This window comes from Lepisma saccharinum, chromosome 3 (assembly GCF_977018435.1).
Source record: "Lepisma saccharinum chromosome 3, izLepSacc3.1, whole genome shotgun sequence".
NCBI lineage: Eukaryota > Metazoa > Arthropoda > Insecta > Zygentoma > Lepismatidae > Lepisma > Lepisma saccharinum.
In genome coordinates, this window is record NC_139231.1 from 30,398,893 (window position 1) to 30,687,250 (window position 288,358).

At 38.2% G+C, this 288,358-nt stretch overlaps 2 protein-coding genes across 2 annotated transcripts; both read left to right on the forward strand.

Annotated features, from left to right (window-relative positions):
- The first annotated feature begins 13,081 nt into the window (after positions 1-13,081).
- On the forward strand, positions 13,082-216,991 carry Su(Tpl) (Suppressor of Triplolethal). Its single transcript, XM_083118390.1, has 10 exons — positions 13,082-13,413; positions 128,275-128,322; positions 177,820-177,941; positions 180,177-180,293; positions 180,921-181,202; positions 182,072-182,142; positions 184,065-184,221; positions 192,546-193,334; positions 206,175-206,346; positions 208,624-216,991. Exons 1-10 carry the CDS (start codon positions 13,282-13,284, stop codon positions 208,777-208,779), a joined length of 2,046 nt encoding a protein of 681 aa, XP_082974516.1. The 5' UTR covers positions 13,082-13,281; the 3' UTR covers positions 208,780-216,991.
- A 14,959-nt stretch (positions 216,992-231,950) lies between these two features.
- Positions 231,951-265,347, forward strand: LOC145985733 (stress-induced-phosphoprotein 1-like). Its single transcript, XM_083119790.1, has 6 exons — positions 231,951-232,121; positions 239,979-240,188; positions 243,148-243,301; positions 247,388-247,488; positions 254,704-254,833; positions 263,777-265,347. Exons 1-6 carry the CDS (start codon positions 232,104-232,106, stop codon positions 263,887-263,889), a joined length of 726 nt encoding a protein of 241 aa, XP_082975916.1. The 5' UTR covers positions 231,951-232,103; the 3' UTR covers positions 263,890-265,347.
- Positions 265,348-288,358: the final 23,011 nt, after the last annotated feature.

The window sequence follows — 288,358 nt, forward strand, 5'->3', positions numbered from 1 at the left end:
TCAATATTTGAAGGAAAAATTCCCTACCGTTAGGATGATAAAATCAAGGAAGAAATTTTTGTGTGTTCCCAAATTAGAGCTTTGATAACGAATAAAATGTTTGAGTTTTAATAATAAGTAATTTGCTGGAGATCGAAGTAAGATAGTTCAATAGCATAGGAAATATACTCGCCGTAGTTGCTGGGAACGTTCGTCGTCTTGAAAATACTTTATTTTTTAAAGAGAATAATATTGTTCAATAACGGTCATAAGATTTCTCTACACCAAATTTCTAGTAATAGGGCACGCTTATGCTTTTACCACATTTTTTTCTTTACCTTTACCTGTATATATTCTATTCGTCTCTGTACCCCTGAGTACCTACGTTCATTTTTTACATATGCGAACCCTCTACTAAGTCAATGGCTGAGGGCACCCCCTAAAGGCTAACTTGTCCCCGGGCCCCACCGCACTGCGAGGGTTTGCGGCTTGTAGATCCGGCCATGGGGAAGAGTTTCTGTTATAACAACAGAAGATAAGCAATTTGTTTTAACTTCAAATAAACTTTACTAAACACACATCTATCTTGCAAGATATCATTAACACAATTCACCAATTGCAAATGCAAAATAAAAGTAAAACAAGAATGCTAGACAAATGTAAGTATGAACTATATTTGATTTATATAATATACTAATATAATTTATATTATACGTCACCCACCTTCCAAGTTACAAGAGCAAAACCTAAAAAAACTATTTATTTTCAACTATTACATAATAAAACTATTTGAACTATTTTGTAGTTTATTGACAAATTTAACCAGTTAGTAATGAAATTAGTACTTACTATCTGATCAAATTAATCCCTTTACTATATGTATTTAATAATATTTTTTTTAAATATTTAGTAATTAATTTTATAAATAATATTATAAATATGTATGTATGTATGTGTGCGTGTGTGTGTGTGTGTGTGTGTTTATATATATGTATAATATATATATATATATATATATATATATATATATATATATATATATATATATATATATATATATGTATATACATACACACACACACATACATACATACATACATACATATATTTGAGTGCGCGTATGTAGATTATAATCTTTCTCCGCCCCTACCACCATGATGTCCAGGCCCCTCTGGCTGAACCAGTACACCCCTGCTTATTAGCACAAACATCGTCCCAATAGCCGACTCGACCACCTATTCAAAAATAATAATGATGATCACCGCGTCATGAAATTATTTGTGGTGCTCATTGAACCGTACAATAGAGCAAACTCTGGTTATTAATATACATCTTGTAAGTTCACTGAGTTCCCCCCCCCCCTCAGCCAACAACTCTGTCCCTCCTATTTCCTCCTCGCACTATAAAAAGTTGACTGCCGACCTCCGTGGGTGTTCTTTGTAAGTGTTACTTCGTCAATTTCATCATACCTTAAATTATCGTCGTCGTCGCGATTAGCCAAAAGTTGAAGAAAGGCGACGATAAATAACAAAAATCAAGTCAATTAAAAAGTTGGTCAGCAAAATCACAGTGTAAGATCGTAAATTCCCGTTGCCATCAAACAATCCTTTAAAAAAATGACTATGGGGTGATTTCATCTGAGATCATACAGGTGCTCACAATTGCGGATTTTGCTGAAAATGTCCAAAAATAAAATATTTTCCTCCTCTGTTGATATCTTACTGTGTTACAAGCTCACAAAGAAAGACACTATTTGAGAAAAGTTCTAAGTTTTTAATTATGATTTTTAATTTTAGAGTTGAAGAGGGTTTTTATAAATATTTTTCTTAATAAGATTTTGGAAGTGCTTAACAAGCTTTCAAATAAAGGAAAGCTTAAGTCTCTACCATATTTGGTTTCTGATTTATAGTTTCTTGAAAATTGCATAATTTTCCTTGCGTAATATTTTTTTTTATCAATAGTGTCTTTCTTTGTGAGCTTGTAACACTGTAAGAAATTAACAGAAAATAAAAATATTTTATTTTTGAACATGTGTTATGTGGCCCTTTAACATATTTTTTTCAGCTGATTTTGTAATTCTAAGGTGACCCATTTATTACTTATCTGTATGATTTGAGATGAAATAGTCATCGTAGAATATTGCACCTTTTATAGTAACTTCTAAGACTAGCGCAGCAAACAAGAAAAACTGCATAAAGAATGCTCTTTAGGCCCAAATACGATTTTTTTGTGAAGTATTTACAATTATATTAACTGTGGCTGCCCTCAGAAAATGTTCCCGCTCAGAGGTGTTAATCTCGCTCTCCCTTACCCTGACAAGTCGTCCGACAGGTGAGGTGAGATCTGCCATAGGGTAGCCAGGAATTTTTTTAATCCTTGTCAGGCCATTGATAAAAGTTGAATAGTAGAAACAATAATAATAATTATTAAATTATTCATTTATTAAATTGTTAAAAGTTATAAATATTATTCAATAATTAATATTACAAGGTAAGATAATAAACAAATTTTACTCGACATTTATTATTATTATTATTTATTATATAAATGGGAAGACCTTTTTGCACCAGACGAGTGAAAATCCAGCACAATATTATTCTAATATTATTTTTTAGCTTTCCATACAATTAGCGTATTGAAATTCACAGTTGTGTATTTTGTTATTAACTTTTACGCGTTTCATTCTACAAAAGGCTTTAAAAGTAAGGGGGAATTTTTACACATAAAGTTTATGTTGTGTGACCTCTTACCTAAGACGATATTTCCTGGAGTTTTGAAAAGTGTGGAACAATTTATTCTTTGGACTCGCGCACTTTGTGTTCTCGCCAACGTGACCTTCAGCCACGTTTTGAGTTCCTCAATGCTCTTGTCTTAATGTCTTTGAAAGTATCGGATGCATTATTGGAGGAAGGGAAACGAGTAACTACGTTCGCTTATTTAAAAAATTTAGAACGTAACGTCATGTGTGTACGGGCTTTTCATATTGTTCAAATATTCAAAATAGTATTGTCTACCTTCTTAATAATAAACTGGGTAAGTAATATCCGTTTCAAAATAGTCAGTCAGATGATTTATATAAACGAATTCAAAAGGAACACTAAATTGGAAAAGCAATAGATTACTTCTTTTGTCATTTTCACTTATTTAAACAAAATTGATAAATAATTGTTTTCCGTCATTCCGCACAAATTCCTACCATGGACCTCAACCCCTGTAAGAAATTCTGACGCTCATTTTTTGAAATACGAAAATTCAAGTATATATCACTTACCGTAGTTTTTGGGAGTGAAAATAACCTTCCTTTAAGTTCCCTAGCAACATCCGTTTCCATGGTCAATAGCAAAAATGGCAAACTGGAAATAATTGTTACACCTCTAAACATGCTATTAAAACAGCCATCAGCCACGATGTAGGTATTTTCGTATTGAGTAGAGTGCGATGCAAAAGTATTACCAAGCAAATTGTCCATCATCAGGTTTATTATGTTTGTTTTACGCAAGGAGAGCTTCAAGAATTGAAACAAAACATAAAATAAGCAGCTCACACTTCTACCCAAGCCTAGCATACGTAGGTAAAAAATAAATTCGTTAAACTCAGTGTTGAATGCAAAAAAAAAAAAAAAACGAAAATTGTCGTGGATAATTTGCCGAGCAATACTTGTGCATCCTACTGTACGTACCAACATCTATATCTGGACTAAATTTACTTATGTAGATGTGACCCTTGTTTCAAGCACGTTTTCTAACTAGAAATTGATTCATCTGTGTGTTAATGGTCTGTGAGAAAGAATGTAGGATTTTTTTTGCACCTAAACAAGAGCATTTTCATTCTTAAAAAAGGGGTCAATGATTGATTTTTTAATTTTCTTCGAATTTTGAGACAATTTCATGGGGGGGGGGGGTCGTAACGGAGCTATTTTTTTCTGCCTCTGAGGCTTCCTTCACGGAGAACATTTATGTCAGTGAGTGAGTGGTGTGGTTGGGACTTTGCATGGTAGACTCTGAAAACATAACCTGGCTCCTGCATTTCTCACTTAATTTTTTCGATCTAATGCATTTTTCTTTGATTATCGTGTTCTAATACTAACTAATCAAACTTTATTTCTGTTATTAACAATAAACATTAACAATTATAAATTAACAATTAAAACGACAAAAATAACAAACTTTCTGCTTTTGTGTAACCCGATGAATAATGCCAATTTCCGCGGGGTAAGGACCCGTTCAGCCCCCCCCCCCCTCTCCTCCCGATGCCCATGAGACTCGCCCGTCCTCTCGATGGTAAAGACTGCTGCGATATGTAATCCTTGAAAAATAAACGTAAAATTTCGTAACCAATCTGTGCATCTGCCATGATGCCTGTGGCTGGTGACAACAGAATGACTGTTCCAAGTGCAACAACCTCACAAAGAACACCCATATACAGACCGGGAAACGAACCCGGTACCTCTGGTGTTGTATCGTCATGTGATAACTACCCGCCACGGAAGTCGGTTGACAACTGAACCTGTCTGCTGAAGATATGGCTGCGTCGCTTGCCAAACGCAGTTCTTGTCCTCCAATGAAGAGTTTCTTTCTTACTTTTAGCTATATATCTCATCCACAAGGTTCGACCTCATCCTCATACGCCCTCACCCTCACTCTCACGACCTAGGCACTTGGGGTAGCAACTGATTGTGGCTTTAAAGCATCACCCCCCCCCCCACCCAGACACCGACATGCATAGATTTCAGAATTGTTTCAATGCAGACAAAATAATTTAACTATTTCATGGAAGTTATAATTTAGCACCATGAGCGTCCGCAGGATTTTTTCCAGGGAGGGGCAAGGAAGGTATTTTTTCCAGGGGGGGCCAACATGGCATATTTTCCCCAATAATAGTGTTCATCCTTCAAAAAACATTGCTTAAATTTGAATTTATCATGTTCGTGCAATAAGTAACACACATTATTGTGGCTGAAATTAAATTATATGTGTGAAATATGTAATTTTTGGTTGACTTTCGTTTTCCAGGGGGGGCCATGGCCCCCCTGCCCCCCTTCCGGACGCCCATGTTTAGCACGAAACCTAAATTTTATTTAGGAAATTCGAAAATCAAGTACGATTTGCATCTAACGTTACAATAGATCAGTCCTCACTTTCGCAATTTGAACCTATTGCTACCAATTTATTTATTACAGACTCAGCTTTTGAAGTTACATAATCCATGTCATCGTTGCATTTCTCTTACTGTCACACCTAGATATTTAGCTTCCTTTACTCTTCTAAAAATTTTCTCTGAGTTTCATCTGTGGGTGTTTATTAGCATTCAGCTTACCCTTTAGGATTATATAAAGTGGGTCTCCTGGGTAGCAATCATCAATTTCGCCGTATCACACAAGTCCTCGAAAGAGTTAATCGCAATGCTGGACTTCCTTTCCAACTCTGTTCTTGAATTATCTTATATTACAATTATTACGTCGTCTGCATAGTCTATTTGTGCTTTTGATCCCGAAATATTTCCTAATTTTTCTAGAGATGGTTCCAGGTTTAGATTCCACAATTCTGAACCTAGAATTCGTCTCTGATTGTGTTGTTGATTTTGAGGCTGTGAAGTTAGGACATCTGATATGCTTTCCTGTCGATGCAATAGCTTCCATTATTCTGTCGAGGGTTCCTGGGCAATACCTATATGTCTCTTAAGATCCTGAAAAGATGCGGCTCGGTTGGTACAGGTAGATGTCAGTTCAAATCCTCACAACGCCGTCAACGTCTCTACCATCTGTGAGGGCCTCTTTTTTTCAATTGGAAGAGGGACGCAAAGCCATTTGTACCTTACAGCCTTGCGCCGGAGAACCAACTGCAATCGACTTGATATATCGCATGCAAATACACTCGATATAAATGTCGATTGCATCTGTGTATGAGAAGATCTCGCTTTCATGCCCACAGCGATCTCTTGTAATACACCATTCTTCCATTTTGAGTCTGCAATACTGACATGATTAAATCTAAGGTATTAAAAATTACACATGAAATACCTATCACTCAATCTAACTTACAAGCTTAAGGAATTACTTCGCAGACCCAAAAGGAAAAACCGTTAGTGGTCTTACATTACATACCCACTATTTGCATACCTGCAGACACACACACTGGTTACCAAGACTTACTTCATTACATAGCTACATTTTTCTGAAGTAACATGGAATATCTCAGGAATTACTGCTACTACTATAACTGTACCGTGGTAAGCTAGCCAAGTTCACCCCAGCATAACAACAGTGGATGCTGAGCCACAGTAGGACCTTCCCGACCCAGCAATATTCCAGAGCTGACGAACTCGTACAGCTCGGAAAACGTCATGTACTATCACACTATAGTATAGGGCCACCAACTCAGAGGCAGGCCCATTGTCCTAGGTGGAACTTTCACGACGTCTCCTACCAAACGGTAGGGAAAAACCTTATCGGGAGAGGTCCTGCAGTTTTACTTGCCATCCAAATAACATGAATCCATGAGATATAGAGTGGAAACTTAACGTGTATAGTGCTTTTAATTAAAAAAGAACAAGAAAACTGCCTTCGTTAGCAAAGTGTGTTTGATATGGAAACAAGGCATAATCGTGTTATAGCAAGAATCCAAGTTAAGCCCCTATCACACGGAACTGGATTTCTAGTTGGAATGCTCTAGTTGATGCTGGACTGGCTACCCATTTGCTAGTTTTCGCCTCACACGGTACTTGTTATACCGTACTTATCGATAGTCTTTCGTTCCCATAATGGCGGCCGCGCGAGATGTAAACAACGTATCACTTCACACTTTTTAAATACGATAACTATTCAACCGAGAGGAATATCGCTTCGTATTAAATGGTTTTAGGTAGAGAAGAACGGCGCTGATAAAATACATACTTTACAACGTTTACTATACACGTATGGAAGAATATTTTAGCTTTTTCAATTGTAAATATGCCTTTCGTGCTGTATGCACTCGGAAGCCACAGACAAAAAAAGGCTACTTTACAAACTCACAGAATATCTTCACATGGCCAAACTTTGCTCTGATTGGCTGTTCCACAGAATCTAGTCGAAGAAGTTAGTAGCAATTAGAACATGTCCTATTCATCAAAACCAGTCAAGCAGTCAGCCAGGCGGCCATGATTACTACCCAGAAAGTCAGTTCATCGCCAACTAGGGCATTCCAACTAGAAATCCAGTTCATCGCCAACTAGGGCATTCCAACTAGAAATCCAGTTCCGTGTGATAGGGGCTTTATTTCAGGAAAATCCTGCGTGTTATATTTTGTTAGCACAAAGTAAAACACACAGGATATAACTAGTAGATAAAATAGGAGATAAAGAGAATAAGTAGCATTCATTCTGCAATGTAATCTATCAAGCTACATACAGCAGTGGTGATGGGGCTCTATGAGTTCACTAACTGAAATCTGGTTGGCCGGCTTTGGCAACCTGTTGGCCACAGGGTTGCTATATTTTACAGACAAACAGCTTTGAACTTATATAACATTAATAAGGCTCCCGGTTCAAATTATGGCCTGGGAATGGGTATTCTTTGTGACTGTCTCATCATCTTCATTTTCGCGAGTAGCCAAAAGTGGCATAAAAGAGAAGAAAAATAAGCCAAATCAATGTAGCATTAATAACACGCCGGTTCGGTGACCGAGTTTCGATCTTGCCACAGGAGTTCCCGTGTTCAAATCTCGATCTGGGCGTGGGTGTTCTTTTCTTTCTTTAATTCAATTAAATCATCACTCATCCGCATCGTCGCTATAAGCCAGAAATTACAGAAAAGCGACTGAAAAATAATAAAATTCAAAAACTTACGTACTATCCAGTAGATGTCAGCATCTCTCCACTTTGAATGGAAAGTAAAATGTAATTCTTATGCGTGTCTGGTCGTCAGTTTTTGGATGTAGTTTCATAGCTACTGTAACGAACGAGCTTCAACAATGAACAATAACTGTTGTATGTTAAACATTGTTGTGCTGTTTTGTGTTAGGTCACGTTCACTTACAAAATAATCGAGAATGCAAAAGAAGAAGTTTCGAACTCAAAAGAAAGTAAATATTGAAACTGAACGTGAAGTTAGTAAATCTCTGGACTTAGCTAATTTAATTTTTTTTTAATATAGCCATTTTGACATCGTTGCTCTTTACCTGTATCAGTTCATTTTGAATTTCAGAACGTGCATAATTATTGTGAATCGCATTTTATTGTATAAGTCTGAAATGTTATTGTGGTAATTGGTCATATTTGGAAAGAAATTTCACCGAATACGTGAAGTTTCCTTAATTTTCTGTTGTTTCTGCTGTGTAGCTATAATGTTTCTCGATGTTCTCAAACCTATAAGTTATGAGAAGAAGTCAAGAATTGTGTTTATGATTATCAATCTTTATAAGGGAACGTTTCATTGTTGTTGTTCGGCTTCCTGGATATTCTAAAATCAGACGGCTATCACCCGGTTTATTTAAAATACTAAATAGTTGACGTATTCAAAATGTTTTAGTATTATCGGCCACAAAAATTAGCCCTTTCAATCTATCTTTCTCACTTCTAATATTTATTACATTTAGAAAAATAAATATAAGGCCATGGGACGCAAGGCCCCCGGCGCTCGCCCACTTCGCCCACCCATTGCTACGCCTCTGTTGTTATCATAATTCCTCCCATTGTCACGCTAAACTGTCAGATATGAGAAGTAAAAATAATAAACAAAGAAATAAAAACGCATTCTCTGCAGTGGTCTCAGGTCCGATTCCCTTTTATCACATCTTGTAGACTCGTTCTGATCCAAATTTAAACTGTAGGTCCAGTACCGATTAGCCTATCATGAGCATAAAGTGGTGATAAAATAACAGAACTAATGAGTCTTGAATAGTATTAGGCATAATAATATATCCAAACCATGGCAGTTGGGAGGGGTGATCGCCCCTATCGCCCTCCCCGTGGATCCGCACCTGCAAGGGACCCATTGATTTGAGGCTGGGTGGGTCCCAGAGTCGCTTTATGCGGGGACAAGGCAGGAAAAATTCCGACCTTAAATCACACACCCCAGGAATCGAACCCGGATCTCCCGCGTGGAAATCAACACTACCGACTTTTTTATATAAAAAGAAATACCCATAAGCGGTAGTATTCCCCGATATTCACTTATTCTCATTTGTCAATTTTTACTACATTCTCTGCTTTTCTCATTTTTGGACAAAAACAAACATCCATGTCCGAACAGGGATTAGAACCCGGGACCTTTGGGTTTATAATTACCTGACCACTCTGTCACGGGGACCAACTATCTGCTAGACAACCGCGGCTGTAGCTGTACCTCAATACACCCCATCCAAATATTTGGATATTCATCCTCTGCGTATTTAGCTATGTGTTAAATAATGCATCCACATAACCGTCGTCCGGATCATATTAATATTCGAGTTGATTATGTGGATATTAGCATTATTCAGATACTAAAGAACTAAATTACGTGCATTGGCGTCCATGAACGTCCGCAGGATTATTTCCAGGGAGGGGCAAGCAAGGTAATTTATTTATTTATTTCCAGGGGTGACAAAGGAGGCATATTTTCCCCCATAATAGTGATCCCCACTCAAAAAACACTGCTTCCGTCTGAAATGATCATGTTTTTCAACGAATTTATAATAATTAACATAAATTACTGTGACTGAGATTAAATTATGTGTGAAGTATATAATTTTTAGTTGGACATTTATTTTTCGGGGGGAGCGTGCCCCGCCTCTTGCCCCCCTTCCGGACGTTAATGTTCGCGTCGCCAGTATTTTTTGCGGAGTGTTCGGTCAGGAGACTGAATAGTAGAAATAATAATTATTTTCATAGTTATGTTTATTATTATACAATAACAACTATTAGAAACTAATGAAAATAAACCAATTTTATCCCAAATACTTTAACGATAATAATAATAATAATTATTATTATTATTACATCATCCTTGAGGAGACTATTCTATTTGATCCACCAGATGAGTGAATATCCAATGTATCCTTTTTCCATTATCATTTGATATTTTCTCTAATGTATGGGAAAATTTTAGTCATACAACTTATGCTGTGTGATCTCTCTCATAAAACTCCATTTTTTTTTAAATTTTGAGAACTGTGTAACCATTTCGATTAAATGGCAGAACATAAAAAGAAGCAATCTTGGTTCCTGTATTGTACACATTTTTTTTCGATTCATCGCATTTTTTTACTTTGTGTACTAACTGAACGTTATTTCTCTTCTAACACTATAAAAAATAGCAAGATTTCTGCTTTTTGTAACTTTAAATAAACGATGCCAATATCCAGGTTAGGTTATCATTCCCCTTCTCGACGCCCGTGATTACGCAGATATCTATAATCTGATATATCAGAATATCTATCATCCGGGTTATCCGAAGTGCCATTGTCTTGTAATAGACTTGCTCTTTATGAACCTTTTGCACAGGTAAGCAGCGTCATTGTTGACAATATTTTGACACTTGCCACGTACAAAATTTACCTGAAGACAGGGGGGGGGGGCAAGGGCCGGGCGACTGCCCTCGGGATGCGCCAAACCAGGGCGTCCCCCTTTATTAGCCCCTATCTTTGTATTTCTGATTTTATAAACGTGGTTATTTGTGCATGTGTTTTATTTTAAAGTCCACTTTATGCACAGAAAGGCTAATCGGAACTGCACCTGCAGTTTAAAGTGGGATCTAAATTACTATGTACCTCCACCGAGTGCGCGGCAATTTGTTTTAGAAAGAGTTGGGTTGTTTATTGTGAACAAGAATTGAAGACTAAAATTGGTAAACGCTGTAAGTGTCACAATAATTCAAACACCGTTTTCCACGTTAAACTGTGAAATATGCCATGCTTGATAATGTGGTAAACGTGAAAAGTGGCTGGTAGCCCTCTAAGTAGTTCAAAGGGCGTGTAAAAAGGCACTTGTGTGAACTTTCGTACGGGCTGATGTGCTGAACGATGCGATTTCCCGACTCTTTCGCTTTTGGCAATTACAACGTTTACCACTTTTAGTCCTCAATTAATCGAGGTTACTGCCGCACAACATAATAAGTGTATTACAAAATCATGTAGCAATAAGCTAAGAGATTATTGTTATATTGTTATCTGGCATTATGTGGGTATTGCTCCTTAAAAGTAACTTAAAGTATTTTATTGATTGATTGGTTTGCTTTATTTTACTTTATCAATCGGCAACAAGAACTGCATGTTGCGAGCAGCCAGAGCTGAAGCGGCAGCCCCTGGCTACAAGCATGGTAAGGAAAGGCTGACAATTTTAGCATGCAGCAATGCTACAGCAAACCTCAAAATGGACCTTGCAATGATTGGAAAGTCCAAAAAAACCTAGAGCCTTTAAAATAGTTTCAAAAAACGCTCTTCCAAAACGCATGGATGAGCAGTGAAATTTTCAAAGACTGTTTTTTTTTTAAGGAAGTTTTGGTGCTAGATAATGCTCCAACGCACCTTGATGCAGAGGATCAATGTAATCGCCATATGCCAACCTATGGATCAGGGCGTTTTGGAAACGATAAAAAGGAACTATAGCAGGAAGCTACTGTCTACAGTGATACAAGACATTGAAGGAGGACAAAACATGATTGAAACGCATCAATGTAAAGGATGTTGGTTATTGGGTTGCAAGGGCCTGGGCTGACGTAAGGGCTCCAACAATTGCCAAATCAGGGAAGAAGCTGCTATAGGCAATGATGAAAGTATGGTAACGGGAAAAAGAGATGAAGCCGAAGAAACCATTCTACCTTTAGCGCAACGTTCCCTGGATGTGAGGATGCATCTTTGCAAGAAATCGAAAGTTGGATGAAGGATGATGATCAGTATGAAATAACTGATGAAGAAACTGCAATCGTCAGGAAAGTAGACTACGATCAAAAATTTATTTCAATCATCACATGACTGAACTTTTGAAGAACTGTACGTACGAACTGTGTTTAACTTCAGACAATTCTGTAACTGTAAGTTCATTTTTTCTGTATTGTTGTAAAACATGGTTACTGGTTTTTCTTAACACCTCCCTATTATCCGACATTTTCACTTACCCGACGTAGAGACTCTACTGTATTTTAAAAATAAGGCTATTACTTTTCCTCATTAAAACCGTAAATATATGACATGGTCATGTCAAACATGACATGACATTTTCACTACAAGCTACAAGAATTTTATAGCCAAGCTGCAGCTACAATTTCAAAAATGAAGTGCCTCTTTAGCCACAGCTACAAAATTTGTAGCCTGCAGCAATAGCGCCGCTACAAATAGCGTGCTACTTCCGACCACTGTAAGATAGTACTTTACAGGTTTACACCAGTCTCAATTTAGTTATATTTTAGATGAGATAACTTTTACTACTTTTCCAGTTTGAAAAATACAGTAGCGATTACGAAATCAGTGAAAATTAATTCACGTCTTACAACAATAACATTTCGAAGAACTACAGATATATATAGTAAAACGAACTATTCCCACAAAAAAGGAGAAAGAACATTTTATTGACAAGAAGTTAAGGGAGATATTTATTACAATTATGTCACAACGTAATTTTCAAATTGAAAAAGAGGTAAGCATGAATCGACAAAATCAATTTTATTATACGGTGTTATAATAGCCTACTTGATTTTTTTGTGGTTGAATTTTTCAGATTATTGAATTTTAGAAATAAATAACAAAAATTTCATATTTTTCACTGATCATTGTTTTTCATCGTTCACCCCCCCCCCCCTCCAAATTGTAACTGCCCCATTTAGTGCGACTTTTGAAATATATAAAACTTTATATTATAGGTGTACTTTAGTAAAATTAAACTACTATTTTAAGGAAGAAAAATATGTCGCTACACTTCAAAAAGAATATAAGAGAAAGAGTTCAGTACGCTTAAAGAGGTTTGAGTTTTTTCTGCTTGTTTGCATGTGCAAATTTAAATGGATTGAAAGGTAAATGATTTGAGTGACGTCTGTGTGAGGTTGCACACTTGACGCTCAATAGAGAAATTTCACTCGTCTGATAGATGTCGCAACATTCCACTTTCTCTGGATTCTAGATGGAACTCTGCTACGGCTACCACAAGTTATAATAAAATAGTCAAAAACGTGTTACGACTCTATCGTAGTCCTTAACATCATAAAGTGACAATTTTTTCATCACAATGTCACAACGTACAGCAAAGAAGTTAGTGGTAGAAATAGAAATAGTTATATATGAATCGGGAATTTAGTCGCTCGTTTGATTAACTTTAGCCAGCTGGTGTTCAAGTACACCTACCAGGACAGAAATGGCGGCTCTGGTGGCAGGTGTACAGTATGGATTGTCATCGCAGGGGAATTTTCATGATAATAAGTCCTTGATATTTGTAAAGCTCACTGATTCTGCACTCAGATCGATAGAGGAATACATAAGGAACAAGGTAAGTGATTTTATATTTCATAAAAATAACCATGCTGGTAAAAAATGAGTGTAATATGTGACTACGTTCGTCGTCTGCAAGAAACACCAGTTGCAATTTCATGTCGCCATATTTTCTATTAGTAATAGTTGCGAAGGGGGATTTGTGTTTACATTGATAATGTTTGCATTATCATTCGTTGTTTTGATTTTGTCCGTTGAACATATTGGGTGGTTTATATAAGAGAAAAACAAGATAGGAAAGCACTGAAGGTGCGCCACGTCAACAGGTTAGATTTGAATCCTCGTCCTGTTTTCGTTTGTAAATTTGCTGAATGTCTAAACAACATAAAATACGTGATGAAATAATGTACTAAATGATGACTGGTCATTTTCATGAAACCAGCACGTGTTTTAAAGCCTGTAAAATAACTTGAAATATCGGTATATTTCTGTAAAAAGATTTTCAACGTATTCGTTCTTTGATATATCTTTAAGGTTTTCCCCCTTGAACAGGGGGTGGAATTCAATTTTTTGTTTATTCATTACTATCGCTAATTTAAAATCATCCTTGCAAAATTGTTTACGAGTTAGCAAACCTACATCTGCTGTTATTCATAACATCCAAAATAGGTGACGGCCATATTTGGATTGGTGTCCAGTCGAGTGTGTCTCAAAGGATCGGATTATTTTATTTGATCGGAGGTTATTTGATTATTAGAAGTTGTAGTACAAATATTTCAGTAGTAGTACCTTTCAGTGGCAAATATTACGCTTCCAGAGTTGATTTTTCTCAATTGCAGTTGTGATTGAAGTTAGGCCTAACATGTTCTAATTAGGTCTCATGCCTATTGGCAGCTTATTAGGGCTTAGAAAGGAATTTACATACAAATGGAATGCTGTTACTCTCTAAGAATGATCTAGTGAAGCTGTATACAATGAACATTTGTACATGGTGTATATTGATGTTTACAATGTGTGAAATTCATCAGTACAATATATATAAACAGCCTTTGCTATGAGATATTGTTTCTGGGTACTCACAATGAAAGTGTTTTTCTTTCATTTTGAAATATGATCAAGAGCGAAAGTTTCCATTAACATCGTTACAAATAAAGTATGGGATATTACAGTGTTTCCACAAAAAAAATTCTATGCAGCGTGCCATGCAGTTAAGTTTTTGGTACAATTTGAAATGAAATGTTCTCTTGCATATATATTTGATCAGCTCCAAATCGATTTTGTTATGTGCATACAGCCACATTCATTTGTCTGTTGTCTAAACTTCTGTAGATATTTATAAAGTGGGCAACAGAAATACAATATTTATTTACGAATAATTTGTTTTTTTGGTACTTGTTTACTATCCTTCGGACACATTTATTTTTACAGAAGAAACTACTTACCGTAATAAGTTCCTGTAGCATTGTCGAACATCGGGAAGGTGGTTTGTGTGATGTGGGAATGTTTCATAGCTGAAATTCATGTTGTTCGTTGAAAATTAATTCTTCGACGGAGAATAGCTAGCCCATGATCCATTGGCACGTGGATAGGTTAGTTCTGTTAGGTTAGGAAACATAGTTAAAATTTGGTGTTGTTTTAGTATCAGGATCTAGAAATTGGAAATAATTGCGAACCATTGGCGCGTGGTTAGGTTAATTGTGTTAGGTTAGGATACATAGTTAAAATTTTGTGTCGTGTTAGTATCAGGATCTAGAAATTGGAAACTATTCCTCACAATTGAATAGTTACCGACTGTTATAAATGTGAGGTGATACATTTACATCTCACTTGGCCACCATTACATCTGCACTCGTGACCTAGAGTTTGTTTCTGATTAGTTATGCTAAGAAAAATGCTACGGAAATAGAACCGATTCTATCCTTGAGAAATGCCATGAAATGTTCCATGGCATCTGAAATGCCAATAGTTTTTCACTTTACACAGTACCATTTTGGTCATGGTATAAATGTTAAGAAAAATGCTTTCATCCAAAGTGGCCCTAACAATGCTGTAAGGCTTTTATTTCTTGTAAGGTATTAGCATGAGGCGTTGAGTATTGGATTAAATTGTGTAAAAATGTATATCCTTGAATTAATAATATTCTAATATTATATACATGTATATATATATACATATATATATATATATACATATATATTCCTTTGCATACTTCAGAAACTAAATGTATTTCTACAAAATGAGACTGTTGGTATTCTGGTCGATTCACAACTTTTGGGAACCGTTGGTTTTGCTGTAAGTGTTCAGTAGATGTGGCTGAATCTTTTTGATTTCAGTACATTGTCGGATATTCTTGATTTCTTAATTGCTGCTTTCTTTAGACGTTGTGTATTGTGTACTAGCTTATAAATTGTTATTTCCTTGGAGTAAATGCAGACTATATATATTGTGCAATTGTTGCTCCACAGTTGTAGGAGAATAACTACAAAGTGGCTCATAATGCTTATGGTATTTTTGTCTTAATTTTCTTCTTATCCGTGTAAAATGCATGTGGTGATGATCTGAATACATTGTCTATTCATGGTAAGTGTTGATAGTGTGTGGACTAAGTTAAATCTCTTTGGAAAGAAGGAGCTATAATATCTTATCTCTTATCGAATATCTTATCTTTTATCATATCCAAGTGATATTCAGTTCCCAAGTTCCTTTTGTTTTATTGCAATTTCATCATTCTACAAATGCAATTTTTACATGGTTCGATTTTGATGTATGTCTGTTAACACATACTCGGGAGTTTTAACGATTACTTAAGATTTTGTTCAATATATGGTTAGGTTAGGCAGGTTAGGTTCCCTTAGCATTTACTTCTACATTCATTCCCGTGCTTCTACGATATTTACTGTCGCTTGTCGATGGAGAATATCTTGTCCATGAGAAGTGGGTAAGGTAATTTTCAACATAAATAACTTTTTTTGAGTCCAAACAGTGCTCATTACTTTAATAAAGGTTCAAATTTCGTGTGACAATGATTTCCAAAATTCTACAATAATTAGTTTTTGTGCTAGGAGAAGTCATAATACAATCAGAACCGTTACCGTAACAACATTTACCACAGCTGCAGTGAAACACTATTTTATTTTCCAAGAAACATGTGTAATAAGATGTGTTTATGTATTTGATGGGGCCTGACTTTCACATACAGTGATGAATAAATGATAGAATGATGTAATATGTCTACTAGTTTCAACCCATGAACACCAGGATCATTAAGACAAGTATAATATAACATTTGTAATTGTACCAATAAGTATTGTAATAGTAGTAGTAACATGGAAAATTTCCACATTTTTAGGAAATTTAAGAATTTTCATATTCTATGATCTCTTTTGGTTAGACATTTCTGTTGCACAGTACACAAATTTGGGTGTATATGAACGATGTTCTGCTTATTAGCTATGGTTTCTATGTGGAGAATGTTTTGGAGTTACCGTATATATTACACGAACACTTTAAAACTGATTTTTTATAATGCCTGTATACATCAGTCTGAAAATAGCGATTGACCACCAGGAATACCGTCAGTGGTATACTATACAGTGAAACGTCAGAAAATGTGTGGACTAAATGCCTTCCTGTGACATAAACTATCGGCCCTAGTACCATGGCTTTCATGATAGGATTTCAAAATATGATGGTGGATCCGTAGTAAGAGATATGTCTAGATTGTTTGGAAGTCTTGAAATGGTATTTCATTGCGGTGTTGATTATTTAACGTAACATTTATTGTCTCAAAGCTTTCCTGGTTACAATGATGATGGAATTCTGGGGCTCTTGACTGACTGTACCCATTCCAGAATTGTTGTATTCATTTTAAGTTGATAGATTTTGATGCTTTATGTAATAGAATGGTTTCATGGTTCGGAAACTATAAATAATCGAGATGTTTGATGCTAGATATGGCCCGCATAAGTGGAAATCTCCTATCCTGGAGAACTGCTGTAGTTTATTATTAAAAACTGATTGTATGCATAATGAAATAAATAAAAAAACAACGTACAAATGACAATCTTAGCATTCCTAACAATAGTTTCAATTATATTTTGATTTTGTTTGTTTTCAGTTCTTTGTGTTTGATTTACTTTCATGCATTTTAATGTAACATAATTATTATTTATTGTAAAAAATACTGAGTTTCACTATTAATGATTTTGTTTTTATGAAGCTGTAGACATCTCTCTCCTGTCGGATGTAATTTTGAATTGTTGTGTTGGGTATATTCACTTGCACAAGGTCTTCAGGCTGGACTGCTAAGATAACTGTAGTACTTTACTTCATTATATCTAAGGTTACCAGATCACTTTTAGGAAAAAGTAGGACATGCTGCCCCAAAATGTAGGACACAAACCATTCTCAGTAAATAATAAACATTGTAGGACATGTTAGCAAATAATGTAAATTGACACAATTTCAGTTTAAAACAATAATGATATTTTGGTACTTATATCATCTCGGGACAACACCTCTCACTTGTTTATTTAGTCATTTTTGACATTCGTACTTACCTATTGTGCATTGCGAAACATTGTTTAGGGTGTCATTTTGCTTTTCTCATGAAAATAATGTCAATATCAGTAATTATTGTTCGTCCTTTTTTTTGCTTCCATAACATACAATATGGCGGACACAGCTTCAGTAGCGTTGTGGATGAGTGGGTTTACAGTGTTTCCAACCTTCTTAACTGAAAAATGCCCCACAAACCATTAACGGTAAGGTTTGCTTAGGTTAGGCAAATAGTTAAAATTTGGGGTCGTAGTAATATCGGGAATGTATATACATCTTCTTGCAAAACAATGGCATGGTTGGAAACACTGACAGGAGGTTACGTCATCAAACGTGTGCAACATCTGGATCACGTAGAGGAAGCAAAGAACAGCAATGGCAATTGTACATCGGAATAGAGATTTTTCGTGAAAAACACATGAATTCCCAGTCAAACAGATTCAAGGATGAAAGAAAATACCTCCATGAACTTTCAAAATGCTAGAGAAACTCATTTCAGTGAGTACTTTCTTGTGTAAAAATGAAGAAATCCGTTGTCCCGAGATGATATTGTTATCGATATTTTTTATGATTTCTTACATATAAAATTCCAAAATTTGTAATCAATATTAAACAACTTACTACACTTGAGTCTCACTTCTCAAGAGATGCCAATTTTTCTTAAAATTCCAGGTTTAGTCTAAAATAGAAACTCTGAACAGTCAAACTCTCTGAAATTATACCGAACCTGTCCCAAACCTTTTAAAGCATAAGAATAACAGCCACCCATGGTGCAACAGCCTTTGATAGCCAATACTTAACTACCAACTATCAGCCTCAGTGGAGGTTAGCGATCAGCCAACCTGTTAAGGGTGATCTGTTGTCATCATGACAAACCTCCAGTTCTTGTAGGTTCCATGACTAAGTTTTGCTACTCTTTTGTAGCTCCCTGGTTTCCTCACGATTGTGGGTGGCAACAGGTCCCATACACAGGCCAAAATCTCAGGAGAAAAGTTGTTGTGATTCCCCCAGGAGGCTCAAATTGGTGCATGTCACATAGCTCTAGCCCAAAGCGTGGTGTCTTATACCGCACAGCGGAACTTTTACAGGCTCTATAAAGATTTCTCTAGTCAAAATTCTCCCTCAACACTTTTATTATGACCTGGAATGGCAAACAAATATTATTCTTTGCTTTCAAACTGAGAAAAAAATCCGTGAATGAAAGTTGTTTACATCTCTGCCAAATCTCTTGCCATTGTCATAGCAATGAAACTGTTTCCTCTTGAAGGGAGCCTTTAGAGAGTGTTGCAGAAGGTTGAAGATGCAGAGTGAGGACGATCATGTGTGAACAATATTTTTTTTTCTTCTGTAGTCTCTGGGCTACGCTATAGCCGAGGATGTATGCCCCTGCTTGAAATGGTTGCAAATGTTTCATTTGGGGTGGTTTCTAGTTCAATGACTTTGTTCTCTACTCCCCCAACCTGTTTTACAGTCAAAACTATTGGATAAGAATGGGGGACACCTTGTAGGATTACTTCCATCAGTATAAAGCCCAAAGCAAGAAATTCCACTTGGGCATTGAGCAGTGCCATCAACTGAATGTGATCCCAAAACTTTGTTGAAGCTATACTTCACTCTTTGTTCTATCACAACACACTTTTTTGTTAATGCAATGTCCAAATCAAAATAAATGTCACTATTGAGTTTGGGAGTGCAGTTCATAGACTCGTAACTTGTATGATTTCTCCTTGTTGAACTAAAACATGCTTTTTCTGAATTCCAATTATGTGACGCTCAAAAAGTTGGTACATGTCCAGGAAAAAAAGGCATCTGGTAACCCTAAAATCCTGGTCCACACGTAATGTTTTATCATCAGTCTTACATGATAATGTCAGATGGATCAAACAAGACATTACATGTGGACATCAAGTTTGACGTCTTGCGTGAACTGAATGACGTTTGACTACTTTTGCAAAGATGGATGTAATGGAGCTTTGTGTCAAACTTCTCATAATTTGACACCGGGTCTCATGGTTGTTGGATGAGTAATGTCTTGTTTTTCATTTTTTGTGGTTACTAGCGTTAATAATTTGCAATAGGTGTTCACATCCATACAAAATTAATTATGCCTATCGCCATGTCCTTGCCGTGATTCACAGACATGAGAATTCCTCCCCCCCCCCTCTTTTAAGTAACCACTCTCAAGACCACAGTGAGTGATGCACATTTTTCATTCTCACTGTATACACTGAAATATTATAGTTGTTAATAGTGCTTCATCCATGTTTTTTGGAATGACGGAGAAAAAGCATGAGTGGTGTAGCCAAAGCATTACGTGTGGACCAGGCTTAACCATAACAGATCTCCAAGAGTTACAAACAGCTGAAAACATTCATAAACAACATAGTTCTTACAAACCATACAATATTTCACTTTTGGTGGGAGTACAGTGTGTAAAGGGTAACAAGATTCTTACAGGATACGTACCACATCAGTTCCAGGTAAGCTTTAAGAAGCTAAATTCAGGGATTAATTTTCAGGGTCAGTTGGACTGACCCATTCAATTTCCCTAGATTGTTTCAATTTTCATGTTACATTTTACTGTATTAGCCTGAAAATAAGCTGCACCCTTAAACTTCGAGGGAGGAAAGGAAAATAGACAATCAGAGATTGATGAAAGAAAAATTACCAGTAGCAATTTTATTCTATATATACACACCAAGTTTGTGGAATACAATATGTAGCTATAGAACTTACCTTCAACACATTTATTTTCTTGTTAGGCGTGGTATCAATCTTTATTAACTTTAGTAGTAACAAGAATGTAATCATTTTTCTTAACATAGAGTATACCAGCGCACTGGCATTTACAGATGGTGTTGTTGCATTATTTAGAAATGCACAATTTTTAAATAGCATACGATATGATGACATTTTGTAAAAGCCAGTGTTGTGAATGTAAGCTGCACCTTAATTTTTGACCGTTGAAATTTGGATAAAAAGTGCGGATTATTTTTGGGCCAATATGTGAGATATTGAGTAATCATTTAGAAGTCAGATTGAACACAAGTATAAGGAATTTGTTAGAATACAAGAGATGATTGTGAAAGTAAGTTTGATGTTTGGGGATATTAATTTGTGTGTTGCAGTTCACAAAATGTTAATTTGTGAGAAGTTGTGATGTAAAATTTAGGACACAGAAGTGAACATGCTAGTAAGTTGTCACTGTCTGATGTATTTATTCTTTTTGCATGAAAAATGTTTACATGCGAGATGAAGGAAAGTGTGGAAAAAACTAGGCAATCAAACCTAATAATGCCAGCTTACTCAAACCAGTGGTTGAAGTGAGGGATGATGGTATCCACCAGGTAGCAAACTTTTCGCAAAGAATTCTCCCAGCTGAAATTTTTCATTTCAAGCACAGACTCAAAGTGAATATATAGAAATACCATGAATATCTGTGAGTGTATTAAAAGCATCAGACCATATAGTCTATCCTACCCACATAATCATGTGGAAACAAGATGGAAAGATCGTTCTTCAGAAAAGACTACAAATACAGAAAAGGTGTTCAGTATGTGCTTATTATAGTCATGTATTGACTTTTTTGATTTGTGTTGGAAGCACATGAGTATTGTGATTTTAGAATTAGTCAATTGAAACTTGGGTCAATTCAGCTTAAAAAATTGTCATATTCTCCAAAGTTAATGACATGGTCTCTGAATGTTTCTATTCCTCAGATCTAGTAACTCATTAATACCCATTAATTGTTTTAATTATCTCACAACTTTTAATGAAAACATTCCACTTGTTTCCTAAACTTCTTTTGTGCACATTTTAAAAAAAGGCATGAATGATATTTGGATATCATTTGATAGTTTCTATTTAAACTTTTTCTTGATTATCAGATTGGCTTAAAAACTGAAAGTAAATTTTATGGGCTAGGTTTATGTTTGAGTTCTTGTCTGAGGTTCACTTTATGCACAGATAGGCAAACTGTAGGACTGGAATCCAAAGGGATCCAAACTACTATGTACCCCTACCGGGTATCACACCCATGATCTTTGTCCAGTTAGTGCATTTGCGCCAATAGTTGCAATTAACGCAGGCTGTGTTCCGGGCTTTTCTGCTCAAAGGAATAAAAATTATAAAAATTTCTACACAATAGTTTTTCGAACTGCAAGAAAATTTTATTTGGCTACAATCACAGATTTCTGTGTTCTTCAGTTCAGTTTGCATGTAGAATGCATATTTCCAATTTTATTTTCGTTAAGTTCTGAATGTCTCTCTATCTTTTAGATCAGTAAGCTTTGTTTACACACCCACACACATTCTCTCTTGCACTCTGAGACATGGATATCTCTGTTGGTGTGTAATAATTGTGTTCCTGGCAGGAATAAACTTAATTTTATTTCAAGGTAGTGATGAGGTAAATTGGGTAATAGTACTTGGCATTGTTTGTGAATAATCCAAAATGATTTTTTTAAAATAAAAATATGAAGTGTTAGGGAATGTTTTTTTGTTGCAGTAAAGGTTTTTGCATTTTCTGCTTTAGAAACTAGTGTCTGTTTTCCCATGTTGTAAAGATAGGTTCATTGTGTAGTTCTTTATTTAGTCACAAATTTATGTGCATCGACATAATCTCAAGCACATCAATATTGTACTTTAGATATGTGCATTTATCAGGTTGATTCTTGGTCTTAAGATAAAAGTATTTTTACACAAACCAGCTTTTGTGCTTTCATGGAAATCTTCCTTGTGTATCACATAGTCAAATGCCTTTTTTTTTTTTTCTGATTGACATAAAATGTTTTCTATAGATTTAGCTGGGTATGAATGATTTACTTTGCTGTTCACAAAACATTTACAAAATTTCCACAATATTAGTATTAACCCCAGAAACAAGTGCTTGTATATATTTTGTATCAGTATATTTGCAAATTATTTGCTATCATGATTTTTGTTGGCAAAACTATATTTTACAAAACTCCAATATTTTTCATGCCACCACCATTTTACAGATGATTATTTATGAATATACCACAATGTTTTTAGTAGTTAATGATGAATACAAGAACAAACCAACTTGAAGAGTACCAGAACCCTGAAGAATGCTTGTTCATCACTGTGTCGTCATTGTTAATGCATGATCTTGTTCAATTTCATAACAGTTGCCTTTTGTAAAGGCTGTTCTTAACTTGTTTTGTACACGCCATTTAGTGCAAATACAGTAGAATTGCACTGTTACATTTGTCAGATTTTGTTAAGTAAGGTCATATTACATTGTATTAGGTTGGATTTGGAGAGGTTCCATTGTATTAGATTTTATGTTACTTCAATTTTGTGATCCTTGCATATCATACGTTCCCGCACTGTCATGCAGGTTTACCACTGGAACAAACCCAGAATAATTTCCCAATGTGTAAAAAAAGTTTCATTGATTTCAATATAGCTCAGTGAAAGAAATGTGTTGTATTATTCCTTCATGAGCTTTTATGTATGTAACCAAGTGGTTAAAGCTGTCATGGTTGGTGTGATCTAATCCAGATTGATTGCCAGTGAGAGCTTCAAAATTTTGATGCTACTTGAAAAAAAAATATGTGAACTTAGTCTTGAAAGTTATATTACAGTGATGATTACAAACATGGGTCAAACAACAAAACTGCTTGGCAGGCCTTGGCCTTCTATGGGGTGTTCCACCAAGGAATTGTTTAGTTTTAATATTGCTATATTGGGGGTAGGGGGCTGACATGTCGTTTATTGAGTTTGTTCCTTACCTGTGATGTCATATTTGTCATTATAAGATGTAGATGAAATGATGTCAATCCTTGAAATTTGCTGGCTCCCACAGACTACTGTGTGTTTGACTTTCGATCTTGTCGCAGAAGATCAGTGTATCAAGTTCTGTCCTGAGCATTGTTTGTTAGTGTCCTTTTGTCAATTTCATCAAATCATCATTCTTCCTTATCTGGCACTGACCATGGTGGAGAGATTAGTACAGCATGCTACAATGCCAGGTGTCCCAGATTCGAACCCTGACCTGACCTGACCTTCTTTGTGAGTGTTCATCATCATCGCAATTAGCTAAAAGTGTCAGAAAAGTGAAGTAAAATAAACCAAATCGATCAATCATCCATAACACAATTAACTGAAATGTGGGAGAAAAGCAACATGAAATAACCAACATACAAGTAGTTGAAATCTAATTCTCAAATTAACACTGATCAGTACTTGGAATGTGAAAGAAAAATATGGGTGTTGAAGGATGTATTCGTAATTGGATGAACTAAGTTACTCTGGCTGCTATGAATGAGGTTTTTCATTGTATTTTGGCCATGATGCTTGCCTGCATTTTCATGTTAAGTCCAACAGTGAGGATGGAAGATGATTATGCAAAATAGATGGAAAAAATCACAAGGAAATATCAGCACCATGTCAAATGACTTCTTAATAGACAAAATGTTTGATGATGACATTTGTCCCTATCACTGGAGCTGTTCCATCCTCCATGTTTGTGTGTGTACCTGACTTCACCTGGTAACTACTGACCCCTGACACCACCATAAAATACACCATTGGGTAACACACACACACACACACACTCACTCACTCTGTATGTCAAGTCTTTATGAAATTTTCTCTATAGTTCCTTGTTCATGGCACCCTTTAATTTCAGTGTCTGGGATCTCTAAGATTAATCTGTTGTAGTTTGTAACTAAGTGATATTAGAATGCTTCCTTTGTTTAATATCAAAGTATTGTTGTTGTTATCATTTACACATTGTCATGCTAGACTAACTGGATGTTTAACTTAGGAAACAATAACTGGTGATAAAATCTTATTGTCTTAAATAGTCACACTTGGTGGGACTCAATCATAAAAATAAAGGAAGCAATCACTTGCCATTAAGGCACATGACAACATGAAGTGAAGATTCATAGAAAATGATAAATATAACTTTTATCTAGTATCAGTATTATCTTCTCAGTGGGCATTTGACTTCATATATTTCTTTGGGTCATAATATTTGACATAATATCAGATTTTTTTTTAAGTTTACGACAATGGATTTGCTGTGAGTGTTTTTTTGTGTGCATCTGTACACACACACACACAACATACTTTTTATGCTTGTGATCAACAGAATGCAGTACTGCCTCCCCCTTCTCCCCCACCTTCGAATGAAACTTCAGAACTAAGCAATTGTACATACATATACACATACTCATGTATGAATGTACCACACTGTTTTTTAGTAGCTCTTATGATTAATTTTCATGTTTTTGTTATTTTCTGTTACTTTTGGCTCCTTGCAATGATAAGGATGAGTGGTGATGAAAGTGCCAGACTGGGACTCAAACATGGGGACTTGACTAGTTTCTTAAAGTACAGCATTATACAGGCTGATTGATTTCAGTCATGAATACTATTAAACTAAACTGTTGGGTACAGGCAAGGAACCTCTTCTGAGATATGTTCCTGTGTTAATCGTCCTTTTACGTTGTGCATGTATAAACTTCATTTATGTAAGCTAACGAGGTGTTTTCGGGGTGGCCTACATTCAGTATAATCCTATACAGTTCTGTGTATTCTCTTAGAGTGCCCCTCTAAAGGCTCAGCTTAAATGAATGGGTTTTAAAACTAATATTTTATATCATTGTAAGAACCGGTGCTTGAAGTGGAAATGTCAGGTGAGGTATGTTTGCATGAGCCTTGGCCTAACTAGGTGATATATTTGAGTGGGTATTATCCCCTCATCCCCTACTGCGAGCACTGGTAAGATGCCTATCCATCAATTTACTTTTGTTAGTTTTGTTTGTTGTGTGAGGGGCGCAAATAACCAACGTTTGACAAACTTTAATTTTAAAAATCAATCAATCACCGTTTGAGTACCACGCCACGCAGAATGCCACGCAGATTTTCATTGATGCGTGGTCAGAGCATAGATTCCCATCTATGAATTTTCGAGGAAGTCCAGTGTTGAGGTACAGTGTCATAGAAAATAAATGTTACCATCACATTGAATTTTTTTAGATTATTATAGGCTTAGTGGGTATGCTGTACTCACATGTATGGCATGTGTGATACTTTTTAATTCCTTGATGTATTTAATGATTGAACGATTAAAGTAGTGTATATTGACTACGCTAGCATTTAAAATAATAGTAGCTGGACAAAACGCTTGACAGTGTTGTACAGTTATGGACATTTTTGGGTTCTCTGGGGACCTGAGATAATTGCATTTCAGAAGTGTATGTGATTGTGCATCAGGGAGTGAAATGTTTCTGGTTGACGAAAAACGTCACCTGGATTTGTGGGACATTCGTCTTCTGTTGATTTATAAGTGTTCAAGTTGGATTTGAGTTTTTAAGTCCACTTATGCACAGTAAGTCTAATCTAGACTGGACCTACAGTTTAAAGTGGGATCCGAACTGTGCCTCTACCGGGTATCGAACCCGGGACCCCTTGATTACAAGGCGACGACATTACCACTACGCCATCGGGGAAGCATATGTCGGATATGAGAACCGATTGATGATAGTCTTAGTTGATTGATAAAACTTTTGAACTTTATAAACCACATGGGAAGTGCTTGAGACTATTTCTACCACTGTGTTAGACCATTTATGAAGAAACCCTGTCTGCTAACTCGTGCCTATCAGCGATTTTTAGTGGTCGTAAGACATTATCGCGGTTGTTAGTTTCGGTGCATAGATGTGCGTGTAAAACATTTCCCGATTGACAATTACATCTGTTGGAATAAAGTTCTCGTAATGCACGCTGTAATTATTTTGAACAAGCAGAAATTGCAGTTTGGCGTACTCGTAATCTGTATGGTTACTTTAATACCCCAGTGGATGTCCTGTACCGGACTGATGGAGTTGAGTTTGTGGTGTCCTTATGACAATTCAACGTCGTAAAATAGCGTTGTTGGAGATGTGCGGTCCTGTATTATTGGGCACTTACCTCCAAGTACAATAGGTTACATACGTTGAATGTACGGAGAGTGGGGAATAATTTAGCTGGTTGGTTTAATGTATCGAATCGTCCAATTGCGCAGCGTGAAAAAAGGATCCTCTGGGACGCATTTCTTGTGAATTTACGATTAGACAATTGTCTTCTTATTTTGACATTGTTGCTTCAGGAATTCTTTGGTTGGCTATTCAGGGATCACCCTCCCTTCTTTTTAACGTGGTAGTTGTTTATGCAATCTGGCCGGGCATAGCAGCGCTATGCGTATTAATTTCCCACTTTTCTAAATGACGTGTGCGAGAATTATACACTCCTCACAAAAAAGGTTGGAATATTGTTGCATTAGACAATAGGTGATAGACACGGCCTTGAAATTCATCAACACATGGTATCTGTCTGGTGGACGTTCTCGTCTGTCACCGACATGTGCCACCGTGCCTATCACCTATTGCGAAATATAATAATATTCCAAACTTTTTGTGAAGAATGTATTTTAAGGCGGTCGTGTCAAACTCTTAGATCTCGCTTGCATTTCTATTGCCAAAAGGTAAATTAACTAGAAACTGGAAATTTTGGTGATAAAAAACTGAACTAGAAACGGGAAAAGCTGGACATCATGCATGTTATGCGCTCGCCAGAACTTATTTATAATTTACATATACACTTCTTAGTTTCTTGTAGTGCAATTAAGCACCTAAAATATTGACTTTTCTTTCATCTGCCTTCCATCTTAGTAATGCAGATTGGGAATAACGAAAACTTAGTAAATTTAAAGGGCTGTTTTATATATTTTTAGCTTTTAGATTCTTTAATATGAAGAAAGAGAAGTGTGAATTTATTTATTGCTTCTTTAGCATCTCCAGAACAACTAAATTTTGTTGTATCCTGTCGCTTAGAGGTTGCCTTTGGTGTTCCGAGGCAAGGGTCTTGGGTTCGAACCCCAAGCTTGACATGGCTCAGTTTCGTTCTCTCACGTATTTCACCCATATCTTCGGGACTGGTGACAACTTGTCGCCATAACTTGTTGCGTCAGTCGAATGTGCAACTCTGATTTTTTTTTCACTTCCTGTTTTGTAGCTCTTTGCTCCATGTGTAGTTTACTAAACCACAATTTACACAGCTGCGACACATATCTCGTGCAGCCTGCGCGTTTCTTATTTTCATCGAAACCACATTTCCATGTTTAGTTAGTACAAGTTGAGGTTGTTACCCCGATTGGTTGCCAGTGGTACATTATCTTGTTCTTGGCTGTTGTCGCGTTTCCAGAGAATCGAGTATAGTTATAACGCCATCTATAGGAAACCATATGGAACCATCTGTGCTATTCAGTAGCCCAGTTCTGATTGGAATAAAGACGCTGGGTCTTGAACTGTTCTTTTTCTATGCATCTTTTTTTCTCTTCAGAATATGGCGTATGCCTTACTCTTTCCACTACCTTTCTGAAGAAATGTGTGCTTGTTTTGCCCATTCTTCCCCATATCTTCAGGTTGGATATTCATACGTCTGGATTTCCAGTGGGACAGCAAGTTCAGTTCCGATTAGCATTTCTGACCAAGCTTCTGTTGCACTTTCAACGCCTTCCTCGGCCTCCCTGAGAGAAGACACAGTGGTTCCGATCCCAATTTAAACTGTAGGCCCAGTCCCAATGAACCTATCTGTGCATAAAAGTGGACTTTCTGTGACCATGAAGCAAGAAATGTCTTCTTGAACACAATCGTTTATTTCCGGCATACGTTTTCCTTCGCTACATTACCACACTCATGCATATTGCACTTCGCACCCCCAAGATTTTCCCTTGTAGAAGACATGCACTAATTTATATGCTTAATTATTGCATTTAAATTTTTGTAAGTCTAGGCGTAAGACACGGGTTCTATCTTGGAGGGTCTTAATTTTCTTACAGTTGAATGTTTGATGATAAAGTTCTACCGTCCTCCATAAGTGAAGGTTTAAGATGATCACAGTATGCTGTTGACTACACTCTCTAGAACTCATTGTCAATAACAGGGGAACGTTTTGTTTTTTTACCTGAACCTAGGTATCCCCGAATCAATTTTACACGGACTTCGCTGTCTTCCTCATGCCAATCTATCTGCATGGCGCGTATGTATGGTATATCTTTGTTGCGTTACCCATTTAGGTTAATTGCGACGTTGATTTTAAACTGTAATGATATCAAATGGATTAGAGAAATAAAATGCAAAGAATGTTTGTCCCCTTGCTTGTACTGGAATCGGTCACCCTTTGAATCGAGATTGTGAGTTGAACACTGGCGTTGCAAAGTTACCCTTAACTTCGCTGCCAGCACGTACAGTGTGTAGCCAAGCATTCACGAGCCACCGAAAATATATCCGCCAGCTACCAATAGCTCATGATTTGGCGATCCCCGAGTTTAGAATTATGCCATTCGAATGTAATCCTGAGTACTTCCTTGTAGGTACAACTTTGTGTATTATCTAAACAAAATCTTTGTACACTTTCTACACCTATACGGACCATACTTTCTGGACGCACCTCATATATACATGTACTCCTTGCACTTTTTTTGATGCAGATAATTGACATGATTGTTGCATAAAATGCTGCATCCTTCATCTTGGTACCCCAGTCTCGATTATATGACGACTGGTTATTCCATTGCACGGTTTCGTTGTATAAATGTGACATTGAAGAGTTGATTCAGGAAAAGGAAAAAAAAATCCTTGATAAGGAAGAAGCTGACAGCAGCCAGTGACCTTTGTGGTATGAGCTATCCAGTCTATCAAAACGAGTTGTAAAGGCCATGAGATAAGCAGTAAAATAAGTGATCATATGCCATGTATTACCAAGCACGCTTATAACTGTTACAGCATGTATGATGTACTGGGAATGTTACTCAGTTTCTGATTACCAAGTAACCCTGAGAAGATCTTTATGGGTACAGCTTTGTTTACCTTCTATTTCCTATTACGTGGAAAGATTTCACTTGAAGCTGTAGGCCCAGTCCCGATTAGCCTACCTGAGTTTAAAGAGCTTAAAACAATCTTCTTGTAGCGTGGAAGTGGCTCTTATGACCCACTCGGCCTTATTGCAAAAGTGCTTTAATAGTGACTATTAGAATAATCTCAGTACCAAATTTACCAGTTGACAGAAAATAAATAAGGTTGCATGCGTAACGAAGTTCTAATGCTTATGTACAGTATGTGTTAAAGGATGTTTCAGGCCGCTGCGAGAAAGGGAGAGAGAGAGAGAGAGAGAGGTTACGCTCTCCTGAGAAAGAGAGAAAAGGAAACCAATAGGGAGAGATAGAGAGAGATAAGATCTCTCTTTCCCTTTCTTTCCTCTCTTTTTCCCCTTCCTCCTTCTCTCTCTCTTGGCTTTCTTTTCTTTTTTCGCCTATAGAAAGGAAAAAGAGATATAGAAAGATGGGGAGAGGAAAGAGCGGAACACATAGCTCTGAGAGAGAGAGAGAAAGACGAACGATGTTATAATTGTCACACGGATGTGTGTCGAACACACTAATGAGGTCCAAGCAGATATTTGGTGACAGATTTTCAGAGTATCCAATCCCACCACCGTTTTTATTTGGCTTTCCGGATCAAGACCTAAGAAGCTCACCAGAGATCTAATCCCGGAGCAATTGCACCAAGGCGTTAACATGAACCATTATGTCACTTATCGTGATTTTGCAGGAACGAAAATTATAAGCGCAGCAAATAGACCCCCCCCCCTTGTTGTTGGCTGGAACCTACTGTCGCACAGTGGAAACTGTGATTTGATGTTGCCAGCCATAGAAATCGAGCTTCGCTAGCCTTCAACCACTTTTCCAATATTGACATGGGAATGGGTCGGCGGGTGATGTAATGATTCGTGTCCATTGTGCAAGCGGGTTTCCCTCTCGGCGGCGAGTACCATGCAGTCTCAACTATGGAGAATAAAAAAATAGCGTTGAGGTTAGAACGTGTTTGGATGGAATGCAATCTACTCAACGCCATGCCGTTTGCAAGGCATTATGCAATTATTCAACTCCTAGACTTCATTTTAGGAACATTATGATATGTAGTGGCTAACGTCGTCGACTTGTGATCGAGAAGATACGGGTTCGATTTTCGAAATCGATCTTACATTAAACTACAGCCTCAGTGTGGATCAGCTTTTCATTATAAATTATACTTCAACTTTGATACTGTTGGTTATCTTAAATTTTGGTTATGATCGTCTTTCAGCTTGCAAGTTCAGTAGGTGTGTTTTTCAATTCCTTGCCGCGTTACTTAGGCAGTTCAATAATTATTAGCGTGCTACTCAGGAGGTCCTGTAACACCGCCTTGCTACCCATGCGGTTCTGTAACCCCGCTGTGCTATTGATATGGTCCTGTAACCCTCGCCGTGCTACTCATGTGGTCCTGTAACCCTCCCCGTGCTACTCGCGTGGTCCTGTAACCCTCCCCGTGCTACTCGCGTGGTCCTGTAACCCTCGCCGTGCTACTCGCGTGGTCCTGTAACCCTCGCCGTGCTACTCGCGTGGTCCTGTAACCCTCGCCGTGCTACTCGCGTGGTCCTGTAACCCTCGCCGTGCTACTCGCGTGGTCCTGTAACCCTCGCCGTGCTACTCGCGTGGTCCTGTAACCCTCGCCGTGCTACTCGCGTGGTCCTGTAACCCTCGCCGTGCTACTCACGTGATCCTGTAACCCTCGCCGTGCTCCTAAATCTGTCCTGTAACCTCCTCGCTGTGTTACTAAGACGATCCTGTAACCTCACCGTGCTGCTCAGGCAGTCCCGAAACCCTATTGTACTTACCGACTCTTTCCCATTCCATGTTACCAAATCTGCCCTTCGTGGTGTTACTCATTCTGTTCCATATTGGTGTCTATCGTCAGCGCGTACCCAGACCATAAAGTGTATTGTAATCACTAATCAGCTTCCATAGAAGCAAGTAGGGAGAAGCACGTTCCAGTTGGCAAAAATAGTTTTGAGTTTAAGAGAGGGTTTGGAGTCTACTGCCTAGTTTAGCAGCCAGTAGGATTTTAAGGAGTATATCTAGTTTTTATATATTTCTTCCCGTATGGGCGTAGTAAAATTCATTAGACCTTCTGTTTCGTCTCTACGAGTGTGAACTTTCATTGCACTTGGAATGTTTATCATGTTTTATGAACCCATGTTTGCTAATGTCATCAGGTGCCGGCTGCTCAGCTCTACCTTGCCTCCCTCGCTCCCAGTGGAGAAAGCTGTCAGTCTGCTGATAATTTCGAGTGTCTTTCAGTATGAGTTTCTTTACCCCAAATATGGCGTCCTGCCAAGACGTTGACATTTCCAACTAGCTGTGCACTTCCCTTTTCCGTCTTGGGCGCATTACCGAGTAGTGCATCAAGATCCTATCTTGTTTCAAAGTTGTTTGACGAAGTGATTGAAGATTCGCTTGGCACTAATGCTTTCGAAAATTGCCTCCGCAAAGGGGGAATGATTAATGGCGCGCTGTTGCCAGTAGAGATCTCGGATAATTGCGCGGTGGTGGGTTTGTAAAAGGTAGGAAAGGAAGTGACTTTTAATTTCGGTGGTAGGAAACTTGTGCTATCAAAGATTCTAATACACTAACAAAACAAAAGTTTTTGATTAATTGTGCAAGTATTTTTGCATTTCTCTCTCCGGTGAGTGGGCGCTCAGATATTGTTTTTTTTTTTTTGGAGCGGCTTGTAGAGCCAGGTTTTATCTTATACGTTACTGTTACTAGTAGGGCAAGACATTTATTTGGTAACTGCATCTTCCTTTTAAGAGGATATGTAAAAATGTTTATCATGAAATAATTGGTTAAATAAAGCAATTTGGGAGTTTTCTTTCTTTTTTTCCTGTTTTTTTTATTTTTCATGTTTCATAATTATCGAGGAAAAGTTCCTTTTTTCAATTTTTAGGTCATTTTGAGCATTTTTAATTGTGTTTTTGAAGGCAATGTCATTTTGTTATATTTTTAATTTTGTTATTGAATATGTTTCCTTGTTAGTGCTTCTCCAGCAGCGACCATTTCCAGGAAACAAGTAGACCTACAGCAATAACTCCTACCCCTAGTTTTCAAGTTTTGCCAGGTGAAAATTTTCCCCTTGTTGACTGGGAATTAAATCCTGGAGGAACGGCTTGCTTTCATTATGCTTCAGTTGTTTCATAGAGAGGAGCTTCTCCATCTAAAAGTAGTTACAAGGAGACAATAGATAATCATTGTTTTTTATCTCAGTGAAGAGTTTATTGTTAATTTTAATTCAGATTTATTGTGAAAAGCCACTGCAATTTGTATTTCGATAACAATATAAAGTTATTTCATATAAATTGATTTTGGAATGCACAAATTCGTCAGTTCGGCAGTAATCAATGTGCTCCTTCCTTACCCCTTTCCTGAATTTTGAACATTTTGCACTGTCATTCTAATGGATGACATTCCTAGTTACTCTGTAATTAACATTACATTTTAACAAACTAGTAATAATACAACATTTTTCTGAAAATTATCGACAACTTGCTCTGCGACGACATTAATGAGCATTTCTACATTCTAATTTCTTCATATAGGAGAAGTATTTATTTTACATTTCTTGGATCTGAAGTGAAAGAAGCCGCCAAAGTATATATTGCACGTGGCGAGGCGTGTGTGGCCGTTAGGATACAGCGCCTTGAATAACGTAGTGTGGAAAACTACCCAAGTAACTGGTTCCCCAGACGGATGAGAAACATAGATGGCAGTGCGATCAATGTCGGTGCTAATTTTCTTATGAAAGTAATGCGGCTTTGTTAGTTTTTGGAATATATTATGTAGATTTGCTTGTCTTGAAAGGCCGTACGTGAATTGATGGAAACAGTTATATTTGTGGAGTGATTTGCAGTTACGAAATGACATTAATTTGGAAAGAAAAGTAAAATAAAATTAATAAATAAATAGCATGCGTAACACAAGAAGAAACATCGCAAAGTGATTCCGGACGTCAGGTGTGGGATTGTGTACTAAAGTTTTATTTTTCTATGTTATTTGAATATAAATAGTATCCTGAGAGATATTTCATACCGAGGCGACAAACCACAAGTGTCGCTTGGAAGCGAGCAGTCCGTAATCAATGCAGCCTTTCGAACCGTAGGGACACAAGCTCTGACTGCACCGTTTTCTCAAGGAGATTTTACACCAAAGCGACACGCGACAAACGATACGAGGATTTCACACCAAAGCTACACGGGTCCTTCGGTCCAAGGCAACTTTCACACCGAAGCGACACATGTTGCTTGGAAACGAGCCAATCAAGAGCAACATTTCACATCGTAGCGGCATGACGGAAAGCATAGGCCAGCGTTCGGTTGGTGAAATCCTCAAGCGATAAGTGTCGCATGCCCCTTGTCGCTTTGGTGCGCAATCTCCCTAAAGCAAGACACTCATTGCATCGCGCATGCGCGAACAACAAACCACGGTAACATGTTGCAAGCTATTGAGGAAATGGCCCAGTTTGAGCGACGCACAAGCGACAAAGTGACACGTGTGACTTATCGTGTCGCCTAGATCTGTTGTTGTAATGTGCGGTTTTTCGTGTCGCCTATCTGTTGTACGCACAATTAGCAGCGAATGCTTGCCAATAGACTGAAGGCACCATGTCGCTTGTCACTTAGTTGGGAACTCCCCCTGTAGCGCGTCGCTTCGGTCTGAGCACCCTTCCTTTAAGGAGCTTTCCGACCGAAGTATCAAGTAGCACGCGAATACGCCATATGAACGTGTCGTTTGCTGTTTGGACCCCTCATGTGCAATGAATGCTATTTTACAGTCTGGAAGTGTGTGTCACTAGTGTGACAGTGTGAACATCCCGTGTCGCTTGTCCCATGGGTTTGAAAGTTTCCTTACACTCATATCGATGGCACTAAGAAAGTTTTGTGGGGTTCCCCTTGTCGTTTCATGGAATCATCATTAACATCATCGCCGCGATTAGTTTAAAGCGGAAGAAATGAGACAGTAAATATCCAAAATACAAATGCTTCAGTGTGTATATCTTTAAAAGAAATGATGATAATAATAATAATGAACCTAATTCATACACAAAAATTTAGTTGCCAAGAGCATTCCACGCGTATTTTTTCTCCCGTATTATTAAAGAAAGCATGACGATAACAGGACGTGGTCGACTGTCTAGAATGTTCGTTAACATCTTCGCGACCACTGTACCAAATATCATAGCAATATCACATTCATAGAAATGCTTCATGTAAAAGAATCAGACGTTGCAGCGAAAACTCCATTTACTTCCATTATAAGCAGACGAATACCAAGCACCGGGTTCAACACCAGCGCCTCTAGCGGATCATTTTCGAGTGGAACCAGCCAGAGCGCGCAGAACTGTGCCGTTTTCCACACTACGTTATTCAAGGCCCTGTAGTTAGGAGTAAGCACACCCCCTCAGGTAAAGCTGATAAGGTTCATCACTATTTAAAACCAGTGAGAGTTACTCACAAAGAAGGACCCCCCCCCCCAAGGCCCATAATTCCGATGTGTATGCATCATTCCTAATTACTCTCTGTAATTAACATTACATTTTAACGAACTAATAGGTAATTATTTTTAAAAATTAGGGGCATTTCTTAAATTATTTTTAGGCATTTTTTGTTTTGAACCTTGCCCAGTTACTTGGACTGTCTTCTTATTCTTGTCATGACGTTTTCTCTATGGTATAGTGACAACAAGTGGTCCCGGGTTCGATCTCTCGTCTTCGTCAAAACCTTTGCTTATCCTCTCTGATATATATATATATATATATATATATATATATATATATATATATATATATATATATATATATATACATACATACATACACGGAGAGAGAAAATATAAAACTTAATCCTAATCACGGTGAGAGGGAGTGGGGAAGGGACTATTGTTCTATCGAACGGTCGGGAGAAAGTCTTCGGCTTCCACTCGTACGTGAATCATGTTCAGACAATAGCATACTTCAGGAAATGATAAAAAAAAAAGACCAGATCATTGTGTATATTGCTAATGCATATTACTTTTTTCAAACATCGCTGGTGCAGTACAAATAGGTTTATAGGAAGCTGGTTGTATTTCTAGGTTTAGAGGAAGCTGTTCGCTTTTCCTGGAAATTATCTAATTGTTAAGCTCTGTTTCCCCCCGTTAAGAGTCCTCAGATATAACTTTTCCACGTGCTAACTGCGGTTTGGTTTCTACGTGAAAATATTACGTCGTTAAAATTGACTTACTGCGCATGAAATGGCTATCAATTGAGACTTTAGTCAAACAGGGCAGTACTTCCGTTCATAGCATTTACCCTGGCATTAAATCGGCTTAGGTGAGTTTGGGCCGTGTTAAATTTCGTAAGAATAAAGCGAGTTACTTGTGACTATATCCGTCTTTTTAAAATTCTTCAATGTGTTGTGTTTGGACCCTGCCTCCGTTGAGTTTTGTATTTCTTTAAGTGGAACACGTTGCTATATATATAAAATTGGAGAGAGAGTAACAGTATATTACTAATTTGTGAGTAGTTTTTGTGATGGCCCAGTTTAGAAATGTGTAAGTTTCGTCTTACTACAATGTTCATGTGATTATATTTTCTAATTTTAAAATTAAAGTATACAGCATGTACCGTGTGCCTACAAAAAAACTCTTGGATATCAGACGAAATATGACACGATAAACGTAATATTTATAACATGGATGAGCATGTGTTGGAAGTTTTTTTAGGCCGTAGCTGCATGCATCTAAACGATACTCTTATCTCTTTCTACGTGCGCGCCAGCATGTCTGGGGTTATGCTCGCTATGCTTGTTATTCTCCTTTCTTTTAATTGATGAAGGTCACGAATCCTCTCGGCGTTCACCAAGTTCTTAAAAAATCAAGGGGTGAAATGCCAGAACTTCGTGGTGCCCATAGAATCCCCCCTCCCCTTCCAATCAATCTGTTAGGAAATCCCAAGTCTGACGGTCCACAAGCACGAGCCCTTAATGATTAAAATTTGTGCTTTGCTAGTGCCAACTAATGACGTATTCAAACATAAACATAACAGTTGAGTTCCTAAACATGCTTGGAAAAAAGATAGAAAACAGCACGCTTCCATCATACATATAATTTTTTAAAACCTACAGAGTTCTTTTTGAAGAAACCCTGACTATTTTTGTCTTATGTAAGGTAAGAAATGTTCGAGAACGTATGTGGGGGCCCTTCCTCCGTATCCCCTCAATGTGCCTTCATGGCACGATGCAGTGAGCGCTTGTGACTTTACATTTGCCATCAAGGTTCTTTGCTTTGGTATGAGCGGTTCCGGCTTAGATTCCACGTGGGAGCTCCCAAAATTTCGGCGTTTACCCAGCTTTGTGGGGTAGTAAAGAAGTAGCGGACTCCGGTCTCGAAAGACGGAAAACAGCGGCGATGGGACTCGAAGCGCTGACACTCACGTCACCCAATGAAACAGCTCTTAGGGGGTTTTCCGCCATGGAGTTAAATTTTTAATAGTAAGACAAACTATAAAAGCATTGCCACCTTTTGTACCTCTAGCAAACGGGGAGCATACCTAATTTTTAAATCGGTTTCATTTATTAATTGTCAGTATTTTCTTCAAAGATTCGCGACAACTATGTAACATTTTGTAACATTCCAAGAGGGTAGGATAGCTCGCACGGATCGCTGTTGTAGAACATAAATGAAATAAACAATGTGGCTGGCACAAAACAACATGTTTCCTCTTCGAGCTGGCGATCGACATGTTAACGAACCTTGCCCTAGAAGGATTACCAGTTCAAAGCAAAAACAGGTCTTGGGAGGCGATAATGCACTGCTTCACGTTCCTTCAAATCCCCAAAACGCTCCATGCGACACCCAGAACTGGTTGATGGAAATTTCAACCTGTTTGTCATCAAAGTTCGAAGACACGCAGGAACCGAACTTGTTTCCTGCACTCTTGTTTTCTAGTTTCTTCCTCCCCAGACAATATTTTCGTCTTTTCTTTATCCCCGAAGTGGAACGACCCCCTTGCGTGTAGTAGCACGTGTTCGTAAATAAGGATTTGCAAGATCTTAGGTTCGCGAATGCCTGAGGGGTAAAGTGTGTTGTTTCAAGTATACAAGTTTACTGTTTCATTCCTGTGCTGCTCTTTGCCCCCAAAGAAGCCTTTCGACTCTAGATCAGCGTTTTACTTGTTTCGGCCTGTTTTACAGCATTAACTTATGCTGTAATTATTTAAATCTTTAAGATTGATTACTTCTAAAGACGGTTATAGTTTCCTGTTATGGATTAATGTAAGAAAAATATGCATGTTTTATCGTTGGTTGATCATTGTACAAAATGCACTGTAGAACCATCAAGTAATCGATCAGTTTACTCTGCGAGCAACATCTTTGTTCAGTGAGCACTGCCCAGATAACTGGCACGCTCCTGTAAAGAAGGCGTAAATCTTTGCACAAGAAATAGGTGATCCAGTGGGTAACGGGTTCGATTCCGATCTTAGGAATATATTACAATAGAAAAAAATATCCAAGCGAGTCATCCTCTCTGTAACCGCTCAGGCTCTCTCTGGTATCTCAGTGGTGCGTGTTCGACTTATGTTTCCGGTTCACACACTCCACAAATGCATACTTTTAACCCTAGGAGAGCCATAAACGCATTGCTTTATAAAATAACAATTTGCAAGTCAATAGGTAATGATAACCATATTTTTTTCAGGATATTTCAGAGAACGGCTTCGGCGCCCACCCAGCGTCTTATACAGTGGGTACCTGGAGGAAACTCTGAGGGAGTAAAGGCGGCCAGGGGCGTGGTGCTGATCACATCACCCCCACCTTCGGCCGTGATCAAGAAAGTGTGGGGCCCGAACCCCACAGCCCCCTATACGCCTTCATGGCGTGGTGCATAGAACAGGGGAGCGCTTTTTGTTACATTTATTTCAGAGAACCATATATATATATATATATATACAACAAACTTAAACTTCACTAGGTGGAGCTCAAAGCACCAAATCGTTATGACGTTCATAAAAGCAACAGCTATCGACATTCTCATGTTTTTTTTCTTGACATTGTCTCGACAAAGATCTGACACTCGCTTGCACTGCTAATAGTGGTGCCACATATTGAGGCCAAGGAGCCTACTGCCGTGATTTCAACATCGGGTATCCCGAGCACTAGACCGGCCACGAATCGACCTCCATCAAGGCTGAATCCATTCCCTCCTCCCCTTGCACGTTCGAAATTAATTTCATTAAGTATATGCCGTTATGCAAAAAGTGTGTGCGGGTTCCTTCTACTTCATAACCACGAGGACAGCTCCCAGTTACTTCAACATCAGGGAATTTTAGTTTAGTTCAAGTTGCAAGCGAACATTTGCTTTCCCAATAGCTAAAAATATATTATTACTAATTCTATAGAACTATAAGAACTTCGACATACCAGTGTTGAGGTAGTTACACCTTACTTTTTGCGTGGTTGTATGCCTCCCAAGAGTCACAGGTTATGGAAAGTATAAATATTCATATCCTAGCGATGGATTAGTTATAATCAATTTCATTGTTGGTTCATTCATTCTCCATTGTTTTTCTTAAGTGAATAAGATAAAATCTACTTTGCTTGTGTTAAACAAAACAAACTTCGAATATATTTTTGTTAGTATATTCGAACATATACAATTCAGTATTACAAGTTTCAGAAGAGGAGTGTAAAAGGTGACACTTTGCGAAGGCATCCAAATGTCAATCTCCATGTAATGTACCCTGAACTGCCTTCTGCAGACTAACGAGGCTCTGGCATCTAGATCTGCAGACAGGATAATAATCCTCGTAGGAGTTTTGTTGTGTCGTATATATGCTTTTGTGACTGTTCCTTCCTCCCTATCACCATTCATCCCCATCGTAACAATTAGCCAAAAGTGGCAGAAAATCGACGTAAATTAACAAACTCAGTCAGTAAAGTTTAGAACAGTAGCCTCCGGAGGAGAGTGGTTAACCAAGGGCCGGAAGTTGAAATCCTCTGTAAGGTATGAGCATTTCATTTTTCCATCGTCTTTCTTATAGATTCATCACTTATCCTAATCGTTGAGTGAATTATAGTCGGAGCATGGTGCTGATCACATCTAGCCCCCACACATGCCTACATGGCATTATGCAATGCACAGAGGACTTCTTAATATATATATATTTTGAATAGTTCAATAACAATTGTAATAGTTTGTTGTGTATGTTCAGCTCAAATCAGAAACTACAGATTGAGATTAACGTGAAATGCTAGTGAATAGATCTAATAAATAAGGAAGACTAGAGGGGTATGCAGTGCTGGAAGTGGGGAGCATCCCCACAGCTAGGATAATATTCATACCCCCCCCCCCCATTGCATTGTTTCCTTGTTGATCCATAAAAGCAGCCCCCCACCCTTTCTCAGCTAGGATGCCCACTTCGATCACTGGCGGTATTTGAATGTATTTAAACAGTTTTTAAATTTGAATTCGGAATAGAAGTAAAACAACCTTTCACTTCATCACTTTGTATGAACGCAGGAGCTAAAACCCTGGTATTGCATATGAATTATCTCGCAATTTTTGCCTTTCTTTAAGATAACAGTAGCCAAGGCACGTCAACATAACTTTTGTTGCTTGACGCGTGGTCAGCACATCGACTCCCAGCACTGCTATGTCTGTATAATAGCTCCTCAGTTGTCCTCACGATGCCGGATCAGCACCGAACTTTTAGGATTTTCACCGGGAATCGAACCCGGGACCACTACTACCAGAACCAAGAACGGGAAACATTCGCCTACACGGGAATAGCGATGAGTCCACACTGGAAAAAAGGTCACTATGGCTATGCCTGTGTCAGCAGCGTTTCCATCCGTTTTGAAGCTGAAAAAAATCAGTGAGTTGACCTGCTGCTAAAAATGCAATGGAAAGTCAAGACATAGACAAAGAAGTATTAAATCTGGTTGTTGTACTTGAAGAGAGAGTGATTTTTTTTTACATTTTTGTAAACCCCAATTTTGTTCAACAGGTTTTGATATGTAATAGGAAGTACTTAAAAATATAGTGATTCTTCCAGAAGGAGCGTATTGGTTTCATATTTTGACTAAAGAAAACATACATCTACAGAGTTGAGAGTAAGTTAAAAGCTCCGGAAGGTTCGAAAACATGTCTGAGAAACCTGCTCACCACAGCCTCAACTAATATTCGAAAGGAATGAACACGGGCTTACACGCACGTGTCTTAATCCAGCTTGATTACGAAACTAAAGAAAACGTCTAGATCTGTATGGTGAAGGTTTCTTTTTCATATACATACGAGATGAGTCAAGAGGAAACCTGACGAACCGCTATTACGTTCACTGAGATAATAATTAATATCCAGATTATGGTCACAACGGTGTCCGCACCGAGACATGGGATGGAGCATGTTCGTGGAAAGAGATCGATCCATGATGCAAACCCGACTGCTCCATTCCTCAAAACCAAGACAAGCACTCTCTCTTGAAAACAGTGCTCAAGGGCAAACGTGGCCGCGAAATGTAATTGCTCCTCGAACTGACGTCACCCATAGCAGATCCCATTCAAGTAGTCTTGCTTGTGTTATAGTTCCAGGCAAAATATTTTCACAGCTGTTACACCGAGGAAAATAACACTGAGGACTCTTCTACCAAGGTATCCAATTGAAGCTCCTCACGAGCAGTTGTGAAGAAATTGGTAGTGTTTGGCTTTTTCCTTCAAAAGAATCATGGCTGCATACCTGGACGTCAATGACTGTGTTCCCCTGAAGAGATTTACGTGGCCTTGTACTTAATTACGTCATCTCTACCACCTATCGCAGTCGTTTGTTTCTTTTTTGTTTCGGAGTCAACTGTCTCAGTTCCTGTCATTGCAATCCACTCTTGCTCTTGAACTTAGAAGGAAAATTGTATCATGCAAGTCAAACTTCGATAACAAAGGCAAAGCAACTAATCTGCATAAACGCTTCAGCACCATAACAGGTTTAAACATGTGAATTCTGGCTATTCGACACAACGAATATCCATTCGTCACTATCATTATCTTCACTAGCTGGTATCACCTCGCATTTGTAGTGACGGCGGTGTTGTTCATGTTTGATCGATTTTTTTAAATCCAGCATCTATGGATTCCGAGTATGGTAGGATAATCCATTTCTTTATAGAGATGAAAACCATTCCACCGTAATTAGTTTTCTCGAATTTACCCAGTATGAGGTTGAAGTGATGAAACCGAAATTTCAACATCGGCACGCATCCCCGATAACTTAATGTCGCCTTGTTATCAAGAGGTTCCGGGTCTGATTCCGGGTGGAGGCATACTGCGCAAGGGCTTGGATTCCAGTTCAAAGCTGGGGGTCTAGTTCAGATTAACCTGAGTATAAAGTGTGTCAGTGTTTGATCTAACTCCCGTGATATTTAGTATCTTAGTTATTTGGCAGCGCTGGGCCACCGAACTGGCTAACTCATGTGACAGGAAAGGGGATTCGAGTGTTCTCGAGAACACTTGTTCGAATCATGTCGCCAGGAAACTACAATTCCTAGGAAAGGGGATGCTATTAGTGAAGATACATTGTACAGTCACGGACACTTCTGGGCTGTATTGTTCCCAATGAATGTCAGTTACAACCCAGAACTGTCCATGAGTGTACCTATCTTTTGGATATTCAAAAGCTACCCCATGTTCATTGCACCGTGCCATGAATGCATATATGGGTTTTTGGAGAAAGGTGTCCACAAATTCCGGACCACAGCCATGCTATAGGTGATGTAATCAGCTAAGCTACAAATTGTCAAAACTGTGCTTTTTGCATTTTTTTAAATGACCCTCCGACGGATTTATTCAAAGTGTTCAATCTGAGATAATGTTAATTTAATGTTAGTAGCACCAAAGTGACTATAAATTAGACATTTTGGAAAAACCTCATGGGTTGTGGAAATTTTAGGAGTGGTTAGGGTATGTGGATAAATCAGTGCCTCTTCTCATTTCATATCTATAGACACGCATTGTTGTTTTATGGAAACAATATTGATTAGTGTATAACTATATCCAATTATGAGCTGGTGCAGTTGAAATGCTATTGATTCTTTTCGTGAGCTTGGAAACAGTCACTTTGTTCCTTGTCTGTGTGGAAAAGGGGAATCAGATTAACTACTGTTCCCCCTCTGAAGGAACCGTTTTGAACCTGATTTTTTTAAAAAATGGGCCAACAAAAAGAAGGTAGCAGGTATAAACTCCAACAGTACATCACATGGAGAAGGGACAGGTTTGTGTTGGGGTCCTTTGGTTTTTCTGTCCTGCTTCCACCACCTGCTTCATACTTCCCACCACTGTGAGTGGGCATGCAGGTGTGTTTGCACTACTGGTTCATGCAGCTTGCTTGCGTGCATTCCCACTTTCAGAGATTGAGGAGGAGTTCCGTTCCGGTGGACATGACATTGTGTCGAAGTTCTGCTTACTTGCTAAGTCAGGGAAATTAATTGACAAGGAAATGCAAAGGGGTGGGGCGCACTAATTCGATTTCCAAAACAAGGTGGTCGAATAAGTAAACAATTATGCACGAATCACTGGACGTTCATGATTTAGTTTTTGGTCGTCAAGAAATGGTGCTTCTGTTGAACATCAGAAAACTTTTGATTGTAGTTAATCTGTGTTGCTTGTTTGTGTGTTAATCTCGGTGATTTGTGGAATGATGCCAATGCGGTTAAACACACGAAGACACACATTAACTTATCACAAGCCAAAAATGGAAAAGAAAACTTTTCTTTTGTGCCGGAGTCTAGACAGTCCAGTTTGAAGATTGCAACAGTTTTCAGCTGTATTTACAATCTTAGTTTACCGCAATCATTAAAATTAGTAGCGGTACTAATTATTATGTTCATGTATATTGCTTTTTTTTTGTGGACGTGCACAAACGCACTGATGCGTGCTCTGGAAGAGTCCATAAAGGCACCTCACCAAAGAAATGAATGTAAAGTTTCGGAAGGTTTATTATTTTCAAGGGCAAAGTATGCATCAATAACACTATGTATAGGTCGGCCACAAAGTCTGGAAAACGTTGTGGGATTGGAGTGCAAGGGGTGACCCTGTGAGAAAACACCCAAATGTCAACCTCTCTCGTCGTCGACTTGGTATCAAGGGGTCCCGGGTTCGATACTCTGTGGAGGCACACACTGGTTCGGATCCCACTTTAAACGGTTGGTCCAGTCCCTATTAGCCTTACCGTGCATAAAGTGAACTTAAAACACAAACTCAATCAATCAATCAAAAAGTCAATCTCGCTTTCACGTAGTACACCATGAACTTCATTTTGCAGACTAACGAGGCTCTGGCGTCTGGGCTTACAGCCAGTATAATCCTCTGTGAGGCTAGTGTTGTGTGCTGTCAATTTTCGTTTGTAATTGTCCTTTAATCCATTTTATCTTGACACCAATCACCCACAACGTCGCGATTAGTCAAAAATGAAAGAAAACCGACGTAAAATAACCTAATTCAATCAATCAATCAACAATGGCGATAGCGATCGATATCCGTTGGAGGCACACAGTGGTTCGGATCCCACTGTAGGTCCAGTCCCAATCAGCCTTACTGTGCATAAAGTGGACTTAAAACACCAACTCAATCAAAAACAATGGTGATATTGTTTTCTGAAATGGTGGGTCGATGGCGTTTCCCGGATTTTAGATTTGTCCCTGTGTAATGGGCACCACGATCACCTGACCTCGGTACTATGCATTTTTCCACACGGATATTTTTTAAAACCGGTAGTTTGTGCTGGTAAAATCAGCAATCTTGTTCATCTCCGGTAAAGAATAAACACTGCTGCTCTGGATCCTACCATTTTGAAGACAAATGAGGGAAACATGTTCAAACATTTGAAGAAATGTGTTGTGACTGGTGGCGGACACGTGGAGCAAGATTTTCATTCGGCAAATATGCTGTTCATCAGTTCTCCCGTTGGTTTCACTTTATGGACACCCTGTAGATAGGAGTAAGGTATAATTTTTGGTGCTTTTTTTCCTTGTAATTTTGCGTTTTTCTGCAACCTTTGGATAATCGCGACTATGAGGATGAACATGGACTGGATTAAATTTATGATGCCACGTTCGCAAAGAAAGTCTTGCCCAGGCCGGTAATCGAATCGTAACTTCCAGTCATCGAGACGGCCGAGTGATGCTTAACCGTCACAAAATACACTGATGCATTTTTCAGTTGATGGCCATTTTATCTATTCTCATTGCAGCTTTCATAAAATAATGTGACGAGACTTGGCATAGATTGTTTCGATGGCCAAGCTTCTACTTCTATATTGTAAATAACATTTAGTTTTCAGACTGCTGCCGTACAAACTTTCGCAACATATAGAGTATATTAATCGAAGCAATTCAATTTTTTTTCTGTCTACAATCAGGTAAATATCAGAGTGCTGTCCGAAGAAGATCAATAATTATTCCTTTTTAGGCAATTTTGTATTATACCGAAGTCTTGATCTCGTCTGGAGGTCTGTCTCGGCTTCATCTCTGTACCATCCCCAGACTAGTCACCGATGCGTCTCGCTCAAATTGCCACAGAATGCTTGTTAAATATAGAAAATTTGGACCCGAATCTGGCATTGAAGTCTGGATTTGTCAAATTACTCACCCTTGGGCTCACGCATGAACAACGTACTGTTATGCTTGGTCAGATATGATGCGAAAGCAAGAGTAAATTACTAGTTAGTTGAATATAATGCTTGATTGCCAGGTAGCTTACACTGACCTTGAAGTGATGGAGCGGCCAGGTTTCAAAAGTCTGGGAAAGTTTGACTTTTATTGTGTAATCGGCGGAAATGTTGACCACCCTTGGAATGAGAGTCGAAGGAAGGGCGTTACATAGCCAGTTTCCACTCAAGTTTGACTAATTGAAATTAGCAATTAGCATTAGTGATGTCTTTATATTAATGTGAAACATTGGCATTGTTATCTTTCATTAAAAAGGGAGGGGATCCAATTTGTTAGCCAAGTGTACAATAATGTTTTTGACCAATTAAAAAACACGATACAGTCAACTCTGGATTTAGTGAACTCGATTGTAGTAAACATTCGCCTATAGTAAACTTAAATCCCTAAGTCTCGACCAAAATCACAGATTTCCTTTAAAGTGAATAGTGTTGCCCACGAGACGAGACTTTGGCCTGTCTCGTCTCGTGGAAATGCTGTGAAATGCTGTCTCGTCTCGAAAATATTCGTTTGTCTCGGGACACATGACCAATCTCGTCTCGAATTTTTAAAAGCAACACTAAAAGTGAACAATCAAATTTGGTTTTAGTGAACCTAAAAAAATGTCCATGAAGAATCGATTGCTAGCATGAGTTCAGTGCAGTACGTCAAAACAAACCTTCTTATAGTAACTTGAAGAAACTGGTTTCCAGCCTGTTTTTGTTTTAATAAGGAAGCACAGCGTCTTAAATGGAAAGGGAGGACTCCCGAGAGCGCGTGCTCTGTACTATGTGTGATATTTTGTTTCATTAATAGAATCGGTGTCAAACTACTAATGCTTCATATCTTTTATTTCCTCTGTTACTACTAACCTTAAAAAGGGTTAGGGGAAGGCATTTTGGTTTAAGTAAACTTCGGATAAGTGAACCAATCCATAGAGGATCATTTCATTACAATCGGAGTGGGCTGTATTTTGCAAACTGCAGAAACTGCTCTGTTCGTTGTTTTCTTTTACAGTATCGAAAACACAAGTAGGCTATTTCTGTAGTATGTATTCACCAGTGTGTAAGTTATAACCATATTATTATTTTATTTATTCGATTTTTCTTGTATATTGTCGTTCAGATCATTAAATTCTCGTGACATTTTCATGTGCAAAATCAAGTGTCGTGGTGTGTATATACGCACTATAAACTACGGGGAACAGTTGTGAAACTCTGTGGGCCTCTTCAGTTTTGCGTGTCCCGAATGCGGCATCGCTGCCTCATATTGACACTAGATAGTAATTAAACCAGGGTTGGCCCGGGTGGGCCCAGCCCAGTTTTCCCCATGCGGGTTTTTCAGAAAAACCCACCTTGAAAAAACCCACTAAAAGTGTTTTTTTTTTCAGAAAATGTTGTAAATTATTGCTTTAAATAATTGTAAGGTTCTAAAATTGTCAACATTTTGAGAAAACTTGTAAAATAAAAGCTTAGCCAAGCTTATAATACTCAAAGTAATTAATGTGGTACAAGTCACAGTGGTTTTTTTCAGGATATTTTTCTCAAATCATGCTAGAAACAGACTTTTAACAGAAATAATACGAACTTACATCCAAGAAACAAAAAATCAAAAGGATCTGAAATATTTAGATAAGACATTGAACGAACAAAGCTTATAATTTTGAAATGTGGTAGCACTTAAATATGTCACTTCCGTATGTGCGCAAGCCACATATTTTCACCTGTGACGATCAACTTTTACAATAATTTTTTCCATGAATAAAACATTACAAAGAAGAATTGAGTACATGTTATTGAAATGTGAAAGTAGAATAAAGTTAATTGTGGTATAATGAAACCAAACACTTTTCAAATGATTCATTTCATTCCTCAAAATTTAGTATGTGTGCAAATGTTCGTTTATCTTTCTAATGCCTTCCCTCCCTCCAGTTCAGTGCATTGATTGAACGTAATGGGTTGTTTGCCCATGTAGGATAAGTGTTATTTGTGGTTAGGAGCTCTATTCCCAAGAAGTCTAGCACTCTCATAATCTATCACGATTTCTTTTTATCTTAAATATGGGGGATGTGGGGTACTCAAGTAAATACAATGCATACGCATACTTTCATTTTTTGACATTTTCAAACCTTTTTATAGACTACAATTTCGAGCTTTGTGCATAAAACTTTCAGGAGCATTGTGACATTACTTGCACTGTAAATTCACAATAAAATTATCGAAACATAATGCACGATTTAGGAGGAGCATGGGTGGGGTGGATAGGCAAAGAAAGACAAGTCATCTATTTAGTGACCATGATAACAGGTTTCTGCAGCTATAAAACTTGACAGACTGCAATGGTATTACATGTTAGTGAAATTGAACAATGTGTTTCAAGATGGTGAACGAAAAACTGATTTTCCTCATGTTGCACGCACGCTCTATACCATGCTCTCTTTTCCCCCAAAATTCTCTTACAGTGCATTGGCAGAGTATAAGGAACTAAACTCAGTCATTGTAGATAATTCGTCGTCCGCAATTTTGCAGTAAAACTTTTAAATTTATATTTCATAGTTTAGGAGAGGAGGGGTGATATAATCGCAAACATACATTTTGCTGGCATTGCAGCGTGCTGTGCTATCCACTCTGCCACGGAGGTTGACTAAACCACCACAGCTATCAAGTATTAGTATAGTATTGCAATGCGCAATCCTGGGAACTGATCATAGCTTGTTACGCCATCCAGCAAGAGTAGAATCAAACTGTTGGTAATTTTTTTCAGAACATAGTATTTATAGATAATTTAATCATTTGTCCCGCACTGTGGCTGTGGGACGCATGCAGGTTTGAGTCTCCTTGAGGAAATGTAACAGCTTTTCTCCCGAAATTTCGGCTTGTGTATGAGGCTGGTGAACACTCACCATCATGATTAAATTGGGGGAGCTACGAATGCGTAGCGTAACCCGGCCATAAAAGCCTACGACGACGACTGGGGGGTTCGTCGTGCTGACCACACGTCACCCCGTAATTGGTTGTATAATCTCCCACCTCAGAGTAGGATCAGGTGGAATGGTGACCGGCAGTCGGTAGGTAGTCCTTTGCCCTGAATGGTCTGTTGCGGCACGAATTGTGTATGTTTTTAGTTTAATCATTTCAAGGTGTGAGGCCTTGATTGTCAATTCTTAACTATGTTAACAGAAAATATTAAATAGTTTTTGATTCAGTGAACTAAAACAATACAAATTGAATGTTCCAATATATTACTATCAGGAAAAAAAGATTTCATTTTTAAAATATATATATTTATAAACATAACATGAAAACCCAATAAAACCCAGTTTTGCCCAGTTAAGCGCTTGTGGCCTAAATATCATAATTTGAAGCTTCTTTCATATTCAGTTCTCCATATTGTTTCATGTCTCACGGGCTCCTGCTGGCAAGTGCCTAGCATCTTCAATGCACAATTTCTGTTCGTGTAACCAGCTACCGCATCGCAGAAGTCGGCTGGTGTGCGTGGTAAAGGTGTCCGGTGAGGCATTCTGCGGCACATTATCAGTTAATATGTGGCAATAAAAGTAGTGGGATCCTTTCTCAAGACACTCGAATGTCAAACTCATTTCCACGTAATAAAATTTACACCCTGGACTGCATTGCAGACTAGCGAGGCTCTGGCGTCTGGACCCATGGCCAGTACAATCTTCTGTGGAACTTGTGGGCTGTTCCTATGTGTTTTTGTGATTATTTTTTCACCTATTCCGTCTTATCACCATTCACATGCTCATTTTCGAAATTTCCGGCCTCCGTGACGGAGTGGTTAGCACAGTGCGCTACGAGATGGGCATGGGTGTTCTTTGTGAATGTCCCTTCGTCAATTTCATTATATCGTCACTCATCCTCATCTTTACGATTAACCAAAAGTGGCAGAGAAGCGAAGTAAAATAAACCAAATCAATCAATAAATAATTTTGAGGGAAGAATTTAACGAAACCTCACGGAGAACCGTCGGGTGGCCGAACGCGTTAAGTGATTGACTTACGATCTTGCCACCGGAGTTCCCGGCCTGAACATGGGTGTTCTATGTGAGTGCCCAGACTTCAATTTCATCTAATCATCGTCTCCATTATTCAAAAGTGGCAGAGATGCGGCGCAAAATAACATAAATACCAAGTTCGCGCAGAACCGTAGATAACCGCCAAATATTCGTAGAACAAGATTTTATTTGAATATAACGAAATAACTTTCGTAACTAACACCCCCCCCCCTTTCCGCGCTTTCCCCTTGCACCGCCGTGAAGCCACGAGCGTTCACCTAGCCTTCAAATACTTTACATACCGCTGGAGGAGAAAAGTTGTGTAATTCATGCCGAGACACCACCCGCTGCGCGCGCCGTTTTGTTGGAATTAGAATAACGGTACCGTAGCATAGAAATATGTCAGCTACATTGTCACTCGGTTCGTCGACGGTGAGCGTTAAAGCGAAATGCCGTAAAAAATTGCTATTGAACGTGAAATTACTGCGATAGAGATTGGTTTTTAAAATCATTCAACTTCTCGAGCAATTGAACGTCTCCAAAGATGTGGTGTTCTTTCTATCTTAACCCTTCAGTACTACATCTAAATAAAATACGTAAATGATATTTAGGGGTTCTGAGGACCAAAAATATAAAATGCAGCTATAATGTATATGGCCACTGCTTTAATGGAAATGTTTTCAAACGTATGTTTATAAAACAATAGATTTGCAAAAAATTAATCCTGTTCATTTTCACCCTCCCTTCCCAGTAGGTTGCTATGTTTCAAACCCTTCAGTACTACATCTAAAAAAATACATAAATAGTATTTAGGGGTCCTGAGGACCCCCCCACCCCAATGCAGCTATAATGTATATGGCCACTTCTTTAATGACATTTTATTTCAAACATATGTTTATAAAACTGAATAAATTTGCAAGGAAATTAATCCTGTTCATTTTCAAGACACTGTGCACAAAACATTTTGAGCACAACTTTCACACTGGACATTTCCACACACAAAAAAAAATTACATAAACAGTACTTTGGGGTCCACAGGACCCCACTTACTCAACAGTGTGAACAAGACTGGCTTTCCTGCAAAACTAATGGCTTTTCTAAACTCGTCACCAGATGTCAGGAAACTGCAGAGATGGGCAGTCTGCAGAGCAAAACCATCTGGTGGCAGTCACAAAAACATATCAGCCGGGGTCCTCAGGACCCCAAAGTAGTACTGCAGGGTTAATTTTGTATCGAGAAATATTTACGAATTATGATAGTTGATGTCGCCTTGTGACTAAGGGTTCGATTCCTGGTGGTAGGTGATTTTAATGGCTCGTATTCCACTGTATGCTGTAGATAAAACCCCAATTGGTCTCTGCGTATAAGTAGGACAATTAAAATAACACTTTAGTATAATGAGCTAACAAGCTATGGCCACATGTTCCGCGTTTGCCGTACTCCGCAACTGTTGTCCTACCCTTCAACCCCAAACATATTACGAGTGAATGCCGTTCATTCCCATGGTCGTAGCGAGAGGTTGACCCTCTCTAGGAACTGGCATAGTTCCTTCCAAAAAGAAAAAAAGCTCATTGTTTAGAAGGTCGATAAGACAAATAAGGTCCAGTAAATCGGTATTCAGTCATAAAAACAAAAGGATATGAGAGTTATCTCGAAAAATATCCCTTCATCATATCATCCCTCATCCTCATCTTCGCGATTAGTTGGGGGTGGCAGAAAAGCGAAGTAAAATAAACCAAATCAGTCAATCGTGCCGCTAGTTTTCAAAATTCCGAAAATGCAATTTTCATGTCAAAGGTCACACAACTTCATGACCAACATTTCTGTTAATTTAAAAAGATTTTTCTCGAAAAACGTGTAAACGTTGACAATGTTTTCGTACATTAACTGTATGAAGTGTGAAAAATAAAGAAAAACATCTGTCTAGTGTATCTAGTAACAGTGTCTCCACATGGACATAATAAGTGGCCAATAAAGTAGGTAATTTTATACTTACTCATATTATCTTTTATACTTTATAAAACTTGTCTTTATTATTTCTACTATTCGATTATATGTTAACGGACTGATTCCTTACGAAAATTTTTGGAGACTCCCATGTATCTACCCTCCCTTTTGTAACATACTGTAATAAACTTGAAATATGTTGGAAAGTGAATAATTTTGCGCTCTGAAATTCACTGACTTGTTCTCCGCCCGAGTATTCTTGAATTTGTGTCATATTTTGTATTTTATGCTGCACTTTTACGCCCCCCCCCCGTACACCTAGCTACGGCCCGGAAGTAAAGAAAGGGGTCGAATCCTGGTAAGACCGAAGTTGTATATCTGGAGGTCCGGAACTAACATAATTGTGCGGCCCCTCTATGCACAATTTCAGTCATAAATGTTAGTCCAAGTTAAGTCAGATGATTAGTTATATTTTCACCACATTTTAAATCTCATATTTCCATTTTGTTGCCCTTTTCAAAGCATACACCTCTCGGTTACGGCCTCCCCTCAATCCGGACTTGAATCCTACCATTACACGCAATTGAAGTGGACAAGAAAGAAGCTACTAGGATGTGAGTTGGCAACCGTGCTGCCCCCGGTATGCGGACCAAATCGGAGTGGCGGAGAAGTGATAACGGTTGCCGGACTGGGAAACTGGTCGACCAACTTTCTCTAAAAGTGGTGACTGCCTCCTTCACTTCGCCGTAACTTTTTCTACATTTTTTTCCCTACTCTTCGACTGTCTCATGCAATGCTTCTTTCTTTGCTTTGCTTTGCTTGCTGGATGAAGGCAACAATACTGCTTTATGTTTGCAAGGCTTCAGTTCACACAAACAAACCCTTTGTCGGGTGAATTGTTTTAAAAACCCATTGTATTAAGTCGCGAAATAACCCTTCCCCTCATATGCAGCTCGTATATTTTAATTAGTCTTATTATTGACCCGTAAATATGAGTAGCAGTTTCCAGATTTCCGGAAGAAACAAAAATGATATCCTGACTTCGTTTAACTTCACGTGTCGTTGATTGAATGGATTTGTTATATACACCGTAACTGCCTCAGATATTCAATATTAAATAATTAAAATACAAACGTATTCTTACAGCTGCATAAATTTAATTATAATAAACGGAAATTCTCAAATATAATTATATTGTAGGCTGTGATATATTTATATATATATAATATACACATACACTTCTGCTGGTATTTTATTTCAAGTAAATATACGCGTACTTAGCATGCACAAAATAATATTGTACTCATATTGTATAAAATATTAAATTCAGATCTGCTCTCTTTCATAATATTTTCTTCGTTCTTTCTTATAGTCTATTGTAAATTATTGTAATTGGTGTATTTCATGTACACCTAGTTTAATTTCAGGACGTGTTTTAATGATTCCATAAGAACGTCAAGCTGAGTCCATAAGCCATTTTTCATTATGTGAAGTAAGTTTTTGTGGAAGCTTTTCACGATTCATGGAAAGAAGGAAATGATTGATACTAGTTGAAACTTTTCTGAAGGTTCCAGTGATGTAGGCCTTCAGAAAACTCGATAATTTTGTGACAATGAAAGAACTAATGTTACATCATCAGGATGTCCTCTAGGCATGTTCTTAACATGGGAACATTCCTCTTTGAAGAATTTAGTTCCCGTCTATTTTATGATGAAAAACCCTGCATGGCTTGGAACTTGCATATCCGCAATTAAGAGATGCCCGCGGCTTGCTTGAGATTGTTATTGTTACACTGTTTTACTTTTTTTTTCAGTGTCACATTTCATATTGTTGAATTAAATTCAGTAGCCAATCATGTGATATTTGAGAATATTGTCTCTGTGGACGAGCGTTCTGAGTGCTGGATTCACAATATCGCCACCGACGGCCTCGGGTTGTGGCGTGAGCATGGGTACTCGTATTTCTTCGTGAGTCTACTTTCATCCTTAACGTCCAATCCTCATATTCACGATTAACCCAAGGAGGCAGAAAAGCGATATAAAATTAGAATGAGAAGGTTATTATCAATGATGCTGGAGAACGAACAGTTTTCGTATGCGAACAGTTATCTTATTTATGAAACACGAAATATATTTTTCTTGTCTGGTCGTTCTTTTTTTAAAAAAAAGAAGAAAACAGGGTGTCTACCAGCCAAGAAAGTCATGAAAGTCAAGGAAAAGTAAATAACAGCAAATAGGTCAAGAAGACAATAAAAAGTCAAGAAATTATGCTTGTGGTTAAGAATTTTTGCTATCACAATGACTGACTGATTTAGTTTATTTTGCTTCACTTTTCTGCCCCTTTTGGTAATTTCGAAGATGAGGATGAAGGTAGTAAGATAAGATGGATAAAGGGACAATCGCAAATATACAGAGACAACACGAATCGCACATAAGATTATATCGGATGAGAGTCCCGAGTCCTCGTTAGTCTGCCAAATGTAGTCCAGCAAGTTTAATTCTCTTGTTAAATTTCAGTTTTCATCTTAACTGGCCTTTTGGTAGGGGTAATATTTATTTTATTAATTGCTAATATCCAACTTTACCTAAGTTTGGGTTGTATAAATAAAGGTTAAGAAAGACAAAAAAATAGTTAGAAAAAAAAATCTTGAAAAAGTCAAGAATTTTTTATTTATTTTGCTATAGACACCCAGTTAAACTACTTATGGTTTTTATTTTATAGGGTTCTGAGACTACCCACAACTACTTTTTGTGTTCTTTTTATTAAACATACATTTTGGAGAAATTTCTCGATTTCAGGCTGCATGCAAACCAGGCCCGTACCCAGAATTGATCTCCAGGGGGGCTCACGGGTTATCAGGGGGGCTTTGTAAATCAACTCCATTTTTAAAAGTTTAACAGTGTTAAATTAAGGTAAAGTATGTGTGTGGGGGGTCATTAAGTTACATAAAGTTAGAAATATCACACAAATACTACATTTTTTCTATATCTTTTAAAATATCACTTGAAGTGTTAATTGGCTGCTACTGAAATCATCCCTTACTACACACTCCATATTACGTTTGATGATACAGATATCACACAACAAAAGAGGGGCAATATTCAATCATAGTGCCTAGTGTACATTCCACTCCCCGGCCGAAACAATAAAACTCCCCTTCGTTCCCAAACTTGGGAGCTGTTAGCCTTTGACGAAGATGCGGAGAGAATTTGCATAATGACATCAGTCACAGATTTCTGTATAAATGGGAGGTTGCAGCAACAGGGGCAACGAAGGTACAGGTAAAGAAGCTCCCCTGTGAAGGAACTTTCTGAAGTCTAGAGAAGAGAATCTCCTAAATACTTGCCTCTACTAGACTTCTTATAAGTAAGATGAACGAATGTAATAGCTGCTGTTCATGGTCCCTGAATTTATCCTTCACCAAAGTTGTGAACAAAATAATATGGGCTGTTTACATATTCACTCTTCACTGCAAACAAATTACACACAATAGTTTTACCTAATGTCTAGGGGGCTGACCTCAGTGCCAAAGGGGGATGACGGTTGTTCCAGAGGGGGCTCAGCCCCCCCTGGCCCCTGCCTGGCTACGGGCTTGATGCAAACAAACGTCACTGCCCTTCCGCTCTTGTATGTGGATAATGTATGTGAAAATACGTCCTCGAATAACTATGCACCGTATTCAGTAACATTTTATGTGGATTATATTACAAGAAGGAAAACCCTATGCGATCATTGTTTTTTGAGTTCAAATCCCAGATAAGGCGTGCATGTGTATTATGCTCTATCCAGTTTATCATTGTTCATGTGTTTCTCAATTAAAGTAATCAAATAACTATGCTACATAATACTGACAGTCTTGATTGTGGAATGACAGGCCTTAGTTGCTAACACTCGAATTCAATTTTCTACCCGCAAGAGAACAGAAAAATTAAGTTAAAATAATAAAAGGCCGCTCAAATAGTATTGCTGTTATATTATAGCTTATCTAAATAGTTTTTATTGATATTGCAATATTACAGGCTGTCACTAACATAGACTAAATTTTACATTGCTCAGAGTGCGCAAGGCGAACAACTTTTCTGTTATTCGTTGAAGCCTTCTTTTGACACTAATAGACCTGGAAGAAAGGGCATTTCTATCCTGCATGTATGCAAACCGTAAGGTACGGTTTCAAGTTTGACACTGGCATTCATCTTTTTTGTTGGAAAATAGCCATATTTTCAGAACGCTTTCGTATAACCATATTTTCAGAATGCTTTCGACAAACTTTAAAACAGGGTACCCACTTACCTGGAAGTTGTGTAGAACATTGAAAAAGTTAGGGAAGTCAACCTATGAGTGGATATATTTTTTTAATTCTTAGATTTTTGAAAATGTATCTTAAAACCTGGAATAGTCGGGAGAATTAGTGTTGGAAATTAACTCTGCTTTTCCTTTTAACTAGATTATTTATGGTAAAATATTATATAAAATCATCTTACAATTTATTTCTGTTCGCTTATTTTGAACAGTGTAAAATAAAGTTGAATAGCCAGTGCATTATTATTACCTTTAAAAATGGATAATCGGTGATTTTATTTTGGGCTGTGATCATTCCTGGAAAATATAACAAAATCGTAAATGCAAAACATCAAATACGAAAAACAAATTGTATGAAACTGTGCTAAAAGGTAATTGGATGGAAGAACATAAACCCATCAACTTAACCCCAACAGCTTCTCCATAGTGTACTTTTAATTTTATCCTACAGGAACGTTTGTCTTAGCAGCAATATTTGATAAGTACGCAGTGTGAGACAGAGAAGAGACGTGCCACTCAGTGAAATTGGCATCGACCTCAATTCATAATAGCCTATTGATTTTTACTGATAAGATAAAGATTTAATCGTATGCGCAATCTGTTAGCAGTGTGGGGTAAGAGCTCTTTCAGAAAATTGCTCATTGTGATAAATGGACAGTGCTTTTTTTCTTGGTATTGTGGCGTCGTGCTGATTATTTTCATGGCGCAAAGTTTTTTATGTTAATATACAGATAATTTTTCAGTATTGGACTAATAACATAGGACAGCTCTAATTTAATGTTGTTACGCCGACAATCTATATTTAAACGCGTACGAGATTTAAATCTGTCGATCCAATCTTCAAACAAGTAGATAACCAATGTTGTGTGCTGCTAATGTATTTACGCTTAGTACTATATATATAATATATATATATGTATGTCTATATACCTAATGCGTGGCTTGCTTCTCGCCTTGTATTTTGATTTGCACCATTATAAAATTTGTCAAAATTAGTTTAAATTCACGTGATGCCTAGGTAGACTTTTCGGGATGGACCTATAGGACATATTTTTCCTCCCCGATACAGATTCCTGACAGGGAAAAACCACCTATAGTTGAATTTTCCCTGTCGGCAATCTGTATCTGGAAGGAAAAAATTGCCCTATTCCGTTGCTTTGGATTATACGTATTATAGAAGTAATGCTGTACAGTATGTTATTTTTATGAACAAAGTTCTGAGAATAATAGAGAGTGGTGCGAAATGAGATGCTCTTGGTTCGAATCCTGTTCAAGAAACTGATATTTGTCCCTAAAATTACTTCTAATTATGAACCCCTTTATCGCAGTTAAACCCTTGCGTTCTACAAGGTAAGATAAGGGAGAAGCCACACACAACATTCGCACGAAGGGATATGAAAGTTGCAATTCTCAGTTGTGCGTTTTATTGCATTTATTTCTTCTCACTCATGTTTACAAGTGTTCTGTTTTCCCTCAAGCAGTGCATTCAATCAAGCTAGACAAGAAGATAGCTTACAACAGGGTTTCTGTTGTTCGCAGTTGTATCTACTTTCTCGCAATTATTCTTCCGAACTCTTGTCATTTGTGGTAGTCGTTCGAGTTACCAGTGTTTCTGACTAGCAGTTTTATGGAGTGCTCGCGTTGAAAATGTATTAAAATTTTGAAAGTTTTTTTTATTCTGCGTGATTGTCGCAGCTAGGTGATAGAAATGTATCACTTTCTGAGATTGGGTGTTATTTTTCGTTGCTTGTCTTCTTTTCTTGGTGTGGACAGTATCTTCTCCTTCATGCTTTTTCATCACCACCCTTTCGTGTCTCTTGCACGTATGTACCTTTCTACTGGTGGTCCTACCACATAGACCTGTACCTCGCTAGTTCGTATTGCTGTTTTGTGGAGAAAATAACTTAATTATTTCTTTAATCACGCCAATCAAGGATATGACACAATGTATATAAAATATAGCAAAAAATGGCAGATTGGATCCCGCAAGGTACAAATCATCGCATCCCATTTCACCTAATGGCTTATCAGCACCCGTCAATCAGATCTGACAGCTGTCCACCATTTTAGGCGAAATAGGATACCACATTATGCCAAAACTGTTTGGAAGGGAAATATTTGGAGGGAAATTTTGAGTCTCTGATGCATGTAACGTACGGGATCAACGTAAACAGCAAACAATTCTGAACATGTGCCGATGCTAATTACGAACAGCCACATGAGCCAAAAGTCAGCAAGATAACAGCCAATATCCTTAGTCGCATATGCTAAGCGCTAATTAAAGTAAGGCTCGGTTAGGTTATTATTTTGTATTATTAACCTAACCTAACCTTAAGCGTTAATTAAAGACGAATTAACATACAACAGGACAAGTATGTCCTTGTTAAAAGGCCATTAAATTTCCCTCATTTGAAATATTTCCCTTTCAACCAGTTTAGCGAAATGGGATTTGGCGAAAGGAATATCCCGTTACGCCTAATATGTCGGCCAGGCGACGAATCACAATATCGGGACTACACGTACAGTCACGGACGCTTCTGGGTTGTAGTGATCCCATTGAAAGTCATTGGGGTTGTTACAACTCAATGTGCCCGTGACTGTACAATGCGAAGAGAACCTAGAAATAGCCGGAGACGTACGGTGCATAGAGAGGCCGAGACGGGAGAAACGTAATGGCAAAGAACAGCATCTTATGGCGTGTATTCACCAAGGCCCTATGCTTCAGTTAGGGTGAAAAGAAGTGAAAGAAAGAATTATGAACACTTTTCTAAGTTACTCTTAATGGGGACTTTGGTGTTGCGTACTCCGAATACAGAATACAGAATCCTGTACAACCCAAGCTTATTTGAATCTGCATTTATGTATCACTGTCGTCGTTGCATACAGTATTTCAAAGAAACCAATTAGTCAGGTATGTAAGCATTAGAGTAGGTTGTACCTCGACATTTTAATGATATATATTATGCCGAGGCACGAAAGGCGTTTGGAAACAAATTTTTGCCGAACGAAAGAATGATCGAAATTGCATAATGTGTATTGCGCAATATTTTTATCTATCTCTTGGCTGTGACGCAGCCTGCATAGGCTGTGGCTCCATTGCTCTTGTGGTAAGTGCACTGATCATTGGAAGTGATCAAGTGGATGGGAAAATAAATTACACTTGCGATTACCCAGCCTTGGCGGCATAGTTTTAACTGCTCATGCTAATTATCCTTGATGGGTGTGGTCGGAGGCCTTGCTTCTGGTGGGGAGGTCGTTCTTGTGGTACGGGGTGGGTAGGTTTCTGGTAGCAAAGGCCTATTATCTTGAACTTGGCAGGCAGATAGATATACGGCGATGTAGTAGATACTGTTCCGGGTTTTGTCCTTTATTCTTTTTTTAAATTTATTTATCGCTTGCAACCAGTTTCCCTTAGCTGGGAATTAAGATGCATTGAGCGTTGAATACCGCATGAACACCTGATCGAATTGAAATCAGTTGGAGCTTCGTTTAGGGTATCTCTGTTTGCGATTATATTGAGATAAGGCAAGACTTCTCGGTGTCTCCGTCTCGACTCTAGTTGTAAATACTGATTTCGTTCTCGCCCTCGTCTCGAAGGGCCAGTCTCGGTCTTGTCTATATTATCTCGAAGTGTATCAGCATGTCATCGCACAAACTTAATAGTCATAAAGCAAACTACTTTTCTTAATATTTTTTCTGGTTGACGACCTTGTTTCGATACTACGAGTCATTGAAAATATATATCCTGAATATATATATACGTGTATATATAATTATATACAGTGCTTTTTTTGTGGCGGTACGCCGTGGGAATGACCTATAGATGCGAACTGAGATCGCGGGTCACCTAGGAATGTAGCTCAAAGGTACAGCGATTTGGAAACTGAATGGCGCCTTCGTCTCGCCGGCGAGAGGAAGTATGAGGTAAATTGGTTGAGCAATCTCAACCCTATCGAACGTCTATGACTACTGCAGGAGGAATTGCGGAATATCCCACTCGGTGTACTACACGGCCTTGTGGCCAGTTTACCACGACGAGTGGCTGCTGTCACCGCTGCCAAAGGCGGACCGGACCGACCTCCTATTGATTGCAAGAAAACTGATGGTATCCGCTGACATGTGGTGTCCAATGACTTTCTTCCACATGTCCTGTCTGAGCATATGTTATGGTAATTGCTTACCAGAGGTCTAAACTGAACCTCAATATCGGTTCCTTTTAGTGACTAATGCATAACATTTAGGCGCCAAAGCTGATAACTAAGTCGCCAAAATTCGATTCAGACTCGAAATGTCCAAGTCAAAGTTAGCATGTACGGGAAACAAATTACGATTACAAGAAATAACAATTAATCAGAATGTATTGAAATATTTTATTTCGCATTGAAACATGTTTTGGCGTTTCGTAAACCTTCATATGTCAATTGCGAAACTATAGACTGCGCATTCAGAACCAAGGACTCTTCTCATGAATTTCATCAAGTATTTCTTTTACACTTCTATCCGCGATATAGCAAGCGAAATTTAGATTGAATTGATCGAAGACCAATTGCCCACTGAAAACTCCGAAGTCTGTGCCGCTGCCTTTGAAAGATCCGAGTTAACGTGAAAAATTTCCATCGTGTTTATAAGGATCAGCATTGCTCCATAAAAGTGTCTAAAATACCAAATTTACATAAAATGTTGAAAAAATATGAAAAATATTAAACAGTGTATTGGCTGTTTTTCACATACCCCTCTCCATTTCCTCTTGTTCCCATAGACTACGGTAAATTTGTTTTAGACAAAATAAATCATATCCTAACAAATGTGTGTATAATAAGTATGCATATGTAAATATGTGTTAAATTTCTCTGCAAGGTGTAAGTTGCATGCTAACGTGTGCTCCTGTTCTGGCAGTGCACAAACAAGATCTCTCAGCGTGATTTTGCAACTGTTGTCGGTTCTGAAACTGATGAACAATGAAGAGTTGTTGAGTGGTGGAGGTGAATGTCAAACTCGTTTTTTCCACGCGCTTCCAGCCTGGGATGTAAATTGTGCTTTTGCGGGTGTGTTTCACGCACTGTCATTCTCGGGACCTTATGGGAAAGTTGTGTGTTCGGCTTTGCATATGTTGGCAGGGTTTAGAACATGCCCCTCTGCAATAAAGGTGACAGTTATCATCACTATAATGAGATCCCAGGTTTCTTTTCGTGACGTACCACACTCAGGAAGTGTTTAAAAAAGATTTTACTGCATCTTGTGACTCAACTATTGTACCATGTAAAGGGGAAATGCCTACCAGACTGTGATTCATATATTTTTCGCCATTGCCGTCACGAATATTGTTTCTCATAGCCACTTTCCTTGTATCGCATGTCTAATATGTCGGCTCTCGTGTTCCATATATCATTTGGCCATAATAATCAAGAACTTTACCGGAGTGGCGGGGAGGGAAGTATTAATTGATTTGTCATTGACAAAAATACCTTTGAAGGAGAAATACCGTCACTGACGTAAGAAGATGAGCAGTATCAATAATCCAACTGCGTACATGGAGAAGAAATGTGCACGAACTGATAAATTAATGAACAGAGGCGAAACGTTCGTTGTAAACAGCCTATAGTAATAATCGCAAAAGGGCGAAAAAAAATTGTTTATGAAATGTTCCTTTTTTTTTGTACGAGATGCATTCTTGATCCCGTTCACGTATCGACGCCGATAGCTTCATATCGTACATGTTAGCACACAGATATGTTCATAATTCTAATTTCGTTATTAATTAAAGGCGGCCTGAACGTTTTGCTAATTATATCACTTCAACGGTGGCCGAGATCGTGAATGTGTGAAGCCTCATATCTCCACACATCTCTATGGGCTCCATGGCTTGTTGCAATGTACCGGGGAATGCTTTTTACCTTTACACACATGCATACGATCTGCATATTATATGACGTTCCGCAAGGACACTGAAGACTAAAAAATTCATACTTAGGCCTATATAGATGTAAAATACTAATGTCGTGAACTTTGCTTTTTGGACCATATCTTTTCCTAAATTATCAATCTATCACGATATGGATCATCGTATTACTTATCCATAATGCATGCACCAAGATTTACAAACTCATTCGCTTTTTCTTCCCACAGTTTTTATTCAAACAATAGTCGATTATTGTGTGTGTGTACTTTGTTGCGTGGTAACAACTATCACGTTACATACGTAGTGTTCTTTTGATATGAGAGAGAATGAATACGCAAGTAAGCAATAAATGTTCCATTGCTGAAACTTATATGAATTAGCAATGGAATATTTGTTCAGTACAGAGAAAATGAACGGTAACATTCATCTCGTCAGGTATGTACCCACGTGTATTTCGGTTATTTTAAGGCACATTTCCACATCTTGGACTAATCGCGTGGGATGCAGTGCTTTAGGCATTGCAGCATACGAAATGTAGTTAGTGCGTAAGGAGTTTAGATTGCAATGAAGTGAGGAAAAAATCGTGGTTGGTATTTTGGAGTGCATTAATTACGAATGGCGGTAGTCCAATTGGTAGGGCAACAGAGGAGGACTGAGATTCTATTAGCAGGGTAGTCAGCGTTCCAGCAGAAGGAGCGCACCCAGATGTTCTTCATGGGCAAAGACTCGACGAGCAGCGCGGAGCTGAATGCACCACCTCTATAGCAGACACTCAAGATTTGTGGTACCTCACGTCTTATACGCCCTAATGGAAAATAAAGTTGTGCATTGAGCTATTCTGTTTGTAATCCAGCAGTGATGTACGCTCACTTGCAAATATAATAGTAGGCATATTATCCACCACCATATCCAATAACGTTGTTATTCCAAAATTGATATAATCATCGCTGAGCCATTACATTTTTCTCGATTCATATCCCTTAAGATGTAAAAGGAGAGAGAGTGAGTACAGCTATTTGCACCTGGCTGTACATTTCATTCCCTTCATCAACTTGTATTGTATTTTTTAAAATATCTGATTCACAGCTTTGATATTCAAAATTTAAAAAAGTTGGATACTGATTTAGAAGTATTACGTTCTGGAAAATGATGTAGATTGCATTTGTCCTATACTTGTAATAGAAAATGGTATTTCAGCGCTACTAAACTATTCCAACATTTAATGAACCCTGGCCTGGCATGGAAGTTTCGTTGTGTTTGTCCAATCATCCATTTTAATCAGCTCATCCCCATTATTATTCCAATAAGTAATAAGCGACGCAAAGAAATAAATAGAAATATAGCTCTAGAATAAACCAGTGACAACGCTAAGAAATAGAAATGGATGGGGAGGCAGGAACAGGAGAGAATTTGGGGAGGAGTAGCAGTTCTATTTATTATACTCATAAATCCCATACAAAATACGTACTTGGCCTAAAGGAGCAGGATCCAGAATATTCTAAATTCATATGCGCTGTAGCGTTACACCCAGTGTATGCGTGCAAAGCCACTGCAATAGCAACGGAGTTGCAGTAACACCTTTCCCTCGCATGCCTTTTCTCGTCGCCTCTGCCCTGGGAATAATTCTGCAAGTTTACAAGCACACGCACGCAATATGCACTGCTTCCTTTCTCCTGCCTCGGATGTTAGCACCGCAAGGACGTCTAGATCCTAAAAGATTCTGCGTCCAAGCTAACTGCGAGCTTTTGTGCGGGCAACTGTCCATCGGCACTTGCGTCGTTGACAAAGTGGCCCGGTGGCTAATCCTGTGAAGAGATTCCGGTTCCACTGACGTCAACAATGGCGAAACAAATTCACTGAGCGAGGACCCGCTGCACTTTCGCAGGACCAGGCTCAGACTGATGGTAGAGTTCTCTTGCGTCGCTTTGAGACCAAAGCGACACGCAACATGTGTGACTTGCAAACTAAACTTCAGATGTCAATGCATCTTTCGTACCGAAGTGACACAAGATGCACTTGTCGCTTGGGCTCGGCCATTTTCTCAATATCGTGCATCGTACCACCTCTGTCTGGTTGTCGCGCGTCCGAGTGAATGTTTTTAATGATTGGAGGTACCTGTGTCGTTTGTCGCGCGTCCCTTCGGTCCAAAGCTCCTTCCATGATATTTTGGGGTTTATTCCGGATCCTAGAGAAGCACTTGTTGGTTCTTTATTCATCTACATGGTCACGATTAACCTGCATGGTTAGAGCACGTAGCCTTTGTATTTCTAGGCTAATCGGGTCGTTTAGGATGTCTTTCTTTGTACTTGATCTTCGTTTTTTTTTTTTTTTTTTTTTTTTTTTTTTTTTTTTTTTTTTTTTTTTAGTCCTTTCTCGATTCGTTCCAAATGCCCTCCAGGTGATATTATGTGATATACAGAGGGACCCGGCATCAGCGCTTGTCTTTCCCGGTGAACGGGTCCGCGACAGTCGGTAGAGTCGGCTATTCAAATTACAGTTTTCATATTGTGTACTAACCTTGACTGCAGATGGTGTTGAAAATGATGTCCCCTCTGCTGCAACACATTCCTGGCATCTCCAAAGGAAATTGACATTTACACGTGCAAGTTCGTCTACTGCAATTCTCGTACAATACTCTCTTTTAACTCATGGATGGTGTGCGGATTGTCTTCGTATACTTTATTTTTCAGATTTCCCATTTTTCTTTTGAGGTTTAATATAGTGGTCCTATGTGGAACGGGAACACCAGGAAATTTCGTTACAAATCATCGTCGCACTTCTCCACAATTCCTGTTTCCGAAGTAACACTCGACAAGATAAATCCTTTGTTGTAATGTAAACTTTTGTGGTGCCATATTAAGCCACAATCTTCAACACATGGACACGACACAACACAACTTCCGAGGGAGGATTATACTGGCGTCAGTCTGCAACGTCAAAGAAAGGAAAAGAGAGCGAAAAAAACTGACTGTATCGTGCGACTGTCGCGGACCCGTTCACCGGGAGAGACAAGCGCTGATGCCGGGCCGCTTGCCGCCAAGTCTCGTAGCGAATGTCAGGGAATGCTCTGTATATGATAGGGAAACCTAAAATACTCATGCTTTGTAAGATTCAAAGGTACGATCATTAGCATTTTTACTGTTGTATGGTTTATATTTATATTGTTGCAGTTATTTACGGTGAAGCTGTTCGAAGGAATGTTTTAATGCATCGTAGTAGAATTTTACCACATTCGTCGGCTGTTTCTTTTCTTTTATACGGTTTGTTTTTCTTTCTTCGGAAATCTAGGCAGTGTGTGTGTGTGTAGAATCGCAGAAAGAGGCTGGTTTGACTGTGCTAACGACAGGCTGCCAAGATACTCGTATGTGAGAGATCAGTGGTTATCACAGCGCGCGACGACGTCAGCGGTCCCAGGTTCGAATCCCGGCCTGGGCATGGATGTTCTTTGCGAGTGTCACTTTATCAGTTTAATCACATCACTCATCCTCATCTTCGCGATTAGCCAAAAGTGGCAGAAATGCGAAGTAAAATGAAACAACGTCAATCAATCAATATGCGAGAAGTCTTGCTTTGGGCTAGGCATAGTGACGAGACGAGATTATTCTCGCCTCGGTCTGGAAGGGCAAGTTTCGGTCTCATTTCACAGAAAAAACTGTTTGTTTGAATTGTTAATCTTTTTGGTAGCTCTAAACAATTCGTACGATTACTAAGAGAACTTTGTTTTGATTAACAAATATTTGTTTGTCGATTATTTAAACAAAGATCTGCTTACCAGAAACAATTTTTGGTTATTCCAAACAAACTTCTTTTTGAAATATGTATATAGTGTAAGCAGCATGTACAGTATGCCACTGGACAAACTTTAAGATCGTATAGACGTCATTAAGACAATCAATTTTTCTTGGCGTTTTTCTGTTTGACATCTCGTTAAGGCGCTACGAATACTCGAGAAAATTAATTTTATTCTTCATATATACAACCACAAAGCACAGGCTTACAACTGCAACTAATGGATTCACTTTGTAATTGCTCTAAACAATCATGTATGAGTGTAAACTAAAACGTAGGAAGGTAAATTTGGTTTAGATAATTTTTTCCAGTATCATACGAAATTCTCGGGACACTAAGCCTATCATTACGATTTTTAAAAGGCTGTCTCGGCACCATCCCTACTTTCAGCTCAGTAATCAAGATTTCAATTGATAACTGTTTTAGGTTAATGGTAGGTCCGTGTGCAAAGAAGTTTTCCTTGCTTATAGGCTATAACTATTTGACAAGGGAGCAGACAACTTGAAGAAAAAGAAATACATGCATGTTATGAGAAGTTAAACAAATGTAATGCTATTATTCAATACCGTTTCTTTAATGGGTCATCAATGACTGTTGTGTCACTCATCTCCTGCGTCAGTTCCACAAACTTACTCCTGCAATGATTTTTTTTTTTTTGTGGAATGTTTGAACAGAAATGTAATAAACTCGTGTTAATTCTACAGGTTGTCAGTTGTAATTGCCCGTAGTGTACTTTTAAAAAGTGTTTTCCAGTGTCGCATACAATGGTGACTGATGCGAATTATTCGTGACCCAGTTCAGAAACCGGCAGGCCTGTGATACGTCAGTAGCCAGCCAGCGGACCTAACGGTGAACAGTTGCATGATCAGGTTTTGTTGCTTGAAGTCGCCAACTATAGGCGGTTGCTCAAGCGGTGCGAAGTCTTTCCTCTGGTCCAGCGGCTGTTGACGTTTTCGGTGTTTCGTGACGTTTAACGACAATACTTATTGAAACGTACCAAATTTCATAGATGAAATAAATTGATTTTTTCTGCTCTGACTCGTTCTTGACTGATCAAGTACATGTGATCGATCCCCATTATATGGTGGAGTTTTGCTCCCCAAAAGAAGTGTTCCATTTTTTCAATAGCTCGATTAAATTTGCTTCGGTAGCCAAGCGCGTTGAGTGTTCGAATCCCATTCCTGCAACGGCAGATTCCATATTCGAATCCCAGTCCTGCAACGGCAGTTCCATCTTCGAATCCCGACCTGAGCCTGGGTGTTCCTATGTGTGTGTGCGTCAGTTTTCTCTAATGCTCATTCGTCCTCATCATCACATTTCGCCAAAAGTGGCAGAAAAAGCAACGTAAGAAAAAAATTGAGAAAATAGCAGGCACTCATTTCCTCGCACTGTTGAACCTGCGTTTTTTGCAGGCTATCTAGTCTCTGGTGACTGGCGATTGTGTGTTGGAGTAATTTGTTACTTGGGTATGCTGACTGCTCGTATACGAGCTCGGCTTTTCTTAGTTATTATTATTATTAATAATCAATATTAAATAAATGAATTTTAATCAACCATTTTTTAAGGCCTTTTTACCACCGAGAATGTAGTTTTCAGTATTATTCGTACACACTGGATTCTGTATTATGGTAGGATAACAAGGCTCTGGTGCCTGTAACCATAGCCAGGTAATCACCTGTTGCTGTCCTTTACTGTATTTGTCTTTATCTGCAGGCCCTCTGCGATGGCATGTGAGTAACGTTGTCCCATTGTAATCAAGGGTTGCGAGTTCTATCCCATTGCACCATGCCACGAAGAAACGTGTGATGTGTGGAGATATGGCTCCGCACATTCTCGGACACAGTTTGAGGTGCCGCCTCCCCCCCACACAATTACCCACCGGTCAGAGGCTGAGCGAGCCCCTTTCCTGAATGCCATTTTACATAACCTCTGAATTCATGGAAATATTAAGTTCGGAATCTGCAAATTTTTAAGCGGGGCTGGGTTGTGGAACGTGTAGTGTATGAGCAGGGTTGGCATGTTTAAAACAAATGTGTTCAAAACACACGATTTTTTTATTTTTTTTTACAAAACAATGTGTTTTAAACATGTTTTGTTTGGAAGTGTTTAAAACACATTTTGGTACTTGATATTTTATAGTCTGTGATAATTTTTTTTTGTTTGACAACCCTGTCTTTTCATTGAATCTGTGTCAATTACTCCGTGCTTTACGGGTCTCACTTATCGCACAACACTTGAGCACCCTTATGTTCTGACGTCACGGGAGAAAGCTTTTTAATTTTAGGCTAAATACCAACGTTATTAGGTTAGACAGGCTAGCTATGTATGCACAAGGTAGCAAAACTGTTGTGCGACAAGAAGGACCCGTGCTTTACTATAGAAATCGAACGTCCTGTAAGTAAGCTGGTAACTATTATCTGAATACACAATGCGTGATTTTTTTCTTTTGGGGGGGGGGGGCGATACGATTCATTGGTTTGTATAAGTGATTGAAGCGCAGTCGCTTACTGTTCAGGCAGCAGTGAATATTTCACCCTGATTTGTCCAGGACTAGGATAGTAATACTATAATATTTAGTTTCTTGAAATTTAGATGAATATGAATCCTAACCTACTTCAGCAGTGGAGCTATTACCCCCAACTTTTGTCCCTGCAGTAGAGGTGTGCGGGATCACGAAAAGTCAGGACCGGGATCGGGAAAAAAAAATCGCGTCTGGATCCCGCTTCGGGAAATTACTTCCCGACTTTTCGGGATCCCAAGCAGTATGGAAATACGGAATTGTCATTTTAAAAAGTCGTCAATTCTCGACATTTTCTTCATTGTAAATGTATGTTTGGAACGTATAGGAAATTGTTAGTTTTTGTACCAGAAGTGCAAAAAGAAGCACTTAAGATGAAAATTACGTGTAGAATTCAAGATTTCAAGAGCTTCAGGAAATTTCGAACATATCCCTTCCTGAAAATTTCCCCGTCCCGAATGTCGGGATTTAAAGAATTTCCCGTCCCGACCCAAAAAATTCTGTCCCGCACACCCCTTCCCTACAGTATGGTAAACCTTATCTCCAAACGGAAATAATCTGTCGTTGCCGCCACTGTACTTCAGTAATATAGTTTCATAAAAATTAGTATTTTTTTCTTTAACGACTTTAACTATAATTTACTGGGGAAAACATGTTTTTTTAACTCATGTTTAAAACTATGTTTAGAACAAAAAAACATGTTTTAAACAAAAAAACATGTTTTAAACAAAAAAGTTTGTTTTGTTCTTTTTAAAAAAACAAATTTTTGCCAACCCTGTGTATGAGCTACGTCAAATACATTTTAGTGCTGCATCCATAAAGTCCAAATATGTTAAATATCAACGGACCTGACGAGAGACTAACTTGCACATATGTGATTTCTACTTAATGTAGTGAATTTAATGTAAGATACTAGCGCCTACGTGAGATACCTCACTTTCATCGGGTACACCTAGCGCATATCCTTGGTTTCAACGTTTTGAAGTACTTGCTGTATTTTAAATATTGAAAAGTAGTGAAGATCAGATGAGTGCTCTTAGGAAGAAAACAGTTAAACAAAAGAAAATATTCCAAACCTGGAAAAGTAAAGGAACATTGCTTGTTCCGTGTACTTGCCACATTATGACGTGAAGCATATTATTTTTGTACATTATCTTTGTTTTACGCAGTGAGAGCTTCAAGAATGTAAAGAAAACTCCCAACAAGCTGCGGACAGTTTCTGCACCAGCATAATAAAAATCCACTCCGTAATAACAGTAAGTGGCTTCGAAAAGATGAAATTTTAAGAAATGGGATTTTGTAAATTCATATTACATAAGACTACAATGAAAGAGAGAGTAGTTTGTCTTTAAATGTGGAAAACTGATGGTAGTGCGTTTCAGAATGAAATCATAAATGTATCCCCAAAATACAAAATATATATGCGAGTGTGTATAATATTGTCAGGATGGCTGCAAGACAATAACCTTTGTGTGGAGTTAGCATACTACAGATGAAAGCGGAAACGAGCCATTCACAGTATGATCGAACTGACTTCACACGCTCTCAATTTCTGAGTGTGAGAAGGTTTGAGGGACTTGCATAACTGGAAGATTGGGTTCGCACAATAAAGCTGCTGGCGTTATTAAATGATTCAATGACGCACGCAGTAACTTATTTTTCTTCTTCACCCCCTATACGCCTTCATGGCGTAGTGCTATGCACAGGGGAACACTTTACCTTTTTTACCTTTTTTAAGTATTTTTCAATACGCAGATATATTCGAGAGCTAATTTTAAGACGGATATAGGAAGTCTCTCATACAGGATGCGACTGCCTATGTAGAACGTAGTGGAGGAGTTCTCTGGGACCGCGTGTAAAGTCGTAAGCAGTGTCCTGCCATTGTTTTCGTGTTACACAGAAGAAATGTGTGTTTAGGACCAAAAATTATGTGCTGATCATCAAGCATTTGTTCAAATTGTCAATATTTGGTTATTCTCCAGTGCTCTTCTATTTTTAGTAATTTAGTAATTCTACTACCTTTTGTGTAGTTACCAAATTTATTAACGGTTACCATGCACTTTAGTTACGGTTATCTCAACGAAACGTGTAAACTCGTAATTTTTCCCTTGGTGTGGGCTTAACGTGTTTCCTGGGTCTTTGTATTTTTCAAGTTTTGCCAATATTTTCCTCGTCCCCATCTCTGAAACCTACTTTCCAGTCAAGTCTACAGAGTAGGAATTCCCTCTGCTTCGCCAAGCTCAATCATTTTTTGTGTGTGTGTTCCAAAAGTGGGTATTTTGAAGCGGGTGATAAGTTCCCCATCATAGTGACAATAACATTGCCACTAATTTAGATATCGTCTACATGTGCTGCTCAATGAAGAAAAAAAAAACACTTTAGAAGAATTTTTTTTTGTCTGCATGCACACGAGTCTGGGACAACATCGAGACGAGAATGAGACTATGTCGCAGAGAACATCTAATAATCGAAACACAGTCTTGCCACCGAAGGTTCCGTGTCCGAGTTTGGATCTGAACATACGAAATGCTTATTTGTGGGCGTCAAGATTCGGGACGAGACAAGGAGGACGTATGGAATTTGGGACGAGACGTAGGCGGGTGTCTGGAATTTGAGAAGAGACCTGCGTGGGCGTATGGAATTTGAGAAGAGACCTGGTGGGCGTCTGGAATTTGAAAAGAGACTTGGGTGGGCGTCTGGAATTTGAGAAGAAACCTGGGTGGGCGTCTGGAATTTGAGAAGAAACCTGGGTGGGCGTCTGGAATTTGGAACGAGACGCGGGTGTGCGCCTTGAAATTGGGGACGATAGTTGCGTGGGCGCCTGGAATTTGAGAAGAGACTTGGGTGGGCGTCTGGAATTTGAGAAGAGACTTGGGTGGGCGTCTGGAATTTGAGATGAAACCTGGGTGGGCGTCTGGAATTTGAGAAGAAACCTGGGTGGGCGTCTGGAATTTGAGAAGAAACCTGGGTGGGCGTCTGGAATTTGAGAAGAGACCTGGGTGGTCGTCTGGAATTTGAGAAGAGACGCGGGTGTGCGCCTTGAAATTGGGGACGATAGTTGCGTGGGCGCCTGGAATTTGAGAAGAGACTTGGGTGGGCGTCTGGAATTTGAGAAGAAACCTGGGTGGGCGTCTGGAATTTGGAACGAGACGCGGGTGTGCGCCTTGAAATTGGGGACGATAGTTGCGTGGGCGCCTGGAATTTGAGAAGAGACTTGGGTGGGCGTCTGGAATTTGAGAAGAGACCTGGGTGGGCGTCTGGAATTTGAGAAGAGACGCGGGTGTGCGCCTTGAAATTGGGGACGATAGTTGGGTGGGCGCCTGGAATTTGGGAAGACACCTGGGTGGGCGCCTGGAATTTGGGTCGAGACCAATGTGGGCGTCTGTATTTGAGACGAGACCAGGAACTATACTGGTTCCCTCATTCATGATACGAGTCAGTGCGAAGTTGTCTTGTTACAATTCGTAATAAATCTATTATCGTTAGATATCATTGCCAGTTGGTCAATACGGTTGATTTAATCGGGAAGAGAGACTATCGGCGAAAGATCTTCAATCAGTTGAACAAAGCCAGCTGAACTCAATATCTTGTCCAAAGTCACGATTATATCAGAGCGGGAAGTTCCTTAGATGGGTTAGGGTCTCAGGTCAAATCTCGATCCTCTCAATACTTTCACTTCATTTGCTATTCCAAAAGTAAAAGGAATAGTAACAATTTTTTAAGTCGTTTGACTTTTATCCTGGTTACCACGATCCGATCTTCAAGTTTAATTTATATTTCTCTTATGCCGGCAGATCAAAAACCCTTTCATCTGAGATCTTTTAAGGATACCGGAACGTGGTACTGCTCACAACAACCGACTGACTGATATTACTCGCTCCATGCATCTTCATGTAGTAGCAATTGCGAACCTACAGTGTGCATAACAGAAAATAATTACCGTATGTGTTCGAGAATATTGTGACCACGTAGGGGAATTTCAATCAACATCCCAACACCCCCTTTCGTGTTAGCGGTGGGGCATGGGTGCTTTTTGAAAGAGAATTGGATGATTTGCCCTATATTGGCTAATTTTGTCACCAGGAGGAGTGTGTCTATACTATCCCTTTGTTTCAAGAATAGCCCTGGAACTTCCCCTCCCTCTGGAAATTTCAAATATCGCGCTGGATAGAGCTCTAGCAATTCGTCAATGGGAAGAAAACCTCATTACAGAGTATTATACTGTTGCAGGGTGGCTACTCACCGGGAATTACTTGAATTCCGGGAATTATGCTTGAATTATTGGCTTCGGGAATTATGCGTGAATTCTACTTGAATTTTCTCCGTAGACGTGGAAAATTACAACTTTTATTAATCCAAATCCTATTCACATTTTATGCAAATAAAAATTATTTTCGCAAGAATTTTCTTGCTCGCATTTCCTTTTTTTCTTAGTCTTATCATGTTTATAACCACAGCTAGTGGGCGGAGGGAGTCTGCCCTGGGCGCCGAAATATCTAAATGAAAAAAGTTGTAAAATGGATTGATTGATTTCTGATTTTAAGTCCACTTTATTTACAGAAAGGCTAATCTGGACTGGACCTACAGTTTAAAGTGGGATCCGAATTACTGTGCCATGTGCCTCCACCGCGTATCGAACCCGGGACCCCTTGATCTCAAGGTGACGATGTTACCACTACACCATCGGAGAGGCACAAAACTTGGAAAAGAGAATGCATTGGCGTCCCATTATTTGCACCCTATTAAATTAATATTGATTTCAGCCTGCAAAAAATTAGATCCAAAACTTTTGTTGCTCGCTTCGCTCGCATTATTTCATTGTTCTCCATAACGCATTGTATTGAAAATTATCAGACAGAGAAATTACACTTGTCTTATTTGATTTTGTTTTAAGTGAACGAACAATTGTTTTGAGGAAAGGGAGCGTGCTCATTTGAGAAACAGTTTATGTAATTTTTGCTGTTGGTTTATTGTGAGATGGATGAATTGGTTGTGTAATGTATTTAAATATTATATGTTGTACATAATATGTATTAAAGAAACTAAATACGTACACAATTTAATATCCACGTCGCTCCATGTTGCACATATGTGGAACATATGTCGTGCATGAAAGTTATACATGTTAATGTAATAAGGAATTATATTTGGAATGCATTTATGAAGCATTTTCTGTCTTTCAAAAATAGTTTGCTTTCTTGTTTTCCATTATTAATGTGAAATTGAACGTGTTCAAAAAATAATTCAAATCGTTTGTTCGAACACAAATGCTTTCGCACCAACTTCTACCCCCTTCTTGCATAATTTACGAGGATAAGAACGTCTTTGATACTACTACTACTAATAATAATAATAACAATGTTGGTCCCGGCGGGTTCGAATCCCGGCTGTCTATTCATCAATTTCATCATATCACTCATCCCCATCTTTTCAAATTAGCCAAACGTGCCACATGAAGCAAAGTAAAATAAAACAAATCAATAATAATAATAATAATAATAATAATACTATTATTATTATTAGTACGTTTATCCTGGCACTTTCTCCCCGCCCGCCCAGACACAAATTCGTGGTTGCGCCTCTGATTGTAAATAGAAACTCGGCACCTTAAATTAAATATTTTAATTATATTACGTATACTGTTTAATTGAATTAGATTTTTTTTGGATGTTGGAATCACATAGACCCTTTATATTATTAAGATATTTGTGTGTGTATGTTAAAATAGAGACAACATCTGCTTGAATTTTTGGAAAGTTCGCCTTGAAAACCGGGAATTATACTTGAATTTTATCATGGTCCTAGAGTCGCCATCCTGTGTAGTAACTTCATTAATATTTGAAGGGCTCGGGTGTAAAACATGGTAAGTGACATTTTGGTCATTTCTGAGTTAATTAAGAAAAAGGTTATTAAGCTATACTATAGATAAATTGTTTCCGTGTTGTGTTTACCAATTTCAGAAGGCTTTACCGAGTCCAATGCAAATTTTATAATATGGCATTTTCTCTCGAATAAATTGAAGGGTGGCACATTTTGCTTTGTAACTCAAAAATGACCAAAATGCCACTTACCGTGTTTTACACCCGAGCCCTTCATTTTATAAACCTCCCCAATGGCGTAGTGGTAACGGCGTCTCCTTGTAATCAAGGGGTCCCAAGTTCGATACCCGATGGAGGCACATAGTGGTTTGGATTCCACTTTAAACTGTAAGGCCTGTCCAGATTAGATTAGCCTATGTGTGCATAAAGTGGACTTAAAAACTCTTTATTTCTCAACTACTTGCAATTCGATTTAACTGCTTTTATAGGGTTTGAGATATTTTAGAATATGGTAAGGTGATGTGTTGTAATTATTCATGCAATATAAAATGTGTTTAGTGCAGGACTTATTATTATTGTGCATCATGCCATGTTATTCAATATTGTTATTTTACACTGTACTTTGACAAGGTGCTGTCTCTGGCAAGTAGACTGTTGATGGCACTCGAATAAAATATTCACAGTTAGGAATGTTTATAATTATATTAAATTATATACTCCTACCTTCATACGTCCCCCTTCCCTGAGCCTCAATGTCTTGCAGTGTGTTGGGGAAGGCTAAAGAAAGCGAAATTGTTTAACTTTTGAAGTCCCCGTATTAGTAGAAATTTGCAAATAGTAACGGTGCTGACGCGCCCGTTAGGCTTTTTACTTGTACGCTTTGTTGCTATTATTATCGTGGGGTACAGTCTGAAATGTTAGATAGGTCATAAGGATCAATTACATATAAACGTGAAAAAATACATTTCTGACGTCACCTTTCTCTATATTTGGTTCAATTCTAACACCTGGGCAGGGGTTGCAACCCCGTCAGTCCTCCCCTGCGCAATCCTTTGATGCAGGCAAGTGACAAACAGTGGAGTCCTGTGTAGTCTTGCAAGTCGGCCCATATCCTCGGTAAACAAGCGCAGAGCTAAAGGTGAAAAATTCGTAACAGCGTGCCAGGAGAGTAGCCTGCGGGCGCATTGCCTCTGCGTGGGTCGGTTACTGTTACAAACCGTTCCCGACGACACAGCGGAGGAATTCCTGTTACAGTCTACGTGACGAGAAGAATGAGAAAAATCACTGAGCCAAGGACGCACAGCCTCCAGCGTGACATAAGACTTCTCTGGTGCAATGCTTCCCAATGTTATCTTCCCCCTCTCCTTTCTTTTTTATTCATTTCACATTAAAGCCGCCGTCTTTTTACAAATATATACATTTTCGGTAGTTTCGCACGCGGAAGTGTTTAAATGTCCCAGCATGGACCGTGGGTTTTGTTGGGTGAGGGCTTTATTACTTCGTACCATTGTGCTATGAACTCCTCTTTTTTGCTGCCTTGATACCTTTTTACGCTTTCTAACTAACTCAAATCTGCACTTTCCTTTCGAGTTTTTTTTATCTTTCGTGTACAGGCAGTAATGCTCCTTCAAGTTGATTGGATCAACAAATAGTTACATTGCGCTTAAACTTAAGTTTCTTAAAAGTAGAAAATAATTGCACGAGGTGGGTTTAATAGTTTTTGAAAACAGAATCTTAAGTAAGGTATATGGACCTGAAACAACTGAGTGGAAGAAGTGACATAATACTGACTTCATCTCTATGCATCCCCTGGTACTATTAGAATAATTAAATCAAAGAGACTTCGGTGGACAGGCTATGTAGCATGCATGGGGGAGGATAGACAAGTTGACAGGGTTCTTGTTGGGAAACCTGATAGTAATAGATATAAGCAGATGATCATCAATGACAACATATGCTTTATCAAGAGTAAATGGTTCGTAATGATGCAGAAAACAAAACCGAGAAAACTTTATTTGTTTGAGGTATTTTGTGGAGTGCTATATGTCTTGAAAAGTGATTGTCAGTGGTACGAATACCAGGCATATACTGGCAATACGCGACAAACTACACACATTTTGATATTTGTAGTTGTTACACAAGGCTTCACACCACCAGTTAGGGGTTACATTCTCTCACCTATTTCTACATCTCTTTCGTGTTAAGCTATATTTTGTTCAGGAATCAATTATTTTTCTCAGTTGTCTTGCGTATTGTTGGGTAATATGGCAGTGAAAGTGGGATCTGAAAAAGTGCAATGGGGCTATTACCGCAGAAATTTACCGTAGTTTTCTTTCTATCGGCCACGCAGTGCTCGAAGTGGAAATTGCTTGTAGCTGGGGGGGGGGGGGGTTGCTTGGTCCAGTTTTGGGATAGGAGGGTGGATGTTTGTATAGGTGAACATTGAGACAATGCAGTAGGTAGCGGAATGCCTATGGAAATTATTCCAGCTGGGTGGATGCCTAATAAAAACTTTCTCAACTTGGGGATAGCATTCCTTCACTTCGAGCACTAGCCATACGTCTCCACGAATAATATATGTGAACAGTCATACATTGAAGTTGATTCCTTACAGTGTAACAGAGATTCGATGCTTGGAATTGTGTTCCCTAATGCTAATTTGCAGATATCTTGAATTACGTGATGACTCCGTGCTCGCATGAAGCCAGTTCCGTTATCTCTTGCAAGTTCCGATATGCCTAGACAATGTGTGACATGATGACACGGAGGACGCAAGCCCACAAGATGCCTCTTGCACGGATGTTGCCCAGTAATGATTATTCCTTCCCTCATAGATCTTGCTGTTTTCCTGGAAAACGAAACGATTTCCTGAATATTTTTTCTCGAGAGAAAATATCCTCATACAACAATAACGAGATAAATATATTTAAGTACAAAGAGCATTACAGGGTTCCCACTGATCTGGTAAACGTGGACGAGTCCGAGGATTTCATACAGTAACAGCAGCCTGGAAAATCAGCAAATATATGATTGTACCCGCAGTGGGACTGGTGTTTTTAAAACTTGTAAACTACCAAGGCGAAGCAATATGTGTTCAGGATACTTAAAAGTATGGTGTTTCTTGCAACTGGAACCAATGGTTTCACATTTCCGCCGCAAAACAGAATTAGACGAAAGTTAAAGCATTACAGAATGATTTTTCCTCCCTGCGCGAGACACTTGTTTACTTATTTGCAGACGTCGCGATCACATCGGTAACAGTGTTCAAATGACGTTGCACTCAGTGACACAGTTAAAGCAAACGTATTATAGTATTTTTTTCCTGATGTACTGATAGCGGCATACCGCGGCATTTATACCGTCAGATAAGGGAGGTTTTCCAGCTTTAGTGACTAGTGCTACACAAGTTAACCCAATCTCTCCAACATATAATAAAGAGAGAAGCAGGATTTCACTTGATGGTACGCTCTCTCTACTATGCACGATAGCCTTCATTTTCTCCCCACTTGTTTTTCCGTGTCTCGGCTAAAACATCATCTGAACAAGGCGAGAAAATCATCGTGTATGACTTCCCAAGAAACTCGATTTAACCTTCAGCGAATGCTACAACTTTCTAGTCCAGCCATGTCAAACGCACGGCCCACGAATCGCATGCGGACCCCCATCAGCCCTTGGTGTAGCCTTTTTCGATATTTTGCACACTACATATTGAAAAGTTTAAATTTGAAATGCCTGGTTTCGTTATATTTTATTGAAGCAAGCTCAGACTCGCATTTAATTACACAATTAGCATAGTCGCCCATTAGTGTCATTGTTTCAATATGTATTAGGTTCTCTAATAGCCGCTAACGTAATATTTATGTAAAAGACATTTAATTAATATAGTCTGAAAATTTCTTTAAGAAATCTTTGTAAGAGTTTTTTATGTAATCTTATTCTGACTATTACAATTAATGCTATGCCACTTTATTATCTTATACAGTGTTTGTGTCATATGGGGGTGTTGTATATATGATTAGCACAACGCAATATTATAATTTTAAAAAAGCGAATCCAAAGCAATACAAATAGTAATAAAATGCTTCCCCTGCTATTACTACTATCACCACCTTATATTGTGACGCAATTTTAGCAAATGATGGTACCAACCTGTGTTTTTTTTTATTTTAACGTCAACCTTTATACTTTATCTACATGCTCTGTACTGTTACCTACCAAGGAATAGAAATTGATTATTTCACGAACTGGGTGTTGTATAATTATTACTCCGGTATTATTATGTTTTGTGAATTATATAAAATTTGTTATACGAGGTACGACAATTAAATTCCCAGAATGACTGCGCCGTGTCGCTGGGGAGTTGAGAGTCGAGCAAACCCATGTACCCAAGCACATTTGGACATGTTTCAACTTTCAGCTTGCTCCGACATGAACCGCAGACCAAATGTTCGTTCCCGAACAAAAATGATGCCCCGAAACAAATGATCAGACAACTTTGGCTTCACATTTCATGTGCTCTTTTACACAATACAGAAATGTTCGGTAGGGTCATTAGCGAGGATGAAACGTGTTTTCAATACAGCCTGGAAACAAAACGCCAGAGCACATGCATTGGAAAACACAGATGACACCTCGACTGAAAAAGCCAGGCATATCTCGTTCGCATTCAAGACCATACTTGCGTTTCTTCCATCACAAGGGGATAATTCAGGAACAGTGAATCAATATTGTTATTTACTCGCCGAAGGAAAAGACCGGACTCGATCTGACAAAGTGGATTCTCCACCATTGCAATGCCCCTGCTCAAGATGCGTTTAATAGTTCCCTAGTTCCTGGCTAAGAAACCATTCACCTTATTCACTTGACTCTTTCCAAAATTTAAAAAATACCCTGAAGGGGCGAAAATTTTCTGGCACGGCGTCCAAAGTAACGTGGCAACGTCACTACAAGGTATTACAAAAATACATTTTCAAGACCGTTTCTGACAGTGACACAACCGTCTCTCTAAGTGTATAGCTTCAAGGAGAGTATTTCGAAGTCGACAGTGTGCTGGTAAGCAAATTCGGCTTTCACAGGACCATTCCGGGGAATTAAATTGTCACACCTCATTTTTTGTGAAAATGAACTTAATGGAAATAAAGTTAACTGGATAGTCAATCGTGCATTATACGTATGCTGTTTGTGTCAGGAAAGGTGGTTATGATCCACGGGCCACATGACTATAGTCAACCATCCTTGTCTCTCGATCTCCCTTCAAAGCCGGTCCTTCAGACTGTAATTTCTGAAACCATCTGAAGCAAATAATATCATAAATTTTAGCTGTATATTTGAGGTTAGAATTTCCTGAAAAGCTTAATACTCCAGCGTGTATCCTACAAACAGCTGTGAAGATGGATTGAAAGAAGTTAACATAAATTATAGTCGGCCTTGTGATGGAATGGGTAATCACATCGCACTATGACACTAGGGGTCCCGGGTTCGAATTCCGGCCTTGACATGATGTTCTTTGCGAGTGTCCTTTCATTAATTTCATAAGCCGGATGGCGTAGTAGTAACTTCGCCGCCTTGAAATCAGTGGGTTCGATACAGGGTGGATGAGGCACATGGCACAGTGGTTCGGTTTCCATTTTAAACTGTAGGTCCAGTCACGATTAGCCTTTCTGTGCATAAAGTGGACTAAAAACAACAATTCAAACCAACTCATCCTCATTTTCGCGATTAGCCAAAACTGTCAGGAAAGCTAAGTAAAATAAACCGAATCAATCTAATATGAAGTTTCAATTACACAAACTCCTTTGCGCAAATCGAGAGGTGCGTGTCACACTACTACTAGTATCGTGACCTTCTATACTCTTTAAGATCGTGACCCAAGCGCGTTGGATGATCGACTCAATCTCGCTACCGGAAGTTTAGCGGTCTGACCTCTGCGCGGCTGTCTCTTCATCAGTGCATCTACTCGTCATTCATGACCATCGTCACGATTAACCAAAAGTCTCAGAGAAGCGATGTTAAGAAAATACTAATAAGTAGCAGTGCCGAAAGTATGCGCTCTCAGCATTCTGTCGTGAAAGTTACGTGGCCCTGGCTAGGAACTGAGTTGGACATTGTAATTCCTCTTATCAGAAACGACCCAAAGCCATTGCCTTCCGTGAAAGATTCTACCGTCTCGATAATTAGAACACCCTCACGATGTCCCACGCTACTAGGGAAACCTACCACGTCATGTGAGAAGTTGTGCAAGCTGAAATAGAACTCCAACGGTTCTTGGTCGCTATAAATTTACGGAACATCATAAAATGCACAAGCAAGATCTCGTCGTGCCTCATTGTGTTTGGATAGTGTGTGTGACATGTTATTTAGTAGCTATTCTCTTCTTACCTCCGCCGCTTTGCAACCAAACTGTGCATTTTCCTCTTGTTCGAGATCAACCAATGAAATAGCTCCGTTATCACGCGACGAATTATACTTATCTAAGCTCTTGGGTAGACGAACGCTTTGTGCGCTGCCAGGTAGCTAATCCAAGATGATCCTGTTCAGTGGCGGATCCTCCAGTTAGCAAAATGTTCATAAAGCATCCCTCCCCCATTAGGATAAGCATCCCCACTCACTGCATTGTCTCCATGTTGATCCATACAAGCAAATCCACTCTTAATCCCGAACTCGACCAAGCACCCCCCCTCCCCCAATTAGGAATTTCCACTTCGCGCACTGATTCTGTTCCATCACAAAGAACTGCAACTTGTTGAATGTTAGGTATGGCGCAACGAATACTTGTCTTCACTTGAAATCAATCAGCGACTACTGTATACTCAAAGACTTTACCATACAAGCACGATACCTCCCTTCTTGTACGATCCGAAGAAAATCTCCTTTGTTATGGAATCATTAAATAATCTAAAATCCCTACAGTACATATCCTTTTTGGGCAGACAAGCCAGGGAAAAATAAAAAAATAAAGAGGACTACACGATGTAAAGTTTTTCAGGGAAGAGTGTGGGAATTTCAGGGTATTTTTCAATTAGCCCCTAACAACAGCAATTTTCCCAGGCTGTGCCAAAATTAATTGACTTTCCCTCCGCCATATATACTCACCCAATATACAGCAGTAAATAATCTTGCTTAGTATAGAAATTTGACTAGTAACGACACTGATATCTTTTTCAAGACGAACTGGACTGAGAATGAGTTTGTGACATCGTTTTGCCGTGATAGGGTCCCGAATTCAGTTTTCGGTAGGGACACGTGACACTGATGGTGTGCTGCCGCCTCGATGACCGAGCACACAGAGTGGTCAACAGAATGTAGTGATCTCGTTAGAGCGCAGACAAAAAAGGCATGTAGGATTTGCTCTATACGAGTACTACGTAGTCAGGAAATTAGGCGGCGGGCAGGAGAGCGGTGGTGCCACATGTAGGAATGGCAAAGCCAACGGGAGACAAGTATCACTGGTTCCCTAGTACGATGTCGTAACCTTCACATTGCAGTGTTGCCAAGTCCAAATGTCAACCCTCCCTCCAAAGGAAAGTACCAGGGCTGAGCCGATACCACCTTTAGCCGATACTCTCACCGATTGTAATAATTAAAAATTGTTCAAAATATTGATTAATATTATTGGGTGAATGCTCCAATCATAGGCATCAATTTACTTTGATTTAAAATATTCAAGAATTACATCAGACTATTAAATTACATGTTATGTTGTTCCATAATTTATTTTTTTTCCACACAAAACGAGTGGAAAATAATAAAAAAAGAATATTGCATAATTTCCAGGATAATGAGACTCCGCTAAAGTGTCGCGCGGGATTTTTGCGGAGCCCGTGAGAGACCAAAATGTCGGCTGGTATCGGTAAATAAATTTACATCGGCATCGCCTTGGTCCTAGAAAGTACCCATTCGTGATTTTCCGTACAATATTGACATCAGTGTATATTGCAAAGCAGTGCTTAAAGAAAAACTTACATTGTACAGTGGAACCAATAAGAAAAGAAGCTTGCGCGGACCCGCGACTCCTGTGCACCGTACTCCCGCATGGAGGGGAGGGCCATAGTGGAGCATGCTTCCTTATGGCCCGATGGAGGGAAGCTGCACGGAGACTTTTGGCCGAAGTTTCTGTTCCTTGTGGTCGCTCTGTAATAAATCTATTAAGAAATTGAATGCCGATTTGGCAACTTTGCGTTGTTGCCAGCCACCCATGTTTTCGTGTCCTTGAGTATAGTAGCAAGCTCTAGGGCTCAAGAACGAAACGGGGATCTATGCTTTCTCGTATTAATTAATTACTACTCTGAACATATCGCAATTAAGCACCTAGTGCCGTAAGCACTACTTGTAATCTTAACATTATCAGCATTTCTGACAGCGAGTGAAGGTAACAAGTTGAAAGGCGATAGTCCTTAGATGTGGCTGTCGGATTTCTCTTGAACGAGTGGAGCAGGATTGGTCATCGTAATCGGCTGACTAGGTTGACCTTTAAAAAGTAGCACGTGGACTGTTGGAGGCCCGGCGGTAATGCCAAAGAATTGCGGACATTTCATATAATGCACAGTTAGATGGTACCCAGAGGCAGCCAGTGTTGTCACCGTCGTTGTCGAATTTTTTCTTCCAGTCTCTCGAGTTCCTAGTTATGTTGGCACGCACGATTTTCAATTGTTGATCGGCGGTTGTGATCATGCGTTGCGACCTGCATGATCTTTTCAATTGAATACTTGAACATTCTTTTCTGGTGACTACGAGCTGCAAGTACTGAAAGGCTAGAAGAACTGGGCGTGTACTGAATGGTGATTATTCCGGAATGAAACATTATTTTGGGCGAATTATTTTGACAAGAATGTACATCCGAAGCACTGGGAAAAGCAGTTTACATTAAACATTAAAGTATCTTTACCGAAATTTTTTCATTTGTCTTTGTCTCCTCGGTGGCTGATGGCGTTAAGTGTTTGACTTACGATCTCGCTACCGAATGTCCTAGGCTGCAGTCATCAATTAAATCTATTCATCCGTATCGTTGCGATTAGCTTAAAACGTCAACTACTTTGGACTCGACAAGTAAGAACATAACAATTGATACTGGTGTAGAAATATCTGAACCATAACAGAAATGAGGGACAATTTGACTTCCAGGCGGAAAACCGTGGTTCGATTCCCGGTGTTTGTGTTCTCAGGCAGTAACGTATCAATAATATCCCTGCATAACCGGCTCCGGGGCTCCCAAAGCCTCTTTTCAATGGGTACCTGGGGAAGAGTGGATAAAAGGCGGCTGGGGCGTAACTACCTCCGCCATGGATACGGAGATCGAGTGTATTTGAAGCCTTCTTCCACCACCCCACCCATATGCCTTGAAGGCACGTTAAAATACACTGGAACAACTTAACTTGGGGTATAAAGGGTGACCCTTCCTGACGACACTCATGTCAACCTCACTTCCACCTAATACACCCTTTGTGTCTGAAGACAAGCAAGGCTCTGACTTCTGGACTCTCAGCTAGTATAATCCTCTGTGAAGCTCTTGTTGTATCGTCCATATATATTTTTGTGATTGTTCCTTCGTTCATCTCACCATTTTCATCCTAATCTTCGCCATTACCCAAAAGTGGCCAAAAAGCAAAGTCAAATAAGTTAGTTCATCAACTTAACTTTTCTTAACGACTTGCAGGTTTTCAACTAATATTGTCGAAACTAGCAAATGCGCACGGTTAAAACCTGCCAGAAGCGTGAATTTTCAAATATTTATAATGGAAAAACAGAATCTGGCAATTTAAAACTAATTATCCGTGGCTTTCAAGTTGGCATGGTCCGTGTTTGATAGCCGGTGGAGACGCATTGCGCAGTGATTCGGATCTCACTTTAAACCAGTGGTTCCCAAGGGCGTCTCGAAATGTTCCAATATTTTCACTGAAATGACACTTATTCCAAATATGTGCTTATTTAGTACTTTATACACATAAAATGTTCCTGAATTTGAAATATGTTTATTTTTTAACTTAAGGCAATCAACCTAACCACACTAATTGAGCCTTGCAAGTATTAGACAGGCCTACATTCTGACTTGGACGCCGCGGAAAAATTTTGAAACACCAAGGGCGCCGTGGAACGAAAAAGTTTGGGAATCCGTGCTTTAAACTGTAGGTCTAGTGAAAGAAGTGGAGTTAAAGAAAAACAAACAAACCGGATAATCGTCAGGATTTCACTGTCATTTCTATTGTCCTGTAAAACGAGACATACTGGTTAGCGTTAACACTTGTCAGCCGTCACAGCATCTTCCATTCCGCCGTCGTGATTAGTTAAACAATGGTATGTCCTCATATCGTAAGCTAAACAGGGAAATGTTAAAACAACATTTGCATTAGCAAATTTTCGGCCCCCTTCAAAAGAAACTGTTTCCTGTGATGTGCAACTGATGAGAATACTCGTAGGAAGATTCGCGAACCCGGAGAAGATCACGTACACAATGAATGCACTTGTTCGAAATATGACCATTGTGTGATGTGAAAGTCACTTTCTCCGTGAGCATCACGAATTTACACTCCCGACGTCGAGGGCTTTCAAAATGCTACTGTGCAAGTGAAAGTCCCATGAACTAGTTTTCTGTACCAAGACTCCCAATAAATGCAATTACATATTGCATAAACTTGTGTAACCGATCGGACTAAATATATTTTCCCCTCGTAACACCGAGACAGTCGTTGTTTCAGGTATCTTTCTCCGGCGTATTTGTAGTTCTGAGGTTCCGGTTTTGATTATCTCGTATTTCGTATTGTGAAATTATAGTTTGTTTGGTGTGAACCAATTAAACAGTTATTTTTTCGGTTTATTGAAACTATAATTGTATATTTGAAACTATCAATTGAACAAAGATAAAACATATTTAATGTATTATTACATACCAATTTTTATTTTATTACCAGTTGCAGTGTCTATATACACGCTTTATTGTGTAATATGCAGTTGGGAACAAAGTGCATTGATGTTTATTATGAAATTTATTGTTCATTGATCTCTGTGTGCTTGGAAACGTCCTAATGACCAAATAAGGTCTCGCTACCGCCTATATAGTCCAATTCTGGCACGACCAAAAACTCAAATTCAGTAACTTAGGGATTACTACTTTCATTCTGTTTGTTTTGCCTATCTTCATGACAGAGTGGTTAGCACCGTGCGCTACGACGTCAGGGGTCTTGAGTTCGAGTCGCGGTGTTTTTTGTGAGTGACCCTTCATCAATTTCATATTCGCGATTAGTCAAAAGTGGTAGAAAAGCGAAGTAAATAACCCAAATCAATCAATCAACAATTTTGTTCTGAGCGTAACAAAGATTATGAATTACAAAACATTTTAGTAAAATTAAATCATCGTTACAGATTATCCTATTTTTTCAATACGATGAGATATGGCTGTTTAGGGATCCTTCATAAGTCAGTTTGCTGTGATGGTACAAACTGTATTTATGCAAAGTTAATTGTAAGAGGTTCTTAAAAATACCGCGATTTATTCATACATGATTGTAGATGTTATTTGCCTATATTTCTTTTGTTAACCCGAGCGATTATCTGTTTTTATTCTAACCATGGAAAAGCGCGCGCACGTATGTATATGTAATGAAGAAATGGGATAAAAGATATTAGCGTTCCTCTTGTGAGGGTCAACAGAAACATTATCATCTTGGAGTTCGAATGTTGCTTTTTACTGGGTGTATTATTCTACTAGATAATTCTATAGCATTGTACTCTGGCAATTCCAGTTTCGAATCGGTGGGAGGGCACACGACAGTTCTAACTTATCTTGAAAGTATAATTTTCCCAAACTACTGCCATATGAGCGAGATTTAGAACAGAGTAGTAGTTTTTTTAAAACCCTTTGAAGTAACTGCTTTTGTTTCAAAATGGGGAATACTCCTTTGAGTAGCTTTGCTGGTTTGTGGGTCAGTGTGTATAGGTTGAAGCATCCGCAAGTTTGATCCATTCTCTCCTCCGCCTAAAAAGTCATGTCTTTTCCTATCACACATGCACGTTACGCGTGCACAGTGTTGCCAACCCGGATGATTAAGAAAAACAGATAAATAGTACCCAAATGGGTGATGGGTAACAAGTTTATAATAGAGACGAAAACTAAACCAGCCGCCGGTTTGGTCGCCGAGTACGTTAAGTGGTCGCTTTCGATCTGGCCACCAAAGATCCCGAGTTTGTATCCCGTCCTGGGTACGCGTGTTCTTTGTGTCCAACCAGTTTGATCTAATATAATCCTCCTCATCGTCGCGATTAGCCAAAAGGGGCAGAAAAAAGCAAAGTAATAGAGATGATCGTAACACGCAGTCAAGATAGAGAACAGGACTCGCATTACCATCTAATAGAGGTATTTCGAGTGAAGAAGAAAACAGTGCTTACTATCGTAAGTATTTTTTAAATGAACAAAAATTCAGAGGGTGACCACGCGAATTTTTAACGAATCTTCATAAATACTTGGTGTACACTCACCGGGAATAAAAATGGGACACCTAATCCTGAAATACTCGCCTCCTGCATGGCGTTGAGTGTTGCCCAACTACGGCGATAAGTAAACTTTAATAGCAAATTTCAATGCCAACTTCTAGCACCGCCGTAGAGTTAGGGAAAACACAACTCTTTGCAGGGAATCTAGTGTTTCAGGATATAGGGGTACGTTTTTTCATTGCCGGTGACTGTAAATAAAATTCCGTTGCTGCTGTTAAGTAGATCATTATGTTGCAACAATTTGAGATGGAACTGTATTCGCCAAGATGAGTTTGTTTTATTCATTCCTACGCCTCCTACGTTAGTTACCCTTTGGATGCCAGGGCGAGAATGTTGAACAGTAGTCAATAACTAGTGTATGAAGTATACCAGAATACGTATTGGGCCTTCTCGTGTTGCATCGCTATTTTTAATGTTATTCCCAATCGTGAAAACGAAATGAACAGTTTCAGAGTGGAAGATCATTTTACTCAGCATTCCTCTACCTAGTGTGTCGTTTCAACGAAACAATTTATTGAAATTGTAACGGGACTTTGTGTACATCCTGTACATATGTAATCTGAAAATTACTTTATCATTCGCCCTTGTATTCTAGTCTGAGCATCCTAATGTGTGGTTTTTTTGTGTTTGGCATTTCTCTTATTAGGTTAACTTAGCATTATTGAAATAAAGCTAACAGCAAAAGAGCCAGGTTGGCAACAGTGCGAATGCGCGCTTCCAATCTTATTCCACATGAGTTATCATACTGGTTTTTGAACGTAAGTGATTCCCAATAGCGAGCAGAGAGGAGAAAGTGTATCACGACATACGTGACTACGTTCTGGAGAACGAAGTTAATCACGCGAGCAATTGGTAGACTTGTAGCAAGCACTGTTGTCATGGCGGCTGGAAGCGATTGAAGCAAGATGGCGAACGGTGCGATTTGTGAAATGCGAGGTGTTTTCCGGGGGGTCAGCCCATTGGAAACTTTTTCTTCCATCCTGGATCCTTGTCGACAGCGGACTGACAGAGTATTGGCTTTTGCTTCACCTTTCTTGTGGTTCATTTGTTGTACAGTGGGATGCACAGGAATTGCTCGGCAAACTAATTTCGTTAATTTTGCCCTTGCACTCTACGTGTTTTTAAGGAATGAATTTTTACATTGAAGTTGTCATCAGCTTGTCGGGCGTTTTCTTTCCATTCTTGAAGCTCTCGCTGGGCGAAGTAAAGGGAAGAAACTTGGTGATGAACAATTTGCTGCGTAATACTTATGCATCCCATTGTACCTGTTTACTTTTTTTATTATTATTAGTTTCTTTTATCGTAGGGAGGTTTCTCTATGGATGGTACCAACATCATTATTTAGAATTCGAGATGTGTCGGAACTAGACCGAGGACGGTAGAGGAGTAACTCGGCGGGGGCAAGGGGCCCTTGCCCTCCTTCAAAATTTGCAGTTTTTTTATTAAAATTTACAAGTTAATGGTACTTTTGTTAACCTCCTCGGACCTGACAAACAACGTGTCATTTTTATGAATTCGCAGATTTAACAGTTATTTAATTTAGCAAAACAGTTCTGGATGCAATTTTTATATAAAACGTTTTATTCAGCCCGGCCCAAGTTAAGCCTCAAGTTTGATTACTTTCCCCCTTCCCTCAAGTTAGGTTCCAAGTTGCACCCATGGAAGACGAGATACGTCTGCTGGTATTTTGTACCAAATTACAAATGATGATTTCTCTTCTGAAAGACTACATTTCAGCTTGCACACGAAGCTCTCTGCCAATCTTCAAGAAAGAGCTGGGAGAGAAGTTAAAAATACAGTTCGAGCGAACGCGATTTGAAAGTACAATGTCTTCACCTCGTTGTGTTTGCAATGTCAACTCGCGTTGTTCAGACTATTTTTCTGCGTGTATCGTCTCAAGCTGCCAGTCTCTTCCCTGTGCTCAAAAAACATCGCGACCATAACCTATATCCATCCAGCAAGACGATCAACAGCTTCTTTTCCAGCGATACCAAATGGACTAGTTGCACTTGGGAGGCATTGAAAGAAACTGCGGTCTGCACCAAACCCTGCTATCCTTGGCTTCACCTTGCAATTCAGAAATCGCTCGAGTTACTATTCAGTTTGTGCTCTCTACATTAACATATGCCTGTTTTATACCAGTGTTAAGGAACGTATGCCCTTCAGAATCCACGAGCCATTACCCTTTGCCTTCGCTGCTTTTAAACAAAGAAAGGGCCAATGCTAGATCATATGACACCGACGAACTTCAAGGTCTGACGTCAGTTTGTGCAGGAATCGGAAGCAGGCACGTGTGAATGAATTCCGTGGAACAGTAACTGCAATGGGGCCACATACGGATTCGATTTTATCCTGTTATGGATATTTATATCTCATCCGAATTCCAGATATTATGATATTGATTGATTGAGTTGGTGTTTTTAATCGGGACTGGGCCTACAGTTTAAATAAATTGGAATCGGAACCACTGTGTGCCACCACAAGGTATCGAACCCGGGACCCCTTAGATATTATGATATATCCATATCCGTAATAATTCTAGTTGTCCGGATATCCGCTAGAGGTGGTACCGAGACGAGACTTTGTCTCGTTCTCGTTTCGAAACACTAATGATTTACTTGCCAATAAACTTTTTTTTAATATCTGTTCTGATAGAGTTTAACGTAGCATTTATTATATCAGATTGAATATTATATGTTTGAAATATGAAAGCAATTTATTCTGCGTATAGTTTCAAGAATTTATCCCATTATCATCATCGGATTAGAATTCAGCACACACTAATTATTGTGATTAATTTACAAGCATGAAAACATTCCGTATGTTTCGTAAACGTTTTTTTCGAATTTTACACACACAACTCGAAATGAAATTCAGTTGACATAGTTAAACGTATAATTTCGGTTTCTTGGAAATAAACGTGTCTGATCTGAATTGATGCATGCATTTTTAGTGCATCTCGCAGAACAGCAGCTGATAAAAGTACCCTTTTGTGCATTTGTGTGACTTTTTTATGCACCAATAGTGCATCACTGAGTCAACATATTGATGCAAGTTTACATATTTCGGGTTCTGTGTGAACTCATAGTTTGACTCGCTGGGCCATAGGGAATTTGTGTCAATACGTTTTATCAGATGATGTGGGGCACAGGACGGATACAGGTAACTTTACAAGTAGGATATCACTCGCACATTTATCATCTCCAGTCTCCGAAAAAGTTGCTGTTGGTCCTGATGTAGAGGGTTATTCCTCCCTTCTGTCTCGTCTCGAAATTGAGGCAGATTCAAATCCAATGATCACCATTCCTAATTCCCATGTACTATGTCGACTCCGAATTATTCTTCCGGCTGTGGGAAACTCTCTCCGTCCATGGTAAATGCAGGTACTTATTACCTCGTTGGTAACGATAAATAAAATCGATGTTAACTACTTCTGCACCTGGCGCTGTTGCAGTAGCAGGCCTCGGTACCATTTCTGAACGCAATGCAGTTACGAGGAAGAAAATGTAGATTCATTCTGAGGGTTCACGTTGCTGAGAACTGATACGTAGAGGTTGAAACTGTCCATCGAACAATAGACGGCCGTTTTATGGGTAAATACATGTTTTAAGTGCTGAAGTAGCCAGATTGGCAAATAAAATTTTTATTTCACGGACATAAATTGTGTAGTGAGGCTATTATTTTTCTTGAATGAAGTTCATACGGTGTAATGCCGCGTATTAGTTTTTATACTCAACGGAAATGTGAAGTGTGTTTGTTGTTCGATTAAGCACGTGATATCTTAACTCGGGATTGCTGATGTGTCGATTTTGCATTTAGCATACATAAGTTACAAGAGTTACTAAAGCGACTCGAAAGATATTTACCCTAAGTATGTAACGATTACTGCAAGTGGATGAGAGTGTTGAATATTTAACGTGACGTTATCCTGGGCATTTCCTTGTTTTTCCTTTTTTGTTTTTTTCGATTCTAATCTGACCAGAGCAGGTACTGATGTTGGCGATCTTTTCCTCGATTATAATTCCAATCTGACTGACTTAACTTAACCCTCTAGCCTTCTTAAACCCGATGGTTTATGACTGCAGCAACACAAGCCTTCCATCTGTCCCTATCCTGGGCAAGATCAATCCAAACTTTTCCGTCCTTACCGATTTCCTCTAGGTCCATCTCAACGTTATCCCTCCATCTTCGTTTTGACCTTCCTACAGGTCTCTTACCATCAGGTTTCTCAACAAGAATCCTGTAAACTTTTCTTTCTTCTCCCATTCGTGCCACATGGTCTGCCCACCCAAGTCTTCTTGATTTAATTATTCTAATAATATCTGGACATGAATACAAATTATGTAGTTCTAAATTATACAACCTTCTCCACCCAATAATTCCAACCTTAATTTTCCTATTATTCATCGTGGGTTATGTAATGGTGTACAGTAATCCTTGTAGATCATTATTTTTTATTTTAAATGAGGTAGCGTATTTCCATTGTATATATTTTGAAAAATCGGATAGCTCATAGAACTAAATATATAAACTAGGGCAGTCGTAAATGAAAGACAAGTAGCAAGGATAAGTAAAGGACATTTGAGGAACTGCTTGTGAGGAAAATGCACTCAAAAGTTATTTTCCATGTAAGCATTGTAGAATAATGTTGATACTCGGAACACTCAAGCAGCCATTTTAGTAGTTGAAAATAAAATTAAGAATTTCATCCCGTAAATGACATAAATTAAACCATTATAGTGTAATTTAACTAGGATTACATAATTACGGTGCATCATTATCATTGAACTATATATAACATGGAAGGACTGCTTTACGGCGCAAAAGTGAAGCCATTCTCTTGCTTACTCCAGGAAAAGGGGGAAGAAAAGCTGAAGCAGACGAATTTTTATGTGGCGGCAAATGGATTTTTACGACAGATTATTTACGAAATGAAAGCTATAATTTATGAATAAACATAACAATGAGTATGTCACCTATATTCAAACACTACGGGATTTAAGATTAAAATAACGATATCAATGTATTTTTAAGAACTTCTTGGTAAGAGTTGATTAATATTAAGATTTCCGCAGCTGCTGTCCGCATGGTGTTATAACTTGCCACAATATTATTGTTGATTGATATACTTTATTTTACTTCGCTTTTCTGACTAATTGCGAATATGAGGATGAATGATGATATGATGAAATTGATGAATGGACACTCGCAAACACTCGTGCCCAGGCCTGGTTAGCTTCTCTCCATGACTCAATTAATTTCATTCATATATTTATAAGTTATGATTGATTGATTCCATGCTCTAAATCATGCATAGTACAATAGGTACAACGTACAAAGTTGAGGCCCGTATAACATTTAATTACTTTTATCAACTTTTAACAAATACATTTAGGCTGATACACATGTAAGAACGATACCAATAAAAGTGGACACCCGGGCAATTATCTAAACCACAGATTAAGAAGTATTCGTCTTAGTCTGTGTCTAAACTATTTGTACATCCAAACGCCGACACGACCGTGCCATGTTCAATCCACTTAAGACTAGATAGTTTGTTCGAAAAAATACATGCCAACGAAGAAACATTTAATAGTACTGAATGCACAAATATTGTTTCTTTTTGTGCTATACGAAAGCAAAAAGGCGAGTAAATACACGGTAGCTTATGGGATCACAAAGTTTTCTTCTCCCGTTCCCTGGAGGAATTAATCTCAGAAGTAGCTTCAGTTTTCGCGGCCGATCAGCGTTGCAGCGAGCGTTCCAGTTATATATAGTTCAATGATCATTATTTCGTGAACTTTTAAACCTTTTGGCGAAACTTAATCTGCTTTACATTTAAATTTCTGTAAGGAATTTTAATTTTGCTCTTGGTTGTGCTACAAAATTGCCATGGAACTAGTAAACATAATTTTGTAATTTACTTATTATGCCGTTCTCGATGTGCTAATTTTCAATATGCTGAAGATTAAAAACTCAATATGCTGACCAAGGCAAAAATTTATTTTATTATAAAACATAAACCATTTGTACTTGGTGCAGAGTCTGAAGAAGACCTTGATAGAAGGTTGAAACGTTACGTTTAGTTTGTTTTACAATAAAATAAATTTCTGCCTTGGTCAGCATATTGAGTTTTTCATATCATGGAAACAAGACTTAATGGTGTTATAAGCAGAAGATTAATTTGTGTCGGATATCTTTTGCGATGCGGTCATCGAGTAAATGCATCCCATCAGAATTACTAAGCCAAGGTGTGCACGTGTCTAGTTGTCTAGTAATGCCAAATCCTGTCAAAGTTGTATTCGGATATCGAAATTACATGTCAGAAAATTTTAAATCCCGATCTTTCATCCTCAGTGTGTGTTTTCTTAAAGTACTTTTCCTTACCTAGTAGTATGACATATTTTGTAATGCCTGTACAAACTTTTAATACTGTTTCTCATTATTGTTTTTTCTTTTAATTTCAGGTAAGAACTCAGTGCCAACTTCTGTACAGGTTCCAAGTTCACGTAGGCCTACGTAAGTAGAAATTGAGTGTCTTAGTCAAGCCAAAATTTAGGAAGGGCAGGATAGCAGGTTCTACCAGAAAGCCAGATTGATAGTGATTTCATAAAATCTCATCGTAGTTTCCTTGTTCCTTGAGAGGAAGAGACGTTATGCCAAAGTTAATGTTTATTCTGTCACCTGTTGTGATCTTGCTTGCATGTAAGGATACCATTTATCGTCACTATCAGAACTGCCGGATGTGTTCGAACGCTTCAGTTTCGTAAACAACGTTCTGCAATCAAAGAAGTAATACATGTGCATGCAGAGTTTGTGAATGGGAGGCCATATTTTTTACAATAACTTGTTTCAGTATGACTTACTGTGCTTTTTTTTTATGCGTGCCAAGAATAACACTGGTTGCATTGGATTTCCATTCGTCAAATTGATAACCGACGCTTCATTGCTGTAGTGGTTATCGTGAGGCCGTGCGAAACTAAAGATTCTCTGGGTTTGAATGCTGCACACTGCAAGTTAGTTCATCGCGCATTTAATCACGAGATAAATCCTACAGATCGAAAAGCGACGTTAAATAACGTTGTAATAGTTTAGTGTGATGACCTAAGCCTTGGAGGGGTTCATCGGTGCACGAAATTGACCTGATTTCTCTGAGTTTTCCTTTCCAAATCAAATCCCTTAATTGTTAGTACATTTCTAACTGATGATGAGCCCTCTAAAAGCTGTTTTAGATAGAACCTCCAGAAGATCACCGTTTTACAACATTTTTTACCACCAGTAAACCGACCTCTGTTTACCCTGTTGGGCGATATATCGCAACTATTTTTTTTTCGGCATTGACAAACCTATTGTATCGATATTTGAAGAATTGAATACATGTTGTTACGTGTGATTATTATGGCTTCAGAATTTTACGAAGCCCATTGCAGGTAGTTCGTCAAAGCCGTGCTGTACTCACTGTGCATACTTATGGAATTTCCCCTCTTATTTTGCGTCACTTATTGTGATGATAAGGGCTAATAATAATTAAAATCAGGCATATGTGCAGGCCTGGACTATTAACCCGGAACCAAGAGGTGGATGGCGAGTACATTTATTAAGATGAGCGCTTGAACAATGCATATCGTGGAGACGATACATACGCCAATATCACGATACGCCGAAAATACTGTATCGTCAATTTTTATACCTTTACTGATGATATATTGTAATATCAAATTTCTTACATCGCTAATCCCCCCAGTGGGCACTCAGCGTTACGAATATAGATCAGTAACTACGGTTCTGATCGCGGGCGAAAGAACGCTGCTATTCTCTAACACTTAAGCTTGAAAGGTATAAGCACAATCTTCATCTGAAGCATAGTATATGTTCCCAGTGATGTGTATAAAGCTGTTATTTGTGAAAGAAAAATCTTAGTGTGAAATCTTAAAGAGGATGTGGATTTGACGGGAAGCAACGAAAGGAAACTAAGTACAGATAACGTTCCGGGGAAATGCAATTTTGTTAGTATGACAGCTTAAGGAGGCAGCTGTTCCTATGTTTATGATAAGATGAAATAAATTACTTTACAGCTTAACTCGTTTTCTCGATGACCCAGGAAGTGTGTTTGAGGAAATGCTGAAAATAAAATTTCGCTCAATATTAGTTTATATTTTACCATTAATTTCTGGGTTTGCAAGTCAGGGCAAACCAACTACTGAACTGTGACGATACATGCACATTTTCAAAACACAAGTTCTAAAGAATTCAAATTTCTGAAAACATTTTAGGATTATTTTTCATACCGTGAAGTGAGATTTTTTTAAATTCTGGAATCTGGAAGAGAAAAACCGTTGCAACACATTTAAACATGGTTCGGAATTGTAATTGAAATATGTTCAAGCTTTTCATTTTGAAAAAAAAAATCCTACTTGGTACCCATTAAATTGATTGATTGATTGATTTAGTTTATTTTACTTCGCGTTTTGTGCCTCTTGGCTAATTTGCGAAGATGAGGATGAGTGATGAAATTGATGAATGGACATTCAAAAACAACGAAGCCCGAGCGGGATTCGAACCCGGGACCCTTGGCGTCGCAGCGCGATGTGCTAACCACTCGGCCACAGGGTCCGGACTCATTAAATTGAATATGAAGCCTTGTGTTCGCATCTCGAGACGAGACTGAGAACGAGAGACTTCCTCGTTTACGAGACGAACCGAGACTGTGACACGTCTGATCTCGGTACCATCCCTAGTGAGCTATCGAGTAAAAACAATATAAAGCGCCTACAGGCATTTCGTCACCAAACTGAAAGTGGCATCTTTCTTTTGCGAAATACAACGACCTTCGTGCTCATTATGCGTGCTCAAGGAACAAGTTTCCACGAAACTTCTCAAATTATATGTTCGGAGGTCAGACTAGAAAATATTTGCTCGTTTTTCTCATTTTCGGTGAGGAACCTAGTGAGAGATTTATGACTATTTCTTGGAATGTTCTGATTCCCACCAGTAACCCTGGACCTCACGAACTTAAAGAAAATATTAACACCAAGTGCGATTCTCGAAGTGAAATAATGTACAGGAATAGTAAGTATTTGTGAATGATACCAATACGAAATGAGACAAAGCCCAATTACGTCTACCTAGTGAATGAGGTCTTGTTTTCCAGGCTCTCCCAACTGCAAAAAAAAAGTTTCCCCTCTGAAGATATATGAATTATCTTAGTTATTATTATTCGTCAATAGTTTTCAGCATTAGGAGTTCCGCGACTTTTAATATTTAGTAGTACACTGGTCACCATTATTAATTTACTGACAATTTAAATTGACCTCAATTAGATACGTCATAACATATTAAAAATATATCTAAAAGTGGGGAAAAGAAATTTCAGAATCTCCTTACATTTTTTTTCCATTTCGAACACTGTTGAGAGTAAAACGTATATTGTTCCTATTGAGATGTAGTAGTAGGTATAGGTTTTGATAGAGACGAGAGTCTGTCGCACATCTAGTTTTCGGAGCTACGATTCGATTTCCTCATCACTCGCTAGAGGGAAGTGTTCCCTTCCCATCGAGTGTCAGCAGCCAATCTCAAGAGTATACCGAAAGGAGAACAATATTTCTGCGTCAAAAGACCTCAGAGGCGCATTTGCGATAATTAACCGCAAGTGAACGAAGTTCAGTGGCAGACACTGTCCTCGTTAACGACATTCATTCGTGGGAGTGGGGCTAACAATAGGCACAGCCTTAGACAAGGAAGCAGACAACACCTGGATGCCGTCCTGAAATTCTTATTCAGGTACTGCAGGGTGAACGGAGGTTGCAGGAGTTATTTGCGGTCATTAATGATCTAGAGAATTTGCACATTCGTGGGGAAACGCAAGTGTCTGTCCAAATGTCTTTTGTCGGTAGGTAGGAGATAAAAGGATCACTGTACGTCGTTCCAAAGTGTTCTGCTGCATTGTTTTTTTGTTTCTTTTTTTGTTTGTTTTTTCCTCCCGAATGTATTGCTTTGTTTAATTTAATCATATAAGCCTTGCGCCATTTTGAAGAACAGTCAGTTAATCGGCCTTCTTGGGGATTGGATGTGTCTCCGCCTTTTGAGGGACTGAATATCCCATTCTTTGTCGTTTCCGACTGGCTGTTCCATCCCCCTCACATTTAGGGGGACTAACTCACCCTTCTGCCACTTTGGAGACGAGACTGTCCCATTCTCATGCCGCTTTTAGAACTGACTGTCCCTTTCCTCTTCCACTTTGGGAACTGTCTGTCCCTTCCCTCATTCACTTTGGGGATTTATTGTCCCATCCGAAAACCACTTTCAGAATTGACTGTCCCATCCCTCTACCATTTTTCTTTCTATTGGGGAACTGACTGTCCCACCCGTCTGCCACTTTGGAGACTGACTGTCCCATCCATATGCCGTTTGGGAGACAAGTTATTCCATCCTCCATTTGGGGGGGACTGCTGTTTTGGGGTCGACGACTATCTTTTTGGCCATTCATCGTACCCTTTCGTGATTAGTCTCTCTTTATGTAAATAATCTAGCACTTTGGAAAAACTACTGCTTTGGAGGAATCTAGTATTGCGTAGCTATGTTAATGCGTGTTTTTCTCCCTTTTGGCACGTGAGCTGAATATGCTGCGTTGGAGAGCGTTTCGTGTGAGGAATTGTGTAACCTAATGTCAAAAGAAGTTGGAGATAGTAGATGGTGAGATGATAAGAGTTTAGAAGTGAAATGTTGCTTTGGCACTCTATCGATTCCAGTAGGAAGTGAAAGTGTGTTGTGGATGTGCAAAGAGTGGGCAAAAGCCTGGCGAGATGTCTGAACTAATTGGAAAGCACTATATCGAAGTAAACAAAGAACCTGTCCTAGTCTGGGCGCGAAAATAATGATCTGTCAGGTGATCTATTCTTAGCAAGTATTTAATTTCCTATGGACTGTCCTTGGGCTTAGATTCTTGACACACATTCAAATTGTATACTGCATTACACACAAGATCCCGAACGTCAGGCAATGAGAGAAATATCACCATTTAAATAGAAGACCGTGTGTGTGAGAGAAAGATAGAGAAGAATGAATATTTCGATTGCTATATGTGCTTAGGACTTATTATTTTCATCAAAATTGACAAATTCTCTGTGGGACTTTTGTTGTCCACATGCGTTTGTTATTGACTCTTCATCGACGACATCTCATCATTCATCCCCCCATCGTCGCGATTAACCAAAAGTAGAAGGAGTGCGACGTTAAATAAACTACGAGTAACAATCAATCGAAACGAGACGAAACTTGGCACAAAGCCAATCTCGTCTCAAGTTGTATATTTCCGTCTGCATCCTCTCTCTTGATATCAGTCTGACATCTTCTTTGGACTCTACGAATTTTCGAAAACATCAGCTGTAGCCTGGGTAAATGCAAACACAGAGCACAGGCTCACAATTACAATAAATGGATTGTGTTTCATTACTATGATATCAGTTTGGTGTGTCGGAAGAAGTAGTGTAGTAAAGTAAATTTGGTTTAGGTAAATTTTTCTTTGCCGTACCAAAGTCTCGAAACGAGTCCGATACACTGTCTCGTTGTTGTCCCGATTTTGAGAAAGTCGTCTCACTATCATCTCTCCATGAAGTGATCCAAATAGTCTCCTTCAACCTGTCGAAGTTGTCTGCTCTGACCAGGTACCACGTCTTTTACATACCCCTGAAGAGTCTCGTCGAAATACGGATTGCTGTCTATTAGAACAGTGGTTCTCAAACATATTTTCTCATTGTACCCTTTAGTCGCAACTAAACGTCTAATGTACCCCACCATAGCTTTTCTCCGAATAGTGGTTTTAGAGGATTTTTTGGGGCCTGATTGATGGGACCATTTTGGAGGCGTGTGTCTGCAATAGAGCAAAATGGCATTTGAGCTGTACGTGGAAAGATCGTAAACAATAAAACATTAGAATCCTACAGTTATTATTTTATTGGGTGTTCCTACGTTTACAATCTTTATGATTAGTTAGAAGAATGAAAATGTGAAACAGGTGTATGCTAAGAAGTACATAACAAACTTGAATTTTCACTATAATTAACATCTCTACGCTGGGAGGAACTAGGCAACGTTGAAGTCTACTGTGTTTCAAAGGCAACAGATCCCGTTGCGGTAGCACTGGCAGAGACGATTCCACACAGGTAAAACAGCGATAGCGAAAAATCAGGCGAGACCTGGCCGGCTCGGTATCTCAGTGGTTAGTTAGAGAAATGGCACGGTATGCCAGAGACCCGGGTTCGAGTCCTGGCCGAGCCTGCAGAAAATTTCTACGTAGTACAACTCCTGTGTGTGCCTAATCTACAATAATTGAATTTTCATGTATCTTTTCCAGAGTTAAAACATAGTAAAGAACAAAAATAAGTTCGTAAACAAACTGTCAAACGCGATTTTGTAGTTTTTATTGTAAATCCTTAGAGTTTCTAGTGAGAACGATGTGCATGCATAGCCTGAAACAGTTTCGTGATGTCGTTGTGCACCTGAGACTTTCAAGCGGAGATTAGACTCCAAATTTTGTCAATTATAGATTTCAAAGGAGTATTTGTTTCAGAACACATGAGACAAAGATAAGATCGTCAGTGACAAAATCACCTTCATTTTCCTGTTGAGTGTTAAGGCTATGAAACCTGAAACAATGAAGTCTGCTTTACACACCTGCAGCAAAAATGTCGTGTGAGTATGCTCAACATTTCTCTTGAGAGCGTGATAGCGTACCCCCTTCAAGTCATTCATGTACCCCTGGAGGTACGCGTACCACAGTTTGAGAACCACTGTATTAGAATATACCGATACAGTCATTTTCCTGGCAGACAAAACACGCTGAAAGCTGTCTAATTGCAGTTAATGATTTATTGCGTACTTTCTTCCAATTAAGTGAACAACATGCTCGGTGAGTATTGCTGGTATTTCCATGTTGCGCTTGTTAATTACTCGACCTTAATGACGGCATATCACCAACTTAATCATGTCGAATTATCGAAATTTTCCCCATTTCGGTCTTTTTCTGTTGGTATCTTCATTTTGATGTCTGTGGCAACTTGACAACTGTATATGTAGTCTTTCACGCTCTGAAGATTTTTGGAATTTTAATCCAAAGATCTGAGACAAACTATCGGTGTCGCGAAAGTTCCGCTCAGCGAAATATCCGCTCAGTGAAATATCCGCTAACACTCCCAAGAACCATTAATGGCTACCCCCACACTAAAAAGAATCAAATGTTCATGTATTATATTTATTTAATATTTGATTCCCATCACACTTTTTCCAGGCTGACTGGCTAAATAATTGAAATATTTTTCAACCATTGAGGCGTGTTTAAAAATCTGTTTATAAAAACTTCATTCTTTTCTTGCTAGAAAGCTTTGTCATTTCATCGGTTTATCGAGTTTACTGCAGCTTTTGTAAGAATGATATCCCTCTGAGACACGATCTAATTTTGCCTGTTTCTTCATACCTCTTTTCCGTGTTCTCGATTCTTATATCCAATTCCTGTAAGGGGGACAGGCGGAAATGTAAATTACTAGCTCACCTGACGTAAACTCTTCTCTACTTCGATGCGCGCTTCATCTGGGACTCCACATGAATGTTCAGTGACACTTAACACTTCACTGTCCCTACTTTTCATTGTCCCGTGACACCTCTACGATTGCTGCCGGAGACATCACGAAGTGGTAAGGCTGTGTACTCCTGTACTGCCGCTACGCGTAGCCTTCATAGTTCGCGCGAGGCTTGCCTTTAGTAGTTGTAAGAATCTCCATAGTGCACCACACAAAAATCACACATGAAATGAAATTAAGTAAATAGTGGCGAAGGGATGCATTGCTCTCAGCGGTGAGTCATACGCAGGTGCGCTTCTTTCCTCCAGGAAGCTGAGCGCAAATTTCCCAACATTCCATTTGAGCAAAATTTTTCATACAATCAAACTATCAGACCTTAGAATAGGGTGCGTTGGTTTCAAACTGTAACTATACATTTCGCTGTGTACTGTTTTTCCCTTTAGGAGTATACAAACAGTTGGAAGTAGAAATATGTTGCAAGTTATGCTATTTCTTTCATATTTACACCCCTATAAAATGTACTATGATCAGCAGGGAGAGGATTTTAAGGTGCAAAATTATGGTCGGGAAACGTAAAGAAAGGTTCTGAAAATGTTTTAAAAAAGGTGCATGGAAAAAAAGTGCTGATAAAATGCCTTTATTCAATGCTTTCTTTTTCTGCGCCTTCTGTATATAATGCGCGTGGACCGCAGAGAGAACTGTGTTTCTGCCGAATAGGCTCTGTTGAAGTTTGTGTTCTCTTTCGCGGGTTTTGCTACATTATCTTGGGAACTATTGGAGCTGAAATACCATTTTACAGCTTTCGTTCTTTACAAAAACGAGACTATAGGATTTTATGTAGCTGCTCAAAAAAGTTAAAATATATATATTTTTTTGTCCAATTGTTTAAGAAATCCTGAAAGAAAATGAAGGAAAAAGGTGCTGGAGCATCAAAGAGAGGGTAAAAAGGGGATATATGTTCTAATCTCACGAAAAGGTGCAAGAAAAAGTGTTCATTTTGCTTGATTTCATGTCTTAAAATACATCTCAAACTATGTGTATGAAAACAGATATATTTTTGGAAAGAAGCTGCACCTCAAAATCTGTTCCCTAATGATCATAGTGAAATTAGTTTAAACACTACAGATCAGTCCAGAAATTTATTTGAAAATACGTCGAAAAGTCTGAGAATTTGCCTTGGTGAAATGACCGAGTAATCTTGTTTGTAATGTGTGGAAAAACACATACACACACACACACACGATAGTTTTCCGTTTGCCTGCAAATAACTTTAGTGCAGGCAATAAAATAAGATAGCGTAGCTGAAGCAGAGGACAAGGGGGAAGGGGATAGTGCGTGCGACAGCAGTAAATCCACGCTTTTAAGTAGGCACGGCGAGGATCGAGGAGTCGTTTTGTGAGTGTTCGTAACGTGTTGCTTTCCCCTCCCCCTGCACACCTTCTCCCGACGTACACGATGTGTGCGTATAGAACTGGAACTTGAAGCGTTGTGCTTGTCTCAAGCCACATACAGTGTTGCCAGTGCAGATTGGTGGAAAAGTGCTATGAGCCACATTCTAGAAGATAGTTTTCTTAAAGTTTAATTATTATTTGTCTCCTTGAGTTAGGCTTATTCTCCCCCTCCGGAAAATATCCAGATTCATGTTATGAAATATCCAGGTCACGTGTAATAATGGACCCGAGTTCCCGACCCGGACTGGGGTACCGAAATTTTCTTCCTGACTTGGATACCCGAATTTCGTTTCCGAACTCGGTTGCCGGAATTTCGTTTACAGGCTAAGGTTACTGAATTTTGTTTCCGGGTCTGAACAACCGAAAATCAGTTTCCAGACCTAGGCAACCGAAATTCGGTTTCGGACCTGACCACCCGTTTGTTCTCATCGAATAGGCTATATTATTTAGCCATTCCTATATTCAGCTGTCGCGCACTGTGGTATTTATTACATTTCCACGCTACGGGTCCCGGGTTTGAATCCCGGCTTGGGCATGATAGTGTATTGTGGGTGGCCTTTCATCATCACTCATCCTCATCTTCGTGATTATCGAAAGTTGCAGAAAGGCGAAGTAAAATCAACCAGATGAATCAGTCAATCTATTAGACAAATTTCCAGTTGGTTGAAATTATAGATACTCTTCAACCATGGGGATATTATAAAATTATATACAGTGGACTCTCTTTAATTCGAACTTCGATAATTCGAATTACTAGGTAAATCGAACCGAAGTTTATAATATTCCCATTGAAATCATATTCAGTGACGTGATGTTTTTGTTAATTCGAATTTTGGATAATTCGAACGTTTTTCATGTCCCCTTGGAGTTCGAATTAAAAAGAGTCCACTGTATATACTGTATTAATTAATAATTCACTCCTCCCAAGGTCCAAATATTAGCAATCGGAGAAGGAAGTCCCCCTTCAAACATCACCACACTGCTGTCCAAGTAAAAGTTGTCAACCTCGGAAAAAAATTTAAAACCACCATGGCCTTGGCGACGCTCGGACCTGATACTTTGGTGTTTCTGTGAAGGGCAGCGACCATAGTACTTCCAAATCAGCGACCGGGGTTCGAATGGCGTAAGCGATTGAGCGAGCTACTTTTTTGAAACTTTTTAACCAAGGTGAATTGATTGAAATCAAGGTGATGTAAATCGCGATTTAAATCAGGTGTTTTTTAAAAAAATATCACTGATTTAAATCACTTTAAATAAATAATTTACAGAATAGTGTACATAAAGATTTTGTAGATATCAGAATCACTCATGGTGAAAGTACATTAATTTAATGCTGTTCATTTGCCTCTAAGAAAGGAAACACAATATATGTACTGATGGGGTGAAGCTCATATGAAAGGATATGTAAACTGTAAACATACTTAAATTTGTCTTGATTTAAACTCTCATTTAAATAAGTGCGAAAATACAGCTACAAAGACTATAAAAATATTTTAAGTTGCAATTATGAACAGGGGGCGACGGGTGCAGTTGCCTCCCCCTACACTTTTCGGAACTTTTGTCCCCCTCCCCCCAGTTGTTTTGGCACCTTGCCCATCCGGTTTTGGAACCCAATCGCCGCCACTGATTATGGAGCATATCCAGAACGTTTTATTTTCAGTGAAAGAAAAGTTACTGAAATTTTTAGTTTCATTAACACACTCAACAAACATTTCCATGGTAGGTTCATTTATTACAGTATCAGAAACAGAAAAATGTATATTTACATATATTTTTCATTTGCTTTAATCAAACTGTTCAAATATTTTACAGGGCTGTTTACTAGAAAAAGCCTTTCTATATACCGAGTGTCCCACAAAGGGGTTTACACTATTTGAATGTTAATAAGAGAGAAAGTATTACAGATAACCAGATGGAACTCGTTGTATCTGGATCTGTCATGATTACTGCTTGTTGCCATTCATTTGGTTTTCTTTAATTTCAGTCCAGTTGCCAGTAGTGACAAGTAATTTACAAGATGGCTGGGAACCTTTCCGTTGAGCAATGGAAGTGGATTTTAAAGTGTTTTTGGAAATGTGAGAACATGAAAGAGGTGCAGAGACGATGGCGGGCAGAATTTGATGTATGGACTTCTTGGAGGATCTTGTGAAAGTTTGTACCACTGCTTCTATCCCTCTTTCGTCCGATACTGATTTCTTCCTGCCACCTTCCCAGATCACACACAGTTCCTTTCCTCTCAAACTTGTCGCGTAATTTCGTAATTGTTACACGTGACGGTGGCGCAGTATCAAATTCTGTCCGCCATCGTCTCTGCACTTCTTTCATGTTCTGAAATTCCAAAAACACTTTAAAATCCACTTCCGTTGCTCAACGGAAAGGTTCCCAACCATTTTGTCAATTACTTGTCAATACTGGCAACTGAACTGAAATTAAAGAAAAACAAATGAATGGCAACAAGCACTGATCATGACAGATCCAGATACAAAGAGTTCCATCAGGTTGTCTGTAATACTTTCTCTGTTATTAACATTCAAATAGTGTAAACCCCTTTGTGGGACACTCTGTATGTGAGTTGTGTGTGTGTATGTATGTATATATATATATGTATGTATGTACAAGCAATTTTAATCGTGTTAAAATAAAACATCGATGTAAATAAAAATCATGATTTTTATCCACCTTGTTTTAATAGAAATACTTTGTCGCTAGTGGCTACCCTGAATCATGAGTGTTTTTCTTGCTTGTTTGCTCTACTCATTCGTGTAGCTAATTCCGGTTGAACTCAACGGTAAATATATCCAAAAATGGGTAGATTAGGAGACTGACTGCCCTTCGTGATGCCTAAAAGTGCAAAAAAGAGCCTGACCTAGCCCTAAATGAACAGAGTTGGCAACACTGGCTGAATAGACTGTTTACATGCAATCGCTCTGGTATTCGCGTTACGTCAACTTACGCGGATAGGTGTCTTGTCTCACTTTTCTTGCTTTCGTGTGATAGAGCCATCAACTCTTCGGATTTTGGATGTGGCAAGCCTTGTAGACATCGGTTCATTATAATATTCCACGCCTCTCTTGCAAAAAGGAAAATAAAAAGGAAACTGGATTGACAAGATGAAGTGAAATCGTTCGGCCCAGTGCTTGATATTTATTTTTCTCTTGACTTATGCTCTGTGCATATATATGTGTATGTTGAGAAATCTTCACATTTAGTGCAGGGTGGATGAAATATACACGGAAACGAGACTTGATAACACTACCGGTAATTTAGGGGGGACACGCTTGGCCACCCATGCGGCTAATCTTACATTTCAAAAATATTTTGGAGTGCATCATTGATAATAACTGTCCCCATGGTAGGACAAATTTCTGTTTAAACAAAAGTCACTTTCAGGATAATATGGCAAAATATTAAAATAATTACTGCTCAGCTCGCTCGACGAAGTTACTGTCAACGCCACTGGATACTAGCGAGAATTTGCATGAAAATTATTGTACGGGTGTGGATAAAGTTAAGAATGCTTACGCTGGTGATTTTTCCTTTGCAGAAATCACAAATTCTGTACGTTTCAAAATCTGGTTAAGATTGAAATCCTTTCATGATGCGTAATATATACATATGTATGTGTTGTTTCGAAGTACCTGGTTACTTTTTAAAACCAATAACTGCAACTCGTTTAGTTTATTTGTTTGTCTTCACGTAAATATGCATCGTAACGTTTTCTTTGACGTAATTTTATTATTGATAAAGTATTCGCATCTATTTTTGTTTTCCAAACATATAACGTTTAATATAATTTAATGAAAATTAGTGTTAAAACGCAAGAACTCGCTTGTAGTTGATGGATTCAATACGTTCTATGTCTTGCATCTTATCTAGCAGAAAAAACTAAAAGTAACTTTTACTTGTTTAAGGAACGGTAACTGAGAGTTACTTTGGAGCAAAGTAACTTTCCAATAAAATTATAGTATTATTATGTGTGTGTGTGTGCGTGAGATCAATCAGCACCCGCAGCAGTGTCAAGCCTTATCTGCTCGACAGAACAGAAATGATATATGCAGACAGTGCAGAACATTATTGAGAAAAGGAGGAGTTCGTTCGTAACTTTTTCTCCACAAAAACAAAAAGTAAAGACAACTTTTACTTTACGTAAATTAATTTTGTTCTCATGAAATATTTTTAAAAGGATGCTTAAGCACAATAGTAAAGACATATTTTAGTCTTCATAAAGCATTAGTTTTGTTTTATCAATAAAAATGTGCGATTTTTAAAATGCTAATTTATCGATCGTCTATAATTGGTCAGGAAATGAAAAGTGTGTTCGGTCAGTTAAGTTAGTAATTTTTACCCTTGGACGAGTTTTCAACCCCTATGTCTCCACAGAAACACATTTCGTTGAGCAGGGGTTACTTCTATTAAATAGTAATCCCCAAGAAAAGTCGTGCATGTAAAGATATTACGTGACGGATCACGCTGCAGTAGGAAGTGCATTCATGGAAAAGAAAAGATTCGGAGAGAATCACGATCAAAATTAGAAAGCCAGTTCGTGCTGGTTACTCTGAATAGGTTGTAGTACAAAGCCATGCCGGATTCAATGTCGGGTATACATATTGCACGTAGGGACAAATTAAAACCAAGCCATCACTGTATGTGCAGAGAATTTTCGCCGATTTAAGTCCTAGATGCTAGTTCTCCCTCTTCCTTATTTTCTTCTGAATCTAGGGATGGAACCGATGAGAGAGAACCCCCGCTTTCGTATCTGAATTCGAGACTGTTTACTTTGCTATGCAACTTGATTAAATCTTTATAGGGAACATCGGTAAAGATTTTGCCCCCTCGGAAAACTTTTCCTCCTTTTTCTCATGTTCTAAGAGATTGGCGGGAGAAAAATAGACTAGGGCTATATTTTCAGCGTTGCCACAAGTTTGTACTTCAGTGCCATGAAGCACTGCAGCAAAGAGTTGGAAAAAATGTGCAGAATGAAAGAAAGTAAGCCACCGTCCACACTCCTTACAGGAGCCTCAACATTGGTGTCTCGGGTGGCAGACACGTGCCTCTTCATGCTTAGACACGATTAGGAGAAAGATAAAGAGGTAGTTTCGTTCTTAATGTTCAGAACTGTATAGGTGTTGTGTAATATGTAATACTTTGCTTATTTAAAAAGTTTTTTTTTCAGTCTTTTGTATCTGTTGGAGATTCGAGATAAGAACGAGACTAGTTCTTAGATGTTGAGGAGAGAACCAAACAGGCAGCTCGAGACGAGATCGTTTTTAATGTCTTTACTGATTGAATTTATTACAAAGTTGGTTTTTAAGTCCGCTTTGCGCTCAGATATCTAATGTTTAATCTACATTTTAAACTTGGACCAGAACCAATATGAAAGGTGCCTTCACTGGGGATAGAACCCAGGACACTTTAATTACAAAGCCATCAGGGAAGCCCTCGACATCATAAAAACGTGCACTTTTTCCTTCTTCCGATAAAGCAGTCGTCAAACCTGCAAAATGTTAATTTTACAGGACATCCTGCTCTTCAATTCTCCTCACAATACTGTGTCCATCGGGAATCCTGTACCGCTCTTGCCAGATTGAATCATTAGTCTGCGCGGCACCCCCTTCCCTTTCCAAAACAAAAACTCGCGCTCTGTTTACACATATCCATGCACCCATAACATTTAATTCTCTTGTTTTTCAGTAGGCTCTTAAATTTTGCGTAAATAGTCCGTCGAAACGAGATGAAGTGAAAGAGAGTAATTATCTCAGTTCCACGAACAAGCAACAACAGGAAACGTGGTGATGTCGTCCGTACGTTTACCGATGCAGTTGTTGGAGAGAGTTCCTGGTTATCGATCCGTCTAGAATTCTCACTCCTTGTCAGTCCATTCACCTTCCTAATAGTCTAGACGTCTTTTCTAGACTGACAGGGAACGTTTAACATACGGTGGTAGGGTGAATCGAATCTTGGGAAAGTTACTATTTAAAAAGAACTGTAACACCGTTACTTTGCTGCAAAAGTAACTCGGCTAGACTTATATTTACTTTAAAAGTTACTGTAACTTACTTGTACATTTGCTTCATCCTAGCTATAACTCGTAGAACGTGTTGCACGAATGAAGCAAAGAAGCAGACCGTAATGAATTTTCATTAAATGAAATAAACTTCATAGATTTTAAGTATAAAAATATATAGAGCTGAGGAAATTTCAAGGAAACACCCCCGGTAAAATTACGTCACTTTAAACGTGTAACATTATTTCAAGTTTCATAGCAAACGAAAATTTTGTTCATTGCTGAAACTGGAAACTACTTGGAACCAAACTTAATTTTCCTTAATTTTTAGGAGGAAAAAAGTACCTGTTACTTGCAACTGCCTTACTTCTAAATAGTGCGCGATTCCCCATACCCTTTCTTTTTCTTCGAGTTGAAATATTGCAGATTTATCTTGAAACTTCATGATAGTAATAATCTCGATTGCCGAGCGTTGTAGAAGGTTCCGGGTTCCACTCTCGACTGAGTCATTGGTCTTCGTTTCTCTCACCTTCATCAGTTTTATTTAATGCTCATTGCGATTAACGAAAAGTGGCAGGAAAGAGACAAGAATAATGTTTAAAATGAACATATTTTTTTGGTGTGAATGTGGAACAGTAGTATTACACTCGGAAACACAAAATTAGGCGGCTAGCAGAATTGTGCTGTTACCATATCGTCACCTGATTTCCCGACCATGTCAGTTTGAAGTATTTCCACTCCAGATGGCAGCATGATCGCGTATCCTGTATCATATCCCGTATCGCGATTAGCCTACAGGGGCATAAAGGCGATTTAAAGATGAAAATTGTCCGTTTGTAGCGTACTTAAGATTTCGTGTTTTCCGACAATTCAGCGACAACCCTGGATCTGTGAAGGATAGACGAAAGTGTATTCCAAATTATCGTAAGGTCTAAATTAGGCGTTAACAAGGAAAACTGTCAAAATATGTCGATGTTGCACGACCACACGCTCTATACTGAAGATTGGTATGTAGTATGTAGAATACAGTATATTAATGTCATATTAATGGAGAGTGGTAATTTAATAATGTTTTTAAATAGTTAAAGTATCTATCAGAGTAATATTGCGATGATGAGCTATAATGAATGAAATATTAATGTAAATTACCAGATTGATTTCAAGTATGACATTTTTAGTCATATTTGTCTTATTAACAACCTCAAATTGAGAACATTTGAACACGGAATTTGAAATCTAAATATAAAATCGATTGTGGATGTGGCATTACTTTGATGCGAGAAATCGCGGAGTAAATAGTCAGTCATATTTGCATTTTCTGCTTCGTCATTATGCTGGCCACAAGTTCTTACGTAACCAGTTGCTATGTGGGTACCACGCTACTGGTAGGCAATTATTGACCTGTATTTTTTCAAATTGTTTTTGATCATTTAGTAAATCTTGTGGCTAATTTGAAGGTTGGTTGTTTTTCACGATAGGGACAAACTCTGTTTCTCTTTCAAGTAATAACACAGGCAAGGTTTTTAACGTACCTAATTATATGAAAAGCGGTCGTTTTGTATAAACTTCATGCTGGATCAGCTTGTGATTGAGGGTCAAAGCTGGCCAAACTGCTTTTCATTGGTTGGTCCGTGGTAAATCACCGCTCTTTTCTAGCTTTCGAGACCATTTTTTTTCCTAGTAGCTCCCCAATTTCCTAGTGATGCTGGGTCAACAGAGATATTTTTGGGACTCCATGGGAATCTGACCCGAAACCTCTCGCACCAAAGGAGAGAGCGTTAACCATTCGGTTGCATTTATTGTAGTCAATTTAATATGAGTTTTATTTTGTGTATTGCACCCTACCGTGGAGGCATGTAAGCGGTAAGTGTTAACACATTCCCGATCTTGGCCATAATGGAGGTGGTGAGGTAAGCACTGTCCTGCAATCGCGTATGCGCCTCCCCAAGATTCTCATTGATAAGAGGCCCTGTTAGCTGTAGATCTGTTTACACAGGACCTTTTTTGGATATTTTTTTTTTTAAAAAAAGAAAATTCCCCTGATCCAAAATCGTACCCGGATATTTCGCACGGCAGTCAGATGTCACCGACTGGATCACGATTTTGATATTCAGAAAAAAATCTACAGTAGAACGATTGTGAAGCAAGAGAAATGTGTGAAAGGAATGCGCATATTATCTTTATATTTAGCATCAATCACCAATATGTACCTTGTATTCGTTTTATCTTTTATGCATTTAAATAAGAAAGGTATGCATTAGCTGAGCCGATACCACTTTGAACCGATACCAATACTCTCACCGATTCCCACCGATACCGATACTTGAAAATTGTAATAATTAAAAAGTTATTCAAAATATTCATTAATAATAGTGTAGGTATTCCAGTTTAATTATGTGCCTCATATGACCAAGATTTTTGGTTTAAAATATACAAAAATTACGAGGGCAGATCGGAAAGTAACGGACTCATTTTTTGCGCAAAAAGTTTAATATGTAACAAAAACCAAACAAATCACAAATGAACTGACATCTTTGACCTACTTTTCTACATAGTCACCAAGTTTCTCAACACATTTCTCCCATCGTGGTACCAGTTTCAATATGCCCTGTTCGTATAAGTCTGTTTGGTTGGAGTAGATCCATCTGCGGACTGCTGATTTCACTGTCGCAAAGTGTTGGCCGGCCAGGGATTTCTTCATGGGACCAAACAGATGAAAGTCCGACGGTGCCAGGTCCGGACTGTATGGTGGATGCTGGAGCACCTCCCACCCAAATTCGGTGAGTTTCTCACGAACAGGAGCAGCAACATGGGGACGGGCATTGTCATGAAGAAGTTTGACACCATCAGCATGAATGTTGCGACGTTTGTCACGAAGGGCACGACGCAACTTAACCAAAGTTTTATTGTAGGCTGCAGCATTCACAGTGGTCCCGTGTTCAGCCAAGTCCACCAATAACACATCAAACATGTCCCAGAACACTGTCACAAGCACTTTCCTAGCAGATTGAGTCACTTTGGATTTTTTTCGTACTGGGGAACCAGCATGTTTTCAGTCCATAGAGGCCTGCTTCGTTTCGGGCGTGTAGTGGTACGCCCACGACTCATCACCAGTGACGATTCCTTTCAGAAAGTCATGCCCTTCTGTGGCGTAACGCGTTAAGTGATCCATGCTTGTCATCATTCGCTGGCCCTTGTGGTGGTCTGTCAGGTTCTTAGGCACCCAGCGAGCACTAACTTTACGGAATTTCAACGTGTCATGAACAATGTCGTACACCACACCATAGGAAATGTTGAACGTATGCGATAAGGTTCGCAGGTGCACACGCCGTTCGTTCACAATTGCTGCCTCAATGGCGCGGATATTCTGCGGAGTTGAAGCTGTTACCGGCCGCCCGGAGCGTGGCGAATCACTAAGGTTCACACGACCCTCTTGAAAGAATGCACACCACCTGGAGACATTGCTACGGTCCAGACAGTCGTCCCCATACACGCCACACATATCCCTGTGAATTTCACTCGGTGTATGCCCTTTGGCCCACAAAAATCGAACTACACTTCGCTGCTCTTCACACGTGGACGACAGTAACATGCACGCCATGTTTGTTTCGTAGTTCAGGCTTCTCTTGCTAGAGCTGCACAGGAAAAAAAATACTCTCTGTGGTGCAAACGTCAAACTGTCTCCTGGTGCAATTTCAGCATTCCAGCTGCAATACCTGGGGAGAAAAAATAATTACATTAGAATATTAAGTTACATGTTATGTCATTACGGATTTTTTTTCACACAAAACTGGTGCAAAATAAGGAGAATTTTCGAATTTTACATAATTTACAGGATTTTGCATAATTTACGGGATAATTAGACCCTGCGAAAGTGTCGAGAGGCTTTTTTGCGGCGCCCGTAAAATACCAAAATGCCGAACAGGTAAACGGTAAATAAATTTTAACCGATACATCGGCAAAGCCCTAGTATGCATGCATACATTATACACACTTTAAGCCCATTGAAGGCTCCTCGTGTGGACTCACGATCTCTTCGAGCCCTGGCGTGGAGACAGATTTTCTTTCTGAGTGTCCACTCATCACTCATCCTCGTCGTAGCGATTAGCCTAAAGTGGCGGAAAAGCGACTCTAATTATAGAAACTAAAAATATTAAAAAGGTAAAAAAAAAAAGGTAAAGTGTTCCCCTGTGCATAGCACCACGCCATGAAGGCGTATAGGGGGTGTGGGGGTAACGCCCCACACTTTCTTGATCCGGTCGTGAGTGGGGGTGATGTGATCAGCATCACGCCCCTGACCGCCTTTACCCCCCAGGGTTTCCCCCAGGTACCCATGTTTTTCGACGCTGGGTGGGCGCCGGGGCCGCTTTCACCGTTAGAAAAGTTCCCGGATTTGAACCGGCCGGGGATCGAACCCGGGACCTTGAGCATGGTAGTCAGACGCGTTACCGACTGAGCCACCGCGGCCACAACTAAAAATATTAAACTCGTGAAATGTATGAGAAAGATTGAAATGAGTAAAGGTCAAGCTCACGCTTCTTTGTTTAGTTGGAGATAACTTTTTTTTACTAGCACTTCAAAAACTTGCCAAACTTTCACCGTCGTGAATTTCTTCTTGCATTTTTGTTATTTTTAATTAATGTTAAAGCTCTAAAACTTTAATAAAATCATGTGTTACCTGCGTTTGCGAAACATGGATATTAAGGACAATACAAGAAAATGTCGGAGGGCACGAAATCGAGATTGTAGGGGGTGGTTAGTATATCACAGTCCACTCCAATTTGGCAACAGCCTGTGCAGTCTCCATCGAGGTTTGGGGGCGTTCATTATCATGATGTAACAGAACACTATCAAGTGAAATGTCATTTCTTTTCTTTCTGATAAGTTCCTTTGTGCACATAGTGAGGACTGTTTATTGTTGCACCCCGTTCAAGGATCAGTCGAAGTCCCAGATGATTATCACCACCACTTTCCTCGAGGATCTTGTCCTGTCGAGGTGAAGTGTTGTGCCATTCCATTGATACACCTTTGATTTCGGGGTCATGCAGAAACACCCAGGTTTCATCTCTCCATATAGCATTAGAGATAAACAACTCGCCCTCTCTCTCTCATAACAGCCCAAGGGGTTCCGGGTCACGTCCACCCTTTGTTCACGAGTTAGGGGTTGGGATCCATTTTGAACATTTTTTTCTGTAACCGATATCACTAATTAATGTTTCCATAGCACCAAGACCACAATGAATGGATCACACGACAGCATCTCTAATGAGGTCATTCACTTGTTGTCTTTTTACATGTCACTGCAGTTAAGGGTCTCCCACTCCGCTGTTTGCCCGACAGTGAACTTTCCCCCCCTCTCGAAACCTCTTCATCCATCTTCGGACATTACTGATGTCAATTGTTGCAACTCCGCACACCGCCAGAAGTCTTCCGTGGATATCTGGATCTCTTTTTCCAGGAATTCAGTCACTGCTTTTTGCTTTCTGTCGTCCATGTTGTTTATTTGCGAATCTAAAAAGAAATCTGCACATTGGTGACACATCATAATACATGTCTGCGCAGTTTCATTAAAATCAGTTAAAAATTTCAAAAGTTGTTACGGAGGAGGCATTACTTGCAGGATACCCTTTGTAAAAGAGGAGAACGAAAGTTAAATATTGGAGAAAGTATACAGAAGATAGGAAGCAGTGGCACAAGATCATTGAGCGGGAGAGTTGTAGCGCCGGATGAAGAAAGAAGAAAGTTTCTTACTAGTAGTCTCAACGTTAAAATTAATTCTGTGGTATTCCTCAAACTTTGTCGAATTGTATCCAACTTTATTGTATTAAATTCTGTGAGTGTGTACGTAGTAACTATCTACTAGTTTATAGACTGATAGTTTCGTTTCAATTTTCATAATTCATAATAATGAAACGAAATCATGTAATCAGGCAATTAGGTTTGGCGATTATGGCACACAGTAGTTGCATCCATCGGGGAAAGTGGGGAGGGGCTTCAGAGTATTTTGTTTAAAATCGTTACAAACATGAAAGAAAATCTCTTCCCAACTGAAAACATGTGTAGTACTATACTTTCTTCAACAATAATTTTCAATATTAGACGTGTATAAGGGAATGGCCTTTGAGAAGGCACCTAAAAGTCCACCTTACTTCTTCGTAGTACACCCCGGGAACTGTAGTCTTGCAGGCAACGAGGCTCTGGCGTCTGGCGCTGCAGCCAGGATAATCATCTGTGGGGTTTGTGTTGTCCATATGTCTTTGTTATTGCCCCTTCAACTATTTCATCTTATCACCATTCATTCAGTGTTGGAGATTAATTTTTAAAACTGGTAATTGTCATCATGTCCAATATTTGTAAAAATAATGGAAAAAATATTGCAACTGAATGTTGTACATTCCTGTTCACATAAAGGAGCACATTTTATAAGGTTGGACAATTGAAGCATGTGCCAGTTTACCTGAACAGGTATGTACAAAAGTGCTCAGTATTTTTGTTTAGTGAAAATATTCGACTTTTAATAATAGACACAGAGTTTTCATTGACCAGGCTTTTAATAATACACACAGGATTCCCAGTGACTTGGTAATCCTGAAAACTTAGAAATGTCTGTGAATATTAAATATGATGGTTGTGTGTGCTGTGAATATGGATTTATCACACGTTTGTAAACCCTAATTGGTGTAAGATTATTGTAAGTAAATAGAAATACTTATAAATTACGTTTTTTCTAAGTGTAGCCATTGCTTTCTTATTTCCCCCAAAATTGTATTCTAAGTACAGTTAAGACACTAAAGAAAATGCTCTAGAAATTTGTTAATGCACTGACTGAATTCTATGAAGCCAGTACCTAAACGTGGAAAAGAAACTCTCGCAGCCTCTATATTAAGTTCAATTCGAACACTGGTCATGCGAGTATTGTTAACGTGGCACGAAGATGCTGTAAACAAAATCATTCGCCCAATTTCCCTTTCCCCGTCAATCCCTGCTTTAAAAACCGGTTTCCCTGTGCAAGGATCTTGCTGCTGTGTGAAGTGTCCTGGAGTTCCTTCGATCTCAACTTGCTGGCTGCAAGCTTGAGGGTACAATCTGGTGCAGCGGGAGTAAAGTCAAGGACAGCTACTTGCCGAGTACAGCGAAACACTCTTCATGGAGCGTAACGTGAATCATGAACAACTAGGTCGATTTTTGTGTTCTGCTTGGGAGTACATAGGATTTCGAGTGTTTTACCGTAACTCCCAACTATATCTCGAGGATTAAACTGTGGTTCTAGTAGATTTTTACTGTGCATCTCTCATAATTGACCTGAATAGTTCTTTTCAATACTTGACTCCAACACACATTATGAAATTTGAATGCATAATGGTCGATGAATAGAATACACCTGTGAGACAGATACCGCAATTGCCTGATCCTAATCTGCCGAACCTTTCCTCTAAAGGTGTTCGAAAACGCTATTGGCGGAAGCTAGACAATATTTGCGAAGGAAAATTTTCCAATGAAGGCACGAGGCTGAGTTTGTTCATTAAAATGTGTAGTGAGCGAGTCAGCACTCAGGCTATTTACTTCTTCTAATACGGGAACCTGAGCCCATTAGCAGAAACAGAACGAGTTCACCAGTAAATTAAAAGAAGATATATTATGAAGATTGACTCCCGGTCAAGAACAAATTAAAACCTGTTGAAGAGCTAAATTCACTACACCATTGATAAACGCTGCCCGTGAAAATGGCATTCAGTACACGGATGGACAAAGCACAATACAATGCACCACCCTACAAAGGATTATACTAGCAATTGGCCCAGGCGTCGGTTAGCCATATAATAATCCAGGCGATGGTGCTGGTGGAGGGGGGGTATAAGAAGTTTTTGCTGGCTCTAAACTGTTAATATTGCAAATGACATGAATAAATATTATTCAAAATTTAAATTCAATTATTTTTTATTATTCAGCTATCGTGCTGCGACGTCATTTTTAGGTTGTGATTTTTTTCAATAAACCATGCACAAAATCTAAATCCCCGGGTATTTTAGTGGGAGAACAGGTGTATAACGCTAGTGCACGGATAAAACAGATACAATCATGTGGAACTTTTCTTGGGTATTCCCATCAACTAAAATATTTTGCTCCGTTGATCGAAACATGGTGGAGGTGAACACAGAAGAATCACAATAGGTTCGGAGAACGTTGCTGCTTTTGTCGCCGAGGCGCATTAGAATGTATAAGAATTTCTAGAACACCCTGTACTTTGCCCCAACTGATAGACCGCGGACGACCCGACTAGATCAAGTGGAATGATCCAAACGCGTGAAGGGAAGTAGATTGAATCATGCACGAAGGTACGCTGCGTTTCAGATCGGTCGTTTGTAATCGTTCGCTTGTTTTGTGGTTGTGTTACATCTCGAAACAAACCCTTTCGAAATGAGAGAAAATATATTTTCTCGGAACCTGCGTTCCACTTGCAGCCGTCCACCCCTATTTTGCCACTGGACTGGTCGTGAATAACTCAGGAGGACTACAATCCTTGCTGGCACTTCCTCCCACTAAAGCAAATGCATCTCCTTTGGTGCGCACATGTAATAAAATTTCACGCAGTTCGAATCAACATTTACGCAGAGCAAAATGAACCTTCGTTTGCTGAATGCATTTCCAAGCATTACTGTTAACTAGGCAGTGCATTAAGATAAACGCTGAATAAGCCAATTAACGTCTTCGTGTTTTAACACTTCAGTTGTTTCACTCCCGACAAGAAGTGTTAGTTGTCGTGCCTGTACCCCAAACCTACTTCTTCCACTCAACACAGTTTTCCTTTTAAAATAAGTAATTACGTCACTATTCAACAGCAACATATAGCTATGGAGCCGCAAGTACGATGTTGTTTAAATGAAAAAATGAAAACTATAGAATTTTACAGTGGATATAAAAATGTACATCATGGCCACTTAAACCGAAAATTTTGGATACATTTTGAAGGAAATTATTTTTTAAAAAAATTTCACAGAAATCTTAAATCACGCAAAGACTATGGTGTTGCTTAACTCTTCCCTGTTACACTCTTCTTCAGATCAAGTATATCACTACAATCCTTGTGTGTACAGTCAACGGCAAAGATAATGGTAAGCAAATTGTCCACCGCTATTTTCATTACTTTTTTATTCTACATCCTGTGTTGTTTTAAGGAATGAAACTATGTTGGTTCGAAGCAGGCATTGTTCTGCTTATTGACGTCTTTATTTCAATTCATTGTCATCACACTGTGTAATGGTGGTGGACAATTCGCCTACTGTTTCTTTCGCCGTTGAGTGTACTAGTTTCTCTGAACAAGAGAACAACACATACTTTGGTGCTTTGTATTAAGATTGAAGTTTATGGATGGATTCTGAACGATTTGTGTGGATTTTCGTGCACTTGAAAATATTTTTTAGAAACTTTAAATAAATATATATATATATATATATTATATTATAAATGTTTGTCACTTTGTGTGCTGGAAAACAAGTGTATATGGTGTTCCACTGAAAATTACCCTGTTTTTGCTCGTTTCTACTGGTAAAGTGCTGCTTCTGGAATAATCAACAAATAGGCAACGAAGACCAACCGACCACTCTGAATACAATAAAGGTGTGCAAATTCACCTTTTGGAGTGACCAATAGGCGTTCTCAGCAGGTAAGTTTGGGGTGAGGTCCCCCATCTTAGTTTAGGGAGCGAATTTCTTCGTAGAGATATGGAAATTAGGACTCCTTTCCTTATCTTAGCGTGGGGAGTGACCTTGGAGACAAAGAACTCTCTATATACTATACTCCGAGGAGCAACAATCCTTTGAGAGCCCAGGCTGACCAAGTGACTTTTCACTGGGTGTTGCGTGGGCGGGTGTGTCGAGTTTAATTGCAGCTGTTTTTCTGACTTTCGAACGCCTTCTACCTCTTTTCAAGTAGCTCCCCAATTGGCCTCACGGTGCTTGGTGAACCCGAAAATTTCGGAGCTCCCATCGAAGATCGAGCCAAGGACCCATCGTGTCAAAGGCAAGAGCGCCAACAATTCAGCTAAGCAGGAGCTCCTGTTTATTGTAATCGGTGCTTTTCCTTCACATGTCCACTTCTTTAGGTTAATTACGACGATGCGAGTGGATTATGATTAATGAAATAGATAAAAACACCTGCACTTTATTGCCCTCTTGAATCTAGTGTATGATCATAATAATAGTAACTCAAATATAAAATTCGTAAATTGTTTTTAAGTTTTTAGTACCTTTGTCCGGGAGTTCTTACAAGCATTTTGTGCTTTGTGTGTTTAAAAAACATTGTGATCATTTCAAGTAGTCATTACTAGCTTTGTCCATCGCGTGCACGTCCATAATTACTGCAACAAGATTCTCACTATTATTAGCCTTTGCGTATCTTGCTTTTGCGTGCAATTTCGCGTCTTTGTTATGTTTACCTGCGAGTAAGGTGATAGCTCTTTGTTTGGAAATCCAATGCGAATGTAACTTGGATTATGTTTGCGAAATAATGCTCATGACAGGGAAGGAAGGACCTGAAATTGACTCCCACTGGGAATCGATCACGAGACCCTTTGGTTGCATGGCGATAGGTTTAGCATCTTCGCTATCGAGGTTTGTTCGTCAAAGTTTAAGTCCACGTTATGCTCACATAGGCTAATCGGGACTGGACCTACAGTTTAAAGTGGGACCCGAATCACTGTTTCATGCTCCTCCACCGGAATCGAATCCGGGATTCCGTGATTGCAAGGTGACAGCTTACTACTACGCCACTGGGGGATTCCTACGTCATTGTCGGCGAGACACTTGCATCCACTGGTGATCCAGCCGCTACTAAAGAAAAAAATACAGCTTATTTCGAGTTTAAAAGGATACTAAGTAACAACAAACACATATTTAATGTGTAATAAGAATAAAATTAATACAATGGGATCGAAGTTTTGTTACAAAAATCTACCGACAAATCACATTTCAATTTCCAGTTTTAACCACACACATATGTTCCACCAGGAACATATATTCTGTGACCTATAAATCGTGAATCAGACCGCTCATTTTACGGTTGTCTGGGAACAATTTCTCCTTACTGCTTCATCAAAATCATCACTGACAACATGCAACACTGTTCATGTTCGTGATAGGAATAAATGTGTCCGATTCTTTCAAGATTTTGGTGTCTGATTCGAATATGGAAACCTAACGAATTCGGATTAAAGGGGTGACCCTTTGTGAAAACACCCAAATGTTAACATCCCTTCCACGCAGTAAACCCTGGACTCTATTTTGCAGACTAACGAGTTTGGCACCTGGAGCTGCAGCCACTATAATCCTCTGTGGGGGACATGTGTTCTGTCCATGTGTATTTGTGATTGTTTTTCCATCCATTTCGTTTTGTCACACTTGGTGCTCATCTTTGCGATTATCCAAAAGTTGCAGAAAAGTGAAGTAAAATAAAGCAAATCCAATCAATCGCATTTTTTGATCCTAATGGATTCGGAGAAGAAAAATTCGGATTAACGGATCTTAATGGATTCGGATAACAAAGCTTCGGATTAACGGATCTTAATGGATTCGGATAACAAAGATCCGGGTTATCGAATCTTAATGGGTTTGAATGACCAAGATTCGGATTATTGGATCCTAATTGATTCATATAACCAAGATTCAGATGCTTCTGGATTCGGATAACCAAGATTCAGATGCTTCTGGATTCGGATGACCAAGATTCGGATCCTACTGGATTCGGATGACCAAGATTCGGATCCTACTGGATTCGGATGACCAAGATTCGGATCCTACTGGATTCGGATGACCAAGATTCGGATCCTACTGGATTCGGATGACCGAAGATTCGGATCCTACTGGATTCGGATGACCGAAGATTCGGATCCTACTGGATTCGGATGACCGAAGATTCGGATCCTACTGGATTCGGATGACCGAAGATTCGGATCCTACTGGATTCGGATGACCGAAGATTCGGATCCTACTGGATTCGGATGACCGAAGATTCGGATCCTACTGGATTCGGATGACCGAAGATTCGGATCCTACTGGATTCGGATGACCGAAGATTCGGATCCTACTGGATTCGGATGACCGAAGATTCGGATCCTACTGGATTCGGATGACCGAAGATTCGGATCCTACTGGATTCGGATGACCGAAGATTCGGATCCTACTGGATTCGGATGACCGAAGATTCGGATCCTACTGGATTCGGATGACCCAAGATTCGGATCCTACTGGATTCGGATGACCCAAGATTCGGATCCTACTGGATTCGGATGACCCAAGATTCGGATCCTACTGGATTCGGATGACCCAAGATTCGGATCCTACTGGATTCGGATGACCCAAGATTCGGATCCTACTGGATTCGGATGACCCAAGATTCGGATATTGAATCAAATATTAGATTCCTGCTAGATTCGGATACTTCTAATGGCCGCATTATTTTATGTAACCGCTTAAACTGGCGACCTAGTAGATTGAAGTAGGTATCTAACTAACTCTCTAGCCTTCTTAAACCCGAAGGTTCATGGCTGCAGCAACACAGGCCTTCTATCTGTCCCTATCCTGAGCAAGATCTATATACTCTTTTCCATCCCTACCGATTTCCTTTAGGTCCATCTCAACGTTATCCCTCCATCTTCGTCTTGGCTTTCCTACAGGTCTCTTACCATCAGGTTTCCCAACAAGAATCCTGTAAACTCTTCTTTCCTCTCCCATTCATGCCACATCGGCTGCCCAGCTAAGTCTTCTTGATATAATCATTCTAATAATATCTGGACATCAATACAAATTATGTAGTTCTAAATTATGTAACCTTCTCCACTCACCTGTCTCTTCATCCCTTTTAGGCCCAAATATTTTCCTAAGGATCTTATTTTCAAATACTCTCAATTTATGTTCCCTTTCAATGTAAGGGACCAAGTTTCGCATCCATATAATAATACAGGCAAAATTACTCATTTGTATATTTTAACTTTTATTTTCATAGATATTAAATGAGAAGACAAAAGTTTATGAAGAGAAAAGTAACATGCATTTCCTGAATTAAGCCTACTTTTTATTTCCTCTTTAATATAATTTTCATTTGTTAGTATTACTCCTAAGTACTTGAATTTGGAAACTGGTTCAAACGAGTTATCAATAATTAGATTTTTATTATTAACTAACACATGGTAACACCTGGAAGCATATATTTAGTAGGTATCAAAGATAAATATTCTAATTTCGTGGTTTGCGACCGGCAATGTATAGCACTGGGTTGGATGCTGTGCAAACTCCTGTTGCGCTTTTTTAGGGAGCTCGACTGTTTCACCCATGGCTGAGAGTACGCGTGTGCGTGCGTTGCTTGCTTGCAGGATTTGATAGAGGAAGCCCTTAATTAAGTGAGAGTTGGCTAGTTAACTTCTCCTGTGCGATATTCGCGTTCCACGTGTGGGATTCGGGTCAAGTTACGTTCCAGCCGGATGGGGAGGGGAGAATGGGGGTCACACTTTTAATAAATTGTGGCATAATTCTTTTTCTTATGTAATTCTGTGAGGAATGTCAATTTTTTTAATGTTATTCTTCCGTTTTTTTTTTTCGTAGTCAGACGTTGTCGTTCCCCCATACGCACCTTGATTTGTTATAAAGAATAGGACACGAATGGTTCAGAGGCGAGGCAAGTCTCGGTCTCGTCTAGTATTGCCAAGAACGAGAATTTCGTCTGGTTAGAGACTTTAGTAAGATTGTGATTAATGTGTGTGTATGTTCCAATCACCTCCGAGCGTGACTCTACACTAAAACTTGATTAGAGAAATGACTAAGTCCGTTAATTTCCGCTAGCATGAAACTACTGCAAAGAAAAAAAGAGGCGTGACCGTTTGAAAGTATTGCCGGCCAAAGTTATCATAATTGATGTAATTTAGTGACTATTTTTAAAAATATATATTTGTGGTGCACGCAACTGTAAATTATAATCCTTATCTATATGGGTGATAAAATGTTCAAATTGAAATAAGAACGGTTTTGTCTCGTTTTTGTAAATTAATAGGCAGGCTGTTTAGTATTAACGATACTATGTTGTAAGTTTTACGATAACAAGGGAACATAGTTCCCCCCCTTTGTCTCTCGTCTTAGAATATGTAGCATTTTTGCCCAATGTCGGTCGAATTATATCTTCATAAAAATGCGAATTATTGCACTGCTAAGTGAGGCGACACCATGGCTATGTATTATTATTATTCAGTAACACGTTACCGTTACTTTGTCATACAAATAAGTAGAGTACATTGAACTGTTTTCACATGTATCACATCTGTTCTCTGAAATTCATGCTTCTTCCTGGCAAGTTCTGAATTTATCAAGGCAAGGCAAATAATGCAAAATAACGAGGTGCCATTACAATTACCCATATCATTTTAGTAACGTGTTAGGAACACGAATACAACAAGTAACTAGTTATTTTTGTTACGTTACACCTCAACTGGAGCAGCAGTTCAAGTCAAAATCTAGGAAGACAAACTCATTCCCAGTAAATAAGATGCATCCTATAACTAGAAAATGTTGGCAAATAATGTGAAATTGACATATGTTAAGTTAAAAAATGATGCATTTTGAAAGGGAATTCTTGAGTACAAAATGCCCAAAGTTAGAAACAATAACACTGCTGTATATGTTTTCGAACATACTTTTCGGGGTAACTAATATTTCTCAATTTCCCCTGTATATTTTGTGTTTCTCCAATTGAAAGATGCATTTTCTTAATGTCAATTCTGTGGTGCTTAAAATGTAGGACATTTACAATTTATTTTTTCAGTTTTCCCCCGGGCGCCGGAACAATATTGAAATGTACATTTCATTTGTTTATCTTCACTTTTCCTGTTAATTCCCCTCAAGTTTGTAAATTATCTAAAAAAAAGTATCTCCGTATTAGGAATATGTATGTAATATATATATAACCCTGAGCAACATATTAGTCACGAACATCGTGCATTGCGGTTTCCTGACTTTTAAGGGCATGCTGGTTAAGAGCTTCGTGTTCTTCAAATGTTCTTCTGTCTTGCGGAAATACTCAACTCTTGATTCTTGGGAAGAAGTGCCATTGTTGTACTGATCGTGCAACATTTCTTCAGACTTCTTCGTGGGGAGATACCGAGACGAGAGACTTGGATGTCGTCTCGGAATGATGAAGATTGTCTCGTTTGCGGCCTTTCTCCTGCAGTCTTGTTTGCAATCTTGTTGACCGAGCCCATTGAGTGATCGACTTGGAACATTGTAACGTATTAATAAACTTGAACTGAGTAGACGCTGAAGAAATGGTCCATTCTCGTACAAATAAAATATTTTGTCGCATAGTTTACAACCTAGCGACTTCTCATGGATATATCGTTTTCATATACATACACACATATACCTGCGTATTGATGCGCAGGTGTGTGTATAAATATCTGTTAATTTCTGAGAAATATATATATATATATATATATATTTTTAATTGTGAACACATTTTCACCGCTGGGACAGGCACTCACTGAAGGTGGTCACTTGGTGAGCAGATTCTTGGCCTTTTATATTCAAATGAAATGCATTACAATTTTTGAATGGGTGCTTATTTATAGTAATATGAATTTCCCACCGGATTTCCTGGATTTTTTCTGCAATGTTCCAGCATGGAGCAGCTCTAGATTTCACCAAGCCTCTAATAAATTAGTACCGCGGGAGGGAGGTGGAGGTTAAGGCGGCAAGAGCGTGGTACTGATCACATCATATTCACCCACATACCTTCACGGTATTTTGGTTGCTGTTTACCCGCATCTTATACACCAAAGTTTCCAGGTTCAAATCTAGGCCTGGGGTATGAATGTTTGTTTCTGTCTCTTTCATCTAATATTCATTTATTCTCATTGTCGCAATTAGCTAAAAGTGCCAGACGAGCTACTTCTCGGCAAGAAAAATACAAAAATGAAATCTCATTAAAGTTAATTTTGACCTATGCGTGTGTGCAACTCTGAGGGCATACAGATTGAAAATAAATAATTGAGTTAACCTACACGCTGACAAGAATAATAAACTGCATGCTACCAGGGTGCTGAAAAAAGAAGTCAAAAGACGACGACCCCCTCAAGCGGACCAAGATCATGTGATTCTTGACGTCATTATTGCTAGGTAGCATTTTGTGACGAAAGGAAATTAGGCATTATGTTTCCTTTTAAAGTCGATTGCACACTCTTGATTATTTGCCTGAAGGAACGAGTACCACTGAGGAAAAAAGCGGAGAACGAAATTACTTCGGTTCTTTACCCGTTCTGCAACTGTTCTATACATGCGATTTCACAGAATAGAAATTATCTTGCTACAAAGGAAAACTACTACAAGGTCATTGGGAATGTTAACCCCACTGTTAGTAGAGAAACAGAAGCTGATTTTGGGACACAATGGCCTATTTTTTCACATTGAAACCAAAATATCAAAATAATAAATAAGAAGAAATCCCAGAAATGTTTGTCGAAGTTGAATATAATTTAGCATGCTTCAGTGTAAGGTGGACACAAATTGGTCACAAATTCAAACAAACTAACTTGAAAATTGCTACATCGTGTTTGCTCGATTTTTCCAATTGCAAGAAAGGCATATACATTTGTGAATTTTGCTTTATTGATGCCATGGTCATGGTCATTTACCCCTGGCTACAATGTTTCTCATCTTTATTTACTGGCCTCCCTGATGGCGCAGTGGTAGCGTCGTTGCATTGTAATGAAGGGGTCCCGGGTTGGATACCCGGTGGAGGCACATAGTGGTTCGGATCCCACTTTAAACTGTAGGTCCAGTCCCGATTAGCCTTACTGTGCATGAAGTGGACTTAAAACACCAACTCAACTCATCTTCATTTACCCGTTTACACACCAGTTGCCTCCGTCAATAGATACTGGTCTGCCTTTCAGTCTGCTACTTTCTTTCTCATCGTATACTGAATATCCTCCGTACATGTAATATTTTGTCGTCCTGTTTTCCTCTTTCCAATCGAGTACCTTCTTTGGCAATCTGTCATTCGACATCCTTTCGATATGTCCAAACCATCAACTGTTTCTACAAAATCCATTGTTGAATTTCACATATTTTTGGTAAATAAAAAAAGCAAAATTTCAGTACAAAAACGGGAGTCAATTTCGGGTTCAAAAGCGGTAAATAAAATAAAATATCGGTGTTATAGCGGTGAAAAATTGGATGAAAAGTGGTATATAAAAATACATTTTGGTTTTAAAATTGTGAATATAATCTTAAATTTGTTTTAAAAACTACACTTATTCCACAGAATTAACATTTCACTTCTAAGCACATTTATGTAGTTATCAGAGTATTAAGTTTATTTCTGTGTAAAGGAGTCAATTTTTGCTTCTCCAATATTAACAGCAGAGTAATCAATTTTTCGAGAATTGCATAACTCTCAGGATAATTCAGACCTCGGAAGGTGTCGCGTCGGTGAATAAACCCTGAATTTCCTGTTTAAGAGTTAATTTCGCTTTTTGCAGTTCATTTCGCATTATTTCGTGACAAAACATGGTCACAAAATGCATCTTTACCTTTGAAAAACATGAAAAATTGACACTACAATGTGTTTTTTCAAATTTCGTTTTTTCGTCAAAAACGAAATATGCATGCCCCTAGTTTTTAGTAATACAATAGTTATTACTAGGGAACGGAAATTGGAGTAAATAAATGTTTTTTCTGCGATAAGATAGACCCCCTCGTTTTTGCCAAAATTCTGATCATAGCCTTATATGTAAAAAAAAAGAAAAAAACAAATTTTATTTTACATAAAAACACATATTTTCTAGTTTTCCGCATGTAAATACATATTTTGCGAATTTTCATTTTAAATACATAAAATTGCTCATTGACTTCAGCTTCCTCGAAGAAAAAATGTTTATTCTTCGCACCTCTTTCATATCGAGAGTGCTACGTTTGTTTTGTCTTTGAACACGCTCGCTGGTAGACTCTGGCGCCTCGCCTACGATCGTTTTGGGGAAAATATTATCCTTACTGGATCTAATGCACAAATGCTAATGTCTAAATGTGCATACATTTTTGGGAAAAACCAAGGTTTTCAAACTTTGTGCCAAATTGCACGTGTTTTGGAAGGGGAAATAGAGGAAGAGGAAGCTTTGGAAAAGTTCAGCGTTAGTGACATTCCGTACTTCAAATATGCAAGAATTGTTTTTTGTGACGTGGAGCGATCTTTCTCACAATATAAGATGCTTTTTAGAGATAATCTTCACAGATTTACAATGGAGAATGTGGAATGAAAACTATGGTGATCCAGTGCAACTCTTCCAAAAAATAGCTCGCTAAGAGTTAAGCATTTAGAAACTGATTTCAGATGTTTAAAATGCATGTACTACTTTGTTTTTGTTACCAAATGTTTTCTACGTATTTTTGTCACACATTTTCTTGCTTTTATCACATATTTTCAACATTGATGACACATAAAAAAAAATATTTCTGAGTTTTTTAGCACATAAAGTTCCGTTCCCCTGGTTATTACACGAAAATTTATTACTATTGAACATAATTTTAGTTCTCTCTCTCTCTCCCTCTAAAACATCAAATTCCTGCTTCGTAGCTTATTGCACTTTTTACGATCACATTCAAGATATTTGATTTTGTTTATGTATTATTCAGCTTGTATCTGCCCAAACACTTGTTCCGTAAAATATACATATACCTAAGGAAAATGCTTAAAAATGTACGATCATAGCGATACACGTATTCAATTCCATTTATTCCAAAATTAGGTAATTCTCCTCTGAGGATCTCCCCGATAGCAAAGTGGCTACTGGCTACCTGGTGGGGTAGCGGATTCCACTTTAAACTGCAGGTCCATTCGCGATTAGCGTATTTGATCATAAGGTTAACGTAAATTTTGCTAAAGAAAACCACTTTAATTGCTCTTCATTTGAGTTGACTTTGACAAAATAATATTTAATTTTACTTGGACTACCCTACAATATTCCGTGCTTCTTAAATGTTTGAAATTTCTGCCGGCGTATTAGCTAGTATGGTGGTCTTTTATCTTACCTAGGTATATACTGGCTTCAGTCTGTAATTGCAACGTACGGTTTGTCCTAATAAACTTCGTGCAAAGTAGAACCATATGGCGCAGAAACATTTCAGTGCTCGCTTGTAAAGTTCTTCATACGTGTAATTAAACTACTTTCCACTTTTCGTCAAACGAAGGGGCTTCAGACACAAAGTTGATAAATTCCTCTTTCTGGTTCCGCCAACGTACCGGTTGCCGTGCAGAGGGACCTTGGCAAGTTAGCAGAGATTTCCGAGAGTTGACCCCAGCTGTGAGTGTGTGCTTTGGCCGACAGCCATTCTTCGTGTTTTCGGCAGAAGTTCCGGCTAAGCAGTTTGTCGAAATTTAGGTTGTTGCATAAAGATTCCTTTGCAGTCGCATGGGCTGGCTTTACCTTAGAGCGTTGTGATGGGGAAACGTAGGCTCTGTGGTGACAGATTGACGTTAAACATTCTGAGGTTTGAATTCTGTCTTCTCGTCTTCTTACCTTCTTTCTTTCTTTGTTCCCGTGAAATCTAAAATTAATATACGAGGGTCATTAGTTAATTAGCGGCAGCATTCTTCAGTTCTGCACAGGTAACAATCTCTCAACCTTTGGAAACACCAAACACATTGTAAATTTGTACGCTTGTTTTACGTAGTTTTGTAGAGAAAACCTTGAAGTTTGTGTGTGCGCACGCTCAGATCATTTCTGGTCATTCCTTTCTGGCAGTCATACGACTCGCTCCCAAATACGTTGTACTTTTACGCTTTGTATAAAGTCCTTTGCAGTCACCAGCAATAAAAATTGATTTCGTGTAGATCCTGAAATACCGGCTTTCCACCGATGCGTTGTGTGTGTTGCCTAACTTGACGGCGATGAGCTAACTTCAATAGCGACTTTTCAATACTAAGTTCTGCAATAGCCGTAGAGTTAGGCAACACACGTAACGCATTGCAGGAAGCGGGTATTTCAGGATCAAGCTGTCCAGTTTTTATTACCTGTAACTATACATTTAGAAGAAGTGGAGGGGCGAGAACTTCGTCTTCGGTGTATTCCTTTTAAAAAATGGGCACAGCATGTTAGACCCGTACATTTTGCGGCCAACATAAGTCACGTCTTTTGCACGCCAAATTCCAATACACAAGAATAACTGACACAATGGTCGATACTACTCTTCACAATAAACTGCAATCGTAATAGTTTTCACTCTTACTCTGCTAACACGCGCATAAGGTGCATGTACATTTAACTTTTTCGATTTGAATATTTAATGTATTTCTTACAATAGAAGTAAACATAAGCTTTTAAGGTTTTGTTTAGATTAGTATACGGAGTTTTGCTACACATGCTAACGTATCCTCATACTCCTTATAGAGGAATCGTTATAGTATTATATTCCATAGAGTATTTCCCAGCTATGTCAGTGTTGATGATACTGAGTTAAATTAACCATTGTTTTTAACTAAAGGCTGGTGTCCAAAAACATTTGTGTGGACTAAATAGACAAAGTGCCGTCACCAATAACTAAGGTGTATTCGAATGATTGCCGTGTCTCAATGACCGTGAGTATAGTTGCAATTAAACTAAATAGGATGAAAAGAGACGTAAAATAACCAGAATTCAAGGCACGTTTGACACTTTCGTCAAAACATGACAAATTTAAAACAATGGCTAATATATATAACTATATATAACGAAATTAATGTTTGAAGAAATAATGTATGTTCTTATGAATTCGTATGTGCAAAATACTTTTCGAAACTTGAAAATTGCATTGCATGCATCAAGGAGTTGCAGTCTCCTCTAAATAATTGTTAGGTAGAAGTTGCTGGTGGTATTATAATTCACTTTGTTTCCCGTGTGTGTATATCAAGTTTGTTATCTACAGTCATGTTTTTATTCATTTCAGAACAAGATAAGCCAGCAGCCAACGATACAGTTCCTAGGAAATGGAGGGGTAAGTGTTATTATTTTGTATCATTGTAGTTTCGAAATTTCTTGCTTGAAAACATTGCTGATAAATTGGCGTGCCTCATTAATTTCAGCTGAATAAAATTCGGTTGGTCATTGAAGGCAGCTCTTTTGGAGCCGAGGGTGTGTGTGTGATCTTCGATTTATGTACATTGCCCTTTCTGCGGCTTGTATTAGGTCCATAGTTCTCCGTACATTAGACTCCACTGTGAATGGAAGTCATACCACCAATATTCTTCAATATTTATTCTGTGTTAGATAAGGTTGATGAAGTATTTGACAAACAAAATTCCTACAGGTTCTATAGATTCGATAGTTATGAGAAGAAAATAGTGAAAATGTAGAAGTTTAGGTTGTATGCTTTACTCTTGCTCACTCTTCTTTGGAATAAACCAATGTTTCAGGTTTTGTATAGTTTTCAGGTTCTATCATCCATCTATCATAATGGAGTACTTCTGTTTGTGATTAGGAATACATTTTCTAAATTTTGCTACCATTATATGTCTCTACACTCCATAGAAATGGTCACTTTATGCTGCTGAGATGAGACAATTTTCTCTCTTTTCCGCACAACTACTCTACTGGGTGTTTTGGACACCCTATAAACTAGGATCATACTGAAACGAGACGAGGTGTGGTACAATCTTGCTCGATTTGCAGATGCCAGCCTCGTTCTCTTGTCTATCTGAGGCTGTTTCGTTCTCGTCTCGATGATCGAGGCTGTCTTGTTCTCGAAAACGAACGAGACTGTCGGACGATAAGTCTCGTGGCTATTTCTATTATAAACGAATTCTTCCCCGAAATAGGTTACACTTTCGAAGCTGAAGCAGGCGCACGAGCCAGTCCAAACCTTACGGGAAACTTGAGGGTCAACATTAAACCAAATAAACTCGCAAGTTCACACTGCTAAGTGTAGAGAACAGATTGCACAAGGCAGAAAGAAAAGTGTGTACATTCAGGAGTAAAATGAAAATCTTGCCTCTTTTTCATCTATAGAATAGATGATTATCATCACTGCCTGCAAAGGTCCTTTCCTTTGCCTTGAGGGCCTGGCCTCAGCACTACGTGATGCAGTGGTAAGGTTATTTGGGTGGATTTCCTTGCGTGAACCATACATGTCCTGACCTGATATTTGCATGTTCGGGGAGATTGCTGCAGAGCGCTTCGTGTCATTCTCCTGCAAGAAATTGCTTTGATGTCAGCAAAAAAGGGAGAATCGTAAAGTTATTTACCTTTCTTTTAATAACCGGGAGACGGAAATAACGCCTTCGGAACTCCTGCCGTATGAGCTCTGATGCGGCTTATTCATCATCTGCGCGATGTTTCCAATGCCACTTGCAAGGTGTTTGGCCTTGTGTTCGCATGAGTCATGCGGGGGTTTGCATCGCTTGCCTTTCGTTCCGCTGTCTGGGATTCGTTGCCTTGTCTTATGGCGAACAATTAACAATTCTCTGGTAATGTGTTACTCAACGTGTGTACGCGAATAATTTAGTACAGCGTGAAACAGGTGAAGAATGATCAGTGTTTCGAAGTACCTAGTTATGTGTCACTTTCAGGAATGACTAACTCAGGCTGTCGACCAGTGTGGGAAACCTGAAAATCCTGAAAAATCCAAGGAAAGTTACTAACAAAAAAAGTTAGTTTTTGTTTTTGAACTCTTATAATAGAGCACTGGCAACAATGAATAAATTTACTGCAACAGGTAATACTCACTCAATTATAAACAATTGAAAGGAGTGACGTTTCTTGCATCTGGAGTTCGTGGTTTCTAAATAAACTTTGAACAAAGATATCTGTCCAGGACAAACGTTTCCACGTTTATCACGATTATGAGCAGGTTCTGACTGCAAAATATTTTTATATTGGAATTGCATTACGTTTAAACCTTTCTTCTTTTTTCTCTAACTGCAACTGACTTCCCTCTAAACTAAAACTTGGTTATGTGGAATTCTAAGTGTGTGTGTTAAGCTAAAATATTGTGACCTTATTGCACATATGTTCATGTACATTAATTGCCCTAATAATTTGGTTCTTGCGTGTAAAAGTTAGGAAATTTGGTTTTTATGATTTTGTAGACACCCTGTAACTGTTCCTTTTCTGTACATTTTCAATGGTAGACCTAATGGGTTCATAAGATAAAAAGGAAGTAGAATCTAATCTTGAAGCAAATGTGTTGCTCGACACAACTTGAAAAAGTGAGTGTATTCTTAATTCTATACCTTCATATCTAAATATTATAATTTGATGGAAATTAGTGTTAATTCATGAGTGCAACATGTCATGACTCAGCTCAGCTAGAATTAAGTATGTGCAAGGGAGGTTTTACACCAAATCGAGAAGCCCATACGTGACCTTGAAGATTTCACGAATCAAATGCAGGCTTGCGTGGCTAGTGTTGCCCACGAGACGAGACTTTGGCCTGTCTCGTCTCGTGGAGTCTCGTGGAAATGCTGTCTCGTCTCGAAAATATTCGTTTGTCTTATGACACATGGTCAATCTCGTCTCGTCTGGAATTTTTAAAAGCCTGTCCCGTCTCGTCCCGTGGGCAACACTATGCGTGGCATGTCATGCCGCTAAGCTTGCGACTTTGGTGTCAAATCTCCCTAAAAGTAACTTACTGCAGTTGACTTACTTTCCAAAACGAGTATTTGCAATTTGAAATAGTTACTTGTTAACTCATATCAGTTACTTTCAAAGTTACTTTCCCAAGACAAATATTTGAAACTCGCATCCCGAACTAGCAGTTACGGCTACTTCCTAGTATCATTTACTTTTAAAACGCGCAGAAACAAAAGAAAGCATTCACATACTGCGGTTGTAGGTGTCAACCGTATCGGATGAAATATTCTGTTGTACGAAGGAACGATTGGACGATTGTTTCTGTTTTATAAATAACAGCAGCCAGTGTGTGGAGGAGGGTTGAACTGAACCATGAACCCAAGCTGTTAACGAACACCGTTGTGTATGTATAATACAATTTATTATTTGTGATACACAGACAATGCGAATATAAACGAACAAACTTAAACATAAAGTTTGTGGGGAAAACCTGACATGCGAGTCATCACATTACAACCATAAGTGCAAGTGATCACGGACTAAGGCACAAAGGGAGTTGTCCCAACTAAACCTTCTGGAACACGGCACGGGTAGAGTGGGTTTTACAAGTCCACTTTTGACCATTCTTCTCAATTTCCTTCAGGTCCAACTTCGTATTGACCTTACTTCAGGTCTCTTAGCATCACGTTTCCCAACAAGGATCCTGTAAATATTTCTGTCCTCTCCTGTGTACGCTACATGACTTACACATTGAAGCCTTCTTGATTTAATTAATCTAATATCAGATGATGAATATAGAATGTGCAGTTCAGTATTATTTAACACTCTCAGCTCACCTGTTGCTTCATCTCTCCTAGTCCAAATATGTTTCTTACGATTTTATTTTGAAAGATATTTTATGTATGTTCCTCTTTTAGTGTAAGAGATCGTGCTTCGCATCTATACAAAACTACCAGCAAAATTACTGTTTTGTACGTTTTATTTATATTATTTGATATTAGTTAAATTTTATGAATGGGAAAGTAACGTGCATTCCCTGAATGATGCCTGCTTTTAATTTCCTCTTAAATATATTTTAAAATTGTTCGTATTGCTCCTAAATATTTGAATTTACAAAGTGATTCAAATTGGTTATTATCTACAATTAGGTCTTTATAATTATCTACCACTTGGTTTCGGCCTGTGATCAGAATAGTCTGTTTTTACACCCACGCGAATGAACGATTGATAGGAGAACAAGGGTATGGACAAAAAATGCAAGATACTGTTTAGTAGGGGTGGTACTGAGAGAATTCAGTCTGCAGCACCTGGCATACAGAATCCGACACGCTTGTCAATAAATTGATTCTACCATCATCTACTGAATGTTAATGGAATAGCAACAGTGGCAGGATCTGTGTGTTTCGAATAAACATCTTCTATCAAATTCCTCGATGATTGTGGGACACCCTGTATACGGCACCCGGTTTACAGTGGGGACGGGGGACAAAGGAGCTCTTGAAGACACCAAGTTGCTACTATAGAGGAAGCTTCATGAAATGGGATGTTCTGGAATAAGTTCGCAGCCCCCCGGGAAAGCTCCGTCTAGGCGGGGAGAGAGCGGGAGACTTTCACTGCATGAAGAATGCTCGGACCAGGAGTGCGGAACGAGTAAAGAGGAGGGCACTGTTTTGTATACTGTGTGGAAGGACAAAAAAATCTGACGAACGAAAGGAATGAAAGACCGGGGGAAAAAATGGACCACGTTTAGTGAATGGTAGTTCATCCCTGTACAATCTGGTGATCCCCACTTTTCATAATCAGACGGCAGACATGCTCCTTGAGCAGACCTCCGTGACGAAGTGGTTATCACAACGCGTTCTTTGTGTGTGTTCAGTAATTTCATCGTATCATCACTCATCCATCGTCGCGATTATCCAAAGCGGTAGAAAAGCGACGCTAAGTAATGCAATTCAAATCAAATCTAATTACTTGAAATTCTGAACGTGGATAATCGAATTTAATCCGATAATAAACAGTCGGTAAATTTAACACCAGCTGTAATGGAGGCTACTGACACTTCGTCCCACTTTTTTATTGTTTCTTATCTGCGGTTAACCAATCGTTCAAATATTCTACGAAACTTATATTGATTAAATTAACAAACCAACCAATCCAGAACAAAATTTATAAATATAACCAAAAATATGTTGTCGATCACTCGAGATAGGTATTTTTTTTGTTACTTTTTCATAGGAAGATAGGTTTGACGACTAAGACCACGATTTTTATGTAAATTAGGTAATTTTGAGAGCTGAGCCGATACCGATGCCAATGTATCTGTTGGAATTCATCTACCGATACCAACCAGCCGATACTTTTAAAGCATATTGCTATTTCGCAGGGCCCGCAGAAATGTCGCCTGACACTTTCGATGGTAATTATCCTGGAAATTATGCAAAATTCAAACTGTCTGTTTACTTTGCACCAGTTTTGCACGAAAACTATATTTTGTGATTACATAATATAGTATATTTTAATACATAATATAGTATATTTTAATATCCTGATATAATCCTTAAATATTCTAAAACAAATTTCTTGGTAAATTGATGCATATATTTGGAGAAGAATATTTACACCAATATTGATCAATGTTTTGAACAATTTTTAATTATTGCAATTTTCAAGTATCGTTATCGGTGGGAATCTGTAAGGGTATCGGTTCATAGTGGTATCGGCTCAGCTCTAGTAATTTTTCTTTATATGTAGCAAATCAAAAATTACAAATGTCAGGGAATGACAGTACTAGAAATGTTATGTTTCATATTTTAACATATTTTGAGATCTTACATTTGCACATGAAATGCGATATTTGCACCATTTATGTAGTTTGCATTGGAATATTGAATATATATATACATACATATTTTTGAGACAAGCATTTAATATATAATGTATCTAAAAAATTCGGTGAATTTTATCAGATTATGACAGACCTGTCATCTTACTTTCGCTTTAATTTTGTTTTAAGCTATGAAATTCACATCGTAAAAATCAATGCTCTGTGTGTACTTTCTTCACTACTGCTATATTTCTCAAATATTCTCTGCTGATTCTGCTATTAGGACTGTGTATCAGGCAGAAGAAAATGGCCGAAGACTACGAAAAATATTATTACACATTTTAATCAAGGTGAATTGATTTAAATCAGGTGATTTAAAAAAAATCACTGATTTAAATCACTTTAAATAAATAATTTATAGAAGAATGTGCATTAGGATTTTGTAGATACCAGAATCACTTTTGGTGAAAGTACATTACTCTTGTAATCAGGGCCTCCCTGATGGGCCCAGTGGTAGCGTCGTCACCTTGTAATCAAGGAATCCCGGGTTTGATACCCGGTGGAGGCACAAGTGGTTCGGATCCCACTTTAAACTGTAGGTCCAGTCCCAATTAACCATACTGTGCATAAAGCGGACTTAAAAGACCAAATCAATAAATTAATATTGTAATCAATTAATTTTGTTTATTAGGCTCTAAGAAAGGAAACAAAGTATATGTACTGGTGGGGTGAGGCTCATTCGAAAGGAAATGTAATGTGTAAACACTGTAAACATACTTAAATTTCTCTTGATTTAAAATTCAATAATTTGTATGGGCAAGAATAGCAAACATTTTGTGTAGAGAAATGTACAAAATACCGTGTTAAACCATAAATAGTGTCATTATCATTAAACTGTAAAAAAAAACATAGCAGATGATATTTCGCAAGCTATTATCAAAAAAAATTGCCAAAATTAAGCTACAAAGACTTTAAAATATATTTCTAATTTAAAATGATATAGTACATCCAGAATGTTTTTTCAGTGGAAGAAAAGTTACTGAAATTATTATAGTTGCTTTAACACACTCATCAAACATTTCCATAGTAGGTATATATACAGTATCAGAAAAATGTATATTTACATGTAACTTTTTATTTGCTTTAATGAAATTGTTCAAATATTTACAGGGCCGTTTACTAGACAAAATATTCTACATATAAAAAACGCATCTACTGTAGATGTACGGTGCCAAAATCCATGCAAGCAATTTTAAGCGTTTTTTAAAAATAAAATAAATCGATTTAAATAAAAAAACATCAAGTGATTTTTTAAAATAAAAATCATGATTTTTATTCACCCTGATTTTAATATACTTAACATATTCTTGCAGGTTTGTTATTTATTCTTTATATTTATGTACATTTTACATGTTTTGGCTACATCAAGACATGAGCCGTACTGATGTCTGCTGTCGAGATAACTCTTTGAAAAGCACACAAAGGAACTTACACTGTTGATGATTGAGCTGCGGATGTCATGCAAATCTCGGAGAGTGACCATTGCCAGGAGTGTTGTAGGTAAACTGAGCTGGAGATTTACATGAATATACATTGCGATAACATCTGATATTGAATCACGCAAGTCACGATATACTTTCACATGCTACGAGTTACCAGGTGCAGTATTTAGCCAGGGATCCGGTAGTGTGCCAAAATATTCATGCATTTTTAAAGGAGTAGCAAGGACTCTAAGCCTATTCTTTTTTAGCATAGTGTATAATTTCATCCAGGGATGGCATCGAAACTAGGCAATATCTCGGTCTCCCCTCGATCTGTAAACACCAGTCTCGTCCTGAAATATATAGTAGGCCTATAGACCGCCTAAACAACGTATACATCGTGGCACGACACAGACTGTCGCGGTGTATAGAGGTCATTAAGGCAAACAACTTTTCTTAAAGTTTTTTTCTTTTTAGACGCCTCGTTCCGACGCTATGAGCGCCGAAAGAACGGAATTTTATCGTGTGTTCGTATGTAGCGCGCACTCAAACCTTTACAGCACTGGCACACAACCGCATAGCAATTGTAACAACATAAATGACTTATCTATAAATTATCAGCTAGATATCCATTTGTCTTGTCGGAAAAAAATCGCAAAGTAATGAAAATGTTGTTCTAAATATTTCAATATCGTACCAAAGTCTCGAACGAGAGCGATAGTCGAAGTCTCGTCTCGATTTTACAGAGTTGAGCTACGAATGAGTAACGTAACCCGGTCATAGAAAATCTATAATAACGACTGGGGGTTTGTCGTACTGGCCGGATGATCTCCCATCTCTGGTGGGACTGAGGCCAGCAGTCTGTATGTGGGCAATGTGGCTCTCACGGGCAGTTACGCCACTAGTTATTATCATCATCATCTCATCCTGTCTCTGTCGACAAGTCTCAAAGTGTCAGGTCTCGGTACTATCCCTAATTTCATGTTAGATGTAAACAAAATTGTATTTAGTTTTTGACGTTTGGATGTTCACCGGTACTCGAATAGTTAGTTTTCTTATTCCAAAATTTTCTTACTTTTGGTAAAGAAGTAATTTATATAACATAAACCGTAATTATGAAGAATAAAAGTAGAAATTCTACACTACAAATGTCCATTATACTATGATATTTCTTAAAATGTTTGCCTATAATTACAGCCCAGTCAGACTACATACGCACACGTACAAAATCGTATCCAACTATCCTTCGTCCACTGAAATAATAAAGTGGATGTAAACAAAACTACTTGACTCGTGAGTAGTAGCTGCATGACAACTGCTTAATTTTTAACTCTGTTCTTCCATAGATACATTGACCGTCTGCACATTATTCATACTGATACAATTCAGTCTCACAGCATTACTTTGGAACACATCCCTACGCGCATCATTTCCGCGCAACACCTGTTATTGAGGCTAACCAATAGGATTTCTCACAAGTCATGTGCACTGATTTGTATTCATTTTGCCCTTAAAGTGGACGGTGTGTGGTGGTGCATATACAGAACTTCCCAACACCTTAACCTGTATTCATGCAGAAAACAAGACCGTTGAAAGTACAACAGCTTTGATTAATATTTACAAGATTGAAACGGCCTACTTGTTTGTTTCGGATCACGCGTAAATAATATGTCACACTTCGTACACACCTGACTGTTGCCGCATGCCGTTTGATTTCGCCAGCCTTTAAATTGGAAACGTAAGATTGGGCAATATCAGTGAGCCATTAGACGAACGTGTTTATCGTGAAAAGTCTCGTGATAGTGTACATCGTAAGATAGCATCGGGTGTTTGATATCAATCGGTCACATGTATGGGTATCTATTTAGGGAACGTTCAGACCGAAGTGACAAGCAGTAAGCGACACTTGAAAACGATTTCCTTAAAAAATAAATGCCCTTGCCGTCTACGTGCACTCGGACGGAGCCGTTTTCTCAATACCGTTCATCGTGTCACCTCGCACTGTACGATTTATTCCAATGAATAAATGAGAGGTCAACCAGCGGCTATCTTCGAAAGATTTTGAACTTCTGGCTCGATAGTGTAAAAAACATTAGCATGTAGAATGTGTCAAAATTTAAATACGATGTTCTTTGGCTTTATTTTTTCTCTTTGTCACCTATCAGCTGTAATTCGCCTTTGATATCATGTAAAGGGCTGTTTTGGCCATTTGGAACATGGCTGCTTGTGTTTTAGAGGGACTAGAATCAACGTGAAAGCGCCACTCTGCTTGTTGATTGTCGCTCGCCCATGTTTCACCCATGTTTCTTATATTGGTTCCCAACACCAACAGTTTTTGAATGATCGACTTAACAGAAGCCTAAGTTGTTCAAGAGTTGTCGCGTATTAAATCGCTTAGGGAGCTTTCACACCGAAGTGACAAGCGACAGGACATGACGACAGACTACAATAACAGAATAAGCATTTTCGGTCCCAGCTTTAAAAGAAGAAAAACACTCGGTGCGCATGCGCTACCAACAAACAGACGGCACGCCATTGAGGAAACAATCCAGTCACAGTGATACGCAAACGCCATGAGCAACCAACACGTCTTTCATGTAGGGGTGTAAGGGGTGCCCCCTTCCTCGTAGTACACCCACCTGTCAACCTCACTTCCACGTAGTATACCCTGGACTGCATTTTACAGACTAACGAGGCTCTGGCGTCTGGATCTACGGCCAGTATTATCTTCGTAGAACTGTGTGTGTTTTGTCCTTGTTTGTGCTGAGTGCCCCTTTACAGCCTCAGCTTTTAACTGAGGTCAGAATATTTTAGTCATTCATAACAGTTGGGTTATTAGTTATATTTTGTATAAGGTAGGGGGTGGACCCCGTATCATGTGACGAGTTCAAAATAGCCTAAATGCTGACGCACACAATATACAATCAATCAACCTCTCTCATATAGATATTGCCTTACGTAATATCTATCTAAATCAGGTATCATTGCTATAGTAACAACATCATGTAGAAAATATAAGACGTAAAATATAAGAATATATATGTATCATTGAAAATAAACTAGAAATATTCTTAGATTTCCAGTTAACAGAAATTGAGATCCCAACACTTTTCTAAGGTTTCCGATCTTGGTAACTTTCCTTTCATATCTCAACGAGGATTCCAAATTGTGAAAATTTGAGATCTATTGGAATCCCTTGCAGATCTTTCAGAAAAATTGAAGTTAATTATATATCTTCATATCTAGGTATTCGTTAGAAAACAAACTTACAGCACTTCAAAATTGTTCAAACTTGCTAGGGGTCGCAGCCAATTATGCTACTTTTGTTGTCGAAGTAAGGGAAAATTTGTCTTCGAGAACTTGTAATTCTATGTACATTTTATATTGGTCATTTGTGCTTCTGTTCTGTTAAATATCATTATTTAGCTTCATCGAACCTGCATTGCCTGCACTGTCTTGTTGACGATGGAAGGAAGGTAATACTGGTTGGGTGCAAGGCTGTTCGAAACTTTTTTGTTTCCCATGAATGGTTTTAATTGGTCCTTCCTTCGGGCCATTTACTCTTCCATTTTGCTCTTCCGAATCCCGTTAGTCCATAATGTTAACGTGTAGAGTTACGTTGCATTTATGGCTGTCTTTTGGGCTGCACCCGGAATAGCTCTTGTCTGGAACGTTTTAACCAATTGTATCTCATCGGAGTTGCTTGCATGAAGTAATTCACGGTGCGGTGCATCTCTCGACTTCGAGAAAGTGCATTACCGAGAGAAGCGCTTGGAGCATGGGAAGAACGGTCCCCCCCCCCCGGGATCAGGAAAATCCAGTCACGTCAGAAAGGCGGAGATGGTGCGAATGCCCGCGGACAAGTAACGATCCCATAGGCGTCCGCAGGATTTTCTCGGGTGGAGGAGCAAGGTTTCCCGGTCCCGTAAGAACACTGCTTCATTTTGAAGTTATTGTGCTCGTGGAACGATCTCTACTACTAATGTAATTATCAGTCCTTTATGTATGATGATTAACACAAATTACGATGATAATGAAATTTATAATTTTTAGTTGAGTTTCCAGGGGATCAAAACCTCAACCCCCCTCCCCTCCTCTTTCAGGACGCCCTCGAAGGATCTTTCTTCTGTTATTGTTCAAGGAGAATAATACCATTACATGTGGAATAGGGCAAATTTTGCATTTCGACGCTCTGTCACATTAGAGTAGCCTACTTACAGCCAGTGATATGTTGATTGGCCTGCTGCTATACAGTTCGGAACGATTAGGCGGTGCCGGAAATGGGTTGCCAAACTACCTGCTCAAGCTCTACGAGTTCTGCTAGAGATTTGGTACTTTTGCATATCTACTTCTCGTTGGTCCAAAGGCTGCGGTGACCGTCCTGATCGGCGGGAAGAGTCCGAATGAAAGCGTTTTAATGGAAAGGAACGAAGTTCGAACAATGCATTGCTTGTGCTTGGAAATAAATATAGGGTGTTATGTTGAACGCCGTTCTATATAATGCGTTTAGAATTCAATGCAAGTGAACAAATATGTCACCACAGGTTATTCCACTTTTATTCCAGCGCTGTAAACCGCAATATAATTACTGTATTATTTTTGCTCTAACTCTATAATTCCAGCCTTTCTTACAAGAAAATGGATTGTCAGTGTTGTTCAGGATTGATAGTATTGAGGTTACTTCATTTTCTAAGTGCTGCACCAGCCGAATGTCATTTTTCGTGCATATTCTGTCATGTCTTTCATGCTGGATGCGGATGATTCCTATTTCCTCCTTCCATTTAATTAGGTTCTAGTTTTTCGGACACATGGAGGAGGAAACTTGCTCGAAATTTCCGGGAATATTCGAAAGAGAAGTTTGGAGTTTCTCCAATGGCAAAGATAATCGTATGCAAATTGTCCCATCACTAATTCCCCCCTTTTTTTTAAAAAAAAAACTACTTCCTGTGTTGGAATGTGCAATTCTGTTGATGTGAAACAGATGTTATCCTCTGCTTAGCTTATTGATGTTTTTATTTCAATTTGTGATCATTACATTGTGGTAAACAAACTGAATGGAAACTGACAATTCACCTACTGTTTATTTTGCCGTACAAGAAATATGAATTTTTCGCACTTGCGCTTCCACATTATGTAAGGCGCTAAATAAAGTATTCGCGTCCACATTATGTAAGGCGCTAAATAAAGTATTCGCGTCCATTGCACACCGCAGTGAAACGTAGCTGATTTAAGTATACTTCTTCTGACACTTCAGTACTTATCGGTGTTCTTTATTCTCACACATTATGTACTGTATTTCCGACCTTTCAAACTTTCACTGTATACTAGTATAAATTTGACTAATATCTGCATCATTTTTCATCTCTTTTCAAAGTTATACAATCCACTTTTGTTCTTCACCGTTTAATTTTAACGTCTGAGCTGCCTTTGTCTACACCTCCTGATTCCCCCCTCCCCCCAGTTGTTCCTACTTTTTCTTATTCGCATTTCCGCGAAAGACCAAGAGATTGGTATATAGTTTCATAGTATAATAAGGAAATGGCCTTCGTGATACTCATATAACCTAACATGAGATTTAGGTGCTTATGCATTTTACACGGTTGGTTGAGATTTATAAAGCTTGCAACATACATTGGCGGATCAAATTGTATTCGCAATAGCAACGTTAATTGCTGATAAATGCAGCTTTCAAATAAGATGTGTGATTGCAAATGGATTGTTTAAAATGATACCTTATATCAAAGCAGTGTTTGCATTTGATTTTATATTGTTAGTCTCGGCGTGTTTGTGTTCGATATCCTGTGACTTAAACCTTTACAATAGTATTTTGTCAAAAGCCTATGTGTTATGTAAACACATTTGCACTGTAAGGGACAATTATTGCGTTATTGTTTGGCTCAAGGACAAGACTTTTCAGTACGAGACACGTTGCAATTGCAAAGGAACTTCTGGAGTTCTAGGTTGTCGTGAATAAGAATATATTTAGCTGGTTCCCCCTACCTTAATTCCCGTTTAGCCTAATTTTACATGAAGCTACTGTTAAATGAAAAGCTGTCTCCTGTACTGTGCGATGGACCATAGGTGATGTGTAGTAGGGTCGGCCAGTGAAGGTCGCGTGATCAACACCACACTTGACACCTTTACCCCTCCCCTTTCCAGGTACCATTTGATTAGATGCTGGGTGAGCCACAGAGCCACTTTATGAAGGGTTGTTGTCGAAATAGTTCCCACTTAAGATCGTCTCTCCCAGGAATCGAACTCTGGTTTCCTGAGTGGCAATTGGTGACCGTATCACCGCAGCTCCATAATTTATTGAGAAAGCGCAATTTTCAAAACAGCAATTTGATACCAGAATCATACCGAGGACAAATAAACAAATAAGCCATGCGTTTCACCTGGAAATTATGTAAATTCGGAATTATTTGCGTGCGCGTCCACGCGGCAAACCAAAATTTGAAATTCTAAAATCATACCGCTGCCTCCCAATACCAAGGAACAGTAACGAGTACCGTTATGCGCCCATGGCACTGCTCGGGAAGTGCAACACTTTCTGTCTTTATCGCGCTCACACACACTTATGCAAGCTAGACGGATAAGTATGTTAGTATTGCTGTTTCTGCACTCGCCGTGCATGTGTGTGTGCGTGTGGGAGTCCTTGGAAATTCGGACAGGGCGGAGCACGAGCCTCGGGCTAATTGGGCTACGCCTACCGGACCGGACGAGGCAGGACAGTTCTTGATCTGATAATTCCGAAGCGAGGAAAGTTCAAGGAGAGCGAGTCTGGTATTTTATTCTCTCGATTTCTTTCATGCGCTCCTGCTTACACAAGTGTCTGGTTTTGTGGCCGCTCTGTTCGCTTTTAATTATCGGATTGGCTTAAGCGCATTATGTATCTTAGGAGGATGTGAAATATTGCCAGCAGTGCGTACCCATTATGTACGTGAATGTTATCTTCATTGAGTGTAATTAAGATTTCCGTTATTGAGGAGACAACTTTCTTTGTTACAATGAAAAAGGACACCTGAATTTAAATCCAGGATAAAAGAGCCACCCCCTCCTGGAGGATGGAGAACTACCTATTCCTATATCTTACACTTCTTGTTTACTTTTGTGTACTAAGAAATTTTTTCATCTTTTTCACCTTTTCCTGTATAGAGTGAATCTCACTCCTGCTGTTTCTTTCACATTCTTTTTCTTTAAATCTCTTATTTTGTCAGTCTTCTTGAGATCTCCTTTCCCTTCTGTTCCCTCTTCTTGTTCTCTTGTATATGTATTCCATACACACGCGCACTCAATTTTTAACTACAAGGAGTCACTTCCACATTTTCCCCAAATTTCTTAGCCAAGATAGAATCTAACCCAGACTCTTGTTCTGAGCGCGGTAAGTTACTCCGAGCTTATACGGAAAAACAGCCTTTTTCCTCCCCTATATAATAAAAACATATATCTACTGCCGTCATCGTTCATCGTTACCATCACCAAATTAATTATCCTGTTTTCGTAAGGGGGACATTCCCCTGTTCGCCCCGGTAATGACCACCCAGCACACTTTTGTATATTTCTCGCGAATTTGCACGAGATATAGGGCTAGATAGTTTGACTACTTGCATAAGTTGCAATACCTGCATTTAATAACTCGCGCGCGTGTGTGCTATAGTGAGTGGTGCGATATTTGATCGAACAAAATGTGCTTTCAAACATCATTTAGACGTCTTTGACTTACTTTATAACTAGACCTCGGATTTTTAGGTTCCTAAAATAGGCTCTTAAAAATCTTAAAATAGGTTCTAAAAATTCTGAAATAGGTTTTAAAAATATTAAATTAGGCTCGAAAAATTTGAATGGTACAAAATTCATGAAAATTGCTCATTAGATAGATTCATTAAAAAATCACAAGAACCGTAAGAAGTTTTAGTAGGTATATATGACAACCAAATGTTAATTTTCTAACCAAATTTTCATTTGTATGCATAATTTTGAAAATTATCCACAAATTATTTTATTACTATACTTTGCTGTTAGCAGAAGTTGCTTGTTGATATGAAAAATGAATTACGTATGTATAATTTGCTGCACAATATCAGGGTGGCTGCTGGCTGGGAATTATGCGTGAATTATTGATTCTGGGAATTATGCTTGAATTTTGGTAAAACATGAGAAAGAGGTACAAGCAGATGTTTTGTTTTATCTTTATCTTTTAATTAACTTTCAACAAAAACATAGTCAGTGGTGAAAAAACGTTACTTCGCAAGGCGTGAATGGTACAAAAGGACCGAACCGACGCCAAAGTGAGCGAGACTACACTTTGCACTTTGAACTGTGCAGCCAGTTTACGTGCGGGGGCAAAACGTTTAGGGGAACTGTCCCCTCTAATCGCCGCCACTGTGTGCAGGTAACAGTGGCGTCAGACATTTTGTTTTGTTTAGAGCTTTGATTAAACATCATAGATTTGGAGGGGAGGTCGACAGAAAACTTGTTTCAAACACTCCAGTCATTGAATTGTTTCGTTACTTAACCGAGCAAATACCTCTGAAAGATGTAAAAATAATGTAAAACCTAAAAAAAGGTTTAATTTAGGAACATAAGCCTAAAATATGTTGTAACAAGCAAAATAGGCTATTTTTAGGCACTATAAAACTTCGTCAGTTGTTGCGTTTTTTAATCAAACACTGACATAACTTGTTATTTCTTATTTGCCTGCAAAGGAAAAAATTGGTTAAAAACCTAAAATCTGAAGTCTATTTATAACATATACAGCGCGGCAAGTCGATGCTAAGAACGACTGGGCTCTGCGGGGTTTCCCTGTCACGAAAACAGAAAAAATACGATAGTCAAGAGTAAAATTAAATAATTTCCTGGACGTTGATGCAGTAAATGAATATCAAAAAGTGATTCTCTTGATAAGAACACGCTTTTTCGATGCTTGGATAAAATTTGAAAACTTTGTCGACTGGTTCTCGAGACAGTCGTGCCCAAAGTTACATCGTAAGCTTAAACAGACTTGGCGGGGAAAATGCTCATGTTTCCACCATGTATAAGATCACCTTTAACTCTCTCTGCTTCTGCGGGTGGTTGGTTCCCCGTGCAACCGCCTCGGCGTTCGCGGCAGACCTTCAGGAGCCTTACCCGGAGCTGCGATATCACGGTTGCGCGGGAATCAAACTATCTGTACACACTTCTTTCTTTTGCTGCTCTACTCTATCCTCAGGTATCTCTGGAGCAAGCGAGCGAAAACAAGACTTTCCGCAAGTAGTGACTCGAGAGTTCTCGACCAATGAACGCGTGATCGCATGAAGAAAAAAATGCGGCTGCAGTTACCAGCCATTAGCAGCAGTGCGTACTACTTCACTCTACCCACTCACGTTCTCGCCTTCTCTACCGTTATGCGCGGTCTTGCTCCACAGATTCCTGGGACAGAGTATAGTTCGTTTCTTGGCTTGTTTCCTGGTATAGTTGACGCGTTTACTTGTTTAACGTGTAAGATCTGAAGCAAGATGCCATCACGAACGTGGGTGGAGATAAACAGCGGGCGAGTCGTTTTCGTCCAATCACACTCAACCTTCAGCCAATGGGCGTAGCTGTCATTCTGCTCGTCTACTCCACGTGGAGTCCTTGAGCCAATGGGCGTAGCTGTCATTTTGCTCGTCCACGTGGAGTCTGAACCGTGCGGTGAATGTATTGTTGGAGCTGGTGGGCGCGCTCAGTCGACTTCAAAGCCAGCCGCTCGTTAACGTAGCTAGCGCGTCGACTATACTTCCTCTACTCCACTGCATACACAACCTCCGTGACAGTGATAATCGTAACATGATGCGAAGCCAGAGGTCCCACGTTCGAACACTGCGCTTGTCTCGTCATTCATCCTCATCGTTACGATTAATCTAAGCAGTAAAGAAGCGACGTAAAATAACAGATATGAACCAAGAGTGATGTAATAGCAAGAACTTTTTAACCATTTTCCAAGTAGATTTTTGAAAATAATGCTTTGTGGTGCTTTTCAAAATCTGGATCCTAGATTTTCCTTTGTTCGAATCTCACTATACCATTAATGCTTTTTGCTGTTCATTAGTTTGAAAATAAGATCCTTAGGAAAATATTTGGACCTAAAAGGGATGAGGAGACAGGTGAGTGGAGAAGGGTACATAATTTAGAACTACATAATTTGTATTCATGTCCAGATATTATTAGAATGATTAAATCAAGAAGACTTAGGTGGGCAGGTCATGTGGCACATGGGGAGAGGAAAGAATAGTTTACAGGATTCTTGTTGGGAAACCTGATGGTAAGAGACCAGTAGGAAGGCCGACGAAGATGGAGAGATAACGTTGAGATGGACCTAAAGGAAATCGGTAAGGATGGAAAAGAGTGTATATAGATCTTGCTCAGGATAGGGACAGATGGAAGGCCTGTGTAGTTGCAGCCATGAATCTTCAGGTTTAAGAAGGCGAGTTAGTTAGTAAAGATTCGTAAAAACAAATCAGGAGTCATCTTCATTGTCGCAATGAAACTGCAGTGTTAAAAAGGGACGCAAAATTAAGTAAAGTATACAAAATTTTGCTGAAAGGAGGATAGGCCTTTCTTGGATGGTAATCCTTTATTCTAAAACTTGTCTATTACAAGGGAGTAATTGTACCCTCCGGCACAACGGTTCGAATTTGCGGAGCTCGACTTCGATGAAACAGCCTTCGCTTCAGCAGTGTGCGAATTAATTTTGTCGCTTTTGAGACGAGGAGGGGGTTTCCTGTGCTGCATTCAGGTGTAAACAGGAAATGCTTGTACCACATTTTGCAAGGCCATCTACTGTTTTGTAGGAAATAATGCACATTATCATTATTAACAATACCTAGAATAAACAAAATAGTATCAAAACTGCACAAGGAACCCTATTCATATGTTTTACACTGATATTTAGCCTTTACATATATTATATTGATTCTCCCTTCATGAACAAGATTTTTTTTTACTGCAATCAGATTAATAAACTACATTCGTTGTATCTTTAAATATGAATTTCCAAGAACAGTTTATTAACCTCATCTTCTTATTTTGAGTTCTTCTTGCATTAGATTTTTAATAAAAATTGCTCGTTTATCCAACAAACAATAACAAATATTGTTTAGTCACTTTGGTAGCTGTCGGTTTTACAGTGGTTAGATGTCTTGTCACGATTGCACTGACGACATTTGAAGCACGAGATGATACTTCTTTCATAATGTTTATATATTACTGAACTTCATTAATACAGTCATGAGGGAAATGTTGCAGAAGCTGGATGATTAATGATACAAGGATGATTACCCGACTTGAATCTACCCATGTTTCGGTTGAATGGTTATGTCATAAACTGCAGTCCGACTACCTTGATCGGACATTGCATAAGCGATCCTTTATCTCTTCATTTTTCTTAACCTCGAGAAAGTAATTAAATTTTATCTGTTTCATTGTCAAGTGCCAATGGAAAAACTATAAACTGTATGCTTCAATAGAGATACGTTTAACGGAAATGTAGCGGCAGAAACCCATTGGTGGCTGTCTTACTTGGCAACAAGATCGTCTTTGTTAATTGATGTTGCTCCACTGAAACTATATTAATTTGTAAGGGTAAATGTGTAAAGAATATCCTCTACGTTTTTATTTTTGAAAAATATTCTTAATTCAGTATTTAAAAACAAAATATTGTCACGGGTGTGACATTTCTTTTGTTACGGGTGTTACGAATGATCTACAAATTCAAGTTCAATACCAAATAAACATACTAAAGACAAAAGTGAAGCAATAAGCTCGTTGGAACCATACAAATCTGGTTAATTAAGAACCCCCTCCCCCCAATATTCTTACTTTTGCTCGGTAGCAATGCATGGTAATGTTTCATGCAGATATATTTGAAGTTTTTTTTATTATTATTTGTACGTATTCATTAGTATTTAATAAGATTGTATCGCATGTGAAGACACACACTTTTCATCGCCGTGTTAGAACTTCGTGAAAAGAACTGGATGGAGATGGTTCCGAAACAATTTATTTGAAACTCGAGATGAGACCTACGCCCATGTTGATAGGAGATGGACCTGTAAAATCTTCATTTGTTACCAATAAGAACGAGGTCAAAATAAACAAAACCTCATGACTTGTGAGGAGTAGTAGCTTGAATAATTCTTTACTCATCTCGTGTTGTTATATAATTTTACAAGGTTCGCAATTGAACTATATCAGCTCAGTAATTTGGCTTTACCATACTCTATACTTCAACGCGAAGAATTCATCCTGAACGGTCGACGTCTTAATTAAACGATAGGATTTCTTGCAGGTCTCTTGCATTTGATTACATCGGCTTCATTCTTACATTACACGGAGAATAGTCGAGAGATTTATTCCAATACTCTTGTCTCGTTCGAGAATTGAGTAAAGAACGTATGGTTTCGCCTAAAACAACATGACTTTATTAGGCGACATATATTCACAATCATGGGTGGCTTGTTTATGTTCGTCGATTAATATTATGGACTCGAAAATCCTGGAATAGTAAGAAATTCAGCCTTTTTAGTGAAAGTCGGAGAATTTCATAAAAATTCTAAAAAAAAAAATTAAAAAAATGTGTTGTGCATTTCGTGAATATGCACTTGTAAACACTTTTTGCTGAAAAGGGATGCCATAAACAGTGTCAGACATTCCAAAGTGGTCTATAAATGTATTTCAAATTACTTGGGGAAAAAAATTAGGGAATTTTGATTTCACAAAACGAGTGTGAACCTTGTCATTACAAAGTAAAACACACCACCGATGTTTTGCAAGGTGTGACCGCACCAAATCTGAGCACCTACGTCTAGAAATTTATTTTGAAATACCTAGAAAAACCTGGAAAAGTTTAGGAACAATGGGATGCCATGCACTACGAAATGGAATCTAGCACGTATATCCGTAATGTAGAAGCCCCGTATCCTGGTAACATTATAATTATTCACTTAGCGTGCGCTGGCCATCCAGTGTATGGAGTTTGCCGCCGGCTGGGCGCTTTCTTGGAAATTGTTACAGGTGAGTTTGCTTTCAAGGTCAGCAAGTGGTGTAAAAAAACAAGAGAATACCTGAGCGCCCGGGCTTGTGCTTCAGGAAAGTGTTTTCTGAAGAGAAGAAAGAGCTGTTGGATGCTGCAAAACAAGAGCCAACTATTTAACCTTTATTTTTTTTTTTTTTAGTTAGTTTACGAAGTGTAAATAAGATATTCGCAAATATGATATCTGGAATATGTAGATAATGTTACTTGTAATCAGACTCCACCTTTTCCGGGTTTTCTGTTAACTCTGCAGAGAGAGCGTCGAAATATGCATTATGGTGCCCAAGAAATCTGATCAGCCATTATGTCAACGTATAATCAACAAAATGCCCGCTATTGATGTAACATTTTAGTACATGCGCTCGTGGTTGCACGTTTGAATATCACAGTTGTTTGTCTGCAGGTAGCAAAAGAAATTTAATACTTCAAGATCAAATGGTATAATTCTACCTATATAAATGGCACGAGTAAATATGGGTTTACTTTCGGAACATGCCTTCTCGTATCTTATGCGCATGAACGAAGCGAGTCTCAATTCTGACATTGCAAGGAAAGCTTCGCCTTCTAGACGGTATTCGCCATTGAGTCGCATGAACCTAAGAACGTAATACAGCTAATTGTGTATATTTTTAGGTAGCGAACAATTTGTCTGCAAACATTATAGACCGATTGACTAGCTTCAAAGTTGAGTGCATAGAAGTTTTGGAATTGAACGAGCTCTACATATACACTCCATCCTCTCTTAACTTTGCCGTCGTTCCAGAAATGTGTTGTTTTGAATTAGGGTCGACATACATTTGACCCTGCACTGTGAAGATTGTGCGCGTCGTGTATTTTTATGTAATCTCCACAAACGTATGCTGTAAATGTCAAAACAGAGGCTCTTGAATCCTAACTGAGAAACTAAATAAAATAAGGATGCGAATTTTATGTAATTATATTATTAAGCCAAGCTTAAGATTATTATACAAATCTCTGTCAAACTGGTGGGCATTTTTTACTAATAATGCATTTGTATTGGCGCATTGTATGATTCAGTACATAGTCCTGGCGGTGATTCGTTTTCTTTGTCATTCAGATAGTCCAGATAAAAAAAAAGACTACTTTCAACACATGCCACCATCTTTTCTCCCAGCCTGACCTGTCTGAATTTACGGTAAATATACGCCACGTAAACTAACCAGAACAAGCATATCTGACTGTTAACGACTTAGGGAAAAGTTTGTGTTTATCACCTAGTAGTAATTAGCTTATTTCTTCACTGACTGATGAAGCTTCAGTTACGTACACCCTTGTAATCTGCTTCCTGTTTTCTTCTCGAATCTTTGTTCACGCGTTCAAAGAAAAATAGTTTTTTTTTGTTAGTTCAGTGACTGCTTCGGTATTCCTTTGCGCTTGGGGCTGTTTGGAATATTCAGTTCAGATCTTGCAAATCTTCCAGTGTGGGTTAGGACGTCACGAAATTGCGAAATTACTAAAGCCATCGAACACGAAATCGTAGTTCTGGTTCCGGCGTTAGGCGTCTTGGCTTCCGAGTGAGGCATGTGCAGTTTCTACTTGTTTCTTTCGTCATTCATTATATGCTATGTGGTCAAAGGGGTTTCGATCCCCGGTGGAGGTTCAATCCAGATTAGACTATCAGAGCATAAGTGACTGAACACAATTTTTGCCTCGAAGTCAAGAGTTTCAGGGTTCGATTCCCGATACTCTTATTGGTTCAGCCGAAAGTGTTGCACGTCCTCATAAATTCTGTTGCGGCGATGCCATATCTAGGATAGAGCACGTATGCAAGTGGTGAAAGGAATAAAGAATAACTATTTGAAAAAAAAATACAAAAAAGGTGGCATTTTAAGCATTGTAAAATGCGTTGTGGGACCCGAGACAAGATGAAAGTAATCTGAAACTTGTGTTTGAATACAGAGGAATATGTAATAATATTTATTACAGTGCTTTAGTCCCACCTATCATGCAACTGCTAGTGATTTTATAGCGTGCTGTAATTATATTTTCCCTATGATCTATTGTTAATGATCTCATTTTGTAATACGTAGGTGAATTCATTTCTGCTCGCAAGACAATTACCATTATGAAAAGATTAGAGCTACCTACATTTCTTGTTTGATCCGGTATGCATGAACACAGAAAATTGTTTTGACTGCATGTTTTAGAAATAGGAGTCTTATATTTTCTACGCTTTGTTCCCTGAACTCGGACGAGTAAACTTTTATATAACGAACAGGCATCGTTGGCGTTTATGGTACTTGTCAATATGGAAACCGTATGGTTTAAGTTGTTTTTTCTTTTTCCTTTTTCTTTTCTTCGGCCAATCGACTTATGTAAAGCAAGATTATATAGCTTCAATCTTGGAAGTGAGGTCTCCTGGCGCTGAACGAAAGCTGATTTTGATTAAACCTATGCAGATATTCGACTTCTAATAAAGGGGCCGTGGTTTCGATTCACTGTGGGGTCAGGTTAGAGTCGTTCGGATTCTACTTTACACTGTAGATTTCTTATTTATCCTATCCGTGCATGTGTTTTTAAGCTGAGAATCCCGTAATGCCATTTAATCATATAGTTCTTTTCCTTACTGATTTGAGGGGCTGCTTCAACTTTTGAGGCTATTTGCCCCCGTCACGCTATACAGAAACCCTGGAGATCTTCCTGATAGTGTAGTGGCTATCACTGTGGCCTTGTAATCAAGGAGTCCTGGGTTCAATTCCCACATTATACAGTGCTATAAATTCCACTTCAAACTGTAGATCAGACCCTATCTTAGCACAAAATGAAAAAAAAAAGTGGCGGACTGGTTAGCGTAGCGCACTTACCATCTATGTTGCAAACTTACTGACAGGTACAATTCCATTACAATTCTTTAGTTGACACATAAACGATAACAACTAACATGATTATCATAATACAATGATCGATGTTAGTGATTGGTCGATGCACTACAGAAACGCTAAAAGTGGCTACCGAACTCGTTGGGGACAAACTGTTATTCCGGAGGTCGTAGATTCATGTCCCGTGGCCCGACATCTAGACTGTTTCCATTGAGTTTTCTCAGTCGTTTTAAGCGAATCCCATTCTCACCGTCGCAATTTAACTTGATGGTACAAATAAGCGATGTTAATTAAACGAACCAACCACAGACATCTATCTTTGCTGTGATATTCGCCAGAACATCGTTAGCCCGCAATCCAGCAGCTTCCAGACGTTATGGCTAGGAAGATTGCCGTATGAGTCACCTTTTTTTACTGTCTTGATTTGTTTTAATTTTTTTTCTCACCCAGAGATTTCTAATGTTCCTAAAATCTCGGTGAAAGTGAGAACTGCTTGATATCCGACGTACCCCAATATCTATCTTCATACTTCATTTGCTTCCTGTTATTTCAGTTAAGTGTCCCACGATGGAAAGTTTTTCTGAGGGGGATTTGCAATCCGGGTAAAATCATGTAAAGCCGTAAGTAGCGCGCAGGACTACTGTCCCTGATACCTTCAGAACACATTCCAATGTTCAGTCAAGATATTCTACGTGACACTGTAGTGGAACACTTTCCACTTAAAACTTAAGCAAATTGTTTAGTGACATACTTAATATTTATTATTGTTAGTATGGTGCAGCACATCTGTTATGAAGTTTTATTTGCCATGGACTCATTTTAAATAATATATCTTGTTGTTGACCCCAGGACTTAATATTTGAGGTCCTAAAAAGTGTCTCAATAGTTTCTCGCCAAGGGTTTTCAAATTACAATTATCCAATAAATGTAATAATAATAATAATAATCTGGAACACAGGGAACACGATTTATCTCCTGCACATCCCTACTGAAACATATCAAGATCACTTCGTCCGTTACGTCATGCGTTCTGCTATTGGTAGAGAAATAATGGGCTTTTCGGCTAATTTCGAAGTTGAATGGTGATATGAAGAAATTGAAGAAGGGGCAATCACAAAGATCCCCATGCCGGGATCCCAACCCGAATCCCCTGGCGTCGTAGCGCGTAGTAATAACTACTACACCACGGAGGTCGACTACAAATAGGTGAAAACTCTTCGTAGTAACTGTTCCTTAATATCGGCTTACAAGTATAATGGTAGATACTACTTATGTTAAGAATTTTTACATTGCCAACAGTCTCTGTCTTGCCGGTTAAGTAGGTCTATGGCAAATATTTTCCTCAATATTCACAAAATGCTCGTAACGTTTTTGGACTGGATGGACTTCCCGAGAGAAGACATACCAGCATATAAGCAGTGCACACTGAAAATGTATTCCTTAATCTCATTGTTTTATATTTGTATCTACATACCAGCATATAAGCAGTGCACACTGAAAATGTATTCCTTAATCTCATTGTTTTATTTTTGTATCTAAGCACGATTCAGTAGGATCTAGTGAATTAATGTCCCTCCACCAGGAACATTGTTACTCGATTAATATTATCATATAGGTAACTTCTGAATAAGTGTAGGATGAAATTGATACACACATTGTGCAATTAATCGTAAAGTTCATTGGGTTTAGGCTGCCATTTTGAACGCTATGTTGAATTAATCAGAATTTTGTACAGTTAAAGAGCAGTAAATGTTTTATGTAAAAAGGTAAAAAAAGGTAAAGTGTTCCCCTGTGCATAGCACCACGCCATGAAGGCGTATAGGGGGTGTGGGGGTAACGCCCCACACTTTCTTGATCCGGTCGTGAGTGGGGGTGATGTGATCAGCATCACGCCCCTGACCGCCTTTACCCCCCAGGGTTTCCCCCAGGTACCCATGTTATTCGACGCTGGGTGGGCGCCGGGGCCACTTCCACCGTTAGAAAAGTTCCCGGATTTGAACCGGCCTGGGATCGAACCCGGGACCTTGAGCATGGCAGTCAGACGCGTTACCGACTGCGCCACCGCATGTATCTAAAGTAAAGCGTAAAGAGCATTAAAATAGTTTGTCAAAAGTGGTTTCTTTTCTTGACACTCGAGGCTTTGGATAGTTGACATTGTTACCACCCGTTGTAACTTTCTAATAAATTTTAGACACTTCTTAACACATTTGCTTGTAACTCCCGTAAATATTAACAAATACAGGCCATCTGCTTCAATGGAGACCATCGACGCAGGTGACCCAAACGGACGAATCCACTGGCAAAATAGAGGTGAAGGCTGATTAGTGGAACGCAGTCGGGGAAAAATTGCTTCCTACTGACAAAACATGACAGTTTCAAACGTACTGTGACATCGCGTTTTTTCATATAATATTACACAAACTAATATTGATCTGAAACCTAACAGCGTAGTTTCACTTAAATGTAACGTATTAGTATTACTATAACGAAACGGTTGATGACAAATGAAAACGTTACGTACAACAATATTACGCACTTTAATTTGAACATTTTGAAGAAAATAATTAGTTTCCACCTGTAATGGAAGAGAAGTTACTTAATTTCCATTTCAATTCATTGGAGTGGAATGGTCAGGGATCCATCTTGATATGGATGTCACAAGATTTCTTGACCATTACCTAAAACTCTACCATACAAACATAGCCTTTACCACCCCAGGCTGTACAAATTGATCGGCTCATGAGTCATATGGCCGAGATCGAGAATATGCGAAGCTGTTTATCCGCACCCCTTCTTAGCGCAGTGCCCTCCCTGCTCTTTGGAGTTTATTCAACAAGTAGGTGTAAGAAACGCCAGTATTGCCGGAAGATGCTTTTTAAGTTTCAGTTCACTTCGTTTCCAAATGAAAGTGTACATTTAGGCGAGGCCAGCCAAGGGAAACGGTAGAGGGATCGTGATACTTTCAAATGCGGCTAAAGTAGAAATTTTAACGCCTTCTTTGTTTCAACGGTGTATTTCTGCATCCCTCAGGTTATGTGTTTCTGCACACACCAGAAGCATTATGAGCGGCCGAGTTTTCGCATCGACTGGAAGGGTAATTCAGAGAATTTTGCAGTAAAGTCCTGTGAAACAATTAATATAGTAAGATAACTTCAAGCTGATATTTATTCGTAATCGTGTTATGGCAGCGGAACAAGAGTAGAAGGTGTTGACGAAATAGAACTTGTTTTGGCCACGGCTGAATGAACAGGTAAAGCCATCCTCGGTCATTGCAGGCACATGATGCATGTGGAGGTAATATTCTCTACACCTTTTCGATCTCAGCCATGTTTGAGATGTCACTGATCCAACACCATGTTCCGGCTACCTTCAACCCCCCCCCCCAATCAACAAAACAATGAATTTCCGGGGGGGGTTGTAACAACAAAGACAAGCGCTTAATTTTAATTTCAGAGAACGAGGGATGCACCAATCCGATCACCGAGACGCCGATCTACACCAATTAACAATATATGCACAATAAAAGTAAAATAAGAACACAACGACAAATCAAAGGATGAAATCTTAACGATATGTATGCCTATTAATATGAGAGCATAAACTAAACAAACATTTTACATAATAAAACTTTTTCAATTATTTTGTAATTTATTGAAATTTTAATCAGTTATTTAAAAAATTGTTTTGCTACTTTATAAATATCTGATACATATAATAAAGTAACAAATTCCTATGTAATAGCATAATAAGTACATATGCAGGGTGTTTACCAGTCAAGAAAGTCAGGAAAAAGTCAAGAAATCAACAGGTAGATCAAGAAAAAGTCAAAAAATTCTGCTTCTCATCAATAATTTTTGCTATTTTTTATAGTATAGTGAATTTACATTGGTATATACCTGTACTGGGATTTGATAAAATTGAATATGTGCAAATCTAAAATTGTATTGAGTGGTTAAGATTTTTTCACTTTGTTTCTTAAGAATTAATTCTTGTATGGGTAAAGTTTTGTAAAAAATTTAAGTAAAATAATGTGACCATTCTCCATCCGGGGTCAAGTCTGGAGCATTAATTTTTACATGCATTAATAATAATTAAAGTAAATAAAGAAAAGAAATAATAATAAAAAAATAAACTTGATAATGTGCAGCTTCAGTTTTCATCTTAACTGGCCTTGTGGTAGGGATTTTTTCATTGAATAAAAATATCTATTTTCGTAATTTCCAACTATACTTAAGTAGGGGCGATTAAATAAATGTTAAGAAAAGGAAAAAAAAGTCAAGAAAAATTCAAGAATTTTGGATTTTGTAATTTTGATGGACACCCTGATATATCTTAAAATGTATTTATATATATATATGTGTGTGTGTGTGTGTGTGTGTGTGTGTGTGTGTGAGAGAGAGAGAGAGAGAGAGAGAGAGAGAGAGAGAGAGAATGAATTAAGATTCCCCCACCACCACCAGCCTTCAATGATTCCGCGTCCTGGTACCATCCATCCATTATCATGAAGGTTGAAACTGCAGTTCAGTCGTTTTTGCAATATTTGTAAATTGTATCAGCATTTTAGTTCCAGAATTGTAGATTCGGACAACAGATATAAACTAGAATCTTGTAGACAGGAGTTCTAGACAAATTTTCGTTGTCAATTTTAGTGATAACTGAAAGCAAGTCCTTTAATCATACTCAATACTAATAGTAATAACAAATGTCGCTACATTGCTCTTCTGAAACTCATTGAATCAACAGTTTCCGACAGAACCCAATCTATCCAACTACGATGAATTCGAACATTTACTTCTTTATTACTCTTGTCACTTGTCATTTTCAGTAAATTAAATATTTATCGTGAGAGAACAGTCACATTAGCGGCGAGGAAATGACTCCCCATGAGCGAGATCTTTTACACAGCCGAAGTGTTAGACATCGACAAGTCGTGCATCAGTGGGAAAAAGAAGTGTGAATTTTCCATGAGACACTGTGCATAGAATGTCCAAACTGTCGAACGTGTCAACACCTCTGATCCAAAGGTAAATATTTTATGAAACCCCTATATGTATGCCAACAGATGAGGCATTTTTTTTCTTATGCCGCACCCAAACTAGAAGCAGTGCAACGTTACTTATTCGCGCGTCTCGACCTGTTCACCGGTCTGAAATCGTGAAGCTCTTGGGGAAATACACCTGACGTCATTACTGATGCTTTTCAACTGACCTTGCTTATTGTGAAAGATTCTGCTTTTCGCTCACCTCTTGTTGCGCAGCTCGTGAACACAGTTTAGATTCAAATTATTATCGTGGATCTACTCGTGGCAGATAAACGCTTGCAAGTAATCGCTTATCTGCACCATTTTTTCTTTTTTCAAAGAAGGCAGACTAAAGTTGGGAGACACCTGTCGGACAGTGAAAGAATGAAGCTGTCAAACCGTAAACATCGACGTTACCACCTCAGGAGCAGTATGGGCAGCAGCAGGTATTGGAAACATCAGATTTCCATCGAATTGCTATTTGGAAAAAAAAGCGTACATGTAAATGTGTCACATTGACCTTGAGAAACTTGCTTGACTAGAGAGAAAGGTCTGATATAAGTCTTCTCGCGTGTGGTGAACGAAAGAGGCCCTCTAGGCATTTACTGTACACTTTGAGTACATCATACTTTTTTCTCCTGATGCCAACTCTATCATGTTTCATTGGAAGTTCGATTTCATTTTGTTAATTCCGTATTGTAGCAACGCTTTACTATCACAAGAAGGAATAACACCCCAAGTAAAGCGCAGGTAATTTTAGAAAAGTAACGATTTACCGTAACAGTTAAGGACAATGTGGGTGTACAAAGATTGGAAAACATTACTTACAGTTTATTATTTCTCAGCAGTGTTCTGTTTAGTGGTTTGGTGCTTGGAATATCCAAGTATAACTAAATATATATTCTCTTAGTCTTCCATGTCGCAACAAGATGACTTAATATTGTAGGTCTTTAGAAAGTGAGAGAAATTTTGGATCCGTCGGACATTCACTGCTGCCCAACTCGTGCAGAAATGTTCCTTCAGAAACTTCTGACAAACTGCTTTATTCATGTCGATGACATTTGATGCCTTTCACTTGCATACTAAGCGCGGCCGAAGAGTGAATGGAAGAAGGGTAGGACACATTCAGTACTTGTTTCATCAAACTTATGAAGTTCATTCCATCGTCGTGAGTTCAAGAAAATGTAGGAATCTGTATGGTGATCCCCTTCAGAAGTGATCGTCCTGCAAATACCTATATTAGTTAGTGTTTGGTTATTTAAAGTCGTATTTTTAGGTCTTTAGGTTAATCGAGACAGTGGTTGTAATTGTTGACCATTGACCATTTGTACACAGTAGCTAAGTGGCACAAATCCAGGACAGCGCAAATACCCCGAGCCTCTTTAAACTATAGCTCTAGTTCAACTTAGACTACATTTACACTCCCGTCCACACAGAGTGGGCTAAAAGAGTTATGTAGAGGATATAGTTGGCAATGGGCCTAGCGAACAAAATAGAAACATCCGTATCGATGCAACAAAACTTATGGAACCTTCTTATTTCACATGATCAGAGTTCTAGTGCACTATGTATTTTAGGCAGTTTCTAGTTAAGATAGTATACTCCGTAGACGCGTGATTAGATAGTCTTTATAATTTAGTGATGAACTTCGCCTTACGAAATATTATCAATGTGGGGTCTCAAGTTCGGTTTGCGTGTTGCTAGAAAAGGATGTCGTCATATGAGGCAATACAAAGTATGTCTGTTTTCAGTAATGTTGAAGATTTCATGGAGATCTTATCGTTTAAGATAGCTGCTCACGCGATTTTGACATAACTTGTCAAACTCTTGCTTTAATATATATATATATATATATATATATATATATATAGAGAGAGAGAGAGAGAGAGAGAGAGATGGTAACTAGAAGTGATTTGGCAGTGTCTTTGTCCCGTCTTGAGTCTCGAAATATATAGTATAAACAACATATTACCACACAGTATTTCACAGTGTAGCCTATAGAGATTATTAAACCAAGCAACTTTTCTCAATGTGTCTCCTGTGTTTGACGACGCCTTTCAACGCGGCGAACCCTCGAAAAAGGTGATTTTATCCTTAGTATAGTGCAGCCACGCAACAGGCTTCACAATTTTCACAACTTCAATTACCAAAATAAAATTATATGACTTGGTGTATACATATCTAAGTATGTCGCATACTAAATGTAATTTTTGCTTCAAATATCGTCCTTATAGTTTACCCAGATCTCAAATGAGACAGTCTCGGGCAGTTTTGTCTCGAATTTACAGAGGTCTGTCTCGTTCTGCTCTCGAAGAACCTGATCTCGTTCTCATTTCAATTATTACAAGCCCGTTTTGGTACCACCCATAGTAATACCGTGTATAAGTTCAATTGATACGTGGATTTTAACATTTTTTTCCGGTGCGATGACATTGAGTGGAAAATGTAAGAATTAAGAGTGCACTGAATGTGCTCGTAATACTAGTCAACTTGCAAAATCACCAAATTTTAGATTTCAGCTTATCGCCCCTGTAGTGTGATAAGTTGCCCTGAAATGTGTACAATTAGAGAGGGTGCTTGCCTGCTTTTAAAATAAATACTTTTTCCAACACTTCATTACCTTCCTAATTTTTGGTGTGAATTTCTGCCCTACCATTTCACTGTTCCGTTTAATTTAGCTTTCCAATCTTCTGTGTTGTTTTAGCACCTTGAGTAATGCATATTGCAATTTTGTACTTGTATGTTGCCTCTTTCTGCAGGAATCAAACTGTGCAAGCTGCAGTCGTGTAATTTTAGTGATAAAAGAAACGTAAATCCTTCCCTCCCATGTTCATCCCAATACCGATATCATGTGATCTGGAAATATCAACATCTGGCAACAGTCTTTCACTAGTCCACTGGCGTCGATTTTATTTACTCTCGCTGACGATAATGCCTCAGAATAAAAGTACAGGTTTTATGCTAAGTAATAAAATAAAAACCTTTGCGGGATGTGGTCCGCAGGCCATAGTTCGGGCAGCCCTGCTATAGTCAATCCCTATCCATTGCATAATGCCTTTCTAAAACATTCAATAAATAATTACAGAATATTTTCTGGATCAAATATACAGGGTAGGTGAGAAGTAACTCCCTATTGTAAATTGTGCATAACTTTTTTATTTGTTATTTGATTTGCATGAAATTTAGATATGTTGTCCTTACAGTGATACAATTTGTATGCAAATTAAAATTCAACATAAGCACCACCATTGTCCATCAGTGCCCGTAAACGAATAGGGATGTTTGCGATAGTATTTGCAAGGTACTTCGGTGGTACGTTCTTGAGAACTTCATGAATTTGCTCCTCTAAAGCATCAACAGTTTGTGGTTTGATGCGATAGACTTGTTCTTTTGCCCGTCCTCAAAGAAAAAGGTATCAGGATGTTAAATCGGAACTCCTAGCTGGCCATTCATGGGGGCCAAGACGACTCAACCAACGTCCTGGAAAATGGGTGTCCAACCACTCCCTTACAGAAATTGGAAAATGAGGTGGGGATCCATCTTGCATGAAGATAAGGTTATTATCACGTGGATACAATGCCATGAACAAAATTTTGAAGCATAAGGAGCTACTGTTCCCCATTCATTGTGTCCCGAATTCCGTATGGGCCAATCACTTTTGTGGATGTCATTCCACACCACACTGTGACATTAGCACGATTTTGACGTTGATCAGCAACCACCTTTGGATCATGTTCTGACCAGTAACAACAATTATGACGATTAACAAACTCCCCAACATGGAACACAGCCTCATTTGACCATAAGATGTTGTCAAAAACATTGGGCCAGTCTTCATATCAAGCGAGCATCATCTCTCCATACTCCAACCGATGATCAAAGTCTTCAGCTGATAACTCATGGCAATAATGTGGTTTCCATGGACGAAAATTTAACTCTGCTGTTCTGATTGTGTGCCGTGTTAAACCACTTGAACATTTTCAACTGACCTGGATTGTTAGGGGCGGTCGCGTCTCTTCATGTCTGCTACAGAACCTGTATTCATGAGTTTTGAATGACAGTTCTTTATGGTATTTCCATCTACCGATGCACGAGGTCCTTTGACAGTTCGCCACCATCTCTGCACTCTCACCACGAACCGCCATACTTCAAAGCGTGATGCCAGCTGAGCCCGTTCATGCACGGTTAGACGTTGAGCCATGGCCCGCCACTAATACCTTCAATGAAATGCAACAATTGTCATGTAAAAAAATGTACCATTGTAAGGAACAACATATCCAAATTTCATGCAAATCAAGTAACAAATAAAAAAGTTACGCACAATTTATAATAGGAGTTACTTCTCACCCACCTTGTACGTACCCTTTGATTCCTGTCACTGAGACTCTTTTTTTAACTTTCAGGTGACGGTTTTATATAGAATGATTTTTCCTTTTTGAAGGGTGCAAAATGGCCATCCATACTCACCGATAAATTTTAACTCATCCATTCATTCCAGTCACTGATACGTATTAATGCACTTGCTTTTCTTGTTCGCCCCTTGGCTCCCCTTCGCTTGTCCCTTTTGCTCTCCCCTCTGTTCATCCTCGTCCCCCTTGTTTCTCTCTCTCTCTGAACCTGTCGTCTCTTCAGTGTCAGTATTAGCTACCTTTTTCAGTCTTTCACTGCTTTTGCCTGTTTCATATCTTTCCAGTGCAGATTAATTCCAATGAATATTTTTTCTGTGTTCGCTTCAAATTGATCCCAAATAAACTGAATAACCATTACCGAATTTCAAGATTTTGCTCGTTTCTACCTGAAATGCAGAGCCTCTTGCAACTGTCATACTATTCGTCACGCTCTGCAGTAGCCGAAAGGTATTCGCAGCACCAACCTGTAGCTTTCACTTTCGTTGAATGCTTGCCAATCTTATGCATTCATGACGAGGCAATAGCAAGACTTTCTAAGTGGTTAATCCTCCTTATCGTTGCTGAAATCCAGACGGGAATGATCGGGAATACACCTGAAACTTGGGCGATTTTGTGTTAAGTCTAGAATTTCTGTATGCAGTGTTCTTGCACACCACTTCTCACACGTTCGCTTCCAGTAAAATAACCAATTACAGGGAATGTGTAAAGAGTAGATGATCATTGTTGTTGCAAGGTATTGCATAATTAAAATATCGCCTCCACTTTTACTAACGTTAACTACCAGGCATCTCCAATTACCTTATTGGTTTTGACTTCCTAATCAAGATGCTCCTGGTTCGATTAGTGGTAACAAGACTGGTATTTCAATGATCAGATGTAGATTAGTTACCTGCTGTTGATTATAAGTTTATAAACTTATAATAAACAGAAGATATATATATAAAACAATATCAGCTCATTGTTAAGTAATCTATATTTAAGTCAAAATTCTCGAATTGTTTGTGAATTATAACGTAGAAAAACTGGGTAAGCGCAACAGGTGACACTAATACGACGTTTTGTCTTCACAATTTGCTTACTCGCCCCCCCCCCCCACACACACACACATACTCACTCACTTTACATTATGTTTGACGATAAGGAACGATTCAGGTAATATTCCCACACCTTTAATAATTCATCAAAATACTTGTAATTCAGACCCTTCCAATTCTTTTCGACTTCGTCAAAAATATTATCTCTAGCAAACGAATTTGCCGGACACAAATTATGTTATGTTAATTTAGAGATAGCTTATAACATTTACGGATAATTTTAGATTTCCAGAGGTTCAGCCTAATTTTTTGTCAAATAATAATCCCTCTCTCTCGGAGAAACCATTTGGCCTCCCCGATGGCGTAGCAGTAACGTCGTCGCCTTGGAACAGTGATGTGCCGTAGACTATAAGTTTACGTCTACATGTGTTGTCTACGCGTAATCTACACGAAGATTACATTGCCTTATAGTTTACATTGTCTGCAGGGAAGAAAGAAATCCCAGTGCTCTTTGGATTTTTTTCCTTCAAACACGTCATAATTGTGCCTGTAACCAACTTAAGACCATCAGATGCGATCAAAGTTGACAAATTTTCAACAGTGATGGGGAAGGGGACTACCAGAAGAAAAACAAATGACAGTCAGAAGTGAAAACTGGCTTTATTTTTTACACTGGCAAAAAGGAATGTTAATATATTTTTTCGCCTAGTTACTGCATAGGAAAGTGAATGTCTTAAAAGAATATCTTTCCATCCATGTGTAAGTAAAACAAAGTTTGTCCATTCTACGGATATCGCATTCATTTTAGGTGTGTCACAACAAGTTTATTCTGTAATTCAATGCAATTGTATTTGAACGTAAATAAATACTTAACACTTATTTCTGAATCGTGGCATACTTCACGCTTTCTATTTTCACCTGCTGATGCTGGTTGCTGCTCCTATCATAATGCGTGTGCCTTGCACGAAGAACGTCAAGCGCCATATTGTCTACATTGATTACGTCATCAGCGTAGATTACATAGTTTACACGTAGAATGTAGACAATCGTTGTTTACGCGTAGACGCACATTACTGCCTTGTAATGAAGAGGCCCAGGTTTGATATCCGGTGGAAGTATGTATAGTACTTCGGATCTTACTCTAAATTGTAGGTCCGGTCCAGATTAGCCTATTTGTGCATAAAATGGACTTAGGAAGTCATACTCCATACATGTTCACATATTGTTTTCCACGTTTGGATTTACTTCACAATTTGTATGTTTCAACCCATACAAACCCTGAAATATTTTATGCCTCCAAAGCTTTCCAGAAATATTTGGCTCTGCTCATACAATTCTTGAATCATTTTGTACCTTGAAAGCTTTTCAGAAAGATTTGTTTCGTCTCATAAGAATCGTGAAACAATTTGGAACTGGAAAATCCCTCCACATTGAATTTGCATAACCAAATGTGTGCTTGTAGAAACTTATTTGTCTCAGATCCCGAAACATTTTATGCCTTGAAAGTTTTCTCCAAAACGCACATCTGGATTAGTATGAACAGACATGTTTCAGAAACACAAATTCTGGAACATCTTGTGTCCAGAACAACGCTCCAGAATGTTGCAACGTTTCTATGATAGGTTAGCAACATGACCATAAGGGGAGCGAAGAAAGCGTGCTAGAGGAACTAAAGAGATGCGATCACGTGACCATTGGAGGTGGTAAAATGTTCCAGTCACGATCTGAAATGCCAGTCTCGCTCCAGTGCTTTACATTCTTTGGTTTCCTCGCAATCGCCATGCTTCCGTTTCCTGTTTTCGTTTCTTCGCCTTCGCGAGAGGGAAATAAGTAGAATTTTGTTTGTGCAAATCCAGTTTCCCTTCTCTCAATGGGGCGATTTATTCATTTGTTAATTTTCATAATTATGATATTGTGTATGCAGACTGTCACCTTACAATACCGAGAGATTTTCACTGTGTAGCGGACATCAAGACGAAGGCTCGTCCTGGCCTCGTTCCGACGCTACGATCATCCAACCAGTTACGGGGTAACGTGTGGTCAGCACGACGAACCCGCAGTCGTCGCCGTAGGTTTTCATGACCGGGTTACGCTACTCATTCGTAGCTCTCCAATTTCATCGCGATGGTGAGTGGTCACCGGTTCCATACACGGACCGAAATCTCAGGAGAAATGTCGTTACGATTCCCCCAGCAGGATTCCAGCACACCTGGAAAGAAATCCTGGAGAACGTTGGAAATGTCAGGGAATTTGAAGAATTCTCTGGAAAATTTCGGGGAAAATCATCTAATTGGTCAATGAATCTCGATGAAGTACATCTGAAGGACTAGAATATGCTCCTGCCTGTTGATGACAACAATTACATTAGACAGCAATAGTTACAACTTCAGTAATTTGCTTTACATAAGCAGCTTTCAAGATATAGGTTTTAGATACATGTTTATTTTGCATTACAGATTAATTACTATTGTGTCCATTTGTAAACTTCTGTTTCCCAAAAGTGTGAAAATATTTGTTCTAATGTTATATTGTGCACTGTAATACAGTTCGAAAAGATGTTTAACTCCTGTAATTATATTCTTGAATTAGTTTTGTTATTAGTATCTCAAAGTGGACTAATATGATTTTTTCCAATACCGATAAATTACTGATGTAAAATATACAGATTCCAATAACCAAAAATCAACTGGTCCAATTAAAAATTGCAAAAGATTCTCACACAACATGAATGGTTCATTCACCTCCTCAATTAGGTGTGTGACGAAGTGATTAAATGGGTTTTGTCTTTAATAAAGAACTACGTATTTATACATTTACTTTACATAACCATACATATGAATTGTATGATAAGAATAACATCAAAATGGCAGAATATTATATTAAATCACAAACTACACTCTGTAAAAAAAAATTAGCATCACTTCATTACTTTTGGTCGTCAGCATTTCGCTCGTGTATTATCAGTTGTTTTATTGATTTAATTTGACTTGTCGATTTGTTTTCCTAACAATTATATAAGACACTATATCTGTACAATATATTTTTATTATTTAAGTCATAGTTACATACATAATGCACTTTACAGAACTAATAACAAAATTATTGCAAATATAGCTTGTGGAACGTTTTCGCACAAAGACAATTTTTACAAGTAAAAAGATTGAACAAAGGTTTTAAATGCATCATGATATGTCAATTTGTAATGATAGTAAGTAAATATATTGACTAGTACTTAGTGTGGCCACCTTTGGCCTTCCTAAGTGCTTCCAACCTTCGAGGCATGCTATGAATGAGATTTTGACAATATTTGACCTCAATTCATTCCAAACATGTACAATTGCTGCCATAAGTTCCTCTTTTGACCTGTACGTCTGATTATCAAGTTTTTTGCACATCATAGCCCACAGGTTTTCTATAGGATTCATGTCTGGAGAGTTGGGCGGCCAACAAAGTCTTTCAATATTCATATCGTGAAACCAGTTATTCACCACCTGAACACGGTGACAGGTTGCATTGTCGTCTTGAAAAATAAAGTGGAGCAAATTCTGTCCAGAAAAATGATCTGCAGTTTGTAGAACTTTCCGATTCAGGATTTCCAGATATTGATCAGCCTTAACGGTCCCTGTGCAAATATGCATCCTGCCAATCCCTTTTGCAGAGAAACATGCCAAAATCATAACACTGCCACAAAACTTTTGAGTTTCAAAATACACAAGATCTTGCAAGTTCTTCTCCCTTCCGCATCCACAGTTTAACTGAGTTGTCATTCCCCAGCAATTTAAATCGTTTTTCATCAGAAAATATCACATGTTTCCAATCTGTATCATTCCATGCGCCATAACATGTGACAAACTCACGTCTAGCTTTTGCTTGTGTGTCAGTTAGTCTGGGTTTATTACGTGGGACGTGTTTAGAAACACCCTGTTTCTTTAGTCGGGATACTACAGTAGCATGAGTAAGATTAACTCCCACCTCATTTTGAATATGTGCTATTTGGCGTGAACTCATTCCTCTGTTCTTCAGTCCCATGTCCTTTATCAAACGATCCAGTCGAGGTGATGTACAGTATTTTTCTTTCTGCCACAGTGACTTCTCAGAGATGATTTTCCATATTCTTGTTGCTTTTGCAGGCAGCGGCTAACTGTGGATTGATGCATTTGAAGTTGTCGACCAATTTCTCTCTGAGAATGACCATCCATATGCAAAGCAAGAACCATTCCTTGCTTACGTGGTGAAATGTCACACTTTCTGCCCATTTTTTCCGAGAAAACACGCTCAAATACACTACACACCACCAGAACACTTCACAAATATGATAACGTATCCAAACTGTCAATAATGAACATGTAGTTTGCAACATAAAACACGTCACAAGTTACACTACTAACAATCGTTTTACAGACTCCTGACAATTGATTACAAAGCCTTGCAGCAGTAACTGATTGCTACACTCTCTAGCGGACACTCCAAACACTAAATCAACAAAAGAATAACACCACACTACGCAGTGATACCAGACCAATGCTTCAATCAATTGATTTCAAGTTGTGCAGGAAAGATGCATGCATGCGAAACTCAAAATTGTCAACATCCGTAATAAGAATACAGTGATGCTATTTTTTTTTACAGATTGTATTTGTAAATGTATCAGATTGGTAAAATTATCACTAATATTATTGATACACTGATATGACGATACCAATAAAGTAACAATAAGGGACCACCTCTAATAATAATAGCCAGAATCCTGGCCTGGGCATGGGTGTTCTTTGTATGTAAGTGTCCCTTCATCAATTTCAAGGTACCCTTGACCATCAGTAACCCCTCGAGAAAGTGGAATATTTTGCATGGTTTATGAACATTAAGTTGTTTATGAAAAATGGCAGAGATCGAGAATGTGTGGGGCCCTACCCCCACATCCCCTAAATGCGTCTTGATGCCGAGGTGCTATATGCACGGGGAACTTTACCTTACCTTGGTGTGTTACATTCTCTTTATTTTTGGAAGGTTTAGTTGAGGTTTTTGAAGGTTTATTTGACTATAAACTTTAAAGATGGTGTAGTGTAATAGTATTGCATATTTTTGAAAGGAAAGAGCATATTTTTAAGGAATGTATATGTACTATGTAGAACTCAGGAAATTTAAAGGTGAGATCAGTCTGATCCTGGACTCTGCCGGAACCCCATGATTACAAGTGAACGTCGTTACCATTACGGCATCGGGAACACCGTGCTGTAGTTTGGATTCACTATTATGACAGGGTGGAAGAGGCGCAATCTCAGAGTTTTAAATGGATGACTTAAAAGGAGAGGCATATTACGCAACCACGGCGAGCAAGACGAAAGCAAGCACAAGAAACTACGTGATACTTTTACCTTTTTCCGTGTCGCGTCGTGTCCGGCCGAATTTAGCCGACCTGCACCGAGTGGGTGTAGTGGGCGGATTGCCCCGACCTTGCGCCCCGAACGCAGCCAGGCGACCTTGCGTTCGATGCAATTTTCGCCGCCCGCAAAGCCAAAATGTTGGTTTGCCACATGTTTTGAATTGATGCCTGAAAGGCTGATAGTTTTTGGCTGTGGCACCTTTCGTAGACATGAGGTCCGGTGCTTACGCGCTGGTGTAAATCAAGTTCGTGTGTTTCTAACCGGTCTGTTTCGTGGGAATTTTTCAACTTTGTTTGTTTGTTTATATCTCGAGTCCAATCTCATCAAACACCAAAGGATTTTATGTTTTTACTAATTTAAACTCAAGCTGCAAATTTCTTAAGATCCTTTGTGTGTTCTGAACTTGTTTTACATTCAAAATGTAAAACATCCAAGCCAAATAATATTCCTTAGTATATCACAGTGGTCTTGGAGTCCACAGATTCCGTGTTACTATCGTAGCGTATCGCTGCAAAGTCAAAGTTTAAAAGTCCACATTTTGCTCAGATAGACTAATCGGGACCGGACCTATAGTGCGATCCGAACCAGTATGCAATGTTTCAATCTGAGATCGAAGCCCATACCCATTGATTACAAGGTGGGCGAGAAAAATCCCCCATCTCGTCTTCGATGCTCAGTTGAGGTGACGTAAAGCAAATCATCCTGGTTGTGGCGTGGATGTGCCCACCATGAATTAGAGCACAAATATCTTGTTTATAAATTTTCAAATAGTGAAAATATGTATTGTTTCAGTGGCTTGGTCAGAAATTTCGTCAGGGCCCGTCGATAGGATCATTGGAGACGGAAGGGATTGGCTCCATATTTTACTGATAAGTTTTGCCATGTGAAAGTTTTGCCATGTTTTCACGTATGTGGCGGTCTTTTTTTTATTTCTGTGAAAACTTGGGCAAATAAGAGTATAGTCGCTCATCCCCTAACATGCCACTGACTAACATCTTAGTGGGAATGGTGATCGAGCCCACTGGCAGTGTCTCGGTCTTGTCTTGGAAAGAACGTTATCGTGTATATGGGATGTAACTGTGTAGCACAGGCTCACAATTGACAATAATGGATTGACTTTGAAGCTGTTTTGTATGTCCTGTGCTGTTCCTTTAGAACCTTCACATTTAACCTTTCTCAAGGGGCTTCTTACATCTTTCTAACTACGAGGAAAGGATTTTAGATAAGGGGAATTTTCCCCGTATACATTGAAGAGTGCAAAATGGTCATATGTGCCAACGTACACAAAAATAACTCATTCATTCATTATAAACTAATTATGTGGCTTTTCTATAATTACCAGCTAGATATCCGCTTGGTATATCCGAAGAAGTCGCAAAGCAAAGTAAATTTGGATCTATTTTTTTCAGTATCAGACGAAAATCTCGTTCTCGTTTCGAAGAGTTTGGTCTCGTACTCGTCTCTATTTTTAAAAGACCGTCTCGGTACCATGTATACAATTTAATGTTCACAACATACCTGGCTACCTATCCATACCCCTTTGCGACTCTTATAATCTTCAATCACTTAACCACTACCACTAATTATTTTGTAGTGTTGTGGTTCTATCACTTAAATGTTTTTTTTATATAAAAAAAGCTAGGTTACCGTTCCATTTTGTTCCAAATCCAATTCGATTAATGAACGATAATGTAGAAATGAAACATGTATAAATGTCATAATTTCAGAGAATGCGAAGATTAACAAAATTATCTGACGACTGTCTTGTGCTTTAGTTACAATTGACTTTTCTGTCTTGTCTGGGCGTGCTGATTATGCAAATTCCTTTTATTGTGACCTCTAATGGGAAAATTTAATGGACAGGCAGGATATTCGGTGTTTTTCTTTATATTCATATAAGTATTTGCCGTTGTTCGTGACTTGTCTTGAGTTTCGAGTGCAATAACACTTGGAGTGGCATGGATAGCACGGGAAACCGGAAGTGCTGTTTACCTTTACTTTCCAAGAAATGAGCGTATAGAAAGTTTTTCAAGGTGCTTCGCCCGTCTGTAAATGGATCAATGATGCTCGTGTGTATTTCATTCCAAATGTGTAAGCAGTAGCGCGTATCTAAAAAATTATCCGCGACTACTTCGTGTGCTTTGAGTGTTTGAGGATCTACATGCTCAAGCAGTTTCCAATCGAAGCGTAAATTGTCAGCGTAAACTGGGTGGCGTTAAAGTGCACACTCGCGCACACACAATGTATTTTCGTGTGCTGGGTGTAGATGGATTCGTATTAGCACAGACGAGCGAACCACACAATCCCCCCCCCCCCCCCGCAAAGTAGTTTCCAAATACATTTAGGCTCGTTTATCCCAAATGAATTTTAAAAATACACAACAATATTTTCCCGTCGCTGAATTCAGTATTTAATAGCATTCACAACTGATTCTAAATGAGAACTTTGCACACATTAATCACTACAGTGTTCGTCATATTCGCTGTAATTTTTAATTAACAGTAACAGCATATTCTATATTATCCGAAATAGGCACAGTCCCATCAGATACTCATAAACTAGTTTTGAGCGTACTAAATTAAATAAAGTACTTTTATTTGCTTTCTTGTGAAGTTTCTTTACGTCATCCATACTCACATGAATTTAAGGATTCCATTGAGGTGAATTAGTATTGTATTAGGATATCTGTGAAACTTATTGCACAATAAGGCGCTTGATTCATCTCAATTTGACAATCATTTTTTAGCCTTTTCATGTTTATTTTTAGTTTGTTTTTTAACGTAGTTTCGAAGGGTTGTGAAATGTACTTTTGTTTTCCAAAGCATGTGTTACGTACATCATGTAATTTTGTTTGAAATAGAAGACGAGAAAAAAAGAATAGTGAAAATTTTCAATCTGCTAATATAACAAGATGTCTTAGAAAAGTGGCGAGTTGTCATGAAACATGTTTCGTTTGGAGAGGGGAGGCCATTATTTCAGTCAAGGGTGCTCGAAACCCTTACGCAATCATAATTTGGGATCGGATTTTTGTCTGTTTGCCTTTTATTATATCTTTGTATTAAAATATAGGCTTTAATGTTTTTTATTTTATGTTCCGAGACTGATAACACATTTTTATAGTGCCAATTTTACATAGACTTGCCTTAAAATGGCCTTTTTTGTATTTTCTTTCGCTTTCGCTACTTTTGGCTCTAGTCTCAACAGCCAAAGTAACTGTTTCTCCCTAATCATAACTTATAATAGTTGTCTGTCAAGTTTTTCTCAAATCCTAAGACTAGGCTCAGCCTTTGCTGCAGACTGGTCTCACGCGATGCGAAGCCAGAGGTTCCAGGTTCGAACCATGCTCAAGTCATGGATGTATCATTGTGTTTGGCCTATTATCAACTCCATAATTCATCCTCATGTCGCGATTAACCCAAAGGTAGAAGAGTGCAGTAAAATAGGCCAAATAGAAAGAAGTCACCTTACCAATCTACCTATCAATCAAGTATACCACCCTTCCCCTTTCCTGTTTTGTGACGCCAACGCGAATGCAGTGTATTCAGAAAATAAACGCCAACTTATGGAGAAATTATTTCTTGTATGGACAGAGAAAAGAAAACAACTTTCAAACAATTTTTCCTAGACAACTTATAACACAATATTTGTGGGCTGCACGATCTCCAGAATTAACTCGCAGACTTCTTCCTTTGAAGTTTACTCGAAGGCACTGCATATTCATATCACCCCCAACGCAATTCAACAGCTGCAGGCCAACATTAAACTGTGTATGGATAAGATATCGACTTCAACGTGACAGAGGGTGTTTCCAAACGTGCTTTCGTCTTGCACAGTTGTGTGAAATGCACAATAGTGGACAGTCCAGCCCTTGTAAAACGTGTATATTTCTACGTAAGATTGTCATTTTTTGAACACCCTGTATATATTCGCATCGCAAAATTAATAACGTGTAGTAGAACGCCCTTGCCCATAGCAAAAAAGAAAAAATCTTTACCAGTCCCCACTATCATGTGTCAGGTAAGCTGGGCTAAAAAAGTGCAAAGCTCTTCTGCTTGTTGAAATCTGTCTTTCACCTTGGCTACGGAATCGAGAAGCGTGACGTAATTTACACCTCCACTGTTTCATTCTTTGTGTCGTGCGTATTTGCGTACCGTGCAGCGTTGCCAACTACGGCCACAAATCTACCTACATGATATTTTACGATATTTTGAAGCAAGAGCTGGGATACCGAAGCTTGATGATTTTTTTAAAAAAAATATGTAGTTATTTTTCAAATTCGTGCCCATTCATGCTTTATTATAGTAACAAATGTTTTTCAGTGGGATACGCTCACTAGCTATGAATTTCGAAGATAATGTTTGAAAGCTTTCTGTGTGTGAATTGACACAAATATGTTGAATCGGTAGTATATTTAAGTGCCTAAACTACTAATGGCGTATTTTTGGTGCATCAAAATATACAGAAATGTATGGGAGGGTATTTTTATCTGTTCCGTATAATGCACTAAAATACATTGATTGAGACCAGGAGAGACGACCATTTCAAAGATACCAAAATTACCCGTTTAACTGTGTCAGTTGATGTACACTCCTGTTCACATAAAGTGGCACAGTTTATAAGATGGACAGTTGAAGTATATGGCACTTTAATATGAACAGGAGTGTTCCAAAAATGCATCAACCTTGATTTTTTTTCCTCCCAGTTGCTGTGTGTATTCAGTTTTATACACTGCAGATTTTTTATATATATACTGCTATAACAGTTTTCCAACCAATAACGTACGGTCGTGAACAGAGGAAGTCCATCTCGTTTCGGTCTCGAATGCAAAATGTATCCGTGTCGCTCAAGCCTTTATACAATGTACAAATATGTAAAATATCCTTATTCAAACGAACTAAAACATGTTTGTACATATTAAACAATGCATGTATTCTACCTCTAATAATCAGGCAACCATCCTGTTTGGAATTTTTCTTAGCAAGTTGCATACTTTTGACGTAGGCGAAATTGTCATATGCAGATTAACTAAGATAAGAATGCCTCGGCAGACTCGCAAACTAAAGTGCGCATTCCTTTGTTTTGTTTTCTCGCTTCCCTTTCCGGCGTTCTTTTTGAGTGCTGCACTGTTTGGCAATGCATGAACAGGTGAACAATGAAATCAGCTGATTGCATCGCTCACTCTTCTCCGCTCGCTTGCTGCTGAAAATTCGACTACAGTGCCACAGGGTCATTCTTAGCTTGGTTAAATTCTTCCTTACTTACTTGGAGAGTAAGTCTTTGCCTGGTTTCAATTTTTAAATAGTAGCCCCATTAATATTACAACAGTGACACTCAAAGGAACAATAGCATCCAAAGATAAGGTAGCTAAAATATTAATTTTTTCTTAAAGTGAAATTATCAACCACGCTTCTTTACTCTGGTTCAATCAAATGTGTTTGCCTACATGCAGGATGATTATATAGGTATTTTGACCAAAAAAGCAAAAATTATACTAATATATCAAATTAAATAATTGTAGTAAGTTGTATCTGCTTGGAATTGGACATAGTTTCCAAAGAAGTGTTTTTTCGTAATCTATAATAATGTGCACGGAAATGAAACCTTGATAACAAGAATATTATCTTGTATTTAAAAATAACACTTTTCGAACCTCTTTCAAGGACAGAGAGGACAATTTTATCTTGTGTAGGCCTGTTGCGGTTATAAAAGAGTAATTTGAAAGATAGAACCTTCGTTATATATAAGGTATAAAAATGTATTTCCAAGTTCGGAAATCATATTCTAGTATTGTTAAGAGCAAGTCGATATTTTTCCACACGTTTTTCTAATAGGTCCTGTACAATTAATCTAAATCGTTAGCCTTGAACTACTAATGATTTTCACATGTTAACGTTGAATTAAATCAGCACAGTTTTATATTTAACATTTTTACAAACTTTTTGTAATACTTATAGTCTTCACAATAATATCTTTTAGATATAAAATGTCGGCAAAACCATTAATAAATGGCCTACAAGCAATGAATAGGCTACTGCAACAACTGCAAGGATTAACCTAATACCGGCACAATACTTTTTAGTCTTCTGGTTTATGTATTTATTGCATAGGATATTAACTAAATATTCTGTATCTTTCGTTATGCACATTTGCTAAAATAGTGTGCAAATAGAACAATACTCTGGGGCCCATAAATGAAACTTAATGAACCGAATGAATATAATGGTTGCTTAATCATTTTTTTTATATTTATGCTGTACTTAGAAATCATTTAATTGAATATGCTGAGACACCTATCTAATAGAGATCTGCTTGTAAACTTACACATCAATACTCCAGAATCTCTCAGATACATTGCAGATATGAAATTACTATATAGGATCATTAATGGAAACTTATGATGTAGCATCCCACTCCACGAACTCTACCTTAAGAGTGCCTAGACTTAAAACACGGAGCAAGGAAACTTTCCACACTGCAACTCCCAGGCTCTCACGTTCCTTTATTCTATAGGCAAGTAGATATATTCACAGGGTGGCTACTCACCGGGAATTCCTTGAATTCCGGGAATTATGCGTGAATTATTGGCTCCGGGAATTATGCGTGAATTCGACTTAAATTTTTCTCCGTAGACGTGAAAAATTACAACTTTTTAAATCCAAATCCTATTCACATTTCATGGAAATAAAAATTATTTTCGTAAAATTTTCTTGTTCGCTTCGCTCACAATTCGTGCTTTTCTTAGTCTTATCAAGTTTATAACCATAGGTAGGGGGCGCCAAACTATCTAAATGAAAAAATGTTGTAAAATTGATTGATTGATTTGTGGTTTTAAGTCCACTTTATGCACAGAAAGGCTAATCGAGGCTGGACCTACAGTTTAAAAAGGGATCCGAACTACTGTGCCATGTGTTGAAAAAGTTATTGAAATCGTTTGTTCGAACACAAATGCTTTAGCAACAACTTCTACCCCCTTTTTTGCATAATTTACGAGGGTAATACTACTACTACTACTATTAATAATAATAATAATAATAATAACAACAATAACAACAACAACAATGTTGGTCCCGGCGGGTTCGAATCCCGGCTTGGGCATGGATATTTGTGACTCCATTCATCAATTTCATCATGTCACTCATCCCCATTTTCGCAAAGTAGCCAAATATGGCACGAGAAGCGAAGTAAAATAAAACAAATCAATAATAATAATAATAATAATGTTGTTATTAACACTATTATTATTAGTACGTTTATCCTGGCACTTTCTGCCCGCCCGCCCATACAAAAATTCGTGGTTGCGCCTCTTATTGTAAATAGAAACTCAGCACCTCAAATTAAATATTTTAATTATATTACGTATACCGTTTAATTGAATTATAATTTTTGGATGTTGGAATCACATAGATCCTTTATATTATTAAGATATTTGTGTGTGGATGTTGAGAGGTAGGGCCTCCCCCATGGCGCAGTGGTAGCGTCATTGCCTTGTAATCAAGGGGTCCCGGGTTCGATACCCGGTGGAGGCACAAGTGGTTCGGATCCCACTTTAAACTGTAGGTCCAGTCCCGATTAGCCTTACTGTGCATAAAGTGGACTTAAAACACCAACTCAAGCAAGGATGTTGAGAGGCGGTAATACGTAAGGTTGAAATAGAGAAAAGATCTGCTTGAATTTTTGGAAAGTTCGCCTTGAAAACCGGGAATTATACTTGAATTTTATCATGGTCCTAGAGTAGCCACCCTCATTCACTTCATATTCGTCAAATGTAGATAAGTAATGCGATTGTGTAACTAATCTCTGTTTATCTTCGTACTGTTTTTCTTTTCTTATTTTAGCACTATTTTATTGTTTTAACTATTGTTTCTTTCCTGTTTTAAATGGCTTCTGCTGTACTGGAATTTCAATAAATATTTAAATAAATTAATTTATACCTCCTACGGTATGCTCACGATATCTCTACCGAAGGTTCAGAGTTCGAGTTCCAGCGTGAGCGTGTCATTTGTATCATCATTTATCTATCCTCATCGTAGCGATTCGCCTAAATAATAAGAAAACTACAGTCGGTAGGCCAGTCACGTCTGAGACCCGGGTTCGATTCCCACCCCGGGTGATCTCAGGTGATAAATTTTCCGACGATGTCCCTGTATAAAGCCACCCTGCGGATAACCCATCCTCTAGAGGCGAACGGAACGTGGTGCTGATCACATCACATTCCTTATGTGCCTTCACGGCGCCATGCTCAAGAGATAGCGTCTTTAAGTTTATATTATTGCTGCGACGTTATTGTAACGACATTTAAATTACCCTTAAGTGGTTAGCAACACTGCTTACAGCGTTTTAATAGCACGGAAATTATGTTTCTCATTCTCCCGTTCGTGGTTTTGTAGTACTACAGTCGTAATTCAGTGAACAAGGTGGACTGTGTACGCACACTTCAAGAATGGCAGCCAGTTGATTAATACGTGGGCCGTTCTCTCTGCACTTTTATGCTCAAACAAAACTTGATTTTGCATGAAGGATAAGAAATTGCCACGCGTGTGCAGACTATTATTCAACAGGACTACATTTGTAATTATCGTTTCTCAACAGGCAACATTGAAAGAAGACTTAAATTTCTGAACTACTCTCCGTCCAGAGCAAGTAAGAAATCAGTATAGACAAATGCACGTGACTTGTGAGCTTGTTCATTGCTTAATTCTCAACTCAGCTGATCCAAAGATTTAATGACAGTTCATGTGGAACCGCTGGCATCGAAATCAACCAATATGATCTCTGCCAGGTCACGTGGCACTGTTTGCACAGAATTCGTACTTGTTTCTCGCTTCGAATTGCACATGCCTGTCTCGTTCTCGTCTCAAATCAGTCCCGCGTAGTTGCATACGTATTGGATAAAAATGCCGTTGTTCAAGGCCCCGGGCAAGGATGTTCTTTCGAGTGTTCCATGTATTAATTTCATCATGTCATCACTCATCCTCTTCGCGATTAGCCAAAAGTGACAGAAAAGCGAAGTAAAATAAACCAAATCAATCAATCAATCTACCAATTCAAAGACTCGTGGCGCGTAAACTAGCCCTGAACAAGCAAAGCGTTTTTAAAAAGTAGTTCGCCTTGATGTCAAGTGTCCACTGAAAGTTTGTCGATGTTTTACGGCGACACCCTGTATATACGGCCATTTTGCAACGACGTGCCAGTCGACAATTAGGTGTCTGGATGCTCCGCAGTAAAACGAGGAGGAACGCAAAGTAAAAGGTTGGGGGGAAATCAGTCGAGAGTCCATCAAAAGAAGGGAAAAAAATAAGATATAGGTGGAGGTAAATGTGCATTCTATTCATCGATTTTTTCCCCATCTTCACCTTCGTATTCTATGTTCTTATTGCCTTTCACCAGCGCTGAACCCTTTCCCCCGAGTTTTCATCGACGAAAATCCGTGGTTTTGTGCATAGCAATGCATTCCCAACCCAGTTTAATAATTGGGCGAGGTAATGGTTCGCGCAGCTTGATACAAAAAGTGTCTAACCGTTTTTAACATCCATAAATAGTTGTGCGAGAAAGAAGGAAAGTGACCTAGATATAAAGTGACACTTTCACCCAGGCTTAGCATGATCGGGCTTGTTTCTGCTTTATCCCAGATCGCCGGCAGGTGGCGTTTAGTTGAATTTCGCCATGATCTCTGTTGTAGTCTGACTACCACAGAAACTAGTGTCTGTAAATGACAAGGGGTCCTTAAAGAGATCTTTTAACACTCGGCCATGTATTTGTGCCATCCTTTCATGTATTCTCGACATTCTTCTTTTCCAAAGGACGTTTGGATAAAGTGGTGGTGGTAACTAGCCCCCACCCTGGCGGTTATCCAGAATATTCCATCGGGGGAGGGGGTTAAAATGCAAATTCAGAACACCAATTTCCGAATACGCCACTGCCTACTCGACACAAACAATACTGTATCTTAAGAATTTTGATATCGAACTGTCATGCATAGGATTAGTTAAATAGACAGCAGCATTTTTATAATCGTTTAAATCACGCTTCAGTTTAAACCTCCTTTAGGATAGCAATTCCCAACTCCTCCCAAGCACCCACTCCTATACACACACTCGTACATGTCCAGTGTATTATTCCACTGTATCCAAATATTTGAAATCTGATTTGTGATATTCCTTCAGGAGTAATTGCTTATATAAGTTTTAATTCAAGGTGAGAAATTTAATTGGAATTCTGATTCCCCCCTCCCCCCGTGAGACCATTAGGGACCAAGTCACAACTTCTGCCCCTTGGTTTTTGAATTTCCATTTTTTTTCTACACAGCTTATTAAATACTGTACTTGGTTTACACAAATATAACTTTCATATTTATACATTTGTGTGTTCTGCTATTCATTAATTTACTGTTTCAGGCTTTGTACTGATGTGACAAATTTACTTTTTACTTTTAACCGGTTTCTTGGTTGCAAATGTTTAATTCAAAAGTTCTTTATTTTTTATTTATTCACTAATTGTTCATCCATATTTAGTAAACAAGATTCATATGAATAACATGAATGAGACTTTATGAGAAACTCATTTCACCATACTCATGTAATCTTGTTTGAAGCCATGAAAATCACACAGCAGAAATGAAGCCTCCCTGTGTACTTCGCTCTTCATTTCTGCCGTATTTATAAAGTAATCTCTGCAGGTACTGGGAATAATGACTACAGGTCAGCAATTCAAACAGAAGTTATGGACAATGTACTGGAACCTAAAAAATAGCACAGGAGTGAACGAAACGATCCTAGACTGTGAAAAGTATTAGTACATATTTTAATATGCTTACATATTTTGTATTTATGTACATAATTTGCATGTTTGAATGTCTTTACTTATAGTGCCATCTCTTTCTTTCAGCATTTGTCATTCCCTTCAACCCAGTCAGGTCATGGCCATTCTTTTAACTTCAGTCTTTCAAGTAATGCAGACATCGAAGGCCCACAAGGGAGCTTCGAATGTATACAACAGACAGAATCGAGGTAAGCACATGATGCATGTAGAGGATTTCTTCTTGGAGAGCTCCAAAGGCATAGTAGTTGATGCAGAAGATAGTTAACCTTAGTACTTGTACTTCTGTCCAGATTATGAATGAATATTAACGCCATGGACGTCCACAGAATCTTTTCTAGAGAGGGGCAAGTAAGATTGTTCACAAAATAGTGCTGCCCCATCAATCAATGTGAATTTGCAACTGTAGTATTCTTGCAATGAATGTATCCAAGCGTTACTTGTAATTATCAGTATCTCATAAACCATTAATGTAATTATGTATTAAATATATAAGGTTTGACATTCGATTTTAAGAACACTGTCCCCATTTGGCCCTCTTCCAGATGCCCGAAGCCAATACCAATAACAAAAACAATTTGTTTGAATTTCATCAGCATTTGAGGCTCCCATCTTCCTGTGCCAAGTCAGTCAGTCATACATACACAGGGTGTCTACCAAAATAACAAATCCAAAATTCTTGACTTATTTCATTACTTTGTTTTACCTTTTTTCATCTTTCTTAACCTTTAGTTAATCGACCCCTACTTAGGTAAAGTTGGAAATTAGCAATATTTATTTAACACCCCCCCCCCCCAACAAAAGACCCGTTAAGATTAAAACTGAAGCTGTATTTGACAAGAGAATTACACTTGCTTTATCTATTAATGCATCCTGGACTGCATTTGGCAGACTAGCGAAGCTCTGGCATCTGGACAGACTCACAGTTAGCATAATCTTGTGTGGACCTTGTGTTGTCATCCCTATGTATTTGTGATTGTCCCTTCATTCACCATATTTTACCACCATTTATACTCGTCTTAACTATTAGCCAAAAGGGACAGAAAAGTGAAGTAAAATAAACTAATTCAATCAGTCATTGTGAGAGCAAGAATTCTTGTCCACAAATATAATTTCTTGACTTTCATGACTTCTTTACACAGCACCCCAAAAATGTATATCAATTATAAAGCCTGTATCTCAATAAAATTTTTATTTACTTGTGGATTTAATTCAATTGAAATATTTTTTTAAATGAGACTACTTAAGTTTTTGCGAAAGGAAATTTGCCCTAAAATATTATGTGAAAGTCTGAGAACATTAGTGAACTACAAAGATAGTTTCAAACAGATCTCTAATGTGTCCCACCATTACTCGAATTAGAGGTAGGTTTCAAGCAGATGAAAGTGTTCAAGATGTCCATATTTGTGGATGTCTACACCTCCACTTGAAAAAACTGCTTTGAAAATTATTCTAAATTGAAAGTACATCACATTTTGAAGGTTGCTGAAAGAATATGCAGTGAGAAAAGGGCTAGTTTGTTTCCAGCAATATGCACTACCATCATGATGTGAGGGACTATATTATTTGAAATTTGTTGGAACAGAGACATTTGACATATGTGGTGGTGTCCCACAAGGAAGGAAGTGCCTTGAAAATTTAAAACAGTAAAATGGGTCAAGGGAAATCAACTTTAGTAGGAACATTTTTTTATATGAGCCACCCTATTGAATGAGAGGCCAAAAACAAACTTATACATGCAAAGAAATAAGTTTTTGCTGTCCATTTAAATATTGTGGGCCATATCAAAAAATATTTTGTACAAAAAGTTTATTGATATTAGGAGACTTATCTAAGTTTACTCGATGCTAGAGCTAAGCCGATATCAGTAGTATTGGTTGGAATTCATGTAACGATACCAGCTGATACTTTCCCGGCATTTTGATCCGCAAATGCCATGCGACACTTTCGCGGAGCCTAATTATCCTTATTATTATCAAACTTTTTTTTTTTATTTTGTACCAATTTTGCACTAAAAACTATATTTTGTGATTACATAATATCTCTTTTAATATTCTGATGTAATTCTGGAATATTCTAAAGTAAATTTATTTGTAAATTGATGCATGTAATTAGAGAAGAAAATTTACGCACCAGTGTTGATCAATATTTTGAACAAATTTTAGTTACTGCAATTAACGGTATCGGTGGAAATTGGTAAGAGTATCTGCATCAGTATCTGTTCAAATTGGTATCGGCTCAGTCCTACTCGACACACTTTACCATTTGAAATTTTTGATGTATCTCCACAATGGGGCACCGTGGGTTATAAAAGATGATAACACCCTAGTCCAATCTGTACTGTTTCTGTCATTATTAAGTATTCTTGAAAATTATATATTTGTTAAATAATAAATTAGGAAAATGAAACCGTATTCCAATTTTAGGTCACTGGAATCCCTTGGCACACTTAATTGTAAGATGAGAATACAAGCCAAAGATGATGTGTATGAAGCCACAAAAAATCGGATGGCAATAGTTGAAGAGGAGCAAAAGAAGAACTGGTATGTTTGTATTTACATTTTATTAACAGTGTGTTATGATGTTGTACCATTGAACAGTAATATTTGATCAACTCATTACCCATAACTAAGATTTTTCATTTCTTCCTTCAAAGGGTTCATTCATATCATCTTTAAGTATGTAACTAGAAAACTCTGGCAAAATAGGTCTAAAGTAAAAGTGCAATTGTATTTTGCAGAACCCATGGCCTTTGAAGTTTTTGTAGTAGATATTGTATTTGTCTTCTGTTTTGCCCTTTCATCATTAATCACAGATTCTTATTAATGTTATTGTAACCAAAACTATTATGTTTCTTATTCATTTCATTTTCATCTCTCTCTTTTTCTCTCCCTTTCTCTTTCTCTTTATTTCTCTCCCTCCTCCTCTTCTCCTCCTTCCTTCTCTTCCCAGGCCTGAACCAATGTAAAATACAAATTTCCTGTTGTTGAATTCTAGTTAGAAGCAAATATAAAGTACATAAAACAAGAAGGGTAAACACAATAAAGAACTGAAATAATTCAGGGAAAACAAGACAAAAAAAACCCTTTGATCAAATTGCAAGCCCTGTTAGTGCAGAATCTTATGTAGTCCCTGGAATATAATATTTATCTTTTATTATTGAATTTCAGCACAAGGGTGATAAAGGCTTCTGGCCCTGACATCGGGAAGAAGATTAAAGTGAAAAAGCCTGGGTTAAACTTGCCAAAAAGAGAAACTTCTCCGCCATATCATCACTCTGTATCAAAATTGAATCCACCAAAGTCAGCTCCCAGCAGTCAGTACTCGCAGCCAAATGACCTTGTGGTGAACGGCTCAAAGAGAAATGTGTCCAACCATCATCTTTCAAAACCATCCAACAACCATAAGAACCAGAAGCAAGGGAATCCAGATCTTATGAAGAGGCCTGTGAGGTATTGTGAACCAGTCTTAATTTCTCTGATGATACCTTTTGTGTGTGTGTGTGTAATTAAATCACGTAGAGAGATTTTTACCTAATCAGGATTTCCTGTCTTGAAAAACCTGGAAAATTGACATTAAAAACATGGAACAGTGATTGAAAATTTAATGTTTATTGTTGCCATGAATATTGATTTTCAAATATTTGTAAACATTAAGTTGCCACACCTATGAAAATACAAATGTTACAAAGTGGTGTCTTCCAATTGGAGCCTGCACATTAACGTTTACTCTCTGTAAATACATATAATGTAAACCATGCTATAGTAAGTTGAAACATAAAGGGTGGTAGAGAATTAATTTTACAAAATGACTGGGAACACTGATATCCAGCATGAATTTGAAACCAAAATAAAAACACAAATGGTGTGCAGATATATTTCATTTCACAAATATTTGGAAACATATATATTTGAAGTCAGAATAGTAAAATAGAAAAATGAAACTTGATTGCACTGAAGGTTAACACATTAGCGTACACAAATTATTTATTTCTCTTGTAGTCTGCGGTTATTACAAACATAAAAACACAGTTTTTCGTTGTGACGTTTCAAAAGAACACACGCTCCCTTCATCAGACATTTATTTTTAGTTTGATTAAAGATACAGTTATAACAATGGACATTGTTATACATGTACATACAAGAAAAACAAAGTATTTAGTTCATTTTATCTACAAATATACTAATTGGAACCCTACCTTTAAAGTGGGGCCTGACTTACAGAAATGCACTCTTCAACATGTTCAGTGTTATTTTAACTGTAGGTTTATTGTAATGAACCTTTAAAGTTTACGTTGTAAGTGTAAATTATTTTCTTTCAGGGATAGACTAATTCATCTTTTGGCCTTAAGGCCATTCAAGAAACCGGAATTGATCGAACGGATGCAAAGAGGTAAAATATATTTTTGTTTTGTAATTGTGAAGGTAACTTAACCCTTTATAGCCTGAATTTTTGTTATGGAACAAAATGGCAGTTTGAAACATTTATTTGTATGGGTAAGACTTCCTTTGGCAGGATTGACAACAGTTTTTTTTTTCTGACATTGTAATAATACTGATTACAATTAATGGGGCCTGAAAGTCCGGACAGGCCACTAAGGTTTTGTGTATAAACAGAGGAATGATGTATATCATATGGTGCTTAGTTATGAAATATATACTCACTTCAACACTTACATGCAAAATATCTACACCCTACCTGTTACACATTTTAGAATATACTCCTCAGAAGACAAATATATAAATTAAAAGACAAATGAGCAAGAAAGAGTATATGAAAAGTCTCATCACTCTTGACCTCCCAACAGTGGCGTGCCGTGGATTGGATAATAAACCTTTTCTCGAGCAAGGCCTCATCTCCAGGAAGCTATCAACTCACGCAAGCCATGGCACCTAGCGACCTGTTGAGTGAGATGAATCAAGGCAAAATGGATAATAAACCTTTCCCTCTTTTTGATGGCCTTTTTTAAAAAAAATACTAGGCCAAAGAGAAGGGGGAGGGGTGTTATTACCCCTGCCAACACCCTCTTGGGCATGCCACTGCCTTATATTCATTGCTATTATGCTCATGGTGTGTCTACATCAGAGATATTTCCGCCACTAGTTTAGAAGTACAGAAAATATATTAATATTTTTTCAAGCAAAGTAGACACGAGAAGCCTTTTATGAGGTCAATATGGCTGCCTTACTGACACTTAGGTCTAAGAAATTGCTACTTGTGAGTAGTAAGCACTACACATAACAGGGACTTTGAAGTCCGTCAGTCAATAAAGGGTTAAAATGATGAGTGTGCAGATTGATTGCATATATTTGCATTTGAATGGTGATCAGCCAAGCCTCCTTGAGTATTCCCAGCATATTGATTTCAAATATTGAAAATAAACTGCAAAACAAGAATAAAATTTAATCTCCTTTTGCAGGTGTTTTTTCTGCATACAGGAATGAGATGTAAGAAATAGCTTAAATCTATACAGTAACAAAGTGTTTTTGTTAGATTGTATACAAGGTGCACTTAAAACATATGTATTGTTATCTTTTTAAGGAAATTGTATGCGTAAAAAGGGAGCAGTGACAATGTGAAGGAAGTATAACTACTTTCTTTTACAATAGGGACTTCCCAAGACAAGGACACATATCATTGAACAAAATGTGCTACATTTGGTTAAATTTTTATCACTTGTGTTCAGCTAGGATTGAAAAGCACAGAAAAAAAAATTAAAGTTCCAAATCACCACACTGTTTTAATGACAGTAAGATTTACATCTGTAATAATTGAATGTGTGATTAAGGGAATGTGAGGTATTTATTAACTTTTTAATGTTTTGAAACCATAATTTAATGCAAAGAAGCAAACAAACTTTATTTCAGAGATAAAATTTGCTAACTTAAAATTGTTTAATCTCACAGGAGCATTAGAGTTAAGTGCCAGTAAGAAGGCTGGGGATATAAAGTGTGCATGAAAAGTAGTATGCCTTGATTCATTCAGTTTCTTCAGTGACATGACTATTTGTAATTTTTCTTATTATTTTATGTCACTTTAATGATGTTTGGAAATCAGGACAAACGCTAACATGGTGAAACCTCAATTTTGCATGTTTCAGGGGACCAATATAAGAAAGAACTTAAAATCTGGATAATTTTTGAATTTTGCTGTGCTAGCGTAATGCATCACCAGCCATCATATCAAAATAATATTAATCCATTATTCACATTCCAATGTTGTTATTTTTACTACAATAAAATGGGCATTGTAGTAAATTTCTTGTGTAATTATAATGAAAGATCCTGGATGAGCAAATTGCTTATGCTTTCCAGATGGCTTACGGGAGAGCGATAAGAAATGCTTGATGGTCATTCTAAAGCAGGTGTCGTACATGAGAGATAACAGCTACCACTTAGCGCACCATTTATGGAATGACGTTCAAGAAGACTGGCCATTCTACAATGAGCAAGAGAGACAAACATTGAAACGGTTTGTGCATGTTTTTCTATTATACAGTAGTCTGTGTGTTGGAAGTTATTATAGAAATTTTTGAGGGAGGATGGAAGCAATGGTATAATATTGGACTGCCTTGGGTTGTACAGAGGCAGGTTGCATTTGCATTGAGTAGGTAAGTAGATTTTTTTCAAATCGACACTTTTTTAAAGTCTTGCAAACACTCTTTTCATAATGTCATTACTAGAGCCCAGATGTTCAGGTACTGAAAAGTATTGAAAATAGCGGGCAGTGTATGTCGAAAAAAAAAAAGGCAGTCTAGTTTCAGAAAGAGGCAGTGAAAATTGAAGAGAATGACTTAAATTCTTCTTAAATCTTTAAAAATATATTTACAAATAATAATTTGAATAACAAGGGTTATTGAAAAACGAAATCAAATAGAAGAAGAGAAATGTAATTTTAAAAAATTCCTTGCCGGAATGACAAGAGAGGCAAAAATGTTTGAAAAAGGCAGCGTAAGGTGAAATAGGCAAAAAAAGGCCTTGTCGGAATGACAAAAGAGGCAAAAAAGGCAAAAATGTTTGAAAAGGGCAGCGTAAGGTGAAATAGGCAATAAAAGACAACATAAAGTATTGTTCAGAATGTTAAGAACCTTCGGATCGGTGTACTTTCGTGTTCAATTTTTGTCTACCAGCATCAAAAACGAATAGACATTTTGCCTAAAATCCGGGCTGTAGTCATTACCCACGGAGGCAGTGTAGTGCTGACAACACTTTTTTGTGAATATTGTATCAGTTTTGACCAACAATGTTGCAATTACTTGTGTGCTTAATGGAAGCATTGGCTAACCTTTTGTGTCCCAAGTATCTCAGTCGAGATACCCAAAAGTAAGCCTCACGGTCCCAAGTATCTCGATCGAGACGCTGAGTCAAGGTCGTAGATTTAACGTTATAACTTTTCTTTTTTTGGCTAGAATTTCGATTTTTTTTTTTATATTGTTCCTAACACATGTATTTAACAGAAATGTTTCTTGCACCTTTTTTTTTTTCTTCATGAAAATGGAGGTGAAAAGGCAGGAAAAGGGACTTCTCTTTTGCGTCTCTTTTCAAGGTCAAATTTTTGCGGACAAAGGAAGACGGGCTTTGTTGTTCTAAAGCAATGCTTTTCACTCCCGCCCGTTAACTGCATTCAAAGGAAACTTGTTTCTCAGTAACCGATGTCAAAATGAAAGTTTTCCGTGAGGGTGCAAGCAGGGGGTGGGGGAGGGGGAAGACTGGTTGTTGAATCTGCGTTGTGAGAATGGAATTTCGAAGCGCGCTGAAGGAAACCTTTGTTTTTTTAGCACAAGTGTCCACAAGTTGCGACAGGGGTTACCCTGCATTGTCTAAAAATAGAATTTCAAGCAGCTGCAAGAATCGGCGCTCATTTTTCACTGCGTTCTAGCTTTTCGTACCGCTGCATTTTGAAGCTTGAATCAGTGGCATGCCGACCATTCCTTTTGGGGTTACAAGTCAAGTTACATTGGTCATATGATAATAATGCAAATATTTTTGTGTTTCTTACATGTCAGCAATCATTTCCATGTGCATCGACACTGTCATATACTTTTTTCTTGGGGGGAGGGTGGGGGAACCAAATTTTGTTTACGAAATTTTGGAATTTTGAGAGTTAGCCCCCTCCCCCACCACATATAAGCCGAATTTGCATAAATTTCATATAGTCTGAATCTCTGGTTCATTCCGGGTACAACGGTATATCACTCATCTCTCTAGGGCAATTAGTCTTTGATCTACACTCATTTAATTGAAACTCTGCATTTTGCTCAAAATCGGCTCAGGACCAAGAGGCTTACTTGTGAAAATGGCCTTGGGACTCAAAAGGCTAAACAAGCATACAGGGTGATTCTAAAGGTATAGTACAAACGAAAACCACAGATACCTCCCATGAAATAGAGACGAAAGTTCCCCTTCCACTTTGCCGAGAGATGCCTCCGTGAGGAGCTAGACAACGCCGAAAACGTGTGAAAATGAACTTCACACCTCTGTACAGCCAGTACCAGTGAAGATAGAAAGGCGGAACAAACGAAGTCAAAAGGAACACCAAAGTCACCCATCCGAAATACACTAGGCGGCAGCTGCGCAACGCATGCGCATGGGGTTCCACAAAGGAAATAGGAGTGTCCCGCAAGACAAGTGAAGGGAAAGGGTAGCGATCGACAACGGTAGGGACAAAAGAAGCAATGAAGCATGAAGTAACAATTGCACAGGGAGAAACAAACACATGCAGTGCGTGGGGAGTCCCCAAACACAGTGGGGAGACACCGCAGCAAGAACAAAGCACGGTTCAACAAAAGAGAAAAAGGACCGGACGGGGAATGGTACCTGTCAAGGAGACAACAAATGCGGGACGAGGGATTCTCCGTAGCAGCACCGAGGGGATGTCACACAGAGGTCGTGCGCCAGCAGGACAAACACCAACTACGGGCACAGGAGGTTTATTGCCACGCAAAGGTGAACTTACAGATAGGAATAGTACGTAGTACGTAGTCGTACCCCGGACTGACGTTGTTACAAAAGTTGCTCAAATTGACGACCACCACATTCAATGCAGGCATTGCAGCGTCGCAGGAAATTCTGGCGAACCCTATCAAAAATCCCTGGCATGGTACACACCTCGGCCGATGCTGCAAGTATCCGCGCTACCAATGTTTCCTTGTCAGGCACCGGGGTCTCATAGATGAGTGTTTTCACATGGCCCCACAAGAAGAAATCCATTGGTGTGAGGTCAGGCGAACGGGCGGGCCAGGGGACGGGGCCCTCTCTGCCGATCCAGCGCTGTGGGTAGGTACGGTGCAAAAGGGTTCGCACTGTGCCATCAAAATGTGCAGGCGCTCCATCCAATTGAATCCACATACGATGTCGCACGTTGAGGGGTACATCTTCTAGCAGCTCTGGAAGGACTGATGCAAGAAAGGTGCGATAGAGGCGGCCATTTAAATGTGGTGGCAGCAGGTATGGACCGATAATCTGTTCATCGATGATACCTGCCCAGATATTCACTACAAACTGGGTCTGATGGTGCACCTCGACTGCTGCATGTGGATTTTCATAATCCCACACATGGCTGTTTCGGCAATTGAAGATGCCCTCACGGGTGAATGTTGCCTCGTCCGTGAAAAGCACATGGTGCAAAAAACGGGGATCGTCGGTACAAAACTGCAACAGTCGTTGACAGAATTCCACACGGGTGGGTAATCCCCAGCCTGCAACGCGTGGACTCGCTGTGGATGATAGGGATACAGCAGATCATCATGAAGGACACGCCACACTGTCGACTGTGATACTCCCACTGCACGTGCAATGCTACGGGTGCTAGTGGACGGTGTGTCGTCCACGCGAGCAAGTACGTCCTCCTCGACCACCGCGGTGCGCACATGTCTTGGGTGACTGACATGATGGCCTGCACGTAACACACCCGATTCACCAAGGGTACGGTGTACGTTCGAAAACAACCTGCTGTCGGGTTGTCGCCTCTCCGGATACCGTCCACGATAAAGGCGTGCAGCTGCTCGGGCATTGCCATCTGCAAGGCCGTAGACAAAATGCATGTCCCTCAGTTCTACAAATGTGTAGCGTTCCATGGTACGGTGAGGATAGTGCCAATTATGGAATACTGTACTGCAGTGCACAGGTGGCACACACACACACACTGGTCACAACGGCTTCGAAACAACGTACTCAATTGTCGTACGTCAAGCACACCACCACCGCACCGGCTCTTTCACTGACACGCTCCCTGACGCTGCACTTCCAATCAGCCAACACGTCCGCACGGCGCTGTGGTACAATCAGCTGACGTTCCTGAGCCACCCGTGCCTGTGTTCTTCACTACCTGACCACTGCCGTCAGGTGGGGCCATGCACTCTGGGGCCTTGTCATCGTGGAACACATGTAGCGTCCTTCATTCTTGCCCCATTCACCCACAACACGTACTTCGTCCGTCTTGCTCAAGCCGACGGGGAGCACTACGTACGATCGTGTGGTGTTTGTGTACACCAATGTGGGGTAACCCAGCAGTTGAACAGACGTGCATACCCCCACGTAGCTTCATTACACGATTGTCCCACGCAGTTTATCTGTCCAGCCTTGCTCGGCCCGGTCTCACACCCACGCGGCAGTGTGCGGCTGCGGTGGTGTGAGGTCACGCTTGGTTTCGGAGCTGAAGGCTGCGGCCGAGGAGGGACTCGAGTTGTTCGGCTGGGGTTACGCTCGGAAGCAAGCAGCCGTGTCAGGTCTGGGAACGGTGGACCTGGTGATCGGGATGGAAACATTCCGACCTCGTCCATTAGTGTCGTGGTGGGGTCCGTACGACACTTCCGCAGCCTTTCGCCCGCTCCCACCCAGCGATGTGCCTCCGGCTTCATTTCTAAGAGGCTGATTGGGCCCCATCACGACATTCGTTACAACGTCAGTACGGGGTACGTCGTCCTATCTGTACGTGCACCTTTCATTAGCAATAACCTCCTGTGCCCGTAGTTGCTGTGTTTGTCCTGCTGGCGCACGACCTCTGTGTGACATTCCCTCGGTGCTGCTACGGGGAATCCCTCGTCCCGCATTTGTTGTCTCCTTGGCAGGTACCACTCCCCGTCCGGTCCTCTTTCTCTATTGTTGAACCGTGCTTTGTTCTTGCTGCGGTGTCTCCCCACTGTGTTTTGGGGACTCCCCTTGCGCTGCACCGCCAGCGCCGCCATTTCTGCCCCGAACCATGTACGCGTCTGTTGCCTGTCGAGTGTCACGGACCACTTTGCTTGCATTCTCGGTGTGTTTTTACATCCTACGTCGTCCTCCCGTGGTTCTGCAACCCCGCACTACTTTTCTCGACTGCACTGCTTCAGTCATGGTGTTTGTTTCCGGCTGTGCAATTGTTACTTCATGCTTCATAGCTTCTTTTCTCCCTACCGTTGTCGATCGCTACCCTTTCCCTTCACTTGTCTTGCGGGACACTCCTATTTCCTTTGTGGAACCCCATGCGCATGTGTTGCGCAGCTGCCGCCTAGTGTTTTTCGGATGGGCGACTTTGGTGTTCCTTTTGACTTCGTTTGTTCCGCCTTTCTATCTTCACTGGTACTGGCTGTACAGAGGTGTGAAGTTCATTTTCACACGTTTTCGGCGTTGTCTAGCTCCTCACGGAGGCATCTCTCGGCAAAGTGAAAGGGGAACTTTCGTCTCTATTTCATGGGAGGTATCTGTGGTTTTCGTTTGTACTATACCTTTAGAATCACCCTGTATATTTCATACCATTGCTGCTGTAATTGGTGTGCAGAGTGCATTTGCTTGTTTCTTTGCATCATATAAATAATATTTTTGCAATGCTATTACATGGATGAATGGGTGGCACTGCATTCTGTCATATTTTTCATGAATATTTTATTAATGTTCATCATCACTTGTGTGGTTACTATTTTGTTTTACTTCATTTTCATCATTTGTTTGTTTCTGAGTGGCAATGTGCTGCTCACATGTGTAATGCAGTGTTAACCTGCACACTTGATCCCAAAAATAACATGGATTATTTTCCATTTCCTGGTAACTGTATGATGTTCTCTACGACCCAATAGTTGTCAAAGCTACTGTGTTCACATTATCAGTATCAAAGTTATCATCATCATAATAATAGTTCACTTTTACTTTTTGTGGCTTCATCATTCTTCTGTTTCCAGTCGCCCTGCCTGGTTCGGTGTGGAAGTCTAATCTCCCCATCTTGTAATATTCCACTGCTTTTACATTTCCATAGTTCCAATCCTACACTAACAAATTCATCTTTCCTTTGGCCTCTTTCTCACTCATTGTGTACTGTATGATTTCACTGGCTGTCTTTGTATGTTCACATCATCTCATCTGTGCCTGATATACCCCTAATCTCCTATTTCTTCATTCTGTCTCTTCCAGTCTTCCCTATTCTATGCCATAAGAATTTCATCTCCCCTGCATACATCATACTTCTCTCTTTTTCATTGTCCATGTGTCTGCATGCGAGAAAAAAACCCTACTAAATTCCATGACCCTGCAACTAATTTAGGAACAAGGCCTGCGAAGCAGCTTTTTCTGCTACAGGGCTCATTACTATTTCTTTGAAAAAACATCTCGGTTATCCTCACAATGCATGTCAAAATGTTGAAACTCCCATCGGATTTTAAACCTAGGACCGATATCAATATATCCATATCAGCTTAGCCCTAGGGCAATGAAGGCATGTATACATTTGCAACCAGAGATTTTGAGGTCTCTTTTTTACTTAACTTTAGGTCACACTTGTCTATTGCATTGATCTGATTTTTCCTAATGTAAGGAGGTTGAGGTCATGCACAATTTTTTTCTTTTTGGCCTTGTGCCCAGAATAATTTTCTTCTAAATAATAGTCTTCAAAATAAATATGACTCCCCGATGGTGCAGTGGTAATGTCATTGCCTTGTAATCAAGAGGTCCCGGGTGCGATACCTGGTGGAGGCACATAGTGCTTCGGATCCCACTTTAAACTGTAGGTCCAGACCCGATTAGCCTTACTGTGCATAAAGTGGACTTAAAACACCAAATCAATCAATCTAAATAATAGTCCAGTTCAGAATATATTATTAACATAATGAGTATCAAAGTAGGCAATTTTTTTGCATACAATTTGTTATAATAAGTAAATGTAAAGTAACTGAAAACCAGTTGCAATCTTACAGGAACTGTTAATGATATACAGTTCGTCACAAGAAAATAGCACCACTGCGTTTGTGCTCCGCTATGAATTATGTGATCTTCCGGCAACTGGAGGATCTGAAAACAATTTATTTTGTTCCGAGCCTGTGAACCAGACAAAAGCAAGGGTGGAGCCATGGTCGCATACCGGGTGGATAAAAATCATATTTATTAAATCATGCTAAACATGCTTTTTTTTTTGTGTGACTGTATTTGTACCCAAAAAAATGGCATTTCATAGTTGTAGAGAAGATTTCCCTGCAAATTAAAGTCTGAAGAAGTTTGTTTTTACAGCATTACCATTTAACAAGTTTCTCTAAGTCTCTCTACACTGTATCATTGCTTAATATCCTTAACATCGCTGTTTTGATTGTGAATTTGTCCATTATCCATTCCTAACAAAAGACTCAGACTGTGGTGGACTAGTTTGCTGTCGTGTTCGGATGACATTTGGGTTACCCAGTTTCAGTATGTGATCTGTCATTGTTCTTCCATATATAGTTCTGGGGATCACCCAGCCTCTCATCAAATGGGGGGAGGGGGTGAAGGCAGCTGGAGCATGCTGCTAATCACTTCACCCCCACCATGACCCAGATCATAAATGTGTGGAACCTTGCCTCTACAATCCCCATGGGACTTTAAAATATGGTGGAGAAGACACTGATTAGCTTTACCATTTTAATTTTAATTTTAATGAACAGTCGTTTTACTGTTTCAATTGCCACTTTGAAGTTTGTTTTACCTTCAGTTACACTGTAACAAGAGCATTTCTAGTACCATCTTAACTTGCTGTCATTTTCCTTGAACATTTTATTTCTGATGAGATTACCTTAAAGGAGTTTTCAGATCCAAATGAGAAACCACAAATGACACTTGTTACGTGGAAAGGAACTTTCAGAAAGAAATGCAATTTTTCGCACTAGTGTGACATGGCATATTGCACATCACTTGGACTGTGCCATTTTCTCAGTAGCATGCATCATGTCTCCTTGATCTGTTATTAGTCATACATGTACTGTGAAGGTTTTTTTTTTACAGGCTTGAGGTGAAAGTGCCTATTCCGGTGGTTGCAGTTGGTGGTAGTGTGGCTTGTCATTTGGGTGTGAAACTCCCATGCCACTTGTTTGTCACTTGACGCTTTAGTGTAGAAGCTCTCTAACATGGCTTGTAACTCTTGCACCACATTGCATTACTAGTACATGCATCAAGTTGTAAATGAATGTCTTTGTGCATGTCTTGTTTGCTACAAAATACATTAACAGGACACTTTCTTCACTTGAAATTATCAGAATCTGTAACCGAGAGTACACCTTGTCACTTCTTTCAGATTTTAATGAATTCTCATTTTTTAAAAATCCATGCAACAGTGCACAATGAATAATCCTGAACAACTGTTTTCCAAAATGCCTTGTATTATGCATGCTCCTGTAATGGCTATGAACGTTCCATGAGTCCCATTATTCAGAATTAGGGGACAAAAATTACTAGACAACTAAAAAGTACACAGTTTATGTAGGTACATTTGCTGTTATAAATATATTGACCTTTTTCCTAGCCACTATGTTTCTGTGGAGCTTTGACTAAAGCATGTACTAATTTTTTAATACTTTTTTTCAGTCGAAAACCGCAAAATCTAACACCGCCTGGCAGTGATGCTAGTTCTGGAAGTGGCCAATCACCAACAAGCACCCATCCAGGAAGTCCTCCCACAACCATATCCTCCTCAGCTTCCAAATTTAGTCCAATTGGAGGAGGAAATAATTTAAAGCGTCCTGGCTACACTGAGACAGTTGATGGCCTCCAGACTAAAAAACAACGTATTTCACATTTTCGCAAGACTGCTGATAATTCTGTGACGGGTCGGCCAGATTCCAGTCAGTCATTGCAGCGCCCTGATTCTCGATCAAGCAGCCCCTACAATTCTTTAGTTTCTTCAGCAAATGTGGAAAAGGAAGACCATACAAATCAGTCAGTGTTTGATTTTACGAGTTCCAGTGTAAGTACATCAATGGCTTCCAGTGACAATTTTAGCAATGGTTATAGTTTGAATAATAATTTCAATGGTGTGTCTGACAGAAGAAGTGTAAAAGATGCCAATAAAGAAAGTGATAAGTACAGTGTGAATTTAAGCAGGAGGAAGCATGAATTTGGATTAGTGAGTTCAAAATCTGAAAATAGTGGTGTTAACAATGCTCGCAAACCCGAACCAAATGGTGTTTTAAGTCAGTCAATAAGTCATGGTCATGGTGGCCATCATGACAATCGGAACCGGTGCTATAACAATAGGGTTTCTTCCTCCTCAAACAAAGTGCATACCCCTGGTTCGAGTCCTGATAACCAAGTGGAAAACATCGACAGTGAGGATAAGACTGTAACTTCTACGTCAGAATATCCAGAATATCTTACGTAAGTATTATTTTATTTTTTTTATTTTCATTCAACTTTTGCTACAGAAATTGTCATTTTCCTTGTAGAGGGTTTCTCATTTCTCATTTGTAGACCTTTTAGGCATTTAAAGATAATCTTCATTGAAGAGTCCATGTAATTGTCACTGATATTTGAACGAGACCAATTTGTTTTCCCAAAATGAGTGGGATTTCCATTAGAATTTTTTTATAGAGAACACAGGAAAATTGTGTTTGAAATGTCGTCATGATCTCTGTTAGTGTTACAATCAAACTGTGGCTTCTTCACAAGTACCACAACGTGAATTATTCATGGATGTTATACCTAAAACCCGGTGTAATCTCACAGTGTATCTGTGTAATTTTATCATAGACAAAGTAAACCTAAAAGGCACAGACATTGAGTCACATGGTATTAAACCTTCCTTCAACTGTGGAGTTGAACACAATGAAGTCAAATCATCCAATTTATACTCTTTTTGTATTTTGTTACCAGCACAATTGTGGATCAGTGTAGGGAGTCCAAATGTAGTGCTGTGCGATATTTCAATATATCGATATTGAGTCAGGGAATACTCTTTTTATTGGTGTTGCACTTATTTGCTTTCCATGTTAATCAGAGGCAATTTCTCATCATTCACCTCCCAGTTTTGTACCCACAACATGCACTATACTTGTCATCATAAACAACCTTGTGCTTGACTTAACATGTACGTAAGGATTGCAACACCACCATTCAAGCTTGCTTATTTTCAGTTCCTCGATTAGTGTGGTTCAGACCTACAGATTCCATTGTGTTGTGGGACTCCTATTTTTTCTACCAAGAACAACACTATTCTCTTGATCTAGATAACACTAGAATTGAAACGTCAAATTGAAAGATTTAGGTATGTCGATAATGTTGTTATTGGTATTGTCTAAATAGATATTATCGGCATTGTCGATATCGATATTATAGATATTGAAAAATGGATATCGCACAGCCCTATCCAAATGCCACTGTTTTCTGGGTTTCAAGACTGGGTTCCCCTACTATTGCTTTCAGGTAGTTTCCCAATTGTTAGAGGCATGCATATTTCGTTTTTGACGAAAACACTAAATGTTCAATAACACATTTTTAATGTTTCTGAAAGGTGTGAGGTGCATTTTTCTACAATGTTTTATCACGAAATAATGCAAAATGGACTGCAACATGCGAAACAAGACACTTAAACATGAAATTTAGAGTTTATTTACCGACTCTATACTTTCTGAAGTTGGAATTATCCTGTGAGTTATGCCATTCACGGAAAATTGATTATTCTGTTGTAAATATTTGAGAAGCAAAAATGGACCCCTTTATGCAGGAATAAACTTAATATTCTGGTAGCGATATAAATATTTTGTGTAGTAAGTGCAGTTTTTAAAGAAATGTATGATTATAATCACAATTTTAAAACCAAAATGTCATTTTATATACCGCTTTTTCGCCGCTATAACAGCGAAATTTTATTCTATTTACCGGTTTTGAACCTGAAATTGACTGTTGTTTTTGTACTGACATTTTGCTTTTTTATTTATCAAAAATATGTGCCTGTACCAATTGTCCTCATTATACCAGGTTTTATCATTGAAACTTTGGAGCTCGTACTGGGTAAGGAACCCAGGTTCACTCGCACACCTGGGAGCTCCAGACAATATTTACTAGAAGTTGTAGATTAGAATCACTGTCCATTTTACTTCTGCATCTTGTGTCCCACATACAGAATACAACACAGAATAGGAACTGGGATACTGTAATGCTTGCCCAAGACCATATCTCCATGTACTCATCTGTACTCATTTTCCTGGTGTGGAAGTCCTCCTCATCTGTCAACATGATTAGCACATAGTATTGTTACCATGCATATGGTTCAAGTATGAAAGGCAGAATCTCTCGATTTTGAGAGAGCGTAGTAGGCCTAGATATGTATAATTTGCCATATTGGTGATCATCTGTAGTGAACAGAAATCAATATTTTGGTTCACTTTATGCTGAGATGGGACAATCGGGACTGAATTTCCAATTTAAAGTGTGATCTTAACCACTGTGTAATGTTCCTGCACAGGAAATAAAACTAGGAATCCTTTATTACAAGCTGGCAGCATTTACCATCATCAGTGAGGCCCAAATTAGACAAATATAAAATGTAGAATAATATTTCGGTATTATTATGGTAAATAAACTCTCCAAAATGGCATATTATTTCAAAAGCTTGTAGTGTTGCACAAAATAGAAAGTTCATCATAATTCTGTGTGAAAAGAATAGAAATGATTATGTCAAGTTCCTGTTTTCCCTGTCCGACAGTACAGAACCATGTACAGCAAATCTGTTTGATTCAGTTAACTGAGTAGCTCTTAGAACAAGAAAAATATCAGGGTAATTCTGTTTTAGTGGGATGCCAAGAAAATTTTTGTAATTGAAAAATATGCAAATTTTGTGCAGAGTGACACGAAGACAATTAAAATGGTTTGGACATGTGGTAAAAATGGAGGAAGATAGAAAAGCAAAACAATTAATGGAAGCTAGAACAGAGGGAAGGAGAACAAGAGGTAGACCTCGGAAGACATTTGAAAAAGAATAGAAGAAATAGGAGGGAAAAGGAATGAGAGAAATGAAGATGATGGCAAAGAAATGGGAGAGATTGAAGGATTGGATAGAGGCAACCCCGATGCTATAAGGCAAAAAGGGAAAGAGGAAGAAGGAAGTTCAAAAATATTGTAGGTGTATTTACTGTAATAGTGTAAAGATCATTTTTTTAGAAGTCAATATTTCATCATAGATTCTAATGCAGAATTTCTATAATTTTGTACAGTACATAACTTATTGGATTATGAATTTCAGAGTGTGCTGGTTGAGAGATAAGCCAAAATAAACTAACCTGTATAATTTCTGATCTCTCATTTCATAGTGTCAAAAACTAAATATGGGGCATTCCACAAAAAGTGGTCCTACTCCATGTAAATATCAAAATTAATTAATCTGAAAATTATTATTGTTTTTAATTGCATTAAGGTTTAAATGCTTGTGAATGTATTTATAATTTGCATATTTCACCAACAAAAATTATTAGCATCTGTAGTCTAATGCTTCACAGACAAATGAAGTCAAATTTTGCTACATTTTAAAGCATCACACATGTAACACATTTTCATTAATGGTTTACATGCATTCAGACTATGTCATCTTACACAAGTTTATTTTTTATTTGTTAGCTACCACTGCAAAGTAATTCATAATTCCGTTCATTATGATTATTTTAATCCAATCTCGTGTCTAGAACCTTAATTTTTTTACAAGAAATGTCACACGTACAACACTGGAATGCCCCACATGCATATTTCTAGTGATCACATTCCTGAAGTAGGTTCTAGATTTTTTACTATACTGGATGACAACCTATCATGGTAATGACATAGACATTGAATGGTTCTCTGCTGCATGAAAATGAATGCAGCAATCCACACACAGGAATTCAGATTTGTGGATGCAGTTAACATTAGGTCTTCAGTCAAAGCACAAGAAACGTTGCCCGATAATGGATGGTGTATGATTTGACTGTGGTGGAGTGGTTAGCACAGCATGCTAGGATGCAAGGGGTCCTGGGTGTTCTTTATGAGTGTCCATCAATTTCATCATATGAGGGGTTCAGAGCACAAGTGGATTAACTCCATTCAAAACAGTTTTGAGAAAAAGACATGTTTAAATAAATTAATACTATGTTTAGCTGTTGGAGCCCAAACAGTGGTACCTCTGTGAGCAAGAATTTGAAACCTAGAAGATGCTTACTTCCAGCACTGAAATGTTGATAGTTCAAACTTCTAAGTTAAACATGCAACTCTATTTCCACGAAAAGTGGAGTTGCACAACTTGTGCTCTGAACCTCTAATATCATTACTCATCCTCATCTTTGCGATTAGCTAAAAGTGATAGACAAAAGTCAGGGTGGATACTCACCGGGAATTCAGCTTGAATTATTGGCTCCGGGAATTATGCATGAATTCTGCTTGAATTTTTCTCCATAGATGTGAAAAATTGCAAATTTTATTAATCCAAATCCTATTGAATTTATACATTGTAACGTATTAGGTGGGCTAGTCAAAATAAAGAAATAGGGAAGTCGTGACAGGCCGTGGGATCAAAAGGGCTACCAAAACCAAAAAACCCAATAGTTGCAAGAAACGAGGGAAAAGCTTTTGACGCGTGGTTCGCGTTGCCTCAGTCTCTTGCGAGAACCACAATTCAATAGATTAAACAAAAGGGCTCAAATTACAATCGTCGATGAAGACCACAATATGTGCTCTGGCTGAGTAGTCACATGATATAAAGTTAACAATTGATCTCAGCATTCGTGAATATCTCGAAATGAGTACACATACAATTCGCAACAATTGCCACTGTGAAATTTACTATAGGTTTGATTGTACTTTGTATACCTCTCTAATACCTAATATTTTACAATTAATCATTTGAGGAAACACAAAATATGTCACAGTGAAACATAATTTAACTGTATAACATCTATAACTATAATGAGACCAGTTCAGGTTAAATATGGAACTCCAAATTACAATTTGCGACCATTGGCCAATATTTATTATAACAACCGGAAAACGTCGTAATTGGCTGTTATTTTCCAAAAAACAAGTACAGTATAAATATTCAACAGTAATCATAAATAGCAGACGAACCAGCATCTTTTGTTTTCTTACGAATCAGCCAGCATTATTCTGGCTTTCTTAAGCTCATGTGAATAACAAACAATTCAAAATACATTGACCAACAGTGCTCCGCATCTGTCTTTTCTCAAGTATACAATTTCATAATTTTCAATAATGTAGTTCCTAACATGATTTTCGAAATGAAATAATTATTCGTGATTTTTGTGGCCTTTGTTATCAAATTACGAACACATTGTCTAATATGGTGCTTTTATATTTAGTCAAAGATGTGTGTTACATTCACAATATATTACTTCTCATCAAATCATGGAGACGATCACAATACCAAAAATGGTATGAAGATACGAATTCCGATAAACGTCGCCATTCGTTGCCTTTGCCTAATCGCGATGATGAAGATTTTAAATTTTCTAGCAAAAGTATTTTCAAACAAGGGGGGGGGGGATAATTTGAGGACTTGACTGTTTAATCGTACTATACGAACTATACTGATAGTACGGTACGAATTATTCACAAGTAAGTCACTGCTCAAGTTTCCACTTCACCAAAAAATATCAATCACATTACGTACCTCCATAAACGAAGTTTTAACTCGCAGAATCCATTCGCGGCCTCCTCTGGATTCTCAGCAATATGTACGTCCTTCTTGTTAATTTATTCCTGTCGACACCATCATTATCTTGGTACAGTTGCTCGACGTGACTTAAAGAAAAAATAGGGTCCAATGAAGTCACATCTGGAAATTGGCTTTGCGATGTCTTCACAAGTTGAACACGACAAAAGTCATCAAAAAACCGTGTTCATTTACTTCCATTTTCGAGCGTACAGACTTCCAAGGTGCATTCGATCGTTCTTCATAGTCACATGGGTCTCTTCAAAGAACGACGACCAATTCTTCGTAATGCAAAACTTTCATCGTAACCTACGGGCACGTTACGAACACTGTTCCTTTTTTAAGCAGCAATGCACAATCCCAACTACTTCATGCTTAGGGTTCTTGGCTTTGTCCAAATCGAATGGGAAGAATCAAAATTGCATGTGGACACAACTTCACCATCAGTTACTTCTCTTCGTACAACCATTTTCCTCGTAATGTTCGCTCGAAAATCCTGCTACATGAAAATTCATTCACTTCACAACACGGTTGTTAACTTCGAGACAATCGTAGAAATAGAAAAAAACTGTCTCTTGTAGAAGGAAAGGTTCTTCCACGACATGGTTCGAATAATATAACTGACACATACACGGTATTTCTACGTCACGAACAGGCAGACGAAAATACAAGCATGGGCGATTGCTTCTGTAACTTGCAGAGCTGAGTAAGTGTGTGTGTCAGCCACATCGCGTGAGCAGCAATGTAAGGTCGAGACCTCTGATGGCCGCTTGAGCAACTAAGTACTCGGACAATGGCAAGATGCTTAGCATACCGCTGAATGCGGAAAATTGTGCGATATTTCTATGCGTCGAAAATAAAGTAGGCCTAGTTGAAATTAATTATATATTCTCATGCACGTAAGAAAAATGTCACAACATATTGATAAATGCCCTGAGGCGAGATTTTCACAATTGAGTTTTTATTTTTATTGAGGAAGGAATTATTTTTATTGAGCAAGGAAAATAATGTGTGAAAAAGAAAACAGAATTTTCTCGATCTGTTAACTTTGTTCCTGTCCTTTGTAGAGCAATCTGACAGACGGAAGATTATTGCAAGATAAGATTTCTCGAATATGATTAGGTAGATTTGAGTTTGAAATTCTTACACAATTAACAAATTTTTCGCAGGTTAGAATATATACCATAACATTTGTGTGACGATGTATTTCGAGTCTGAGTATGTGAAATGGCAAATGTAAACGAAGGACCTCAAATTAAATGTTTTAAATATAATTAAATTAGAATTTTTGGATACATTGGAATCACACAGACACTTCATATTGTTACTATATTTGTGTGTGCATATCAGTGGCGCAACCACAGTGGTGCAGGGGGCATTGCCCCCCCCCCCCCCAACCTTGAATGGAAATCAATTCTAAGGAGGACAAGGGGGCAAACATTGATGGCCAAGGGCACCTGCAGAAGGTACAGAGGGGCAATTAGCCCCTTCGATTTCAAATTTTATGCAAATAAAAATACATTTCATAAAATTTTCTCGCTCGCTTCGCTCACAAATTTCTTAGTCTCGTCAAGTTCAGAGCCGTAGCTAGGGAGCTGCGGGAGTTGGCCGTGGCCACCGAACAATCTAATTGATAAAAGTTGTAAAAGAGAAAATGCCATGGTGCTTTGTGAAATTATTTGCACCCTATTAAATCAATATTGTTTTCAGTTTGCAAAAAGAATCGATTAAAAATTTTCTTGTTCGCTTCACTCGCAGTATGATTGTTTTCTGTAATGCATTGTAAAATACCAGAGAGAAATAAGACTTCTCTTAATGGATTTTGTCTTAAGTGCATGAACAATTGTTGGGAGAAGGAGCGTTCACATTTGAGAGACAATTTACATAATTGATTATGTAATGAATATAAATAATAGACCTATATGCTGTATGTATGTGTGTGTGTGTGTATATATATATATATATATTTCACAGTTTCTTTTATATATATATATATATATATATATATATATATATATATATATATATATATATTAAAGAAACTGTGAATACGTACATAATTTACTGTTGGTATCAATTTCCTTATTTTACATCACTCCATTTTGAATATGTGTAAAACATATGTTGTAAATGAAAGTTATGCATGTTATATATACAAAAGAATAATATTCGGAATGAATTTATGATGCATTTTCTGCCATTTAAAAATACAGTTTGTGTACATGTTTTCCATGATTAATTAATGTGAAATTGAACTTTTTTTTTAATGTTTAAAACCGTTTGTTCCAATACAAATGACATTATTATCATTATTATTGGTAAGTTTATCCTAGTACTTGTCCCCCTCCCCCAGACAAAAGTTCGTGGTTGCGCCTCTGGTGCATGTGTGTGGCTGTTGAGAGGCGGTAATACGCAACGTTGAAATAGAGAAAACATCTGTTTGTGGCCTTGAATTTTTTGAAAATTTGCCTTGTAAACCGGGAATTATACTTGAATTTTATCATGGTCCTAGAGTAGCCACTCTGAAAGTAAAATAAACCAAATCAATCAATCAATTATGCATTTAACATGGTTGTTTTTATGGCAAATGAGCATACCAGACAACCCCAAACTACCTAATAATTGATTGGCCCTCCCTTGGAGCAAATGACAGGAGCAATTCTCCGTGGCATGTACCCTACAAGTCTGTGGATGTGGGTTACATAGAGTGCAAACCACTCAGTCATCAACTGGTCATGAAGTTTGACGAATTTCTGTGGATATCTATTTTTCTGCTTGACCCGTTGTTCCAAGTGACCCCACAGATTCTCAATAGGATTTAGATCTGGGGACTTTGCTGGCCAAGGAAGATGGGAGAGCTCCTCTGCATGCTCGTCCTACCATGCAGTGACAGTTTTGGTTTATGCACGCAACAGTTATCATCCTGAAAAATTGGTGTGTCCACAGTTTGATTATCGGTGAGATGTTAGGTAGCTGTGCTGTTTAGATGAATAGTGACTTCAACCAAAGGACCCAATTCTGTGTATGTGAAGCACCTCCAGAACATCACCGACCCACCACCTGCTTGTACCACACCTTGTACACAATCCTAATGGAAGGCTTCATGCAGTCAGCAGTGCACTCTTGTCAGGCATCATTACTGTAGAGGCAGAAACGGGACTCATCAGATCAGATAACCGTTTCCAGTCATCTACTGTTCAGGTTTTGCGGTGTGTAGCCCATTGAAGGCATGCTTTTTGTGTGCAGTTGTGAGCAGCAGTCTCTTCCTGGGTGCACTACTCCAGGTGTCCATGGTGTGGAGTTCCCTTAGCAGTGTACGTTCTGAAATTAATACATGTGGCCCATCATTGAAGAGTTGCAGTCTCTGTTTGGGAGCACTTTCTTTGTACCACTGTTCTCACGCCGGTTTCCTGTGGACTGTGTTTCCACTGCCTATAAACACATTTCACTTGTCTGTGTGACCCACTAGCTTTCACTTTACTGTGTGACACACCAGCAAATTCTGCCACATCTTGTACACTGTGTCCTTTTAAATGCCCAAATGCAATGACCATTTTATGCCACTCAATAACGTCTTTCTTCCAACCTATCCTACCTATCCTACACATGGGAAACATGCTTGTCAGGAACCACTACTGCCACAGATACTGTGGGCCACATACCTCACAATTCGCTTATTAGCTGCAGCAAGTGCCATGCATAGTGGATACTGGTGGTGCGAACATAACCATTCCGTTTTCACCTGGAGGGGTCAATTATTTTGTCCAGTGTGCTTGTCAACTTTCATATTCAAAGGTATATTTGGTTTGAACTTTTAAAGATTTCTTCAATCCAAAGTTCAAAATTTCCTATTCAAACAGGTGATAGAAAGAGTGGCATGTTTTGCCATGGCTTGACTCCATGATGGAATGCCTATAGGCTCACTTTAATGTGCATTGCGAGTGATCTTGTGTATTTTAGAGGACATCTTGATTTACAATAAAATGTCAGTATCTTTATTTTAATGGCTTTAATTTCTTTGAATGGCACTTATTTTACCTTGTTTGTAGAAAATTTACGTATAAATCTATGCAGCTGTACTTTTGAGTGCATGATGATGTGTGTGTTGTCTCTTTCAAAGATGCATTGCAGTCTCATGATTGATTTTTGGACCCAAGTTCCTTTGTTTAATTGTGATGATGTCTTGCTAACCACTAGGGCTGAGCGGGTACCAATACTTGAATAATTCCAATTTAAGATAACAAAGGCTATATTATATATTTATATATAACAAGTTGTTATACAAATGTTAAGTGCACCAAACATGTGCACCTGATCTATGCCATTGCATTTACATAACCTTTATTGGACAGCTGATTTCAAACCAAACTACCACCACATGGCAGCAATGAACATGTCATTTCTTGAAAACTACAGATGGTAGTTCAGTTCAGTCTTCTTTTGTTCATTTCTATACTTATGAAGGAATGACAAAATTATATGTTTATTGTTAATATATTAAACAAATGCATTTTGAAAATGTTTATTTTTTCTCAAAATTGTTATGTAACTTGATTCGGTATTACCCCCCAAGCACAGATTTTTTTGCTGATTTATTTTACTCGTAATAATGAAAAGAAAATTGTTCACAACATGTTGCAATTAGGGTTCCAGTGGGAGATGTCCAGTTTTCAAATATTCTCAAGAATTATGATTTTCTAAAATTTTGCACATTTTTCCATTTTTTCCCCTTCAAACTTGAGGACGGGAATTACATGTCCTTGAATCATGTTCTTTTGTCATGCTTCCCTGCAAATTTGGTCCATCCAGTGTCAATAGAGACGGACGCCAGAAGTGATTTTCTGGAAAAAATTCTGTAAGATGGCAACACTGCTTTCCTTATACATTTTTTCTGGCCCAAGAAGTATCTGCTTATTTTCAACTCAACCTTGCTACTGATAGTGTGAATATTGAGGTGAGAAGAAATTGAGTTGCTGTAAAGCTAGAAGGAAATCGGTCAGGAAATATCTTCAAAATTTTTCAAATTATTAGCTTTTGTTTTATTATACTTTTAAACATATCCCTGTATAAATGATACCCACAGAAGTGGTAACATAAATTAATTTATTACAATAAATATCATTACACAAGGTGTTAGCGTGGCATTATCACACTTTTGTTTACATACGCAGTAGAGGTGTTACAACAATACTGTCATTACAGTCGCTTCTATATTTCTCAATTTGTAGCATCACTCATGTTACAACTAATTATTCTAAGGTGACATGTAGCCAGACTACCATGTGTCACTTGAATATTGTTTTTTTTTTGTTTGTTTGTTTTAAAAAACCCTAGGGAGGCATGGCACATTGTAGAGTCAGGAGAAAATGTCCATAATTAGGGACTTGTTTGGTCATTCCATGTCGAAGTGAACCAATGAAAAACACCTGACCATTGCCGATTTTATTCATACTTAATTGTTATGAAGTAGGCCTACCACCTGAGGTAGGAAAAATTGCAGATTTGTATCTGTTGTAGTTCTGCAGTTAGAACCAACCCTCTGTAATATGGAAAATAGCACAATTTTCGGCACATTCAATCATACAATAAAAAACTCATAAAACAAGCTAGACTTGACGTAAAAGGTTGGGATAAGAACCAAATTGTTGCTTTTGCTATGAGCTTTAATTAGATGAGTATTTTTTTTTTTCATTGCAAGGTCATTCAAACTTTTTTGAAAATAGTTTTTTTTTCAAAAACCTATATTTTGAATTTTTTTAAAAATACACATAGAAACATACATACTTCAACATCAAGTCTTAGAAGTTTTGTTATGGGATCGCAATGGGATCATAGTTTTTCATATTTAAAATATTTTAAAAAATATATTTTAAATATGAAATTTAATGTTTTAAAAATTTTTAAATATGAAATTTAATGTTTTAAAAATTTTTAAATATGAAATTTGATGTTTTAAAAATTTTAAATATTTTTTAACAAATATTTGTTAACAACTTACCCCCCTCCTCCCAAAAGCGAGACCCCAAGTTAAGCCCCTTTGCTACACACTCATTATTTCACCATTTGGGAAACAACATAGTCCCTTTACAAATGAATGGAATTTACATTGCAATATTCCCGTGTCATATGGTCTTACCTAGTGTATAGTATTTGTTTATACATGTCAAAAACTATGATCCCATTGCGATCCCATAACAAAACTTCTAAGACTTGACGTTGAAGTATGTATGTTTCTATGTGTATTTTTTTTAAAAAAAATCAAAACATAGGTTTTTGAAAAATTCTATTTTCAAAAAAAAGTTTGAATGACCTTGCAATAAAAAAAAATTGAAAAGTAGTCATGTCATATATCCAATTAAAGCTCATAGCAAAGGCAACAATTTGGTTCTTATCCGAACCTTCTACATCAATTCTAGCTTGATTTATGAGTTTTTTTTTTTGTGATTGCATGTGTGCCGAAAATTGTACTTTTTTCCATATTTCAAAGGGTTTTTTAACTGGAGAACTACAACAGATTCAAATCTGCAATTTTTCAGCTTTTACTACCTTAGGTGGTACTTCATAACAACTAAGTATGAATACAATCGGAGATGGTCACATTCAAAATTGACCAAAATTTGGTTCACTTGACATGGAATGACCCTAACCTGAAAAACCATCTTGCATTGTGTATTGGCTGTTGATTTTTACTATTACCTGGCTGGTCTGCCAAAGGAGAACATACATTTTGGAAATTTGAGGTTGTCCTCCATAGAAATGGTAATTTTCTTTTGACAGTACGTGCCATTGTCTTGCTCTGGCCTGCATCTTTATTTATATTATTATTTTAGAGTGTTACACTTTGTTGTATGTGTCCATTAAATGCTTCAAGATTGGGAGGGGTGAGAGGAACTACTCATATGTGTGTAGTTTATGGAAACCATCTAGTGTAAGCAAGAAATTCCAGTACCTTCTCAGGGTCTTCCCGATGGCACAGTGGGTGCATCATCACTTTGTAATCAAGGGGTTCTGGGTTCGATACCTGGTGGAGGCACATAGTGGTTCGGATATCCCACTTTAAACTGTAGATCCAGTCCCAATTAGCCTTACTGCGCATAAAGTGGACTTAAGACACAAAGTCAATCAATCAATCGAGTACCTTCTCTTGAAGCATCTGAACAAGGCAAGAATATGTATGTGTGAGTGTTTGTGTGTGTGTCCGTATCTGTAGGTTAGATTTCCATTCTTATATGTATTTTTTCTTTCTACTTTTTATTCCCTGTAATTTTCATATTTTGTTTTATTTTTCAATATTCCACATCCAAAAAATTTTGGATTACTGTGTACGAGTACAGAATAAGAAATGTGAAATCTTAAGTGAATTATGTTAGTAGTTATGAGTTGTTCCCCTATACTACTCCCTTTTCCATTAGTTTTAGTGTGTTGCTATGATAACCCCTTCCTTCCAAGGAAGTGTTCTGGCCATTGTGTAAGTATAGTTCCACTCTCCTGTAGCAGCCTGTTTACATTGTTTGTCTCTCTTGTAGAAGTTACACGACAATTCAAACAGCGGAGCAAAGGAGACGGTATAAAGCAGACTTCAATGCACATTATTCTGAATACCGGAATTTGCATGCTGTCGTAGAAAGGGTATCAAGGAAATTTGCTCAGTTGGAAGAAAGGTTAAGGCAAGAGGAGCAGGGTACCATTGGATGGAAGGTAACTATACCTAATTATCTCACTTCATTTATGCATACACATTATCCTGTACTTACAGTACTGAAATTGAAGGTAGAGTGAATTTTTTGCTGGCAAAAGATGTAAAAAAAAAAGATTGTTTGTAGTTATTTTTTAATGTTTTAAACTCATCTGTCAAGCTGAAGGCAGAACCCTAATTTTACATTCTTCATTTTTCTGGATTTTAAATTTTTTCTGCCCTGCCTATTATGTTCTGCATTTAAAATTTTTCCAACTTGGTCCCCTGAGAAATGTAAAATTGAGTTTTCGCTGTAGTTACGATATCATTACGTACTTAATTATACTTATTTCACATTCTAGACTATTCAGTTGAGACTGCTTTATATGTAACTCAGTTCTGTGTAATTGTATTTTATACATACATTACTGTAGGTCCTGGCAAAATATAATTTAAAAACCTGTTAATTAAATCTTATTTGTACATACTGCATTTATACGTAATTCGGTGTTATACATGCTAATTTTTGGAAAATACAGATGAAAGTATACATTTCTTGTCATTACAAAAACACATTGTGGGTTTCAAATGTGAAACATAATAGGCAGGCATAGCGGTGGTCGGTCTCGAGTTGAGAAAGACTAGCTTGGCCCCGGTGGTGTCGCAGAGAAGGCAAGGAGAGGCAGGGCACAGCATAAAATCAGAGGAGAAGGATTTGCCACATTTGTTCATAATTGCTATATGAAAGTATGCACGTTAATAGGATGCTGATAGCCTACGTTTGTCATGTTCGATAATAGAAACAGAACAGAAAGAGGAAAAGTTACAAGCTTGACCAGAAAGTAATATTTATACGGAAAGTGGACGCTAATCTACGTAAAACTAAAAATTATATAGCTGCAGATTTAGGCTACTCTTATACCACACTTTGCACAGTCATTAATAAAAGATATGGTATTTTAGACGATTTTTTTAAATTTGGTAGTAAATCAACAAAATGCAGGCGTCAACAAGAGGAAAGATTTGTAGATTTGGAAAAAGCACTTCTTACATGATTTCAGCAAGAATGTGCTGTAGCTCTACCAGTTAGTGGTGAAATGTTGAAAACAGAAGCGATGGAATAACCTGTATTATATCTTGTTCCTCAAAATCGATAGAATTACAGTATTTTACTAAAGATATGACATGGTATCTTATCTAAATCTGATTTGCAAGTAATTCTCAGTCATGTATTATTTTCTTTTCACCTTGACATACGTATAACTCAGGTTCAACTGTATATCAAGTGAATAGCATTAGGGAATAAATCATTCAGAAGTAGAATCCCAATTCTTCAGATTTCCCATGTTTTATATTTGTCTGCTCTATACGTTCATTCTCTTGTATACCCAGTAAAGCAATACGTAATGTAATGTTTCCTGAACTTATCATTATCATGGTCCCTGGAAGAGTGTAAAATTGAGTTTCCACTTAAGTGCATGTTGAGCATCAGGAGTTACGTACACTCATGTTGACAAAGTGCAGGGTGGGTCTACCAGTCTGGATATCCTGGAAAAGTCAGGAAATCTAGTAGTGCACTAAATGTAGGTTTTTGAACAAAGAAAGACATGCAAAGAATGTAAAACTTGTTGTTGACAAACTATACCGAGTATTACCAGCAGTTACAGTAAAATTTGAACTATTTTCATGTAGATATCTACTACAATAGGTTGCTATTGAAATTTACCATTTTCCTGTTTTTTTTTGTGTGTGTGTGTGTGTGTGTGTGTGTGTGTGTGTTTGGTAAGTAGTTTTTGGAAACAATATGTGTTATTAAATTGTACTATAATTATATATTATTTATGCAGCAAATTGATTTTTTTACAAAAGTTATTCTTTGTTAATCATTAGTCAATGCATGGCATGCACCACATAAAAACTCATCCCCTGATACTTGCTTCCCTCCCCCGTATCCAGCAGTCCATTACTGTTGAATTTCCCTTCTCATACGAAGTAAACATTCCAGTACTTGGTTAAGTGGGATTCGAAGTGTGCATTTAGCTGAAATATAGTTACCCTTTTCCAGACATGTACACTAATGTCGTAACGATTGGTCTGGAAAGTTTTGATTCTTGGTTTGGAAAACCTGGAAAAGTCTGGGAATTTTGTTTTTACGAACTTGTAGACACCCTGAAAGTGGAATGTTTTATAATAGTGGACAGTTGAAGTATACAGTTCCAAACTTTTGTAAAAGTTGAATGAATTCTAATAAATGAATTGATAGTTCGTGTGTACTGAGGTAGAATTTTATTATGTTATAGGAAATTAAAGACCAAATTGTTAAGGAATACAAAGACAACAAGAAGGACCTTCTGTTCCAAGAGGCCAAGAGACGCTTCCAATACTTGCATGAGAAACTGTCTCACATTAAGCGACTGGTTCTGGAATATGATTCTGCACAAACCAGTGCATACTGACCCTGTGTATCATCTGCCACCACTGTGTCCACCCCCTTCAGTCATTGCCGTGATCAATGGGGATAACACCATGCTGCCTTTCTCCAAGGACTTAGAAAAAATGTGAGGAATCTCTAGGTGTAAGTAAACATTTACCAAACTGGAAGTGTGTACAGGTGCTGATTTAAATATAATCCTTATGCAAACTTGTAAGTGAGGTAAAAACCTCATACAATGTTTTGTGTAGATTTGCCAAATAAATGGTGTGATAAAAACAATCACATGTTCAACACTTCCTATTAACTAAGCTATCTATATGTATATATTTATAGATAGGTATATTTCCCTACAGTCTGAAGGATGCTTTTTTTTTTAACAAAGAAAAACCGGCATTCCATGCAGTTAGAAGGACTTAAGTAGCTTTTGGTACAGTTAAGGCACAGTATAGTTTGGATTTAAGCTCTTGCCATGACGTGTCCTTCCACTTCCCATGTTACCTAGTACATACTGTTCGAAGTAAGCAAGGTTTTTATATGAGTTGTACTTTTCACGGGGGATGAAGACGTGCGGAATCCATCCCTAGAAAAAAAATTGTGCCGCCAATTGCTCTGCTGTGAATCACAGGGTTAGTGAGAGCTAAACAGCTCATATTCTTGTGTTGAAGATTTTGGATATTATTACTGCCCAGGCCATATATATATATATATTTTCCCTTTGTTTTTTCTGTTGCTGAAAATTAGTTGTCCTTATATCTGTGAGAGATGTTGGACTGTATGAGTGTGCATTGTGATACAATAGTGATAAATAGTTCCAGTGATTTAATAGTTGTGTATTACAAAATCTGGGTTTTATCTTATCAAATTTATGCTTCCCATATTTCTTGACCAGAATAATATTTATTCAGAAAAAAGTAACTGCTTGGACTGTTTTTCGACTAAACAATTTGCATTTGTCATTCTGGGTTTTTGATTATTTATTGAATGATAAAACTAGTTGTCAGTTATGCAAAAGAGGAGTTATAATTGGGAATGGTACAGAGTAGACCATGTCTCATCTGTTCAACACTTCCTCATTCTAAAATCTATTTATTAAGAAAAGTTGCTCCAAATACCTTTCAACTAAATATAGGTTGGTTTTCCTGGAAAAAGAATGTGTAACTGTCACGTAACATGTGAATTATTACCTTATAATGTGTATATTCCATTATAACAGCTTAGTTTTTATGGTAGAAATAGGTGGTATTCCAGTAGAAGACTGAATGTATAATAATTTTATTTTCAATATGTATAGTGATTGTTCGATTTGTGTGCTTTTGGTTATGTCAATTATTGGTAACATTGATTTAAATGAAGCCATCAGTGCAAAAAAAAAAAAATATTATAGAAAGAAGTGTAAAGATCATTCAAAAACAAAAGCAGATCCATACACAGTGTGAGGAAAGAAGGTGTATATGCATAAACTATTTGGCTGTGCACTATTGTAAAAAAAATGCAATTAGAATGGCATAACTGAAATGCCATTTTATGTGACTGTGATGTCTTTGAAGGATGCTCATTTCTACAACAGTGACAATGTGGGCTGTAGCCAAGTAAGCCATTGTCTCTATGACTCCGGCCATATCTCTCTTTTGCCTCCCCCTTCATATACCTGCGAAAGCAAGTTACACCTTAGTGATGAGTAAAAACAAGACTCTAAGATTTTATTATTGCAGTTCGGCATGCAATTGCCCACTCTAATTGAGCGAAAGATCCTTCAAGTCCCATTTGCAAATTAAGCAATAAAACAGCAAAGTAAATAGAGCATAATGTTATATCTGTTGAATTATTACTCCTTATGCATAAGTTAGTCCACTGAAGTGTACAATAGTGGACTGTGCAAGTAGTTTTACTACATAAAAGTAAAAGTGCATACAATACCACATCAGAAAGCACTAAGGTGTTCTAAACATTGAACCGGTCACAACATTACTTTTTAAAAAATGATTTTCATTGGAATAACCATACATGGGTTATAAATTGTGAAAATTTACATCATTTCAAATACTGTAGAACATTCAGAATGATTATTATGCATTCACTGCTGTCTATGTATTTTTGATAGTTTTGAGATGTCGAATCCTATATTCTATGACAGATATCTGAAGAACAGTGAATACAGTCTGTACAAAAAGTCTTGTGTATGTTCTATAAGTACAAAAAAAAAAAATACCTAATTTTTGCAGAAGTTAGAATATCAGCACAGTTTTTAAAAAAATAGAGCAATTTTCAAGAAAGAAGTTGCTGAACTGTCAAATTGCCTAATATGAATACATTACTATTTTACTACTCCTTAGACACACAAGCGTAGGGTTTCTAGTACTGTCAGTATTTTGTAGTGTGTTGTTCTTCCAGGAGTGTTTTCATTGCCGCAGGTCTGGCATGTGCAGCTTGTGGCTGATAGTGTGAAATTTTCACAGGATGAGTACGAGGAACAACTTGAATCTGTACATAATTCTTGTCAGTTAAACTTCTTCCTCTTCATGTGTATCCCCCATAATATATTTTTTAATCTATAGATAAACAAAGTTTGAAGACTGAATCATGGTAAAGCGTTAACACAGTTCACAATAATTTTACCACGTGAGCATTTTTGGCAACGTGTTCATAGATAAAAAAATATTATTTCTGATTTAAAAAATCCAATGCAAATATGGAATTACTTACTAATGTAGTGTTTGGTTCACATGGAAATCATTCTTTACAAAGTGTGATAACCATTTCCACATCTCTTAATATCCCAAAACACTTTTATGAAGTAAAATTACTTGCACTTTTTAAGAAACCAAATTTCTACCATAATATATTGAAGCATTGCTTTATCATAAGTTCATTATAATATCTACGGGACTTTATAATAAATATTTCTTTTCTTAAAAAAAGAAAAATAGAACCTAGTCAGAATAAACCTTTGCACACTGGGCATTGCAGCATGCAAATACTGTAATTTTTACAGGATTGAACTGGAATTTTGCCACTACTAAACTAATCCCAACATTTCACACATCTATAATACTGAATAAACATGGGATGGGTTACGTACCATGGTAGCAGTGATGACTGTGCTTATATATTTCTTTGGCTTCCAATCAGTTTAGCCATGGCGGAAACATTGTTGACGACTGGAAGGTGATAAAATGACTATGTCCTAATTGTTATCTTGTGTAAAGTTTCCTTATAATGTACATGCATGTGTGCACATGGACTTACTCCCACATAGGAATATGTAGAGAAACATTTGCTCAATGTAATGTATCAAAATTCATACTTATATCAAGTTTTCTTTGTGCTCGTCTCTCCCTTTTCAGTGTGAATAAGACAATTTTTTTTTTTTTTTTTTTTGGATGTGGGATACAAGGCAGAACTTCTTAGTCACTCCCCTTGCTTCCATATACCCTGCTTTCACTATATTAAAATAAATGGAAAATAGTTTTGCAATAGACATGAGCTAACTTGCTTAGGAGAAATCAGTACTTGTGTACATGAGAAGTTTTTCAGATAGTCACAGATTGGGTCACAATTTGCGGATAAGGGCTTATTAATTTTGAACAATATTAGGAAATGTGCAAACCCTTTTTACTATTTTAGAGGTGAACAACATGACAAAACACTCACTAATGCCCTACTTGGAGTATTCTCTATCTTTCTAGTGCCCCATTATCCAACACCACCAACCCAAAGGTGGCTTATATTATAATTTTGAATGTATTTAAGAATTTCCCTCTTTTTCCTCTTCAAGTGATAAGCGTCAGCTAGGTTTTGTCGTCTTCTGTTCAATAGAGATAAGTGGCCTTAAAAATGCATAAGATTCCCAGGTTCACATTTGAAGTTGTTCATTACAGCAAGATTGCCATATATGCCAAAGGTTTCAATTTATTTTTTTCTGTCTTACTCATGCCTAGCCATGGATTTTGATTGTTTGATAAGGGTAAATAGTGAAGTGGCGGATTCCTTTCAATTTTCATGATTATTAACTTACTACCATACTACATTACTTGGGTCTATATTTCTACTTGTATAGGTTAAAGAGTAATTTACATTTGCATAAAGCACCCAAATAATCCATATTGGCAGTAATTAACTTCACACTTCATACATTTCAATAATGAAACTTAATATACATTTAAGATATAACTTCCTGCCATGTAAGTTTTTAGAAAAAGTTAAATTAAAACCACAACAAATGCATAATTTTCTCAATCTCTGTACTTTATAGGTTCGTTATTTCATTAATATTTCTTTCTGTATGTTTTCCTTACATCACACTTATAATGCATATTCGTAATCAAGTACCTGGAATTGCCATGGTACATTTCTCAGTTTCAGTTTTTTAACTTGATTGAGCAGTTTCAATAAAGGGCCCAAAAATATCTACTTATGGAGATGCATGGTTACTTTCAATGATTTGCCTTGTGGGAAAAGTCATTGTGCACATGTGTATGTTCTATGGTATGTGTTATTTGAGTGACTCAGTGCATGCTTGCAGTGTGTGCGTGTGTATGTATGTCAGGCACTTTTGAAAGTATGCGTTTGCAGTTTTGTATGATTGCACTTGTTGATGAAGAGAAATGTTAAGGTATTGCAGGCAGCTGGTACAGCAAATCCCCTTCTAAAATTCCTATACTTCCTATTTTATTCTGGGCAATTTCTTTTATTATTATTATTTTTTTGTAGAAATGGCTTTACAGATGGTATTTTTGTCACATGTATGCGCCATACATTTTTAGTTTGTATAGATTATAATTTATTGTGGTTAAACAAAACAGTTCTGCTTATTAGCTACATTTTATTTAATAACTTGTGAAATTGGAAAAATTATGATTAATTTTACATATTAAATTATAAATCGAAGCTTATTAACTTACATTCAGTGCCTTGTTAGTTAGTTTTTGTATAATTGATTCAGACTGCCTTGTAAATATTTTTATGTTTTAAAGTTTTTCTTGGGTGGCTACAAGAAACAGTAAAAATGTGCATTGAAGTTGGCCACTAATGAATCTTTGTTATTGTTCTAAGTTCTTTTGGGGATTAGAATGGAAAGCATATACATTTGTATTTTGTAAAGGTTTTGTTGTTTGTATGTATGTGCATAAATGGCTAATGGTCATCTTTGTCACAATTGTTGAGAAAGTAGTGTATGTGTCATCGTTTCCCAAACTGTAATTTTTCCATAAGAGCAGTTTCAAATCCAAACAGTACAGTAAAAGTTCAGCTGATATTAATATGTATTTACTTATAATTAATTATGTCGTAATTTAGAAGTCGGATAGCTTGGAAAGTTTAGTCATTGAAACTTGACCTCCATCATAAGCATGTGAAAATTCTTGCTTTCCCTGAACAGTCAGTGAAAACTCATTATAACACCATTAAAGTGATGTTGCTAATTATTAAACTTAGTGATCCTGACCATGAGGAAAATATGTCTTGTGCACAATATATCTGCAAACTGCCCAGCAGTTGATAAAGTAAAAACTGAAACTTTTTAGATGCCTTCATTTTAATTGGCATTCCATATTTTCCATTTACCATGTTGCTAATTGGGACAAGTAAATTCCAGACGATAGATAAGAGAATTACTGTAGGAAAATAATTTGTGTTGAGTCAAAACATGTCTGCTGGTGTGACGAAGTGTCAGTTTCATACAGAGTCTTGTCCCTCTTACACCAGAGCAATTCAATTATAGAATCCACTTTTTTCCAAATTATGTAACACCTGTGCCTTCATTTTTTGTTACTGTTATCTTACAACTGCCATCAGAAACAAATGTACAGTATAGTTTCTTGATTGAATTTGCTCTTGCAAAACACTACCACTCCTAGACAAGAGCATCAAACTCTTTCAATTTTCTTAGAACGTGGTAAAATGGGTAACTGTCGTAGCATTAAAGTAAAAAAAAAAAACTGTGCAGGATAGGTATTTTCATAACATTTTGAGGTCTGTTCTTAAATGCATTTATATTTAGTAGCATGGATCACTTGAATAACTAATGAAATAGATTTTTTAAATTATTTTAAAGCATTAACATTGCATAATTATTCAAGATGTTTAAAGTATATATGTATGTGCAAGTTTTAAGAACAATTAAGTTTTCCTGACTAATGGTGGAAAACATTGTTAATAGAATCAGTACAAAATTTTGAAGTAGAATTTTGTAAGGAAGCCAAATGAATGACCGAATTATATAACTTGTTCTATCTCTTCATTAAAGAAAAAAAGCCCATCAGTACAATAAAGAAATATGTATTAATTTTTTTCCATATTTCTCATTAACAAACGCGTAACAAAAACTGTTTGGATTTTTAACTGCTCTTGCACACAACCCTGCAGCAAACTCCCAAGCATGGAAAATGCAAAAGGAAGGAACAAAAATTTTGAAAATAAAGTGGCAGTAAGTTTTATTTAAGTGACAGTTGATTGCCTCTGTTATTTTTTTTGTAGACTTAATTGGCCTGTTCAAGCTTAAAATAATACATCTTATATATCAGTTATTGCTGAAAGCTCTTTGTAATTATGATTGCACCTGGAATTTGTTCCTTATTAATTAGAAATTTGTTTGAACTAGGTCGAAAGGAAGGCAGATTGTTGTTGCAAGTATACTGTTTCAAGTAAAGCTAAGGAAATGTCCACATAGTGATAATAGTAAATGAATTTAAAATGGTCATGAATCAACATTAAATTATTTCCACAATTAAGGAAAAAAGAAAATCCATAAAAAAAATACCTATATTTGTGAGTAATGGTGGTTGGATACTAAATGTTTTCCCTTTTCTTGCCTGAAAATGTCGCTATGATGCCAAGATTTTAGATGCAAAATAAGCCATGCAAATGATTATTGTATATAGGCATGTAATATAAAACTATATATACATATATCCCCCCATCTCTCTTTTCAAAGTTTGTAAGCACAGTGTACATTTTAAGTTTAATCCAATGACAAAGATAGCTTCCCAAGTGGTTTGCGATATACAGAAGGATATTATCTTTTGCTACGATATTAGCCTAGTGTTAGTTACAGTCAACTTTCATCATCATTTAAGTAATTGGCACTAAAGTCATTGTTCAATTTCTAGGTGGTATAATAATCTTACAACAAATGTGTTTTAGTACTTAAAAAAGTGTTGTCTGTTATGAATGTAAGATTTTGTAAAAGTACAATTCTGTATAATTTTGATGCAAAAGTTACTTTTATTCATTCATAGACACTTTTGTTATGCACTATTAGTGTTAAAGTATATTGCATTTATTTATTATTTATGTTTGTCCAACTGGACTTATCAGAATTATCTCTGTGATAGTTATTCAGAAACTTATGTAGCAAAATTGTTATTTATTTTGAAAGAAGTTGCAAAGTTAACTAGCACTAGGCTAGTTTGAGCAATGAGTGATCATAATCACTCATAGTTCACATACAGTTGAAACATTGATCTACGAAGAGTAAAAATACAAGACATAGATGATCATATATATTTAAAAAACATGCATTATACATAATATTAGTAAATTTGCTCACCATCCCGTAAATATTTGTATATACCAATTGGGACCCTGTGAAGAATACAGAATAATGGTCTAATTTATTTGAATTTCATTCTCAGACAACAACATTAATAAAAAAACATTACATCAAAAAATACATTGGTGGAGGATTCATGCCAGAAAATATTGTTTATATTTGTTAGGAAGTATGTGCATATTTTTCATGTGTTCTTGTAAACTTTCTTTGATATGCCATACGTTTGTAATTAAATTTGATTTATGCATGTTAAAAAAACAAACTAGGTAGACTTCAGTGAATTGTTTATTAAAAGTTTTTGGACGTTGCTTCCAAGGTGAGACTTGTTAAGTTAAAAGAACGCAAGTGCAAGTAAGGTACTTAAAAGGTTTGATGTACGAGACTTGTTTGAAATGTAGCGGTATGTTATAATTTGAGTTAGCAGCTTGGTTGAATTTATTCTTGATGCATAGTGATTTGCACTCATTTTGACATTTACCAGATTTTTTATAAATGGCTTTGCAAGAAATAAAACAAGCGAGGCTATTAACTTGTTTTTCAAGTGCCACTTGGGAAGACCCAAATATTATGTCCATCATGCAGGGAAGGATATGCAGGTTTTTGTTGAATGTATGGGACTCTTGTTGAATGGTGTACACTTAAAAAAAATACTGAAAAATAAAATCCTATACTTACGCATGCAGCATAAAAAAATATTGTTTTCATTTTCCCTTTTTCATTATGTAACACATTTCCTATTGTGTTTTTTTTTTAATGTTGTTGACTCAAATTCCTGGAGTACAACTAGCAAACTTTATGCAAGTATCTCGCATGATGCTGTTAGGTATTGTTTTCAGCAAGAATAGAAATTTGTAATAAAATAAAATAAAAAATCTGTAGGAACTGTATTTTGTACTCTAGGTCAGCGGTTCTTGAACTTTCCTATACAGCGGACCCCCTTCAGAGATCACTCGCCCTCGCGGATCCTCAAGAATTAACTCAAAGTTTAAAGCCCGGAATTTGCATCATACATATTTATTTCTAGTGTTTCATCACTGATTTTCACCATTTAAGGAAGGAAAAATTAAATGAAAGCACACATTTTATTTTTATTTGAATTTTATTGTAAAGTTAATTGTAGCAATTAGATTCAATTAATCAAAAGTATATAAAATACGATTTTTGTATTAATAATGAATACTAACAAGAGATGACACAACACTACTTGTTAATCTTATTTCGTGTGAGAGGGATGATGCTGCATTTCACTGCCAAGTTGTGATATATCGGGTTAATGGTAGAAACCCGAATACAAAGTTCTGATTCTACATTTTCCAAACAGTTTCATGTACTTGTTTTTAAGATAGATGAGAGCAGAGAATGATTTTTCACGTAAATAGGTTGTTACGAAAGACTTTCATACTTTCATGGCCTTCTTTTACAGTCCAGGAAAATCATCCTGTAAGTAAGCCCAAAAGTTTCTTTTCTTTAAACTGCATTTTCAGAGCACCGTCCATTGTTATCTCCATGAGTTGGTCTGCTTCTGCTTCTGTAAGCCCTTCTACTTCATGCACGCTAACTGAAAATGGATCCCTGATCCAATTTTTGCTTGCAACAGGCACAGGAAAATATTCCCTGAACGACTGCTGCAAGTGTTTCAAATGTTGTGTGAAGAGTGACTTGTCGTTCTCTGACAACGCTTCTTCCATGTAACGAAGAAAATTTGAGAAATTTGGAAAGGTCTCCTCACATTTTCCATTCAGTATACGCTTGATGCCACAACTCAAACTTTTTGATCATTGCTTCGATCTAGTCTTCAACTAAGAAAAGATGGTTACTTTTTCTCCTTGAAGACTTAAGTTCAGATTATTTTAATGGATGAAGATATCTGATAAGTATGCTAACTTGACTAACCAGGAAAAATCATTAAAACGATCGCTGAGATGAAATTGCTTATCCAAGAGAAATATTCTTATTTCATCTCTCAATTCCCAGAATCTTTGCAGAGGTGCTCAAAAAGTCTTGAATTCAGTGACTTGCTTTTTATGAAATTGACAATTTTCACTGATTCATGTAAGGTCTGTTGAAGCTCTTCTGGTACCTTCTTGGCCACTAATGCATCCCTGTGTAAGCAGCAATGGAACCATGTTGCAGATTTCTTTTATTCGTGCTGCAAGTCCAGTAAGCCTTCCCAACATTGCTCATGCTCCATCTGTGCTAATTCCAACACATTTCAACCAGTCCATATTATGAGATATTATAAACGTGTTTAAGCTGACAAATACTTCTTCAGCCGTAGTGTGCGTCAAATAGGAGATGAAGAGTGAGTCCTTGTAAACACTTTTGAGATGTTCATACCTAACGTAGCACATCAGCTTTGCTTTGTAATGTCTGTGCTTTCATCCAGTTGCAAAGCAAAATAGGGGGACATACAAACTCTTTCTAATAACTGCTCCGTAATATTTTCGGACAAACTGAGGATTCACTTCTTAACGGTATCAAAGAGAGATCTATGGCAGCTTTTTCACTGATCAATGCAGAAACCATGATTTTTGCAGCTGGTAATACAAGTTCTTGAGCAATTGTGTGAGGTTTTCCAGTTTTTGCTATCAGGTGAGAAACTTCAAATGACGCCCTCACCGCATTCTCGTTGTTGGACCCACTTGTAGACCTTTACACTATTTTCTTGCTTTCTCAAAGCCCCTGCTTCTTACTTCTAAAAAGTCAATGCTTTTTGTTGTGTTCTTTGTGTTTAGTTTCAAGATACCTTATAGTTTCGATGGTTTCATGGCTTCATTCGACAATATGTCATAACATAACACACACTGTGGAAGTTGTTTGCTTTCTGGACTTGAATACGTGAAAACCATTCCTTGCTATAACGGTGGCACTTTCTAAGAAGACTGGTAGGTTCACACTGCTTCAAACTCGACACACCCTCATCATCGGAATATGCACTTTTTTGTTTCAAATTCAGCCAGCGGTCGATCTTCGGTCAGAAGTCACATGCATCACAAGCATAAAATTCACCACGGAAATATTGAGAAGTAACTTTACCGTTACCCGACAATATGCAAAGGCCAGAACAGAAACAACTTACTATTACTGAGAAATCTTCGCTAACAATCATAGACTGAATCAGATGCAAACGCTGTAAACCTTTTATACGCAGTGGCTTCCTTCGAGAACTTACTCCAAGGGACGAGAAAAATACTTAGAAGTAATACAAGACTTTCAGAGGACGCAAACATCACAAGATTCTGAACAGCTGCGAAGGTGGCTTTTGTTTGTTCGTGCTGTGGAGCAAAGTCAGAGCCAAACAATCAAGCACCCCCCCCCCCACACACACACACAAAAGCATTAGGCCAGGCAGTTCTCAGCCAAAACATGCATGCTGTTGCTGTGGGAACTGGCGATGCTTAGTCATGTCTATATTTTCAACTTATCTACTTCAATTTATTTTACCTCAGTAAATAGACACTGTAAATTTGTATAATTTTCATTCTCATATAATTCATTCGTAGCATTAAAGAGTAAATGCTCTTGTCTTAGTATTTTTCCAGCGCATGAGTCTGGAACTTGTCAAAATGGAAACGTAGCCTGGAAGATTGAACCCAATATCGGTTTCCACGTCACTCCGGAAGTTATGCAAGCTGGAAGAGAGGAACGTGAATTTACGTTGGATCTGTGACGTAATAAGGGGAAACGAGAAAATTAAGGGGAGGGGAAACATTCTTGACCTTCATGTGGATTGAGAAGCACAGTTGGGTAGGAATGGCCAAACCTGCAGGTTGCACTGTGATTCATGCATGTTTTTTAGATTTTTAACTTTTTTACCTGTGAATAAGTCTACTGTACAAGTTTTTTTAGGGAACGACTTGGTTTTTACGTACTTCTAATAGCAAAAACTTAATATTTTAAATGTATCCTAACCAACCCTTAACCACCATCCTCATATTACATTTTTGACGCAGTACTATGCCAAGTACTTAGTTTTTTATACGAACCTGAGGAAAGAGATAGTCAATCTCTGAAACGTCGTTCTACAATAAGAGCACTATACTCACATACGTAAGTACAATTTTTAACTTTCCTTTTTTATATTTACGAGTGAGATACTTCTGATTTAAGTATTTCGATCTTTCAAAACATTTCTGTCGTTGAGGAAGCCATGAATTTCAACACAATTGGAGAATCTGCGGATAAGTTCCTTTATGTCTTCAGAATGATCATTATTCGTGGAATAGAACAACAAGACATTAAAATACTGACCAAGGCAGAATTTATTGTATAAAAACTATATACACTAAAAAGGTAACGTTTTCACCCTCTGACAGGGTCTTCTTCAGACTAATATTCACACTAGAAGATGATTTTAATGTTTTACTAACATGGAAGCAAGGCTTAACAGTGCTGCCAACAGAACAACAACACATTGCACTTTCTCAAAGCCGGTAGTAGGTTCTGTATGTTCTTGCAGTTTTTGCTTTAACGCACACTTGGAAAGAGAAGCACAACATTTTCGATTAATGTTCAGAAACGTCTAAGAAACACCAATAATACTGGACGATGGATAGTGTATCATTCGATTTTTGTCACTTTCCTAAATTAGGTCCATATGTGCCGAACCAAGACTACTAGAAGGAAAGGCTGGGGTCACACACGCCTCTTTTCGCGACTGCCGCGTGTGTGACGTCATGGGCGGACAAAACTGAGCTGAGTCTTCACCCCATACGGAAAGAAACTTGGAAAGGCTGATCTGTTTTGTTCTTTTCGCTCCTTTTTTCTTGTATTTCTGGATTGTTGGGTTCAGGGTGCAAAATCCTGGATGGGTCGAGGGGGATTTTGGCCTCAAAAATCTCCCCACCAATTTTTTTTTGTTATAACAATGAAAAGATAAGCAATTACTTTTAATTTCAAATATACTTTACTAAGAATAATATCGAAAACACACACAAATTAGTGTGATTGTGAGTGTTGAATGCTTTTCTGTTTCAAGAGATCATTAACAAATCTACATCAATACACACAATAAAAGTAAAACAAGAATGCAAAACAATAATAACTATGAAATCTAATTGATTTATATTAACATAGTGCACAAACTAAAGAAAAACTGACACATAAAAAACCACTTCAACTATGTCATAATTCATTAACATCTTTAGCCGGTTAGTAAAGGAATTAGTTAGCTGCTTTACGCTATCTGATATGTATGAAAGTAACAAATTAATTTCTAATTAATAATCATAATAATTATTTTAAATGAGTAATTTATTTTTACTTTTAATAACATTACAAAAATGTATATCGTATAATTCACACATAATGTTTGTTGGGAGGGGTGTCCTCCTCCGTAGCCGAGCGGGTTAAGGCGTTCACTCGTCTTGAGATCGTTCGCTGCGGGATGGCGTAGGTTCGAATCCGGCTCTGGTCGGAATTTATTCGGCCTACGTATAGGGCCGGTGGCAACCCACCATCGTGAGGAAATTGGGAAGCTCCGAGTGAGTGAGCGTAACCCGATCGAGAAGACCTGCAACGGCTGGGGGCTCGTCGGGCTGATCACCCGACACTCCAATACTGGTCTAAGATCTCCACGCTACAACAGGTGACGGAGGAACAGTGTGGGAGGGAGACCAGCAGTCGGTAGGTAAGCCAAGGCCCTCATCGGGCTGTAGAGCTATGGGTTATTGGGAGGGGGTTGTAGGTTAAGAACTCTCTCCCCCTCACCAGTTTTCAATGATTTCGCACCCTGGTGGGTTGTGAGGTGTTGCAGTTCACAATGCCTTCAGTGAGGTGTTGCGACGTGTCGTGATCTCCGATGAAAAAATAAAAACAGCGGGTGACAATATATAACTGAACCCATCGCATCTAAGGAGACTTGTTAGAGGATTGCGATACCAGTAGTTCATTACACAACATCAGGCTACCATACACTTCAATTGGGTTACAATTATTAGAATAAAAAAATAATAATATTGTAATTTTTTAATAAAGGCTGTCACGAGTATAGTAAGATAAAAACTGCAAGCATACCCCTCCCAATTTTATATCCAGTCCCCCACCAAAATTCCTATGTCAATTTTAGGTTCACTGTTGGTATTGAAGAGTTGAATCTCAACCTCCTCCAAATAATTTAATTCTCAATCACCATACCAAAATTCCCACAACAGTCTAAGCGCAACAATAATTAATACTCAAGACTTGGCTATCTCCCATCCTAGTGCTGAATTTCCTTACTATAGAGTTGGAAATTCCCCCAACCAAGTGCACTTCCACATCAGAATTCACGATAAAAATTTAAGGTTTAATATGTAATAGCTGGCTGGATATTGTGCACCTCAAATAGTAGAATGACACGATACCGTGTTGCCGAGAGACGACACTGGTATGTCTCGTCGCGTGAAAATTCCATCTCTTCTTGTGTCTATTCTCGTTAACAACACTAATAATACATAGTAACTGTTATAATTCCCTTGGAAATACACAACTTGCTATTTATATACTAGTGATGCTTAAATGACAACGTAGTTCAACTTCCGTCCTCCATTGTTCTATTATTTATTCAGTCAAATTTTCATCACAATCACCCCCCCCCCCCCCAAGTTAAGTGGACTCAACCAGCTTTCACATACCCGTCTGTGGGCACCCCTGTTTGACATCCCACTGATTATATATATATATACATATATAAAGTGAGCCTCGGCTTTCTTCAGTTCTATGTCTCAAGTTTTCGTTCAGTCAGAAGTTGTTTAAGTGTTTGTGACATAATACACACGGAACTTCCTCACATTCCTCCCTGTGTAATTCAAAGATTCATAAGACTCAGAATTGTAATCTGAATAAGGAAAATTAATCAAGAAATAAATATCAATAGTCGAAGCAAAGTTACCAAATTTGAAGAAGTTAAGTGAAAACAGCTCCTCTCACTCCTAAAATAGAGCAATAGATGAGATTGTTTTCTTTTACATATTCAACTTATCCATAATTTTGGCTTTCTGCCATTCTTTATTTAACAAAATTATTTTACGCATTCAACATATATTTTTCTTTCTGCCCTAACAAAACGAATCACTAGGTGTATTAACCCCAATTTTACATGAAACCTAATGTTTCATAGAGGAATGTGACGACATATAAACTACCGATAAAATGTGTGCGTAAATGGCTGTGTAATCCAACTGTAAGGACATACGTTATGTCGGATCCTAAGTAAGTCTGTGTATTCACTCCCAATTAGCTTCTGGGCATAATTGCTGCTCTATTTTGTTCATAATTACTGCTTTGATTCGGCTGCAAAACTGGAGCGTAGAGCGATCTGTCCGCCCGTGACGTCAAGGACCACGTGATCAGGTATGGCCCCAGCCTTCTCTACTAGTCTTGGTGCCGAACTACAGGATGAGGTGTATATATATAAAATCTTCTAAAATGTCAGTCCGTTACATCTGGAATTGCTCTGTAACAAAATATAAGTTTTGTAGAACTAGCTTCCTCACTGCCCAAGATGCCATTTTTCTAGAAGAACGCTCGAACACAGTTGCCAAACCTACCTCTAATCAAAGTCCGCATTCCACATGCTCTTCTACCTCGTAGTTTTCCGTGTTCAAGAAACAAATGCTCTGCAAGTATGGAAGGAAAAGTGTGTCAACGCTGTAGACAGCTGAACATCACTTGTTCATATCATCAAACATGGTTGTTATGTTTATATATGGAGAATGATTGAGGTAATGAAGAAGGTAATTTTGCAACATAGAATAGAATGATTTATTGTTGTTAAGCAACCTCAAGTTGAACTAGACAGTGTCATACAAATATAATATAGTACAGGATACATTGTTGTACAAATTAAATTTACACCATACCTTAATAATATAAATTGTACAGTGAGTTACCTTATATTACAAATTCTTCTATACTGTAAATACAGTTATTGATTAGCCATTTCTTTATGCATTTACGAAAACTACATTTAGAGTCCGTCTTATCTCCTGAGGTAGTTTGTTGTACAATTTCATAACAATATATCTATAGCTGTTTTGGGATTTACATAGTCTAAGAAATTCACAGTCAAGATCATGTTTCTTCTAGTATTATAATTATGTACTGCATTATGTTCTGTAAATAAGATATGTTTTCTCTTATATATTTATTCTGTACTACTATTTATAACGAGGGAACTGTCATTATCTTAAGGTCCTTGTAAATAGGGGGAGGGAGACGTGGATCAGTCTGCTCTTTCCATTGTGTGACAATATTGTTATGCTATCAAAAGCTCGTTCCTCTTTCATTGCAAAGTGAGCATGATGAAAGGGGAAACTGTACATAGCGATAGCAGATAACGTAATATTTAACGTTGTTGAATATTTGGAGTGAAGTTAGCTACTCGTACAAATCGCACCAGCGACTGCAGTAATATAAGACACACAAGGCGGAAGGGAAAGACAAATTATGAAGTACGAAGAAGGGTAGTGTGAACTGAGGGAGTACTGTCATTTTCTTCAATATCTTTTTTTATTATTTATTCTCTTGATTTCGCTTGAGTTTGTTGGTTTGATCAGACAGTCGTTAGAAATAAACAACTGCTAGATAGATTACAACTGATTTTCTGCATGTGGTCCTTGGATCGGCTACCTTGTTTGCAGGAGGGGCTCAAGATAAAATTTTCACCTGGGCGAGATGGAATTTCGGCTCCCCCCTACTTTCCAAATTTCTCCAATATAAATCATATCCATGTTATTTGCGGTTTAAAAATACTATAATGCTGTTAAAAAACACATGTATTGTAGGTGTGTGTTTATTTTATACCTACATAATGACATTAAAACAACAATAATCTCCTAGCTTAGATGATTTTGCAATATGCTTAAGTTATTCAGCAGTAGCTTCAATTAATTCTTGTCAACAATGAATTCAACTCTTTTTAAAACAAATGACCATGCAGCCGGTAGAGGCACATAATGGTTTGGCCCCATCTTTAAATTGTAGATCGTTTGTGTGTGTTTGCTTTTCTGTGCATAAAGTGGACTAAAAAATAAACTCAGGCTTAGGATTTGCAATACAATACAATACATTTATTCATGGTTAGACATTGTACAATGCAATAGATGTCGTCAGTTATTGGTTACATATTTGTTATTGTATATATGTAAATATATAATTACATATATAGAGAGGGATTTACATGGAACTACAATATGTTATAGATACTAATATGAGAGTATATGCTTATATAAAGTAAGAGTATGTAGACATAAGACAATTATAATATTAGTGACGATATAATAATATAAATATGGCAGTGGCAATATACATAACAATAATACATAAAACAGGGAATAAACAATACAATACATTATAGAATATTAGGAAAAGACCTGATTTGTTTCAAACCAAAAAGTGGACCTTTCTTCTATTTCCTTATCAAGCTTCTCAACTGTAAATTTGTCACTGCCCACTGTAAGGAATGTGGTATCATCTACATATAAAACAGTCTTATTAGGAATAATATTAGGAGTCATTTATATAAATATTGAACAACAATGGGCCGAGGACAGAGCCTTGTGGAACCCCATTTTTTATATTTAAGAATTCTGATTTTATGTTGTCTACAGTGACCATTTGTTGTCTATTTGACAAGTAGGATTTTAGTAGAGCAAGTTTAGTTTCTTTGATACCATAGAAGTGTAATTTTTTTATTAATATTTGATGGGAAACAGAGTCAAAGGCTTTACTCAGATCAATAAGTGTTGCACTTACAGAAAGTTTGGATTCAAATGCATCTAACACAGTGGAAACAATGGTTTCATTCGCTTTCACAGTGGATAGATGGGCTCTGAAACCATATTGTGCACTTGTATATAAATTATTATTTGTGAAATAGCTATCGGGTTGATTATATGAACAGTGTTCTATAATTTTGGAGACAATGGGAACAAGTGGGTACTATTATCGTATGGGTGAAACACCTACGAATCATATATTTCGGACTTCTTTACATTGCTAACGTGTTGCGGAACATTTCTTAAGGCGAAATAATGCATTTCGAACTAAGATAATGTTTATTTTCTCTATTTACGAGTACTTACTGTTACTTGTTGTTTCGAATCTGTAACACATTATGGCCGTCATAGCATACAGGTTTAGGGGGCGTTCTGAGAGTGTTTTGTCGATTTATGCAGTGGTGCAACCTCGTTCACCGGAAAATATCTACTTTCGTGCCCCTATTTGAAATTATGCTAATACGTCGCATTTACGTGTAGAACTTGTAAAATAACCTTGCGATTTACCACATTCATTGTCCGTACACAGCAATTCGGAACCATCTTTATTTCGCAATTCGGAACCATCTTTCTTTCGCAATTCGTTAATACTCTTCCTTTACGCACAACACACTTGCAACCTTGAATATTGACGTCAGACGAGGAATGCCTACGTGGTTAGGTTAGGTTCCATTAGCATAAATACAAAGGAAAAATAATATTTTCGCTAAGAGACGCATTATATTTGTATTGCCTAACATAAAAAAGGTCTCTCCTGTGACGTCAGAACACAATGTTGCTAGAGTGTTGTGCGATAAGTGACACTCATTCGGGTCGGAACCATCTTTGTTTCGAAATTTGTTAATGCTCTTCCTTTACGCACAACCATCTTGCAACCTTGAATATTGACGTCAGACGAGGAATGCCTATGTGGTTAGGTTAGGCCTGTTAGGTTAGGTTCCATTAGCATAAATACAAAGAAAAAATAATATTTTCGCTAAGAGACGCGTTACATTTGTATTGCCTAACATGAAAAAGATCTTTCCTGTGACGTCAGAACACAATGTTGCTACAGTGTTGTGCGATAAGTGACACCCATTCGGGTCGGAACCATCTTTCTTTCGTAATTCGTTAATTCTCTTCCTTTACGCACAACAATTTTGCAACCTTGAATATTGACGTCAGACGAGGAATGCCTACGTGGTTAGGTTAGGCCTGTTAGGTTAGGTTCCATTAGCATAAATACAAAGAAAAATTGTAAAAACAACTCTCTCCTGTGACGTCCGAACACAATGTTGCTACAATGTTGTGCGATAAGTGACACCCATTCGGGAAAAATGGCTTGTTCCGAACTCGACAGGTGGTTCTAGTGAAAACACGGCGAGGCTGAAACACTGGCTACGGGGTTGCATCGTCTTAACACACGGAACATTGCACTCTCATGCAAAAGCAAATGGCGGGAGCAGAAACAACGTGTCGGACAGAGATTTTCGCAGAAAACAAAATGCATTCACATTAAAATGTATCAAATCTACATTCAGGAACTTCCAAAACGCTCAAGAAAATGATTTCCGTAAGTACTTTCTCCTGTAAATTTGAAGGAAATTTGAAGGAATCCGTTTTACCCATACGATAATGTTACCGAACAAGTGATATAGGACGGTAATTGTCAGGGCTCGATTTATCAGTGGCATCGCGTCCCTTGGGGCTTCCGGGGCTCAGCCCCTAAAGAAAAAAGGATGTATTGACGTAATTTTCAATCACCATAATACATAACTATCACACAATCTTTTAAAAGGCGATTTTTACCGACGTAAGTTCATCGTCAGCTGCAATGGATACGACAGCGCTCCTAGCGGCATTGATGTCATATCATCTCGGGGCTCGTCGCAGAGGAAGGCATGCTACAGTGAAGGTCACGTGCTAGCAGAGAGAGCGAAGGGGGGGAGTGCAATGGGTTTGGATGTTGATTCGGGGCTAGTTCCGTGGCATCGCGTTCGTTCGATCCCGCATGTTGTAGTGTAGCATTGCGGTGGTCTGATTTTCTCGATGATTCGTGTAAGAACTGTGCCAAATATTATCCCTTCATAGAAGAGGGAAAACTAAAGAGTGAACTTCGTGTTCTTTATTGTAGTGAAGAGTTTAAAAACATAAACTCTATCAGTACATTGCATTCGTTTTAATTGAAAATGATTTAGAGGATACCTTTTCAGAAACAGTAAAAATGACAAACATAGTTTTAACAACTCCAGTGGCAACAGCTGAATCTGAACGATGTTTCAGCACATTGAAGCGTATTAAAACCTGCTTAAGAAATGCAATGGGACAAGACAGACTCAATGCCTTGGCAATGCTTACATTAGAGAAAGAATACATTGCAAACATAGAGGGCTTCAATGAAAAAATAATTACAAGATTTGCTGAGCAGAAGAACAGGAGAGCACAGTTCTTGTTTAAATGAGAACCAATGTTCGTAGAAAGGTGCGTTTCACAGCAATACCTGTTTCTTTTGTAATTCATGTGAATGGTCATTATATTTTAAATTATTTAAAAAAATAAGTCCAATTTTGTAGTTTAGAGGAACATAAATACGTGTTTTTTTTTTGTAATTCATACAAATTATTACCTTTTAAATAATTTTTTTAAAAAAAGTCCAGTTTTGTAGTCTAGAAGAAGAAAAATACCTATATTTTGTAATTCATGTGAATTGTCATTATATTTTAAATTCTTCAAAAAAATAAGCCCCGGCCAAATTTGAGGCCACGAGATGCCACTGCAATTTATCACCTTTTTTATACACTGGTATGACGACCGAGAGCTTGAGGCAGGAAGGAAAGTGCCCACAATACATCATCCAGTTTATGAGAATGCAAAGTGGGTACTGTAGAATATCAATGATTCGTTTTAAAACAAAGTTCGACATTCCATAAAAGTCTTCAGATTTTGAATTAATAAGTTTTTGTGCTGCTTTCAAAATATCAGCAGGTTGGGTCTCATGCCACCAGAAGTCAGTTAAAATGTTACCGATGTCTTGTGACATGAGATGATTATATTCATAATCAAATTGATTCATAGAATTGTGGTTTGTATCAAATTTTTTACCTACCCTGACAAAGAAATCATTAAATTTTCTTGGAGTAATCGGAACATTTTCTTTTCTTCCTGGTTTCAATTCTGCCTTGATGACATTCCAAGCTGCTTTGCATTTATTATTGGAGTTATTAATAAATTTATCATTTGCCGTGCATTTAGCTTTTCTAATTTCTGATCTGTAAATATTTCTTAATTTGAGATATCTGGTCTTATCTGCGTTACCATTTTTAAATCCATTATAGTACATCATAAGCAAGATTTTTAATTTACTCAAGTGTGGATTATACCATTGACCTAAGTGAATTTGTTCGTGTTTAGCTTTAATTGGTTTCTCCTTTTTTTGGACACTAGGACAGCAGTCGTTATATATATCGAATTTCTCAAATAATGCATCAACATTTGCACTTGAGAAAATTAAATTGATCCAATAAACGTCTTTTACTTTGTTTCTTAGTATATTCAGCCTGTTATCATTAATTAGTCTAACAGATTTAATTTGATTATGTATAGTATTCAGAGGTATATTATTGTTCAATTTTAACCATAAGCCTTTGTGGTCCGTTAAATAAAATGTATTGAATATCCCTATCTCATAGCACAGTAATAGGTAATAGTTGAAAGATTTTAAAATATTTAGGGTACTACTTTACTATACCTGAGACACCTTGGAATCATTTCTTTCGCACTTTTTTACATTGCTAACGTACTATTCTGCATTCCGGAACACTTATTTAGGTGAAATAATTGAATTGTTAGGAAAGTAATGTATATTTCTTACATTTACGAGTACTTACTGTTCTTGTTTATTTCCACACACAACATGGCGATAGCTTACCGTTGGTCGTTCCTTGAGCCAGAAAACCCATTGACGTTAGCCCAAAAAAATCACGATAGCCCCACAAACCATCACGGGGACGAGGTATGCCTACTAGGTTAGGTTAGGCCTGTTAGGTTTGGTTCCATTAGCACTCCTTTCGTTCAATTTAGCATATACGGACAATACGAGAGCGTATTGTGCTCTCATGCAGGAAGCAAATGGCGGCAGCAGCAATAGCGCGTCGGAAATAGATTTTCGTACAAAACCACATGCATTCGCATTAAAATGAATCAAAATTACATTCCCGAACATCAACAACGCTACAGAAAATGATTTGCGTCAGTACTTTCTCCTGTAAATTTGAAGAAATCTGTCTCAGGTATAGTAAAGTGTTACCATATTTAGAAGATGTATGTGCTTAGGGGTACTGTTTCGAATGTTAAAATTGATGTCTCCAAGAATAATTATTTCATGTTTGCTAAAGTTTGGTTCTAATCGAGGAGAATACCCCGGTTTGGCACCCGATCCTGCTTGTTTCATGTATGCAAATGTAATTATTCTTGTTCACATTTATTAGTGAAGCAAGGGGAAAAGTTTTTACTAAATATTTTGCAAATCGACAATAATATTGTAGATCGGCATTTCTATGTTGATGTCAGGTTATCGAATGTTGAATTATCTATACCCAATAGCATCGCTCTTTTCGTGGTCGACAAAAAATTCGCCGCATTATTTCAAATTTGTAAAAAATAATATTTATGAAATAAAACTCTCCTATAGCCTTATTTTTCAGTAAAAGGTGTAACTTGGGTTACCACCAATACATTTAGCATCATTATGGACGGAAAAAAAAGGGGGAACGAGTAGATCAGTAGATAAAGCTGAGTACTCGTTGTTTTCCCCACGTTATAAACACTTGTTTTTCACCATAGAAATCACGTTGCATTTTCAAATGTTCGTACACATACACTTCCACACATTAGAAGCACTTTAACCAACAACTTGCTGACCCATAACGTATATTTAACCTGTGTTGCTGACCTTCTACCTCCGCGATTTTAAACAAACGAACAACGAGTGCGGAAATCACGTGACGGAGTCAGCTTCCATCTGGACTACGAGATAGATATGCACTTGCGTACTCCTGTTAGAGGTCTGCACGGGCTCGGGCCAGGCCCTCGGGCCTAGGCCCGTCCCGGCCCGCGGGCCGGACTCGGGCCATAAATAACCAGAACTTCTCGGGCTCGGGTCGGGCCCGGGCCTCGTGGCTATTTTGTTAGCGAATATTGTCATCGAAAAATAATTTTTAATTATTGAAATTATGGTTTACTTCGAGAATGAGAATACATTTTTTTATAACAGCTAGTTAACGAAGTACAACAGTGCCCATTTTTTTTTTGAAATGCTGAATTGGAAAGTAATTTTAATTATGTTTTCGGGCTCGGGCCGGGCTCATGTTTACTTATTACCGGACTCGGGTCGGGTTCGGGTTTCTTTTCCTCGGGCCGGGCCGGGCTCGGGCCTTACAATTTAGGCCCGTGCAGACCTCTAACTCCTGTACGTACTTGGCGCTATCGAACTGTAGTAGGTGACGTCACTTCCGCCAAAACCATGCTTCAAGTACGTACTTCGTACCTTTCGGACAGACCCTAAAATATACACCCATAAAGTCAGACCACGATCCGCCACTGGGCAGGACAGCAGACTCGGGCTAGTTTTTTTTTTATCGCACAACACTTGAGTAACATTGTGTTCTGACGTCAGTTTAAGAATGTGTATGTTGTTAGGTTAGGTCTATTAAGTTTAGTTCTATTAACATAAATACAATGAAAATTTATTATTTATGCTAAGAGGTCTAAACCTAACAACTTGGGCATTTAGCCTAGCAATAAAGCTTTTCCCAGCGACTTCAGAACGTAAGGTTGCTACAGTGTTGTGCGATAACGGAGACCCCCCCATTTTTTTTTTCGTAACGTTGAAATTACAGATAGAGAATTATCACTACTACTTTCCAAACCTAAACAAGCAAACAGTATGCTGCAACTTTGGTGAGCCTTCCAGACAGTAATTATTATGACAGGACAAAAGTAAGATAATAATGAAGTGATCATCTTATTTGCTATTTGTTATGCATAATTACAAAATCAAACATGAAGGGCCCAGAAGCGGTAAGTGAACACATTTTTTTTCTCTAAACCTAGTTCTGTTTCCTGCATTTCAATGCCGGTGTAAGTCTTAGTTAATAAATTTGTGATGAATCATTACTCCTTAATAAGTATGTCATTTTTATCGTAGGTTTATTTTAAGCACCCGTTATAGGCAAGTGCGTACTTGATGGTGTATCAACCCGATTCCAGACCAAAGTCTGGGTATGAATGCACAATATAGAGAATGTCTCCAATTCCTTTCCTACTTGTACTCCCTAAATATGCAGTCCTCATGGTAACGTATCTGGAGTTAAGATTTTTTTGGGGGGGGATCACGTAAAAATTGTACAGGTAAAATTTTCGTATCCGCAAAACGTATTTCTTCAATTTTGCAGGAGAAATTACTTACCGAATGCAGTTTATTTATAATTGTCGAAGTTCGGGGAAGTGTTTCTCGCATCGTTCATTGAATTTTGCCGGAAAATCATCTATTTTTCGATATAAATGTGTGACCGATGCACGAAAGCTCTTGCATCCATTTACTTCCAGGTGGATGTAGCCTGTGTGTGATGACGTAATCCCGGTCAGTGTTTCCAAACACTGGTTTTTGTTACTGAAGAAGGTACTTTTTCGCAAATGCTTTTTATGGGACTATGTGTTAATGGTTCGTGAGGCTGTGTCTCAATGGTTCATGTGGCTATGCGAGAATGGAGTGTGGGGCTATGCATATTTTTTGGAAACCAATTTTTAACTATTGTAACCTGTACGTGCTCCTACCTAACCTAACCTTACCGGAAATGGTTCATGGGGCTATCAGTGAATGGTTGGTGGGGCTATTCGTGAATGGTTCGTGAGGCTATTCGTGAGTGGTTCGTGAGGCTATCTGTGCATGGTTCGTGGGGCTATCTGTGCATGGTTCGTGGGGTTTTCGAACCTGGAAAAAATACAACATCAGTAACATGAAAGTAGGTATTTTTCGATGAAGGAGGTTGCAACACTGCATAACCACAGATCATCGACAAAGCTAGTCAAGATTTCTCTGCCATATTGTGTGTAACGCAAGCGCAAACGAACAAACAAGAATTACTCGATATGTCGAAAGTTGAGATTATTTGCGTGAAAAAAATGAAATGCCACCTTGAAAAATCGTTAGGAATGCAGAATACGTAAGTACCAATGTGAAAAGAAGAAAATAAAGGAATTTCAGGCGTTTGGTGGTTGGATAGGTACTCTCTAGTGTACAATTGGTAAAATTTCAAAATATTATATAGTATTCCCAGTCATTCACAATTTTCTCAACTTTCACACATATCACTTTTTACTAATACCTATTCTCAGTTTTTCTCATTACGAACATACACGAACATCGAGCCAGGTATCAAACCCGAGATCCTTGGCATTGCAGCATGCTCTGCCATTCTGCCACGGATGTCGACAGGACTGAGCTACCGCGGCTCGTACATTTAGAATAGTTATTTTAATAAGGAATAAGCCTTCAAGTTACCTTGCAAAAATGTCTCCTTGTCTTTCGCTCTTGCAAAATAGAACAGGAAAAAAAGAAGCGACATGTTCTCGCTCCTCTAACGTCCTAACGGTGCTTCCTAGAAGAAAATGCATAGGACCGTTTTTGTAGAGAATTTTATGTGGATTATTTTTTGTCATAACGTTTTTTGCTGTAAAGTGCTTTCCAAGCGAGATATTTGCAAAAAACTGGTTTTGGGCGCCATTTTTCAAAGATGGCGGCCAAATCCAGGGTGGTACAGGGGTGCAAAATTAATATGTCATTAAGAACCCTTTTAGGAAGATATTAAAATATGTTACAGCTTTCCCTGATTTTTTTCCTTATTGGACACCAAAATCATCCCTTGTTGACTGGCCTCATAGATGATACTAATTTTTGTTAGTGAAATATACAGGGTGGCGCACGAAATGTCATACCATTCAATCTAACATTAAATCATCCGTGAACACAAGAATAATAGGCAATTTACCAGCCCCGGACATTATGTCTAAAACTAACAGTAAAGCTGTAATGTTAAACCAATCCAGTCTCTTTTTTGTCCTTTAACAAAGAGAGAAACGAAATGTAAGTGGATAATGAAAACTTACCAGTCTCTTGCTTCTATATCAGGTGATTGACTTCAGTACAGTGATATTCCAAAGTGACTTTGCTTTTGATATACTTTCGGCAAATAATTCTAAGAAAAATTAAATGCATTGTTCTATTGCTTGGCATGGCAGGAAATCTAAACCCATCAGTACACTTTCCAGAAACTAATTGCCGTGATCTGTCGTTCAAAGAAAATTATTCCCTTGCCGCATTCCTTTTTCCGAAACACGCCTGCTGAAACCCAGTCGGAAAAGTCTAAAGTTGGAAAGGAAACAGGGGATTAGCCCAGTTATTTGAATTTACAGGAAAATGCTATGTAACCTCATTGGGTATAAAACCGCATTTGTACGAACAAAGCCTGGTAGACTTTGAAGAGATCTAAACAGAAGCAGCAAACTCCCATGGAGATAATTTTACATTACGCTTGATTTGCAAGATACTTGACCGCGAGTTTTATCTGCGTACAGATCTTTGCGTCATGCACTTGCTGTTCCTGGAAACTTGAGAGTCCAGGTTCATTTAACAAATGCACAACTATTTTTCAACCAAAGGTAAGTTGGAAAAGGTGAACGAAACTTTGAAATGGAAAAAGACGATTGGTTTTGGTCATGCCTCTAGCGACAAAAGCAACGGTATCGGTTAGTATCTGTGCAATATAAACTGATAGTTCCTGATACCGATACCCCCGGTATCGGCTCAGCCCTACTTTAAACTAGTGATGGGCACCATCGGCTAATTAGTCATTAGTCGAAACAAAATATCGACTAATTAGTCTACTACTTTTTCAACTAATATTAGTCGAACTTTTAATTTGGCTTCTTTGACGATTAATAAGTCGAACTATATATAATTTTTTATTATTTTAAAATTTCTCAACTTCGAGTTATGCTGAGGAAGGCTAAATGGGACTGAATCTACAGTTCTAAGATACAAACTACTGAATAATAAATACATGGACTCATAGAGAATAGAAGCTGTGACCCTTTGATTACAAGGTGATGGTGTAACACATGAGGGCCGTTCCTGTGGCCGACACGTTGAGTTGAGGACTCACGATTGGCACCGAAAGGTTCCGGCTTCAATGATCTTTTTATACCATACAATTGTGTTAATTACAGATTTTCTATCATCCAAACAATATTTTTTTTCTTTCTTCAATTTTGCACCTCCAAACTGTTTGCTTTTGCTATTGTAAAACACTTGAAATTCCTGTTTATTTATAATTGTTGTCAACAATAGAGAATGAGGGCTCAAGCATCAGATCCTGGTTGTTATAAACGTTATTTTGTCAACATTGGAAAAGAGTCCCAAGTCGAGCAGCCCATTGCTAACTCCACCCTCGCTACTAGTTGCATGCCCGACAGCAGCGCCAGAAGCAACGATTTTGTGGTGCATGTACAGGATTTACTTCTGGTTTCTCTTCAAGTCAGTCACTGTATTAGTTACAATATCGAGGCTGTATTTTATGTGTTTATTTATTTATTTATTTTCAACTATAACAGAGCTTTGGCTCAAATTACAATAGGCTTACATATATTATAAACAATGTAGCTCATGTAGTGTCTTATATTATTCAAAAGCCAAATTTTTACAATTTTAATTCCATATTTTGGTGAAAATAACTAAATATGTATTTACAATACAATATGTATTTACATATTTAGCACATTTTTGTTACATATAAATTCATCCCCTGGTGATATCAATTCATTATCAACTAATATATACCCAGTAACGTGAAGCACATTAGAGTAATTCCATGAACAACAGACCAAACATCACAATCTATGGCTGGAGGGGGGGGGGGACTTTCAGGGTGGCCTTGGAAATATGCTTTAAATAAAATCTGCAGTGACAAATGCCACTCTCACACAGTACTTAGGTCCGTCCTCACTTCCTGATTGACCTCTGGCTTAAAACTACCTAAGATTTTTTATGTCCTCAGTTCGTGAAGGCAGATGATCTTTCAAAAAAGTGGTTCTATTCCATGTAAATAACAAAATGAATTAATCCGAAAAATATTGTCTTTAATTGCTTTAAGGTTTAAAGTAGCGATGGACATTAGTCGACTAATATTAGTCGATTATTAAAACCATCGAAAAAATATCGACTAATGAATACTAGTCAACTAATATTAGTTGTTTGACTAATATTAGTCCAAGTAATCGCACCACTAATTTCAGTCGAATGAGCAAACATGTCTCATTCAGAGTCCAGATGAACTTTGATTTTGATTTTTTTAATTTGATTTTAAAATTGTGGGAGCGTCAGCACTTAGGCTATTTTGCTCCCTTCACATTATACGGAGGCCAGCACCTTATCATTACAAAGAACAACTCGAACGTTGCATAATTAAAAATCTTAAAATGTTCTGACTTTCGTTAAAAGCTGAGGCTGTAAAGGGGCACTCAGCACACATAAGGACAAAAGAACAGGACAATACAAACAAAATTATACTGGCCATGGGGCCAGTCGCCAGAGCCTCGTTAGTCTTCAGTCCAGGGTGTACTAACGTGGAAGTGAGGTTGACATTTGGGTGTACTATGTGGAAGGTCACCCCTTACACCCCAGATTCCAGATGAACAATCGACTACTTGGGTAGAGGGCTTATTGTTAAGAAGGGAAGCAGGTAGGTATTTCTTGGAAAGATCAGTGACTGGAAAAATTTAATCACGTGGTGAAAGTGCCGCGACACAGCTGGCATGCAAAGGGAAAGCTGCCCCTGCTGTGACTTCACCCCCTACCTCCAGGGGGCGATGGCTACCGTCATTCGTCACTATTTTTGTTTACTGTAATGTACTCTCAAGGGATACGCATTCATAGTTCCGAGAGTTTCTTGGAATCACCACCTGCTGGAGTTGCTTGGAATTCACAGGCCAGTGATCATCCCTAGGTATGATGGTTAATGCAAGAAAGACACTGCGACATTTTAAAAGCACAACTTTCCATTTTTGGCCTTCAGATGGATTAGAGATTTTATGATAAATGCATTATACTGGAATGGAAATATTCTTAAACTTAAAAAACCGGTCGAATATAAGAATAAGAGTTTAAAATCCAGCAGCTCTCATGCAAGGTAAGGTGAAATTAATTTAATTAAAAATAAACACTAATTATGTTTGTGGAGCAAATACTAAAATATACACTGTCCAGTATAGATCCACCAACTTATTTGAAACTCTGGCCAGAAACAAGTGGCGCTAGTGTCGAATGTTTAGGAGGGGAGCCCAGGAACTCTGAGGCAAGGAAAGGGTTGGCAGAAATACGTGTTTTCCCCCCTGGGTTGCCAAATCTAGAAGTGGGCGTGTGCCGTGAAAGGTTTGTAAGTAAACAAATATGCAGGCTGAATATTAAGTTTAGTTTCTAGATGTGGTAATTCAATTAACATAGCATAAGAGAGAGGAGGGAGGGAGACACAAAAGTTAAAAATGCCAGCTGTCTTGCAGAAGGATATCAACAATTTAAACACATAAGATTAATATTTTAAATTATGTAAACTATATATTTTTTTTAAAAAAAAGCAACTTACTTTTGGGTTCTTGCCTCCGGTTGGCCTGGAGGCAGATTATAAGGTGTCTATGCCGGAGAGGTCCGAATTCGAACTGTCGCTGTCACTGTCGCTATTTACATTGCTACTTTCGGAACCTGATTCCAGATTTATAATCAACGTTTGAACTTCATCTTCAAGAATTCCATCATTCCTCTGATATTGTTTTTCCAAACGTATGCCATGTTGGCACATACATTCCCATTCCTGCACTGTGACACTGTCAATTGCACTTTCGGTAAGAGCCCTTATTTCTCTCAAATTTGAACTTACGTTTCGTGAGGCAACTCTACGCTTTATGGTGCTCCATATGTACTCGATCGGGTTCAAGTCGAAATGGTATGGTGGAAGTCGAAGGATGTGGTGGCCGTGGGTTTTCAAAATTGTATCAGCTCGATATACCGGATCAGGAAGATTATTTTTTACTTTCAGCAACAATTCTGGCTTTGTTTGTTCGATATCGAAAGTGATGTTATTTTTTAATAGCTATTCTTTAATCTCTAGTTTCTTACTTTTTGTGTTCGGAGCTTTATTGGTTTGAATTGAGTGTTAGGAGGCATTATCCATAACAATGACAGATCTAGGTGGGAGATTCGGAATAAGTTTCTGTTCCAACCACTTCTCGAAGTTCTCTGAATTCATTTCGTTATGGTAATCGCCGAAGTTGTTTTGGCCTGAAATATATTAAGTGCGTTTGGAACAAACCCCATGGAACCCCCGGCGTGACTTATGATAAGTCTCTGCCCCGGACTGTCGTTTGTGAAGACACCTGACACATGTTCACTCTGCCAACATTTTTTTACTTTGTAATTAGGATGAATCCAAGTTTCATCAATGTAAACAACAGGCCTCCTTTCGTTGCGGAATCTGTTGATCGCACAAAGATATCTTGCTCTCCAAACCACAATGTTGCTTCGTTCAACCAGAGCTAAGCGAGAGTTTCTACATTTTTAAAATTTAAAGCCTATTTGTTCCATAATTTTCCGTAATGTTTCTCCCCCCCCCCCCCCCCGATAATTAATTTCTTCCTTAGCAATAGCTAAAAGTTTCAAATATTGTAGGAACTTCTCTTTTCACTACGTACATTTCATGGATTTTCCTTCGCAGTAAACACTTATCCATGTTGTCAATGACAATCTTATTCTGTCAAGCACGTCTCCGTTTACCAAGAGTTGACAATTTCTGGTTAGGGGTTTGTAAATCTTTTTTCTCTTTTCAGTTTTTTAAGCAATGACTCCAACCGTCCCGTTAGATATACTGCTCTCTTTAGTGGTTGATAGCGAGGATAATTCCACCCGTTTCTTTTCTCTTCTTCACACTTCTCGATGATTCGTAGTAGCAAATTTCGCTCACTGCTGTGCACAACCTTCGACATTTTACACTTACTCAAAAACACGTCTGCGCACATCAACAACACTCCTCGAATTCTTGGAAGAGATTAAAATTAGCAACACTGTGTCAGCGGAAGTGGGAATGTCCTTGCCCGACCAGCGCCAGAGCAAACACCGGGGGTGAAAGAAGGGGGTGGGGGAGGCCGGTTAGTTCGCATATTTTCCGAGATTTCAGAAAGCTTGGTGGATCTATACTATTTCAAACTTGCTGCAGTCGCTATATGCTGATTTTCCCATTTTGCCCCCATGGGGTACAAATTTGCCAGCAACATTGGTGGCAGAACATGCAGAGTGGTTCATTTTATGGCTTCGGGTTCAAATCCTGGGCTGGACATGGGTGTTCCTTTGTAAGTTTCCACTCATCCATTTTCTGTAATCACAATTCATTCTCATAATCCTGATTAGCCTAAAGAGGCATAAAAGTGACATAAAATGAGGAAAATAATAAAGAAATTGAGAGGATGTATGTCACTGTAGAAACTTGTGACAAATAATTCTCAGGTATGTATTTACCGCTGTGTATTAAGAGCCCAATCAAGATGAGTCACGTTGCTTCGGACTTTTTCACTTATTCGCAAGGTAAAAATAAATATATAAAATATGAGCCAAAACCTAATATATGTACAAATATGGAAAATAAAAACTGAATTTTTTGAGTCTACATGACATGATACACAAAGATGATGATGATAATAAAAAACTGATTTTAGCTTCATACATAAATATGTATTAACATATAAGTCCATTCCCTGGATATCATTTTTCATTGCAAGTTAGCCTTTGATTCATTGAAAGGAACCTTTGATTCATAAAATGTTATTACTTTACAGGTTCAAGATCTTAAGGAAAAAGGAAATAATTGTGTGAAAAATGGCAACTTTGCAGAAGCAGTTTTCCATTACACCCATGCCATCAAAGTGGATGCAAATAACTCTTCATTATATAGTAATAGATCCTTGGCCTTTCTGAAGATGCAGCAGTTTTATTTGGCTATTGAAGATGCAAAGCAAACAATCAAGTTAAAACCTGATTGGGCAAAGGTATTTTTTTGTTATTATTAATGTTAGTGCTCTTTCAAGTTTACTGTTTTACAGGGTTTTGGTATTAGTTTCATAGTAAAAAAAATGTCAAGATACTGGCACTACTGAATATACTAAGGTACTAAACAACAAATATATAGAAATGCCAGGATTTGAACTTCTGAAACTGAGTTTTGTTTGTGTGTGTGTGTGTGTGGATTTCACTGCTAGTACTGGAGTTGTGGTATTTTGAAAAATTGGTATTGTTTTTGATTAATAGATATTTTCAGCAGCCCAGCTAGGTTTTGCAAATCTCATACTTTTCAAGGTTGAAATTGTCAGTGTTAAAAAGTCACGTCATGTACATGCAATTTACTTTGTTGTATTTTAGAAATTTTGGATTGCTTTTATTTTGCCTATTTATATTAATTGCAAGTATGACTGTGGATGAAGACTTGATGAATAATATAGTAGGGTCAGTAAACTTTCTAATATGTTATTTTACGTGTTGTGGACAAAATGTTAAATTTTCTACACATATCAAACAGTAGATTGACAATGTCATCATTGGTAACCCATTTGTTGAATAAAATCATTCAGATGATTAGTCTGAGACTAATTCGGTGTTGTCACGCTAAGCAGAAGGAGGTTGTACTCCATTGCTTTCCAATGTTTGTTCAGCAATCCTTTTTTATATAGTGTTCAACCCGTACATTGGTGTATACAATTTTAACACCACCTTAATTACAACACTGGAGAATTAAGAATTATATAATTCATTCTTTAATAATCCCTGCCTTAATAGCAACTTTAGCCTTCCTGATCTTGCACCTTTCGCTTCAAGTCTATAAGTTGACTGATTGATTTGGTATATTTTGCTTTACTTTTCTGTCATTTTTGTCCAACCACGAAGATGAGAATGGTTGGTCATGCAATGAAATTTGTGAAGGAACGCCCATGCCCAGGCCAGGGGTTGAACCTAGAACCCCTGTAGTCGTAACATGCTGTGCTAACCACTTCGACACAGATGTTGACTCAAGTGAATAAGGTTTGACTAAGAAAACAAATATGTTCATGTTCACTACCATTTTTTATTTTATAGTGCGTTATAAGTGCCTATATGTATAATTACTGGCACCTATTTTAAAAGTTTGCACTGCTTATATATACACACCATGGCCTTTCCGATGAATCAGTGGTAAAGTTGTCATCTTATAATCAAGGGGTCCCAGGTTTGATTATCAGTGGAGGCATATAATGTTTTGGATCCCACAATAAAATGTGCATCCAATCTGGATTAGCTTGTCTGCATAAAATGGTCTTAAACTCTAACCACAGTACTCTGCACCTTTTAACATAACAGTGGAGCATCCATGATAAAATTCCACTAGAAACAAAAGGATACCTAGTCAATTATAACTAGGGAATGTATTTCTAGGTTCATACTTTTTTTTTTTGCTACGTCCTAGACGTATGCTATATAGAGAATGTTGTGTTTCATGTACACAGCATCGCTCTACTGAAATTCTATAGCACCTAAAAATGCCTAAATGAACTATACATTCCTATAAATGCCTAAAATACCTATTTTGTCTTAAATGCATTTTAAACGATTCACTTAACTTTAAAAATAAGAACGACCCCTAATTTCCACCACAAAGCTTAAAGACCTTTGAATCTTGATACCTTGAGCGGCAAAAAAGTAATACAATGGCAAGGGGTGTCAATGTCTGTTCAAATTTCCGCCATCTTCCAGCTTGCAACACAAAATTGGAAAAATTTGGAGCACACTGACTGGATGAGGCTTTCTCCCTTGTTAAACACTGTACTTCCCAGGCAATTAAATGTACTGTACTTGTAGCATACCAAACAAAATTGCAGGCTGTTTTGGGACGGAATCCTAGCTACAAAATCATTCATTTGTTAAAACAGGTCCGGCATTATTCACGGTCTCCAACAGTGTGAGAGTGTGAGAAGATTCCAAGAATACCTCCGTCTGATTGACTGTTTCGAGTGCCTGCTGTGACGAGTAGGAATGGCAACCCTGCAAGTAACAAATCATGTCGCCTATTTTCCCCATTGACACAGATGAAAGGGGAGGGTTTGCGCCGGAAACCACAACTGCCCTAGACAAGAGATGAAAGGGGAGGGTTTGCGCTGGAAACCACAACTGCCCTAGTATAGAGGCTGTTCATCAAGGAGAGAAGACCACTGCGAACCTGCCTGCGGTTTGAGTTTTTTTAGCACACTTTATGCACAGATAGATTAATTGGGACTTGACCTACAGTTTAAACTGTGATCTGAACCACTATGTACCTTCAACGGTTATCGGACCTACGGCCTCTTCGTTACAAGGCGACAACGTTCGCCTCGGGGAGAACCAAACCTGCCTTAGGTATCAGCAGCAGTTGCATTTATGAAGTTTGCACCAATAACTTCCTGTTGCATGTAGAGAAGGTTCTACATGAACACTTCTGGGTTGTAATGATCACATTGAAAATTAATGGGATTGCTACAATCCAGAAGTGTCCGTGACTGTACAAGCACCCACTCACAAACAACTGGAAGAACTTCACCACGGAAAACATTGAAAAGCATATGGTACTGCAGTGCCTCAAAATATAATATGGTTTTAACATTAGACAAATTTTACATTTTTATAATCAAAGAATAGTATTGTACCAAAAATAGTAACTTTTGTACACAAGTTGCATCTAGAACCTGCTATTTCATGAAATTAATATTAGTTAATAATTATGCCTATTAATTTATTATAAGCATGTAAAAGTCCTAAAATTGAGTTTATATAGTCCTAAATCCCTTTTTTTTATCACCTAAAAATCCGTTCTGGAATTATAACCTTTACGTAGCACATCTCAATTGTTGTACACAAGTTTAGTTATTAACCTAAGGAAGAAGTAATTCCAACATTGTAATTTTACATAGATTTTTATATTATTTCACTCATTTCCTGTTTCAGGGATACTTCAGAAAGGCTGAAGTAGAATATGCTACCTTTCATTTTGTTGATGCTATCCAGTCTTACAAGCTTGCTCTTCGGTACCAACCAGACGATCCTTGTATAATAGAAGCCATGGGAAGAGCAAATCAAGAAAGGCAGAAGGATAGGAAAGGTAATGTACCTTGATACAACCAGCAGATGTACTATTTAGTGACGAATGAAAGCTTGGCGAGGACTCCAACCTTGATCTGTGGCATACCATGCACGTTCTTTAGATTTTCACTTGACTTTTTGTTTCCATTGTTTTACCTTTGTGGTAGTTGACAATCGGCGATACCACAACAAGGTCTGATGAAGTTACCAAGTGTCTCCCATGATTGAGCCTAATATTACCTTGTACCACGTAGAATCATGTGTCTATTTAGATTCTAGTACAAAGAGCCAGTGTGATTGTGTTATAATTAAAATACATCAATATAATATTTTTGCTGATAGTGATAATCGAAGTTCTCTTTTGATTAACTACTCATTTAAATGCAAGAATTGTTGGAATCCAGTCAGTAGGACATGTGACTATCACTTGAGGGATTCAGATTCAATTTTCTAGAGATCTGATCTCAGTTGGGAACCTTCCCAACAATATCCCTGCATATGGCAGCTACAGAGGTGAAGATGGGAGATGTAAAGGTGGTTGGAGCATTGTGCTGTTCATCTCTGCAATGGCTTTGATCGTGAATGTGTGGGGCACCTTCCTCCGTATTGCTTCACAGCACATTGCAATATGCAGGAGGTAAGCTTTACCTTTCCATTTAACCATTAAATGCCGAAGTGTGACATATGTTTCACTTTTAGAACATACTGTAACTCAGGTAATGCTTGGAGGTACATGTTTTGAGTGCTACACAAGCCTTTAGGCATACTATTAGTAATATTTAATATGATTCTGGGCATATTTGAGGGGATGTGAGGCAAATTCCTGCCGTAAAGATCACAGCTTTTACATTAGAAATTATATTTTTCTATGAAAATGTCAGCAGCAAGTGCACAATTATTGCCACAAAATGGAACAGACAGGCAGTTACCATTTTGAAACTCACTTCCTGGCGTTGCCTACATGGAGGCCCCGACGAAATTCAAATCTTGTAAAAAAATATATATGTATATATTACTTTTGTCTTCTACTTGTTAAATGAAAATTCGATTTTTCGACCACAGGCTTATAGTCTAGTTTGTACTGAAGAAAATGAGGCATAATATGTAACTCTAGCATACATAGTTCCCCACCAAGAACGTGCGCAACTTTTACATTAGATTTTTTTCCTCAAAGTATCAACAGCAAGTGCACACTTCTTGCCATGAGAAAAACGCATAACAGGGATTACGCATATAATATTGTGAATCCTCACTTCTTGGTGTTTCCTATGTGGAGGCCCAATGAAGTTAAAATTTTGTAATATATATATATATATATATCTTTCTACTGAGGGCCCCCCCCCCCCCCCAATGAGGTAATTTTCAGAAAAATGTTGTATTTTGGTGCATCTACTGAAAAGCTTATTGATTCTCAGACAGGAGAGAAGGGGACAAAAGAAAGAAAGAGGGAGAGACAGAAGAAGAAGAAAAATATGGAAAGAGACATGGTTTCAAGAGCATAAACTACGGGGATCAGCTAGTGAACGCTTAATGGTGGAGGTGCAGGGAATCCGAGGTGCCACCATGATGTGGTCACTAGCTGATCCCCATACTATATGCTCTTGAAACCAGTGAGCACATCAATATATATATATATATTTTACTTTCATCTTCTACTTTTTGTATGAGGCGATTCTTTTGCTACAAGGCCCTGGAAAATTGCAAATATATCAAAGGATATGCATTTTATTTAGAACCTAGCCTGGACTGTACTGAAAAAAAAATATAAATTGTAGCTATAGCATTTGTAGTTACCATGATATAATTTTTTTTATTTAAAACCTTGTGCAATTTTAAAATTCCAGCTTAAAATGGACTCATTGGCAGGAAGGTGGAAATCATAGGGTAGTGCTTGTGTCATTAAAGCATAATTACTGCATGACAAATTTGAGAGCACCAGCACAAATATAGAAATAACAGAATTTGACATTTACCAAGCAGTTTATAAAATGCACTCAAATTTATCTGGAGCTGACTGTTAAAATGTTGAAATTCTTACTCCCTTATATTCTGCCTCCACATCATTAACCTCTCTGCCTGCAGAGGCAGGGCCTCGTTTGTGGCATAGTGGTAATGTCTCCTCTTAACCAATAGGTCCTGTGTTCAATACCCAGTGGAGGCACATTGCACAGTGGTTTGGATCTCACTGTAAACTATAGGTCCAGTCCAGATTAGCCTATCTATGCATAAAGTGAACTTAAAAACGAAAATTGAAACAAACTATCTGCCTAGGAGAATTTTCCTCCATATGGAAGAAAGCTCACATTGCTCTTCTTTCACCAACTCTTTCCAACACAGTTCTATTTCTTTCTTTGTTTATCTATTTCACATGCTCCATTCTACACCATAGCAACATTTCTAGACCTTCTAGTTGTTTTTCCTCATTATGTATTATTACTTTAGTTTGCAATTAACTGAAAAGAAAAAGTATGTGCTTGTAAATGTAGCACTTAGACACGTGCTAATATTAACATCAGAAAGTGCATGCTCCAATTTGGTGATTGATGTGTCCCTGTTCTGTGAAGTGTGATAGTTTTATTTTAATACCAAAATAATGTGGGAAAATAAAGTTATTTAGAAATAGCATTTATTATTATCATGAAGGAGAATATATGAATTCAGTTTCATTGTTTATACAAGGTCTGGCAAGAAAATAATAAGACTGGCAACCCTGTTGGAAGTATATGTACAGCAGTGGGGAGCGCATGCGCAGCAAATAAACCTTGAAGCTTCAAGAAGCTGACGACAAATCCCCGGTTTGCAGTCACTCGTAGTCTGTGAGCAATGTTTGAAGGTGGAGGTCCACTATTGTGTTGCCATAAAATGGAAAATATGGAGTTCGAGCAGTGCATTTGCCTCAAATTCCTGGTGAAATTGAAGAATTCACAGAGTGAGTGTTCACAAACTCTTTATCAATGCCCACCATGTCTGCTATCATTCGAATGCTGACCCAGCAATCATTCCGAACAATCTTAATGATTTTTCCTACATTTTCTTCTGTTTTTTCCATGACAGGGCGACCTGGCCTTTTGTTGTCTTCAACATCCTTGCATCCCACAGTGAAGCGTTTGTGCCATTCAAACACACATGCATGTGACATTGTATTATTACCATATGCCTCCTGGAACAGTTACACACATTCACTTGGTGATTTCTTCAATTTCACCAGAAGTTTGAGGCTAATGCACTGCTCGAATTTCATTTTTGCAATTTTAAGGCAACACGATTGCGGACCTCTACCTTGAAGTACTGCTCACAGACTAAGTACGAATGACAGCGACCTGGGGTTCTGTTGTCAACTTCTTGAAGCTTCAAGGTTTATTTGCTGTGCATGCGCTCCCCACTGCTACACGTGTACTTCTGACGGGGTTGCCAGTCTCATTATTTTTTTAGCCAGACCTCGTATTCTCTGGTCAGACTGATAAATGCAGAGTTTAGTACAGATGCTAGATTAAAAACTGAGGTCTGTGGCTCACCAACCCTCTCAAGCAGCTCTTCGTTGGGTGATGCATGTTCAGTGGACTCCCACATAGCTGAATGGTTAATGTTCTCGCTTTTGGTGTTGACCCAGCATCATGACAATTGGAGATCTGCTTGAAGAAGTAGCAGTCTGAAAAGCCAGAAAACAGCGGCAGTGGGACTCGATGCACTGATCATGCATCGTCCAATGAAAAAATACACTCTGGCAAGCCTTGGCCCTTAGAGTTGTGGCATGGAGTTTAGTTACTTTTAGGTGCATGGTCAGTGCATTGAGTCCCACCACTCCGTTATCTAACCATCATGATTAGAGCTCCCTACTACTATTACTTTTAGAGTGCTCACGATGTTGGGTCTAAACACCAAAGTGTTTGAGGTTCCCACTGGAAATCAAACTTCGCACCTCTCTCACCAAAGACGAGAGTGCTAACCCAGGATCCCAAACATAATCACTACTGAAAGGAATTTGCTTGTCAGCATCAGTACTGTTCAAACTATTGTAGAACGAGCTCCATTGGAAAATTGTTTAACCATACTTTACATCAATTTATATTTTTTTATTGAAATATTCATTCTCTTTTATGTCCAGCTGATGATCAAATTCCATGGCTTGGGGCAGGGATTGGAATTATTTTTGGAGTGTGCATTGTGATAGCGGACCATGTTTTGACTTCAAAACCTACGTTGGAGGTATGCTACACTTTAAGATTAGAGAGTAGTATAAAATTCAAATAAGCAACCAAATTTTTCCTGCCTATTTATGATAATATATTTACATGTAAGTTGTTTTATTGGTATTTCTGACACATATTTCATTTTTACAACAGTTGTATCAAACAGTCCACATCAGTAAAAACAAGGACACTAATTTGTTTCTGTATGTGTGTGGTTTTGTTTCGTCTCCTTTTATTTGTTTTGTTGTAATATTTTGAGGGTCCTATTTCAGTTTCCTGTACCAATTATAGTAATGAATCTGTAATTTTTCTGGTAACAATTACGATACTGGATGTAACTATTCTGCATGTTAGTTTAAATCATATTTTCTTAAAGAAAATACTGAAACTATTTGCTCATGTTAATTCAAGGTTCCCTTTTGCACTATTGCCATTTTTTTTTTGTCTTCAATTGTATTGTGTTTTTACATTCCTTTTTCTGCCGCTTTTGGCTAGTTGCGATGATGAGGATGAGTATATAAAATTGATGAAAGGACACTCGAAGAATGCCCGGTCCAGGTTTAAAGCCTAGGATCTTCAGTGATAAGATCAGCCACCAAGCCAGTTTTTTTTTTTTTTTAACTTCACGATTTGTTTTATTCTGAATATATAATTTATCATAAGTCATAAACACATGATGGCACAAGATGTAAGCATGGTTTCATTTCTTTTTCTTAGAATACATTTTTAAGAGACTAGATTTACTTGAAAATTTAAGCCTGTACAGGGTGTCTACCAGTCAAGAAAAAGTCTAAGAAATTATGCTTGTGGTCAGGAATTTTTGCTATTTTCTTTAAAGTATATTGAATTTACATTGTTTTATACCTGCACTGGGATTTGATAAAATTGAATATTTGGAAATCTAAATAGTATTGAGTTGTGGTTAAAATTTGTTCATTTTGTATCTTAAGAATTACATTGAAGTTTTGTAAAAATATTAAATAGAGTAATGTGGCCATTTCCCATGCAGGATGAAGTCTGAAGCATTAATTTTTGCATGTAAATAATTAAAGCAAATCTAAATCATCTTAAAGTACAGCTTCAGTTTTCAAATTATCCGACCTTGTAGTAGGGTTTAGTTATTGAATAAAAATTTTGGATTTGTTCTTTTGGTAGACACCCTGCTGTATTCCTCATGGTTTTGGGCCACTGGACAAATTGCTAGGTTCGAAATTCTTGCCTTCTGACTTGCTGGGTTTGGCAAACTAGTGCCCGTTTGCACCAATGTCAATTTACTCGCGAGCAAGAGTCAACTCAGAGTTAACCCACTTTTCGGCTGATTTGCATCAACAGAAACACAGGGTAAGCTGGGAGTAAAAGGAGGGTCAACTTAGCCTCCGAGATCGGTGAGTAATAGTGGAGTTAACCCTCATGCAGCAGAGTAATGTCTGCCACCCACAACCGGCAATGTATCACTTCAGAATTTCAAAACTAAATAAATGAAAAATAGGAAGTAATATACTCAAACTACATATATAAAAAGCGAGAAATATATAGTATGTTATTAAATATATACTTTGGCAGATGTTTACTGTACACATTGTGCAGTACAGAGTTTGTAAAATTGAACGTGCAATACAAACATAAACATACACCCAGTCGCTGGAGATAGTCCTAGGCATAAATGATCGTGAATACTGTGAAGGTACATGTATGTGTACATCGAAATCTACTGCAAACATCACTATAAAACTACTTACTATGATCGTAAGCTGCAACAAAAATCTTTTATTCACGTAAATATTTTCCCCCATCTTTATCACGTGCTTGAAATTTTCTTGTGGCATTCCATTGTCACTGTTTACGAAGATACCAAAGTCCCTTTACCTCCACATTCTCATTTTTTCTGTCATGCAGCCACACCACGAGCGGAATCACGCCTTCTCAAAACAAGTTAACCAATCACTTGCTTTCTATGACGTTTAGACACTTGCTTTGAGGCTAGCTGCTATCGTAGAGTAATGCCAGGTTTCATGACTTGCGCGGCCTGGAATACCTTTTACATTGGCTCAATGGAAAATGATCCTAACTCGAGGGTTACTCTGACCCGTGGATTTTCAAACTCGCGAGTTTGTACAATGTTGGTGCAAATGGCCATAGATCATGTTCTATTTCATCACTTGCTTCTGGAATTCATGCTAGAAGCAGCTAAGTAGAACCCATTTTAATCAACATGCAACCTGAACATGTTCCAGTATACACCATAATTTATGACTGCATAAACGGAATGTATCACGTGACAAAGTTATTTGCTGAATCTCAAGTAGATTAATTATTCATAGGGGCATGCATGTTTCGTTTTTAACGAAAAAACGAAATTTGAAAAAACACATTGTAGTGTTAATTTTTCATGTTTTTGAAAGGTGAGAGATGCATTTTGTGACCATATTTTGTCACGAAATAATGCGAAATGAACTGCAAAAAGCGAAATTAACTCTTAAACACGAAATTCAGGGTTTATTCACCGACGCGACACCTTCTGAGGTCTGAATTATCCTGAGAGTTATGCAATTCCCGGAAAATTAATTAATTCTGCTGTTAATATTGGAGAAGCAAAAATGGACTCCTTTACACAGAAATAAACTTACAACTCTGATAACTACATAAATGTGCTATTAGAAGTGAAATGTTAATTCTGTGGAATAAGTGTAGTTTTTAAATCAAATTTAGGATTATATTCACAATTTTAAAACCAATACGTCTTTTTATATACCACTTTTCATCCATTTTTTCACCGCTATAACACCGATATTTTATTTTATTTACCGCTTTTGAACCCGAAATTGGCTCCGTTTTTGTACCGAAATTTTGCTTTTTTATTTACCAAAAATATGTGCCTCTAATTATTCATATTTTGGAAACTGAGAGACGTGGTAGTAAATAAATACAACTGAACTTAGTACTCACTTTTCCATGAAGCTGTTTATTTTCTGCCTATTAATTTGGTTGGCATTGCCACCATCCCCGTTGGAACTTGCTGCAATGTTCTTTAGCATGCTTCTGTTGTTTTAGTTCATTGTTTGCTGCAAGGTGCACCGTTATTACCTTCTTGCCTGCACCTGTATTGTCTGCCGTTTCGAGATGTTATTGCTGCACCACATTACGCTGTCAATGTGTAATTCATGTGGGAAATGCAAAAGTGTACTTTTGCTTTTAGTGTGTATGGCAACTCACCACCGGACTTGCTAAGCATAGCAAATAGAATAACCATAAAACACATATGAAACACGGTGCTTCATAGATACACATTTTCCAACAGAAATCAAGTTACATGGGAATGCACATATTGCCAGCTGAATACTATGTTGTATGTCGATCTGCACCAACTCTTCAGGAGAGCTGATTGAAGTTTGACTGACATGTGTGGATATTGAATACACTTCAAGATTTGCCCCGGGTTCAATACCCAGTGGAGGCACATAGTGGTTCGGATCCCACTTTAAACTGTAGGTCCAGTCCCAAATAGCCTTACTGAGCATAAAGTGAACTTAAAACACGATATCAATCAATCAAAAAACTACAAGATTTGCACAAACATTTTTTGTTTTGTTTATAATTCACACCGCCACTTTGGAATGTGACTCACATGTACTGAACACTATAACGTTGTGAACTGATTTTGGATGAAAAATGGAGATACGACAAGACGGTATTCAACTGGTGATATGTATGGAGATAAGACAAAACGGTATTCAACCGGCGATATGTATACACAGCACATTGATCAGGGTTGCTGTGCATCTGGGAAACAGGGAAATGTCTGGGAATTTGGTTTGTCAGGGAAATGCCAGGGAATTTTGCAGATCATCTGGAATTTACATGCATTTTGCAGTCTGCAAGAGAAAAAATTGCAAAATGAACAAGCAGTTCACTTCCACTTCTGGATTTGGTTCTGTGATTCCACTCCCAAAAAAGATTTAGTTTAGAAACTTATTTCTTTCGTCTATTCAGTCTTGTGCAAAATGTGTAAGTTTTCAATTTTTTAGATATTAGAAAGAATATTAAAGTAAAGCTTGCAGTCCAGATATCTGTTTGATCACTAAAGTACATTGACAATATTAAAAAATATATATTTTTATTATATAAATAAATAAAAATATAAGGTAAAAGGCAATTACTTATGCCAACGTGAGTCTCCGTCGATATATGCTACGTTTCGGATTTTTTTTTTCAACCACCCTTTCTTCAGGCACTATCTAGTCATGAATCACCACCATACCAAAGAGCTGGTAACTACACGGAACTCAGGGGTATGGGGATCTTATAGTTTTAACCATTTTTAATCTGTATACGTGGATTTTAGTGAACTATGATAATTGGTATGGATTTTACTTTCAAACGGGAACAAATTTTATCTAATTATCTTTCACCATTTGATACCCGAAACCTTTTCTATGGTGGTGATTCATGCCTAGATAGTGCCTGAAGAAGGGGGTGGTTGAAAAAAAAAACAACCCAAAACGTAGCATATATCGAGGAAGGAGACTCACATTGGCGTAAGTAATTGACTTTTACCTTATATTTTTATTTATTTATATAATAAAAATATATATATTTTAATATTTGTCATAAGTGAGTAATTCGCACAAAATAAAAATATGAATACATTGACAATATGATCATGATTATCGGAAAGGTTGGTGATGATGAGCTTATTGTCTATTATTTTATAGATAAGATTTTAGTCTTGTTGGCATTTCCTATAGAATTCCTACAACCTTGGTGACAATGAAGTTCGACCAGAAAGGAATACGTGATTAAATGCACAGAGGCATAGGCGGTGGAATGGGTGACCCGCAGAAGTGACGCATGTGTGTAAGAGGAGGCGTGTGAGCAGGCAAGAATCGTGATCCCAGCATGTTGCACCCAAGGTCACGTAAAGAACGAAAACGGGGAACTATACGCGTGACATTGAACTTCGACCAGGCACCAGACCCATACGGAAAATTCCAGATAGTGGCGCATTCGACGGAAGCATGACGTCACGGACACGATAAGGGAGTTCGCCGTATATAAGCGCGTGCTGTGCACCTAGGAACCGCAGTGCATCATCACCATGGCCAGGGGCAAACCTATTGACAACACCGTGAGGAGAGGAGTGGTGGAGTTGCAACGGGATGGACTCAGTGAACGGGAAATAGGGCGCCAACTGAACTTACCCAAGTCAACCGTCCACTGCATCATCAAACACCACCAAAATACGGGTACTACAGAACCAGGTAATGCCCCCGGTCGAAAACGCCTGCTAAGCGTGCGTGACCTACGGATATTTAGGTGCTATATGCAGACCAACAATCATGTTTCTGTGGCCGAATTACGACTGTGGACTCGAGAACGCTTTCACATTGAAGTGTCAACCAGAACCATTCGCCGTTACCTACAGCGATGCGGTTACCGAGTGTACAAGGCGAAACGTAAACCCTTCCTTTCCATGTTGAACAAAGGCAATCGACTACGGTGGGCACGAATGTACCGGGGATGGACATTTCGGCAGTGGAACAGGGTTTTGTGGACGGACGAATCCATTTTCAATGTTGTGTACGAGAAAATACGGAAAACAGTCATTTGTCGGAAGGAGGAACAGAATGAAGCAAAATGTTATGCACGTCGGGTACAGAAACCTGCGTCAGTGATGGTATGGGGATGCATGACGGCATCTGGGGTTGGCCCACTACACGTCTGTGAGGGCATTGTGAATGCAAACGCCTATACACGCATACTGGAGCGGCATCTTCCCACAGTGCGAAGGCACCTGTTCCACAGGCAGCGTCTCATCTTTCAACACGACAATACCAGGCCTCATACAGCGCAGCTGACAAGAGCATGGTTGACTCGCCATCACGTGCGAGCTCTGCCATGGCCACCATCGAGTCCCGACCTCTCGCCCATTGAGAATGTGTGGCGTGTTCTTAAGCGACGTTTGCAACTGAGGGGACCCACGACAGTGGCTGCTCTTATCGCCTGCCTGCAGGAGGAATGGCACCGCATCGATGTGGAATACCTTGAACGACTCGTCCGCAGCATGCCCCGACGCATTGCCACAGTTATTCGCCGACAGGGCGGCGTCGCACCATGGTAAACAGGATCCCCTCTAACAGTGGTCGAACTTCAATGTCATGTGTAGATGGACGAAAATGTTTTATTTTGTGTGGACACCATACATTGCTGCGTTGCAGTGGAAATTTATGTTTTCCTTTGTTCCATGTAGCCTGCTGAATAAAATATGTTCAGCATATGCATGTGTTCTCCTTCTTTCACAACGCACTCCTATATTTGTGACTGGTCGAACTTCATTGTCACTAAGGTTGTATATGCAACAAAAGTTTCTCCAGATGCTGTGTAGGCCTACTTATAAATGTAAGCAAAAAAGCAGCATTTTCTACGACACCATAAATCTGCCAGAAAATATAAAATTGTGTAGGGTTTATGAACTTTTTCTATTCTTTTTACATTGTGGAGATCTGTTATGGTGAAATAATCTCTACCTCTGTTACCCATCCTGAAGGCCAGATGCACATGATTGTAGCACCCAATCCATTTGATGCCAATTGTAATTTTACATTTTACTCTCTGAATTTTCACGTGTTCTTGTGTGTGTAGAATGAAATTTGCTAATAGAAAAAGTTGTGAAAGTGAATATTCATAATAATTAACGGATTGTATATTTAATCAAAAAACACAAGGTTCAAAGGCAAAAATCATGATGATATACATGTCTGGAAATATTTCATTTTTGGACTGGAGAACCTGGAAATGTCAGGGAATTTCATAATCCAAAAATTGTAGCAACCCTGTTGATCCATTACCACAATAACTGTGCAAAAGTATCTTTAATAAGCAATAAAATGAGAAATAATACAAAGTGACAACAACATGTGCAGGAGTGCTGTTTATCAGGTCTCTATTTCCCTGCAGCACAGAAACAATCAAGCAAACCCTAGGGTGGAAATAAAGCAGATGGTATGGCCTAGTCACAGCATTTTATTCTTTATATCTCCTTACATATGTGTTGGTTATAATATGTGACAAGCTGTACGTTTTTGTAACCACTGCAAGTATGTTTTATGAATTGTATTATCATGCAAGAGGTGGTAACATTTGCAAAGGATTTTAGAAAATTGCCAATTTTTTCAAATTATTGCATGATATAACAAGCATACATTTAATTACTTACATAATACCTTTATTACAGCATCCAATTCTTATGGCATTTTTAACAATGGCAATAGCTATGATTGGGTATGGCATAGCTCGTGGATTCCGTTACTATGTGAAGTGCCAAAGAAGGTCTTTGCTGGAACCACCTGTTGATCTTCTAGGAGGTAAAGTACTTTGTTTTTGCCTTTTTCCATGCTATACTACAAATACTCAACCAATTGCAATGATTAAGAAAATTTGTAGTAGTTGTATTGTATTGTATGGAACTGAACAGCTACATTTTGCCATGAGTTTGATATTTTTGTTCATTTAATTTTGGTTGCCACTGCCACCATCCACTTAGGAACTTACAGCTTTACTGCTTAGTGGATAGTCAGTTTGTCTGCAGGAATGGAATCCAAATATGGTCCACTGAGCCAGTGTCACTTGGGGGCTGGCTCCCTGATAGCATAGTGGTTAATGGTGTTGCCTTGTAATCATGGGAGTCACGGGTTCGATCCCAGGTGAAAGCACATTGCATAGTGGTTCAAATCCCACTTTAAAGTAGGTGAAATTCCAATTAGCCCATCTGAGAAAGTGGGCTTCCCAAATTTCCTGATGGTGATTCTTCTACAAATTTCTGCAGGTACTGAATATTGTATCAGATTTTAGTCGATGAGGGTAGTTAGACAACATTGGATTGGAAGTATCACCATATCAATTACTGTCATTAGATTTTAAACAATTACGTATATATTTGATATGAAATTTAAACAACACAAGGAACCAATGTACAATTTACTGATAAGTGATAACAGATATTCTACTGATCCCATATGCAATTGTAAACTAATGGGTGATTGTTGGTTCAGCCTTAAAAAAAAAGAAACTGGATTTTGAAATTTACTGTACATAACCAGAGTACCTTTCCTTTTTATTCATAAAACCAGCATCAAAATACCTGAAGTGTGCATTACATTATACCACACAATAATGGTCCAGTTAATGAAAAACTTTACACCTTGCATAATTTTCAAGTATTGGCTAGTATCTGATAAAATTTGTAGTCTTTATTTTTATGTCACAACATTCATATTGTTCTTTAAGGGAAAACAGGTTCATTTTGAGGTTGCCATGAAATAGCTGTAACAGTTGGAAGCATGGAAGATCCATATTTCAGAAATAGAACAGGTTAATCAACACTCAAATGGTATCAGCCAATATAAGCATTGGTGCATGGATAAACAACATCAATATACGAGGTGCATTGAAGTTATAACACCCGATTTTTTTTCTCACTAACTAATCACACGAAAACTATAAAACTTGTCACTTCTTGACGTAATCTCCCTGCAGTCATACACATTTTTCACAACGTTGACGCCATGATTCCATGGCCACTGCAAACGCTTCTTTAGGAGTCTTTTGTGACCACTGGAAAATTGCTGATTCAATAGCGGCACAGCTAGTGAATGTGCGACCACGGAGAGCGTCTTTCATCTTTGGAAACAGCCAAAAGTCGCTAGGAGCAAGGTCATGTGAATAGGGAGCATGAGAAATCACTTCAAAGTTGTTTTCACAACGAAAATGCTGCGTCACGTTCGCCCGATGTGCTGCTGCGTTGTCTTGTGTGAAAGAACACACGTGTAGCCTTTTCCGGCCGTTTTTCACGCAATGCTGGAAGGAGCTTCTTCTTCAACACGTCTTCGTAGGATGCACCTGTCACTGTAGTGCCCTTTGGAACGCAATGAGTAAGGATTATTCCATCGCTGTCCCAGAACATGGCCACCATCATTTTTTCAGCACTGGCACTTACTCGAAAGTTTTTTGGTGGTGGTGTATCTGTGTGCTTCCATTGAGCAGACTGGCGCTTCGTTTCAGGATTGAAAAACGGCATCCATGTCTCATCCATTGTCACAATGGATGAAAAGAAAGTCCCATTCATGCCGTCATCATGCGTCAACACTGCCTGACAACATGTCACGCGTGCAGCCTTGTGGTCGTCCGGCAGCATTCGTGGCACCCACCTGGAGGACACTTTTTGCATTTTCAGGTCTTCATGCAGAATTGTGTGCACAGATCCCATGAAAATGCCAACTTTGGAGGCGATGTGTTCCACACTCATTCGGCGATCCTCCAAAACAACTTTCTCCACTCACTCGATCATGTCGTCAGACCGGCTTGTTCGAGGCCAAGATTGTCTTGGTTTGTTGTCACACAACGTTCTGCCTTGTTTGAACTGTGGCACCCACGAACGCACATTAGACACATCCATGACACCATCACCACATGTCTCACTCAACTGGCGATGAATTTCAATCGGTGTCACACCACTCAAATGAGAAAACGAATGATTTCACGTTGCTCTTGTAATGTAAACATCGCCATTTTAAGTATCCAAAACAGTCCTCACTCTGGCCGCTGCCACTAGAGTTCTATTTGCTGTACAGTGCTGCCATCTCTGTCACGCTTGGACAACGAGTGCCCGCGTATTGTACAACAAACAGCATGTTTCTATCTGCCTCCAGTCGTGCAAAAAAAAAATTGAGGTGTTATAACTTGAATGCTGCTCGTATATATATATAATGACATGCAAAATTCTGCCATGAGTTACTTGTATTGAAATTTATAATTTATATACCTTGATTTTGTAAATATCTAAAAGTACAGTTTCATTTTCAAAGGCAAAGGTATTCAAGTAACATGTTCCACATGTTACTCACATATTAATTATGAAATGAATAAATTAGGGATGGGCTGATATGAAATTTTGACTGATACTGATATAAGATTTCTAAACCAAAAACTCAATATGCTGACCAAGGCAAAATTTATTTTATTTTAAAGCATAAACTAAACTTTACGTTTCAACCTTCTAGCAATGTCTTCTTCAGACTCTGTACCAAGTACAAATGAAACAGTTGAAACGTAAAGTTTAGTTTATGTTTTATAATAAAATAAATATCTGCCTTGGTCAGCATATTGAGTTTTTGGTTATCATTGAAGCAAGGCCTAATGGTGTTTTCATAAAAAATTCTAAATGGTTCATTGACCTCCTCAATAAATGTATGTTAACAGACGAATCAAGCATTTGCAATGCAGAAGAAGCTGCAGGTTTTGACATTTACTTTTAAACAAAATTACAGAACGTTTATATCCATAAAGATTATAACAAAATTGCACAATATTTCACTAGATGCGAGATATTTATAGATATATTGGATTGGTAAAGATATAGGTAATTTTAATAATGCCAGGTGTGCTGGTTAATAATTCTTAATTGATCCGAAAGAAAACAAGTGTATCTGGCGAGGAAAGGTAACAAATGCTTTATTCAAAGTGTCACGAGCCGGAAATAAAATGCTGTGTAATCAAAAACGCCAGCAGTCCCCGGGTGACGAGAGGTCGCCGAGAGAGTCTTGGTCGAGGGAGCGAAGCGCGAAGTGCGTTGCGAGTGACAGTGTTAAGTCGGTCCATTTAAAGGGTTTGGGCGAACCCACTGAGGACACCTTCAATGGACCGATTGGACCGAACTGATGCGTGTTTGGATTAAAATTGGCTCCTAAAAAGGCAAAATTCCTGTACGATGATATTGTCTATCTTGGACACCATTTATCCGAAAAAGGATGCGCTATTTCACCTAAGATGCTAGAAACTGTTAAGTCGTATCCGACACCTACAAGCAAGAAGACTTTACGCCAATTTTTGGGCCTGGCTAATTTTTCCCGTTGTTACTCTCCACATTTTTCCAAACACGCATCAGTTCTTACACAACTGCTGAAGAAGGAGAGAAAATTTCGATGGACAGAAGCACAAAACGAGGCATTCAATGCTTTAAAGCATTCACTAATCACGAGCCCAGTATTAGCCAGATACGATCCCTCTCTTCCTATTCACATATACACGGACAGTAGCAAAATAGCTCTAGGGGCTGTCATTGCTCACGAAGACCCCCAAGGAAATGTTAAGCCGATTGCATATGCAAGCAGGATACTAAATGATAAGGAAAGAGAACAAGATATAAACATGTTAGAACTCTCTGTCATAATATTTGCTTTAAAAGCATTCCGACACTACATCCTTTTCAAAAGATTTATATTACACACCGATTCCAAATGTATTCAAAATTTACGACAATCAACTGCCCTCAAAGGCCGCCTTTGGCGTTTTTCACAATTTCTGTCCAACTACGATTTCGTCATTCAACATCTAAAGGGAACAGACAACAGTGCCTCGGATGCCATTAGCCGTAACACGAGGATCCAAGAGGAAGCTTTTTCTCCTCTCCTGGAAGATGAAATTGTATCTGTTTTGAGAACACGTGAATTTGACCTTGCCAAAGAACAACAAGCAGATCCTTTTCTCAAAAATATTTACCTACATTTAATTGGAAGTAAAGAAGCCGACCCTAAATATGACAGAACCAGCCAGCAATTCCGTCTCCTAGATGATATTATTTACAGGAGGACACGAAGTTCAGACAAACAAGAAAGGCTACTGACTTGCATCCCACATGCATTACAAGATATATGGTTCGAACAAGTGCACTCTTCTTCACACGCTCTCAACCATTTTGGATACTATAAAACATATGCCTATGCGAAGGACCGTTATTATTTTCCTTCCCAGAAATCCTTCATCTACAAGAAATGCAAAGAATGTGAACAGTGTGCACGACTTAAGCAGTCCCGCCAACCAAAGCACTTTGAACTACAAACAAGGACTTCTCTGACACCTTTCCAAATTATCGCCTTGGACCAATGCGGTCCATATGTCACATCAGGACCAGAGGGACATCGCTACGTGATCACGTGCACTGACGCAGCCACGCGTTACGTAGTAGCCGCACCGACACATTCTCTCACTGCTGAAGTTCTGGCGGATTTTTTGTACACGAAAATCATATTACCATTTGGCTTTCCAGAAAAAATCATAGTGGACCAACTTCCAGGTCAAACTTCAGATTTATTCAAAGAATTGGCCAACAAATTCCAAATTGAACTAAGCTTTGTCAGCCCAGGATTTCATCAGAGCCTTGGCTTAGTTGAAAAAACGCAACAAACGCTGGAAGGAATGATCAAATTTTATGTCAATGCCAAACACAATAATTGGTCCAATTTCTTACCAACAGCGGTCTCAGCTATCAACAACACGCCGCATTCATCTGCACGGTACTCACCTACTTATTTACTGATGGGTTATCATCCCCGCACCTTACCGGATGCGATTTTTCAAACCCCGCCGCAGCATGTGAGCAATTATGAACGACTGGAACACATGAAGCTTTCGCGTCGATTTGCACAAGATAATCTCATCAAACACCACAGAACGGACAAGGCACGGCTTGATCCTCACTATTCTCAAGCAGCGTTTAAATCTGGCGATCAAATACTTTTGTGGAACGATCGACGCTTATCAAAGACGTCCAAAGCGTTTTCAGGCAAGTACGAAGGCCCCTTCACAGTAATCGAGCGACTTGACAAAAACCATTACAGAATTGAAGGGATCAAGCAAGGAAAACTGTTTGAACAAAAGGCAGCATCGGTCAGGATGAAACTTTACACACCACAAATGGTAACTCTCGATCAACCACGTACAGAGGAAGATAATGTGAATGCCTTAAAGTTACATTCAGGAGTGCAAGCTTATATCCCTCGTACTCTAGAGGGACTTTATCTGGAAGAATTCACAACTAGTGAACTTTATATATCAGAAGTTGACAACACTGCAAGAAACATTGAAACACTGGCAGTATAAAACAGCTACTTCCTAACGAAGACGATCATCATCATCATCATCCTTCATAGTTCCTCGCCGCGACGAAAATTCGAACAGAAATAGTAACAACTCCTCAACTATATATTTTACCTCGCTGAATAACGCGTATAAATTATGCTTCTTCTTATAAATTCTGCTATTTTTTCTCTGCACCAATAACTCGCAGAACAAGAAGAAAATTAAATATATCTCGTACACGCGACAGCACTCGCCGCAACATTTTTTTTTTCTTTCTCATACAAGATTGTGCCGACCCTTTGTCACCGTGACGTCACTTTATGATGTGATTTTACACAGAGTAGGATGGAATTCTGAAGACGATACCGTAGCAACACGACTTTCTGCTTCGGCAGCATTTTGTGTACGTAAACAAAGCGCACGAACGCGATGAATATATCTACTGCATATGGGAAGAGAGCTCACGTGTTCTCACTGTTGGCGGAGACAATACGCTATGCACCAACGCTGTAAAATTCTCATTTTGGGACTTTTCAATAATTCATAACCACCTTCAACATGCCAAACTGCCTTTACAGAGCATGTACGGGCCAACGTCTTCTCCACCTTTTCTCTTCATATTTCTTCAATTCATATAACTTCTTACATATAAACGGCAATATTACCAATCTAATTAATATATGACAGCATGTTAACTTCTAAATTTTTATCGTGCAGATGTGTCCCAGCTATCGATGAAGCGAACTGAGAGCGCTGCATCGTTAAAAACCGACCAAACTCTCACACAGAAACACATTTTTTTTACTGATACGACACACAACTCACACGATTTGGACAAAAATACCAAATCAAGTCCCTACCTCTTATTGTTACATCTGCCATTTTTATGACACATATTTACATTAACTGGTATTACATATTTGATACTCTCACTCCATTTAATTTTTATGAAGACTTTTCATTGTGTTTTGCTATAATCGAATGCATACTATGTATCTAATCTTATTATTTACACCCTGATTAAATTTACCATTTGCTCCTGTTCACGCTCAAAATTTTATTTTATGACAAACTAAACACTGATAGTAATCATCATTTGCTGTGTCATCACTAATGTACCTTCTCATAGATATAAGGTGAAGTCTTTTCTCCAGAGTACATCCAGAAGTCATCCATAAGTGGCAAGCAGATTTCGCATCGAATTAATATTGTTCCTGAACTTTTCTTGCGAACATATTTTGTCTACAAACAACTTATCTGTGTATTCTTTTCAACATTTGAGACCTACTAACTTATCTTCGGTTCAGTGTTACCAGTGCTATATTTATTCAAGTGTTTTCACAGTGTCACGTACATGTACGTCGTGCGATGAGATGCCGCTGAGACTACCTTAATTCCCAATTTTGGTTCCATCCGCTTCGGAATACATGACAGAAAAGTGTTACACTTCAATTAGTGTATTATTATTTGTTACGTTCTACAGTGCACTACATAGGCTACTTGCCTACTGCCCTACGACGAATCATGTTATATACGGGGTGTAATCATTTATTCAGGGACTGGTCTTTGTACATATTTAATCATATCTTAATATTTTTTGTCAATAAAGAAATGTGATTGTCCCCTGGCCAATCCCATTTCTTTTCAGGGGGAGGTGGCATGTCACGAGCCGGAAATAAAATGCTGTGTAATCAAAAACGCCAGCAGTCCCCGGGTGACGAGAGGTCGCCGAGAGAGTCTTGGTCGAGGGAGCGAAGCGCGAAGTGTGTTGCGAGTGACAGTGTTAAGTCGGTCCATTTAAAGGGTTTGGGCGAACCCACTGAGGACACCTTCAATGGACCGATAGAGCGCCACGTCGTGACTCAACCGAGGAACCTCGAAGGAAATCAGGTACAGTGGTGACACTTTGGGTTTATTATTGTCAGTGTTTAGATATCTTGCTGGCTCGTGCGTGATCTCTCCCCCCCCCTCTCACTTGTGCGATTCTATTAAATATTGGTAAAGAACAATGAGAGTAATTTATTCCATTCTTCATACACACATCCTCTTGCAGCCAAGCAGTTTACGCCGGCGAACGGCCTAAACGTAACAAAAGTATGTGCCATCGCTAGCTATACATTTTGCCTATCTATCCGTCAAATTGTGGATGCCCTACCAGAAAAATCATTCACATTTTGAGGTGATCCAGTCAGCAAGCCATTGTTCGACATCTTCATAATTGTTGAAGTGTTGCTTGGAAAGTGAGTGAGAGATCGATGGAAACAAGTGGTAGTCCGAAGGGGCTAAGTCTGGTGCGTATGGCGGTTGAGGCAAGAATTCCCAGCCAAGTGCAGAAATGGTGCCTTCGACTCTTTCGCTGTGTGTGATGAGGCATTATTGTGCTGCAAAATCACTCCGTGTCTTTTCGCCCAATCGGGATCTTTCCCATGGTATGAAGATGATCAGATATGGTTTGGCGACCAACATTTAACTTCTCTGCTAGTTGTTGTTGCGTTTGCGTATCGTCTCTGTCCAACAGTGCTTGCAATTCGGCATCTTGGAATTTTTTAGGCTGGCCCAGCCGATCTTTGTCTAGGACGTGCCGCACGTGCTCCGTATTTGGTTTGAAGGTCGACATGTTTACCACACAAACCCAATATCACAATCACTCGCACTTGGTTGCACACAGCATTTTGACAGGTACTGTCCTGGCAACACACTGACGTAACAGTTGAGACTGTGTACCAACCCTTGCTTCCAGCGCCATCCAGCGACGAAATTAAGAATTATTAACCGGCACACCAGGTAAACAGGTACACTGATATGCCTATATTGGCCAATACTGGTCCCATCCCTAGAATGAATCAGTCAACTTCACATAACTAATTGAAAGACCGGTGACTTTTTTTGCAAATGCACCAAAATTAAATTTACTGATATTCTGTATATCCAATATAAAATTAGCAAATGTTCTATGATAAGGTGAATGATTCACTCGCTTCCTTAATGTATGCAACCGTTTCAGTACATCGGTTTTATTTTTGGAAAAGGAAATGTGTATTTAGACATTTAAGGTATATGAATTATACCTTTAAATTCATAAAAATACTAACATAGCGGCAGAATTTTGTATCACATTGAAGGCTATTTATGAATATGTCGTCAAATTGGTAAAACTGTAAAGTAATTTTTTTTTTATAATCCAATATGCTTATATTGGCCTATACCAATAGAGTACCCACTAATCTATGTAATTGCCACTGTTAACTAGCTTTCTAGACCTGTCGTTTAGAATATTTTGCAAATTTTTATCAGATTGACATTGTTATAGGTAACAATTTCTCATCGTTCCATCTGTAGACTTTTATTTTAATTCTCTATGAGGAATTAATGTTGTGTTTTGTTGTTTCCAGAAGAGGATAAAGAGACAGCAGAGGCAGATGAAGATACAGAGAGAAAAGATGAAAGGAGCAATCGGTATACAAAGGCTCAGGCAAGACAGAGGTTTAAAAAAGGACGGAGTTAAGTGTGTTTGCATTAATCCATTGAACTATGGATCAGAGTCCAAATGTGGCATGTGTAGAAAAAGCTACGCAAACTTGTATTTTATTCTGTTGAAGGATGAACATGTTCCAAACAGTTTCTCCAGGTTGTTTTTATAAATACATGCCATGTATTGCATGAATTGAGATGATATAGTTTGTCAATATTTCTACATGCCTTCTGGATATTATGTTGCTTTTCTGTTTCACACAACAAAGAGGGAGACGTTAAACATGAGGCAGCTACATTATTAGGAACACAATTTCGTACCATATGTATTTCACTACTCAGGGTTTCATTAGGTATTGCGTTGTTTCATTTTTATATTTAGATTTCAAACATTATCCTATTCTGAGCACAATCTCATTATGTTGTGCCATGAGATGCCAGTATGTTCAGTAAAGAAAAACTGATTATCCTATTATCCCAGGGTCATTGTAAATGTGTATGTGGGGTATATGCTGTGTCCTACTATATACTGTCTTTGTAACAACTATGTGATATTATTCATACTACATAAAAATTATTTACAGTAGCATAGTTAAACATAACTTCATATGTAATGTAATATAGAGTTAATATACATGCATGTAGAATTATAAAAAAAATGAAATGTAGATTTTTTACTTTGGTTTTTTGAACAAAGATTTATATTGCCTAATTTATGAACTTTCTAATCTGAAAATTTGAAGTCTGACGTACTCGATTCGTAGTCTTCTCCAGGGCATGTTTAGTTTTGAATACATTTTTAAATAATGTATAGTTGACCAGTCGTAATCAGGATGTAATCTTGAGGCAGACGTAATGCCATGCCTGGGACTTGAACTCATGTTAAGGTAGAATTGCTAGTCAAGCCTTCATGCAGTTTACATTTTTATGAACTTATTCTTAAATTCACTGTCTGTGGCTACTTAATATGACCTCTGAAATTAATCACATTGATTAATTGTAATTTGTAATGTGTTTGTATCGAATGAATTTAATCAGTTTTTGTGTGCTTGTTGTATTGAATGCCAATAACATGATTGGCTGTTAAATATCAAGGTTGTGGATTTGAAAATTAGGATTTGACTTTTGTAAAATAACAATTTAGCATGTTATTGTAAATTAAAGACTTTTTTGTTGTTTGTATATAACTATTTTTTTCCCCTATTTTTTTTCATGACAGGAAGTGAAAGAATTATTGTTATGTGTGTTAAGATTGGTAAAGAAGGTTTCAATCACAGTTTTGATTTAATGATCAATTCTGGCCTATAGTTTTCCAGTGTCTACAGAAAGTCATACAAGATGTTCAGTAAGAATAATATCCTGGAAATTATACAAAAGTATGCAATTTATATGAAGTTTGTGTAAATATTTCTGCATTTTCATGATTGCAGCTATTTTAAGATTCTGGTAATCTTTCATTTAGTGTTTTCACCTTTTTTGCATTTTGTTTGTTTGACATTAAAATACTCAGAAATATTTATTTTTTATGTGTCATAAATGTTGAAAATATGTGGGACATCTACAGATTTTTTCAAACGAGGGGGAAACAATATATTTTTATGAGGCGAGTAAACGAGGCATATTACCCTGTAATAATGTTGCCCTCTCAGAAAACACCACTTGAGTTTGAAATTATCACGTTCCTACATCCCTATTATAATAATGGATGTTAATTACTGTGACTGAAATCAACTCATACATCTGAAATACTAATAGGTACTTTTATGTCAACATACATTTTCCACAATCTTTCAAGTCGAATGCTAACAATAACAAATTAATTTGCCTTCTGATGGTGTTCGGTGTACAGCTATCGTTAGGGGTGGGCACGCATCCTGCACCATAATGAAAAAATGCATTACGTATGTGAAATATATTTGGTGAATTAGACAGCATGTCTTCCTCAATAATTCAAGATGGCAACGGTTATGCTAGGGTACCACCTATCCTCCCCATCTGCTAGAAATGCACATACACATACATGTATAAAATAATTTGCCCACGCTACAAACTCAGTGTTTCTACCTAGTAAGGCAAGAACGTTTCACTGTGTTTGTGTCATTTCATCAGTTTTTCATTCATCCATATTGTCATACTTACCTGTAGAGGCACAAAAACGACGTAAAATAACTAAAATAGAAATAGATTTTCGGGTGGGATAAAATGCAACCATCTAAAAATAGTAATGTAGTGATCGTAATAAAATAATAATAATGTCCTAGCACAATTCAGTATCATTTGGCATAATTTCACAGTTCAAAGGGCACTTTTCATGACTGAGTGGAGTTCAACTCTACCTCTCCCCTCCATGTTCAAGTAAGATGAGCAGGAAACGTGTTTTTGAGCAGGCCGTTGGAGGTTCCATAGCAATAGTTTATTAAGGAATTCTCCCGAGAAATCAATAGGTCTGGCAACACTGACGTGAACCATGCTGAAGGCTCCTTCCCCCTGTCCTTGCCCCCACCTGCCAGCACGATGAGGTTCTGCGCAGGTTTCTTTCCTTGTGGTTCCACTATACCTGCACAACAAGGATGGTTCTTGTGAGTATAAACCAGGCCATCAGATTGCACTTTTTCTTTGTGGAACAACAACAATTTATCAACGGCATATTCTGAAAATTTGACCTAGTTTACCACAACAATTACACTGATGAACAAATTCAAACTTTTTTTTGCTCCTTTGAACGAAAATAGGTGATTATTTATAATTCGACCCTGCTGAATCCAAATCTGAAAGTAGAAATGCTGTATCACCTATCGTTTTCCCTGGATTTTCATTTTTTGTTTTTAATAAAAATTTAATTCCCTTTGTAATAATACATCGAAATTTGAAATTATTTTTGTTTGTTTGCTCATGAAATAAGATTTAAATATTGAAGTGAATAACTATGAAATATAAAAAAATTAAAAAATATATATAGGACCGATTTTGACTGTTCAATGAAGAAATTTCATGCAGAAAAAAAGGAAAAAAACACATTTTTGCTTGCATTTTCAAAATTTCTTTCTTGAACTCTGTCGTTTGTAACTGCCACCAGAAACCTCTTCCTTGAGGTTCCAACTATAGTCTGCTAATATGGTCTGTACCGATTTTCCTGCATATCGTTTCTCCATGACAGAAATATCCTGGTGAAATCTCTCGCCGCATTCGTCACTAACCGCGCCCAAGTTAAGGGGGAAAAAGTCCAAATGCGAATGTTAAAAAGTGAATTTTCAAGGACATATTGCACCCCATGCGCTGATAACACTTCAACAAGTTCTTAACAAGTTCCTTGTAGTTGTCAGCTTTCACATTTCCAAGAAAATTACAGCATACTTGTCTGAAAGCTAACCATGCGCATTTCTCTTTTCCTGTTAGCAATTCCACAAAGTTGTCATCATGAATGATCTCACGGATTTGCGGCCCAATAAATATGCCTTCTTTTAACTTACTATCACTGAGTTTAGGAAATGTTTTTTCTCAAGTACCCAAAACCCTCACAGTGTTTATCCAAAGCCTTAACAAAATTTTTCATCAGCCCTAACTTTATATGCAACGGTGGTAACAAAATCTGGTCTTTCTCAAGTAGAGGGTGATTCCTAACACACTTCTCTCTAGGACTTAAGTTTTTTCGTATGGGCCAATCCACAATGTTGTAATGTTTATCTTCTGCCCGGCTGTCCCATTTGCAAAGAAAGCAACAAAATTTTGTAAACCCAGATTGCATACCTAACAGTATACCAACCATTTTGAGGTCTCCGCATATCTGCCAACCATATTTTTCATAATTTATCACTTTTAATATTGTATCCATATTTTCATGTTTCCTTCATGGTGGAAGAATAGGCAAAGGCTACTGATGGGAATATATTCCCAATATGCAACAATACTACTTTTAAACTATTCTTAGATGAATCTAAATATAGTCTCCACTCGTTTGGGTTGTGACTCCTTCCAAGTTCTTGCGGAAGGCCTTCTACATCATTGCAGTAAGTTAACTCATTACTAACAGAAAAAAGAATGTGTCCGTGATTGTTGGCGTTTCCGAGATAACACCTTAATACCATCTTGTAATAAATTCCACCCTCTGAGACGAGAACCTAATAATTCCGCTTGAATTTTAGAAAGGTTGATGTCTCTGACTAGATCATTTAGTTCGGATTGGGAAATAAAGTGAGGTATATTTGGATCGGTGTTTGAATATGAGGGTCCAGGTTCGTCATCTGGAGAAGCACTGCTTGGTTCTGTTTCATCCACTGTCCTTCTTTAGGAGGCTTAGGAATTGGTATAAAATCATGACTCGTAGGTTTCTTGGCTGAAGGAACATCAGGATAAAATATAGAATGTTTTGATTTAGAACTATATCCACTATGTTTGGTAAACAGAAGTAACAATCCGTAGTATAATCTTTCTGTTCTGTCCATATTACAGGGTTTCCGAAGGGCATTGATTTGTGAGTGCCATTAAGGCAACCACGTAAAGTTCTCGAACAATTACAACAAATTTTACCTGGTGCCCAGCTTTTTCCCTCGTCTACTTTACTTCGAAAATACAACTCATATGCTTTTTCCACTATAGGAGTGATAGTATTTCTCGGTGACTTCGGAGTAAATTCCCCGCAAACATAACAAAACAAGTTCGGGTTATTCACACATTTGCGTGACATGGCGAACTCATTAATTGACTTATAATATATTTCTTTAAAAAAACAATTGTCAATGCTCTTATCGTTTTGTTAAAATACAACTTACACTTCACTTCACTATACAATATTACATTCACAATTTTACGAACATACACAAACATGAAATATGGCTACTTGCGAAGGCTACTCGCGAAGTTATCGGAAAGGAAGTTAAGACTCGACTAACCCACAAAAGAACAAATTTTAACAGAGAAACAGGAAATTTCTCTACTGCCAGGTGTTTCCTCCACTATATATTAATTGCCAGTCATAAACACAAGGTCGCTGAAAAGTTCTTATCCATTTGCTAGGAACCAAACGTTAAGCCGGAAGCGGAGCAGGGTGCGGAGACCTGAAACCATAAAACTATAAAATTTGGGTGTTCTGCAAAAAACTTAGGTGATACAGGAAAACGGATGCGATATTCGTTATCAGCACATCTGAATACGTAAAGATCACTTAGTTTAATTTAAAGGAGTATTTCATTGTTTATCAGTGTTATTTATTGTATATATTTATTATATATTAAATAGATGTAGAAATAAAACATCAATGCAGGCATGCAAGTAAAATACAAACGGGTAGTCTAACAACTTCAAATTTTCCGATAATTTCTACATATTAAAAAAGTTGGTTTACCGGCTGTAAACCAGATAACATGGGAGAATATGCCACTGAACTTAATTATATCCACTTCATAAGTGCAATACAGTGAACACTGGAAAAAACATCTCGTGCAGTTTAGTGTAAAACGTTTTTCTTTTACTCATTTATTTCCTTTGTGTATTTATTGCTAAATTTACATAAGATGACCCTGATTCTAGTCTATCAATGGTTTACAAGATCCTACTCAATACATTAAGCCAAAAATTTGTTAAAATTATTTTATACATAGGGTGTCCATAAATTATCTATTTTGTTGAAATAGTGATTTTACTCGCAATGTTTTCATGGTATATGTTCGTTACACTTTACTTTCAACATGTGCATGATCCACATCACGACATGCTTCCCATCTGTCAACAGTGGCACGGAAGACGTTCTGGAACTTTGCTGGTGTCATGGCAGCAGCAGCTTCGATAAATCCCCACACAAAGAAGTCCATGATTGTGAAATCAGGAGAGCGTGGCACCAACATCAGGGGTCCCCTGTGCCGAATCCATCTACCAGGAAAGTGAGCATTCAGGAGCGTGCGGACATCTAAGGCATAATGGCATGGTGGCCCGTCTTGCTGACGTGTGTTCAGACGAATCATTACCACATTGGAGGAGCTCCGAAACCGCATTACACAAGCTGTTGCTACCATAACACCGGCAATGCTGCAGAATGTCTTTTGCGCTACTGCCTACAGATGGGAAGTGTGTTGTGATGTGGATGGTGTTGTGTATTTGGAACACACGCAGATCACACTCAAGGTGTCGAATATATTATAAATGATATGCATGCATAAATCAACATTATTTAATTGATCACAAAATCACCATCTGTTTTAACAACATCTTGACAACTTCAAAGGTCTTATAAACCATACAGACTATTTACGCAATAAGCGTCACACATACGACATTCCCCCGCGTCGATGAAATTTTGCTTTTTGGTTTTATGTTTTTACTTCTTTTAACCATAATCATTCAAATCCAATCTGTCAGGTGGTTTTCTTTGCCTCTGACTTCTCCTTAACACTCTTGACTCTGTTGCTTCATGTCTATCTAAATCTCTGTTCCCTCTTGCAGCTTCTTCCATCACTTCATGATTGTCTCCTCTCTCGTAATCCTTAAACGTATCATTCGCATCTAAATACCTTCCTTCGTGGACTTCTGAAGATGCGTCATTCTTATCGCCTGTTTCATCACTATCATTATGATATCCACTATCATTTTCTGTCACATTTCTCCATTTTATTTGGTTCCCATGCACTAACTTAACATCTTTACCAACTTTAATATACCAAGTATATGTTCCTGCTCTCCCGACAACTTCACATTGAACATAGGATGCACCAGTGGAATCTCTGTTGGCAAGTTTCACCCAAACTTTGACACCCCCTCTGGTATCCTCACGTTTGTTTTTATGAGGAATATCCTGCAATCGATCTATATCATCTTTCGGTCTCTGCTCAAATGCATACATCATTTCAGCAGGAGATTTCAAATTAACTGAGTTTCGAGCCATTCGGATACTATGTAGCACATCTAGCAAAGCATTATTTAAATCAAAATGTTTGTCATCTCTTCTAGTTTCGTACAATTTACATCTCGGAGCACTTTTTATAATTTGTACATGTCTCTCAGCTTGTCCATTACTAGCCAGATGATAAGCTGGTAATGCATTAAAGCAATCCCTTGATCTTCACAATATTTCCTGAATTCTGCAGATTGGAAGGGAGGACCATTATCCGTAACTAAGGTGTATGGCTGATTATACCTAGAACTTAGTCTTGACATAAATCCTTTTACGTCCCTGAATGATGAAGAAGATACAACTTCACATTCTGGCCATTTAGTAAATGCATCAACAACGTGAAACAACACTTTTCCTTGAAAATAGAAGAAATCCATGTGTGCTCTCTCCCACAGCTTAGTTACTTCCTTCCAATTATAGTATTCTTTCTTTTTGGTGTCTGGTTTTACAGCATTACAAACGTTACACAATTTTACGTGATCCTCAATACATTTGTCTATGGCAGGCCACCAATATCTTTCACGCAATAGTAACTTCATTTTTACTATGCCATTGTGATTCTCATGAGCTTTCTCCGAAACTTGCTGCATCATTGAATTAGGTACAATAACTCTGCCACTCCACAGCAATATATCTTCTTCACATTGTAGTTCATTTCTTCTTCTTCTTCTCAGTGCTTCAAATTCACTTGCATCTATATTTGGATCCTTAATCTTAGATTCTGGCCAACCTTCCATAACGTACCTTTTGACCTGTTTCAACATCACATCTTGTTCTTGCAAAGTTCGGAAGACATCTTTCAGACGATCCGTGAGCTTGATTGCATTTACAAACTGAATCCCGTCGATATCAACTGTTTCCCCTTGCAATGGCAACCTCGACAACAGATCCGCTACTTCAACATTCTTCTTGTACACAATTTCATATTCATAATTAGCCAAGAACAAACACCAACGTTGAATCCTGGATGAAGCCATAATGGGTATAGCCTTTCCATATTGAAGTAGTTGTTTTGCGGGTAGTGAATCAGTCCATATTTGAAATTGCTTTTCATAAATATATTTTCTAAATCTCTTCACGGCAAATATAATTGAAAGAGCTTCCTTTTTATGATGAGGATAAGCCATTTCATGTTGCGAAAGAGTAGTAGATGCACATTCTATTGTTTTCAATTCCCCATTAATTCTATGGCACATCTGAGCTCCTAGTCCATAGCTCGAAGCGTCACATATGATTACTGTATCCTTGCTAGGATCAAACGGAGTTAAAGTTTCGGATGACTGGAGTGCTTCTTTGACCTTTTTGTACTGACTTTTACAGTCATCACTCCAATTCCAATGCACATTCTTCTTTAATAAATTGTACAAGGCTGGAATCAGTATGGCCATATTTGGAATGCACCTTCGAAAAAAATTAATGCCTCCCAAAAACGACTTCAATTCCTTCACGTTGTGCGGACGTGGACAATTAATCAATGCTTCAATCTTGCACTGGCACGGTTTAATTCCTTCCGCAGAAAGATTATATCCTAAATATTGAATGGACTATTTAAAGAACTTGCACTTTTCCAAATTAACCTTCACGTTATATTGAACTAACCTGTCCATGACTTCAATACATCTGCTAACCGTTTCTTTCAATCCAGATCCACAAATTAGAATATCGTCTTGATATGGAATTACATAATGCAGACCTTGCAATATCTGTTCAATTACTCTCTGAAATATTTGAGACGAAATTTTAACTCCAAACGGTAATCTTGTGTGTTGTAATAATCCCCATGGCATGTTCATTACAAGTAACCTTTTTGCTTTTTCACTCAAACCTATTTGCCAATAAGTTTTTCGTAAATCCAAACTAACAAATATGGCATTTCCTCTAACTTTCTGGAAAATATCCTCTAACAGTGGTAGGGGATAAGAAGCATTTTCTACATATTTGTTCAATGTACTTTTTAGATCGCAACAAATGCGTAAATCTCCATTTTTCTTTTTAATGACAACCATCGGACTGGCCCATTCACTAGTATTGACTTTTTCATAAATGCCATTTTCTATCAATTTATCCAATTTTGATTTTAATTTATCTTTAATTCCATAAGGCACATTGTAAAATCTCTTAAAAATTGGAGTTGCGTTCGGTTTAAATGGGATATCAGCTCTAAAATCCTTTATAGGCAAGCTTAAATCGCCATCAAATGTAGAATGAAATTTTTCCTTTAGAATATCAACGATCCCTAGAATATCATTACTTTTTATACAACTGTCACATTTATTTAATACATGCATGAAATTACGAACATCAGAGTTCATTGCATTATTTCCTGTGACATTGTGTGCACTAATATCAGACTGCAGAGAACAAGTTCCCCTTGCACAAATCTCAGTCAACTCACAATATAACTTGGGGATCATAATTTGAATCCAACTTCTTCCTAAAAGTGGATATTCTAAATGACAGTTAATTATGTGCAAATCTAGACGATAGAACTGGTTTCTCCACGCAACATTCACATTAACTTTTCCCAGTAAAAGTATCACATTATTACCAGCACCTTTCAATGTACAGTTAGGTTCAGACATTTGTACATTTTGCAAAAATGTTTCATAAAAATCTTTACTAGCTACAGATGCATAGGATCCAGTGTCAATCTCAAACTTTGCTTCATGACCATACCATGCTAAAGGTCCCGGGTTCGATCCCCGGCCGGTTCAAATCCGGGAACTTTTCTAACGATGGAAGCGGCCCCGGCGCCAACCCAGCGTCGAATAACATGGGTACCTGGGGGAAACCCTGGGGGGTAAAGGCGGTCAGGGGCGTGATGCTGATCACATCACCCCCACTCACGACCGGATCAAGAAAGTATGGGGCGTTACCCCCACACCCCCTATACGCCTTCATGGCGTGGTGCTATGCACAGGGGAGCACTTTACCTTTTTACCATGTACATTAATTTCTATTAAATATGTGTTCTGGTTAATGTTGGAATCTAGTTCCCTTGTACTCGCTTTTATATCATTTTCCGAATCGTTGATCACATGTTGTGATGATTGAAGTTTGAATGCCTGATCCACGATTTTTTCTTTATCAACTTTACTATTAAAGTTCATTTGTGCATCATTAGAATGCGTAAAAATAGTGGCAATAAATAAATCTTGATTTGCAGCTGTGTTTGTTGGACTAGCTTCAGAGTTAGGTGCGGATTCTAACTCAGTTGTATGAGCAACAAATTTGTTATTGAGTTCATAATTTGTGGATTTTCTACGTTCAATGTTAATCCTTTTATAACATTTCAAATAATTATGGCCTTGCTTCTCACAGAACGAACATTAACTTCCTCCATAATGCCCTTGCACTTTGGACTTCGATTCATATGATTTTGAATTATTACCTTGACCATGAAGATTACTTTGCTGATTGCTAAATTTGGAATCATTCTCATTTTTACGTGAAACCTTATTCGCTTCCTGAAATCTTCTGTCATTGCCCTTGCACTTAATATTCATTGTGCCTTGTACGTTCACTTCACGATAATAATTCTTCATATCACTCTCGAGTTTTTCCATTTGTCTAGCTAACTCGAAAGCTTTCTGGAATTCCATGATGTTTTCTGTTATTATTTTCTTCCTAATAACGTCAGACCTTAAACCGCTCACAAACGTGTCAAAAAATACAATAGGTAAAAACTCACCATATCCACATGCTTCACCTATCTTTCGGAGCCTTCTTGTAAAATCTTCATCCTTCTCCACCTCCAATTGCGTACATTTTCTTAACTTTAGGCAACTATAAAATTACTACTTGGATTGTAATAAGAAATGAGCCTATCAGAAATTTCCTTGAACGATTTCTTCTCTGGTAGTATTGGAGAGAACAACTCGCGTAACACTTCATAAGGTTTGGGGCCAATTACAGATATGAATCTAGGAACTTTGCTTTCCTCAGATATGTTAAAAACTCGGCAATAATTATCATATCTTTCCAAATAAGAGTTAATGGTTCCTTCATCTGGATCATATTTGTCAAATCCTGGCACGTACGACATGATGCCTACAGCAACGATTAAATCCAATTAATCATAGACAAAACTCACTAAATCTGTACTACGCCGTTAAATATTTTTCTTGTCGCCATTTAATACATCTGTTGTATTTGGAACACAGGCAGATCGCACTCAAGGTGTCGAATAGATTATAAATGATGTGCACGCATAAATCAACATTATTTAATTGATCACAAAATTGCATTCAACAAACTATAATGAACTCCATTTATACAAGACAAAACACCATCTGTTTTTAACAACATCTTGACAACTTCAAAGGTTTTATAAACCATACAGACTATTTACGCAATAAGCGTCATACATACGACAGATGGTGCACATGTTGAAAGTAATGTGTAACGAACATATACAGTACCATGAAAATCATTGTGAGTAAAATCACTATTTCAACAAAATAGATAATGTATTAAGGAAAATACCAAATACTTAAAATTAGAAACAACTAGGTATACTCACATTAGCTAGCTATGCTTTATTTTTATTCGATTGTTAAATGACGTCTTCAGTTTATCACTTAGCAAACGTTCACACTAAAAGATTTGAGTAACACACTAACACTTCCCTTGTGTCTTGCAATCCTGGATTCTTCTCTTGATTGTAATTCTCTTCAGCAAATCTCCCCCTCCATTTTTATATTAATACCTGAGGGTCTAACCTTAGCTATCACAAAACAAAATTAAAAAGAATATGAGTTCATGGAAACTTATTTCATGGCCTTAATTTTGTTCCAAGCTATAAAGTTAGGAAGTCTTGTAACTATTTATGTATCAGCTTAGTACAGTGCTTATAAAACTATTTCAGTAGTTACTAATAACCGTGCCTCCCTTTGCCACAGGAGCTCACTATTCCGACTACTGAAAAACTGTTGTTGATTCTCTCGCTTTTTTGCGGCCAATTGAGTTCAAACATTAATAACCTAATGTTTCTTGGATGCACCATTTGACATGGAAAGAAGCCCGCTTGTACTTCGTCTCTTTCTCGTAGGAAGGAGAGTGGCATAAAATGTTTGTTACAAGTGGACAAGGATATCTGAAAAAATCTGCAAAAAACGACAAAATAAAATATTAATAATACATAAAAAATGATAGCACAACTACACCTACATGATTTTCCTTTCTTTTCATTCCTCTTTCATAATATCTTAAGAGGGGGGAGAATTTTTCTTCCCACACTCTCTCTCCTTTTTTTTTTGCTCTCCTCTATTTATCTCTGCTTTCTCACTCCTTTCATTTTCTCTCTGCATTCTCTCTGTTAGAAGAAAGATGACTTCTATCTCTAGAGAGAAAAAGAGAGAGAGGAAGAATGAATATAGAAGAAAGAAAAACGAGAGAGAGAGAGATATATATATAAGAGAAAGAAAGAGGAAAAGAATGGGAGTGAAAGGAAGAAAAAGAGTGGACGAGAAGGAAAAGTATAAAAGAGAAACAAATGTGGAGATAGAAAGAAGGAAAGATGGGAAAGAAATTCTCTCTCCATATCTTACTCCTCCTGCTTGTCTTTATCCTCTGTTTCTCTTCTTTTTCTCATGTTTTCTCTCTCAACTTGCTTTCTCTTCCTCTCTCTCTGACAGGGAAAGGAAAGTGAGGAGAGAAAAATTATCTTCTTTTGTCTCCCTTTCTCTAGACGTTTCCGATTCTCTCAATATTTTTTATTTTCTATTTCCTCCTTCCCTCTGGAAGAGAGAGTTCATGGTTTTCTCCTTGTCTACCTCTCTGTGAACAAAGAGACTCCTTACCTTGCACTCTTGATCAGAGAGCAAAATTTCGGGCCAAACATAACAGAATTTAAGAGTAATCCATGTAGGTGGGCCCGTCACGCCACATACGAAAAATCTCTATTAATGACGAGTTTAAACATGTATTGAGTTGTAGTTAAGTACATACTTATTTCTAGGTTTCGCACCTAATGAAATACATTTCAGCTTTCAAATCCCTAGATAATGGCACGTGCACAAACATTTGCAGTTGCAGCCTACTTCCAGCCTATGTGCACTAGCAGCATTCGATGCAATGTTGATCTGTCAGTTGAAGTAGATGCGGCCATCTTACACAGACCATAAGCTCCGCTCACTGCCTTCAAGACCAAGACATTGACTGATACAGGCACTGCAGTGCAGGACCCTGATTAAAGCTGGCAATTCCAAGGATTTCAGATGCTGGTATACAGAATACATCGAACATTAAGCACTTTGACACTATCGTTTGGGGTCCCGAAAAGGCAGGAAATCATATCCCAAGGAACTTACAGGGGATGGACAAAAATATGGAAACACCTGGTATAAAACAGGTAGCCATTTCAAACACGATTTGCGTCTGAATGGTAGGTGGCACTGGTCACTGGCACTTCCTGCGAGGTATACACCCTGGCCAACCTGACAGATGGGCCAGTTACAATTCAGCGACCGATCCGTGCAGGTTATCGTGAATCATGTCTGAGCTGACAGAGTTTCAAAGAGGGTAAATTGGGGGGCACGTATGGTGGGAGCTTCTGTGACGAAAGTAGCGGAAATGTTTGGTGTATCAAGAGGCACAGTCTCAAAGATCATGACTGCCTACGAGACTTCCGGAAAAACTGCATCAGCGAAGCACCAGCGTGGATGCAAGTGTGTGTTGCGTGACAAAGACACACACATTGAGTAGGATTGTGACCAAGCAGAAGGTCACCACGGTTCCAAAAGTCTCTGCTGAGCTGAATACAGTGCTTACAAACCCTGTTAGCGTCAAAACAGTCAGAAGATAACTCCACAAGCAGGGTATTCATGGCAGACCTGCAATTCTCAAACCACTCGTGACTGTTGACCATGCTGCTAGATGGAGACAGTGGTGTAACACCCATAAAAACTGGACAATGGAGCAGTGGAAGACTGTAATCTGGTCGGATGAGTCATTCTTTACATTGTATCCAACTGCTGGCCGAGTGTACGTTTGGAGAACGCCAGCACAAGCGTACGATACAGACTTCTGTTACCGAGAGTGAAGCATGGCGGTGGTTCAGTGATGATTTGGGCAGTCATCTCCTGGTATTCTGCCGGACCCATCATCACCCTGCATGGACATGTCACTGCCAGGGACTACGTAACCATTTTGAGTGACCAGCTGCATCCCATGTTGCAAACTTTGTTCGCAGATGGTGATGCCGTGTTTCAAGATGACAGAGCCCCTGTTCATATAGCTCACATCGTCCAGGACTGGTTTGATGAACACGAAGATGAAGTGTCACATCTGCCATGGCCTCCACAATCGCCAGACCTCAATATTATTGAGCCCCTGTGGTCGGTTTTGGAGACCATGGTGCGAGCCCGCTACCCACCAGCACTTGCAGCTGCTTTGGAGGAAGAATGGTACAACATCCCTTTGACAACCATACGCAACCTGTATTTGTCCATTCCACATCGACTGCAGGCCGTTCTGCATGCCAAAGGTGGTCCTACTCGATATTAATAAACGTAATGTGCATTTCTGCAGGTGTTTTCATATTTTTGTCCATCCCCTATATTATATAACTCTCTACGTACAGGAAAGAAAGTAGCTTTCTTGTCCACCGATGCCATGTTTCTGTTTCTAGGTGCTTTGCAAACACCTAAAAGCGAAACGAGAATATGTAACCAGAAAAGGGAGGGATGAACTCCAGCATTTTTCGATGAATAACAGTTCCTGCTTTTCTTATTTATTTTTTTTAAAATTTCCTTCAGCCTGTCTTTCGACTTAGCAGTCAATTTTAGGTGACTGTAAGCACTATGCATCTCATTGATTAGAAAATAGGATATCACATGAGCTACACATTTTCTTCATACTGTTTCAGAGATTGAGAAAAAGGATCAAGATAGTAAAAAAATACTGAAATACAAGGTCCGCCCATAAAGAAACCGAACTGTCAAGAAAAGAAAAACCAAATAAAAAGTTACCGTATTGTGGCAACACTGCAAAGAGGCATATCTAAACTTCCTGTCAGTGCATGTTTCAACCCGTTACAGGCAGTCGATATCGGGGCAAGCATGCGTCAGATGCAGGTCATGTGCAGGTGGCGTACAAAATATGCGCAACAAGATGGAACAATGTTGCAGCATAAAGTTTTGTTACAAATTGGGTATATTGTTACAGATGATGCGGGCAGTGTAAGTGTATGGTGAGATGAAACCTGGTGTGTACAATATGAGAGCCCTGAAACAAAAAAGACAGAGTGCACAGAGAAAGGACAGTTCTCGCCCGTAAAGGAAAAAGCACGAATGTCGAAATCGAAGACAATGGTGCTGTTGATCGCATTTTTTGATTCCCAAGGACTGATCCACCATGAATTCGTCCCTGAAAACAAACAATCAATCAGTGGTGTGGTATTACAAGGAAGTGCTTGGTCGACTCGGAAACAGGATGAAACGAGTTAGGTTTCTGTTACAAGATAATGCTAGGCCTCATACCACATTGTCTGTACAACAATACCTTGCTAAACATTCAGTGACAGTGATCAATCACCCTCCATATTCTCCGAACTTATCGCCTGCTGATTGTTTCCCAAGTTTAAGATTGCTATGAAAGGGCGAAGATTTTGACGGCGTCGCGGACTTTAAATTAAATGTTACGCTTCTTTTAAGAACACTTACTGTCAATGACTATCAACAGTGTTTCCAAGACCTGTACAAACGCTGGTCAAAGTGTATTGACTCCTCTGGTGATTATTTTGAAGGTGATAAAGTCATTTGAAGGTAATTACTTATTTTCTTTCCTAAAAAAAAGGTTTTTTTTTATGGCTGAACTTTGTATGTTGTTTTATGTAAAGTAAATTAGCAAATATGTAAAATATGTAATATCCTGGCAAATATGTAACCCATTTCTTCTCTATTTCACTAGGCCTCCCCGATGGCATAGTGGTAACATCGTCACCTTGTAATCAAGGGCGTCCCGGGTTCGATACCCGGCGGAGGCACATAGTGGTTCAGATTCCACATTAAACTGTAGATCCAGTCTCGTTTAGCCTATCAATGCATAAAGTGGACTTAAAACAACAAATCAATCAATTATTTATTTTACATACAAGGTAATATTCGGCTATTTTATGACCAAGATTAGGATTGTAATGTACAAGAAATACAATAATGCCATAAATCTCTTTTACCGCATTGTAATTCACCGTGACAACATATGTAGGTAAGTCAATCAATGTGACTGCCGACTGTCTCTAACAACACTGAGAAGCTCCTTTTCACTTCTAACGATATCACGCGCAAGATTCCTGAACAGCTGCCATCCGAACAACCAGAAGTTATGTATGTTTGTTTACACTGAATTTGTTCTTATGACGGACAGAGAATAACTTGAAAGTAGTCCGGTAGGTCTCCATTAGAATAATTTCCGTATTGGTCACGGAAGGAGAGGGAGGAAGTAGGGGAAACTGGTCTAAAATGACATACTTTTTGTAGAATGCCTATACAATACTATACAGGTTAGAAAGCTGATTTTATTTCAAGTGCAAGATGCAATTTTTCAAGTACTGAAATAGTATGCCTAAAATGACATAGTAAGTGATGGTAAAATGACATACTGTGTAATTTTGATTGAATTGTTTTAAGTCCACTTTAGGCACAGAAAGGGTAATCCAGCCTGGACCTACAGTTTAATGTGGATCCGAACCACTATGTGCCTCCACTGGGTATCAAACCCGGGACCCCTTGATTTCAAGGTGACGACGGTAAGTATAAGATAAATGTTTCCTCATTTTCTCTATTAGGCTAAAATGACACTGTAATTTTAGGCTTATCAGGAATGTGTCATTTTATCCGACATGAAAATAAGTTATGAAGGGGTTTAGACGCCAATAGAACATTCCACGTTACAGTACATTCTCGTTTAAGCCATTGAACACTATGCACAGAAATCCCTATTGTTAATCCAATAGTGTACAGTTTAAGATGTACAAATACATTTCCCGTTACTTGCAAGAGAAAACTTCTAGTTTTTCGCAAAATCACTTGTCGTACACATTGGCCATTTCACAGGTTCCAGTTTCTTTACACTGTGCATCGGAAGGACTGAATTGCCCTCGCCTGTAGACCTCCACACCCGAGAAACACGCACAATGTAATTTTACCTGAGTGTCATTTTAGGACACATTCCCCTACTATAGGCCTATTTATCAGATTTCCTGGAACCTAAGTTATTTTGCTTTTGAGAAAAGCAAACTCTAAAATTAAATTCTAAGAAATGGTCCTCCTCTCCTAAAACATATAATAAGCAAAACAATTGGGGGGGGGGAGTTTCAGATGTACTAAAATGCCATCACCCCTCTCCCCCCACCCCAGACAAATGCCATACCTAGAGGGAGGTATTTAAGGACAAAGCGATAATCATGACACTATGTAAACACTTGATACTAGGAGCTTTTGTAATCTGTCGATGAAACAATCGCAATATGGGATTCTAAATGCAAATATGATCACAACCGCGACTTATCGCTAAGCGTGTCTTTTTACAGCGAATTGCGTCTGATCTAAACCCTACTAACCCTAAAGATCGCATAATTTACAGATATCCACGTATGGAGAGACATCGGCCCAACACCCGTGGGGAGCTTCAATAGTCCCATACAAGCTCATCAAGGGGAAGGAGAAAGGATTTCTTCACATTTCCAAGGTCTCGCATCTGCAAGGTCCTTATCACAATATATCAGATGCGTGAGTAACTTATACATGGGGAGAGGTACGTACTGCTCGTTCGCGATTAGCCAAAAGTGGCAGAAGGCGAAGTAAAATAAACCAAACGTACTGCTGTATAGAGATAACTGATATATTCCTTAAATAATGCATTTCCTTTTCAGCAAGAAGAAATACAAGTTATCAAATATGGGTCTCCTCGACAGCCTGGTGGTTATAAGGTTGTCGCCTTGTAGTCAAGGGTTCTCGGGTTGGATGCCGATGGAGGCCCTTTACTTCTTTTTCTCAAATATCTGACTGGAGAGTATCCAGCACGGTTGAATTTTTCGAATATTTTCTCCGTGAATGGATTTAGATATTTCATAGAAACCATCTTCCTTCCACGATATGCCGGACGGCAATTCCCTGCTCTTCACATGTCTCACACTCGCACTGCTTCACACAAGCCTGCGACGCGACTGCCATCTACCGGGCGATTGATTCTGCAATTTGTGCACATTGTGCCCAATTTACAGAGCACAGATGCCGAACGTGCTTTTAATTCTCTCTAGTCAGGTGCGGCCAGTGCACTCTCCAAGCCCTTACAAAAAGAGGAATTTATTACGAGAACGCGCTGTCATTGGCTCAGAAAGATTACAAAAAGAGGATTTTATTTCGAGAACGCGCCCTCGTTGGCTCAGAAAGATTACATAAAGAGGAGTTTGTTACGAGAACGTGCTCTCGTTGGCTCAGAAATATTACAAAAAGAGGAGTTTGTTACGAGAACGCGCTCTCGTTGGCTCAGAAAGATGACAAAAGGAGGAGTTTGTTACGAGAACGCGCTCTCGTTGGCTCAGAAAGATTACAAAAGGAGGAGTTTGTTACGAGAACGCGCTCTCGTTGGCTCAGAAAGATTACAAAAGGAGGAGTTTGTTACGAGAACGCACTCTTGTTGGCTCAGAAAGATTACAAAAAGAGGAGTTTGTTACGAGAATGCGCTCTCGTTGGCTCAGAAAGATTACAAGAAGAGGAGTTTGTTACGAGAATGCGCTCTCGTTAGGTCAGAAAGATTACAAAAGGAGGAGTTTGTTACGAGAACGCACTCTTGTTGGCTCAGAAAGATTACAAAAAGAGGAGTTTGTTACGAGAATGCGCTCTCGTTGGCTCAGAAAGATTACAAGAAGAGGAGTTTGTTACGAGAATGCGCTCTCGTTGGCTCAGAAAGATTACAAAAAGAGGAGTTTCTTACGAGAACGCTCTCTCGTTGGCTCAGAAAGATTACAAAAGGAGAATTTTGTTACGAGAACGCGCTCTCGTTGGCTCAGAAAGATTACAAAAGGAGGAGTTTGTTACGAGAACGCACTCTTGTTGGCTCAGAAAGATTACAAAAAGAGGAGTTTGTTACGAGAATGCGCTCTCGTTGGCTCAGAAAGATTACAAAAGGAGAATTTTGTTACGAGAACGCGCTCTCGTTGGCTCAGAAAGATTACAAAAGGAGGAGTTTGTTACGAGAACGCACTCTTGTTGGCTCAGAAAGATTACAAAAAGAGGAGTTTGTTACGAGAATGCGCTCTCGTTGGCTCAGAAAGATTACAAGAAGAGGAGTTTGTTACGAGAATGCGCTCTCGTTGGCTCAGAAAGATTACAAAAAGAGGAGTTTCTTATGAGAACGCTCTCTCGTTGGCTCAGAAAGATTACAAAAGGAGAATTTTGTTACGAGAACGCGCTCTCGTTGGCTCAGAAAGATTACAAAAGGAGGAGTTTGTTACGAGAACGCACTCTTGTTGGCTCAGAAAGATTACAAAAAGAGGAGTTTGTTACGAGAATGCGCTCTCGTTGGCTCAGAAAGATTACAAGAAGAGGAGTTTGTTACGAGAATGCGCTCTCGTTGGCTCAGAAAGATTACAAAAGGAGGAGTTTGTTACGAGAACGCACTCTTGTTGGCTCAGAAAGATTACAAAAAGAGGAGTTTGTTACGAGAATGCGCTCTCGTTGGCTCAGAAAGATTACAAAAAGAGGAGTTTCTTACGAGAACGTACTCTCGTTGGCTCAGAAAGATTACAAGAAGAGGAGTTTGTTACGAGAACGCTCTCTCGTTGGCTCAGAAAGATTACAAAAGGAGGAATTTGTTACTAGAACGCGCTCTCGTTGGCTCAGAAAGATTACAAAAGGAGGAGTTTGTTACGAGAACGCACTCTTGTTGGCTCAGAAAGATTACAAAAAGAGGAGTTTGTTACGAGAATGCGCTCCGTTGGCTCAGAAAGATTACAAGAAGAGGAGTTTGTTACGAGAATGCGCTCTCGTTGGGTCAGAAAGATTACAAAAGGAGGAGTTTGTTACGAGAACGCACTCTTGTTGGCTCAGAAAGATTACAAAAAGAGGAGTTTGTTACGAGAATGCGCTCTCGTTGGCTCAGAAAGATTACAAGAAGAGGAGTTTGTTACGAGAATGCGCTCTCGTTGGCTCAGAAAGATTACAAGAAGAGGAGTTTGTTACGAGAACGCTCTCTCATTGGCTCAGAAAGATTACAAAAGGAGAATTTTGTTACGAGAACGCGCTCTCGTTGGCTCAGAAAGATTAGCATGAACTTCCAGACTCTCTCCCTTTGAAGCTATCTTCTGAATAACCGACGTTGACAAGCAGGTATGATTTTATTTTTTCAGAATAACAAAAATCTTCAAAACATTCCAAAAGAACTGCTTATCAAACAAAACGTATTATTTACTACAAACTAAAATCCAGTCTTAGGAATAAGTTGTATCTTTCCCATGAACATTAAGTGGTTATTGTAATTATTTTTGCTGCCATCTAGTGTACAAAATTAAATCAATAAGATAATATTATTAACATTGCACATACGCGTGGGAGTAGGGCGTGTCAGTGTCCAATACTATAATATATCTGAACCCGATTCGATACCCGGTGAAGGTACATGGTGCAGTGGTTCAGAAACCACTTTAAACTGTAGGTACAGTCCACATTAGCCTTTCTGTGCATAAAGTGGACTTAAAACAACAATTCAAATGGAAATATATACCAGAAAAAATGAATGGGTAGACCAGAAGAGAAGATTTCACCAAATTTTTCATCGTATTTCACATTGGAATGAATTTCGATTAGTTAATTATATTTCATTATGAAACAGTATTTTGTAAATGCTCTACATATAACATCTAAAATCAGAAAAACGATGTCAGAAGATTAGGAAGAAAAATAGCAGATGCAAAACAAAAAATAGTTATTTAATGAAAATAGTATACTGTTTTGTGGTTGTGTTGCAGCTATACCTGTTGTGATAGTTGTTATCGTTGCTGTATTTCATTTTGTAGTGACTACAAATCTCCAAATGATTGTGGAAGTGGACTCATTCTCACACCCAAGAGGAGGATTCACAGCAAAAGCGATGAACACTGCATGTTTCATCTGTCGGTGAAGTCACCGTACACTTGATATTGCACAAACAGAGGCGCAACCACAATTTTTGTCTGGGGGGGAGCAAGTTCCAGAATAAACATACCACTATTATTATTATTATTATTATTATTATTATTATTAGCAACAACAACAATAGTAATAATAATAACATTATTATTAGTAGTAGTATTATCAAATACGTTATTATCGTAAACTACGCAAAAAAGAGGTAGAGGTCGGTGCTGAAGCATTTGTGTTGGAACAAACGATTTGATTATTTTTTTCAAAACGTTAAATTTTATATTAATAATGGAAACAAACACACACAACTGTATTTTCGAAAGACAGGAAATGCATGATGAATGCATTCCGAATATAATTATTTTTTACATGTAACATGTATAACTTTCATGTAGAGCATATGTTTTACATATGCAACATGGAGCGACGTAAAATGAGAAAATGCATATGCAACTTTCTGACACTAAATTGTGTACGTATTCAAAGTTTCTTTAACACTATGTATACAACATAAGTATATTATTTAAATACATTACATAATCGATTGATCCACCTCATAATAAACCAACACCAAAAATTATATAAGGTAAGTTACCACAATAAGGCCCGGACCACAATAAAGACCACTGACTTTCTCGGAAACTATGAAGAGCGACTACCAGATGGCAACATTGTATGAAAGCTGAAAGTACTCAAGGAAAACATTACCCATAATTCCCGTGTAGTATGAGTCGTCGCGGAACTGGAGCAGTCCGAAGATTTGTTGCTGTTGCAAAAAGGTGAGATTTAACTTTCAAACCACATATTTCGTCTTATATATGTTCATGTATTGTAGACAGTAGGATAATACTTGGTCTGCATCTAACATTAACCGTGTCCATTACAACAACAAAGTGTTTCCCGTTGTACTTTTATTGTGCTGAGCTGTAATATTACGAAAGGGCATGTCGTGCCATGTTACACAACAAGGTCCAAGAGCTTGTATGGTATGCGGGACATGGTGCCATGAGGAGTGTTCTGGGATACTACCTCACGATGAGGACATTTTCATTTGCCCTCGCCGCTAGATGGACTGAAACTGAATTTTAAGCTTAGACTTTTATTTCGTAAGTGGTTAATAATCTGATGAATGTGATCTTATTGCTTTTTTGTGCTTTGAAGCATAGTTTTGTAACAATTTACTATCGAACTTTGAGTGTTGCTACGCTGGCCTTATTGTGAATTAGGGTACAAAATAAGGCCCATTGCAAACATTTTTTCATCACATTTTATTTGTATTTAGAGGAATTGTACGACTGCTATATATTGATAGTCTGTAACCAACATAATAAAGTGTCATGTCCTCTAACAATAATTGTCGATTCTTTTAAATTGACAGTTTCAAAGGCAACATGTTTTAAGTGGGCCTTATTGCGGTAACTTACCTTAAATGATCTCTGAAATGTGCATGCTTCTTTCCCTCCAAACAATTGTTCATGAATTTAAGACAAAATCAATGAAGAGAAGCCTTTCTTGTCTCTCAGGTAATTTACAATGCATCACAGAATACAACCGCATATTGTGAGCGAAGCGAGCAAGAAAATTTTTAGGTCCAATATTTCGCAAACTGAAAACAATATTGATTTAATAGGGTTCAAATAATTTCACGGGGCGCCATGGCATTCTCTCTTTCACAATTGTTTTAATTTAGATCATCGTTTCTGAACCTATGGGGAGTGGGTCCTGTCGGGCTTAGGCGCCGAATGATCTAAATTTTAGATCGCCTCTTCCACTAGCTAGGACTCTGAACTTCATAACACTAAGAAAAGGAGGCAATGCGAGCGAAGCGAGTAAGAAAATTTTACAAAATGTATTTCTATTTGTAGGTGCTCTTAGCAGTCAATATTTGCCCCCCCCCCCCTGCTCCCCTAGAATAAGCCGTCCAAGGTTGAATGGGGCAATGCCCCTGCCTCCCTGTGGTTGCGCCACTGTGCACAAGACAATAGTTTGAAGATAAAAAGTATATTTTTGGAGATAAGTTGTAGGATGTTGAGTTGTATATGTTTTGTCGGCTTATGATTATAAGATGTTAATTTCCTAAAAAGGTAGAGGGGAAAATGGATAACCATATGCATTACCTTTATCACGGGTTTGTTGTTCCGCCAAAAGATGGCACTGTTAAAAGCAAGCGGCGTACCTTTGATGTCAGGAAAGGAAGGAGGAGAGGGAACCCCAGTAAGAAAATCATTTTTATTGGCCATGGAACATGCACAATAAGTCTACTTTCTCAGCCCTGCTAGAAAGAGGATGTTTTTTTTTTTGCTATAAAAACACAGAATAGTCACTGCCGCTTTTTAATCGATATTGTTTACAATATACAGAAGCGCAACCATGAATTTTTGTCTGGGGGGAAGTACCGGGATAAACGTTCCAATAATAATAATAATAATAACAGTAATAATAATAATAATTTTAATACTAATAATGCTAAAATAATAATGTTATTAATAATAATGTTAATAATAATAATAATGCTATTATTATTATTATTATTATTATTGGTTTGCTTTATTTTACTTTGCTTCTTGTGCTACTTTTGGCTAATTTGCGAAGATGGGCATGAGTGATGATATGATGAAATTGATGAATGGACACTCACAAACATCCATCCATACCCAACCCGGGATCAACATTATTATTATTATTATTATTATTATTATTATTATTATTATTATTATTATTATTATTATTATTATTATTATTATTATTAGTATAATAATAGGATTGCATTACTTGCCACCTGATTTAAACTGTGACTTGTTTGCAAACTACTTTGATTGGGTAGTTCAAGAGATGTTAATGAAACACAATAAAATAATTTTAGTTGGAGATTTTAATGCTGGTGGAATTGACTGGGCTACTGGAAATTTGTATTGCTCTAATTATTATGTTAAAATAAAGGCTGAAAAAATTGTTGAAATCGCAACACTTTCAAATCTAATTCAGCACAATGTATCGTATGACCCTTCACTGCCTTTTAATGTTTTAGATCTTCTACTTACTAACATTTCCACTTGTAACATTAGTTTTAATGAACATCCTTTATCTAAAATTGATAAGTTTCATCCACCGTTTTCATTTTATTTTGAATTGGATAGGTCTAAAAAAGACAATATAGATACAAGGGAAAATAATATTTATAGATGTCTTAATTTCGCCAGAGGTGATTATGTGAATGTTTATAATGAATTGTTGCATTTTCCATATATGGTTGAAATATCTAATGATGTACAACAATCTGTTATGGAACTGACTAGAAATGTGTATGCAATATTAAAAAACAATATTCCTTCAAAAGTTAAAAGAACAAACAATCAACTGCCTTGGATGACAAGGAAACTAAAGAGAATGATCAATAAAAAGAGAAGGTATCATGATAAATTTAAACTTACAAATAATTGTGTATATTACAGTACTTATTCCCAATTAAGGAAAGATGTTAAAAAGGAATATTCTAA

Bases quoted from the DNA above. Each gene is read 5' to 3' on its own strand.
- LOC145985733 (XM_083119790.1), top strand. The intron at 240,189-243,147 runs GTATTTTTTTGT...TTCCTGTTTCAG, and splicing joins TAAAACCTGATTGGGCAAAG to GGATACTTCAGAAAGGCTGA. The intron at 254,834-263,776 runs GTAAAGTACTTT...TGTTGTTTCCAG, and splicing joins ACCTGTTGATCTTCTAGGAG to AAGAGGATAAAGAGACAGCA.